The sequence below is a fragment of the Ochlerotatus camptorhynchus genome, unplaced genomic scaffold (assembly GCF_037179485.1).
Source record: "Ochlerotatus camptorhynchus isolate MF236.1 unplaced genomic scaffold, CSIRO-AGI_Acam_v1.1 ptg000084l, whole genome shotgun sequence".
Classification (NCBI taxonomy): Eukaryota; Metazoa; Arthropoda; class Insecta; order Diptera; family Culicidae; genus Ochlerotatus; species Ochlerotatus camptorhynchus.
In genome coordinates, this window is record NW_027040574.1 from 3,143,357 (window position 1) to 3,367,840 (window position 224,484).

The 224,484-nt window shown below is 42.4% G+C and overlaps 4 protein-coding genes and 2 non-coding genes across 9 annotated transcripts; 2 read left to right on the top strand and 4 right to left on the bottom strand.

The window, feature by feature from the left end:
* Window positions 1–13,086: 13,086 nt before the first annotated feature.
* On the top strand, window positions 13,087–118,972 carry LOC135698290 (uncharacterized). 3 transcript variants are annotated; one of them, XM_065218195.1, is made up of 12 exons: window positions 13,087–14,189; window positions 111,004–111,139; window positions 111,209–112,650; window positions 112,707–112,986; window positions 113,147–113,557; window positions 113,798–113,974; window positions 114,033–114,257; window positions 114,420–114,704; window positions 114,769–115,078; window positions 117,908–118,136; window positions 118,201–118,570; window positions 118,637–118,972. In XM_065218195.1, the coding sequence occupies exons 1-12, from the start codon at window positions 13,994–13,996 to the stop codon at window positions 118,695–118,697; spliced, it is 4,122 nt and encodes a 1,373-aa protein (XP_065074267.1). In that variant the 5' UTR covers window positions 13,087–13,993; the 3' UTR covers window positions 118,698–118,972. The 3 variants fall into 3 exon arrangements, with proteins under 3 accessions (XP_065074267.1, XP_065074268.1, XP_065074269.1); XM_065218196.1 differs by lacking the exon at window positions 113,147–113,557 and having other exon boundaries at window positions 118,637–118,969; XM_065218197.1 differs by lacking the exons at window positions 117,908–118,136; window positions 118,201–118,570; window positions 118,637–118,972 and adding an exon at window positions 115,425–116,114.
* Window positions 108,914–110,676, bottom strand: noi (splicing factor 3a subunit 3 noi). Its single transcript, XM_065218222.1, has 3 exons — window positions 110,509–110,676; window positions 109,725–110,420; window positions 108,914–109,662 (listed from the first exon to the last, which is right to left on the bottom strand). Exons 1-3 carry the CDS (start codon window positions 110,602–110,604, stop codon window positions 109,000–109,002), a joined length of 1,455 nt encoding a protein of 484 aa, XP_065074294.1. The 5' UTR covers window positions 110,605–110,676; the 3' UTR covers window positions 108,914–108,999.
* Window positions 118,973–133,345: 14,373 nt separating the features above from the next.
* On the bottom strand, window positions 133,346–157,963 carry LOC135698305 (lipase 3-like). 2 transcript variants are annotated; one of them, XM_065218221.1, is made up of 5 exons: window positions 157,946–157,963; window positions 156,699–157,188; window positions 134,743–135,130; window positions 134,479–134,678; window positions 133,346–134,089 (listed from the first exon to the last, which is right to left on the bottom strand). In XM_065218221.1, the coding sequence occupies exons 2-5, from the start codon at window positions 157,071–157,073 to the stop codon at window positions 133,544–133,546; spliced, it is 1,509 nt and encodes a 502-aa protein (XP_065074293.1). In that variant the 5' UTR covers window positions 157,074–157,188; window positions 157,946–157,963; the 3' UTR covers window positions 133,346–133,543. The 2 variants fall into 2 exon arrangements, with proteins under 2 accessions (XP_065074293.1, XP_065074292.1); XM_065218220.1 differs by lacking the exon at window positions 157,946–157,963 and adding an exon at window positions 157,265–157,398.
* On the bottom strand, window positions 155,749–155,889 carry LOC135698333 (U4 spliceosomal RNA). Its single transcript, XR_010517477.1, has one exon. It is a non-coding gene; the product is annotated as a U4 spliceosomal RNA (small nuclear RNA).
* Window positions 157,964–159,618: 1,655 nt separating the features above from the next.
* Window positions 159,619–159,782, bottom strand: LOC135698331 (U1 spliceosomal RNA). The gene has a single exon (XR_010517475.1). It is a non-coding gene; the product is annotated as a U1 spliceosomal RNA (small nuclear RNA).
* An 11,359-nt stretch (window positions 159,783–171,141) lies between these two features.
* Window positions 171,142–172,405, top strand: LOC135698270 (lipase 3-like). Its single transcript, XM_065218161.1, has 2 exons — window positions 171,142–171,769; window positions 171,833–172,405. The coding sequence occupies exons 1-2, from the start codon at window positions 171,149–171,151 to the stop codon at window positions 172,370–172,372; spliced, it is 1,161 nt and encodes a 386-aa protein (XP_065074233.1). The 5' UTR covers window positions 171,142–171,148; the 3' UTR covers window positions 172,373–172,405.
* Window positions 172,406–224,484: the final 52,079 nt, after the last annotated feature.

Consider the following 224,484-nt stretch of genomic DNA (forward strand, 5'->3'; position numbering starts at 1 on the left):
GTGCGACCCAACTCATTCGGGGCGGTAGAAGGAAACGAGCAAATTGTTGGCAAGCTGCTTCACGAAGTAAAGCCGAAGATGATACACGTGTGTTAATGGGAATTTTTTTGTTATGTCTTTTCCCGATTCATATCAAGCTATGTCCTCATCCGTGTATATTGCAACAAAGCAGGCAAGCAATATATCTTTATCCTTCTACCACTCGGATCGAGCTTTGTTACAGAGCGAGTTTGTCATGGTAGTCGTAGCAACCGTTTTGTCTCTATCGTTGGTTGCTTTATGTGTTTGGATTCGCTGATCACATCCCATTTTTAAAATTATGTACCAGTCAAATTGCTTTTTGATGTAATCACCTTCCGATCAAAATAGTTTTCGATGTTACTTAAGTCACCCGATTTCTATGGAGATGCCGTTTGCCTTAAGTAACAGCGCAGAGAAACCAGTGAAAAGTGTACGTTCGTCGTTTCGCTTTCTCATTATTAAAGTGAATAAATCGAACTGTTTGTTGCTAAGATGATTTCGGTGGTCCTAAAATGATGAATGGGCTGCACGTAAGGAGACGTAACCCACACGAATTGCCGGCGAAAAAGTGACGTCATTTGACATTGAGCGACTTGAAGACTGATCGTTCGCCCTTTGTTCGGAATGCGGACGAAGGGCGACTCGCCCCGCTAGAGTAATTTCATCCGCCGGGCGACCAAATGGCGCTCCGGGATCCGGACGAAAGGCGACTCGCCCCGCTAGTGTAATTTCATCCGCCGGGCGACCAAATGGCGCTCCGGGATGCGGACAAAAGGCGACTCGCCCCGCTAGAGTAATTTCATGCGCCGGGCTACCAAATAGCGGATGAAACTTAGCCATTTTTTTGTGATTTTTTTTCGCGGCGGCTGTCAGTCATCTTTTCATATCGTGCGAGTGGAGAAGTGTTTTTTTTTTATCCGCGCCACGAAAATGGCCTCCGATGGCCATCTTGGGAGAGCAGCTAATGGAATATGGAAGGTAAATATGGTAAATATTCTGCATGCAAATTGTGCATGATAATTGATATTGACATTTTTTTTTCAGCCAGATCCAGTACAATTCCGGATTATCGGAGGTAGAGCTGGCGACAAGAAGTTGAATAGGGTAAGTATTAAACTGTGTTATTAATTGACATATTTTTGAAAATTGATCCACTGGAGGAATCCGGCTAAGTTAAGCATTCTTACTGATGCAACGCATCAATAAGGATGTTTAATTCATCCGGATTCCTCCGGCGGATCAATTTTGATGTAATTGTTTTTCAAAATTGATCCGCTGGAGGAATCCGGCTGAGTTGAGCATCCTTATTGATGCGTTGCATCAGTTAGGATACATAACTCAACCGGATTCCTCCAACGGATCAATATTGGAAAGTAATTACAAATTCTAACAGACAGATAAAAAATTTGATGATTTTTTAAAATACTTTTTTTCAGCCGGCTGCTTCCACTGATCCGCTGGAGGAATCCGGCTGAGTTAAGCATCTTTACAGATGCAACGCATGCCGATGCCGGATCCCGATGTTTATGTTTAAGGTAAAGTTAAGTTAAATTTTTATTAAAATTAAGTAAAAGTTAAAGTTATTTCAATGTTAAGTTAAATTAAGTATGTAACAACTAAATTAAAGTTAAAATTATGTTGAAGTTAAGTTAAAGTTCGGCTAATTAAGTTAGAGTTATGTTAATTTCATGCTACAATTATGTTAAAGTAAAGTAAAAGTTAAGTTAATGTTATGTTAAATTTAAAGTTCTGTTAATAGTAAGATAAACATTTGTTAAAACAAAAGTTAAAATTTAGTTAATGTTACGTTAAAGTTAAGCTAGAGTTAAGTTAAGGTTATGTTTAAGTTAAGTTAAAGGTAAGTTACAGTTATGTTTATGTTAAGATAAAGTTAAGTTACTTTATGTTTAAGATAAAGTTAAGTTAAAGGTAAGTTAAAGTTATGTTGAACTTAAGTTAACGTTAAGTTAAAGTTAAGTAAAATTTAAGTTAACGTTAAGTTAATGGTAAGTTAAAATTATGTTAAGGTGAAGTTTATTCAAATTTATGTATGAGTTATGTTAAAGTTAACTTTAAATTAAATTTATGTTAAAGTTAAAGTTACGTTAAAGTTACGGTAATGTTAAGTTATAATTAATTTAAATTTAAAGTTATGTTAAAGTTAAAGTTATGCTAAAAATAAATTAAATTTATGTTGAATTTGTTTCAATTTAAGGTGAAGTTTTGCTACAATTATGTTCCAGTAAATTTAAGTTAAAGTTATGCTATAGGTAAGTTAAAGTTAAGTTAAATTTAAGTTAAGTTTAGTTAACGTTATGTTAAAGTTAAAGTTGATGCTTAAAGTTAAGTTAAAGTTCAGTAAATTTTAGGATAAAGTTATGTTAAATTTAAGTTAAAATTACGTTTAGTTAAAGTTAAGTTAAAGTTATGTTAAGTTAATGTTCGGTTTGAGTTAAAGTTATGTTAATGTTAAAGTTATGTTAAATTTAAGTTAAAATTTAAGGTTAAGTTAATGTTTGGTTAAAGTTATGTTAAAATTTAAGTTATGTTAAATTTAAGTCAAAATAAAGTTAAGGTTATGTTAAAGTTTATTTAAAGTTAAGTTAAAGTTTAGTTAAAGTTAAGTTAAGTTTAAGTTAAGTTTAAGTTAAATTTAAGTTAAGTTAAGTTTAAGTTAAGTTTAAGTTAAGTTTAGGTTATCTTAACGTTATGTTAAAGTTAAAGTTAATGCTTAAGTTAATGTTAGGATAAAGTTATGTTAAATGTAAGTTAAAATTACAATAAGGTTTTGTTTAAGTTAAAGATATGTTAAGTTAATGATCGGTTAAAGATAAAGTTATGTTAATGTTAAATTTAAGTTAAAATTTAAAGTTAATTTTAGTTTAAAGTTATGTAAAAAATTAAGTAATGTTAGAATTTAAGTTAAAGTTAAGTTAAAGTTAAGTTAAAGTTAAGTTAAAGTTAAGTTAAAGTTGAGTTAAAGTTGAGTTAAAGTTGAGTTAAAGTTGAGTTAAGTTAAGTTAAAGTTAAGTTAAAGTTAAGTTAAAATTAAGTTAAAGTTAAGTTAAAGTTAAGTTTGCGTTAAGTTAAATTTAAGTTAAAGTTAAATTAAAGTTCAGTTAAAGTTGAGTTAAAGTTGAATTAAATTAAGTTAAAATTAAGTTAAAGTTAAGTTAAAGTTAAGTTAAAGTTCAGTTAAAGTTAAGTTAAAGTTAAGTTAAAGTTAAGTTAAAGTTGAGTTAAAACTGAGTTAAGTTAAAGTTAAGTTAAAGTTAAGTTAAAGTTCAGTTAAAGTTAAGTTAAAGTTAAGTTAAAGTTAAGTTAAAGTTAAGTTCAAGTTAAGTTAAAAATAAGTTAAAGTTCAGTTAAAGTTAAGTTAAAATGAAGTTAAAGTTAAGTTAAAGTTAAGTTTAAGTTAAGTTAAAGTTAAGTTAAAGTTGAGTTAAAGTTGAATTGAATTAAGTTAAAATTAAGTTAAAGTTAAGTAAAAGTTCAGTTAAAGTTAAGTTAAAGTTAAGTTAAACCTGAGTTAAAGTTGAATTAAATTAAGTTAACATTAAGTTAAAGTTAAGTTAAAGTTCAGTTAAAGTTAAGTTAAAGTTAAGTTAAAGTTAAGTAAAAGTTGAGTTAAAGTTGAGTAAAGTTAAGTTAAAGTTAAGTTAAAGTTAAGTTAAAGTTAAGTTAAAGTTAAATTAAAGTTAAGTTAAAGTTGAGTTATAGTTGATTTAAATTAAGTTAAAATTAAGTTAAAGTTAAGTTAAAGTTCAGTTAAAGTTAAGTTAAAGTTAAGTTAAAGTTGTGTTAAGTTAAAGTTAAGTTAAAATTAAGTTAAAGTTAAGTTTAAGTTAAGTTAAAGTTAAGTTAAAAATAAGTTAAAATTAAGTTAAAGTTAAGTTAAAGTTAAGTTAAAGTTAAGTTAAATTTAATTTAAAGTTAAGTTAAAGTTAAGTTAAAATGAAGTTAAAGTTAAGTTTAAGTTAAGTTTAAGTTAAGTTAAAGTTAAGTTTAAGTTAAGTTAAAGTAAAGTTAAAGTTAAGTTAAAGTTAAGTTAAAGTTAAAGTTAAGTTAAAGTTAAGGTAAAGTTAAGTTAAAGTGAAGTTAAAGTTAAGTTAAAGTTAAGTTTAAGTTAAGTTAAAGTTAAGTTAAAGTTGAGTTAAAGTTGAATTAAATTAAGTTAAAATTAAGTTAAAGTTATGTTAAAGTTCAGTTAAAGTTCAGTTAAAGTTACGTTAAAGTTAAGTTAAAGTTAAGTTAAAGTTAAGTTTAAGTTAAGTTTAAGTTAAGTTAAAGTTAAGTTAAAGTTGAGTTAAAGTTGAATTAAATTAAGTTAAAATTAAGTTAAAGTTAAGTTTAAGTTCAGTTAAAGTTAAGTTAAAGTTAAGTTAAAGTTAAGTTAAAGTTAAGTTAAAATGAAGTTAAAGTTAAGTTAAAGTTAAGTTTAAGTTAAGTTAAAGTTAAGTTAAAGTTGAGTTAAAGTTGAATTAAATTAAGTTAAAATTAAGTTAAAGTTAAGTTAAAGTTAAGTTAAGTTAAGTTAAAGTTAAGTTAAAGTTAAGTTAAAGTTAAGTTAAAGTTAAGTTAAAGTTAAGTTAAAATTAAGTTAAAGTTAAGTTAAAGTTAAGTTAAAGTTAAGTTAAAATTAAGCTAAAGTTAAGTTAAAGTTAAGTTAATGTTAAGTTTAAGTTAAGTTAAATTTAAGTTAAAGTTAAATTAAAGTTAAGTTAAAGTTGAGTTATAGTTGATTTAAATTAAGTTAAAATTAAGTTAAAGTTAAGTTAAAGTTCAGTTAAAGTTAAGTTAAAGTTAAGTTAAAGTTAAGTTAAAGTTGTGTTAAGTTAAAGTTAAGTTAAAATTAAGTTAAAGTTAAGTTAAAGTTAAGTTAAAGTTAAGTTAAAGTTAAGTTAAAGTTAAGTTAAAATGAAGTTAAAGTTAAGTTAAAGTTAAGTTTAAGTTAAGTTAAAGTTAAGTTAAAGTTGAGTTAAAGTTGAATTAAATTAAGTTAAAATTAAGTTAAAGTTAAGTTAAAGTTCAGTTAAAGTTAAGTTAAAGTTAAGTTAAAGTTCAGTTAAAGTTAAGTTAAAGTTAAGTTAAAGTTAAGTTAAAGTTAAGTTTAAGTTAAGTTAAAGTTAAGTTAAAGTTAAGTTAAAGTTGAGTTAAAGTTGAATTAAATTAAGTTAAAATTAAGTTAAAGTTAAGTTAAAGTTCAGTTAAAGTTAAGTAAAAGTTAAGTTAAAGTTAAGTTAAAGTTGAGTTAAAGTTGAATTAAATTAAGTTAAAATTAAGTTAAAGTTAAGTTAAAGTTCAGTTAAAGTTAAGTTAAAGTTAAGTTAAAGTTCAGTTAAAGTTAAGTTAAAGTTAAGTTAAAGTTAAGTTAAAGTTAAGTTTAAGTTAAGTTAAAATTAAGTTAAAATTAAGTTAAAGTTAAGTTAAAGTTCAGTTAAAGTTAAGTTAAAGTTAAGTTAAAGTTAAGTTAAAGTTAAGTTAAAGTTAAGTTAAAGTTAAGTTAAAGTTAAGTTAAAGTTAAGTTAAAGTTAAGTTAAAGTTAAGTTAAAGTTAAGTTTAAGTTAAGTTAAAATTAAGCTAAAATTAAGTTAAAGTTAAGTTAAAGTTCAGTTAAAGTTAAGTTAAAGTTAAGTTAAAGTTAAGTTAAAGTTGAGTTAAAGTTAAGTTAAAATTGAGTTAAAGTTAAGTTAAAGTTGAGTTAAAGTTGAGTTAAAGTTGAGTTATGTTAAGTTAAAGTTATGTTAAAGTTAAGTTAAAGTTAAGTTAAAGTTAAGTTAAAGTTAAAGTTATGTTAAAGTTAAAGTTAATGCATAAGTTAAGTTAAAGTTCAGTTAATTTTAGGATAAAGTTATGTTAAATTTAAGTTCAAATTACGTTAAGTTAAAGTTAAGTTAAAGATATGTTAAGTTAATGTTCGGTTTAAGTTAAAGTTATGTTAAAGTTTAAAGTTATGTTTAATTTAAGCTAAAATATAAAGTTAAGTTAAAGTTAAGTTAAAGTTATGTTAAAATTTAAGTTATGTTAAAATTAAGTCAAAGTTAAGTAAAGGTTATGTTAAAGTTTATTTAAAGTTAAGTTAAAATTTAGTTGAAGTTAAGTTAAGTTTAACTTAAGTTTAAGTTAAATTATCCCGTAATTTAATAATCGTTTAATAAATGTAGAATAGTGTCTAATGAAACATTATTTCACATAATAATCAAGCGTCTATATACACCTTTATATCATCGCTGTTTAAGGAAGTAATGATGTCTAATTAACGCTGAATAATCAAAAATTTGATCGAATAAGCTCTGTTACAATTTTTGTAAGTCGAAGAGAAGCTTCTCGACATACCTTATTCAACACCAAATACTTCGATGTTGTAGTTGAATAAATTCTCCAGATTTGTGTGAACAAAGCCTGAACAGAGGTTAATATTTAAAATAGTACAAGTATTATTAAGCATGAAGTGATATAAAATAGTCAAGAAGTCGTTTCTTCAATAGGCAATTGTTTGTTGGGAAGTAAATGTTAGGTTAAAGTTATGTTAAAATTGATTTTTGGCCTCTATTCGTGACCCAAATTCCAAAAATACCCATATTTATGGACTTTTGAAATTATTTTTCACTTTTTAGAAACTGGAAGCCGCCACATTTGATTTCAAAATGGCATCGGATATCGATTTTCTCTAGACGACAACCTCCAAAAACCTTCAAAAAAATCCCATATTGATTGATATTTGATAGTAATTCCCAATCTCTTCTTGGATCTCGGAATTCAAAATGGCGTCGTATGCCTATTTCCAATCTCTAGACGTCACCCGATCCCAAAAATACCCATTTTATAGATAATTGACAGCATTCCCAATTTTTCTTAAACCAGAAGCCGCCATCTTTAATTTCAAAAACTTATCGGATATTGATTAGTGGCCTTTAGTCATTAGCCCGATTCTAAAAATACCCATATTTATGGATATTTGACACTTTTTCTGCAACAGGAATCCTCCACCTTGGATTTCAAAGTAGCGTCGGATATCGATTTCCTATATCTACACGTCACCCCGATTCCAAAAATACCCATATCGATGTCAATGGTATCAACGGTATATGACAATATATCACATATTTGATTTAAAAATGGCGTCAGATATCGATTTCCAGTTGATTGTAGATTGTAGATTGTAGTAGAGTTGGAAACTTGATCATGTAAACACTACGCATCATTGTCTGGTAGTACGTTAAAAAATGATACAACAATCGTCAAGTTCGCTGTAACGTCACCTAGTGCCTCGTCATCCACGAATTGGCGCCTATGTCAGTAGTCTAATAACTCTTAGCGCGCTGATGGCATGGTTCCAATGCCGCATAGAGAGTTGCTACAATGATATTAGGTTAGCTAAGGTCAGTTAACTGACTGGTGGGGAACGGGAGCTTTAGCTATGACTATTATGTATGCATTTCTATAACGTTATCTAACAACAATGGTGTGTACTGTTTACAAAATCATGTTTGTAATTCTAATGTGTTGTATGGTTGAAAGCATTTGAAAAAGTTAGATTTTAATGTTTTGCACATTTGAAAACATCCGAAAACAATAAGTTCTTAGTACAATTGAAAACACCCGAAAATCATTTTGTTTTAATGTCTTGTACATTTGACAACATCAGGAAGCATATACATTTGAAAACACCCGAAGAACGTTAAATTTTAACGTTTTGTACGTCTAAAATCATCTAAAAAATAAAAATTCGATTAAAATTCTCGACGTCAGAACAACATTTGAATAGCAAAATTTTATTTCACGTTACATCTAAATAGCAATGTTTTATGCCAAAAATATATTTTATTTCGATGCTGATGTAGACATCAAACGTTAGGCAAACGTAAATTTTTATTCGGGTTCCCCCGGGACACCCGGAATATGTCCGCATGTGGCCAAAGTGGTTCTTGTTCTGGTTCTTGTAGTGGTTTGAGTTCAATTGAACCAGAAATTGAATTCTGATGTATTTTGATGAGTCGCATGATGTGTTTGACCCTAATCAGATGTTGGCCTCTTCCCCCGGGACACCCGGAATGTGTCCGGATGTGGCCAAAGTGGTTCTAGGAACTAGATTTGAGTTCCATTAAACCAGTCGTTGAATTCTCATGTAATTTGATGTGTCGCATGATGGGTTTGGCCCTAATCAGATGTTGGCCTCTTCCCCCGGGACACCCGGAATATGTCCGGATGTGGCCAAAGTGGTTCTTGGAACTAGATTTGAGTTCCTTTGAACCAGAAATTGAATTCTCATGTATTTTGATGTGTCGCATGATTTGTTTGACCCTAATCAGATGTTGGCCTCATCACCCGGGACACCCGGAATATGTCCGGATGTGGCCAAAGTGGTTCTAGGAACTAGATTTGAGTTCCATTAAACCAGTCGTTGAATTCTCATGTAATTTGATGTGTCGCATGATGGGTTTGGCCCTAATCAGATGTTGGCCTCTTCCCCCGGGACACCCGGAATATGTCCAGATGTGGCCAAAGTGGTTCTAGGAACTAAATTTGAGTTCCATTGAACCAGAAATTGAATTCTCATGTATTTTGATGTGTCGCATGATGGGTTTCACCCTAATCAGATGTTGGCCTCATCCCCCGGGACACCCGGAATATGTCCAGATGTGGCCAAAGTGGTTCTAGGAACTAGATTTGAGTTCCTTTGAACCAGAAATTGAATTCTCATGTATTTTGATGTGTCGCATGATTTGTTTGACCCTAATCAGATGTTTACCTCTTCCCCCGGGACACCCGGAATGTGTCCGGATGTGGCCAAAGTGGTTCTTGGAACTAGATATGAGTTCCATTGAACCAGAAATTGAATTCTCATGTAATTTGATGTGTCGCATGATGCGGTTGACTTCCCTAATAAAAAATAACCATAAACGAACGATAACCCAAATCATCGAATTATTCAACAAATGGTTTGGATGATACTCAGAACAGCAGTTAGCTTGTAAGATATTATTGTTAGGTTAAGATCTATTTAATAAAAAAAAACATATGTTAGTTATAAGAAAATGAAAAATAAAATTTATTGATGAAGTCATGTTTATGCTTCAACTGTTTTCATTTTTATTAATTTAAAACCCATTGAAAAAGAAAATGGTGGTGAACATTCGGGAGCGCGCCGGGGCGCCTGGGGGCGGACAAAATGGCCGAAACGATCAGTTTTTTGACAGGTATCGTTTTCGCCTCAGGCGCCCAAATGTTGCAAATATGGTCGCCCCCGGCGCGCCGGCGACCAAAATTGGACCAAGCGGCGCCGCGAGGTTCGAGTCGCCCAAGTCCGCCCCGTCCGCCGAGCGGTCCGGGGGCGAGCCGTGGGCGACTAGCCCGCTGTATGTGGGAATTGATAATTCTCCCGAATATCCTGGTAAATACACTTTGACTTAAGTAACAATAGGGGCCACCAAACGACGTTTAATAACTTTTGACTCAAAAACCAGTATTTTTTAGCATGAAAGCTAGCGATTTGCATTTGTATGATTAAAACCCGGCTAAATATGTTAAACATTGCTATCACTATGAGATTATATGTGTTTAATTGGAAATAGGAATAATTTTTCGGTCATCAACACAAAACTTTATTTTTCTCGGATCGGTGCGAATGTTACTTACGACATAATGAAAGTTTGCTCTTGCAATAATAGAAGAGCAACAGTTTGTATCGCTTAACTCGGTTTGTTTACATTTGTTACATTGGTCGATTTGAAAAGTTACGCGAGAATTATTCTGACAATTATCCATGCAAATTTTACTCAGTCTAGGAGTATACTAATAAGCTCAGAGAAACCTCTATCGATTTTCCTCATATTCGAGAAGTTTTTCCTGGAATAGCTAGGAAAATTCAACTCACTTTTGTGAAAATCCACTGTTGACGAAATTGAGTCGAGCGTCCTGGTATATTTTTGCGATTTTGAGTGGATCTCATCGACCGTGAAGTGCATCCCCGTGAGTCGTGAGAACGATAAACAAACAAAAAACTTACTCGCTTTGCCGCTCTCTGTGGCTGACCCACCATCAGTGATGCCACATGTACAGATTTATCTGTAATCATACAGAATTTTGTCAATATTTTGATACAGATATCTGTATATACAGATTACAGATTTTTCAAAAATATACAGATTTTTCAAAGAAGGGAAAAATATGTTATACTATTTTTTATATTTATTAATTCCGAATAATAATCTTTTCTTTCTTTTAAACAGCTTGAGCTCAGAGCATCAAATGCAAATCGTCTTTTTCACTAAATAAATTATTATTGTTTTAGCTTTGAATGGACTTGGAATCTTTTGAATGGACTTCTAATGTTCAGGTGCTTTGATTTCTCGTTCGAAGAAATAGTAGTTTCCCTTGCTATTTGTCGAGGAGTCAACAGGGTATATTGATATTTGATTAACAAAATTAAGAACGTATAAAAACATATAAAGAACATTGCAAGGGGCAATCAACTCTGCACACAGCATGACACACTGTTCGGCACATTAAAGCACACTTTGACAAGTAGGACACAAACAATATAATACAAAACGGCATCACTGTTTATTAACATTTTGGCCAATCGTTTCTAATGTTTACTAATCGGGTCAATACTTTGTTTACTCACAAATGAAACTAGTGAGAGAATGTCATACACAAAACTGGTGATACAAGGATTCAATCAAGAAGTTGTAAACGACAAACGGATACCCACCGGTGTTGGGGATCATTCGAAAAATTCTGCAAGTATTGTCTGAATAGTGAATCTCTTCAAACCTAGCAAAACTAAGTCCGTCTCTTCCGAATCACAGCAAAAATCACAGCGGATCGTGTTTTCATCTAGAACAGCTTCTATCAGGGCCTCACTTCAGTTGAGTTCATCTATATAGTATACATATGTACACCATCGCCGGTCCAGAGCGTCTTGTCGATACGGCAGTCAAGACGGCTGAAACGGATTTCCTCTAGAAACAATTAGTTTTCGATTGAGGACAAGGGCGTAGCCAGGTTTCGAGCTAGGGAGGGGCGAAAAAAAAATTACCATGGAAAATTTGGCCGAATGCCATTTCACCGAACGCCATTTCCTCGAAAGCCTTTGTGTTGCCGAGTTTAGGGGGGGGCAGTCGCCCCCCCCTGCCCCTATCTGGCTACGCCTATGATTGAGGATGAAATCATTGTGTAAAATGCCCGACTGTTGCAGGATGAAATCATTGTGTAAAATGCCCGACGGCTACACCAAAATTTTTTATCAATATCAAGCAAATGGATCCAAACTATACAACGGGATGGCAGAACACCTACAATATGCTGTTATTCGTACGAAAGATCGGATTTAATCGTGGAACCATGAGCATCGGGCATCTATAGCTTGATGAATCTTCATATTCAGTATTGGAAAAGTTTATCAAAACGCACTAGGTCTCAAGAACTTTTTCCATGATGAACTTCGTGAAATATCGTGAAATTTTTCCAACGCTGCTCACATTCCAGCCCAAATGCTGTCCCACTGGAGGCTTTATTCCAGAACACACTTCTTATTCTTGAACATAACATTTGATACTATCGTGTGTATCCAATCTTGAAGCGTACAACAAAGGATCAGAGCAGGATCTTCTGCGAGAGTTGAGGTACATCAACAATTTTGTTATGCATAATGAACAATAAAGAAGAAAACAAGCTTATCACAGGGGGCGGCTAGATTTGGCTTCCATTCTCGCCGAGCATCTTTGGGACGGAAATTTTCACTATTTTATCCTGCGTTTTTCCTCGGATATTCTTGTCAGTCATTAGTCTTAATTGGTGTGGACTTTGATAGAACAACCACAGGACTTTATAGCGATGTCCATAGAATATTGAAAGGTGTATCTGTAGTGCTATATGGTCTTGAATCACGAATCGCCCACGTTTTTCATCTGTGTGGAGCTGACTGGATGGGGCAGAATCTTCTCGAGTTCTTTGCAGTTCTTTGCAGGCGCTTGATAAAGCGCTTCCGCTGAACTCTGTGGTGGCTGAGAATCCTATTTTCAAAGAATGACAGTTCTTCAGTGATACGATAGACTTGGGTTATATCTTTGAGGACACGCAATGAGTCGATCAGATGATTTAAAACTGGTTTGAAGATGTTGCTCCAGCGTGGGATTGAACAATGCTTAAACACCGTATTGGTTTGATGGTTTACAGTTCCTCTTCCACCTACCAACCCGCTAACGCTCTATTGAGAATGGAGGTGAATGTCTGCATGATCCATCAGAGAAATTGAGATTGTAAAAAAATACAAAAGTCATAACTTTCAGCGTTTCCAAACACCTTGATAAGCATACTTCAATTGTCCTTGGTAGGTAAGTTCGGCAGAGCGCTTGGCACAACTAATAACTCGGCACGAATTAAGGTGTGCAAAGTTGAACACCCCTTGGAATAATGTATGCAATTCGACTAAACTTTCAGTAAAAGTTTTGTGTTAAAAACCAGCCGATGGCTGAAAGTCTCTTTAATCAAGAAAGATAAAGAAAGATGTGTAAAAACTTATTGAAAAATTACGGAGTTGAAAAAAAAATGTTAAGATAAAGGTTTTCGTTATTACAGACATACAAAAAATAAAATTCTAGAAAATTGTGATATTTACTTCATTAAGAAAATCTTCAGCCGGAAACAGATTCGCCTCTCACAACTCACAACACAACAAATGTTTTGTATTTTCAATCTGCAGAAAAGATATACATCACATAAAAAAAAATGTAGGATTTCGAGATCTTTCAAATCGAAAAATTCTTTAGAAAGCAAACATTCAAAGCCCTTCTGAACTATGTATTATCTCAATGGAGAGTTACGTAAAGCTGCACTAAGACCATAATAAAGAAATTGCACAGATTTGCTTACAGATTTTTGTCAGTCAGATACAGATTAAAAAGATTTTTTGCGATGAAAATACAGATTGGAAATCTAAAAAATGTGGCATCACTGCCCACCATGCATGAGAGAGAGCGGGCTGAGACGAGACTACTCACTGCTTTGGTCGCTTTGGTGCTTGGCCTACTGCCATCTGCTACCGATCAAAACATTCGAGTATCGCACTTGGCCAGCTTAGCACGCGTCTCTTTTGTACGTTTTCGCTTCTTCTCCGCTGCTTTCGCTCGCTCGCAAAGCCGCGGATGTTTTGTGTGTGATTGTTCATAATTATTTTTGTCATCGTTGAAACAAGTTGGTTCTTTGAAAGCAAAAAATAAGGTGGAAAATAACAAGTGATGCAATGCAGATTTATTGAAGAGTTTGCCAGAAGAAAGAAAGCAGGATCGTTGCAGTAAACAGCTAGAGAATATCGAAAATAAAGTGCGTTTTCGAGCGAACAAACCCAAAGCGGAAGATCAAGAGGCACTGTCACCTGTGTAGATGTGACATTCTGTCACAGCGTTGTTAACTAGTGAAATTTTTTTTGGAAGGCGCAAAATTTCACGTCCCACTAAATAGCGTTTCGTCTACGGTGTTGTGCTTTTCTGTGCTCTGAAAGAAATCGGAAAGTGTGAAAAGTTAAAAATAGTTGCGGTAGGATCCGTTTAGAGAATTCCAGCGACAAATCACGTGCTAGATAATCTGGAGGAAAATTTATCGAAGATCGTTGATATCGTGCCAAATTAGTATTCTAGCAAGCGCGAGAAGATTAATATTCAAATATTCGTTTTGTGTTTTGTAAACAACGTTAAATGGTGTGTATTACGTGTTAAGGTGAAAAGGTCGTTAACAAGCAGGTTTTTTTGAGTGTATTGCGTTGTTTACTGTTGTTGAGGGCTGGGCAGTGAGAAAAAAAGAAATCAAATTCTAATCGGTGTTTGTCGTTTTACGAAGGGGTGGCAAATCGCTCGCTCTAGTACTGCAACGTTTTTGAGAAGAGAAGAATAGAGCCCAATCAAAGTTGGCGCTGGACGGGGGCGAAGTAGGCGAAGAGGCTTGGAGTCGGGATTCTTGTGCGATTAGGATGAGCTTGAAGAAGGCAAGTCGCACCAAGAGTCTGTCGCTGAGCGGAGATGACTTCCCGCTGCGGCCGGCCAAGCCACGGGCGGCCTTCGTTACGCCCAAGCGCCCGGAGGATACGATGAAGATCATGAAGTACATCGACGACAACGTGATCGGGAAGGGAGTTGCGTTTCTTGGCCCGTTCGGACGACGGAAAGGTAGGTTGCGACCTCGATTTCCAATTCCTAGACGTTAAAACCTTTTGTTTGTTTTGCAATACATAAAGTTGAACACCTTACGCAAAATGAGGGAACCGGTTCGCCGTATAGAGTCACGAATGGCATTAATAACAAATCATGCGTCATGGTACCACTCAATTCGCAATAACCTTCAATTAAAATCTCATTCATTCGCTGTTTGGGTAGATCTTTAGCTTTTCGCGATTGCTCTGGCTTTTGGCGTTTACCTTAAGCCCAGTGGCGTGCCGAAGGGGGCATACTATTTTGATACGCTGAATTACAAGCATTTAAACAATATGTCGGATACACCCAGAGAGACACTCAAGTGCAAAGTCACAATTTACACGCTCGACAAAGCCTGGCGACACCGACAACAACTGGTGACCATCACCGCGGGGAAAACTGTCGTAAATAATCCTCAGAATCGGTCCACGTCGCGAACGTGATCAAATCTAAATTAGTCATCTATTTCATCCCCTGCTAGCTGTTCTAGAGAGGAAAATAAAACAAAACCGATCTACTACTGCGCTGCGCCATCCAGTACAGTTCAATCGTGAAATTAAAGTAGGCGTCGCTCTCGTTGGTCGAAAAATATGCTCACATGCGTTCATCAGGCGCAGAGATAATTGGCATTCGTGGCCGCCGCGCCGCCGTGTCTAGCCTGGCTTGTTTTGCTGTGTTGTCTTCCACTCTTTCACACGCTTGGCACCGCACACCTTTTCGCAGTACTCTATCTCCTTCATCGTCGTTCTCTCCCGGCCTACTGCGCGGTTAACCGACGACGACGGTGGCAAGGCCAACCCAACTCATGCAAATCGTGCTCTGAGCTCTGGGGATTTTTTTTTATTTTGCTCGCGGGAACCAAGCAAGCGGCGATCGAGGAAATTGTTCAGTGGCTTGACCCTGTCCCTGGTGTCCCTGGCGATGGCGTGTATGTAGCGTATTGACCGAGGCACCGGCGCAAAAACGATCCGATCGCGTCCTGTAACGCTATCTCTGTTTTGGAAGGTACTAGATTGACGCGACAAGGGGATTGGAGTTTCAAGGGGTGCAATTAAGTCGTTGTGTTCTGTTATCAAATCTATCGAGCGAATGGCGAATTAGTTGGCCACTTAGCTGTGCACATACATATAACTACTTTTTTTTTTCAGGCGGTGTGTAATTATATGATTATCACTGTAGAGTGGTGTTTAGTGGGGTGGGTTTGCAATGTGAGCTGTATATGGAAGCAGTTAGTTTGTAGCAAAGCGATTTGATCGGTCACAGTTCATGGACAAACGATAGAGTGCTCAAAGGCTTCTAGTTGGATACCATTTCTGCCGGTAACGTTTCTGAACCTTCTGGTTCGTAATCCACCGATGAGTTTCAGGCTTTGCTTTGAGAGGTTTCAGAAATTCGGACAACTTACTTAGTTATCATGGTCCGACATCCCTCAGGATTGCACCTGCATCACAATGTTACGTCAATTCACTCGGTCCGTGGCTGCTTGTCTCCAATTTCTTGACCGTCCCACACTTCCAAAATCCTGCTCCACTTGCTCGCTGTGCTCCTCTTCGTCTTGTACCGACCGGATTCGAGGCAAATTCCAATTTGGGGGATTTTTGAATGGCATTCTTAAAACGTGTCCCGCCCATCGTACCCGTCCAGCCTTCGCAACTTTCTGGATACACCGTTCTCACATACCGCGCCAAAGATGGTCCTAAGAACTCGTCGTTCGAAAACACCCAGTCCTCCTCGAGCATCGTCCACGTCTCGTGCCCGTAGAGAACTACCGGTCTTATTAGCGTCTTGTACATGGTACATTTAGTACGGAGGTGAAGTTTACCCGACCTCAGGGTCTTGTGGAGTCCGTAGTAAGCACGACTTCCGGCAATAATACGCCGACGAATTTCTCTGCTGCAGTTGTTATCCGACGTCACTAATGATCCGAGGTACACAAATTCATCCACCACCTCGAACTCATCTCCGTCGATTGTCACGCTTCTGCCTATGCGAGCCCTATCCCGCTCGGTTCCTCCAGCTAGCAGATACTTTGTCTTCGACGTATTCACCTTTAATCCAACCTTCTCTGCTTCACGTTTCAGCCTGGTGCACTGCTCCGCCACGGCCTGAAACGTTCTTCCGACAATGTCCACGTCGTCAGCGAAGCAGATGAACTGGCTGGACTTATTGAAGATCGTGCCCCGCATGTTAAAGCCCGCACGTTTCATAACACCTTTCTAGCGCAATGTTGAACAGAAGACAGGAATGACCATCGCCTTGTCGAAGTCCTTTGCGAGTTTCAAACGAGTCTGATAACGCACCCGATTTCTTCACGCAGCACTGTACACCATCCATCGTAGTCCCGATCAGTCTTGTCAGCTTCCCGGGAAAACCGTTCTCGTCCATAATCTTCCATAGCTCTTCACGGTCAATAGTATCATAAGCGGCCTTGAAATCGATGAATAGGGGGTGCGTAGGGACTGACTATCAGTCGGTGCAGACAAGTGGCCAACTTACCCGGGCCCATTTTGATAAGTTCCGCTCCGATACCATCTTTCCCAGCTGCTTTGTTGTTCTTAAGCTGTCGGATAGCATCCTTAACTTCACCTATCGTGGAAGCTGGCATCTCCCCCTCATCCGCTGTACCGACGAAGCCATTCCTCCTGCCGCCTTGGTCCTCCGCCTCTGCGCTGTTCAGATGTTGATCGTAGGGCTGCTTCCACCTTTCAATAAGATACCCCCTTCCTTATCCCGACACATTTCGGGCTCGTGGCACAAAGCCTTGGCGGGATGTGTAGAGTTTCTTGTAGAACTTGCGTGTTTCTTGAGAACGATACAGCTGCTCCATTTCCTCGCACTCCAGCTCTTTCAGGCGGCGCTTCTTATCCCGGAAAAGATGGGTTTGCTGTCTTCGCTTCTGTTTATATCGCTCCACATTATGACGGGTTCCTTGCTGCAGCATCACCGCCCACTCTTCGTCGAACCAATCGTTCCGTCGATTCCGCTCCACGAACCCAACGGTGCCTTCAGCAGCGCTGTTAATGGCTGCTTTCACGTTGCTCCAGCAGTCCTCAAGAGGGGTTTCGGTGAGCTCTCCCTCATCCGGCAACGCTGCGTCGAGGCATTGCACGTACTCAGTTGCGACTTCGGGTAGCTTCAGTCGCTCCAGATTGTACCGTGAACGGGCGTCGGTACCGAATGTTGTTGGCATCGGAAAGTTTTTGGCGCACCTTGACCGTTAGAAGGTAGTGGTCCGAATCGATATTTGCGCCGCGATAGGTCCTGACGTCGATAATGTCCGAGAAGTACCTTCCGTCGATCAAAACGTTGCGATTCTGTCTGCTGCGGTGATCTCCAGGTGTACCGATATGGGAGGCTATGCTGGAAGTAGGTACTACGTATGGCCAACCGGTGGAAACTAACGATTTTAAATCGGCTCACTACTTGACTAGCCTATTGGTCCCAAGCAAACGATTAACGTACCCCATTCTAGTTGAAATTCTAGTACTACACTATGTTTGTTTTGATTCGCTATGAGAGTTTGACAGATGAAATGAGGGGTTCGTGGATTTTCCTATGTTTCGAGGGGTGAATCGATTAGCTTGGGACCGAAGATAGTACCAGAGCTGAGCCAAAAAGTTGAGCACGTTTCTTCGGGACCTTCTGGTCTTAGAGTTAGCTCTATGGTATGGCCATGTTCTTAGAGGCGGCGAAATCGATGAATCTAAGGCCGTTGGCGTTCGTTAGCTAGTAAGCGCTGAACTTTCCTATCTTCTTCTTGTTCTTAGCATTTCAAGCTTATTGCAAATCGCATATTAGCTTATAGCGTGCTCTCAAGTTAGTGTTCTAGATGCACTTCCACAGTTATTAATTGAGAGCTTTCGATGCCTGTACCATTTTTGCATTGGTATAATTGTGTGGCAAGTCCAATCATACTTCTATGCCCAGGGAAGTTGAGAAATTTTCCAACCCGAAAAATCCCTAGACCGGACCGGGAATTGAACCCAGTTACATCCAGCATGGTCTTGCTTTGTAGCTGCACCTCTAACGACTGAGCTAAGGGAGGCCCCTGAAGTGCAATAAATGCATTGTTGGCGATTTTTGTAGCTTCAAAATAGCATCTTTTGATCGTTCAGAACCACTTCTAATCATTCTAGCAGGCTGCATTGGACTGTCCCGTGGGTGTACATAATGAAAATAACGGGTTCAGAATGCGTTTAGAATGTTTTTTTTTGTGGTGCAACCGAAGTGCAATAAATTCATTTTTGGCGATTTTTGTAACATCAAAATAGCATCTTTTGATTGTTCAGAACCACTTCTAATCATTCTAGCAGGCTGCAATGGAGTGTTTCGTGGGTGTAGATAATGAAAATAACGGGATTAGAATGCGTTTAAAATGTTTTTTTTTGTGGTGCAACCGAAGTGCAATAAAATCAAAATAGCATCTTTTGATCGTTCAGAACCAATTCTAATCATTCCAGCAGGCTGCAGTCTAGTGTCTCGTGGGTGTAGATAATGAAAATAACGGGTTCAGAATGCGTTTAGATTTTTTTTTTTGGGTGCCACCGAGGTGCAATAAATGCATTTTTGGCGATTTTTGTAGCATCAAAATAGCATCTTTTGATCGTTCAGAACCACTTCTAATCATTTCAACAGGCTGCATTGGAGTGTCCTTGGGTGTACATAATGAAAATAACGGGTTAAGAATGCGTTTAGAAAGTTTTTTTGTGATGCAACCGAAGTGCAATAAATGCATTTTTCGCGATTTTTGTAACATCAAAATAGCATCTTTTAAACGTTCAGAACCACTTCTAATCATTTTAGCAGGCTGCAGTGGAGTGTCCCGTGGGTGTAGATAATGAAAATAACGGGTTTAGAATGCGTTTAGAATGTTTTTTTTGTGGTGCAACCGAAGTGCAATAAATGCATTGTTGGCGATTTTTGTAGCATCAAAATAGCATCTTTTGATCGTTCAAAAACACTTTTAATCATTCTAGCAGGCTGCAGTGGAGTGTCTCGTGGGTGTAGATAATGAAAATAACGGGTTTAGAATGCGTTTAGAATGTTTTTTTGTGGTGCAACCGAAGTGCAATAAATGCATTTTTGGCGATTTTCGTAGCATCAAAATAGCATCTTTTGAACGTTCAAAACCATTTCTTATCATTCTAGCAGGTGCATTGGAGTGTCCCGTGGGTGTAGATAATGAAAATAACGGGTTTAGAATGTTTTTTTTGTGGTGCAACTGAAGTGCAATAAATGCATTTTTGGCGATTTTTGTAGCATCAAAATAGCATCTTTTGAACGTTCAGAACCACTTCTAATCATTCTAGCAGGCTGCAGTGGAGTGTCTCGTGGGTGTACATAATAAAATAATGGGTTCAGAATGCGTTTAGAGTGTTTTTTGTGGTGCAACCGAAGTGCAATAAATGCATTTTTGGCGATTTTTTTATCATCAATATAGCATCTTTTGATGGTTCAGAACCACTTCTAATCATTTTAGCAGGCTGCATTGGACTGTCCCGTGGGTGTACATAATGAAAATAATGGTTTCAGAATGCGTTTAGAGTGTTTTTTGTGGTGCAACCGAAGTGCAATAAAATCAAAATAGCATCTTTTGATCGTTCAGAACCACTTCTAATCATTCTAGCAGGCTGCATTGGAGTGCCCCGTGGGTGTACATAATGAAAATAATGGGTTCAGAATGCGTTTAGAATGTTTTTTTTGTGGTTCAACCGAAGTGCAATAAATGCATTTTTGGCGATTTTCGTAGCATCAAAATAGCATCTTTTGAACGTTCAAAACCATTTCTTATCATTCTAGCAGGTGCATTGGAGTGTCCCGTGGGTGTAGATAATGAAAATAACGGGTTTAGAATGCGTTTAGAATGTTTTTTTGTGGTGCAACCGAAGTGCAATAAATGCATTTTTGGAGATTTTTGTAGCATCTTTTGATCGTTCAGAACCACTTCTAATCATTTTAGCAGGCTGCATTGGAGTGTCTCGTGGGTGTACATAATGAAAATAACGGGTTCAGAATGCATTTAGAATGTTTTTTTGTGGTTCAACCGAAGTGCAATAAATGCATTTTTAACGATTTTCGTAGCATCAAAATAGCATCTTTTGAACGTTCAAAACCATTTCTTATCATTCTAGCAGGTGCATTGGAGTGTCCCGTGGGTGTAGATAATGAAAATAACGGGTTTAGAATGTTTTTTTTTGTGGTGCAACTGAAGTGCAATAAATGCATTTTTGGCGATTTTTGTAGCATCAAAATAGCATCTTTTGAACGTTCAGAACCACTTCTAATCATTCTAGCAGGCTGCAGTGGAGTGTCTCGTGGGTGTACATAATAAAATAATGGGTTCAGAATGCGTTTAGAGTGTTTTTTGTGGTGCAACCGAAGTGCAATAAATGCATTTTTGGCGATTTTTTTATCATCAATATAGCATCTTTTGATGGTTCAGAACCACTTCTAATCATTTTAGCAGGCTGCATTGGACTGTCCCGTGGGTGTACATAATGAAAATAATGGTTTCAGAATGCGTTTAGAGTGTTTTTTGTGGTGCAACCGAAGTGCAATAAAATCAAAATAGCATCTTTTGATCGTTCAGAACCACTTCTAATCATTCTAGCAGGCTGCATTGGAGTGCCCCGTGGGTGTACATAATGAAAATAATGGGTTCAGAATGCGTTTAGAATGTTTTTTTTGTGGTCCAACCGAAGTGCAATAAATGCATTTTTGGCGATTTTCGTAGCATCAAAATAGCATCTTTTGAACGTTCAAAACCATTTCTTATCATTCTAGCAGGTGCATTGGAGTGTCCCGTGGGTGTAGATAATGAAAATAACGGGTTTAGAATGCGTTTAGAATGTTTTTTTGTGATGCAACCGAAGTGCAATAAATGCATTTTTGGAGATTTTTGTACCATCTTTTGATCGTTCAGAACCACTTCTAATCATTTTAGCAGGCTGCATTGGAGTGTCTCGTGGGTGTACATAATGAAAATAACGGGTTCAGAATGCATTTAGAATGTTTTTTTGTGGTTCAACCGAAGTGCAATAAATGCATTTTTAACGATTTTCGTAGCATCAAAATAGCATCTTTTGAACGTTCAAAACCATTTCTTATCATTCTAGCAGGTGCATTGGAGTGTCCCGTGGGTGTAGATAATGAAAATAACGGGTTTAGAATGCGTTTAGAATGTTTTTTGTGGTGCAACCGAAGTGCAATAAATGCATTTTTGGCGATTTTTGTAGCATCAAAATAGCATCTTTTGATCGTTCAGAACCACTTCTAATCATTTTAGCAGGCTGCATTGGAGTGTCTCGTGGGTGTACATAATGAAAATAATGGGTTCAGAATGCGTTTAGAATGTTTTTTTTGTGGTTCAACCGAAGTGCAATAAATGCATTTTTGGCGATTTTCGTAGCATCAAAATAGCATCTTTTGAACGTTCAAAACCATTTCTTATCATTCTAGCAGGTGCATTGGAGTGTCCCGTGGGTGTACATAATGAAAATAACGGGTTAAGAATGCGTTTAGAAAGTTTTTTTGTGATGCAACCGAAGTGCAATAAATGCATTTTTCGCGATTTTTGTAACATCAAAATAGCATCTTTTGATCGTTCAGAACCACTTCTAATCATTTCAACAGGCTGCATTGGAGTGTCCTTGGGTGTACATAATGAAAATAACGGGTTAAGAATGCGTTTAGAATGTTTTTTTTGTGGTTCAACCGAAGTGCAATAAATGCATTTTTGGCGATTTTCGTAGCATCAAAATAGCATCTTTTGAACGTTCAAAACCATTTCTTATCATTCTAGCAGGTGCATTGGAGTGTCCCGTGGGTGTACATAATGAAAATAGCGGGTTAAGAATGCGTTTAGAAAGTTTTTTTGTGATGCAACCGAAGTGCAATAAATGCATTTTTCGCGATTTTTGTAACATCAAAATAGCATCTTTTGATCGTTCAGAACCACTTCTAATCATTTCAACAGGCTGCATTGGAGTGTCCTTGGGTGTACATAATGAAAATAACGGGTTAAGAATGCGTTTAGAGTGTTTTTTGTGGTGCAACCGAAGTGCAATAAAATCAAAATAGCATCTTTTGATTGTTCAGAACCACTTCTAATCATTCTAGCAGGCTGCAACGGAGTGTCTCGTGGGTGTAGATAATGAAAATAACGGGTTCAGAATGCGTTTAGAATGTTTTTTTGTGGTGCAACCGAAGTGCAATAAATGTATTTTTGGCGATTTTTGTAGCATCAAAATAGCATCTTTTGATCGTTCAGAACCACTTCTAATCATTCTAGCAGGCTGCAATGGAGTGTCTCGTGGGTGTAGATAATGAAAATAACGGGTTTAGAATGCGTTTAGAATGTTTTTTTGTGGTGCAACCGAAGTGCAATAAATGCATTTTTGTAGCATCAAAATAGCATCTTTTGATCGTTCAGAACCACTTCTAATCATTCTAGCAGGCTGCAATGGAGTGTCTCGTGGGTGTAGATAATGAAAATAACGGGTTTAGAATGCGTTTAGAATGTTTTTTTGTGGTGCAACCGAAGTGCAATAAATGCATTTTTGTAGCATCAAAATAGCATCTTTTGATCGTTCAGAACCACTTCGAATCATTTTCCTATAACCGGTCTGAATTCCTCCTCCTGGCCGACCTGAGCGTTAAGATCTCCGATGACGATTGTGACGTCATGGTTTGGGCAGTGGTACGCATTGTCCAGCCGTTTACCAGCCCAAAACTTGGATTTGATAAATAGTCGCAATCGCAAATTGTTGAGATATTGTGAAAAATCGAACACTGCTTCTTGATTCCAAATTCGTCCAACGAGTTTCAATTCCGTCCTAACGCATTGCAACGCTATTGGATTTTCTTCGTCCTACGCATGGAGGCTACCTCAAAAATTACTGGAGAAACTAAAATGTTCAGGGAATTTTATTTTATCTGCGTTGAAATATAGTTGAAATAAGCTTGACTAAACGGTTGAATGATCGTTATAGATGAATATTTTAATATTGATATTAATAGTATTATAGTACCTATTTATGTCAATATTAGCAGATTGGATGACTAGATTTAACCTCAATTTGAGTCGTCGGTAAATTTAGCGATGACTCCAGTTGCATCCAGTACGTCATCGACCAAGACGAAAAGCCGATCTACGTCATTTCCCAACGTCCCAACGTCATTCGTGCGATTCCTCTCAAGTACGTCCTGTACCAGCTTAGGTTCCTCAACAGGTCCGAAAATATACCGCGGCGATGACGCTCACCCTTTTTTGCTCATTCCACCATTCGTTCGTCGCCGGTCACGACCCATAAATGCCATTCGGGGACAACCGCTTGCTTGGATTTTATTGCACTCTGTGTTGGCAGATTTTCCGAACGTGCTTATCCACTCAGCCGTCTCGCTTTGTTTTGTTTGAAAACGTCACATTATATCGTTGTAAAAGATAATCCAAGTAGGTAGGTGTTTAATCATGTGCATTGTTATTGGGTTCAGAAGAAAAAAAATGTCAGGTCTTTGACCGTCCGCTTCCCGAAGGTTCAGGTTGCTGATTCCAAAAGTTGATATTGTACTCACCCGTCGCGTAACAAACAAGTTTTGTCATCATTTCGCCAGCCAACCTCCTCTATCAAACTGTCAATCATTTTCTTCTGCCCCCATGATGAGATTACATTATTGGAAAAAAATTAATCATTTCATGCTGAGACGATACGTAATCGATACCGGCGCAAAATGGTTCAACCAAACCATAGGAAGGAGCCCGGTCGAATCTCCGCCCCATCGCCTACTTGATTCGAGGGCCATTTGTGCCGCTTTCATGATGAAATATTAGCTGGATCCTTATGCAACGCCTCCTCCGGTTGTGCAAATGACATGTCATACTTTAAATCAACACCACCGAAACGAAACCTGGCACCGGACCAAGGTGAAATTTTATCGTTCCGGACCATTAAAAAGTCATTAAGAGCGTGCGAATGCGTTTCTGATAGGTCCGTAAAAGTCAATGCAAGTTGCGTCTTTTTTGTCGTTGCTAGCACTAGACAGAACATGCAAATTTCGTAAATAGTGTGTAATTAAATCACAGCGCATGCAGAGGTCACTTCTTGATTGGTTGGCCTTGGGGCAATCTGTCGAGCCCGGTTCAACCACAAGCTGAACAACCTACGAGACGAGATTCGACTCCGCCGATAGTCTCAATGTCAGCGATGCGGTTTGGATTGCGTGCAAAACTAGTTGAGTTTAATGTCAACCCAGTAGCTGGATTGAACTGGATATTTCGTTAATTGACTGAGTGCCAATGTTCATCCGATCGATGGGTGCGATATAGTATGTCAATTTTTCACTTCCTAAACAGCTTCCAGCGTTTACAAGGCTGCGGTTTCCCGGTTCACAGCTCACGATTCCTCCCTTATTTAGTTACAAATCATGTCGACCGAGGTGCCGCCGATTGCCGGCTCATTTTCATCGTCGGCTTTCTCGGGAAAAGGCGCAAAACTAGCATTAGCTGCTGTGTAGTCATAATAAGTTGGCACCGCAGTGGTGCAACGGACGTGATCTTGACTTATAAACATTGACACACAGCAAGCTGGTCGGTTGAGAGTCACACTCGATTAGCTTCCGCCTGAATTGTACGAAGACCGGTCCTGGCGTAGGAAAACAAATGGCAGCAGGCGGCGATGGCAAGTGCGAGTCAACCTGCTACTAGCGATGCGGCAGTTTATATCTCATCCTAGCAGGCCACGAGCCGACCCGAATCGATTTATCTTGAAATTTGCATCACCTTTCACTTCCTTCTGGTGCAGACTGGCGGAGACGGGGCACGGGCCTAATCGTTCCCTGGGGATTTAGTTCTGTTTGCATTTCTTATCCGGGGCAGTAGCAGGCGCTGCTTTCCAGTTTGTGTTGATACGCCTACTTGGATATCGCACCGGGTTGGAATGAGGATGAATGTGGAGTGTTATTTATAGGATGTTTCCACTATTAATCGACTGTGAAGGTCATCCTCAAGTGCACAAACTCACCACTAGACACGTGGATCACATTGCCGAGACTAGGGCAGTTTGCTTCTGTTTTCCATACGCTTCCTCTAAACAGAGTGCAAAAGTGTAATTTATTTACATTTCTTCGGTTTACTCATCGAACAAAGGAGGATTAAAGATGGTTCATTTGTTACAGTGAGAAAACTAGCGATCGTGGCATTTCAATTTTTCTCTAATAAAATGTCATTGAATTTGTAATTGCAATGGAAGCAAATATTGTAAATTAAGAATATTGTTCACTCTTCTATTATTCCCAAGATACGATTTTTCCCGACACGAAAGGTGACTATTACACTGTAAATTGAGCGCTAGCAGTTGACAGCTCAATATCAACAGGGCTATCACATACAACTCACAGAGTAAAATTAGATGCAATATTGTGAAAAATTACCTGTTTTAAATTATATAAAAAAGACAAGGTGTCCCCAAGAAGTTTAAGTAAAAGGATGTACTAATGTCCACAACAAGTACAGCAAAACATCACATAGACGCCCTTATTCACACTATCTATTCAGGGATAAAAAGAGAAGAAGAGCCACCGCAGCCAACTGAAGCTTGAACCGGGTACCTGGGAAACCCCCAATACCCGCGGCAGCAGCCAGCAAACGATGTCCTGTGGTGTTTAGTTATTGAATGTTGTAGCATTTATTAATGCATTTTATGTTATATACTTGATGTATGTAGTTGACTGTCTTCAAGAAGTAAATTAGACCGGTGGTGTTGCGGACCATCTACGGGTGGAGTGCAGATGGAAGACGGAACGTGGAGGAGGAGAATGAACACACTGCAAAAATTGGGCTGGGCTGGGGACGTCGTAAGAATGCCAGACGAAGACCCAGTGAAAATGGTTCTCGAAAGCGACCCAACTGGAACAAGAAGAAGAGGTGCGCAGCGGGCAAGGTGTATCGACCAAGCAGCAGGCGACTTGCAAACCCTTCGCAGACTACTACGAGGCTAGCGATGCACAGTGGTCCAGAACTGTGAAAATACGGTCAAAATTCATTATCTCGTGAATCTCCTTCTTTTGACATTGACCGATCAATGATTGATCCCCCTAGAAGTGAGATCCAAAACTTATTTTTTTCTAAAACAATCAAAACAAGAAACTTTGCTGAAGGCACTAGGTGTCTATTTTTTCATCTCACAGAAATGTGGATCGTTTTTCGTGGAAAACCGCCTAATTCAAGTTTTTACTTTATAAGTATTTTCTTTGAAATGTTTCGAAAAGTTGTTCCAAACATCAATACACATATGTAAATAATAATATTAGATCCAAGGAATCAAAAATATCTCCAAATGACAAAATAACAAGCGATCAACGAACCGAATAATAACGCTATGTCAGAAGTGGACAACAATAATGATATAATCTTCACCGTTCTTTTTCATGACAAGCAGCTCGTGCGACCCAACTCATTCGGGGCGGTAGAAGGAAACGAGCAAATTGTTGGCAAGCTGCTTCACGAAGTAAAGCCGAAGATGATACACGTGTGTTAATGGGAATTTTTTTGTTATGTCTTTTCCCGATTAATATCAAGCTATGTCCTCATTCGTGTATATTGCAACAAAGCAGGCAAGCAATATATCATTATCTTTCTACCACTCGGATCGAGCTTTGTTACAGAGCGAGTTTGTCATGGTAGTCGTAGCAACCGTTTTGTCTGTATCGTTGGTTGCTTTATGTGTTTGGATTCGCTGATTAGATCACAAAATAGATGTTTAAAAAAATTTGGGCAACGTTTCAAAATAGTAGAAAATAATTATAAAGTAAAAACTTGTATTAAGCGGTTTTCCACGAAAAACGGTCCATATTTCAATGAGATGAAGAAATAGATACGTAGTGTATTCAGCAAAGTTTCTCGCTTTCGATATTTTCGAAAACCTTGCTGAATACGCCAATCCTGAATATGATCTTTCAGATAGAATAAATTTTGGATCTCACTTCTAGGGGGATCAATCGTTGATCTGGGGTTTTTCATATCCGGAAACTTTGTCCGAGGCACCACTTATCTACATTGCAAGACTCACGAATTTTGACCGTCTTTTCACAGTTCTGGACCACTGTGCGACGTGTGGTCATGGATCGAGTAGTGTGGAGACGACTTCTTCGGACAGCAGAGGACATCGAGGCCTTAGTCTGATTGGTAAGGCAAGTACAGTTACATTTTTTTTAAAGGATGACCCCAAACTTATGATATGCAGCCATTGAGACCTACAAATGAATGATGATGATAAATAATAATTTTTTTGAATGGATTCCAGTGTTCCAAATCATTCAGCTCCTAACTTACTTATTTATTTACTATTTGAAACTTGTCAAACTGGTTACTTTCAGAAGTACAGGGCTGATAGTGGGTCACTTTTTAGTGACTTTGTTACTTTTTTGAAGGTGGTCACTGAAAAGTCACTTTTTTCCCCTTTTCCGCTTGAATGGCAATGTAAAATTCTTTAAAAAAAATAACTGTTACAGTGCTACAGTATGCTTAGTTCTTAGTTGGAAGTTCATTAAGCTAACGAACGAAAACGCAGAAGAAAGCAAGACGATACATCATCAAAGCACACTTTTGTTTGCAATTTCGCACCTTTGAGGAGTCCAGATTCAACTGCAAAATTAAATAATCAGGATGACCAGGAAATCGGGATAACCGGATAATACCGAAAATTCGATGTCACAGTGATAAACTCGTGAACTTCGATGCCAAATTGAAAAAAATTTGCTTCTTCCTCTCTTTAAAAAATCTCAAGACTAGATTTTCAGGATACAGTTACTTTGAAGAACTATTAAAAGAACATTTTTCCAAAGCAGTTTTGAACAGATTTTAAAATAGATTCTACAGATATGTAATACCAAGGTACTTCGGACAAAAAGTTCTAGGGAGTTTTGGGATGAACTATACGAGGGTTCAGCGTTGGAAAAGATCGCGATATTTCACGAAGTTCACCAAGGGAAAAGTTCGCGGGTCATAGTGAGTTTTGGTGAACTTTTCCAACACTGCGAGGGTTATGATTAGAGCTCCAAGTCAATTGTGTGAGATCAGTGTTTTTTAAGTAGCCCTGTGAACAAGTTCTTGGGTACAACTTGGACTAGGAACTACTTGGAAAAGCATTTCCAGATAAAATTAAGGATAACTCCATGTGAATTTCCAGCAGTGGCGTCGCGTCCACATGTGCAACCTGTGCACAGCGGAGACGAGCCAGCCAACGGCTGAAAGTCTCCTTAATAAAGATATAAAAAAAAAAAAAATAAAAAAAAATAAAAAAAAACTGTGCACGACACAGGTGAAAATAATTTAAAAAAATGCGATAAGATTTTTATAGATTTTAATGGTTACATTATAGCTGTACTTCTTTACTCTCCAGACCACAAGTGACCATGAATACACTATTTTATAGTGTGGTTCAATTAAATCTTCGACCTTGGTTTGCTACAAAAAGGGTTAAATTCAGTTCGGATGGTCTGCCTAATCCCTAATGCATTGATTTCTAAGCATGTCGATAACACTACCATGATAAAAGTCGTGTGCACCTAAAAGCGAGCTTTTTTGGGTGGCGGGTGGCAAGTTTGTGAATGGTCAAAAGCCTGATGTAAGCCAAGCAGACCTTCTATCACCTCTTGAAGCATACCACAAATTTTAAACAATACATGGTGGTTTGCAGCACTGGTTGTAATTGAAGCTTTCAGCAGTTACGCGTCAAACGGGAGCAACACGGAAACAGCAGTCTGGTACGCTTTGGACGTTATCATACTTGCAGACCGGTTTGAATGTGTGAGTTTAAATTAGAAGAACATTTGTGATGTATGGGTGCCCAAAGTGTGCATTTCTCGCTGTGCACTTGGATATCTGTTTACAGACAAAGAGAGTAATTGAAAAAGAGAGCGCAAAAGCTCGCTTTCACTCTATTTACAGTTGTAAATCTCTCAATTACCGATGGTTGCACCGGTGCGCCTGTCAAAACTTATGAGCTTCCCCTGGCTCATTCTGATAGTGTTGTTTTGATGACTAAAGAGTTGATTAATTCAAGTTTGCTACCCAGGGGACTACATCAATTTTCTCTAGATTTTGACACTGTTTTGTATCAAACAATGTTTTCGGAAGTGTTTGACGGATATTCTTCATTACACTTCAGTGGAAAGAGTTAGTCTTGTGATAAAAACGGTTGGCGTGTGCTTCGGTCAGCGCGAAAAGGGCCATACAAGTTTTGTTTACACAAGATGATAGGCCCTTCAAACGTAACGTTAGGTAGTAATTAATATAGTAATTGAGAATATGTCCCTCGAATTCATGGTGGTGTAAACTATAGCGAACAAAGCTAGGTGCACAGGTAAACAAATAAGGCACACGACGCCTCTGATATAACTCCTAGGTATTTGACCTGTTCACTAAGAAGCTTGAACTTCTTTAGGTTGAATTTCCTCTTTCTAGTAAAAGGAACGATTACTACTTTTGACGGATTAATGTTTAGGCCCTCCTTAACACACCAAGATTGGGTAAACTTTAGAGCCTGTTGCATTCTTTCTGAAATGATAGCGTCAAACTTTCCTCTAATTACGATGACTATATCATCCGTAAAGCCCACAACTTCGAAACCTTTCGCCTTTAGGCTTCTTAGAAGATCATCTACAACTAAAGACCACATTAGTGGTGAGAGGACTCCTCCTTGCGGACAGCCTTTCGTTGCCTTTACTGTTATAGATGAGCGTCCCAGCCCAGAAGTGACTTTTCTTTTTGCAAGCATAGTATGAATCCAGTTGACGATGTGCGTGTCGAAGTTCCTTTTCTTCATGGCGTCAACCATAGCAGAATAGGATGCGTTGTCAAAAGCTCCTTCAATATTCAAGAAAGAACAAAGTGCGATTTCTTTAACTGAAAGTGATTTTTCGATTTTAGATACCAAAGTATGGAGAGTAGTAACTGTTGATTTTCCAGAGTGATACGCAAACTGAAAATAAGATATTGGATGCGTTAACATGTAAGTTGAATTGATGAAGTCATTCAACACCTTTTCCATAGCCTTCTCCACTCTGGCAATTGTGAAAATTTCATCAGCTATATCTGGTATGGTGTTTTCTATTCTCTGAGACACTGGCGAGGTCTCTATAGAACGCATTTCACCAACAGAATCAGAATTATCTGATTCCACACGCAATACCGAACCTGGAAAATGTGTTTCGATCATTAAATTTAAAGTTTCAGAGGGAGATTTGGCAAAACCTCCATCATAACATTTAAGATTACCAAGTTCAATCGTATGGTCTTTCGCAAGAGTTTTCTGTAATCTCGCGACTATAGGAGTACTGATTTTCACACATTTGAATCTAAGACCGCCTCTTAGATTTCCGTATTTCATTATTATATTCAGATAGGGTTTCCTTATATTGAGTCCAATTAGAAGTGATTTTCGCCTTCGTTTACCTTTTCAGAAAATGATTCCAATTGTTGGATAGAATCAATCTTTACGTCGTTTGTAAATATATCTGAATCTAAGCACTGTGCATATTGATCCCAGTTTGTTTTCCTAGGATCTCTAAATGCAGAAGGTGGTAAATCACCTCCACCCCATTCAAACATAATGTGTTTATGATCAGAAAGTGACACACGAATCTTCTCCTCGAATTTCGAATCTTCTCGTCTCGAAAAACTTCCTGTCTAATGGCATTTGAAAAAGTAGGTTCATTTCCTTTGTTGCATATGTCTACATTATAAGATGAGAGCATCACAGCCAATGATGAACGACTTGTTGTATTCTCTGCAATATTGGACTAATGAGGTGATCTCAGGAGGAGGTACCTCAGGAGCATCACCAGGAAAATAAGCCTAAGCAACTACAATCTCGGTTTTTCCCTTGGTGGTTGGTACCTCAACCATGACTGCGACGATGTCCCGTTTGATGAATTCTGTAATAGGATAGCATTTCAATGTTTGCCCTCCCCTTGGCTAGTTTTTGCACCTTGCTGTTGGTGGGCGGGCTTAATTTCATGCTAGTGGAGTGTTGGAGACGGTAGGTTTATGGTCGGCGTTGCTGGCTCATGCCGCGATAGAATGGCGTCATGGGCAGGCAATGGGGATTACTAAGCTTCCCCTCTCTGATAAACCACTGCATGAGAGAACCAAAGATCTAGTCTAGCAGTGATAGTATCACACTTGTTACTCCTTTTATTGAGAGCCGCGTCGTAGTACGCTTACGTATAGGCACTGACGTTGGGTGTGATACTGGCGGATTTTGCCGCAAATCACTCTTATTTTATTTATTTTTTACGATAGATTTATTTGGGTTTGCAAGGGAATTATACTATTGAAGTATTTCAGAAAGTGCCCATCGGTGCTCCTTCTATTTGCGTGACAAGCTTTCATCGTTGTTTTCATTGAGGGAACAATGTTAAACACCATTTTGGACATGGTATTGTAAATAATCTTATATGTGCTTCATTTTGATTTGGGATAAGTGTTTGAACTATGGCTCGGGATTTCCACTGTGGTGTGCTTCTATTGTAACATACCCATATGTATTTTTGTGGTGCGACATAGTGGAAACGTGAGAGCGTAATTGGAACATATACCCTATATAATGTAAATATCAGCTAGGAAACTAACTTCAAAATGAAGCATTTTAGTCACATGAAGGTGTTACCTGGGTCGAACTAAGATATAATAAATATGTATAGGCCAAAATCAAAAGTACTTGAAACACGTGTAATTTTAGATTACAAGCACAAGTGCAGGTACTTAATAAAGCATGGATTATGATTGATTAGGTGAATTAGAGCTTTTAATAATTTATTAAATTAGACTAATGAGATATCATAATCATCAAATGAACTTAAATAAGAAACTTCAGAAAGTCTAATAACATTAAGTAGATTAACAAAAGAATAAGGATGCGGGGGGTCCGCTTAGGGAGGCAACTAACCTTTCAAGTTGTAGAATAAATCTTCTTATTTAGTCTTGAACTTTAATAAGAAAACGCAAGCAGACCACTAGCATTAAGCAGATTAACAAGGAGAGGAATAGTTTAAGCAATAAGTTAAAGTAGAGGTATGTGACAATTAACAACTTTTAAACTTTTGCAGGTATTGTATTCCCCTGAGTTTGTTGCACTCGATTACTATATTATTCTTTCAATACGCGAAATCTCTTATATATGCGGTTAAAGCATTTGAGTTAACTTATTTCTTAGTGTTCAAGTACTTACATTTTTAAACAGCAGTCAATGTTAATCTATGAACTAAACCATACGTAAAATCGATCTTTCCTTATGTGGTATTGATGCATGTTTAACTTTTCGCGGCTGTCGAAATCAACGCGCCTACGTCTACGGAGCTTACGCAAAAGTGATTCGCAATGCGGTAGAGCTTGTCAAACGCTTTGAGCTTATAGAATTTGTTCGGTGCGGTCGCGAAATCTTGAAATTCTTTCCTTTTTATTTAACGTCGGTCTCTGTTCCGCAATCTAGTGCCAATCACCGACGGACATCAATTGCCATCCATTGACGACAATCGAATGTGCAGGAAGGCAGCTTCCACACCTGCGTAGGATATCGCACCCATTCACAACAACACACATGGGCCGGGACCAACGGCTTTACTTCCCTTCCGAAGGAAGACGTGACCAGAGATTGTTATGCCTCAGAAAAATCCCACCGACCTCGGCTGGGATTGAACCCAGACCCATTGGGGTATTAGAAAGCAGTCACGCTTACCACTACACCACCGGCGCCGGCTAGAAATCTTGAAATGATTGATACGTTCTTTAAATTAACTAATTTGATACAAAGCTCAGTAGTAAATAAGTAGAATATCTAGGGAGGAAACCAAAATTAATCAACTTGCCAACATAGGCTATCACATTTATTTTGGTGGCACTCTTTAAATGATAATAAGCCTTTATTCTCGCTTCGGTTCTCTCGCACGGCTATCGGAATTCGCGCGGTTTTCGTAACTTACATAATTTAGATATTTCGTTCGAAACGGATTTACTTATTCAATCGGTTTACTACGCGGATGTATCTACGCGCACACGTCACAGCCTTTTTTCTATAACTATCTTGAAACAATACATACGGAATCCAGTGTTCAAGCGGCCAACATAGGCTAGTCCTTCTGCTGTATTGTCAAAGATAGAAGCAAAATTTATTCAAATGGGTCAAGTCTTGAAAACTAAGCTGTCACGCAGCTCCAGCTTGATACCCAATAAAAAAAATGAATGATGATGATAAACAATGATATCTCGGGTCATTTTTCAAAAGGTCCTAAGTAACAAATGTAAACAATGTGTATGTGATACAAAAACACCCATCCAAATTTACTTTTATTTATTTTAGATAATCATAGGTCAAAAATTGTCAAATGTACAGTTTGAAATGATGGGTACATGATTGTTACTTCGGTCATTCGGACTGCCTAACATGATTGGTGCTCATTTTCTAAAGGCGGGGCCAATCTAAAGTTAGGTATTCTACTTTGAAATCTGTCAAAGGGAATCTAGTATCATGTAGAACAAAACGTCCAATGTAACACTCATTGATTATGTCATTGAGAAAAATCGTCCAATATAACAAGTCCGATGTACAACTTGACTTGTCAAAACGTCCTAAGTAATTGTGATTTTACCGCTTCTACTGAATTTTCAACGTTATTATTCACTGACTACAGTAAAAATTTTATTGCAAAATGTATTGTTTCTAAACAGTTAAAATAATAATCTGTCGAACTTCAACTTAGATTTTCTCAACATGGTGTATATGTTACATTGGTCTATTTGAAAAGTGAGACGAGATATCAATAATTGTTTTGAATGGATTTCAGTATTCCAAATCATTCAGCTCCTAACTTACTTATTTGTTTACAATTTGAAACTCGTCAAACTGGTTACTTTCAGAAGTGTGATATGTTCTTCCCGGAGGCTACTTCGCAAAAAAAAGGTTAGGTTAGGTTTTTTTTTAATTTCGAGGACTTTCAGCCCTTGCGCTGGTTTGCAAAAAAAAATGGCGGGGTAAAAGGGAACCTAAAATTAATCTCCGTTGAAAAACTAATCAACAACCACGCGAACAAATGTCACCGGACGGACATCACTCAGCGCAAAGCTAATTAAAACTTGTATACTCTAAAAGAACGAAGCAATTCTCCTTATGGCAGGTGACACCATCTCTGTATCGATCCAAGCAACCTGGTTACTCTGGGTTGATCCTACTGTTTGGCGTATTGAGCTGATAAATCAATTACAGGGCTGCCAGATGTGCTGGGGGGAAATTCATCAAGCCAAAGCAACGAATGCAGACACATGATTTCACCGAAAATGTTCACATGAAAAATACTTCATGGTAATCGAAAATAGGGGAAACATACCAGTATTGGTCATGTTCCTATGTTGGCCACCTTTTGACGATAAAATTTAAATATATTTTCGAAGTGTCTTTAAATCTGGCATCCCTGATCAAGCAAATCATTGTTAATCATCATCAAATCGTATTACACTTCTGCGAATTGATTGAAATGACCGATTTATTCTAAAAGTGTGTAATCTCGCGAACCAAAACGTGACATGCCAAAACGTTGGACCGTCAAACTGCCTACGTTCACTTGCACTGCAATGACCACCGATGTTTGGTCGTCATATCAACTAGCTTTGCAATTCTACTCTTTTTTCCTACAGTGGTAATCAGTTGGCAAATGACTCGCTATTTTTTTTTTTAGTTTTCGAGTGGCGATTAAATCAAGCGTGCTGCAAGTGAGCTCAACAACAACGCCCTGTCAGCTGATTACGCTTGGTCGTCCCGACATTGGCAAAACAAATTGATTTCAAGTGCCGTTGAAGTGCATAAAGTGAATGATGAAAATTGCAATCACACATTCCGGGATCGTCGTTTCTACGATATCGTGGGTGTTTATTTCGAAAAGCCAAGCCCTGCCACGTGTGTCGCGTTCACAAACATCCCGATTGTGGTCAGGGAATGGGAGTGAGTAAGCGGCGCTTGCTTTGATAATCGACGCAAAACTATCAGCTCGGATGCATTTCTGTGTTTACATCACGATCGGCGCATCGTAAAGCGAAATTGCATTATTTTTGCAAACCAACTGCACCGATCAGCCTGAGGCAGAGTGTCACTCGATGCGAACCATCACGGATCGAGGACGTGACTAGGAGTGCAAAACAACTCTCCTTCGGACCGGTGTGGCGGCGGTTCTGAGAAGGAAGAACCAGCCATTTCGCTTGAAATGCAACGCACTGCTATAATCCGAGCTTGACGCGCCGCCGCCGCCGAAAGCAATAAAATAGCACAGTTTAGCACCTTTTCTCGATAGATCTAGGCAGGCATTTGCCAATTGCGCATTTAGCGTCAAACTATTTATGATCGGCTGCAGTTTCATCATAGTAGGTGCGGCGCAACTGCCGCCATTAGCACCGTGTCAAATCTCCATCCATCTGTGTCTATATCTGGTACTCCACCTGTTGGTGAAGTGTAAACAAACAAGTGTCAGCCTCTGCTATTTGTCCAATGCTGGAAATCGGAATCACCGCCGCGAATGGGTTCGTAAATCTTGCCAAGTAAACATAACCTGACTCTCTCCTCCCGGCCGGTTTCGGCTTACCCATTCCAACCAATTTGCGATGATGGCGCCACGCCAATGCACAGAACAGACGTTGCTGAATGGTGGCTATTGTTTATTTGCGCACATTTCGCTCCGTTATGTTTGTTGAAAAATTAACAACAGCATCGTAAAATTGGAGAAACGGCGACTCAGCAACCCTGGACCGGGACACGTGCCCGGTGCACATCCACCAGTATCTGCATTTATCGCAGCAAGCTGATGGAAGTGGGTATGTACATGTAATTGGATCTGATTCCGGGTGAAGTGCAAACTAATTAGAAATCATCTGCTGATTCTTCGCTATGGACTTCCGTCGCCGGAGAAAAGAGACACACCAGGACCGTTGACGGTTGGGTGGTAGGTAAGTGGAGTGTGTAGACTTCCGGTGAACACCTTCCGGCGCTGCATTGTTAACCGGATGCTGGTCTAACGAATGTGTGATATTGGTTACGAGTTCAGAACGTAGCCTGCGGTGATAGCATGTCAAGTCGTTTTCAAAATTTCAAATAGCATTATTTGTCACTTTTAGGGCATCTTCAGCGGTGGTCTATTTTGGGCCAAGTTTATGCTTAGATTCATAACAGTGAAAACTGCGAGAAAGCCTCAAACATATGCTTTTGTATCAACTTGGCAATCTCAAAACGTTTTCGATGTCCGGAATTTAGAATATTTCTGTTAGTTTACTGCCATATAAATCCTGGAAAACCCGGAAAAGTCTAGTTCAATTCGGTTCAGGGGTTGCCGAGAAACATGGTTTACTAAATTATCGTTATACACACACAGACATTTTCCGATTTCGTCGAGCTGAGTCGATTGGTATATGACACGAAGCGAAAGTTGGTTTTCCAAGTGATATGTATACCCTTCTTTGTAAGAACTATTCTGAAGACCTTTAGAGCTTCAAAAATTCTCTCCTATTAGGTTGATCAGGAAGACCTACCACTGCTAAACAATTCAAACGATGTCCTTCAGATATTCTCTCGTCATATCAGGATTACCAGAAATTATTCAGAAGACGTTCAGCTCTTCAGATATGCGTTAATCATATTCGGTCGACCAGAAATTATGCACCAACATCTGCCGCTCAAAGGTAAATGCTTCGAACGAATTTGATAGCAAAGATTACATCCTCAGACTCAGAAGGGTTTGTGTATTTGCTCATTTTTCTATGCGTTGCTTCCACCTTCACTCAAGCGCAGCGCTACTGTATCTGTCGCTTGGATTCGGGCAAAGTTGAACCCCACCCTTCTACCGGTTAAATTCCAACAGTTCTGCTTTTCCCGGAAGCGCATACTCCCGCATTCCTAAATGGGCCCAAAAGTGCTCAGCAGCGGCGCACGATTTCGCTCGATTGGACCCAGCAGCGTGCGGATTGAAAGCAAACCAAAAATAGCGAAGAAATCCATGAACAGCGATGCCAATCTTTCAGATTTTGTATAGCTCCGCCCGACAACAGTCTCCAATGTCAGATTGTTTCCAGAAAATTTGTTGGGATTCTTCGACATTTTTTGAAAATAGTACTGACGACAACCCTGTCCATGAAACCTTCGCGATATTGGCAAACACCTATCGAACATTGCCACTAACTGCGGATGTTATGTTTAGTTTCGCTAAGGGGAGATACTTGTAACAAGTGATGGAGCTTTTTAGAATGCTAACGTAAAATTTCCGCACTCTGTGTATTCACTGAAGGTGTTCTCAAGTGTACCTTTAGTGACAACGCATAGTGTGGCTCTGCGGTGCGTAAATTTTGATGGGTAGATTAATGGCACTAGACTATCTATTTTAAGATGGGTTAACTGAAAATTAAATTGGATTTAAACGTAAGCATTCTATATTGAAAAGTAATGGAACAGTCTCAAAAGAGCGATCCATCCCTGCTTGTAACCTTTAATGGAGATATTAGCTGTCCTAATTGCTATTGCCCAAAACACCAGCTGATGGCAGCTTCTTTGCTCACAAAATGAATATGGAATGGAGAAAACGTTGCTGCGCAATTTTTCCGACAACGTGTTTCCAGTCTGCTGGCTTGCTTTGGTGAAATTGCTTTGACAGTTTTTCCGAAACATTCAATCTTTTCAGCCGTTCAGATAGTTCTAAAATTAGAGGAGAAATTAGATGAACCCCTTCCAACGGTACCTAGTCCTCTATCGATCTGGAATGGTGGAAGCGTATTTTGCATAACATTCGATCGGCGAGATAAAAAAAAAATAAAGTTGTCTTGTTTACATTCCATGTTCCGCGTAGAAACAGTCGCCGCCGCAGCAGAGAACAGTACCTACCTATCGTAGCTCGTGCCGTGTGCCGCGAGGGTTGGGTAGGGAAAATTGCTCATTCAACAAGAAAATCGATTCTAAGCCTACTACTACCGTGCGAACGTGCGAAAACGAGAGAGGTGTTATTAATTTACACTCGTCGAGACCCTGATCGTCTACACAGTAAATGTCAATGTAATGGGTATAATTTCACCCATTTGGAAGTAATTTTTTTTTTTTTTTTTTTTTTAGTCACTTTAACGCTCTTGGGTCATTCGTGACTTGTCCGGGGGTGAGATTTGAACTCGTGACTTTTGGCGTGATAGGTATGGATGCTAACCACTACGCCGGGGTCGCCCCCTATTTGGAAGTAAAGTAGGTAAATTGTTACCCGTACATGAGTAATTGTTACCCATTAGTGGGTAAACGTTACCCATTAATGGGTAATTTTTCAAAAGGGCTGAATTTGTACCCACTAATGGGCACTATAAAGTTAGAGTGTACAGTAGTAGAATGTGCACGCGGCCAATAAATATGGGTAAATAAAGCTAAAAATTGATTACCATTTAGAACTGGCGGTGGATGGAGCTTGGAATGTGAAAAATGTGCACCGCTAAACAAATCGGTCATACACACGCTCGAACGGCGTCGTTCCGTAAAACGGATGAAATTTCTGTTGGTAAACATTTTGCACTTTCCCATGTTCTGCGACGTGTATATTTCTTGACGAATCTAGTGGGAAATCGGAGCCCAAAACCTTCTCGGAATGGTCAGTTGCCATCAACACGCAGGGATCAGGTGGCGGCGTCGTGAAATTCGCGCCATTTCTCATTTCGAGAAGTGGACTGTCATATGTCCTTCTCACAACATTGTATGAAAATTGAATTAAAACCGACCAGAAGAATAATTGAATTAACAACTCACTGGTGGACTGGAAACATCGGATATTCGATTAAAAGTGTCACGCAAATTCATCATCAAGTCTCGGAGGTCACAGTTGGCTGTGCTCCATCGTAGTTGGCTGTGATTACTGGTTTTATCTTTCACCACGGTCGGCAGACGCGTGAAAACTACACGATTTCAAAAAAGGTTGCAATTTACTTTTTATGATAAAATGTGCCCGAGAAAGTGAATTGCACCTAGGCACCTGCCTGACCATCATCACATCAGCAGTGAAAAATTTAATAACATCATTTCAAACGTCTGTCGTCGATTGCTGCGATGCGAAATGATTAAAAACTCTTTCGTCTTCGTCGTCGTGGTCGTCGTTTTCGCAGTCTGTCAGTTAACCTAGTTTTCTTTTAGACACAATGTTCAACCGGAGACGCGACCAGACAGACATCCGGAATCCGCAGTGATGGTTGGGAGACAATTATAAAACATTTATTCTGCTCATATTTACTGAGTATGCACTTTTATTGCGACGGCTTGAGTCAATTGGGGGAATTGAGTGGCGAAGATGCCTTCGGTGAAAGGTAACTTCTACAGGAGAGACGTAGAAATAGAAATGAAAACTCTAGTCGAATACAGTTGTCATTTTGAGTTATAAACAGTTCACTTTTCTTTCTTTTTCTCGTTTATCGAATATCTCCTGGGAATTGATCTATACAGGTTGAGTCGGAGTAATGGATCAAACCCAGGATTAGCAGCATGCTTGATATATGTTTTGTATTACTTCTGCGTGAAGTCAACGATTTACATAGTTGAAGATACTAATTTCAAATAACAGGCTAAAGTGGTAATTTTTATACGGTAGATGAGGAGATGAAAGTATAGAGTTGATAGTTCCGTTAGAGTACGGCAATGTGAAAATTGTATATAGAGAGTAGAAAGGGAGCAAGGACAACTTTTATGAAGGTACAAATCAGTTTGATCATCTCTCTTTACCAAACTCCCCCGTTGGAGAGGGGTATAGCTACAATTTCCAAACCTACGGCTGGATGCCTTCCTTCACATAACAACTTGAGTGCGGTAAAAATCGATAGAACTGTTTCAAACACATCGTCGGTACATGAACGAGTCAGCGATCATCTCTTTTTGCCAGTGGTGGTGGGGGGAAATACCCCTCACCATCCCTCTCCAACGGGGGAGTTTGGTAAAGAGAGATGATCAAACCGATTTGTACCTTCTTAAAAGTTGCCCTTGCTCCCTTTCTACTCTCTTTATACAATTTTCACACTGCCGTACTCTAACGGAACTATCAACTCTATACTTTCATCTCCTCATCTATCGTATTAACAATTACCACTTTAGTCTGTTATTTGAAATTAGCATCTTCAACTACGAAAAATGCTATTTTTACGAAATTAGAACCTTTCTTGAAAAAAAGTAAGTGGTTGTATCCACGACACGACCGTAGATTTGACGTAGAATTACGTGCTCGGTATCAATATTCGGCGACTGTGTTAGGGAAACGACTTTTTTTCTCATTACGGAAACGCCTCGTTTTCTGATGACAAAATTATGCATTTTGTTAGCTTTGCTTTGTCTGGGGACTACTTTTTGTCCCTCTCCAGGCTTTGCCCTAGGATTCAGGGTCGTTTAACCTGCTCCAGAAAGGAATTGGGCGGAAATACCTCCCAAAAAATATCCACGGTGAAGAACAAAAGAGTGATAGAGTAAATAGGGAATTGCGTGATTGAATAATTGACTAAAACTGAGTAACTTAATTCAATTTAGTGTATTTTTTTTTTAAAGTTCATGCTTGTTTTAATATGGAAGGAAAGGAATCTAGGGTTATGGAGGAGATTAAACGTCACCTGGCACAGTACCCATTCGTGGGTGATGTATTGGACGGCTGGCAGACATCGGTGGATTCGTTCGACGTTTTCTCCTCGGCCCAATGGGTTTTTCAGCTGCACACGTCACTTCGCCGATGGCGTTAGTTAACCTCTTGAAGGTTTCAGGCTTCTTGCGGTACACCGGGCACAGTCGGGAGTTATCGATCGATACCCCGTCTTCCGTCAACAAATATCCTAGGTACGAGACTCGCTTTCTACAAAACCCGCTTTTGTCCAGGGAAATGGCTAAACTCGCGTTCACTAACCGCTGTGCTACGATCTTCAGCAGCCGTACATGCTCGCTGAACTGAACGTCCGGGTTGCAATAACTATATGGTCTAAATAGACGAACACGTTCGGTTCTAAGTCGAAACCGAGCACACGATCCATTAGCCGACACATGGTGAACGGTGCGTTAGTTAGACCGAAGGGGCAGACTTTGAACCTAAACAAACCCTGGGGTGTTCGAAATGCCGTATAATCCCTGGATTTCTCTTTCAGAGGAATCTGAAAATATGCATCCTTTAAATCAACCACCGAATAGAATTTCGCCTGTCCCTGTATTGGTAGTAATGCAAAGTCGATGATTTCTACCTCTGCATTCTCGACATTCACCGTGGCTACCTGGTCGAAGCCATTCTTTATTTTTGTGATTTTTAGCCGTAGGCTAGTTCATCATATTTGATAGTAGAAGGTCAGGCTTAGGGCCTGCCTCTAAGGAAACGTTTCAGTCTAACATTAACGTAACGTAAAACTGGCTCTGAGGCAACATTTAAAAAAAAAACTTAATGTAAAATGGGAGTTACATCGGGACTGTGGTGAGGAATGGATGCGCGAACAAAGCAGAGCTCCACCGTAAGAGACAGTGCCCCAGTCCGTCAGAGATACCCCGACGGCAGGAAAATAGGAAGGTGAAAGAACACGGACAGCGCAGCCAACGACGAGAGTGCTAGATTTGGTTGTACAGGTGGGCGTCCTTCAAGAAAGCAATCAGCGCAGCCAGCGTCGAGGGATCGTTGCCAAGTAGCTTCCTGATGTTCTCTGGGAGTCGGTGTTGTTCGCGTAGCCTCTGAAACTCTGGGCAGACACACAGCACGTGTTCCACCGAGGCAGGGATGCTGCAGATTGGACAAACCTTGTGGAAGGGTGTCCCACCAAAATTGTGGGAAATCCTCGCATGGCCGATCCGGAGTCTTGAAATGATCCGTTGGTCCTTGTACTTGTGGCTGTCTAGCCAGGGTTGTACGGGTTCTTTGATCTTTCTCAGGAAAGTGGTCCGCGACTGAAACCATTCCTCCTGCCAGGCTTCCATGATAATTTTCGCGATCCAACGGTTGACGTCTACGAGTGGTACGTCCCTGGTGAAGCGGGGACCAGATGGACCGGATCCCGCCAGCCTGTCCGCAGCCTCATTTCCAGGAACACCGCAGTGCCCGGGAATCCACGTAAAAACGGTTGAGGGTGGGGCATATCGTGTAATGGCTTGTATCCAGGGGTGGCTCGGGGCTTCGGCTTCCAGCGCCTGGATGACGCTGTGTGAGTCCGTTAGCACAAGGATCGGTTGATATGCAGGTGTGAAAAGCGTGAGCGTGATTACCTCTCACCCCAGCAGGCCTGGGCTCAAACCCAGTCGGCGCCGCCGCGATGTGCTGAGGCATAACATCTCTCATCACGCCTTCCTTCGGAAGGGAAGTAAAGCCATTGGTCCCCGGTTCATGAGTTGATGGGTCGATGGGTAAGGTCCAGGTGTGGGAGCTGCCTCCCTGGCGTCGGTAGCATTGGTGCTCAGCACGGAAAACAAGATCGACGGAAAACAAATCAAGGAAAAAAAAACGCCTTCCAGAAGTTGTACCCCAGAATCTTTTTTCGACAAATCTGTGGAACAACTAGAACCGGAATGAGTTTCGTGATCCTGTTAAACTCGGTCGGCCGCTGAACGAATCCCAGACACTCATGGACCGTCTTGTCCGCAGTAACTATTCGAAGTGGACTCTTTGGATAGTCAGACTCTTCACAGTTATGTCTCTGACGCTGGTTACGCTGACACTTGCACCGGAATCCAGTAAAGCGTCGTAATCAGTTTCAAAGATGCGAATCATAACATGAGGACCCCTCTCCATGTTTACGCTTATCGCGCAAATTCTCTCCTATGAATCTTCGTGTTGATCGGGACTGGGAACCTCCTTTTCTTGTGGAATGTTGTTGTTCCCTTCCCCACATTCCACGTCTAGTTTTCCGATGGGCCCTGGGGTGATTTTGGCACGTTACGGATGTTTTTCCCGGTGAGCCACACAAGTAGCAGAACAGCTTTTTGGGTTCCCTACAATCCCTCCACAAGTGCCCCGTTTTGTTATAGTCCCATCAAAGAGATGTAAAACTGTTCCTAGGGTCTTTTTGGTCAGTGTTAGTCTGTCTTGAAGGTGGTTTCTGGCCATCTGTAGACCTTCTGTCCCTACCGAACTTATTGTCAACCGATTCCTGATTATCGTCGTCTGCCTCGATGTTCCGTACAGTCGTCGATTTCGCCGTACCTTCTCTATGGTGTCTCAATGTCGGATCATTCGCATCTATACGATAAGCGTAGTACTCGAGCATGTGTAGGTTCTCTACATCTCTGCAAGCCAACCTAGACCTGTAGACGCATATTGTCCCGCACTATCTCAAATAGTTGCTTTTGATCCAGAGGACAGCTCAACAGTTTATTCAGACGCTCTACCTCCATCTTAAACGTTAAGAACGTCTCATTTCTAAGTTGTTTCCTCTCATAGATTTTCCATACATATATCGGTTTTTTCGCTCAAAATCCGTCCAACACGAAAACTCATCCGCATAACACAGGTACCAATCGTACGCCTCACCACGCAAAATGGTATGGATTCGTTGAGGAAGGATGTCGCCCGAAATCCGATCCATCGTAGCTAACCTGTGAATTTTATGTAGGAAATCTTCCAACGACCTCTGACGTGAGGAGCGACCTCTGATAACCTCGCCTGTTTCTGCCTCCGTAGTCGTCTAACCTATCGATTGGATCAGGCCGATGACCCGGCGGTGGGTAATCTTCTCGGTTCCTGTCTCTGCCATCGTCTAATCGATTACTCAATCTGTTGTCAAAGCTGTCCAATCTATCGAACGAGTCAAGCTGATAGTCAGCTGGTGGATACATTTCTTCCTGCCTGTCTCCGCTATCTCTTAATTTATTATAAGGAGATGGGATGCTTGGTTGTTTTCTCGAGTCTTCTGTTGCCTTCGTCATAACCGCTTCCAGCCCCGTCAACCCAGTAGTGCTTGTAGCTCCCTGGACCTGTGCCAACCACGCTTTTTTGTTTCCTTGGGCTGCCTCATCCAACTGCCTTTCATCGGTTGTTTAAAAGCGCCTAACCCTTTTGGAATGGCTTCTACCCTATTTTGCTGATAGCCACACCTGGGATCCATTGATTGCTCTTGCTGATTTTCGAGTTTCTTATCCAGGTTTTCTTCCGCTATTTTACTTCCTTAGTTTTTTTTCTGTTTCCTTCTCTTTTTCGATCAGCGTGGTCTTTGGGACGACTCCTAAATTCTTCTTTATTTGCTTCTTTGCATCTTTTTGCTGTTTTTCATGCTCCTCTCCTTGCGAACTCTCCCCTCCTACTGCCCAAGTTTCATCTTCTATCTCATTTTATTGTTCTTGTTTTTTTTGTTCCTCCTCATTTTCGTCATCTGTCTTTGTCTGTCTTTCCTCTGATCCTCGCGTACTACCAAATTTGTGCAATAACTTCCTTATGTCTCCTCCAAGTCTATTACGCAATTGCTCTCCCAGTGGGCTTCGAGAAATACTGCGCTCGACCCTAAGAGCGTAATGCTTTAACCGCGACATCCATCTCTCATCATGCCAGCATTCCAAATGCTCCGCTATATTCTCAATTTTGTTCGGAATATAATCAAATTCTTGATCGATTGTGAATTTTCCTCTATAAGTTTTCATCTCCCTTATATCCTTATAGAAAAGTTTCCTCAGCAACCTCTGCTTTACATCGGAACCATCCTTAATATCCTCTTTCCTACCACTAATCATAAGCTCGTAATCAACCTCCTCAGCTGTCAGGTAATCAGGACCCGGAAATTTGTAAGCGATCTTTAATTATGTTATCTCAAACTGTAAGTTAAAAATATCCAATAAATAGTTTCTGATTTATCTGCAGAAAAGTTGAATATTTTTAATCAATCCGAAACCACAGCACATCAAAAAAGTAACACCAAAAACTGTGATCTGCGGTTCGGACGAAAGTGAAGCGAAACCGTGACCCTCAGATTAGGGAAGGTGACCTCGGCCGAACTTAACGGAAGTTCAATTTTCCCGCAAACTTCTTTGAACTAGATCGGCAATGCGAGAGATTATTGTTATATATTTTCATAAAATTTCCTGAAGACCCCGCATTATTTCTGAACTATATAACGCTTTATTTTTAACGCAATGCGTGTGCCACAGAATAATAAGCTCAACAATAATCAAAGAAGAAAAGTGCCAAATTAACTCTTCCTAGACGTTGAATTTGTACGTCTCATTCGTCCGAATAGCTTCAATTGAATGTAGAAGCAATCATGCAAGCCAGAGGCAATTCACTCAAATATGAGAACTAGGATAATGAAATGTGAGGCAAAACATTTTTATATTGGTCCGATCAAATTTGCCTAGCCTAATCCTACCTCAGTTTGCTACAATGCAATACTCATCTTCGGCGAACGTCTTCGCCCGGTCTTCCTGCTGATGCCGCTGACGATGGTGATGAGGGGCCCCTTAGCTTCCGTTGCACTGCTTTCACGCCGAAATGCTGCACCATTCGATAGCGCGAGCATCTGAACTCAAAGTCGCTTGAGAGGATCCTTTTACCGCCCACTTAGCTCATACACACATTTCTTCTTTCTTCTTCCACTTTCTTCTCTCGATACTTGCCAATCGTTTCCACTGCCTCTGCACAAATCCGATTCGAACCGGCTCTCCGAAAAACCTTTCCTTAGCCACTGCCTCTGCACCATTCCATTCCAAGCCAACTTGCAAATTCACTCCGAACACTTCTGGCTTTCCTGCATTTTATCCACTTTCCGTATGAGCAATAATCTTCTCAAGCATGCATACGATTGAGTTCTCTCTCGCAATCACCATTCAATTTCTTCCCGAGTAGTCAACATCCTACGACTCGACACCAACACTGCTTTTTCCTTTCAGCCACACACGCACACAGACACGATGGAACACACTCTTCACTGCTTTACTTGCGTCGGTGGACGCAGCCATCAGGATTCCAATAGGAATGTTTTGTCATCTCTGTGGCAATGAGAGAGACTGTGGCATAGAGTGTTGAACGGCTACCTCTCTTATGTTTCGTCACAGTGTTTCGAGTCGTCAGGTACGCTTTTCTCGGTGCTCGATCCACGCTTGCTGCTACGGCAGTGACAATGGCGGGTCTTCCGATGATTTTGCCACGTATTGGGTTGAGACGGATGAATGCGATTTATTTGGCGTCTTGATTACCGTAATTTTCACCACACGTACTGAACGTATTTATCGCGTTCGTTGAATCGTTGACTGGCAGATAGTCTGATGATCTCCTTCACAATTTGTCTGCCTTTGTCTCGTGTGTCCGGAAATGGTATGTCGAAGACGGGTTTCTGCACAAGTGAATTGCAGCCGAGCGAATGCGTGTTGCCAAGTGGATGAAGGTTTTCGCTCTTTTTGGCGAGCAGGGATGTGTATGCTTACATCTCACGGTGCGTTTAGTGGTGGTGCATGGCTTTTTTCGTACGTAATTCAGATAACGTTCTGCACAAGCGAAGTGCGGTGTAATAACTATCACACATATTGTGCAATTCTTGAAATATCGCATAATTCCTTTGAACTCCTTGAAAGATTCTACAATTTTCTTTACATAAGCTAATAAAACTGATATGAAGATCTCTGATCATCTGCAAAGTTCCGAGAACTTCATAAAATATAATGAAACTACCAAAAAATCTATATACTGAAGGTGTCTAGATGTCTTTGAAGATGTCCGAACATTTTAAAAGATCTCGAGATTTCCTTGAACATAATCTAATCGTCGCTGAATTTCCTGCATTTTTTTTGCAGCTCATTAAACTGCAATGAAAACCATGGAACTCCCTTAAAATGAACTTACATGCTCATGTAACATAGCTTATGTTTCTGAAATTTAATTAAAAGCCTTGGTACATTGATGAAGTTTTGGAAAATTCTTGCGTGTCTCGGAACTTCTTAAAAATTGCTTCAATTTCCTTGAAATTAGTTAAACTGCCCTTACCCAAGCAGAACACTTCCATCGAAATAAGTTGCCCACAAGTAACCACAATTGTTCAGTGACAAGTGTGCTGCTAGGGTAGTTTCTCTGATCTGTCCTTCTGCTCTCGAAGCATTGCTGAAGTTCCCTCAATTCTATTGACGTTTTTTGGTACTACCCTGCACTAAATAGAACTGTCCTAAAAACCTTTAAAGTTCATTCAGGTATATCAATATTGCCGGAACAAAAATCACGAAACTCCGAGATCAACTTCAGCTCGAAGTTCGACGATAAGTTTAGCAACTACCGGTGCGAAAGTCGAAAACATAAATTTACAATCGTGATAGCAATGACCGGTGCGTAAACTAACTAAAATAGCAACGGCTAAAGTTGTCAAACTAGCAGCCTGAATAGCAACGCACCGGTGCGGGTGCTCTAATAGAGAGCGATCCACCGTTGACAGCCTCTTTTATGTCGGCCTCGGTGTCCATCGTCTATACCACAAATATCCCGACGGTAGCTGTGGTGGTACACTGTGGCTATGGCTGGTGGGAGTAACACTCGACACGAACACTAAAATCCAACATCCATTTATGAAAAGAAGAAGAAGAAGAACCAAAAAGGTATCGTGATATAACAACTCCTTAAAGGTAGCGCGCGGTCTCACGCACACTTCTGTGAATCTGGAGAACTCTATAGGGAATAGGGGAATATGGATGTTCATAAAGGAAGATGAATTCTGAAGTTATTTAATATTTTAATTTCAATTCCATATGTTCAATTCAATATATTGAATTTCAATTCAATTCAACTAAACTACTCCATTCGCGAGATGTTCGCGATCAATCATATAAATTCGAGATTTTTTTTACTTTTTCCAAGCGTCTCATAAAAAAACCTTACCTTAATTCGAAGTGTTTCTGGTTCACGGGACATGGTGATGTGGTATTAGGTCATTGCGAGAATGTTTATGTACCACTTCAATGCTGTTACGCATTTGACCACAAACGTTTGTTTGATGGGTACATTATCAAATAGCTTTAAGGGTGGTGTAGCTGACAACAAGGCGAGCGAACGTTCAGTGAAAATGTACTCTTAAACAACAATAATTTATTGTGGTCCTAAAAAGAACCGTTTTTTTTTTAGTAATGCTGAGCTATTAAGGTGTTCAACACGGATGAGGTAGGCGAGCTGTATGTTGTTTGGAACGAGGGTGACGCTCCTGGCATAGATGGCCCATAGCGGCTCACGACGAGCAACTGAATCCGATCAGTAGCGGTGCCGTGAATGGACGCTCATGTGGGCTGCAGCACGCTGCTTTGCGTGCAGCCTTCCGTTGTGTACTGGAGAACAATATTCAACGCCACGCGCCGAAAGCACTGCTGTTACTGCTGCTGTTAACGATGACGACCGATCGGACATCACCACATTGAATTGGATAAGCAACGTTTGGCGAGACCGGGTGGAATTTGATTTTGAAACCTGTGTTAGGGAAAGCGCTTTTTGCTGGAAATCGGTGATAATTTTGTTCACCATTGCAAAAGTTGGACATTTGTGTAATTTTCAAGAGTGACCATTTTAGAAGATTCGTAGAAAAATTTCCAATCGATTGGCTTGTTTAGAATTAAAAGCCATCCGCTATTGACAGAGTTATAAGTGGTCAAAACCTGACCACTTTTCGTGACGCGGTCGATTTTTTAATGCTGCCGAAAAACGTAATCCTACGTAAAAGAATATAAACATAAAACATCTTGAAATGTTCAGAAATTTGCATGTTAGCAAGAACATATTTTTTATGAGGATACAGTTTTTATCCAGCTTGGGTGTATTATCCCAGTTATTTTGACTGTTGGCAACCCTGCCCCATACCTTCGACAAAGACGTAATCCGACGTAAAAAAATGTGATCATTAAACACTTTCGTTTTTAACTGAATTTAAAAAAAAACCAGAACATTCTTTTTTTATTTTAGTAATAAGGGTCTAATCTCACCATAGGCGGATAAATGCAGCGCGGAAAATCTTTGTTAATTCAATGCCATGCAGGAGCATGCGCTTCCTGGAAAAGCAGAACAGAGAGCTGCTCTGGAGTATTGATGGTGCGGGACCAGAAACGAGCAGAAAATGCCATAAGGGGTGAGGTTCTTTGTTACGAAACACGGAATGTAAACAAAGAAGGGTGGCGTGACAAAATTTCATCGGCTCTCGATCGACGAGCGTCGAAATTATTACGACGTCGTGGTTTACGGTTTGTGCTGGCTTGGCTCGGTTTGCTGCATATTCGATTCGATTATTATCGTCGGAAGAAATATTGTGCGCATCAAAGCAAGCGTGGTTTTGTTATTTTAACTTCCATCGGAGGTGTTTATAGGGTTATTTGTTTACTAGATTTGTGTACACAAATATTGCAACGCTAATTGCATTGGCAAATTGGACATCCGGTTATAATTTGGAGACGATCAGAACATTATTTTAATTAATTTAACCATATAGTTTTCTCTACTAATATGCATGAGTAAAGTGGATAAAATGTCTAAACAGAAAAGATCCTCAAAATGTCAACGTGTTTGCTAGGTTTTAATTCTTCAAACGGACCACAGTCTACAATCCTCAACGAGTGATCGGTTGAGTTGGGTCAGTGTGCTGCTCAGCTCCTACAATCCTCACTTGAGGCCACACTTTTAAGTTTGTTATTCTTCACAGCGCGAAGAAATTAATTCGAACGATAAAGGTAATTAAAGTCGCCCGTAATAGCATCGATTCGTAAATCGTAAATTTTCCTCGGATGACTGATGAATCAAAAAAAAAACAGCAAAACTAATGACCTCTCCCGGACTCGCCGTTGAATGTTGAGTAAAGCAATGGTCACATAAATTGTCCCATAAACTACTTTCGCTTCAGTCAGTCAGCGCTTACTTTGTTCGCAGCACGGCTTGTGCCCGATTGAATCAAAGGAAATCCCCGTAAGGCCGTGTCACTTAGCCCCCGCGAGTGTCGAGGCTGTGACGGGTGTCCTTTTCCGCGTGCGTACCGCTCAACGATCACCACTGGACCGCGGCGCGAATTCCTGGTTGAATGCGCTCGGATTGTTCGGCCGAACACGCTTGCCAAATTCGCTGGTGACCTCGTCGTATGGCAAGAATTTTGACAATGTCATCGACGTCGGCATGACGACAGCAGGTCTACCGCTGGCAATGGGATGTAATTAACATTCTGTTCCGAGTTGCTTGATGTGTTTTCTTTTCTCGCACTCGGCCGGCTGGTTGGTAGCGTTACGAAAATAGACAAAAGATGGTTCGGTTTCTAGAGTGACACTGACGACACTGACCCCATTTTGACAGATGTGTTTCAGTTTCGCTCAAAACTGAGCGCAAGCGAGAGGAATGCGCGCACACCTTCGAAATTTTCCATGGGAAAAAAGACTAAAATAGATGAATATCCCAAAAGGACCTATCTGCTTTAATCGATTCTTTTCATCAACTTTCTCTTTCGGTAACGTCCAAAACGTCAAACACAACACAGCTGAGTTATTAACGAAAGAGAAAATCGATTACAAGAATCGATCAAAGCAGATAGGACCTTTTTATATGTCCATCTAGATTTGCGCGCACCCATCAAAGTATGCCTGGAGGCGTGTAGAGAAGGGGGAGGGTCGTTCTCCACTCCTAGATCACTTCCTTCTCAATAACATTTGCCTCCTAGATTGCATAGATGTTTCAACAAAGCTTGGTATTCAGGTAGTTAATCAGGTACCGGGCGATCGCTGCTCTCGAGCACTGACAGCCGGGAGTCCTTGATGCGTTCGTCGGTGGGAACCGGTTTGGATCAGCCCATACTAAGTCAGTGTGGGGGTGCTTATAACATACCGCACCTTTCACATTTTTAAGTCGTGCTTCTCACTTACAAACGACTGCGACGTGCGGGCGACGTGGCTAACTTTGATCGATGTTCGACGGTGATCAGAGAGGGGAAAAAATGGCCCGAACAAAGTCGGCGGATAATTATTGGCTTTCCATCGGCTTCTATGGCTATGAGATTAATGGCTATTAACACGACGGAGGGGAGGGGGGGCAGGTTTTAGAATAATATGCAGCCACGATCACCGCGAAGCGAGCTACTTGGATCTGTTTTCGACGAGCAGCAAAAATGTGACTCACATTGAGTGCGGTGATTTATAGGAGGAAAAATTATAGAGCTATGAGTTTGAAGCATTTTGCGAAGCTTTTAGAGTTATGAGTGCGTGATTGGGCTTGTTGTAACCTTGGTTAAGTGCGAAGGAAGTGTCAAATAGGCACTGTTAAACGTGGTATCTTTGATAATGCGGGTAACTTTGATAATAGAATATAATGATTAAATTTACTCTCTGCATTGGTTCCATTTTGTAGCTTAGGGTATTACCATAGAGGTAACTCTAAGACTAGAAGGTCCCGAAGAAACGTGCTCAACTTTTTGGCTCAGCTTTGGTACTCTCTTCGGTCCCAAGCTAATCGATTCACCCACCATAGGAAAATCCACTAACCCTTCATTTTATCTGTCAAACTTTCATAACGAATCAAAACAAACATAGTGTAGTACTGGAATTTATACTTTAATGGGGTACGTTAATCGATTTGCTTGGGACCAATAGGCTAGTCAAGTAGTGAGCCAATTTAAAATCGTTAGTTTCGAATTGATTGTTGGTAGCTCCTCCTTTGTTTGAGGTAACAAGATTCTGGATTAGTTGTGCGTCGTTTCGCTCCGAGCATTCCCTTATACACGCTGTATCACGGTGTTGAACTGACGTTCATTTGCGTAAACCTTTGATGCCATTATTCCCCAAAGGTTCTCGATAGGGCTTCAATCCGGACTACAAGCTGGCCATTCAAGAATTGGGATTTACTTTGCCTTAAACCATGCCTTTGATTGGCGTGATACATGGATTGAGGCATTATCCTGCTGAAAAAACAGCCGAATCGTCCAGATAATCCTCCAAATACGAAATCAAAACTTCTTCCAGGAGCTCGCAGTAAGTGGTCGAGTTCATTCTCGTGGATATCCATCATCTTAGCATCATACCCTGAGAATTTAGTAAATATATTTTGTATTTATTTTTAATTTAATTTTTTTCTCGAATCAATTGCATGTACACACTTAAAGTTTTTCGCCGAGATTCCAACAGCCGAGTAGTTCTGCAATTTATTTTGCTGAGACGCAGTAAAACATTTGCCGAGACTCAGCTAACAAATAACATTTTGCTGAGATATCAGCTAACAAACAGATATTTTGCAGAGATATCAGCAAAACTAAATGCCGAGGTAATTGGCTGTTGGAGATTTTACCGAGTTAGATTAAGTGTGTATGATTTGTGCTTAATTGATAGCAGACTTAAGCAGTGCCGACGCGTAACTACTTTGAAGTACCTGTTCAACATGTTCAATAAAACTGTTCTATTTCTAAAAATTTCAGATAAGGCCTTCGAACTTCATGCAAGTTCTACAAAATTCGGGAAAGTCTTACAAGTTTCAGGAAAATCCTGTGAACTAATGTGATAACCTACGACGGTCAGGAAATCTCTCCGAACCTTCAGAGAAGTTCTACAAATTTCAGAGAAGTCTTACGAACTTCAGGGAAGTCCTTTAATCTTTGGGGAATAACTACGAATTTTACAGAATTTTCTACAAATTTAATGTAATTTCTATGACATTTAGGCATAGCTAAAATCTTACGGATAATCCTATGACCCTTACGGATTTTTCCTTGCTTCAGAGAAGTCTTCAATACTCTTGGGAAGTCCTCTGAACTTAACATAGTTCTCCAAGCTCAAAAAAGTTCCTAGAACTTCCGAGAAGTCGATTGAACTACATGTAGTCCTACGAAATTCATGGGAGCTCTCCAAACTTCCGGGAATTTCCAAGAAATTAAGGAAAGACCCACAAACTTTTGGAAAACCCTTCGATATTTAAAGTCTTATGAACTTCAGGGAAGCTCTTCTAAATTTAGGGTCCTCATCTACAGTTAAGTCCTTCAAACTTCAGGAAAGTCCTCAGATCTTCGAGAAAATTTTTCGAACTTGAAGGAAATCTTACGAACTTCAGATTTTGGGGGCTTATAGATCTTCAAATTTCAGACATTAGATAGGGCTTCGCGCTAGTCCGTCGTATCTCAGCTTTTCTTCGTCATACACCCCTAAAATCGCTCATTTTACGGGTTATCGCAAATTTTTCAGTATCAATCGTAATTAATCTTGTAAGCAAAGGTGTTTTTGCAAAAACATGAGTGAAAACGCTTTGCTATTCTAGATAGAGCTGGAATTAGGGCGAAACAGCTTTTGTAAACAATGACTTCTCTCGGTGATTTCTAGAAAACGAAGACTCGTCCACGCAAATCAACATTACCATCGGGTAGGGGTGATGTTGATTTGCGTGGACGAGTCTTCGTTTTCTAGAAATCACCGAGAGAAGTCATTGTTTACAAAAGCTGTTACTCCCTAATTCTAGCTCTATCTAGTATTATAGTTTTAGCACATAGAACGGAAATAGGCGCCATGATACAACGAAGTAGCGAGGCTCCCTACTAGCTTCTTTACAGCAAACAATCAGATAAAGTTTTCACGTGCATTCACAAGAACCTTAATACCTATTTTGGTTTGTGAAATTCCGCATTGCGTGAAGAATGATGGTGCAAGGATTCACTTTGTTTTTTTTTTGACGTAGGATTACGTCTTTCGGCAACATATTGGGGTACAATTTTAAAATCAACCGCATTACGAAAGGTTGTCAGGTTTTTATCTATTATAACTCTGTCAATAGCGGATTGATTTTAATTCCAAACAAACCAATCGATTGTAATTTTTTTCTACGAATCTGCTAAAATGAACACTTTATGAATTTACAATAGTTAATTATTGACAATTACACAAATTTCCAGCTGTTACAATCGTGATCAAAATTATCACCTATTGCCTGCAAAAAGTGATTTCCCTAACACAGATTTCAAAATCGAAATCCACCCGGTCTCGCCGAATGGTGCTTATTCAATCACCGTGTTTGGTGGTGTCCGGTCGGTCGCAATCATCATCAGCTGCAGCAGTGCTTTCGGCGCGTGGTGTTGAACATTGTTCTCCAGTACACAACGAAAGGCTCCTTGCAAGCAGCGAGCTGCAGCCGACGTGAGCATCCAGTAGCCGAAGAAGGAGGAAGAAGCCGCACCGCTACTGATCGGATTCAGTTGCTCGTCGTGAGCTATTGTGGGCCATCTATGCCAAGCGCGTCACCCTCGTTTCAAACAACATACAGCTCGTTAGCCTCATCATCACCACCATAAATAATTGTTGTTAAAGGTAATTTTCACTGAACGTTCACTCGCCTTGCTGCCAGCCACATCACCCCAAAGCTCTTCGATAATGCAACCCAACGGTTGTGGTCAAATGCGTAACAGCACTGTAGTGGTACGAATACTACATGACCTTGTCAATTAACCAGAAACACTTCGAATAAGGTAAAGTTCTCTCGAGGACGCTATAAAAAGCAAAAAATCTCGAATTTATATGATTGATTGCGAATATCTCGCGATTGGAAAATTTTAGCAAGAAATTCCTCCAATCAATTTTCGCTTTTGAATACACCAAAAATTCCGTGCGTTTTGGGCACGAAAATGCGTAAATTTGTCATCAGATAATGAGGCGCTCCCGTGATAGGAAAATGTGGTTTCCCTAACACAGTCGATGAATATTGATACCGAGCACGTAATCCAACGTGAAAGCTACGGTCGTGTCTGGGATACAACCTTTTTTTATTAAAAAAAAACATGGTGTGCATTGAGAAATTGAAGCATATTTGCTGGCGATTCTTTCAAGCCTTGTTAATTTGATAGCTGTAGTGGAACTTCTTCTTCTTCTTCTTCTTCTTGGGATTAATACGTAAAACAGACATATGTAAATCTCTTGATATTGTGGAAAATATGCAGTGTTTTGACCTGACCATGCATCTTTCCATTCACAAGAATTTTGCAAGAAGGATGACAAACGAAATCGACCGCTTATCGATACCTTTAATATCCAATTTCGGAGATGAACTAGCCATAGGCTTAAAATCTCCTTAATAAAGAACTAAAAAAAAAAAAAAATATCCAAGGTTTCACCCCTTTCTATGTTTCTCAATTGCGTAAAATTGAATGTTTCTAAATCCTTTGATAAGCCCTAGAGTTCCCTAGAGCTAGTCTAAAAACGAATGGCCGTGGAAATGGAAAAAAATCTCATAAGATCCTGTTAAGGTGATTCCCACATTGGCCACATCCACTTCGAATTTTCAATTACACACATCTCGGAAATTAATGCTCAATTTCACCTGAAATTGCTACTTCATGTATGCTGCAGTACAGTAAACGTGGAGTAACAGTTTCATTGTGGTAGGTATCGTAGAAGCTGATATTTGTTCACTTAAAGTTTCGAAGGGGTTACGAGAATAAGGATCTCACAGCGAAACACCTTAATCTTAACATGAAGAGACGGTGGCTCGCTGGTACCATGGTGGAAATTTTTTATCTGCGGATTTGAACAGTTTTTGACCTGTTTCATACTACCGGAAGGTGTATGCTGGTCACAAATGCCGTGCCAAACTGATTTCCTACTCAATTAATCAATCTTTGATGTGAAATTCGCTAATAAACACGAGGCGCATTTCTTATAGCAAACATGCCATAACAAAATGGGCATGGTTCATTTAAGTAAACAAACTAACACTTCTTCCGACTGTGGCACCTATGTATTAGCCGTCTCGGATCCGACCGACGTTGTTCAATTGTTAACCTGTCACTCCCAACATAGTTGATCCATTTTTTGATCGATTCAGTTTTGACAATTTCCGTTTTACTCAAATTTGGGTAGTTTTCAAACAGCGTGCACTGAGAATGCAACCAAATATATGGTTTTCTTTCGTAAGGGCCAATTTCACAAACGTAAACACTGACTTTTCACGAATTTCCTGAGAATGAAAACTTGCTCAATTAAGCCACCACGATGCTTGTGTGTAGGGAAAGTCCCCATAGCCGATAGAATTGCTGTGTTACATGGATTGACTTTGAATTACAAGATATTTACGAAAGAAACCATTGATTAAGTTTCCGACATTGGCCCATATGAAGACTCAGTGTCAAATCACGAAAATTTAATTTTGACAGATCGATGTCCAACTATACCAATTATACCACTGAGGAAACACAAAAAAGTGGTCAACTTTTAGTCAGCAGTTTTGCATGAAGTTCCACATATGTTATGTGCCAGAAACCTAGCCTTTCATGATGCGAAAGCAACGGTTTAGCAGTGGCCGGAAAAAGTTGGAACAGGTGGGGAACATTGTTGGAGACGGACTATAGATGATGATGAAGAGACTTCTGCAGTTTGTTTTGTGTGAGATGCAGCATTATTTGAATTAAAGGTACTAATGGGGTCTTATTAGCTGCCTCTTTCTCTTAAGCCCAATTGAGAACCTACATTTCATATTTAGATCTATAAGTGAACTGCTAGTCTGAGTTTCTCTGGTATATTCAATTAGAGGATGTTCCTGAATATACAGTCAAACAGCACGTAATGTGGTTTACAATATTCCAATGCCTACGAGATTGAGCCGAAGGTGTGCCGATGAATGTGCCCAAGCTGTGCCGAATCTAATTTCGGCACAATGCGCTGAGTGACTTACCCCTTGAGTCCAGTGCATGTGCTCCTGTGCAAATTTCAATCGATTAACTTTCTGTTGGGATGTAAGTTTCGGGTTTTGTCTTTGGTTTTGCCCATTTTATGTGTAAAGACGCATTGAGTACGCGACTAACGGTACTTTTGTGCACTGGAAGATCGAGTTTGGTAATAATCTGGCGATAACTATAGCTGGTCCGATTTTACCCCGACGGGGCGGCCTCGAGCAAGGGTCCTTTCCCCAAAGTTGTTCGGATTTGGGTGAAACAAAACAACAAAAAGAAAATGCAATTTTAGACGTCTATTAGCTACTTATCTTCTCCTCCACGCTGTTGCTGCTGCTGTTCGGTGGGGCCCTTAGACGACGGTATGGCGGTGGTTCTGCTACAAAGCACGGATTGTGCTGAGCGGTTCCACCCACTTCATTTTTGGCTGCCTGGCAGCGGTCCTTAGCGTTTAGCGGGGGGGGGGGATGAGCGACGATGGTGACGAATCACCGGATTCCCTACTCGCCGTAGGCAACCCCGGCACTGGCAGACACCGCAGTGTTTTCTGCCCAGGCGAACTCACTTCTGGAACTGCTTGACGCTTAACTGCGGTGGCGAGACTGGCTCTATTGGCTAAGCCACCGCAGTCAGGACGGCGGTTGTTTGCCGGATCCTTGTTGGTTAGCCAGGGAAGCGAATAGCTCCTGCTTCCCACAATGGCGATCCGGCACCCTTTTCACTACACTATCAGCACAGTGATTTTCGCAGCCACGGAGCCGGCTTTCTCTCGCGGTGCACTAGAAAGATGCGTACTCGCGACGCGATTGGGAAATCTTCCCAATAGGAGATGAGCTAGTTCTCGGGAAAATAGTCTACGAACAAAAAAACACACGCTCACTCCACCGTGGCTCAAGTTCTTCTCTTTCTTTTCACAACGTCACAATCCCAAAACAAAACCAACAATCAATACGAAACTAACGATTTTAAAGTGGCTGGATGCTGGGTTCGCCGTAGAGTGCAGCGAGCTCGTGGTTCATTCTTCGCCGCCACTCACCGTTCTCCTGCACACCGCCGAAGATCGTCCTTAGCACACGTCGCTCGAAAACTCCGAGTGCTTGCAGGTCCTCCTCGAGCATAGTCCATGTCTCGTGTCCATAGAGGACCACCGGTCTTATTAGCGTTCTGTACATGGTACATTTGGTGCGGGGGTGAATCGTTTTTGACCGTAGTTTCTTCTGGAGTCCATAGTAGGCACGACTTCCACTGATGATGCGCCTTCGTATTTCACGACTCACATTATTGTCAGCCGTCATTAAGGATCCAAGGCAAACGAATTCCTCCACTACCTCGAAAGTATCCCCGTCTATCGTGACATTACTTCCTAGGCGAATCCTGTCATGTTCGGTTCCGCCTACTAGCATGTACTTTGTTTTTGACGCACTCACCACCAGTCCGACCTTTGCTGCTTCGTGTTTCAGGCGGGTGTATAGTTCTGCCACCGTTCCAAATGTTCTTGCGATAATGTCCATGTCGTCCGCAAAGCACACAAATTGACCGGATTTCGTGAAAATCGTACCCCGGCTGTTGAGCCCGGCTCGTTGCATTACACCTTCTAGAGCAATGTTGAAGAGTAGGCATGAGAGTCCGTCACCTTGTCGCAGTCCCCGGCGAGATTCGGATGAACTGGATAGTTCACCCGAAACCCTTACGCAGTTTTGCACACCGTCCATCATTGCTTTGATCAGTCTGATCAGCTTTCCAGGAAAGCCGTTCTCGTCCATGATTTTCCATAGCTCTGTGCGGTCGATACTGTCGTATGCCGCCTTAAAGTCGATGAACAAATGATGCGTTGGGACCTGGTATTCACGGCATTTCTGGAGGATTTGCCGTACGGTAAAGATCTAGTCCGTTGTCGATCGGCCGTCAATGAAGCCGGCTTGATAACTTCCCACGAACTCGGTCATTTTAGGTGATAGACGACGGAAGATGATCTGGGATAGCACTTTGTAGGCGGCATTCAAAATGATGATCGCTCTGAAGTTCTCACATTCCAAATGGTCGCCTTTCTTGTGAATGGGGCAGATTACCCCCTCCTTCCACTCCTCCGGTAGCTGTTCTGTTTCCCAGATCCTGACTATCATCCGGTGCAGGCAGGTGGCCAACTTTTCTGGGCCCATCTTGATGAGTTCGGCTGCGATACCATCCTTACCAGCTGCTTTGTTGTTTTTGAGCTGCTGAATGGAGTCCTTAACTTCCCTCAGTTCCGTCCTCTGCTGCACTGACGTAGTCGTTTCCTCCATTGCGCTGGTCTCCCGTGCCTACGTTCTCCTCGCCATTCAGGTGCGCATCGACGTGCTGCTTCCACCTTTCAATCACCACACGTCCGTCCGTCAAGAGGCTCCCGTCCTTATCCTTGCACATTTCGGCTCGCGGCACGAAGCCGTTGCGGGATGCGTTGAGCTTCTGGTAGAACTTCCGTGTTTCTTGGGAACGGCACAACAGTTCCATTTCCTCGCACTCCGCTTCTTCCAGGCGGCGTTTTTTCTCCCGAAAGATGCGGGTCTGCTGTTTCCGCTTCTGTTTATACCGTTCCACGTTCTGTCGGGTTCCATGCTGCAGCATTACCGCCCGCGCTGCGTTCTTCTTTTCCAAAATCGCTCTGCACTCCTCGTTGAACCATTCATTCCGTCGACTTCTTTCCACGTACCCGATGGTGCTCTCGGCTGCGTCGGTGATGACTGCTTTTACTGTGTTCCAGCAGTCCTCTAGAGGGGGCACATCAAGCTCGCCCTCCTCTGGCAACGCTGCCTCGAGATTCTGCGCGTATGCTAAGGCGACATCCGGTTGCTTTAGTCGCTCTAGGTTGTACCGTGGCGGGCGTCGGTACCGTACATTGTCGATGACGGAAAGTTTTGGGCGCAGTTTGACCATCACCAGGTAGTGGTCAGAGTCGATGATCTTGACGTCGTGGCTTGGGCAGCGATCGTCCTCGCGGTCGAGCTGCGCGTAAAATGCGTCCTTGTCATCATCAGTGCTTCCGGAGTGATTATGCTAAAGTTGAAGAATCGGCCCTTGATCCTCAACCTGCACATTCTTTCGTCGATCGGCCACCAACCGATCACGCGCTTCTGCATTTCGCCCATCACGATGAAAGCTGTGCCCAGCTCACGTGTGTTGCCGCAACTCTAGGTGCTGGTATGATTACCTCTAAACGTTCGCACCATAGATCCTGTCCAACACACCTCCTGCAGCGCTACGATGCCGAATCCGCGGTCATTCAGTAGATTGGCGAGTATTCGGGTGCTCCCGATGAAATTGAGAGATCGACAGTTCCACGTGCCGAGTTTCCAATCGCAAGTCCTATTTCGTCGCTGAGGTCGTTGCCGTTGGTCTCGGTTCGTATTCCTCTGTTGCTGATTTTCCGTTGCAATGCTTTTTTTACGGCTGGCTCGCAGGGCCTGACACCAACTCCCTAACTTTCCGGAGGACCAGGGTGCACAGTTGTGCTTAGAGTCCTTCACTGGCACTCGGACGTAGATCAGCCGCCCCTAACATGGGGAACAGACGCTGTTGTGAGCCGCTCCTCCTGGAGAACAGACGCTCAGGCTTGCCGAAGCAAATCCCCCCCCCTCCTTCCCTGTCAGCCTATAACCAAAGTTCCCACCGGGGTTGGTTACCCGATCTTCCCTAAGGTTGCTCACAGTTCCCGGCCGGTACCACGGGCAGGTAGGGATAGGAGTTGCTGGGAAGAGGTTAGTGATCTCAATGGGATCTGTATTGCGCATTACCCAGCATTAACCGACCCAAAATCAATGACATGTACTGTAAAAATGACAAAGAGGGGACTTACTTCAATGCAGATGTTGTACAATTTTTTGCGAAATATGAGGCACTTTAAGTAGAATTGTGATAAACATCTAGGGGAAACGCTCCTATAGTTGCGGTACGTTAGAAGCTTTAGGTTCCTATAGTTGTGTATTGAGTCTCCATGCACAACTATAGGAACCTAACGCTTCTAACGTACCGCAACTATAGGAGCGTTTACCCTACTGCGTCTAATCGTTTGCAACGCGTCGAAAGCAGAAAATACGTCAAAATGAAATCTACTACCTACTGACAACGGCAGAAGCTGTCGCAAATCGTTTGTAAACATGGTTGAGCATCTCACTACCACATGCATAAATACGTAATAAGATTTCATGTACTGGAACAAAAAGCGGACGGCTATATTTTTGAAGTGCGGCTAAACAAATGCACTGTAGTACGGCAGGTATCGTAAATGGCCAAATTGTGAAAATCCTGAGCAGGATCTTATTTAAGGAACCTTTATCTTTCTTTTAAGGCCAATAGATCTAGAATCCGTTCGAAAATGGATTTTTGTGAGCGAGTCGCAGTTGATATTAAAATTGAAATTTGATATTATTTTGCTGTTAACCTTTACTCGGGCAGCTTGCAGCAACCATACCATCCAGTCGTGTCGTGTCCCGTGTCTTGTCGCGATGACAACAGTCGAGCAAAGAAATGGACAAATATTTAACTGGCACAAACTCGCTCATACTTCTGGTGTGCATACAATCGCATTTAAATTAGCAAATAAAAACAGAACGTTGCTGAAAAAACCGAGAAATCCAAGTGCCAACCAGTAGTGTCACATTCGTTCATTCGGTTTAGAAATAGTGGTTGTTGTAAGTTAAAAGTTGTGAACGTTCCGTGTATTATCAAAATGTAAACACCGAGTTGTTTTTCTTACCTTACCGCTGCTCGCTCTGCTTATCACACTCCAGCGAGAGGAACTACCTATCACTTTTACCGGCTCGTGTCAGAAAATTTGCAACGCCACCACCACCGCGGCTACTTCGATCACTTTTCTGCAGACGACGAGAGTGGGAGCATTGAAATCTTGAAGGTGTCGCTCGCTGCACGCCGTCGCCGGTTACCGACATCTCGATCATAGCAAACCGTGTGAGGAAGTGTTGTCGCATTGCCAAAAAAACAACGAAACTTTCCCACCAATCTATACGGTCGATCAGACCAACTCAAAATTGAGTTGAGTCGGTTCAATTTCGTCAAAAGTGGATTTACTTAAAAATGAGTTGAGAGAAGCTTTTCGCGGTTTTCCACAGCGTTTGCCTAGAAAATTCATCTCCTTTTTGAGTAAATCCACGTTTGACGAAATTGAGTCGACTCGACTCAATTTTGAGTCGCTCTGACCGACCGTGGATCTACTCCTACGTCCGTCATTTTTTTTAGTTTCATCACATTCGAAATGTGTTGCGCTCTCGTAATCAGACTTTCGCTTTTTTTTACCGGTACAATGTAGGTACTTGTAGTACTTCGATCAGGTTTATTCCAAGGCACATGTGATCATCACATGTGCATACAGAAAAAGATCCTGAATCCGATGACGTCAACCTCGACGGGGAACAGGTTTCAGCTGTACCCGGTGTCACCAATGCCGTTCCGATTCGATACAGTTTCCGAACACCGTCGGACGGCAAGACTCCCAGGGCAGGACTCATTAAGTGAAAAGCTCCGAGCACACGGATTCATTCAACTGTCAACGGTGACGGACAGATTTTGACAGATTGTGCTGACAATCCACACCGAGCGCACGTGATCGCAGGTCGGCAGCAAGGAGCTCCGAGGTCCACCCGGTTGCTACGTGCGGGGAGGTCAAGAACATCCCTCGTCCGGCCTCTACTGTGCCAGCCTTGCTTCGTTCATGCGTTGCCTTTCAGGCAACTGTTTTTTTTTTGCATGCCAAAATGGGTCACACGTCAATCAAAATTAGTTCGGTCTTACAACGACCAGTTGCCATTTTGTTTTTGTTTCGCTATAGTCAATTGAAAATTCAATTCTGCGGTTTTCGTTCGTGGTGGTAACAGCTGGCCGTAGACTGCCAGTCTCCAATGACACACGCAAAATGAGAAAAAAAATGAGTTTGCAGATGATTGATTATAGTTTATTATTCGCAGACTTTTGCCAAGGAAAAGTTTGGTGAGAAATGAACTAAATATATCGTCATTGAGACTCAATCAGTTATCGATTGGATCGAAATGCAAACCAGCGAGGGCAATAAACCGGCTGTCATCGGATGATAAATTTTCGCGTATTTTATTTAATTGTCTATGTAAACACGGTGAGGAATTTGCTTATATTTTCATTCTTCGCTACAAAATGCAATCCAAAGAGGGCACTGTTTGTATTTCTGCCAATCAGCGCCTGCTTTGTATGCAATAAATATTTTGACAGCACAGTGTCATACGACGAGGAGGAGGGGGCATTACCGGAATTGAATCAAAGTAGGCACCTACATCGACGATGGCAAACAGGGGGGGGGGGGGTGATGTTATTCAAATTTCCACGGCCACCTTCGACGATGGGCGACCATGTTTGGCAGACACTTCGCGGTTGTTTCGGTTGATTGATCAGAAAAGCACGTGGGAAGTAGTTTGCCATCATCGACTCTCGGTTATGGCTCGGGTCGGCTCTTTGCAGCAGCCAGGGCCATTCGACGCGACCGGTTTTCCTCACCTCTCCGAAACCGTGGCGCAGAAAAAAAGGGAACTCGTACGGATGGATTCTGTGTTGTTTCCGAAGAAAATTCAATCTCAATTATTCTGCACTACTTCCTGTCTAGTGGGGCAGTCAATGACTCAATAGATCAGTGCACGGTCCCTAACCTCACTTTTTGCTCCCTATCATTTTGCTTCTGAGTAAAAGAGATAGCAACGAATGGGAGCCAAAACAAACCACCCAAAACTGTCAAAACTTACGGGTGAGAGAAGAGTGCGGCAAATCTTCGTGAACTGATCAATATATTTACATACAAACTGCTGAAAATTTGCATAATCACAACAACAACAAAACAATCACTTGTCGTACGTCAAATTGTGCATGCTTCGTGACCTACTTGGATTGTTTGTTCACCGCCTACTCGAAATTTACACTACTAGCCTGCTTTCCATAGATCAGCTTCAGGAGCTAAGCAACCGGAGCCGGCCGGCGAAGGTAAAGTGATTAATCTCGCAGTCAAAAGTGCGTTTACACACACATGAACATATCGCTTTCTGATTGACAGCCGAGGGACGCGCGCGCATTCGGAATTAATGAAACGTAAACAAATCGGTGCTCATTTATATAAATATGAATATTCGCACCATGTCTCCGCGGCAGCAAGGCAAAGGTAGCCGCGAGCAGGGCTGGTAACAACCGACGTACCGACCAGACATAACCAGAAAAATATCAACTTCCATCCCATCGCCTACCTCGAGAGCTCGAGGATGTTGCTGGTGGCCATGGACCCATCCCCCATGGCTTGCTATATGACGACAACGCGAAAGTAATCTTATTCTTCTTCGCTCTACTCAAGTGCGGTACTAGTTGACAGTTGCGTGAGTCGGACTTTCTCTAGTACCAGCCCAGGAATGGATGGGTAAGTTGTAAGCTGATGGGATTTATGACCGGCATGGTGCCCATCGAGACGGAACGTGACAACGATGAACGCCACGGTTCAATGTTGAAATCTTGTATTTCTCTAGTACCTAGCACACAGCGCAGCGGATGGGATGGGTCATTTTCAAAATAGATTTTCCCCCGGCCGGCTCTCGACTGTCATCAACAAGACTGGTCTCAAATGGTCAAGAAGATGAAGGAATGACAAGGCGATTGACGACAACGGCCGCGAGGTCGGCAAGCTAAACTGGCACCGGCGGAGCAAATAGCCTGCTCTACAATGACCGGTTCAAGTGTCGTCATTCTCGCGAACGGCCTCGATTGGACAAGGAGTTTGCTGAAGAGATTTGTTTGTTGTTTGTCGTTCGAATTGGTACCCTAATATACACCACAAGGGTTGTCAGTTTCTTCCGGGTGGCCGGCGCAAATAAGTGTTTGTTTTTGTAATCCCGTGCCACCTTTCGAGGTCCAAGTCGGCTAACCATGTTTGCTGCGATCGCTCGGTTGTAATTTTCGCCGCAAACAAGATCGTAGTTGGCCTTGACGTGATAAATTTGAACGAGTTTTTAGCATTTCGGCGGCTAGAAAGAATTTTCGATCCGCATCAAAGTTGAGCGTTCTATAGATGTTTGCAATCAAATATTGGCGGCGAACTGAACCGGGACTTTGATGTTGCGAAGGCGTTAATCCGGCGATAATGAGGTTATCACATTGTTTATTTATTTATTTATTTACTTATAGTCTTGTGGTTTGCAATTATTGTACATTTCAATTGATTTAGCCCAAAAGCACTTCATCTTTAGTGATTATGTCTGTACCAAGTTACTGTTGGATTTACGTTTTACATTGTAATAGTTTACATTTTGCTTTTAAGCAAAGCATATTTGTTGATTTTAATTAGAAAATTTGATATTCTACCTACATAACCTAGTTGCCTAACCTAATGTGCCAGAACCGTAATGATCTGTTGATCGGATCGCATGCAGCAATCTCTGAACTTTTTGATGGTAGCAGTTCTCCGCCGAATTGCGACCTATCACAATCACCATCATCAAACAGCTGATGGTAGTAACGCTTTGTACAATCCTATCAGTGGCGTCGCGTAACTTCACTTTTTACCTGTTCAACAACTTTGAAATCGTTATTTAGGGTCATTTTTACCTTCAAATCAGTTTCAAAAGGCATAGGGTCTTCTAGTTTCACTGATTTGTATCCATTGAAACCAATATTGTTTTGTTTGTTTACGTTTTGAGAGTTGTTGAACAGGTAGATTGAGGTTAGGGCGACGCCACTTATTCCTATCAATGTGCTCGTCGAAGCTCTCTCCATGACCATCCATCAAGTTGACGAAAGAAGTAAAAAGCAACTGGTGAATGTCGTCTTCTGTTGTGATCCATCACCGATCTGGTCATTCCTGACAATCACGACACTCATCTGTGCTCGTTTTGAAGCAGTTGCTGCTTTGCTTGCTTATGTGAGTGTGTTGGTGAGTGAGCCCAACAGCTTCCGTTTAATGTTGCCTGCTTTGTTTGTAACTCACACACTTGCGCCTGCCGAGACGAACTTGGAATGCGAAGGCATTGTTTTCATTTTCTTCCGTCGTTTCCCCTTTTTCTCATGATCGTTTGCCATGGCTCTAACTCTCACTGCGTGAGAAAACGATCTGTCAGCGATAGTCGGTTGATGCGAAGACGAGTGTCACGTGAGTGTCGTGATATTTTGCATGACTGGTTCTCCTATAACGCCAAGGTCTGAAGACCAGCCAGGCGGTGGACCTCAGAATTTCTAGTACGCGGTGGACTGTTGAGGATCATCCTCAGGATCTTGTTCTGGATCCTTTGTAGTTTGAGGTGATGAGAATGTGCGCAACTCTCCCAGATTGGCAACCCGTACTCTCTATGACGGGAAGAATTATTTCGACAGTGAGCATGCATAAGGGCCTATACGCGATGATCGATTCTCTTCGTCGATTTTCTCTTTTGTTAATAACTCGCTAGATTTAACGTTTCTCGGTGCGTTTGCTGTTGATTTTGATAGCCAATACAACCTGTTACTACTCTGCATTGAACAAATTCTAGAAAATTGTTTCGCTTAGCTGTAGTAATGCAAAGAGAAAATCGGTGAAGAGAATCGATCATCGCGTATTCGCCCTTATGCATGCTCACTGTCGATTTCAAGTTGAACATTGTATTAGGTCCTAAGCAACATTGACAGATTCTCTTCGTCGACTTTCTCTTTGCATCCCCCAAGGGGGGGAGGTGGCTGTCAAATACGAACAATCGTCGCCTACATCGCATAACTGGTTCCAAACGTAAACAAGCCATAAGAAACCTACAGCGTTTGTTTACGTTTGGAACAAGTTTCATACAAGATGATCAGTAGGCTGATTTGACAGCACGTCCCCCCCAGGCATCCCCACGGCCATGTAAAGACATTCTAATCTGACAAACACGTCAAAAAACGGTTCTGTGCTCAAGTTATTAACGAAAGAGAAAGTCGACGAAGTGAATCGATCAATGTGACTTAGGACCTAATGCAATGTTCAGCTTGATTTGCTTGTAGACAGCAAGCTTGTTTTTCAGGGATAGGGTGGATCTCCTATTGATTAGCGGGTACAACGACCTTATCAAGATGTTGCATTTTGTTATTGTTTTTTCAACATGCGCCCTGAAAATCAGCTTGCTGTCGAGTGTTAGTCCGAGGTAGACTACCTCTTTGGACCACTCCACCACTGTGCCGTTTAGGCAGATTTTGATATTCTCAGACGGAACAAGTCCGGGAGATTTTGAGTGAGGAAAAATTATGACCTGGGTCTTCGCCACGTTGATACGGATCTTCCAGCTATTGAAATACTCAGACAGGACATTCAAGCCTCTCTGGAGTTTGGTAGTCAGAGCTCCGATGATCCTACCCTTGTAGACGGTGGATGTGTCGTCTGCGAACAAAGACAACGATCCACCATCAGGGAGATCCGGAATATCGGAGGTGAATAGATTGAACAGGATGGGCCCAAGGGTACTTCAGAGAGACCTGGAACGTCCTATCCTATAGATAATTTTGTATGATCTTCATGAGGAAGATCGGAAGACCGTATCGATGCAGCTTGTACACCAGGCCATCATGTCAGACATTGTCAAACGCTTTTTCAACGTCCAACAATGTCATAGCAGATGTTTTTGAAGCAGCCTTGTTCCTTCTAAGAATGTTTGTTACTCGGGGGTGGACGGTTGATCGACCTTTTCGAAAACAAAACTGCTCCTCGAGTAAGATGTTGTTTTCTTCGGCAGATGTTAGAAGCCGGCTGTAAACTGCCCTTTCGAAAAGCTTGGATAACCCCTAAGGAGAGGTAACGGTAACGGATCCTTCCCAGGTTTCCGAATGGGGATGACTTTAGCTAACTTCCAGCAGGAGGGGAAGTAGCCAAGTCGTACGCATGGCGTTACGGAGTCTGATATTCTGATCAAGGTTCAGAGAATTACTCACCCGTCGGGAAGTTGGCACGTGTTGTTCGTTGGCTCGGGATACCGCCTCCTCGACGGCGCACAGAGATCTATCGATGTCATCAGTCGTCTTCAGTAGGGCGCCGAAATCGATGGCTTCGTCGACGACTTTTTGGAACCTATCCCAGCTTTTCCGATGGTAATTCCGACGGGAAGCATGAAATCGATTAACGGAGGAGCCCACCTCGGCCACCACCGGAAAGTGGTCCGAGCTTAACTGTTGGTGGGCTACCGCTTGGGAGATGTGGTGCCATTCTGATTCCGCCTGTGGTTACCCCAAGCTTGATTTTTGGCGGCAGCAGATGTTGTTCCCAGTAGCGATGGCCACTCCACCACCCCCCGAGCTTATCCGATCCAACCTCACGAGCCGGAATCCAGGAAGAAAAACGTTCATCTCCGGTTTCAGGTGAGTTTCGGTGATGATGGCGATGTCGATGACTCGTTGGTTGAGGAAGTCAACGAACTCGATAATTTTGCTCTTGAGCGAGCAAGCGTTCCAGATGGCGATTTTGATGAGTTCACGGTCCATAACTGAGGATGAAGGTAGCCACAGCTTGGAGCTGGTCGGATTTGTTCTTGAGGAAGATGCTCATTAGTTCCGCTGCGGTGAACCACGAACCATCGTTGATTTCTGGCTGCGGTAGGGACGGTCCATCCTGACGCCAGTTTAGCCCAGGGGCTGTGGGTAGATCCTGCGGCTGTGGAGCAGCAGTCGTCTCTTGACCTGAGTTTGCAGAGACTCCGGTAGTTTGAACTTGAGCCATGAACTGCACGATGTCCTCAGCAACAAAACCTACAAAGACATGTTCATAAAGTTTCTGCGGATCGTTTTTGAATTATTTTGATTTATAATCAAGGTTCTCCAAATTGTCTTGAGCTCAGATCAAATGATTTACCTGATCAACCATAACTGATACAAGGTCCTTAGCAACTAAACATCTCCAAACAACATCAATTTAAGGTGTACTAGAAGTTCTAGGTTCTTCAAATTGTTCTAGAGGACAGATTATTTGATCTACTGGATCAACTAAAATCTGCACGATGATCTCACCGACAAAACTTTCCGAAACACGTTTATACAGTTTCTGCTGTTCGTTTATAGTTGATTTTGAGGTGTATAAGATACTCACGGTTCTCCAAATTGACCTTGAGTTCAGATCAAATTCTCATCCAGGTTCACTGATTCAAAGCCCTTTGTATTAAAACATCTCCAAACAGGGTTAAACATATCATGCACATTATTTACGTTTGAAATCGATACGTTTAAGACGTTCTAGGTTCACCAAATTGTCCTCAAAACTTGTTAATTAGGCTACCATCTCGCATTTTAGTTTGATTACATTCATAGATCAGGGGGCCTCCATAAGCTCGGTCGGTAGAGCCTGCGACTATAAAGCAAACCATGCTGGAGGTGGCTGGGTTTGAATCCCGGTTGGTCTAGGATTTCAGAATGGAAAATTTCTCGACTTCCCTGGGCATAGTATATTATTGTACTTGCCACACAATATACACATGTAAAAATCGAACAGGCTTGGAAAGCTTTCAATTAACAACTGTGGAAGTGCATCTAGAGCACTAAGTTGAGAGCAGGCGTTAAGTTACAGTTGGGACGTAATAGCACTAACTAGCGGAGGAATTCCGAATTGTTCTGTCCATCATCCAACAGTCCTTGACCCCCTGATCAACTTTGCCGAAGAAATCATCCGTCTAAATAGTCAGGATCTTGAGATACAGCAGCACAAATATATTCACTTTTAATAATCACTAGCGCCACCTAGTGGAAGAATTCCGAATTTTTCTGTCCATCATCCAACAGTCCTTGACCTCCTGATCAACATTGCCGAAGAAATCATCCGTCTAAATAGTCAGGATCTTGAGATACAGCAGCACTAATATATTCACTTTCAATAATCACTAGCGCCACCTAGTGGAGGAATTCCGAATTGTTCTGTGCATCATCCAACAGTCCTTGACCTCCTGATCAACTTTACCGAAGAAATCATCCGTCTAAATAGTCAGGATCTTGAGATACAGCAGCACAAATATATTCACTTTCAATAATCACTAGCGCCACCTAGTGGAGGAATTCCGAATTGTTCTGTCCATCATCCAACAGTCCTTGACCTCCTGATCAACATTGCCGAAGAAATCATCCGTCTAAATAGTCAGGATCTTGAGATACAGCAGCACAAATATATTCACTTTCAATAATCACTAGCGCCACCTAGTGGAAGAATTCCAAATTGTTCTGTCCATCATCCAACAGTTCTTGACCTCCTGATCAACTTTACCGAAGAAATCATCCGTCTAAATAGTCGGGATCTTGAGATACAGCAGCACAAATATATTCACTTTCAATAATCACTAGCACCACGTATTGGAGGAATTTCAAATTGTTCTGTCCATAATCCAACAGTCCTTGACCTCCTGATCAACTTTGCCGAAGAAATCATCCGTCTAAATAGTCAGGATCTTGAGATACAGCAGCACAAACATATACACTTCGAATGCTCACTAGCGCCGCCTAGCGGAAGAAATCCGAATTGTTCTGTCTATCATCCAACAGTCCATGACCTCCTGATCAACTTTGCCAAAGAAATCATCCGTCTAAATAGTCAGGATCTTGAGATACAGCAGCACAAATATATTCACTTTCAATAATCACTAGCGCCACTTAGTGGAGGAATTCCGAATTGTTCTGTCCATCATCCAACAGTCCTTGACCTCCTGATCAACATTGCCGAAGAAATCATCCGTCTAAATAGTCAGGATCTTGAGATACAGCAGCACAAATATATTCACTTTCAATAATCATTAGCGCCACCTAGTAGAGGAAGTCCGAATTGTTCTGTCCATCATCCAACAGTCCTTGACCTCCTGATCAACATTGCCGAAGAAATCATCCGTCTAAATAGTCAGGATCTTGAGATACAGCAGCACAAATATATTCACTTTCAATAATCACTAGCGCCACCTATTGGAGGAATTCCGAATTGTTCTGTCCATCATCCAACAGTCCTTGACCCCCTGATCAACTTTGCCAAAGAAATCATCCGTCTAAATAGTCAGGATCTTGAGATACAGCAGCACAAACATTTACACTTCGAATGCTCACTAGCGCCGCCTAGCGGAAGAATTCCGAATCGTTCTGTCCATCCTCCAACAGTCCTTGACCTCCTGATCAACTTTGCCAAAGAAATCATCCGTCTAAATAGTCAGGATCTTGAGATACAGCAGCACAAACATTTACACTTCGAATGCTCACTAGCGCCGCCTAGCAGAAGAATTCCGAATTGTTCTGTCCATCATCCAACAGTCCTTGACCTCCTGATCAACTTTACCGAAGAAATCATCCGTCTATATCATCGGTATCTTGAGATACAGCATTCAAATCATGCAAAATAGGAGATTTTAGGGCAGAACAGTGAAAAACCCCAACTTACCCTATCGTGCCCAAGATGAAACCCACTCCAATCGATTCCTGAGACTTTTTTTTCTATAAGAATGACTATTTTTTAGTCTCTTGTTCCAGCGAGCACCGAAGTTATTGAATTTTAACACATTGTTTCGATTTTGTCCCAAGTGTGCACTGGTGGGAAGTTCTTCGTTACATGCCCGAACAGCAGGCAGTTCGAGCATTGGGTGACTCCACGACTGACCGGCTTGTCCCGCTCCCACTTCACCACCATGTTGAACAGGACGCGAATGCCCTGGAGGTCCATCATAGTTGTTGAGTTCTTCTCAAGGCGAACCAGGTATAGCTGGTCGCCACCAGCTCTTCCAGAGGACGCCTGTGTCCATGTCGTATAGTCCTCGCAGGACCCCTTTGAACGGCTAAACAGCCTCGATGTCGTGGGAGAAGTACTCCACCTGTGATTGGTCCAGTATGGTCTGTTGTTTCCGTCACCGGTTCTGCACCGTCCTTCAGAACGGAGAACCGATTGTTGTCGAGCAGCTTCTTCGCGGCTGTCGCACTGTCACTGTAGTCTTCAGGCCTAGACCGTTTCCCGGGCACTCGCGCCACCGAGCGATTTTTTTACCCATGGCTGGGTCAGCGAAAGCGTCTCTATTGAACGCGAGATAAAACGGAACAACGCAATCGAACGAACGAAGAGAGCGAGAGAAAAAAAACGTCGACTGTACTACTCAACAGTCTGGCAGCGAATGACGAGGTTATCACATTGACGTTCTTTGCATTTTATCGTTCTTGAAGTTTCCACAATTGAAATTGTCAAGGTGGTGTCAAAAAGCAGTATTACAGTGTTGCCAGATGTACAGACGGACAGACATCTGTATCTTTTCCGAAAGTTCTTCGAAATTTTTGCTCGAATCTTGCTTCAATCTAGGCTTGCTTGAAGACCTCCACCTCGAAGATCTAGAAGTTCCTTGAATTTCCTCTTCTTAGAATTTTCATATACAATTTACTGGAAGAGCCGGTGCCGGTGGTGTTTTTCTGGCATTTTCCTGAGGCATAAAAATCTCTGGTCACGTCTTCCTTCGGAAGGGAAGTAAAGCCGTTGGTCTCGGCCCATGTGTGTGTGTGTTGAATGGGTGCGATATCCTACGCAGGTGTGGAAGCTGCCTTCCTGCACATTCGATTGCCGTCAATGGTTGGCAATCGATGTCCGTCGGTGATTGGCTCCGACGTTAAACATAAAGGACGAAACGACGAATTTCCTGGAAGTTCCTTTTCAATACAATATTATGCTGGAGCTTACCGCTGTTAACTACCAGAATTTTCTGCTGGAAATATGCAGAACTTCCTTCTGAAAATACTCAGAGCTTCTTTCTAGTAGTTCCTACAACACAGCGGCTCTGAAATGTCTGTCGATTGCGACCCACTTTGAGACATGCCATAAGCTCGTGGCCCATCCATATTTAACCTAGATGTTATATAGCCCAAGGAATACTTTTACATTTTACTAAAAATTCTTTTTTTCCTTTTTGTATCGTTGCAGGTAACCTACTCAAACTGTTGAGCAAGCAATCAAATAGGAAGTGAAATATGCGTAAGCCATTCACTAAACAAAGTAGCCGCGTTGGAATGATTTCGTCAAACTACATCCAACAACCTCCTCCTCGAGGACACTGAGACCTTATAATTTCTCGCAAAATCCAATTTGCATTCATAAATACTCCCCCTTGTCGAATCAAATTACCTGATCACGGAAAAGTTTCTTTTATCCGCTACCGGCTACCGGCAACAGCTTCCAATCGATTACAGCAGCGTGCACCTAGCGATATTTAATAAATATCACAGCTTCAATGCATGCCACACTCTTATATCGCGCGACAGGTGAGTGACAATGCAATTTCATTAATTCCAGGAAAACCTGAATGAGGTCGACGGGACAATTTTGGCTGCGTTCGTACGAATTTCTCATTACAGTACTTGTTCGTTAACTGGGCTAAAAACTGCAGCCCAGTTAGCGAATTCCACTCGCTAACTGGGCTGGCTTGTCAAACGTCAAAAAAACACTGAGGGGAGCTTCAATGGATTGTTTGATCAACGTTAAAAACAATCATGTGTATTGAATTGATACAGTGTAAAGTTTGTTATTGTTATTTTAACAGCATTCAATCCCGCTAGTTTAGAAAGGCTTAATGCTTTTGCTCATAACGCTTTTAAGTTTTGATTTCAGCGTGAAATGAAAATAATTTCAAATTTATTTACGTATTCGATTCGAATGCCCCTCACCAATTATGACAACTAAATGTGACGTCCATTTTTGACGTAAAACTTCTTTTTAACTGGGCTATAGCTTAGTTAACGAACGCCCAGTTAGCGATCGAGTACTGTACAACATTGAAATCTAAGCAGGCTATATTACATTACTCAATTTAGATAACAATCGAATGTGTGTGATTGTTTACCTATCAATTTCGCAGCCGACGACAAATATTTCCTAATTAAATAATATTTTCCTGATAACGAATCGCGTCGATACGAATCACTAAAAAAAATGCCCTTTTGTTGTCATTCCAAAAGCTTTTGTCAATGCACGCACCGCACCTGATCCGTCAAGGTTTCGCAGAATCCAATTCGCAACATGTTTATAGGCAAATAAACATCCCGAATCAGACAATAACAAACCAATTTACCACATCGTCGCCTACTGAGAGTTGTTCTACATTGGTTCATTTTTTTTTTCGCGACTGCCCAGCTGACAAGCGAATATTTATTACTTGCAAAACTGCGCTGCCCTGCTTCCTAAAATCGCACCCGACGTTTCGCGGCGACGGAAAAAGAGAACGGCTCTAATATTAGCCCATTCTCTTCTGTCGGTCGTCGGTCGGTAGGTCGAAATCGTGACCATATTCAATTCGCGTTTCGTCTTCCCGTGGGTTTGACGACGTGAGTGAGTCACCCGCAGCCTGACAGACCAAGGCCGTTCGTTGACCGACGGCGCCCGGTTTAAATACATCCAAGGTCACTCGCGGTCTCATGATGCCATGCGAGTTGATTTAGAAAATTTATTAATTAGCGCCAGAGTTTGGATTAAAACGTCCTTCAACCCGATGAAAGTGCCATCAATCGGTCAGACTGTGAACCGGTACAAGCGAAGGAACCGAACACATTGTTGAGATAAGTTTACCGAAACTCGATTGTGAGATATAGCCTGAGGTTAATAAACTTTCGCTTTTAGCTCGTACCGAAGCCATTTATTATCGGTCGGGCCGGAGAATTTGATTACACAACACACACAGCGCACAATGAGCCCGGTTGATTGGATTAGCGGTGTCTCCGTTGTCCCTTCCAAAGATATGCCGCGAGATAAAGTCTGCTTCATGCCAACCAACATCAGGCGGAAAATGGGTCACATCCAAATCGTTCGTGTCTCCTTCCGTCCGTCGCCTACTGCATTCGGTTTTTACCGTTTTTCGACGGTGTCACACACCACGAGCGAGGAAATTTCGTTGTTTTATCAGTTGCTGTCAGCTTGTTGTTGTTCAGTTCAGAGACAGCGTTGTCTTATTTCAAGGTCGTTCGGTCGGATTTTTGCACCGCCAAGAGAAAGATTCTTTTCTTTTCGTCAGGCTGACCTTCATCCCTCCGTCTGTCTGTGTTTGGTTTCAGTTTGCGTGGTGGTTCTCCTTCTGCTGGCACCGCTATCGTCAGATAAACGAAGGCTTTTGGCGCTAGGAATTTGTATTCTGTACGACGAAGGTTCACATTTGTTTGCACAGATGCTAAGATTAGCAAAGCCAAGTCTGTGCATAGTTTAACCAACAAGAATCGGCCAAGATCCAAAATTGGGTGATTTTAGGATATTGGTAAACTACATAATGGTAAATTTTCACCGAAATTTAGGTAAACTCGTCTATTTTTTTCCAACATTGCCAACTCAAGGTTAGGTTCAGTTGTGTAAATGGTAGGTCACTCCGCACACCAATCTTGGGTCATCTTTTTTTTTAGTGTGCTGCAAGTATGCCGCACGTGTGCCGGTCATAGAGCAAGCTACGATTGTTTGTAAAATACCCATCCCGGCAACCTGATATTTCTGACACCTTGAATGTTTTGGTTTGAAATCGCAAGGATAAATCGGTCTTGCGGCATTTCGGATTTAAATCTATAAGTAAACTGAGAAGTGAACTGCTGGTCTGAGTTCCTCTGGTATATTTACTTAGAGGATGTTCCTGAATATACAGCCGAACAGCACGTAATGTTGTGAACAACTTCAGTGACCAGCAGTGCTCCCATTTTATTTACAACAATCAAATGCCTTCGAAGCCGGCGCCGGTGGTGTAGTGGTAAGCGTGACTGCTTTCTAACACCCCGATGGGTCTGGGTTTAATCCCAGCCGAGGTCGGTGGGATTTTTCTGAGGCAAAAAAATCTCTGGTCACGTCTTCCTTCGGAAGGGAAGTAAAGCCGTTGGTCCCGGCCCATGTGTATGTGTGTTTTTGTAACCATACAATAGAATGTATTTTACTTAAAATAAAATGTTTTGTTTCCACAATAGAATCTAAAATGGGGTAATTTGCAATAGATCAAGGGGGTTGTTATGTATCTTAACCGTACAAAAAATCACTTGTTTCCGAACAAACTTCGTGGAAAAAAATAACCATACAATTACCATAAAATTATATAAAATCACAACCAAATCTATTGCCAACAATCGATCTTATTGTAAGTATATCATGCAAGTAAATTTAATATATTGTTGTTACAATAGATCTAAAATACGGGACACACAGTATAAATTTTCAACAAAAGAAAAACAATAAAATGAATGGTAAATGGCTCAAGTTTGTTCGAAAAATCTTGATTTTTTGTACGGTTAAGATACATAATTTTATACAGGGGGAATCTGCTCACAGACACCTGAGAAGGAACTCAGGGTGTGGGGATGGGAGAATTTCACTCCCGACCCACTAAACCTTACCCTGTGCGCTTGGCCCTTGACCTCCCCGGAACCGCCCGAAGGCATTACTTCGGGGGAGGGGCCGCTGTAGCGCTATGGCGCCTCTCTAGCAATACTCTAACGATCTGGTCGGGCAGTAGGTAACTGCTGCTCGGCTAGCCACTGTCGTTGTAATACCGAAACTATGTGGGTGACCGCAGTCACCACCGCGCTCCAGTTCTCGGTGGTATCACACATCCTATGAACGATGTTATCCGGACTGGTATCCGCTCCGCATATCGCTAGCATAGCGCTCGATACTGGCTCGAAACGTGGACAGGCAAACACGACGTGTTCGGCGGTCTCCTCGACACCAGCACAAGTGGGGCAGATGGGAGTACTTGCATGTCTGAACCTATGCAGATAGCTCCTAAAGCAGCCATGGCCTGACAGGAACAGTGTCAGGTGGAAGTTTACTTCCCCATGGCGCCTGTTGACGCAGCTTGATACGGAAGGTATCAAGCGGTAAGTCCACCTCCCCTGTGTGGAGTTTTCCCACTCCGATTGCCATCTCGCGGTCGACACAACTCGCGCGTTGTTGCGCACCACTCGAACGGTCCTCGCGTCATAGCACACCACATCCTCCTTAATGATAAGGCTGATTTGCATCATCCCTGCTATGACACAGACGGCCTCTCTCAAGATAGTGCGGTATGCACTGGCCACCCTTAAGCACATTAGCCTGTGTGTACTCTCTAATTTCTACCTGCGGCAGTCAATATCCAGTACCGCAGCCCACGCAGGGCCGCCGTATCTGAGGATAGACTCCAGCGAGGAGCCTGCGCTTACTGGCATTCACTGCCGAGCTGTTTGACATCATACGGGATAATGCCCCCACAGCCATAGACGCTCTCTTGCAGGCGTACTCGACGTGGCAGCCGAAGCTGAGCTTATCGTCGAGCATGACCCCCAAGAGTTTTAGAGAGCGCACAGACCTAATTGTGCTTCCGCCGACTGTCAACGTTGCATGCTGTACTGACATGCGATTGTTGACTACGACCACTTCCGTCTTGTGACGGGCGAGCTCCAGTTTCCTGGTTCTCATCCATTCCTCCACAAGCCTGACGCAGTGGGCCGCTGTCAGCTCTACCTCCTCTAGGGATTCCCCGCAGACTACCAGCGTGACATCGTCGGCAAAACCTACAATTTTCACGCCTACCGGGAATTTAATCCTCAACAGTCCATCGTACATGACGTTCCATAACACCGGGCCCAGGATGGAGCCTTGTGGCACACCTGCGGTGACTCTAACGCATTTTTCGCCATCTTCTGTGTCGTACGTCAACACACGATTCTGGAAGTAGCTTTCCAGAATCTTATACAGCCCTCCGGGAATTTGGAACTGGTGTAGCGAGCGGGCTATAGCCCCCCAGCACGCGCTGTTGAACGCGTTCTTCACGTCTAAGGTTAGCACCGCGCAGTAGCGAATGCCCCTTCGTTTCCGATGGACCACCTCTGCCGTCTGGATGACGTCGCGGATGGCGTCCACCGTGGATCTGCCCTTTCGGAACCCGTACTGGCTGCTTGACAGGCCGTCTACACCTTCGGTGTAGGCCGACAGCCTGTTGAGGATGACCCTCTCAAGCAGTTTCGCAGTGGTGTCCAGCAAACAGATGGGTCTGTATGCTGACGGGTCCCCAGGGGGTTTTCCTGGCTTCGGAAGCAGCACCAGCTTCTGCCGCTTTCACGCATCTGGGAAGACGCCTACGTCCAGACAAGTCTGAAAAACAGAACGGAACATGTCTGGATTTTCCGCAACGGCCGCCCTCAGAGCCACAACCGGGATCCCATCTGGGCCCGGGGCCTTATCCACCACCAGCGACCTGGCAATACCGCCAAGTTCACTGTTCGTCACTCTAGACACTTCTCCCTGGTCCGCGCCTGGGATCCGCGGCCAGGAGTCTACGTCCCTACGCGGGAACAGGAATCCAACGATCGGAGCCAATACCGCTGGTGATCTCTCCGGGGGTGCCGTTACGCCGCGGGTCTTTGCCATGACCACTTTGTAAGCATCCACCCATGGGTTCGTGTTGGCGCTTTGGCATAGGCTGTCAAAGCACGCGCGCTTGCGTCTGGCGATCTCTTTATTGAGGGCTGCCTTAGCCGCTCGAAGAGCGACACGGCGTTCCTCCCGAGATTCAGTCGTACGAGCTCGTTGCATCCTCCTTCTCGCCTGGAGGCAAGACGCCCTGAGGATAGCAATCGACTCGCTCCACCAGTACACCGGTCTATGGCCATGCCTGGGATAGGCTCTCCTAGGCATGGTTGTATCGCACGCCCTTGTCAGTGCTGCTACCAGTTCTTCCCCGTCAGATCCGGGGTTATTCGCTCCCGCCTCAGTGCTTCGCCGAAGACCTCCTCCTCGAAGAACGACGTCCGCCAGCCTCGAGCGCAGGAAGAATTTCCTCCTGCCACTCGCCTCTCACCTGGCCCCACACTGTACCGAATCGCCTGATGGTCACTATGAGTGTAACCCTCATCGACCCTCCAGTGTAGGTTGCCCTCCAAACTTCGGGCTGCAGTATGTCACGTCGATGACGAATTCTACACCATTCCTTCTGTAGGTACTGACCGAGCCGGTGTTGGATAGTACAACGTCCAGCTTGGCCATTGCCTCCAGTAGGATGCATCCTCTCTGGTTGGTGTGGTGGCTACCCCACTCTACCGCCCATACGTTAAAGTCGCCCGCAATGACCACCGGTCTTAGGCCGACAAGTACCGCAGTGAGTCTGTCCACCATCTGCGAAAATTGCTCGATAGACCACCTGGGCGGAGCATAGCAGCTACTTAAGTATACTCCATTAACCCTGGCGATCATGAATCCTTCGCTTGAGTTGGACAAGACTACCTCCTGAATGGGGAAGCTCCCCATCGTGCATATCGCCGCCATCCCCGACGCGTCCGTGAACCAATTCCCGTTGCCGGTTGGGACGCGGTACGGGTCAGAGATGATTGCGACATCCGCTCTCCATGCCACTGCCGATTGCCACAGCAGTTGCTGGGCAGCCGAACAGTGGTTCAGGTTCAACTGCGCTACCTCGAACATGGCTGAGCATTGCTCCTTGCCTTAGCAGCATTGCTCTTGGACCCCGGGCAGCGTGGGCCACCTGCCATGTGGTTGGTAGGGGTATTCCCCTTCTCCGCGCATATAGTGCACCTCGGCGGCTTTTGGCAACCTCGCGCCTTATGGCCCTCCGAGCCGCACCATCTGCAAAGCTTGCTCCTGTCGGTGTTCTTACAGTCACGGGCCACATGGCCCTGACCGAAGCACCTAAAGCAAGCCGTAACCGGTCGAGGAATACTAACGGGGCAGACCGACCAGCCCACTCGCACCCTCCCTGCGGCTACCGCCTTTCTGGGCTCAGCTGCAGAGAGCCTGATGGTAGCCACTTGGGTGGAAAACAGTCCCTTCCTCAAGGTAATCGCTGATTGCGGTACCTCGACTTGACACTGTTCCCGGAGCGCCGTGACTATCTCGGTCGCCTCCGTCACTTCGTCCAGGTCCTTGACCTGGATGGTGATAGTCGAGCCTAGCGACTTCACCTGCACCCCAGAACCAACAACCTCCTTTGCCAGTTTCTGGTAGGTTGGTCCCTGGTCCTTAGCACCACGTTTGAGCACCAGGAGCATCTCGCTTGTACGAGTGCGCCTGATGCTCCTCACGTTACTGTCCATCTCCACAAGGCGCTCGTCCGTTCTCATTTTCTTCAAGACTTCCGCGTATTTCGACGCGTCCGTCTTGAAGATGAGAGCTTCGCCCTTGTTCCTGGTCCGGGCAGCACTGCTCTTGGCGGCAGTTTTGTCCGGGGGTTTCGGGGGGGCACCCTTCTTACCGCCCTGCTTCCCGCCCTTGGAGCCGCTACATTTCTCAACTTTGCTACTGGCTATTCCAACCCTCTTTTTCGGTACGTCCACTAATGCAGTGGACTGATGGGCAACCGCCACACTCTCCACCTGCACAGAGACTTTCCGTCTCTTAGGGCGTGCTGCGCCCTTTACTGGCGAAGGTGAGGGCCGATTTCGCTTCTGTCCCTGCGTAACGGCAAAGTGGAGGGCCTCGCTGGACATCGTATTGTTGCCCGCGAAGTTGAAGGCGTCCGTCTGGGTAGACTTCGGTTCCTTCTGTTCCGCCCACTCTGCGACCTCTAGTCGCTTCCTGAGCCGCTCGTGGTCGTCCTGGGTCTCGTTCACGGTTGCACGGAGCTGTCGCAAGGCCTGCTTTAGGTCCTTCGCGATGTTGCTCTTCGTGCTCGTGAACTCTATTATGGCGTCGAGCTGTCCCACGATTGCCAGCAACCTAGGGAGGGGCCCAAAGCTATTCATGGTTCTGATGTCCTTCGGCTGCTCCTCCGGCTGTCCACCGGGGGGGGGGGGGGGGGGGTGTTGTGTGTAATACCTGACCGGCCGGTGGCTGCTGGAATTTACTGGTGGGGGTGATGGTGCTGGTGGTGGTGGTCTCGATGATGGTGGCTAGCTTGATGGCGGGAAACAGTGAGGCTGATGAAGACTCGGTGAAAGCGTCTGGCGACGTCGGTCGGTTGGCACAATGGCGGACTCTGGCGAACAAATGTTGGCTATGCTGAGAGTCTGTGATTCCAGGCTTGGAGATGGCAGACTTGGATTTCACGGGTGTGCTCGGTACAATTTGGGGTGGAACCCAAATCCTAATCTTACCGAGTCCAACCTCGGTATCGTCGAGAGGCCAGTTCTCCACCAAAAGCTACCCTCACAACTAACGGAACCTGACTCTCTCTGTCTCTCTCGCTCTCTATCCACTCCTGCTACTACGACACTCTTACTCTTCTTCAATAAACTTTTAACGGATTTTAACTTATGCAACTGCTCTTGTTTGAGTTTACTTGGCAAGTCTCGGAAGAAGTTTCCGTGCTACTCGCCGTTCCCTTTCTCTGTACTGCTCGTACCCATTCTCCTATGCTATGTTCCACTGAACTCAATTTGTTGGCTCATCACCTATTCCAGCAGTTGGTAGTAAACTGTGGTAGCATAGAGGTAACTCTAAGACCACTGGGTCCCGAAGAAAATCATTATTATTTTTGGCTCACTCAGTACCAGAAAAACGGTCCCAAGCAGTCCCAAGCTATTTCACTCACCCCTGCATGTTCTGCATGAATCCACACACCCCTGATGTTATCTGTCAAACTTTCATAGCGAATCAAAACAAACATAGTGTAGTAATAGAATTTCAACTAGAATAGGGTACGTTAATCGTTTGCTTGGGACCAATAGGCTACTAAAGTGGTGAGCCAATTTAAAATCGTTAGTTTCGTATTGATTGTTGGTAGTAGTGTATAGTGTACTAAAACTAGGGGTATCAAATTGGCAATTATTATTCAAATTTAAATGGACATGCAGAATACGATAAACATACAGAAATACATCACCAAATGTTACAAACGGTAACATAATGAACATTGCCCCGCTCTCCTGTCAAATTTCCATCAGAGCATGAACTCAAATTCATCGGTGCACTCGTCCATACAACCTCTGAGTATCAAAATCAACATTTGTTTTTTGCTTCATTCGTGGCTGGATGTTCATTATCGCCTCTGTTTTTTCCCTGATTTGTTTTCCGTGCTGAGCACCAATGCTACCGACGCCAAGGAGGCAGCTCCCACACCTGGACCCTACCTATCGACCCATCAACTCATGAATCGAGGACCAACGGCTTTACTTCCGACTGGGATTGAACCCAGGCCTGCTGGGGTGAGAGGTAATCACGCTTACCACTACACCACCGGTGCCGCTATCGCCTCTGTTGTTGTCAAGATTAATATTCGTCTTCACTTTGGTGGGGATGATTTTGAGGATCAAATTCAAAATGATTATTTTCATTTTACACAAATATAGCGCTGAAGAACGTGTCGTGTTGGTTTCTAAACACAGACCGATGGCAAATTATTGCCTCATGCTGAATTGGTGATAATATCTAGGTTTTTTTACTCTGGGTCGCTAGGCTAAGATCTCGATGTTTCATGTATTTTTGAGTCATTTAGCATTACATGTTTTTTCGATTGCCAAAATTTCACTACGTCCCTGAAAGTTTTTTTTTTCGAGTAAACACTGAATCTAGACGTTTCCAAGGAAGATTTTTCTGATGAAAAAAGTTCAAACTTTGACGATTTTGCGCCAGCTTTAAAATCATGAACCCAAATTTTGCTTTGGGTCTTTTTTTGGGGCAATGAACATTTGTATATGTTGGTTTTGAAAAATTCGATGGTCCCTTTTTCCCCATACATTTTATTGGCATCCTAATATGCATGATGATGACTATAAGTACAGTTGAAAAACACCCGATTTTGGCAACATTCCTATTTTGGCAGCATAAAATTTACACCTTGTTGGCAAAAAAAAAAACGGGAAGGCACTGTACTACTACAAGTAGTATTCTCGCACATTGACGCATCATTTACATCAATTGGAAACGTTCAACTAATTCCATAATAGTGACGTCTTCAACGAGTCCGTCTCCCACGTCACTATCATACTTAATAAACATTACGCACATCGTAGCAGGCCGTACGCACCCATCAAACCAAGCGTAACTAAGCGAAATGGACCTCGTAACAACATAAGAGCAAACAACCCAACTAGAGGAAGGAAATGCCATCTTTAGTGCCAGGTCCAGCTCAGCGACTGTCTCCGAGCCCATTTAGCCCAGCAGTTCGTCGTCGTTGTCAACGTCTTGGTCGTTGGTCAAATTGAATTAAATTGATAACAATCAGAACTATCATTTCTCGTTTCTTCGACCAACGGCTACTTTGATGCCATGCATATATATGTACCTCCTTAATTGAGCATATACTCTACGCTGGATGTGATGACGCAAAACCGCGCACTTTGGCAACCGCTGGGATCCGGTTATCTTGACTCAATCGACTTAATCGGTTACGAAGGAGTGAATCACTTTCTTGACGCGACACAGGAGGTCTGCTCTCTGCCTAATTCACACGGATGGCTCGAGTGTTTACCGTTCCGTACCGCCGGCAATTGCAAAATCCAGAACTGGGGGAAAAGTTTGTCCTAATCAGATTAACAACGCACTTAACGGGTGATACGATGATTACGATGTGTGTGTGTGTGTGTACAGCTAATCATTATCATTGTTTGTGGCCATCTAATTGTACTACTTGGCGCGTTTAGATGCGTAGCCCCAGGCAGATTTAATTATACCCTATATCTATATATCTTTCAGCTAAACAACCACCGTCGGTGATAATTACAAGGCACTGACTTGGCAGGGATGGGAGGAAGAGTAAGGGTAATGATTAGGGAATTTGTGCTATAGGTGAGATCGTTAGCCATGTAATTATCGGTAATTGAGGGTATACACCCGTGAGTCAGTTTGTCTTACTATTGAACAAATTCGTATGGGAATTTTTTATCACTTGATTTGCCAAAGCTAGATTATAAGGCGTTTTGAGCATGAGCATGATTGACCGCCCGCGGTTGCTACTCCGTTATTGCCAGACCACCTGTAATTGCACATAGAGAACCAACAGATGATGGTTGGGACTAGCTATCACTGGTCAACTGGTAAACTCAAACTTTGTAATAGCAACTGAAAGACAGACTTGTGACCGGCATCGATAGCAATCGACAGCCCTCGAAAGCCTACATTTCGAATCTAAATGTGAACCGAGAAGTGAATTCCTACTTTTTCTGAAATACGCAGTCAAACTTCAATTACAGCTGTCCAGCAGTGCTCCCATTTTATTTAATAAACAATCCAATGGCTTCGATATTGTGCCGATGGATGTGCCCAAGCTGTGTCGAATCAACTTTCGGCATACTGTGCTGAGTGACTTACCCCTTGGGTATAGCACACTGGATTTCTCTATCATCTTGTGTTCCCCTGTCAGAGTGAGTAATTCGTCCGTGTAAGCCTCATGTTGTACCATTTTCAAAATTGTCACCGTTGCTGCTTGTAGTTCATCCCTGTTGTGTTCTCGAAGAGAAGGAAACTAGTTTTAGGATTAAGAGCTAATTATATTCCGACTTGTCTCTTCGGTATTTGGAACTAAACTCACAAAATATTTTCAGTTTGTTACTTTCGTACCATTGCTACAAATCATGGCCTAACAGGCAACATTTTCAAAAGAGATCGTAGGGTGCCAGCCAAGCTGGAAGTCTACGGGTTCTTTCTTCACGCTGTTGAACTGGTTCTTGAATATTCACTCTGTTAGCAGGAACAACAGATTCGTCATCCGTCATTACATCATCTGGAATTGGTTCTTCTATCATCACTGCTGGGACCAACGGTTTCGGAGCTTGTAGATGGAACTCGTCAACTAGCAAGGCCAAGGGGGAAGTTGATTGCGTGGATTTAGAGATTGATCGGCATCATTTTCATCCGGATATCGTTGTTTTAGCTGGTTGGTGTGTGCTCGAATCAAGCGGCCATGTTCGCGCAAAACAGTGTAGTTCACTTTGCCCTTGCGCTCGATTACCTGTCCTGGAATCCAATCGATTGTGTTGCGACGATGGACCTGAGCGTAGACCAAATCAACCGGATCGAATGATTTCTTCACTGCGCCATGTCGTCTGTTGAATTCAGCGTTCTGCTTCTCTTGTTCTCCAAGGTTCAATATGTCCAGCGTCTTCCTAAAAATAGATGGGCAGGTGTCTTACCATCCGGAGCGCTTCTATTTGGAGTTGACCGGAAAACTGAGAGGAACGTCTGGAGATGCTGGAATGTTACCATGGTTTCCCTTTCGGCGAGTTTCTTCAGTCCTCTCTTAAGGGTGTCGACAAAGCGTTCAGCTTGCCCATTCGATTGTGAATGGTAATGGGCTGTCGTCAGGTGGTGGATCCCATTTTCTTCACAGAATTGCTTGAATCAAGCACTTACAAACTGGGTACCGTTGTCCGAAACGAGGGTGTGTGGGTTGCCGTACCTTGCGAAAGTTGTCGCTGTAGTAGTTGTAATCGGCGTCGACCACGACGAGGTAGTGATAACCATCAACTTGACCTGCGTAGTCGATGTGGATCCTCTCCCACGGTTTCGTTGGTATCGGCCACGATTCAAGGGTAGTCTTACGGGGCGATTTTGCTGCAACAGCACAGGGGCGCCACTGGCGCACAAACGTTACAACATCGTCGTCGAAACTTCTTGCGAGTGACTTCATTCGGTCTATTCCGGGGTGTCCACGGTGGAGTTGTCGGGTGATGCGCTTGCGGAATCGTTCTGGAACTACAACTCTGTCAGCGAACATGACACAGTCTTGGGCAGTGTCTGTTTTTATCATTTACCATCACACGCAAGGCGTATTGCTTCAACCCAGTGTAGATGAATGGACGAGTGCACCGATGAATTTGAGTTCACTCACTCGAGAAAAAGTGACACAAGCTGTTAGTCCTTCAGCGCTATATTTGAGTAAAACGAAAATAATCATCCCCACCAAGATGAAGACGAATATTAATATTGACAACAACGGAGGCGATAATGAACATCCAGCCACGAATGAAGAAAAACAAGACTACGATCAAGAGAATGTTGTTATGTCAAAATTCAGATTCATGCAGGTAGTTGGTCTATCTGTTAAGGTTGTCTTCATTTTCAGCTATGTTGAATGTAGAAGGAAGGATTTTTATCAGCACTGGGTGACCTGGTGGCAGAGCGTAAAATTGTTGACTGCCTAGGCTGAGTGTGAAAGCAATGCACTATTCAATCGGTAAAGGTAAAGGACAAGGCAATGAAAGTGCCAACAAAAACATTCAGTCACTCACGAGCAGGCGACGCTCACCGCTTGCCTTCGCTCACACAGCATGTAATTAAGTCATTTTTCCATAGAAAATGTACGCTCAGTCATTCAATACAAATATTGGGTACCATCACGGCAGAATAAACGTGTTGACTGAGCTACTGACTGAGTGCTCGGCTGTCAGTTACTCGTTTACCTCTCAATCATTCAGACTCTCACGAGGCAGTGAATGATGAGGCAGATGGCAGTTCATATTCATATCAAAATGACTCGTGAACCTGACTGTTTTGTGCACTGCCTGGAGGCTCTCTCCTCCGGAATAGAACTGACGAACAGCTGTATCTGGTAGCTCGCTTACAGTGTTTGGCCAGCCATTGCGAATGTAGTTGATTACCTCTTGTAGGACCGGGTCGTCTTGCGTTTCCTTGGAGATCACATCGGATGTGACCGGCATACTGGATATTGAGTCTGCGAGAATTTCCTTCACTTCAGATTCCGTTTGGAGAGCAGCAATCACGTATTCCTCGTCTGGTTTGCTGTGACAGCTCATCAACACGTCGGCATGTCTAAAACTAGCCGTTGGGATGAACTGGATGTCGAAATCATACAGCAGCATCGTTAGCGTCCAACGCTGAAGACGATTGGCGGTGTAAACGGGAATGTCGTTCTTGCTGCCGAAAATTTTAAGGAGCGTTTTGTGGTCGGTCTGCAGCACGAATTTTCGTCCGAATATCATCTTGTGAAAACGGGTGACAGCAAATACCAACGCGAGCGCTTCCTTCTCAATTTGACCGTAGTTTTCTTCTGCAGGTGTCAGCGACCTCGAAACGTGAGCGACGGCTTTGACGGAGCCGTTGGAAAAGCGATGTAGGATTACAGCACCCAAACCATTCTTGGAAGCGTCTCCAGCGACGATGATTTCAAACGACTTTTGGCAGTCCGCGGTCCATTTCCAAGGAGCATCCTTCTTAAGTAGACGGTCAAGCGGCGCTCGAAGTTCCTTCATCTGGCCAACGAATCGTCCGTAATAGGTACCAAGGTACGAACGTAGTTGCGATACATTCATCGGTGGTGGCATCTCAGAGATAGCGTTGGTTTTAGCAGGAGCTGGGCGAAGACCATCTTTATCGATTATGTGACCCAGAAGCTTGATCTGCGGAAGAGAGAACCGGCACTTCTCGATGGGTAAGTGAAATCCATACTCACGAATCCGGTAAAGCACAGCGTTCAGGCTGCGATCATGATCCTGTTGAGTTTTTCCAGCGATCAAGATGTCGTCCAGGTATGGCTTGACACCTGGAATGCCAGCAACCATACTGTCAATGATCCTCTGGAACGCTCCAGGCGCAGATTTGACTCCTGGTGGCAATCGATTGTACTGGAACAGTCCTTTATGAGTGTTTATAGTGAGCAGCTTTCGAGATGCTTCTTCAACCTCGACCTTCAGGTAGGCATCCGATAAATCGATGTTGGAGAAGAAACGGCAACCGGCTAGTTCGGCGTAGATGTCGTCTGGATGTGGCAGTGGATGGCGATCTGACTCGAGGGCATCGTTGAGACCAGTAGAGTAGTCACCACAAATGCGTACGGAGACATACTATGGGAGCAGCCCAGTCGGAGAACTTGACTGGTGAAATGATGCCGTTGTCTTGAAGCCTTTGGAGCTCAGCATCAACCTTCGGAAGTGCAGCGTAGGCAACCGGTCTCTTAGGGCAATACGCAGGACGAGAATCTGGCTTCCGGTAGAGCATTACCTGTGCTTTTGTGCAGCATCCGAGCGAGGTCTGGAACACTTCAGGAAACTTGAGTTGCAAGGATTGCGTGGTTGCGTTTGAGTTGTGCTGTATGCTGTTCACTAGCGAGTTGAATGGGATCAACCAGATCGACCATGTTCACTAGCGAGTTGAATGGGATCGACCTGATGCACTCACGGCGATGACTTCCGTTGAATTGATGACAGGCTTACCCACGGCAATCCAAGTCTGGTTGGAAATAATGGTGATGTCGGAAGCACAATCGAGCTGCAATGTCGCTGTTGAGCCGTTGATTTCGATCTTGGCATACTTCCCGTTCTTCGTTAGGTCGATTCGTTTGACCGAGATACCCTTAGACTTGACGAAGTCTTTAGGTTTCGGTTTATCGACCTTCTTTGCTGGCTTCTTTTCGGATGATGAGCAGTAACCTTCCTTGTGGCCCTTCCGCTTGCAGTTCACACAGGTATGAGACTGGTAGGAATACTCCTTCACATAGTGTAAATCTTCACAGAACCAGCAAGGCGTTTTTGGTAATTTCTGCTTCGTACTTGTTGAATGTCGAGATATTGCATTAACGATAGATCTATCTGAGCAACCTTTCTCGATCATCTTCGTATCCTGCTTGAGGTTGATAATGCGGTTGCATTCCTCAACCAGATTTTCAAGCTTCAGCGTTGCACCGTCAGCCGGCGGTGCGGTTTCTTCTGCTTCCAGCTTTCCAATCAGCCTGGTCCGGATGTCCGAATCGCGCAGTGACTGGAGACCGCATACGAACACGAGGATCTGGAACGCTTCACAGTGCTTGTTCACCGACGCTGCATACGACGAAAAATCATCAGCGTCGTTTTTGATGTACGGCAAACACTGATAACGTCCGTTGAAGAGGGACTTTTGGCGTCCGAAGAGCTTCTTAAGCTTCTTGATGGTTTCTTCGAATTCAAAATCCCGTGGATGATTCGGCAAAACGCTGTTCACGTAGCGTTCGTGGAATTGCGTCCCGATTTTCCTCAGAAGCATCCTGACCTTAGCTTTATGGTCCAGGTGCTTCCCGTCCTCCTTGAATACGTCCTCGTATCGAGCGTACCACGATTCGAAAAATAGTCCTCCGTCTGGATCATAACGAAACTCGTCAATTCCGGTAGAGAGTGACTCGATGATCTTCTCGCTTCCAACTTGATTGGCGTTGACCTGTTGAAGGGCTCCAATCTGCTGCTGCTGGTTTGCGATCAGCTCCATCAGCCGGAGAATTGCTTGCTTCAGATAGTTGTCGGACATTCTTGATTTCGTAGAGATTTGAGGGCTTCAACGGTAGAACAGGAACAGAGCTTGATGATACTTCCGGAAAATCGTCTCCAAAATATGTTGTGTTCTCGAAGAGAAGGAAACTAGTTTTAGGTTTAAGAGCTAATTATATTTCGACTTGTCTCTTCGGTGGTTGGAACTAAACTCACAAAATATTTTCAGTTTGTTACATTCGTACCATGGCTGCAAATCATGGCCTACCAGGCAACATATTCTTCAGATGTGTACGCCGATGGTACAATCCTGTTGAGGGTTTCCAGCGTATGTTTGATGATTTGATCTGGTGTTGTTTACAAAATGCTTCATATAAATCATTATTCTGAGCAGCTTTTCCCGGCTTTTCCCCGTATCCGACTATGGGCTTACATTCTTCGTGGTGCATCACTGACGGCCGCATCTCTTCTGTAGTGGACACTGTTTGTTTCACGGAACGCGGCCACTCTTCTTCTGAAAGCCGCCGAAAATTCGGTCCATAGAACCACTTACTTTTAGCGCTGAAATATGGTCCAATTCCCCACTTGGTCGCTTCGTCCGCTGGATTCAGCTGAGTAGTAGACTCGAGAATCTCTCCGACCCTATGCTGCACGTAAGGACGGTAGTTGTGCGGATCCGCTATAATCCATGACAGAGCAGTTGATGAATCTGTCCACAGAAACGTCTTGGATATTTGGACACTGTGCTGGGAACCCGATTGATGAAGTTTGTTCAAGGCAACACTTCATCAATCGGGTTCCCAGCACACAGCCCTGGAGTTCGAGTCTTGGCATAGACAAAGGCTTCAAAGGGTGCCACTTTTGCCTTGCCAGCCACAAGAGAGAATTGTGGGTATCCGTCATCATCGATCGTCCGAAAATATACAGCGCATGAGTAGACGTACTCACTTGCGTCAACGAAGACATGAAGTTGGGTGTTAGCGTACGTTTTTCTAGTATTCTGTTTTCCGTTTGGAAAATTTTCACTTAGATTTGACACTTCGAAAATAAATTAAGATGTTCGAAAATCCCTCTGTTGTTGATCGGTCAATTTTCTAGAAAGCGTCTGTCAAAATTGATTCCTTGCCTGTCAGAAATAAGTCTGCTGGGATTTCCATCTGTCAAATTTAATTGAAAATGCACCAAATGGAACCCAGCCTCCTCTAAAATTCTGGAGGAACTTCCACAACACTCCGTGATGTATCGAATCGCATTCTCGCTATTTGCAATGTTCTCGAAGCTTTTAGATGCCTACATCAATCGTTCGGATTAAATGCTTACGCCCGAGGCAATCTCGATTAGTTTTTCGCAAACAGGCAGTCACGCTATCGCAGTCGGAAATCAAAGCCATGAATTTGCATCGACTATAATACTATAATAGAGTTAGTGGCGGCTGCTGCACCTACAAATACAGGCTAAATAAAAATGCTAAAACTTGAATCGATCTTCAGTCTGAAACTCAAGGAGGTACGCCAAAGAGCCAAGATTAAGGCAACAATGCCTTGTTCCTTGTATGGAGTCCCATTGTAAATCACTCAATATTGTGAGATTTGAATTATAATTACGCAGGGCGGTCAATTAGCATATTTACCAGTTAACAGCTCAGGAGTGCGCTTAGCACCATTTTATAAATCAAACCAGATTCCATACCCAGAAGCAAAAATGCCTGCTTCGATATCGAAAAATAACAACAACAAAATAAACAAGACGAACATGTTAATGTAAACAAGAGGCTACTTTTGTTGGTTCTAGTGGATCGAACCGGTCGAACCAGCGAAGAAGATCATCGACCAGAATCCGGAGGAAGGTCTGAATTCGCGTGTTTTCGCATTTTGTTTTGGTTACTGTTGTTCCGTGATTCGGTTGATCATTCAGATTGCAAGCGGAATTTGAGATAGACGGAAAGGGAACCTTGCGATACTCGTAAAAGATAGTGAAAACAACGGCATTGGGTGTGCGCGGCGCGGAGCGGAGCGGAACTTCCTGGTTCGGTTTGTTTTTATTTTTTCATTCTTCATCCCTTGTCCATTAAAAATAGCGAGGCGCTTGTGCACGATTTCAGTTGCCCATAAATTATGTACTCGGATGTGCGCAGTCATACCCCTCTCCATATTCCAACGGCCTTGACTGCGGACTGGAACCCTGAACGCGTGCACCAGACAAGAAGCCAGGTGCTACGAAGTCAGGCTCTTGTGGATAATAACCACATCACAGATAGGTCAATGAGGAGATGAAACTATAGTCGCTATATTCATAGTCTGGCGGATAGAATTTCGATCTATCAAAAAGTGGAACCAATTCAATATATTTTAGACCAACAATGGAAAAGATACTATCAACATTTATAAACAAACGTAAATTATTCTTTCCACGCCAATCGAACGCAAACTACCGGCATCACCGGATAAGGGAAACTTTCCACAACCCAAAGATGATATTAGTTTGCGTAGGCGAGCCTTGAGTCACGAGAAAATGGTTTCCGACGTTTTGTTCGCAATAGCTGATGTGCTCTTTTCTGTTGTTAGTCGTGATTTGCTCAATTCTGGATAGACCTGGAATTAGGGCGTAACAGCTTTTGTAAACAATGGCTTCTATAGATGATTTATAGGAACTCAAGGCACGCCCACGCAGACCCACATAACCATCCGATAAGGGAATTCTTTCCCTACCCGATGAGGATGTTGGTTTGCGTGGGCGAGCCTTGAATTTCTATAAATCATCGATAGAAGTCATTGTTTACAAAAGCTGTTAGGCCCTAATTCCAGCTCTATCTAGAATTGGTTCCGCTATTTGACAGCTCAATTGGTTCCCGAGATTCTATCCGCCAGACTATGAATATAGCGACTATAGATGAAACCGGTTTCGATCAACCGGTACGGAATTCTCGCGTCACTTTTCAAATAGACCAATCTACATTGATCGATTATCACAAAAACGTTTTCTGTCGTCTTTATCGTATTAGATGCTAGATTGTTGCTTCTTCCATCTTTCATGTGTCTAAAATATCCGGAAATATCTTAACGCGGCCGTGGACATCCAAAGAGGAAGTCGATGGTATAGAGGTAGGACCTATTGAAAAGTGACGCGAGAATTCTGGTAAGACTGTTTTGAAGTTTTTAAACGTCATCCCGAAATGTGATGTTGAATCGTCCGTCAGCGCAGCAACCTGCGCCGGGTTTATACTGCGATTGAGGCTCAGTTCACGTGTCTGCGAATGGAGCTGATGCCGGCGGCGGCGGTGCGGAGGTGACAGTGACCTTTATTTTCTCGAAGGCACCCACTCGGAAAATTGCCCCGCGGTTATTTAACGCCATCATTTAGCACACGTTCAGACCGGTGCCGGCTCACGCGAAAATCGAATTACAGTCCAAAAGAAAAATTGCCTCTAGTTGCCGAGAAACCGACTTTGTCGTTGGAACGCGGCCAACGACCGAAAAACGGCGGCTCTGTAGGTAGGTAGGTAGGTACTTGCAGCACACTAGTTTCATTCATTTCATTTAGTGAGACATTGATATTTCCTTCCCCCAAAATGTGCTCCCTCAACTGCGGCTGTAGAAAATAAGTTCCATATGAGATGTCAATGTACCGTTCTAGGGGGAATTCCGACATTGACAAACGATCCCTTGCGTGGGAGGAAGCAAACTTCTGGAAACGGTGTTTGACACGGTTTTTGGCAGAGGGAAATCACTGTTTTAGATGTCAATTTTTGCGCGATGTGCCGGCAATGTCATCGCTCCGACGATCGGAATCCAAGTCAATGTTCGCCTATTGGCGGCAAGAGAAACTTATTAGCAACAGCTTATCGATTCTCGCTCTCTGTGTGGAGGTTCCTATGATTGATTTACAGCAGGGGGTCATTTGAACAGTGATCTGGATGGGACGAAAAGGATAATTTCAAAACCAACAATTGAAATGGCCTTAAATCCATTTTGTAAACAAACCTTGTAAGGCCAAGGACCGAAGTCCGCAAAGGCAAACCAACATAATGAACAGGTAGGAGATGATGATGATGTAACATTTGGTGGGGAGGAAGTCCCTCCCTCTAACTGGAACAGCGCCATCAAAGAGAAAAAATAGCCATGACTTGATGAAAACTATTTTTGTAGTTCTTTAAAAAATCTACTCCAACTCTTTTTTTAAATGAACTTAGTGGCCCTGAAAAGGGCCGGTTTGGTAAGATGTTCGACGGGGAGGAAATTAAGCGCGTTCACCACGGATACGACGAGCCAGCTGGATGTCCTTTGGCATGATTGTGACACGCTTGGCGTGGATGGCACACAGGTTGGTATCTTCGAACAGACCGACCAGATAAGCCTCGCTAGCTTCCTGTAGAGCCATAACAGCTGAGCTCTGGAAGCGCAGATCGGTCTTGAAGTCCTGGGCAATTTCACGGACCAGACGCTGGAAAGGCAACTTGCGGATCAGCAGTTCGGTCGATTTCTGATAACGACGGATCTCACGCAGGGCGACGGTGCCTGGGCGGAAGCGATGAGGCTTCTTTACTCCTCCGGTGGCTGGAGCGCTTTTGCGAGCGGCCTTCGTTGCCAACTGCTTGCGAGGAGCCTTTCCTCCAGTGGACTTGCGAGCGGTCTGCTTGGTGCGAGCCATATTCCTTGTATACGTTGTGTTCACGTTGAAAGCAAATTGTGGAATAAAAAATAAAAATTAGTTAGTTTAGTTTAAATGATCTTTATTTTTGTTTAACTTGGACGATTACCATATAAATTTTTACTAAGTGATTTAATTGCTTTCTTCATCTTTAGGTATGGGCAAAATTCAAAATTTGTTTTACAGAATTAGTCCTAGACTTAGTACACGGTCGACCACCTTGGTGGGATTGGTTTGTTTTGTTTTTAGAATTTGAAGAGAAACTACTTAATACTACTATTTACAGCTTAAAACTAACCTACTCTACTATATACACTTAACCTACTATGTACAAATTGCTTATTAAAGCATGTTCAGAAAGATTGCATTTTTGAATAAATTTAGTTGTCATATCATCAATTTTGGAATCTACTTTGGGAATTTCTGCCTCTTGATGGAGGTCTGCTATTCTTGTGTCGAATGGACGATCTAGGATCATCCTCAACACTCTATTCTGTGCAACCTGGATTTTGTTCCTGTGGGTCTGAGCGCACGATTCCCACACCGGGGCGGCATAGAAGATCGCGGGGGCTATGATCTGTTTGTAAACAGCCAGTTTGTTTTGCCTTGAGAGGCGGGATCTGCGGCAAATGAGCGGATACAAACACCTAACCAAGGCGGAGCACTTAACTAGGGTTTTCTCTATGTGCGAGCGGAACAGGAGCTTCTCATCGAACAACATCCCGAGATAAGTAACATCAGTGGACCACTCGACCCTTGTACCATCCATTATTACGGTACAGGAGGGAGACGGTTTAAGTTTTAATGATTGTCTGTGAAGGAACATGATCGCTTGGGTTTTCGAGGCGTTGATTTTGATATTCCACGTGGTGGCATAATCAGTAAAGGTGTCAAGGCATCGTTGGAGCTTGTTCGTAATTTCACGAGGCATCCTACCCTTGACGGCTATCGCGGTGTCATCTGCAAACAGAAAGAACACGCAACCGTCTCCTAGAGGAGGGATGTCCAACGTGTAGATGCTGTAAAGCAGTGGTCCCAGCAGACTCCCTTGCGGAACACCTGCTGGGATCGGAAATTGTCCCGAAAGGGAACTATTCAACGACACCCTGAACGACCTTTGCTGGAGATAGTTACGGGTGATTTTCACAAGGTATGGTGGAAAGTTGGAGTTACAAAGCTTGTATATAAGTCCGTCGTGCCAGACATTGTCAAACGCCTTTTCGACGTCTAACAAGGCCATGGCTGTGGACTTGGATACAGATTTGTTACTTCGGATGTTATTCATCACCCGCACTAGCTGATGATTGGTGGAATGCCCCTTGCGGAACCCGAACTGTTCCGGAAGTAGAATGTCATGTTCCTCCACAAACTTGTTTAGTCGGCTGAGGATCAATTTTTCGAACAGCTTGCTCAGCGCTGAGAGCAGGCTAATCGGTCTGTAGCTTGACGGTAGTGAAGGGTCTTTCCCAGGTTTGCGGATCGGGATGATTTTTGCCACCTTCCAGATGCTTGGAAAGTAGTGCAGCTCCAAGCATCTGTTGAGGATGGCAGCCAGCAGCGATTGCACCCTCGCGCTGAGATTTTTCAACTCTAGGTTGAATATTCCGTCAAACCCGGGAGCCTTCATGTTCTTACTGTGTTTCAGCGCTGAGCAAATTTGTTCCTCTGTAATCCGTTCTTCTGGAGGGACGGCACAAGGGGAGGCATCTAACGTCTGGACGCACTGCACAACCTGGTTCTCGAGTGGACTTGGGATTGTAGAGCCAAGCAAATGCGACTGGGCAATGTGCTCCCCAATTGCATTGGCCTTCTCTTCGTTGGTGATAAGCCGTTCGTCATTGACTCTAAGTGGTGGAATGGGCTTGGGGTGAGACTTCAGCACCTTGGCAACCTTCCAGAATGGTCTGGAACGGTCGTCCAGGTTCTGAACGAGCCGCCCGAAACTCTCGTTCCGGATTGAGACCATTCTGGAAGCGATCTGCCGATTCAGATCGACCATTTCGTATTTACGCTGCAGATCCCCAGTCCGCTGAAACTGGCGTCTACGAACATTTCTGAGCCGAATCAAGAGTTTGGTGTGGGAATCAATTGCTTGAAACTTACCCCTCACAGGAACTCGTCGAACGCACTCTTCGTCAGCCACGGATATGGCTTGATGGAGACCCTCCAGGGCCCGGTCGATGTCCTCCACTGTATCGAGCGGTGGGTTGTCGTCGATGTGGCGGTCGACCACGCGTCGAAACTGGCCCCAGTTGACTCGATGGTAGTCCTTCCGCTGGCACGGTGCAGGGGCCACGTTGTAGCCCAGCTCGGTCAGCACCGGTTGGTGGTCCGAACTCAGGTCGTTGACGGCAACCGGCTTGGCTAATCTGGTGTTTGCCAAGAACAGGTCCAGCGTCGATGGGTTGCCCGTCGGTGATGTGAAGGTTGGTTCGTCCGGAAACCAGACGGAATAGAGACCATGCTGGGAATGGTCGAATAGCAGGCGGCCGTTCTGGTTCTGCTGGTAGTTCCGCCAGGCCTCGTGCCGGGCGTTCAGGTCCCCTCCGATTACAAAGCGGGCATTGGTGTGGGTTATGATGGCAAGGTCGTTCTTGAACTGCTGTGCTGTACCATTGCTAACGGTACATTGCCGGGGGCAGTAGACAACGATGAACCGGACGTTTCCGGTCGATGTTTCCACCTCAACGCCGACGGCCTCGATGATGGAGGTGCGGTAGTGGGGTAGGGTGCAGTACTTGATGCCTTTCTTGATGATGACCGCGACACCGCCCCCCCTGGAGCTGGTGCGATCAAGCCGGACAATGCTGTGGTCGGGCAGCCAGAAGCTGTCACCGGTCTTGAGGTGGGTCTCGGTGAGAAGGCCCACGTCGATGTCGTGCTTGCGGAGGAAGTCTGCAAGCTCAATGTTTTTCGCCCCTACGGAGCGAGCGTTCCAGTTGGCGATCTTTATGGGTTCACGGTCCATAATTAGCGACGAAGGCGATGATAGCTTGGAGCTGTTGTGTTCTTGTTGCGCAGGTGCGCTTGATGATGATGGCCTGGGCCAACAGTGTGACGATCTCATCCGTTGACAGCGGAGAATCGTCTGTAGCTTCACCGGTTGTACCGGCCAATCCCGGAGCAGGGGGATCCGTCGATGGGCCGGAGGCTTGACTGGGTACTGCAGCGGCAGCCGACTGGGCAGCAGCCAACTGTTGGTTGAGCGGGAGCGGCGCCAACACTGGAATTGGCCGTGGTTGGACCGGTGATAACGGAGGAAAGTTCTGCGCGTTGTTTTCCGGGACCTTCTTGCGACCGGGCTGGTTGTTGGACGAGGCCTTCTTCCGGATCTCGGCGTATTCGGCCCGCTTCGGACAGGCCTTACTCGTGGCCTTGTGGGCAGCACCGCAGTTGGCGCATGTGGGAGCAGCTTCCTCGATGCTGTCGCAGTCGTCGATCTTGTGGTTTTTGCCGCATTTGATGCAGCGGCTGGCCATGCGGCAGTTCCTGGTGCCGTGCCCGAACAATAGGCAGTTCGAGCACTGAGTGACGCCACGGTGGGTTGGCTTATACCGCTCCCACTTCACTACGATGTGGAACAGTGTGCGTGTCGTCTGGAGATCCTTCACGGTTGTGGAGTTCTTCTGCAGATGGACCAGGTAGAGCTGGTCACGATACTTGATGGCCTTGCTGCGGGTCATCTTGTGGATTTCGACCGGCTTGAGGCCGTTCGCCTTAATCTCGTCCATTAAGGTGGTGGTGTCCATGTCGTGGAGCCCGCGCAGCACCACTTTCAGCGGCTTGGTGGCCTCGACGTCGTGGGAGAAGTACTCCAGCTTCATCCTGTCCAAGAGGGCCTGGACTGCGTTTTAGTGATTTTCGGCCGAGACCATCAGTTTGTAGCCTTCCGTGCACCGTTGAATGGTGCAGCGAAGGCCCTGCTTAATGTAGAAATCCAGCTGCTCCCATAGCCCGGGAGGGAAGCCCTTCACATAGAAGGGTGGCAACTTAACTTTTTTAGGCACCGTCTCAGGGTCCGACTGCGGCTGGGCTCCGTTCTGCAGGGCGGAGAACGGATTGTTGCTCAGCAGCTTTTTTTGCTGCCGATGCGGTGGCGCTGATGTCTTCAGGTCTGGGTCGTTTAGTTCCGGGAGGCCCCGGCTGCGGGTCCGCAACGCCTGTCGGGACGGGCAATGGGGTTTTCTTCTGCTTCTTCTGAGCTGGCTCGGTGGTCGCGCCGTCTCCTGGGAGAGTCTGTTTTCCCGGTAAGCCGGCACTCGCGTTACCGCGCGATTTCTTACCCATGGCTGGGTCAGCGAGAGCGTCACTATACAACGCGGAGCTAATTCGACTTGCGAACGTACGAACGAAACTAGAGAGAATTCAAATCGACTGAACTGCTCAACAGTCTGGCAGCGAATCTGATAAAAAAAAAAAAAAAAATAAAAACGACTTCCATTCTGTTTTATAACATGCGTTTGCTGTGTTCAACCAATCAGAAACGATGAAAGAACAAGAATACAACAACTAACAAGAAGAATTTAACCCTCGAGTAGGTATAAAAAAGCCGAAATTTGGAATTTTTGTTCACTTTCGTCTCAACCTTCGGCAACGATACACAAACCATCTCCAACAATGACTGGACGCGGCAAGGGAGGAAAAGGACTCGGCAAAGGAGGAGCAAAGCGTCATCGAAAAGTGCTGCGTGACAACATTCAGGGTATTACTAAACCTGCTATCCGTCGTCTGGCTCGTCGTGGTGGAGTCAAGCGAATTTCTGGGCTTATTTACGAGGAAATTAGAGGCGTGTTGAAGGTGTTTTTGGAGAACGTTATCCGTGATGCTGTTACTTACACCGAACACGCTAAGAGGAAGACGGTCACCGCAATGGATATCGTTTACGCTCTGAAGCGACAGGGACGCACCCTGTACGGTTTCGGAGGATAAATTAGCATCATCGACTCAGACTAAAAAGTAGAAGGGTCTGTGCCTAGGGGCACGAACGGAAGCTTGACGTAGGACCGCTAGTGGATGGAATAAATGTGAAGAGCATTAAGTTCTTTTAATTGATCAATTTTCTATTATCTCAACTCTTTCCGTTTTTGAATTGTAGGCGTACCAAACTTGTAGTAATTTTTTTCAAAGAGAATCAATCAAAATCACTTGCACCCCTGCTTCCAAGTTTGGTTACAAGATTACAACTCTGGAGAGCATTTTGTGTGGTCGTTGGGGGATTGTGGTTCTGAATATGGACAAACAAGCACAGATAAATGCTATTCCAACTCTTTACTGATGTAAGCTTGATGGCCCTGAAAAGGGCCGTTTTATTGAAGAAGACATGCATGGCCACTTACGCTTGGCGTGTTTAGTGTAGGTGACAGCATCACGGACCTTATTTTCCAGGAACACCTTCAGCACACCTCGTAGATCAGACCAGAGATACGTTTGACACCACCACGGCGAGCCAGACGACGGATGGTGGTTATCTTGAAGAACTTTGCGATGACGCTTGGCGCCTCCTTTACCAGACCTTTTTCTCCTTTGCCACGACCAGTCAATTGTTGCTTGTTAGCTGTGAAGGAGTGGACTAGCTACCACCTTCCTACTGCTGCTATTTCTGTTCACCTCGCCGTCCGAAGCGAAAATGAGCTAATGCCATACAGCAGCGCTCTTTTATATCTTTTCAGGTTAAAGCAGAATGATGTGGTATAAAAGCTACAAAGACTCCTCCCATTATGAGTACACGCAAACCAAAAATCTATTACTTTGGTTTGTTTTTTCCGTCGATCTTGTTTTCCGTGCTGAGCACCAATGCTACCGACGTGCCAGGAAGGCAGCTCCAACACCTGAAGCCTACCTATCGACCCATCAACTCATGAACCGGGGACCAACGGCTTTACTTCCCATCCGAAGGAAGGCGTGATCAGAGATGTTATGCCTCAGAACATCCCGGCGGCGCCGACTGGGATTGAACCCAGGCCTTCTGGGGTGAGAGGTAATCACGCTTACCACTACACCACCGGCGCCGTTCAAAAAATCTATTACAATGAATGTTAGTTCCGTTTCCTATCATCCTCTGTTCATGAACATCGCAGCGAATGTTAGAAGTTGACCTTACAGGCGATGTAATGGTTTTTTGTCTTTTTCATTTCGTGTTCTTTCTACGCTTTCGACTATACCAGTAAGCTTGTAGAACGACGCACATTGTAGAACATTGTAGAACGACGCACACACTTGTCTCGAATCTCTCCAGCAGAAAAAGCATACGAAGTCGAGCATGCGAGAAAATGAGCGCTTCATGTTTGCTTTTAGGCAATCCATATTCAGAAGCATGGAGAGAGCAGTGGAGAAAGCACAGGTCTGATAGTCGCAACGTCCGTGGTTCGAGTCCAGTCGGCAACCTTTTTTTTATTTTTTCCACATAATTAATTTCACTCACTAATACACTCCACATTTTTCGGTCTCCAATTTTCTTACATCGGACCGCAGCTAGGTATGTCGCATCCTCGGTTCATGCGGTCTCCACTTACATCCTCTGATGATGAATCCCACATAATTGTAAGCGAATCGTACATCCACCGGTTGGGTGTAGTTTGCTATCAAGTAGCGACACTGGCTCTTTTCCTTTTGCGTACACGGCGAATGAGAACGACCCAAATTTGAGTTTAGTTCACTCATAATCGCCAAAAGTTCAGGAACTCAGCGATGAGTAAATTTGTCTCATGGTTTCCTGTGGAAAACCTAAAAAATCTGCCAGAAAATGAGGAAATTGACGAAAATTTTATTCAGTCTCGGAGTAGTACCAATAGACTGAGTGGATCCAATCGTTACTTTTCTCAAATTCGGGAATTTTTCCCTGGAAAATCCTGGAAAAACCTGGGAAAACATGAGGCAAATTTACTCATCACTGAGTTCCTGCACTTTATTTCTTATTTCTGAGATAACTAAACTCAAATTTGAGTCGTTCTCATTCGCCGTGATATCACCTTGAAAGATATCGGCGCCGGTGGTTAGCGTGATTACCTCTCACCCCAGCAGGCCTGGGTCCAATCTCAGTCGGCGCCACCGGCATGTTCTAAGGCATAACATCTCTGATCACGCCTTCCTTCGGGAAGTAAAGCCGTTGGTCCCCGGTTGAGTTGATGGGTCGATTGGTAGGGTCCAGGTGTGGGAGCTGCCTCCCTGGCGTCGATAGCATTGGAGGTAGGTTCTATCTACATTGATCGATTCTCTTCATCGACACTCTCTTTCGTAAATAACTAGGCTTCACAAATGTTTCCTGCCGTCTTCGTCGAATTAGATGCTAGATTGTTGCTTCTTCCATCGAAAATATCCGGCCGTGGTGGTTCAAAGTTGATTAAGTACGATCAAAGTAATTTGTACCCCTGCTTCCAGTTTGATTACATGAGCATTTTGTGTGATCGTTGCTTGGTGGCCCTGAAAAGAGCCGTTTTGTTGTCAAAGTTGATGATGATTTAACCTCAGAAACGAAACAGAGTGCGTCTCTGTCACTTCAAAACGTAGATGGCAGCCATGGCCACTTACGCTTGGCGTGTTTAGTGTAGGTGACAGCATCACGGATCTCATTTTTCAGGAACACCGTAAATCAGACCGGAGATACGTCAGACACCGCCACGGCGAGCCAGACAATATATGGTAGTTATCTCGAAGAATTTGCGTTTGGCTCTGAATATGGCGATGAGTGTGCAAAATATTACGCAGTTCTATCCTCCATATTCGCACGCGCCCGAGGATCGGAGGCGAATGCCACTTCGACTTGTTTCGTCTACTTACTACTCTCTGACGACTGTGCTGGGGAAGCAGCATATGCATGTAGGTAATTGGTGGATTTGTTAGTTAATTCGACGCTTTTGGACAATGCTGGACATTTACCAGTTTTTTAATAGTTTCTTTTGAAAATCAACATTCGAAAGCATTGTTATCGATGCGTAGCCATATTTCTGATCGATTGGTGATAAAATTATTGAAATTGGACCAGGGGCAGCTGAGTTTTTAACGTTCAAAATCTTTCTTAATTTGTTACATGTTTTATTTTTGGTTTTCACAAAGTGTACCCCCATATAGAAATCAAAGACGTAGTCCTACGTCAAAAACCGGCCCTTTTCAGGGCCATCAAATGAATTAAAAAGGTGATTTTGATTAACTTCCTTGTCGGGATTTAAAAGGTGGTAGGGCCAACCGGTGAACACTCGTGTTTATTTCAGTTACCATGGAGACGTAATTTGTGATTAGCCCCGGTCCCTTTCAAATTGTATCATTATTTATGAACGGCCTTATATTTGAAATGACGTTTCACATTCATCTAGTGATGTCCGATTTTCATTCGAATAATCGTTTAATCGATTAACGAATCGAAAAGTAAACTATTTATAATCGGTTAGATCATGCCGATATAAGCATTAACATCCCCACAGGATCATCACCGATCGTTTCAAACATGTGCTGCACTCTCATTAATGGAAAAATGGCAGCACAGCGAACAAAAAATAATCGATTAGTTGTTAATCGAGTAATTGAAAAATGGGACACCTCTGATTTTGATGTGATTGTTTTGATAAAAATGAGCGCAAAATTTCTTATCTTCCGAGGGGGCAGCAAAACCACAAAATTACCTTGAATACGGGGGGTTCTCATTGGATGAAAGAAGACACTAAAATAGAAAGTTTTTCTTCCGACAGTTTCATCTTAGTATTCATCTTTGGTAGGGCTGTGATCGAATGCAGTTTAAGGTCCTTAGATTTAAACTACACGCTATTTCAAAACTGCCCAAATTTGGGTAGAATGCACCCAGATCGGTCAAAACTGAACCTGGGTGAAATGGGTAAACTGTGTTGGCAAATGAACAAAGTTGATCGGATTCATGTCGATGTTGTTCATTTGTCAACTTGTCACTCCCAACACAGTTTACCCATTTTTGGGTAGGTTCAGTTTTGACCGACTTTCTCTTCATCAGGTAGATGCACGTAAAATTGTTGTAGTCATCTATAAGAGAGAGGAAATATCTCGATCCATCCCAAGCCGGCGGATCGATTGGTCCGCACACATCCGAATGTATCCGCTCTAGCAATCGACTGGCTCGCTCACGAGTTCCGTTGAAGGGTTCTCTGAACTACTTTCCAAGCACACAAGTGTCACAGAATCCAATTGAATCAACTTTTGGGCCAAGACCTGCCATCATATTGTGTCGAACTAACGTATTCATTGTGGTCTGACTGGCGTGATCCAAACGACGATGTCAGAGATTGCTGATCTCCGCTGCGCAGAGATTTGCTGTAGGTCCTACCCCGTCCAGATCTAATTCCAACTCGTAGAGATTTCCTCGCAGCTGTGCCACACCGATCGCCGTATCACCTTGCTTCATCAGCGCCTGATGTTTTCCGCCGCGGCTTGTGAACAACACGTCAATCCCGGCTTGGGACATCTTCTTGAAAATTACATTTTTCATCTTCGGTTGCTTCTGGTTCACCATGAACGAAACTGCTTTGTTTACAATCACTACGTTGACGTTACCATCGGTCTTCTTGACACGACAATCTTTCATCATGTGGCCAGTTTTGCCACATCGATGACACTTTCCGTTGAACTTTCGTTGCTTCTTATTTCTGCCTCCAACAAACGTCTTCGCTCGAATCTTCCATCCTATCAGACCGCTTGGATTCTTCAGCCAGTAACCGCTGTTTCACAGTCTCCAATGTGAGGTCGCTCTCGTTGATATTCTCTAGAGCCGTTACAAGGGAGTCGTAGTTATCGGGAAGGGTGAGAAATAATTGCGTGACCATGTCGTTCTCTTCGAGCTTCGCGCCTGCCGATTTGAGTTGGCGTATGATATTGTCGAACTGTTGAAAATGATGCCGCATCGAAGTTCCTTCTTTCATACGGAGCCTGGCCAACTGCTTCCGCAACAGGGTCTGACTTGCTGCAGACTTCTTCGCATATGTATCCTCCTTGTCCAGTACTATGCCTAATCCAACTAGCAAGGACTTCGCTTTCCGATCTGTCTGCAAAAACTTCGCCCTTCCCTGGTCCCAGGTACAGTTGTACTCGAAACCGCCAATTCTCGAAGTTTGTTCCATTCAACTGCGGAATTCCGGAGCCTTCCTTCGTAGACGAGCCCATAACCTGAGGGAACTACGTGGATAGGACGGGGCAATAATGAACAGGCCGAGACTTAACGAACAAAAGAAGGTTTTATTAAAGCAAACTTGAATTGTTCACATCGAGCTCTTGAATTGGAATGACAGCGAAAAATAACAGGAGTGACCAGATCAGGTAATCCAACGACTACTTTGATTTCAGAAACGGCAAGTTTGACAGTTGTCACAAATGAAAATCAAGATGTTTAACCCCTCTGAGGGCTAACCGAAGTCGATTTGGTTCCAACTAGTTTTCAATCCTACAAGTAAGCATACTCAGATGCGCTTTTCCGCTGCCACTGTACTTGAGCCTTATGAATTTATGTAGTTACTGAAGAGAAATTCACTCCTGAAATATTTCATTCAAAGTCTTAGGAGGAATGGAGCAAAGTAAAATAGCGTCTAGTCCGTAAGAGCGACGACAAAAGAAAGAACGAATTTTATTTAAATAACTCATGGCTAACTTAGACCTATATTATTTCTACACTGCAGCTCTTCGCGTTGCTAAATGCACCGCTTCACACCTCCTCAACGTCGAAGAACTTCAGACCGATCATGGTTCAGAACTTCTCCAGCTTAACTCTCGCCAAAGGCTTCTCCAGCTTAACTCTCGCCAAAGGCTGTATGAATGTGTTTGGTTCGTCGGCTCCCTTCTTCGGATGTCAGCATGGCGATGCAGCTCTGGTTGTCCTCGTGCATCACCACTGGCCCATCGACGACCTCGCCTATGTCCTCCATTAGCTTCAACAGCCAGAGTAGCTCCTGACTAGACTCGGATAGCACAACGTACTCAGCTTCTGTAGACGACAGGCTGACACATTCCTGTTTCCTAGCGGCCCAGCTGATTGGACCACCTTCTTCTTCTTCTTCTTCTTCTTCTTCGCATTTCAAGCTTATTGCATATCGCATATTAGCTTATTGCGTGCTCTCAACTTAGTGTTCTAGATGCACTTCCACAGTTATTAATTAAGAGCTTTCGATGCTGTACCATTTTTGCATTGGTATAATTGTGTGGCAAGTCCAATCATACTTCTATGCCCAGGGAAGTCGAGAAATTTTCCTACCCGAATAATTCCTAGACCGGACTGGGAATCGAACCCAGCCACCTCCAGCTTGGTCTTGCTTTGTAGCTGTGCCTTTACCAACTGAGCTAAGGGAGGTCCCGATTGGACCACCTCCAAGCTTAAAAACGAACACGGAATTTGATTTTCCCAGCCCAGTCTGCATCCACAAATCCTTCGAGACCGCCAAGCTCAAGCTTCAAAGTCAGCTGTTGCGTTGGCTCACCGTTCGTCCCAGAATAGACGCAGCAATCGCAATATCGGATCTGGTGCATACCGCAACGTATAGCAAAGCACCGACCAGACTCTGGTAACGCTCGCCGGATGGCAAACACTCCTCCTGCTCCTTTTGCTTCACGTTTGGATACCCAGGATCCATGGGTATTTTCGATGGCTTCGCTTGGCCCATGTCAAACCTTTCAGCAATCTTCCGGATGTAAGCTGATTGGTTCAACAAGAAACTGCCGGAACACGTTTGCTTCATCCGTATGCCGAGGTAGTTGGTGACACCCCCAGGCACGTGAGCCTGAATCGTTTCGACAGGTAGTAGTAGATCCTCTCATATTCGTTGTTGTCGAGACTTACAAATAACATATCGTACAACAATATGAACGATAATTGATTATCGATGCGCCGAATGTAGAGGCACGGGTTTGCCTTGCATTGCTTGTACCCAAGCTGCTTCAACGTTTCCGTGATTTTCTGGTTCCAGATACGACTCGCTTGCTTCAACCCGTATATTCTACGCTTCAACAAACACACCTCCTCCTCAGATCCTACTTGATAGCCCATTGGTTGCTTCATGTAAATGGTCTCGGTGAGGTCTCCGTGCAGGTATGCTGACTTCACATCGATGTGCTTGACTTTCAGGGATCGACGAGCGGCAATCGTCAACAGCGTTCGAAGCGTAGTTTGTTTGGCTACTGGAGCAAAAACCTCGTCGTAGTCGGTGCCGAACTTCTGCCTGTAGCCCTGTGCTACAAATCGTGCTTTGTAGCGGATCACTCGACCAGACTCATCCAGCTTCTTCTTGAAGATCCATTTGCATCCAACTGGTTTTTGTTTCGATGGCAGCTTCACGATCTCCCATGTCGAGTTTTCTTGAAGGATTGCGAATTCCTCATCCATTGCCTTCTTCCACTCGTGGCGTTCCTGGCTGCGTATAGCTTCATCATAGGTACGGGGTTCATCGTGCTGATTGGACACTAGGCGGGTGGTTTCTTGATACCGCAACGGTAACACACCTTTGTTTTTACGGCTAGACCGTCGTACATCCTCCGCTTCGTCCTCGGTGGCAGTGTCAAAATCCTCTCCGGCGCTGAAATCGTCATCGGATACCGAAAGCTCCAACTCGAATTTATCGGCTGTAAGAACGGAAATAGGTTTGAAAGGATAAAAAACGATACTTCCCTCGTGAGGTTCGGTTTCCCGAACCTCATCTGCTGGAATGAACCTGGCATCTCGAGATACGACGAGCTTGTTCGTCGCTAGATCCGGGAAACGGTAGCCCTTGTGCTGTTGCGAATAACCGACGAAGGTCATTTTCGTCGACTTTGGGTCCAATTTCGTACGCTTCTCTTTTGGGACCCACACGAAGCCTTGTGATCCGAACAATCGAAGATGGGTGACGGCTGGTTTCTCTCCAGTCCACAGTTCGTATGGCGTTTCCGGCACGGCACTTGACGGCAAACGGTTCTGGAGGTAACACGCTGTGTTTACTGCTTCGGCCCAGTATTGCTTCGGCATTCTGGCATCAAGCAGCATGCACCTTCCCATCTCAACTAACGAACGATTTTTCCTTTCAGCTACTCCGTTCTGCTGGGGCGTGTGGCTGGTACTAAACTGCTGCCGAATGCCCTCTTGACGACAAAAATTATCTAGCTGCTCGTTCTTCGTTTCTCACCACCTCGAATTACTTTCGGTGACCTGCCGAACGTTGTCTTCATCTCCTGCACAGATTGCTTGATGTAATCAGTTGCTTGCGACTTTTTCTTCAAAAAATACACCAGCGAGTACCGCGTGAAGTCATCGGTAATCGCCATGAAGTAACGACAACCACCTGGCGTTGGTGTGTTCATCGGTCCGCATAGATCCGTGTGCACGAGGTCGAGTGCTGGCTTCGTTTTCGTTTTGGATTGCTTGGGGAAAGGGAGCCGGGCAAACTTGCCCTCCAAACAACACTCGCACAAGCGGTAGCCAGATTCTTCGATTCCAACTCGGCGACTGCTTCTGGGTCTCTGTGACCGAGCTTCCGGTGCCACGCGTGCTGACAATTTTCCGTGTAACTATTGCCGTTCGCCATATGGGTGATCCGAAGGATGTACAAATCGCTAGATACCGAGCCAAGAGCTATAACCTTGCTGCTGCCCTTGGAAATCCGACATCCTGCATCGTCGAAAATGACAGTGGCGCCGTTCTTCGTTGCAGATCGTACAGAGAACAGATTCGATTCAAGATCAGGGACAAACAGCGCATCATTGAGGGTCATACTGTTGATATTTCCTTCTTCACCAACGCACTGAATACGACACTTACCTTTTCCAGCCGATTTGGTCTTCATTCCATTCGCCAGCACGATGTCTTCGGAGACGGACTCGTCCAGTGACTCGAAAAACTCCTTGTTGGCTGCCATGTGGGACGTTGCGCCAGAATCAACCACCCACAAGTTGACGTCACTGCCTATGGTTGCCATGAAAGCATACTCGTCGGAACCGCTTTGAACTGCTTTCGCCTTCGTAGGTCTGCTGGATTGCTTCGAGTCATGTTTCTTTGGTGGTTCTGCATCCTTGCTCTGGGCCAGCAAACGACAATCCTTCCAGAGGCAAACAATTTGCCTCTTCGTACCTGCCTTCAGTACCGAATGTGCACCACCGGCACAATTACGCTTCGCTACCTCGTCTACCAGCTTCGTCTTGACTAGGTCGAACGTTAGGTCAGCATCAGAACGGCTTTCCAGTGCCGTTGTAAGCGGATTGAAAGAATCCGGCATGCTTCGAAGGACCATCGCAACTTGCAAATTAGCATCCAGCACCTGGCCGGCTATCGACAGCCGTTCGAATAGATCTTGCATCTCGATGATGTGCTTGTCGATTTCCGATTTTCTTGAGGATGGATACCTTCGACGTGAGCATCGTACGCTCGTAGTTCTTTTTCAAGTTCTCCCACGCTTCCTTTGACGTAGTGGTGTCCTGGATCAGATTCCGTTGGCTATCGTCTACCAGAAGACCGATTGTAGCCCTTGCTTTCTGGTCACATTTTCGCCACGCCGCTGCTGCGTTCGCTTCCGTTTGCACTGGGCACGTACTCCCAGAGATCCTCTCGAACCAGCAACAGTTCAACTTTAAATTTCCAGCTGCTGTAGTTGCTTCCGTTTAGCTGTGGGACACCCAATTTCTCGATTGTGGTCATTTCCGGCTATGAAAAAAACGACGGAACACTCCCGAACGCGACTAACTTACGCACGGCGGAAAAAAATCACTCTGTTTATCGGTTTCTATGGTAACTTGCTGGGCCCATAACCTGGAATGGAGCAAAGTTAAATATCGTCTAGTCCGTAAGAGCGACGACAAAAGAAAGAACGAATTTTATTCAAATAACTCATGGCTAACTTAGACCTATATTCACCCCTATTCTGTATTTCGTTCGAAACGAAGGGTCTGACCCATTCGAGCTTGACGCAAAAAACCGATGATTCATTATCAAAATCAGTTCTAGAGCATTCCTACCTACAAGGGCACAGCTGGCAAATTCTCTGACTAGGTGCAGTTGATCGAATTAGAACTACTAAAACTCTTAAAAATAACCAACGGCGGTATCCGTCATTTTCCCTATCTACAGAATGGTCTTTCTAAATTTTCCCAACGGGAAACTTTGTCGCACCAGTTGAAAAGCATCTTTTCCATCCGGTCGCAAACAAGCGGCACTTCCCTCTTCCGATGTCTTCCTCTTTAGATCGATCGATCGATCGATCAAAGAGTACCCGCGCCGTCGTCGCCTTGAAAAATTTCCTCCCGACAACAAAACAGCCACAGGACCGCACTCTTCTTCAAACAATTCAAGCAGCCAATTAGCTAATTATAGTCCATTGGCACCGAATCGAAAATTGCCAAGCGCGCTAATCACACCTCACTATAAAAGTCGCAAGCCAGTGGCATCAGCACGGGGTGGGAATCTGTCATCACAAGCAGAACGAAAACAGACACTGATGATCAAATATCCTAGCAATGTTGGCGCCACGCTATTATTTATATCAATAGAAATGCCCGTCGAATCTTAACTTTACATCCTACAACCTAGAGCAAACCCTGCTTCTGCAGATCCAGATACACCTTCTTGCTGAGAATGTTTCCCCTCGAGTCCTCAAACTCCTCCTCGTTGGCCGGAACCCACATTTTGGAGAAAGTCTGCTCCTTAACCTTGTCCCACAGCAGCAGCGCATCCTCGATCTTGGTAATGTTGGCAAAGTGGGCCGTGTTGGGAATGCCCAGACAGCGCATCCCGTGCGCATGTCGCCACTCGGAAAAGTGATTCTGGAACGCCTTCGGCCCATTGTACTTGTAGTTACCGCATATTTCGCACTCGTACGTAAAGTGCAGCTGGTGCAGCTTGTACAACCAGTACGGGATCGGTTTGCCGTCGTAGCCCAGCGGGAGATTCTTCGGATTGTACGGAATTCCGTCATCGTCGTCGGATTCCACCTCATCCATGCTGTCCTCGTCGCTTTCGTCCAACGTGTAGCGAGCCTGCTTGCGCTGGAGGTTAATCTTCGTCTCGTAGATCTGATCGTCCACCAACTCCGCCAGTTTGGTAATCTTGTACTCGAGCAGAGCGATGTCCTTGTCCTTCTGGTTGTACATCAGACGCTTGTATTCGTTTTCCTTGTTTTTGTCCTCCTTGCAAGCGAACAGACGCTGGGCACGCTCCTCCAACGTTCCACCGCACTTCATACCCATGGCCTGTAGTAATAGAAAATCAATCAGAAATTCCCTTGCTTCCCACTACCAACTCCAAATCTCACCTGCAGAGCCGACTTCAACCGATCCAACCCCAAGTAAGTCAAATCCTCCCACTTGGAGAACTCATTCAAATTAATCATCGCATCTTCCTCCACATCCTTGCCGCGCTCCCACCCGGGAGCTTCACCATTCTTCCACATATCCTCAAATTGCAGCTCATTTCGCTTCACCGTGTGATCCAGCTCGAAGAACAACGGCCGACTCCTCGTTATGAAGCCATACAGGTAGTCGTGCAGCAACTCCAGATACTTCTTGTACTTAATATTCTTCTGCTTCTTCGGAACGTCCGAAAACTTGTTAAACTCCGACAGATAGGTAATGTAATCCACCTTGTCCACCGCCTTCAGATTGATATAGTTATCGAAACACTCGTGCAGATCCAAGTACTGTCCGTAGTTCTCCACATCGCTAAACTTAACCACCTCGGCCAAGTAAGCCGGATCGTTCAGCTGCTCGCGCAGCTTAGAAAACTCAATCGACGCCGGAATGGCCACATTGTTGCCATGATTCTGGTGGAACTCCACCAGCGAATTAAACTGACTGTAAAACTCCTTGAACTCGTTCACACTCATGTTGGTAATTTCCTGCTTCCGCTCGCCATCCTTGTCCTGGTACAGCTCCAGCAGCGACTTGCTGCAGCTCTGGTACCGCTCCAGGTAGATCTTGATCCGATGGTCGGCCAAAACCTTTTCCTTCGTCTGAATTTGTAAACAAAAATCAACATTCAGTAAAACAAACAAACAACCACCCCCGGAAGTGCGTCGCGGGGGAAAAACAACTACTTACGGTTTTCTTCGGCGTTTGCAGCTCCTCGGACATGGCCATCACCAGGCGGTCGCATTCCTCGTGTAGACGGCGTTGAATTTCGAAAATCGTTTCCATTTTCCGGCGATTTCACAAAATTTACAACTTTATTTTCACGAAAACAAGCACGAACAAATGCGATGCAAACGATTTGGCAGTCCGACCTCGAGTGACAGAAGGTGGTGATTAATGCGATGCGAAGCGAAGCGAGCGCGTGAGTCGTGAGATGGTGGATGGTATCCAATTAGTGAGCGGGAGAGAATGAGACGAACTTCGCTCTCTCGGTGTGGAACGCCACGCAGGTTTCAAAATAGTAAACTAGAAACCTTCGAGAGGAGGCACTGTGGGAGAAATAACGAAATATTCGGCTGTATTTGGGCGTTCCGACTTTTTCAACTAATTTTTGATTTGATAACGATTTGATTTCCACTGCATTCATGAACTGACGACACTCTTTCCGGTTCTTTCCCTTTCCAGTCGTCTACGCCGATTACGCTTCGTCGGGTCGTTCACTACAGTTCCTAGAAGACTACATCAACAAGGAAGTCCTGCCAGCCTTTGGCGATACCAATTGCATATCAGCCGTCACGGGCCTTCAGTCGCATCTCTACGAGTAAGTACCAAAGCACCCCTTTGTGGATTTGTTCAACACTGCAATCTGTTGTATCGCTTCCATTCACAGCAACGAAGCCCGCGATCTAGTCCGAGCAGCGGTCGGCGCCATCGTCGAAGATGAAGTCGTCTTTTGTGATAATCCAGCCGAACGGCTCTGTTTCCTTCTATCGAACGCTACTACCAGTACAACCGGCCCCAGTTGCAATCAGCCGACCACCTCACTACCACCGGTCCTGTTCGTGAGCACATCGGAACCGGTTAGGAATCTCAAATTATGGATCGATGCCGGTTGGCACGTGGAACGGATAATCAAGAATCACGAGGGCTTCCTGGATTTGGTGGACTTGGAGAAGCGTCTGATGCAGTACTCGGAGTCCAAACGGATGATGGTGGGTCTATTTTCCGGGGCGTCTCGACTGACGGGGATTTTGGCGGACGACGTGGCAACGACGATTCTGCTCCATCAGTACGATGCCCTGTCCATTTGGGACCACAGTATAGTGGCTTCGTGTGCGCCGATCGTCACGAACCCGATTCTGCCGGGAGCGAAGAAGGATGCCATATTTTTCCACTGCAGTCGGATGGTGGGTGGAGTTCAAGCACCGGGGGTGCTGGTGATCAAGAAGAAGCTGGTCGAGAACTCGGTCGCATTTCTACACCAGACGGTCGGGGTGGTGGAAGCCGTGAGGGCAGGTCTCGTGTTGCAGTTGAAGGAATCGTTGGGCGTTCAGGCAATTATGAATCGCATGGAGAAAATCTGCAAACAAATACTGGCGCATGTGAGGACGATCCCGGAGATAACGTTGCTGGGACCTCCGTGCACTACGGCAAAGCGTCTGACGACGCTTTGTTTCATGGTTCGTCATCCGCGGGGGGCTTTTCTGCATCATCGCTTCGTAGTGGCCGTACTGAACGACGTATTTGGAATTCAGGCCACGGCGGATAATATGATTTCGGATTCGCTGGGGATAAATCCGCAGCTGGCTGTGGAGTACGATAAGGTTTTGAATGAAGAGTCGTTGAAGGCGGCCAGTATCCATCCGGGGTACATTCGAATAACGTTTCCGTATTTTATGGCCGAAGCAGAGGTAGGTTTCATACTGGAAGCGCTGAAGATGGTGGCAACGGAAGCGTGGAAGTTGTTGCCACAGTACGATGTAGAGGACCGAACTGGGGAATGGAGACACCATTCAAACTCGCTGGCCAAGGAACGCAAGTGGCTGGGAGCGATTCGTTACATCGACGGGAAGATGCTGTTTTCCGATAGGAGAATCTCCGGACCCGGGATTTTTCCGCAGAGTTATTCGGACTGTCTGCAGACGGCACGGAATCTCTTCAATCGAGCTAGGAAGATGGCGCAAAAGTCCGCATCGGATGAAATTGTTCTCAAGTTGCCAAATGTGTCGGTGGAGAAGCTGCGATGGTACATGCTGCCTGGAGAGGCCCATGAACTGCTGCTAGGCCATTCGCACAGCGTCAAGAATACAGTGCCATTCGATCCCACCAGGAGTAAGTGCCAAGGTAGTGGTTTTGAGTATTTGAGTTTGCTAACACTGATTGTTCAGTTCCAGAGAATCCCTCGCTGTTGATGATCCACCGTCATCACAGTCTATCGGCGCTGGACATCAAGCGATTCAAGAGTCGTAGTCTTCCCGCATCTCCGCTGCAGGTGACCATCCGGAGGCAGCACTCCAGTTCGCCGCACCAGTCGCACAGTCCAACGCCGACACCCACTTCGTCGCCGCCGATTGTTCGATTCTCACTCGGAGGTGAAGTCAGCAGCTACAGTCCTCCGCAGCAGGTGACGAATCTGATCGCTCACGACACCAGCATCAGCCGGAATAGGTAAGTTGCGTCCGAAACCTGGACAACCGCATGCGTGTGACTAAACAGTTTCAGGCACAGCAAAATAGCCGTTTTGTTTTTTTGACTCGCAATCAATTTATCTCTATTTTTTTTAAACAATGCAACCACTCAAATTGCGCTTCTGTGGTGCACAACGCAGATGCAATAGCTGGTGTTCCCCAACGAGCTCGGCAACAACTTGCAGCCCAACCGACAACGGTAGCCTCACTAATCTTGACTACAGCGCTGTCAATGTCAACGACGACGGTGCTGCTGGTCTTGATTTCTTTGGCCCTCAGACTCGAAACAGTCTGGGGTTGGGCCAACATCAGCGCCGACAATCGCAGGCGGCGGTAGCGACGACGACGACGACGATGACCACGATGGTATTGGAAGCGCCGCTGCCGCCACCGCCGTCTGCTCCTCGAGTAGCGGGGCGACCGAAGCAGCGATCTTGTTCCTGCAGTAGCCAGACGGATCTGAGCATCGGATCCATCGAGAATCTAGCCACTGCATTGGCCGCTTCGCCCGCACCCAGTCTTCCGAATCTGCAGTCGTTGCCATTGGGAAGGTTAGAGCGGTTCTTCGTCTATGAGTTTTCTGGCTTTATTTCGCTCCATTATCATCTCTTTCCTCTCAGTAGATGTACTGTTAAGAACCATAAGAAATGACCGTAGTTCTTAAGTAGCACATTTTTTGTTTACTCAGTAAATCCAGCTGCCTAACTGCATTGCTTTTTGTCCTTGCCTGTGTTGACGTGCGTTGTTTCGAGCGTAGAAAAGTTAAACCGAATTCTTGTGATGTTTTGCAGCAGTTGCAGTGAAACTGCCGAAGATATCCAGGCGTACGTGAAGGAAGTAACCAAAGAGCTGGCAACCGAAATCAAATCCGAAATCCGAGACGTCATCTCCAGAGTGGAAGATGCTCTGGAGAGTACCGATAGTTTGGATATGAGCGGTGCCAATTTGAGTTCCCTGGGCAATATGAGGTGGATGAAAGATTCTTGTGGAGTTTTTTTTTCAAATTCAAAAGGGTTTCTTTTGCAGTTACAATAATGACAGCAAACGTGACTCGATCTCTGCCAGCGATGTCGTCGACTATCTCCGGGAGTTCAGCAAGGGAATGATGAACGAGGTCAAGTCGGAGATCCGCGATGCTGTGAATGCCGTGGACGAGATCATCTCGCCGGAAGGTGGTCTAGGCTCGCGCAAAAATTCCCCACCGGACATCCTCAAGGGCAACTCGGCCGGCGGCGGTGGTGGCCATAGACTGTAATAACTCACTTAACCCCTACTCATACATACACGCACCAGAGAAAAAAAAACAGAGATATCCCCTCACTTCGTTAATCTAGGCTAAATGCACTCTACTAACCCAGTTCGAAAATTTTCTCCTCTCTTCCGTACCCTTTTCCCGTTCGAAACCTTCCACAGCTTCATTAAGCAGCGCTACAGTGATATTACGCCGGACATCAACCGGCCAAAGTCCGCCGATATCGACAAACACCGGTCGGAATCGTTCCCTCGGCCGAACTCGTCCATCTCATCCACGGCTGCCACGGCGCCCAGTCCGGAACACTCCGGACCGGGCTTCCCCTACACCGGTGCCATCGCGAAAAAATCAGATCTCACCTCGTCCATGTCTTCCCAGGACTCCGGAATCAATATGAGCTTCACCGAGCAGGACGACAAACTTCGGGCCGCCGTCATCAATGATAGGTAATATAGACCCTCCACCCCCCACAGGACATTCCTTCGAAACTGACCCTTTACAACCCTCTAGAAACCGCACAATTTCAGCACACCTTGAGTCAGACTCATCAGCACGTCAGCAAATCCCCCCGCGACGAGTCCAGTCGGAATCCGCTGCACCCTTGAGTGATTCGGCTCCGGATCCGGAAACTCCGGAATCGCATCCAGGGCGTCTTCCAACCACCCCGGAAGTGGATGTTTACACCCCGAAAAGCGTGACCCTGACCCGCCAGTCGAACGTGATGAAAAGCTCGCCCTCGCAGGAATTCGACTCGGACGCAGCTCCGGAGGGCGCTCGGTGGCTCAATCTCCCGAAGGAGATCTGGAAACAGGCAGCCGAGGTTAATGACTAAATTTTCCTAACGCATTTGTGGTGGCTTGCACGATCCGTACTAATAGCACCGGAATCAACAAAAACTCGAAAGAAATCAAATTTACTAATAATTGGTCATTAACACCCTCTGATGTCCTGCTTGCGCATTCGTCTAACGTCCTAAGCTCCCTCACACCAAATCATAAAAATCAACCACAAACTAACAAACACACACAGTTCCTTTAAATTAAAGCCTTGGAAAAGTAAAACAATTGGCTATTGTTTGGTTGGTAGCGGTTTAACATTCGGAACCAAATAGGCTTATAATCGCTTCTCCTGTTTCTCTTTCTCTTTCTTTTCTCCCAACTTCGAAGATGTTTCGCGTCTAGTGGTAGAATGGTTCAAGTTTTAAGAAAGCAACGCAAACAACTTAAACACACTTACGCAGAGTCTTTTTTCTTCTATTTGACTAGTTTTCGTTAGTTCCTACCTTCATTAAGAAAAAGAGTTTATCGAAGAGTTTGTTGCAATTGTGATTTCCTATTAGAGAATATTAACCGAGTAACTGTGTGCGCGTTGAATGTGTTAAATCAGCATACAAAGATTTATCAAAGCAACAATAAAACACTATCCTTGTATAAATATAGTTAAACCTAGTTGTTTCTATTTGTCACATCTTTCGGTGGCGGGCGAAAAGCGATTGACCTCGATTGGATGAATGAGACTTAAGTTTCAACCGAAAGGTCGATTGCTTTCTGCGTGCAATCTTTAACCCCTGCTCTCTCTCTCTCACATGCGTCTCTATTGGCCAGAGCTCTAAGCCTGGAAGGAACTGTGCTCATCGGTGGTTGGCCAGCACCAAAGGTGTTCATTGCTCGTTCGTGATAACTACTCTTATGTTGGTTGATGGTTTATGGTAGCAGGCAATTGACTCTACATTTATCATCGTATTCTTAGTCATTCTCGCGAGAATTTACTTTAATTACTCTCCTTAGTTGTCTTTACAATTCGCTTGGAATATTCTTCTCTTGGTATTCGCGCCCAATGAGACCAACCCAAATTTGAGTTCTGCTTACTAATAATCGCAAAAAGTGCAGGAGCTCAGCGATGCGTAGATTGCCTCATGTATCTGCCGGAAAATGAGGAAAATTGACGAAAATTTTACTCAGCCTAGGAGTAGTACTAATAGACTGAGATAATCCAATCTTTACTTTTCTCATATTCGGGAATTTTCTCCTGAAAAAAAAAAATTGGAAAAACATGAGGCAAATTTACTCATCGCTGAGTTCCGGCACTTTTTGTAATTTATGAATAAACTGAACTCAAATTTGGGACGATCTCATCGGTTTTTTTATCCTCTGTTCGGGACATAACACCACTGCGACCAGTGATTTGATCTATTGTAGTATATCCCGTGTCCTTAGTTTAGTGCATGTCGTATTACTCCATCTCTATTGAGAAATGATTCTATTCGAGTTTTTTTACTGTTGTCATTCTCGCATTTATCGCAAGGATCCGACTCTAATTGAAAGTTCCCGCTATCTATACTCTTCGGAGTGTTGAAACACCCTCCAAAGGCGCGCCCATTTGTCAGTCAAAATTGTATTCCTTAGCAGCAAAATTAAGGAATGACACCGATAATGTCCATGCATCAGAACCCTAGTCTTAACCACTTCAAACTAGGAAACAACTAATAGAAGATTAGGAATCACATAGATGAAGACTAACGAACTCAATTTTACTTGTTTCAAGATCATGCTCGGTGGACAAGGCATAAAAAGTAACAAGGACTAAGATATATTCCTTTGATTACTGAAAAATCCTGTTCCTCAAGTTTGAAGTAGTGAGGACTAGGAATTGGTGGTAGATCTTACATCCCATAACGTACCACGAAAAGATGATCTACCCGCTTTACTTCCCTTCCGAGATCGTATGCCTTAGAAAATCCCGACGGCGGGATTGATCCCAGGCCCTTTGGAGTGAGATGCAGCCACGCTTACCACTACACCACCGGCGCCGCTAACAAGTCTGTTGGACGTAGACGACGAATGCGAACGACCTAAATTTGAGTGCAGGTACTCAGCGATGATTAAATTTGCCTCATGTTTTTCCAGGAAAAAAAATTCCCGAAAATGAGAAAAGTAAAGATTTTATTCACTCAGTCTATTGATACTACTCCTAGACTGAATAAAATTTTCGTCAATTTCCTCTTTTTCCAGCAGATTTTTGAGCTTTTCCACAGGAAACCACGAGGCAAATTTACTCATCGCTGTGTTCCTGCCCTTTTGGTGATTATGAGTGAACTAAACTCAAATTTGGGTCGTTCTCATTCGTCGTGTATGTTCTCTGTGATTTGGGTTCAGCTCGTTAATAATGCTCTGAGCTTTTTGACCACTAGTCGATCAGACTTTACCCACTATCCGACGTAGAAGCTTTTTCTCTCAGTAACAACAAATCAAAGAGAGTAACATCAATGTGAGAGAGAGAGAAAGAGAGTAATCAATCGAGAAAAAGAGGCATGAGAGAAACCTCTCACCGGTCACTTCTCACCTGACCGTCGGCAAATCGAGTGAGTCTTCTCGCAGATCAGTGTGCCACCTGGCGGTGAAGGTGGGACACCATTTCCATGCTTTTTGTGCCCGAGCAGAACTATTTTCAATTTCAATCTCATGAAAACGAAAACATTGTAAAATATCAACGAAATACGACGACCCGGTAAATGGAAACTAACATTCTCAACCCAAACAAATCATACCAATCTCCTCGGTGGAAGCAGAGGAAGATCTTCATTTTGCCTGTAACTACATCGAGCTGCCAGATTGGAATAAGGAAATGACTTGCATGCGTTAAATTTTAGGCCCTCGACGATTTCGATATGCTCAAGGACGGAGACCGCGTCATGATCTGCCTATCCGGTTCCAGTTCCTCGCTCTGCCTGGTGCACCTGCTGAGACAGTTCATCCGGGCCCGCAACCTCAGCAACGTCCAACTGGCCACAGTAACCTTCGGCGACTGCGGAGTTGATCCGCGCGCCCTGATGCTGTACCTGCGGGAGCTGGGCGTCGAGTTCTTCTACGAACAGAAAGGTTTGTCCGTTCCATTCAGACTTAGGTCGTTCTAGCTAACTGCATGTGTGTACTTTTTCGTCAGAAACCCCCGAGAACCTGCAGGAGAAGGTAATCACTGCTGCTCAGCGCCGCGGTTACAACGTCCTCGCCATGGCCAACACGCTGGATAAGCTGGCCGACCGCTTTCTGATGTCGGTGCTATACAAAGGTAAACTCAACTCGCTGCAAGCCGTCAGCACCGGTGGGCACATCAGAATCATCCGACCGCTGCTCTACATCCGCGAGCGAGCCCTGGAGGACTTTGCCGTGTCGACGGCTCTGCCGACGAGACCATCGCACCTCTTTACGCACCCGCCGGGCGCGGTCCGCAGTATTATGCGCGTTCAGGAAGCCACCAATCCGAACGTGTACGGGAACATTCGCAGTGCGCTGAAACCATTGCTGGCGTTGAGGTTTGTATTTGCATATAAGGCCTGCCAGGGAGATAGTGTTCCTACTGATTGCGATAACCTTTACAGGGTGGAGTCAACAAAGTCGACGTACCATTCGCTGAGGGCATCGCTCGACACTAGGGAATAACACGAGGGGCCTTGCATCGCAGTACAACCATAGAATTACGAGTTATAAGATGCTAATCTAGTTAGGATAACTAATTGTCTTTTTGGGGAATTGCACGATGTGTTTGAAAAATTAGTTGTTACTGTAGCTATCCAAGTGATATAAAACAAGAAGATTATTTTATACGATGTTTTACTAATTAATGTGTCCACAATACTGTGCGAAATAAATGAGAAAATTGTATAGGTTCAAAAACCATTGCGTGTTCTTATAATAATGTGCTTAGATCACATCTAAGCTGACCTTTCGATTGATTCATTGGCGTCCAACATTAGGCACGGTTCCTGGAATGTAATGACTTTCTAATCATTTCTCTTTGATAAGTTAGGCAATTCTGTAAGTCCGATTGTGCCATTTGAAGTACTTCCTTAAACAAATTTTAACTTCCACGAAGTGCCTTCCGTTAGAATATCTAAACTATTCTATAAGGTCCCTCTGAACCTCAGAATTTTGTTTAAGTTCTTTGAACATGTCCAAAAACACCTGGAACTTTTCTGCGGCTCTTTAAATTGCCTGGAGTATTCTAAGTTTGCTAGTAGGGGAAGACAGGGACAGACCGCCACCCTAAGCAATAATTTGAGTAGCTCAAATTGAGCAAGAAATTTCATATTTTGCTATGCTACATATGAATAAACATTAATTTATCTATGGATAACAATATAAAATTTTCTGATTTATCACATTATTTATGCTTTTTCATAAATTTTTGGAACGATCAAAAAATACTCGTTCTTTTACAAGCGAGGTAAGGAGGACCATAACGGATTTTTCGACAACCATTGCACAAAATTAAACGCAACAAGCACAAAGATCATAAGTGAATATTTTTGGAATCGGTCAACTGGCTATGGCAGGTACAGGTTCCAGTGATCATAAGTCCTATGAGGACAGATCTAGAAATGATCAAAAACTATACAAACCTATATTTTGACACATCAAATCGGATGATAATTATCGAAATCCATCATTCGACACGTCAAATCACATGAGAACTCTAAAAAAATGTGGTGATTAAATTGAGTATGGTGGTCCACATTGGCCACTCACGGACATGTTCCGGATATCACCCGGGAGCCAAACAAAATTGATTTTATTGTGGGAATGTAAATAAATAAGAATGGTCATATCTCACCATAGATGCATGAATCCAGGTTTTCATGTTTGGTTATAGCTAAAAGAAATCAATGTTACTTAATACTTGATCTGGAAAAACATCATTTCAGTTTCAATCAATGTCATAAAGAAGGGTGACGGTTTTACCAACCGGTGGAAGCTAACGATTTAAAATTGACTCACTACATGACTAGCCTATTGGTCCCAAACAAATCAAATAACCTACTCCATTCTAGTCAAAATTCTAGTACTACACTATGTTTGTTTTAATTCACTATGAAAGCTTGACAGATAAAATGAGGGGTTCATTCCACATCGAACGCTCGACTGTTTCGGTCAAGTATTGCTTGCACTCCGTAATCGGTACTAGTTTTTTTCCCCTATTGAGGTTTTTTTTTTTCAATCCGCTTTCATACTGAGTGGTGTTGTAGTATACAACAGTGCAGTGAGCATCGCGGAATTGTAATTGCCGCTCAATCGTTCGAGAAAGGAAGCAGTCATTTCCGGCCGAGTCCGGCAGATGAGCTGTTCATCTTTAGCCAACAAATTTCATCGCATCACGCCACTGCAACATCAAGGTCATCGAGTTCACCAGCCGGCGAGCCACCCGGTGCTTTGTTGAAAACACTCGAGGGCAACAATAGAACGATCATCACCATCATTCTCACATCAGGATAGATCATCGTCATCAGCCACACTCCGTGCGCTTGTGTGGAGAGTTAAGTAACAAACGGTTATCTTCCGTTCTCCGCAACCTGATTAATCTCCATACAGTGTTGATTAACTTTTCTGACACCTTTTTGTTTTTTCCTGAAAAAGTTTTCATTTTTTTTTTTCTTTTTTTTTTCATTTACTGTTTTTTTTTTTTGCAAGTTGATTAATCTCCCTATAGTGTTGATTAACTTTCCTGGCACTTTTTTTTTCCATTTTAAAGGTTTTTTTTTTCTTTTTTTTGCTTTGTTGGATTAAGTATTATTTTTACCGTTATATTTTTTGGATAAGTTTATTTATTTTTTCTTATTTTTTTTAGTTATTATTTTTTTTTTTATTTATTTTTTTTTTTCTTAACGCATATATATATAGGTATATATATATATATATATATTTCCTTTTTTATGTCGAAATCTGTTGCGGAGGTACTTAAGACCCCGCAATGGACGAAACCAATGATGGCGGGGGTATTTCGCTAGCAGATATCTCCGATGATGAGTCTGTTAAATCTCCATCATTCGAAAATCTGCTTCTCACTGAAGAGGAAATGGATACCTCAGGGGATTCTACTTCGGACCCCAAAACGAGCACTGGAGCTTACCCAAAGGTGATGTCTAAACAACAACCTCCTTCACCCCCTGCCCCCCCTTCTCCACCATCGCCCCCTCGTCCACCTGTTCCCCCTACTCCAACCGTTCCCTTAAAAATTTCTGCGACCCCCCGCCATAAAGCTTACCCAAGCGACTCAAAAGGTCCGTGGGTTGTTTTTTTCCGGCCCAAACAAAAACCTTTGAATATTTCTCGGATTTCGAAGGATCTGACAAAACATTTTTCGGCCGTAACCGATATCTTTAAGGTAACGTCAAACAAACTGCGCGTTACCGTTGATGACCTGAAACAGGCAAACCGGATTGTTGCCTGTGAGCTTTTTTCGATCGAATATCGAGTCTACGTCCCCAGTTGTGACGTAGAAATTGAAGGAGTGGTCACCGAATCGAGTCTGACTTGTGAGGATTTCCTGCAAGTCGAATCTTTCGGCATTTTCAAAAACCGTGCCCTCCCGAAAGTCAAGATACTGGACTGCATTCAACTGCAGTCAGTGTCGCACATAGGCACAAAAAAAAAGTATACCCTCTCAGATTCGTTTCGTGTGACCTTTTCAGGATCGGCATTACCTGACTACGTCACAATTGGGAAGGTTCGACTACCTGTACGCTTGTTTGTACCGAGGGTAATGAATTGCTTGAAATGCAAACAACTAGGTCACACCGCGGACTTTTGTTCCAACAAACCGCGGTGCGATCAATGTGGGGAGGAGCATACGGAGGGTCTTTGTCATGCTACCCCAAAATGCGTTTACTGTAAGGATGCTCCGCATGCTCTGAGTGATTGCCCGAAGTACAAACAGCAGGGAGAAAAACTAAAGCGGTCTTTGCAAGCTCGCTCTAAGCGCTCGTTAGCAGAAATTTTAAAAACGACCGCTTCATCTTCCCAAACCACCCCAAAAAGCAACAACACATTCCACCTCCTGCCAGATGATGATCAGGGCTCTGACTCAGAGGTGGGTGAGAGTAGTCCTTTTGTCTTTAATGGCAACACGAGGAAGCGGTCCAAAATAAACGTCACCCAAAAACCTCGTAAGGCCTCTCGTATGGACTACCAACCTACCTTGACAAATTTAAGAGGTAGCGGAAATGTACCGAAACCCCCACCACTGGGATTTAAATCTTGTAATTTTAACAAGGACTTTCCGCCACTTCCGGGATCATCTAAAACCCCAGATATCCCAGTTTTTCAGCCAGAAAAACAGCTGAATAATCAGCAAGAACATGATGCCATGTTCACGTTTTCTGAAATTGTGGAGAGCATCTTCAATATATTCAACGTCTCTGACTCAACTCGGAACATTATTAATTTAGTGCTTCCATTCGTGAAAACTCTTTTGAAGCAACTAGCTTCTAGGTGGTCCTTCCTTGCATCGATCATATCCTTTGATGGATAATTTTCCGAATGAGGTCGGGGATATGATCTCTGTTCTTCAGTGGAACTGTAGAAGTCTTATACCGAAACTTGACACATTCAAATTTTTAGTTCACAACTCACTTTGTGATGCATTTGCTCTTTGTGAAACATGGCTTTCTTCAGACACCGATCTCCCTTTCCACGATTTTAACATTATTCGCCATGATCGAGCAGATTCGTATGGAGGGGTGCTTCTCGGGATTCATAAGCTCCATTCCTTTCATAGAATCGATCTGCCTTCCGTGACAGGCATTGAAGTTGTCGCATGTCAGGTAAATATTCGAGGTAAAAGCCTCAGTATTGCCTCAGTATATCTTCCTCCAAGAACTGCGATTTCTCGCCAAGGTCTCTCAGATATCTGCTCAGCTTTATCTGAGCCTCGGTTGATATTAGGAGATTTTAACTCCCACGGTACAGGCTGGGGGGAACTGTACGATGACAACCGCTCAACCCTGATATACGACCTTTGCGATAACTTCAATATGACAATTCTAAACACTGGGGAAGTAACACGAGTGGCCAAACCTCCAGCAAGAGAAAGTAGATTAGACCTCTCCCTCAGTTCGAGTTCACTATCGTTGGATTGCTCGTGGAAAGTAATTCAAGATCCCTACGGTAGTGACCACTTGCCAATCAAAATTTCTATTACCAATGGTTCATCTTCCACTCGCTCGGTTGACATCGCGTACGACCTCACGAAAAACATCGACTGGCAAAAATTTGCGTCCGCGGTTCTCGGTGGTACTGATTCGGTTGACATACTCCCTCCGCTGGATGAGTACTCCTTTTTATCGCGACTTATCGTTGACTGCGCTCTTCAAGCACAGACGAAACGCGTTCCGGGTGTTTTCGTTCGCAAACGACCTCTCACTCCGTGGTGGGATAAGGATTGCACCGACGCGAACAGCGAGAAGTCCGCCGCGTTTAAACGCTTCCGCAAACACGGTTAGGTCGAGGATTTCGAGCGGTACACCGACCTCGAGAAAACTTTTAAGAGCTTGATTAAAGCCAAAAAACGCGGTTACTGGCGTCGGTTCGTCGATGGTTTGTCGAGAGAGACTTCGATGAGAACACTCTGGAATGTCGGCAGGAGAATGCGCAACGCGTCATCACCGGTCAACGAAGACAAGGAGTACTCAGACAGTTGGATATTCAGCTTCGCGCAGAAAGTTTGCCCGGATTCGGTGTCGGTTCAAACCAACGTTCGTGATAGTCCGTCGGGTAGTAACGAAATAGATTCTCCGTTTTCGATGGTGGAATTCTCACTTGCTCTCCTCTCATGTAACAACTCAGCTCCAGGAATGGATAGAATCAAGTTCAACTTGCTTAAAAATCTCCCAGACGTCGCGAAGAGACGCTTGTTGAACTTATTCAATCAATTTCTTGAGCGCAACATTGTTCCGGATGACTGGAGGCAAGTAAGAGTTATCGCCATTCGAAAACCCGGTAAACCCGCGTCGGATTATAACTCGTACCGTCCCATCGCGATGCTGTCCTGTATACGGAAATTGTTGGAGAAAATGATTCTTTTTCGTCTAGACAAATGGGTCGAGTCGAATGGTTTACTTTCAGATACGCAATTTGGATTTCGGAGAGGCAAAGGAACGAGCGACTGTCTTGCGTTGCTTTCAACTGAAATTCAACTGGCCTATGCGCAAAAACAGCAAATGGGTTCAGTTTTCTTGGACATTAAGGGGGCTTTTGATTCTGTTTGTATCGATGTCCTTTCGGATAAACTCCACGATAGTGGGCTTTCACCAATTATGAACAACTATTTGAGCAACTTGTTGTCTGAGAAATATATGAGCTTTTCTCATGGAAACTCGACAACTTCACGAATTAGTTACATGGGTCTCCCCCAGGGCTCATGTTTAAGCCCCCTTCTTTATAATTTTTACGTTAAAGACATTGATGGTTGTCTTGATGAAAATTGCTCGCTAAGGCAGCTTGCAGATGACGGCGTTGTGTCCGTTATAGGGCCAAGTGCACCGGACCTACAAGGACCATTGCAAGATATCTTAGACAATTTGTCTACTTGGGCTATGAAGCTGGGTATCGAATTCTCTCCGGAGAAAACTGAGCTGGTTGTTTTTTCTAGGAAGCATCATCCTGCACAGTTACAGCTTCAACTAAAGGGTAGAACAATCACTCAAAGTATATCTTTCAAGTATTTAGGTGTCTGGTTCGATTCCAAATGCACATGGGGAAAACATATTGCGTATCTAAAACAAAAATGCCAACAAAGAATCAATTTTCTTCGTACAATTACCGGAACTTGGTGGGGAGCACACCCGGAAGATCTTATCAGGTTGTATCGAACAACCATCTTGTCGGTTCTAGAGTACGGTAGCTTCTGCTTTCAATCCGCGGCGAAAACACATATCTTGAAGCTGCAACGAGTTCAATACCGTTGCCTCCGAATCGCGCTTGGCTGTATGCACTCGACGCATACGATGAGCCTCGAAGTACTCGCGGGTGTTCTCCCACTGACAGATCGTTTCGCTGAGCTGTCTTTCCGGTTCCTCATCCGTTGTGAAGTATTGAATCCTTTGGTAATAGAACACTTTGAGAAGCTGCTCGACCAAAATCCTCAAACAAGATTCATGAGTTTGTACTATGAGTACATGACGCTGGAGGTTGGTCCTTCTTCATTAATCTCCAATCGTGATTGCTTCCAAGCCTTCTATAGTTCCTCTGTAAATTTTGATCTGACCATGATGCAAGAAATCCATGGAATACCAGATCACCATCGGTCGATGGTTGTTCCCTCAATTTTTGCAATCAAGTACCACCATGTAAGTAACGATAAAAGATTTTTCACAGATGGGTCAACCATAAATGCTTCCACTGGATTTGGTGTATTTAATCAATTTCATAGCGCCTCCTATAAACTGCAGAAACCATGCTCCGTATACGTTGCGGAACTCGCAGCTATATTTTACGCAGTAGAGCGAATTGCCTCAATTGCCAAAATTCTCCCACAGGTGTCGAACAAACCATGGTTCAAAGGGTTGGACATGAGCCGCGACTTTATACGCGTTATATCAAGGCTTATGTCCAATCACTGCTCGTTAGACTCGCACTTCTATCGAATTGGACTCTCAGGCAGCAATTTATGTGCGTGTGGCAGTGGTTATCACGATATCGAGCATGTTGTTTGGTCGTGTACCTTACACCGTGTTGCCAGATCTGAGTTATCCACATCCCTCAGGGCCCGAGGAAAACAACCCGCGATACCCGTTAGAGATGTCTTGGCGAGCCGAGACCTTGACTATTTGAATTTAATTTATGTGTTTTTAAAACGGATAGATTTGAGGATTTAGAAGTTAGTGTCATCTTGTGTTCTCCCAAGTTGTTAGCTACCCATGGGTGTACCCCCATGTTTGTCTTTTTCATCAAAGTGTCGCCTAGTTCGAGATCAAGAGCACATTGCTCTCCAAACCTTGTGTTCACAATCCCTACCCTGCCATCCATTTGTTACAATTTGTTACCCCTAACCTCGAGATAGCCGCGAGTAATCGGCCCCCGCTTTACTAACGTTAGTTTTAAGTAATTTTGTTATCTAAACAATGAATATCGGCTCCGCAAAGCTACAGCAAATGAGCCTGGAAAAATAAACGTATTATTAAAAAAAAAAAATGAGGGGTTCGTGGATTTTCCTATGTTTCGAGGGGTGCATCGATTAGCTTGGGACCGAAGATAGTACTAGAGCTGAGCCATAAAAGTTCGGGACCTTCTAGTCTTATAGCGAATTTGTTTATTCCCAGGTTGGAGCCAGTTCCAACAACAATCAATACGAAACTAACGATTTTAAATTGGCTCACTACTTGACTAGCCTATTGGTCCCAAGCAAATCGATTAAGTACCCCATTCTTGTCAAAATTCTAGTACTACACTATGTTTGTTTTGATTCGCTATGAAAGTTTCGACAGATAAAATGAGGGGTTATTCGATTTTCCTATGTTTCGAGGGGTGAATCGATTAGCTTGGGACCGAAGATAGTACCAGAGCTGAGCCAAAAAGTTGAGCACGTTTCTTCGGGACCTACTAGTCTTAGAGTTGCCTCTATGGTTCCAACCCAGTGCAAACCCGAACTTTTTGTCCATGCGAAAGTCGACCCGTGCCGATCAAACTGACGTTTGCTAGAAAACAAGCAGACCCTAACTTGATACCCAATCCAGGTTGGAACTGGATAATAAACAAATTCGCTATTAGAGTTACCTCTATGATACAGGTTTGCTTGCGTGGGGCCTCCCTTAACTCAGTCGGTTAAGGCGCAGCTACAAAGTGTTTTGTTCTCGAAGAGAAGGAAACTAGTTTTAGGTTTAAGAGCTAATTATATTTCGACTTGTCTCTTCGGTGGTTGGAACTAAACTGACAAAATATTTTCAGTTTGTGACTTTCGTACCATGGCTACAAATCATGGCCTACCAGGTAACATATTCTTCTGATGGTACATCTCCCTTTTTTCCAAAAGAGATCGTAGGGTGCCAGCCAAGCTGGAAGTCTACGGATTCTTTCTTCACGCTGTTGAACTGGTTCTTGAATATTCACTCTGTTAGCAGGAACAATAGATTCGTCATCCGTCGTTACATCATCTGGAATTGGTTCTTCTAACAGCACTGCTGGGACCAACGGTTTCGGAGCTTGTAGATAGAACTCGTCAACTAAAGGGTGATACGGTCAAAATTTGGTCAAGGGAAAACGCGTGTAAATCTGTGAAATCGTTTATTTAAAAAAACAAATTAAATTTCTTTTTCAAGTTCAATTAGTATAAAATTCAGGAAAAATATTCAGTTAGGCTTCCGCTTTTCCAAATCCGAATTGCCGGGCTTGAAAAAAAAAAACGCTTGACCCCTGCCATCAGATTTTGTACAGCCACCTTGTCCACCTTCTTCGCCGCAGAAAGCCAGTTTGCCTTGAACCGCTGCTCGCCCTTAGCAGTTTTTTTGGTCTTCTTTAGGTTCCACTTGACAATAGCCCAGTATTTCTCAATTGGGCGGAGCTCTGGCGTGTTGGGAGGGTTCTTGTCCGTGGGAACCACCTGCACGTTGTTGGCGGCGTACCACTCCATGGCCTTTTTACCGTAATGGCAAGATGCCAAATCCGGCCAAAACAGTACGGAACAACCGTGTTTCTTCAGGAAAGGCAGCAGACGTTTATTCAAACACTCTTTCACGTAAATTTCTTGGTTGACAGTCCCGGAAGCTATGAAAATGCTGCTTTTCAAGCCACAGGTACAGATGGCTTGCCAAACCAGATATTTCTTTGCGAACTTTGACAGTTTCATGTGCTTGAAAACATCTGCTACCTTTCCCCTTCCTTTTGCCGTATAAAACTCCTGTCCCGGAAGCTGCTTGTAGTCGGCTTTGACGTAGGTTTCGTCGTCCATTACCACGCAGTCAAATTTCGTCAGCATCGTCGTGTACAGCCTCCGGGATCGCGCTTTGGCCGTCGTATTTTGTTTATCATCGCGATTTGGAGTCACTACCTTCTTGTAAGTCGATAGTCCGGCTCGTTTTTTGGCTCGATGCACGGTTGTAGACGATACACCTAGCTTATTTGCGGCATCTCGGAGAGAGAGGTTAGGGTTTCGCTTGAAACTACCGGCAACTCTCTTTGTCGTCTCAGCGGCTTCCGGTTTTCGATTTCCCCCCGATCCAGACTTCCTGACTGTCGACAAACGTTCCCCAAACACTTTAATTACATTTGTAACGGTTGATTTGGCAACTTTTAGCGATTTTGCCAACTTTGCGTGCGAGTAGCTCGGATTTTCGCGATGCGCGAGCAAAATTTTGATACGCTGCTCTTCTTGCTTGGACGGCATTTTGACAACTGAAGAGTGAATTCCAAAATCAAAATAGGAGCAACATTCTACACACACACACCTTCAAAATGAGGGGTGTTCAGGTTTTTTAAATGCAAAATTGAAAGAAATACGTCAAGTTGATATTGACCAAATTTTGACCGTATCACCAACAATCAATACGAAACTAACGATTTTAAATTGGTTCACCACTTTAGTAGCCTATTGGTCCCAAGCAAACGATTAACGTACCCTATTCTAGTTGAAATTCTATTACTACACTATGTTTGTTTTGATTCGCTATGAAAGTTTGACAGATAACATCAGGGGTGTGTGGATTCATGCAGAACATGCAGGGGTGAGTGAAATAGCTTGGGACTGCTTGGGACCGTTGTTCTGGTACTGAGTGAGTCAAAAATAATAATGATTTTCTTCGGGACCCAGTGGTCTTAGAGTTACCTCTATGGTATCACCACGCAATGGCGCTTGTTGAACCGCTTTGCAGAATCTTCAACAAATCTTTTGTAGAGTCGAAATTTCCTGCAATCTGGAAAGAGTCATTTATGGTTCCGGTACACAAGAAAGGAGATAAACGTGACGTTAAAAACTACAGAGGAATTACTAATCTCTCTGCAGCATCAAAACTGTTTGAGATAATTGTGAGTGGTTTCATTCTTGAGCACACCAAATGCTATATCTCTAGTGACCAACATGGCTTCATGCCTGGACGATCGGTTACCACAAATCTTCTAGATTTTACCACATGTTTTGAGCAACTGGAAAATGGGGCACAAATAGACGTCATCTACACTGATCTAAAAGCAGCGTTTGATACGATCAACCATGACATTATGTTGGCAAACCTATCCAAACTCGGTGCGTCGGACCGTTTGACTTCGTGGTTGTGCTCCTACTTGACTGACAGGTCTCTGCGAGTGAAACTCGATTCCAGTACTTCCTCGTATTTCACGAACTCGTCACACGTGTGCCACAGGGTAGCAATCTTGGCCCGTTGATGTTTGTGTTGTACATCAACGACGCACTTCTTCTACATGGAGATGGCTGTAAGCTTGCGTATGCCGATGACCTAAAGCTGTACTTCGTGGTGCGGACTGCTGAGGATTGCATTCGTCTTCAATCGGTATTGGATCTGTTCGTTGATTGGTGTCGTCGGAATAAGCTTACCCTCAGCATTCCTAAATGTATGGTAATGTCGTATTACCGCATCAGGCAGCCGATTGTTTGTGACTATGCCATCAAGTGTGGTTCTTCAAAGAACCGACCAGTTCAGCGATCTTGGTGTTCTACTGGACCATAAGTTGAGGTTCAACCTCCACCACTCTGCTCTGATCACAAAGGCGAATCGCCAGCTAGGTTTTGTGTCAAAAATATCGAAGGACTTCATTGACCCACATTGCCTGAAAGCTCTCTATTGCTCACTTGTGCGACCAATCCTGGAAAATGCCTCCTTGGTCTGGTTTCCTCATCAGTTGACTTGGAGCTTGAGGATCGAAAGTGTTCAGCGCAAGTTTATCAGGATAGCATTACGTAATCTACCATGGCGTGATCCGCAAAATCTCCCGCCGTATTCTGATCGCTGCAATCTGCTGAGCTTGGATACTCTGGAATGCCGACGGAAAAATCAGCAAGCAGTTTTTGTTGCCAAACTATTGAATGGTGAGGTCGACTGCTCGAGGCTTCTCTCGCTGTTGGATATCCGAGTACCACCGAGAACATTACGAAGTGGTACCCTTCTCCAACCGCGGTACCATCGAACGGCGTTCGGTTACAACGAACCACTAACAACTATGATGCGTACGTTTACGGCTGTCGAAGAATTATTCGAATTTGGGGAATCTTCATCTCGCTTTTTGGCACGGATTAGAAACACTTGAATTGTTTTAGCTTTAAGGTTGTTTCATGTAGACAATAGTCCGATGAATAAAATTTAATAATAATAATAATAATAACAGCAACTCGATGATTAAAAAGGAGCTCGTCTGCCTAGTGGCAAACGTTTTTGCTTACTGAGCAGAAGACCGTGGGTTCAATTCCAAGCTCCTTCGCGTTATATGATGGTTAGGACATCAATTCAGCTTATCGTTTACCAAAACGAACCCTGCTGCAAACCCAACCCTCTTACCCAACATCCCTGTGATTCCTCGTGGAAGTGCAGAGGTGTTCTCGGCTTCCATCAAAGCGAGTGTCACGTCAACACATTCCTACCCCTTCCTTTCTTGACCTGTGTTAGGGCGCGGCCGGCGCTGGTATTGCCTAGTTTGAGATCACCAGTTTTTACACATTGAGGATGATTGCTAGTCCCAAGCAATCCCAAGGTTTTCTGTGTAATTACAGCTGGTCTGGCAATAACAGAGTAGCAACCATGGGCGGTCAATCATGCTCATGCTCATGCCCATATTCGTATCCTGCTTGAGGTTGATAATGCGGTTGCACTCCTCAACCAGGTTTTCAAGCTTCAGCGCTGCACCGTCAGCCGGCGGTGCACTTTCTTCTGCTTCCAGCTTTCCAATCAGCCTGGTCCGGATGTCCGAATAGCGCGGTGACTGGAGACCGCATACGAACCTGAGCGTCTTGAATTGGTCCCTGGAGTGCTTCTCGATCTGGAACGCTTCACAGTGCTTGTTCACCGACGCTGCATACGACGAAAAATCATCAGCGTCGTTTTTGATGTACTGCAAACACTGATAACGTCCGTTGAAGAGGGACTTTTAGAGTCCGAAGAGCTTCTTAAGTTTCTTAAGATTCGGCAAAACGCTGTTCACGTAGCGTTCGTGGAATTACGTACCGATTTTCCTCAGAAGCAGTCTGACCTTAGCTTTATCGTCCAGGTGCTTCCCGTGCTCCTCGAATACGGCCTCGTATCGAGCGTACCACGATTCGAAAAATAGTCCTCCGTCTGGATCATAACGATGTAGAGTGACTCGATGATTTTCTCGCTTCCAACTTGATTGGCGTTGACCTGTTGAAGGGCTCCAATCTGCTGCTGCTGCCGATCAGTTCCGTCAGCCGGAGAATTGCTTGCTTCAGATCGTTGGCGGACATTCTTGATTTTGTAGTGATTTGAGGGCTTCAACGGTAAAACAGGAACAGAGGAATACTACCACGGCATGTTACTTCCAGAAAATCGCAGGAACTTTACCTCGTCGCCAAAATATGTTGTGTTCTCGAAGAGAAGGAAACTAGTTTTAGGTTTAAGAGCTAATTATATTTCGACTTGTCTCTTCGGTGGTTTTCATTTTCATGTTCATTTTGCAGCGTTTGGTAGGGCAATGGGAGCGCAAGTCAATCCAAAGGCGAGGATAAAGGAAGGGTAATGGCTGAATAGTCGATGCGGACAACTTGAACGTCATGGGAAAATGAAGGGATTGAAGAGGTCGGTTATTGGGGGGTTTTGAGGAAATGACACCTAGTACTAGATTTGTGCTGCAAAATGTAAAGAAACCTTAAATCCATCTCCCACTAATTCATCCTTTCACTTTATATACCAAATTGATATTTTAAAGCAATCATCAAAATAAACAGACAATATATGAAAAGGCTAGTTGCCTCCCTAAGCGGACCCCCCGCATTCTAACCAACAATCAATACGAAACTAACGATTTTAAATTGGCTCACTACTTTAGTAGCCTATTGGTCCTAAGCAAACGATTAACGTACCCTATTCTAGTTGAAATTCTATTACTACACTATGTTTGTTTTGATTCGCTATGAAAGTTTGACAGATAACATCAGGGGTGTGTGCATTCATGCAGAACATGCAGGGGTGAGTGAAATAGCTTGGGACTGCTTGGGACCGTTGTTCTGGTACTGAGTGAGCCAAAAATAATAATGATTTTCTTCGGGACCCAGTGGTCTTAGAGTTACCTCTATGTTCTAACTCCTCTTTCAATCTACTTAATGTCATTAGGCTGTCTAAATTTTCGTTTGATGATTATGATATCTCATTGCAATTGTAATTGTAATTGTTCAGTGCATAGGCTGTGCCTTCCGCTAAGAAGGCTTATCTAGGGACCAATCCCCTAGTCTATAACCTACTGTCCTTCCCGTTGCACTCGTCAGCTCATGCCATACTCTAGACACACATGGGTGGTCGTATCCGGGTCCTCCCCTGGGTAGGCTCGTGTCCGTCTAGGTTCTGGTACATTAACTTATCTCTATGTATGGTAATTATACTTTAAAACTCACCTTTTGATTATAATGTCGAAAATGCTGAAACTGAATAAAGGTTAGCGATCTATATAAGGTGTGTGCTGCGACGGAGTAGTAATTGAAGGAAATGAGGTTCTGATGTGAAGTATAGGTAATTCTAAAATAGGTAAATCTGATATAAGAAGCGTACGGTTGATGCGATTTGTGCCAAGTGCTTACTTACCCTTTATTCATTGTTACTGTCCGACGATATCGTATCACTTACCATCGAATCGGAGTCAGATGTGACCGGAAGGTGTATGCTGGTCACAAATGCCGTGCCAAACTGATTTCCTACGCAATTAATCAACCTTTAATGTGAATTTCGCTAATAAACACGGGGAGCATTTCTTATAGCAAAACTTGCCATAACAAAATGGGCATAGTTCATTTTAGTAAACAAACTAACACTTCTTCCTACTGTGTCACCTTTGTATTCCCCGCCTAGCTACCAGGCAACATATTCTTCTAATGTGTACGCTGGTGGTACACAAAGCTATACCATGCTGGAGGTGGCTGGGTTCGATTCCCGGTCCGGTTTAGGCATTTTTCGGGTTGGAAAATATCTCGACTTCGCTGGGTATGATTGTACTTGCCACACAATTATATACTAATGCAAAAATGGTACAGGCATAATCGAAAGCCCTCAACTAATAACTGTGGAAGTTATCCAGCGAGTTTCGTGGCATCGATAAGCTCGCCGATAAGCCTTAGCCGGAAGTTCGGATAGAATGACAAGCCCAACCAATATCTACAAATATATAGTATGATTCTAAATCTACAGTTTTCGCTGCATCTACCGCATAAAAATATAACAAAATATTAAAGCATCGAATCAGTTAGGATACAAAAAAATGCCACATTTTCAATCTCCATCGTTTCAGTACCTACCAGCAAGAAGAGAGCTTCCCGTTCTTCTACCTAATTACACTAAATGCACCGCCACCTACTTGTACCTCTGCATCAGCATGACCAGCTGCTTGTAGACCACTTCCGGTGCGTCGTTGCCCCAGAGAAAGTCCACGTGGTTGAAGTTATCGTTCGGCACCTTGAACATCCCGATCGTCGTCCGGGTCAACCGGTTGAACAAATTGGCCACATCCAGTGGCCCGGCCAGCCAGTCATTGTTCGCATAGAACAACGCCACCGGAGTCCGGATGTTGTCCAGCTCGTAGCTGGGGGGCTTCCCTTGCCCGTAGCGCCGTTGGTTTTCCGCCTCCCCGTAGTCAAACTGTTGGAAGTTACCGCTCTCGTGGATCTCCTGCGCGTAGTGGACCACCGTCTTGGTGGACGTTCCCGCCGGTGTGTGGCCAAAGATCACCGGCATCAGCGTGGCGTTGTACTGCTCCTTGTCGAAGCCGCACAGCACGAATACCGTATTCTCGCAGATGTACTTCTCCGCCTCGGTCAGCTCACACCCGTACTTGGCCAGGTAGCGGATGATTTTGTTCTGCGGCATGAACTCGTTCCCTCCGAAGAATTTCAGAATCAACTGCGGAAAGGGAGAAATTGCATTACTGAAGGAATGCAGCTGGTAAAACCGAAAAAAATCTTCCTGATCCCAATTGAGGAGGCACGTTAGCGAAGCGGGTTAGAGGTATAGAAGAAGGCGTTCTATGTACAAACAAGTGTGTGTGTGTGTGAGGGTTAACAACGATCGTCGAAGGAAAAAATCTGGCAAAACTCACCAACAGACGCAACGATAGCCGCTTGAGGATATCGGTCGCGACCCCGTCTACCCAATTGGGAACATGAAGAGTTGGGAACTGATTTAGTGCTATCTGTCTCGGCGGATGAGCGTGCGAGCAACATGGATAAGATGCGAGATGAGTGTTTTTCGTTTGGTGATGATTCCTTAGGAATAAGCCGCAGCCAACTTACCTCAATGTCGTGCGAGAACGGAGCCAGCAGCCGGATGGGACTCTTCACGTGTCCCATGAAGCCGACCGGGGCCATGGCGAACAGTGCATGAATTTTTTCGTTATATTCCGGTTTGCTGGCGAGCATCACAAATGCCATGGTCGTTCCCATCGAGTGACCGACGTAGAGCAGATTCCGCCTGGTGTCGTTGTGCTCCATTTCTACAAAATATTCCAAATTACTTCAACCATTATCTAAGAAGAACGTACCGTGGTCCGATCTCACCTCTCATTGCATACACGAAGTCAATTTCCGCCGGGATGTCGTACAGGGCCATTTCGTGCCAGCTAAAGTCCCAGAAGGCCGTCTCGTCGCTGCTCATCGAAACGTGCTTCCTCGAGTAGGTATTTCCGCGGGCATTGCCCAGCCAAACGTCATAGCCGGCATCGGCCAGAATGAAGGCTAGCGCCTTCTCCGGTCCACTCAGCAGCCAATCGGCCGAGCTGGACAGCAGCCCATGCTGGAGGAACACCGGTTGGCCGGTTCCTTTGCCATTCCCGTTGGAGCATCCAGCCCGACCGCACGGAATCCGGTGCAACGTGAGCAGGTAGCCGTCGGCCGTTTTGATCGTGTGCGATTCGGCCGGATAGCCATGGCGTACGGCGATTTCCGGCTGCAAAAGATAAAGTGAACACGTGCTGTTGAATGTCATTGGATGACCATAAGTGGCTATTTGGAGCGGCGGCGGCACTGTCACGCAACGTTAGATGTTAATTAATCCGATTAGTCCACATTGCCAATAATGTAACGTAATATGTTGTACAATCCAACAGTATAGTTGATATTAACCTAAGAGAAGAGGAGACAAACGCGAACCAGCTCGTGATTGGCAGATTTAAAGTGTGTAAGATAAGTGGACCCTACACGTTTGCTTTTATCGAAAATAATCGTATTGTCAACAAAAATTCTATATTGACGTCAATCCATTGGTATTGACAATAATTCTGAATTCACATCATCAATATTATGTTCAATAATTGGGTTCTTTAAGGGTATTGAGGTAAATGCATATTCGTAATCTGTATTAAAAATGGAACCCAATACCAAAATTTCATCAATTTTGGCACACTGGAACTATTTGAAATAAGTACGATTACATTTGCAAAAATCACCTAATTAGCGCCCCTCGGTGTCACTTTGTATGGGAGCGAGCTGTCAGTTTGTCAGTTTAGTGTCAAACAGTGAAGTTATTATTTTGCTTTAAATCATGATTTAAAAATTGAGATGAAAGTGCGTGGGGTTGAAAAAAAATATCGCTGTGCTCAGAAAACGAAGCTCTTTCAGATGATATATAAAAACCGATATATTTTTCAAAATTAAAAAAACCGCGTCAATATATTGATACATGTAGGGTCACTATAGAGATAGAGATAAAAGAGTAGGAAGCCAGTTGTCTCCTCTTCCTCTTAGATATTAACAAGCAAATGCGTTTCATTACTGCATTACTCATAACTATTGTATTCTATTTATTCATTTTTTTAAGTAATTGTACTGTAGAGGTGTAGGGATGAGCCGAGCCAATTCAGTTCTTGATTTCCTCTGGAAATGAAAACAACTACCGGAGCAGTGATTTTTACAAGGTACCTAAGTGTTTATTAAATTCAATATTAAATGTTTCGTTGGGTTTCAAAAAACATGAAGTTTGACCGTATGTGTTAAGGGCTTAAGAAAATATGTTTACGTCTAATCGTATTGGTGTCTTCGGTGCACTTATTTCTTATGATGCAAGCAATATGTGCTCCGAAGACATCAAAACGATTTGTCGGAAACGTACACTTTTATTACACTTTTTGTGAGACCAGAGGCAGGTTACGAAGCGGAATCACGTCGTTCGGAGGAATAAAGCAACAAGAAAAACACAGAACAATCGGAGACGATTAAAAAGCACGCGGGGTCATTGCGAATCGTTTGTTGACATTAATAAAGTTCAAAGAGTATGAAAACAAAGTGGCATTTAGTAGTGCGCGATCTAGCGCTAGAAACGGTGAATGATAGAGGGGTGCACCGTTGTATCGGCTAACACTCCTCCTCAACGTAATGCCCTCGATCAGTCGCCAGTCCGATCATCTCAGCAAAGCGGTTGTGCTTCACCACCCCAAGCGGCTTCGTGAGGATATACAGGCAGCTTCATCAATTCAGTGGGGCAGTACTTTAGGTTTACCACACCACGCTAAACCAAGTCACGGATGAAGCACTGTTTAGTCTCGATGTGTTTAGACCTCTTACTAATTCTCTCTGACTGCACAACGCTCAAACACCCTTGATTGTCTTTGTACACCAAGGTAGGGTCTGCCTGCTTTTAGCCTAAATCCTGGAGTAGCCGCCTTGTCCACACCACCTCTTGGCACGCCTCACCAAGGGCGACGTACTCAGCCTCCATCGATGATAGGCTAACACAGTCTTGTCGTCGGCTCGTCCATTTCACAGCTCCTCCTCCAAAGAACAACACGTATCCAGTCATGGACTTCCTGGTCCTGGGATCACCGGCCCAGTCGGAGTCGGAAAACACTTCCAACTTGCAAGCCGCCTCTCCCCCAAGTCGTAAACGCCAGTCCGCTGTCCCTTTTAAGTAGCAGACAAAGCGCTTGGCCGCAGTCCAGTCGCCTTCCTTCGGGGTTTCGAAGCTTCGTCCCAATATAGAAGTACTTGTCGCGATATCGGGTCGAGCACAGCCCAAGTAACCAAAAGTTCCGCATTCAAAGATTAAAATCACTTTCAAGTTCCGTAAAGTTCAAATAAAGTTCTGACCGAACCTTCAAGTTCCATAAAGTTCAAATAAAGTTCCGACCGAACTTTCAAGTTCCATAAAGTTCACATAAAGTTCCGACAGAACATTCAAGTTCCATAAAGTTCAAATAAAGTTCCGACAGAAGTTCCATAAAGTTCAAATAAAGTTCCGACAGAACTTTCAAGTTTCCTAAAGTTCAAATAGAGTTCCAACCAAACCTTCCAGATCCATAAAGTTCAAATAAAGTTCCAACAGAACTTTCAAGTTGCATAAAGTTCAAATAAAGTTTCGACCGAACTTTCAAGTTCCATAAAGTTCACATAAAGTTCCGACAGAACTTTCAAGTTCCATAAAGTTCAAATAAAGTTCCGACAGAAGTTCCATAAAGTTCAAATAAAGTTCCGACAGAACTTTCAAGTTTCCTAAAGTTCAAATAAAGTTCCAACCAAACCTTCCAGATCCATAAAGTTCAAATAAAGTTTCAACAGAACTTTCAAGTTGCATAAAGTTCACATAAAGTTCCGACCGAACCTTCAAGTTCCATAAAGTTCAAATAAAGTTCCGACAGAACTTTCAAGTTTCATAAAGTTCACATAAAGTTCCGACAGAACTTTCAAGCCACATGAAGCAATCCGCACAAGTCTTTATTAGTAACAAAATTTAATGTACGTAAATATTAAATGATCAGTGGCCCGAATAAATCATAATTCTTATATTTATGCAGTGCATCAACATTCTATTAAAACATAAAAAAAATAATTGAAAAGTAATTTCCTGGATTCGAACCCATGTATTCGGCATGCGATCTACTAACGCTAACCACTGCGCCACAAATGTGTTGAAATACCATGCGGGAAAATACCAATTTCAAATTCATCAAGGTGTTGTGTTTCGTATGCAAGTCAGTCAGCTGGCACTGAAAACTCCAACAGTAGGCGGGACAACAGCTCACTTTAATATATTTCTGATGACGCAGCGGTTCGTGCTGGGGCTCTCACGCAGAAGGACTGGGTTTAATTCTTCAAACAGCTCCAAAACTACTAACGCTGATAAATCAATAATACACATTAATACCTGCCTTTAGAAATAACTTTCATAAAAGTGCGAACTAAACATAGAATTGATTTATTTATTTTCTAAAAGTTCCGTTCAAGTTCCACCAGAAGCTGCTTAGAATGCTCTTCAATTATGATACTGGAACTTTCAAGTTCTTATAACGACTTAAAAATGAGGCTGCTTAGAATTCTAAAGACCATCACTAACTAAGCTGCTTAAGCCACAAATGGCCTTTTATCAGAACTTTTGGTTACTTGGGAGGTAACGATGTACATGAGAGCTGCTACAACGCTACGATATTTCGTATTGTTGGTGAATTCTTCACCTTTCTCCTCCAGCTTCAGGAAACCGGTATCCATTGGAGTCCGCGCAGATTTCGCATTCTCAAGTCCTAGACTCCGAATCAACTTCTGAATGTACTGCTGTACTCCCAAGTTGAACACTCCATCTGCATCTCTGCAAATCTCCAATCCCAAAAAGAACTTCGGATCACCTAGCCAGTTCACCTCGAAGTGGCGCTTCAGCTCTTCGTACACCCGTGTAATCTCCTCCTCAACTGCGCATCCGATCAACAAATCGTCCACGTATACGAGGATATACACCTTTCTTCCATTCCGGGTTGCGACGAACAAGCAGGGGTCGGTGGAACTAGCAGTGAAGCCTATTGCATTCAGCACACTGGTCAACTTCTTGTTCCAGCAGCGCGCTGACTGCTTAAGTCCGTAAATGCTTCTGCGCAAACGGCATACCTTCCTCTCTTGTCCTCGCACAGCGTAGCCGGGTGGCTGCCGCATATAAACTTCTTCCTCAATGTCACCGTATAGATAAGCTGTTTTGATGTCAAGGTGTTTCAAAATCAGCTGATCTCGTCCAGCAATCACCAGTGAATGACGTGTAACGGGCGCAAAGATCTCGTCATAATCGACGCCGAACTTCTGCACGTGACCTTGGGCCACCACACGAGCTTTGAAACGTGTCAGCTGTCCTGCTTCATTTTGCTTGACCTTAAACACCCAGCGGCTTCCTACGACCTTCCGTCCCGTTGGCAGATCCGTAAGTTCCCAGGTACCATTACGCTCATGCGACCGGATTTCGTCATCCATCGCCTGCTTCCAGGAATCACGTTCCGCACACCTGACTACTTCGTCATAGGACACCGGCTCTTTCACCATTTGCGTGGCTGCACCAACAACAAAATCAGAGTACCGGTCGGGCATTTTTCCTCGATTCTTACGCTTTCCGCTCGTCTCACTCACTTGATTCTGATCATCATCGTCACTCATCAAACTGTCATTGTCATTGTCACTCATCGGTTCACTTTTGATTTCCAGGGGATCTTCTGCCGCCTCTGGCTCATCTTCCGGGTATTCTTCACACTCACCAAATTCTTCGTCATTGGACTCTTCACACTCTTTGCCTGGTACAGGGTCAGCGTCCGGTTGCTCGTTCCCTTTCAGTTGCCGTGCCGATGTGAACGGAATACCGTCCTGTTCTTCCACGCCTTCTTCTCCGCCAGCTCGAACATCCACTTCGTTCAACTCTAGAAACCGTGCGTCACAACTCTGAGTTGCCAAATCTACGAACCGATAGGCCTTGTGTTGGTCCGAATAGCCGATGAACACCAGCTTCTGGGCTTTACTGTCGAACTTTCCACGTTTTACAGACGGGATGTGAACCCACGCACTGCTGCCGTATACCCGCAAGTGATCCAACTTGGGTTTTCTTCCATGCCACTTCTCGAATGGAGTAGCATCGACCGACTTTGATGGCAGCCTGTTCTGCAGGTAGGCTGCTGTTAGCACCGCCTCACCCCAGAACTGATGGTCCAGCTTCGCATCGAGAAGCATCGCTGTGGCCATCTCTTGCAAGTACCTGTTGCGCCGCTCGGCGACGCCATTCTGTTGGGGTGTGAAAAATGCAGAGAAAGAGGTGTACAAGCCCAACGTATAGAGTTCTCCAGATGCACAAAAGTGTGCGTGAGACCGCGCGCTACCTTTTTAAGTAGTTGTGATATCGCGATACCTTTTTGTTTCTTCTTCTTCTTTATTTTTATGTATGGATGTTGGATTTTAGTGTTCGTGAGATTGCGCTTGGAGATCTCTATAGAATGCATTTAATCGTCGATTGTTCACAAATTGCAACACACCTACACAAACTAATTACAGTGTATCGCAAAATTGAGCGTACACCCTAGTGGAACATTTTTTGAAACATTGTGAATAGATATATATATATATATATTTTTTTTAAATCTTGGCTGGTGCTTAAACAGATACCCGAGTAGCACACTTTCATCACAATAAGTTACAGTAACTTGTTTATGACTGAAATAAGTCGTATATAAGTTTCTACAATTGATTTGAGACAAGCGTGCTACTAGGGTATTTATTGATTTATCGCTTTAGTTTTGGACTTTATTGGAAGAACCTGTATGAAGTTATATTTATTTCAGTAAAACGCTCGATTTTCAACTTTTTACCTAGTGGACGAATTTCAGTAAAATTTGTGGAATATGGATAAACTTTATCATCACTTAAAATTAGCAGAATTAAAAAAAAAAGGTTAAGTTCATTGTATTTTAGGATATTATGGTTTTTCAAGGAAAAGGCATTTTTCTCAAATAGCTCTTACTTTGAATAAACGCAACCAAATAAACCCAACACTGTACCAATAATTGATAAATTTATGATGATTTATCAGCCAGAAATTTAGAAACGTATCTCTTTAATTGTGCTTTTAAAGCTGTTTTCACGCTCAATTTTGAAATACACTGTATATATGTGATAGAGCAAACTTTCTCTCAGATGCTGGTGTCGGTTTTCCAGAATGTCTCAATCTACCCCCACTGACCGGCAGTGGTATTATGGAAGAAAGTTTGCGGTAATTCCAGGCAGCAATCCGGAGTTCAAACCCAAACGGAGTTAAGATGCCTAACCGAAGACCATTTAGTTCTTATAAAATTTTCAATCCGACAAGTAGGCTTACTCAGGTCATTACGCTTGGGACTTTAGAAGGCGATAGTTCTATTGCAGATCCAGCAAGCCATTTCAGAATGTCTGGAGAGTCACGCCTAGCCCATTCCGAGGTCACTTTCACTCACAATAAGCCCCGCATGTATGCATCACCGTTATCAAATGGATATTGCTGTTACATACACACTTCCAGGTTCAAAAATATTCTTTTCAAACCTGGCACGTATTTAGGTTAATTTTGATATTTAATTTGTAAAGAATAATCTGAACGGTTGCACTATGTTTCGCTTGTCCGCCGCTGTTGATGGCCCTTGTACTTTTTCTCTCTAACGCTGCTCCAGTAAGAATCACTGCTAGTCTCCCATGTTATTTCTGATGTGTCCTACAACATTCATTATCTTTGCATGATGATCTTGAGTTCCTAGTTGCGTCTTATAAAACCGTAACAGCAGTGCGGAAAATAGACAGTGTCTCCGGGTATTTTCCTAACGAGCATCACCCCATTGTCGTATCGCATGTGCTCCATTTTGCTGCTCTCCTTTCACTTTTACTTTGTTGGCTCCAAAAGATATAGATATATACATACATTATTAGCAATGCTGTGATATAACCACAATGGGATGGCAGTTCAAAATGATGCAACGGATGTGAAATGAGAGAACATTTAAATTTAACACGATTTGAAGTATTTCAATGCAACATTCATTTTACTAGTAATTTACACATTTTTCAATATGTTATCTTAAGTAATTTCTGGAAGTATTTACTTGTGTTTTATACAAATAGTATCAATGTTCCGTCATATTGTATCTTCAAGTGATCGTCGCACTGAAATATGAAACGCACCTTTTAAAGTGAATTGCACATAACAATGACCAATGTCATCACTTACTCACACATGAAATCTGCCTAGATCAACCTGGAAGAACGTGCCCTAACCCTCACTGAACCAAAGGGCAGGGATCCTGGTATCGGTTTGCCAGAATGAGTCTATATTCACGAGAAATCGACGTTTAAAGTCATTATTTACCTTTGGCACATAGGACATTTGCACATGTTGCTCTAGTTACTAGCCTCCTCCATCATATGTCAAAACAAAAACGATAAATTTGGGGGCAAAGAACAAACGAGACTGCTCTTGCTTGGTTGTAACAGAATGTTGGCCAGGTGTCTACTTTCCTAAAATTTAATAAACCGAAACTGAAATTTACAATATTTGGAAACCTGTTTGTAGCATTTATTCAGAATAAATAAATACTGGATGGGTCAAGAGGTAGGTCACTCCGCACACCAATCAAGGGTCATTTTTTTGTCAATGTGCCACCAGTGTGCCGGTCATAGAGCAAGCTGCGATTGTTTGTAAAATACCCATCCCGGCAACCCGGTATTTCTGACACCTTGAATGTTTTGGTTTGAAATCGCAAGGATAAATCGGATTGAGGATGACGCGGGAAGTGGCGGGTGTTGGTGTTTTATGTTCATAGGATGATAAAAGTCCTGTGTTTTAGGGTTTTATAATGCCCTCAAAGGCAGACCAGGAGCCTAGCCTATCATCACAAACGAAGTAACAGACGACTAACTGGCGAAGAAATCCATTATAATAATGTGGTTCACTGAAATAGAATTGTGCCGTCATCCACCAGATGGGCTAGTCTTTTTGTTTTGATTTGAACAAAGTTGATTTTGTGTACAATGATACTTTGAAAGTGTGCAAAGAGTGTATCATTTTGTCATATTTTTATGCATTTCAGTTTTGAGTAGAGTGAAAGAGATAGAACCAAAACATTCTAATACATTTGGTGAAAATGCTAGTACAATCCAGTAGTAGTGGTGTTGCCATGTGGTACACTGAAAATTGAAATAGCAGGTTAGTCACCAAAGTTTTCGAACCGCTCCGTCTGTCACTTCGTTTGTGCTATCATGCTATGAAAAACAACGCTCTATCAGCGGCCGGAAAGAGATGGAACCGGTGGAGAACATTGTTGGAGACCAACTATAGTGGATGATGAATAGACTTCTGTAGTTTGTTTTGTGAGAGTTGCATCATTGTTTGAATTAAGGATCGAAAAGCTGAATAACTGCGTCTTTCTCTTGAGTCCACTCTATAAACTACATTTCGTATTTAGATCTATAAGTGAACTGCTGGTCTGAGTTCCTCTGGTATATTCAATTAGAGGATGTTCCTAAATATACAGTCAAACAGCACGTAATGTTGTGAACAACATCAATGACAGTTATCCAGCAGTGCTCCAATTTAATTTACAACAACCTAATGCCTACGAGATTGTGCCGAAGGTGTGCCGATGGATGTGCCCAAGCTGTTCCGAATATAATTTCCGCATTCCATTGTGCTGAGCGACTTACCCCTTGGGATGGATCTTCTTTTGCGCTGGAACATTCAAAAACTGCGCAACAAGATCGACGCATTGCGTTTATCAAAAAATTGAATCAGTAAATAAAACGATCCAGATAGTTTAGATCACAAACGAAGTGACAGGCGGAGCGGCTCGGAAAACTTTGCTGACGAACCTGCTATTGCAATTTTTCAGTGTACCAAATGGCAAGACTGCTACTGGATTGAACTAGCATTTACACCAAAGAATGTTTTGGTTCTATCTCTTTCACTCTACTCAAAACTGAAATGCATAAAAAAATGACAAAATGATACACTCTTTGCACACTGTCAAAGAATCATTGTACACAAAATCAACTTTGTGCAAAACCAAAACAAAAATAGTATCCCATCTGGTGGATGATGGCACAAGCTTCTAAGAAAATTCTATTACAGCGAACCACATTATTTTATTCACAGAGAACAGACATGGAGGCTCGAACAAAATTTCTCTAAAAACTTGTGTAAAGATTCCTATTCGACTTAAGCGCCACTAACGGCGACTTCCCCACTTAAAAACCCTCTTTGACAACATGATGGCGCTGGCGTTGCACAAATTACACTACACACTAAGTGCTAGTAGCGCCAAGTGACAATTTTCAACAGAAAATTTATCGATACTTACCTTACCAATCAGGCTAAGGCCTTGTTGTCCTCTGCTGTCCGAAGAAGTCGTCTCCACTCTACTCGATCCATGGCCACAGTTCGCCAGCCTCGTAGTCTGCGAAGGGTCCGCAGATCACCTTCTACTTGGTCGATCCACCTTGCCCGCTGCGCGCCTCTTCTTCTTGTTCCTGTTGGGTCGCTTTCTAGAACCATTTTCACTGGGTCGTCGTGCGGCATTCTTACGACGTGCCCAGCCCACCGTAGTCGCCCAATTTTTGCAATGTGGACGATGGATGGTTCTCCCAGCAGCTGGTGCAATTCGTGGTTCATTCGCCTCCTCCACGTTCCGTCATCCATCTGCACTCCACCGTAGATGGTACGCAACACCTTCCGTTCGAAAACACCAAGGGCGCGTTGGTCCTCCACGAGCATAGTCCAGGTCTCGTGGCCGTAAAGGACCACCGGTCTAATCAGCGTCTTGTAGACAGTCAACTTCGTGCGGCGGCGAATTTTATTCGACCGGAGCGTCCTCCGGAGTCCAAAGTAGGCACGATTCCCTGCCATAATGCGTCTTTGAATTTCTCTGCTGGTATCATTTTCGGCGGTCACCAGTGAGCCCAAATACACGAGCTCATCGACCACCTCGATTTCGTCACCGTCAATCTGAACTTGGGGTGGGAGGCTAACATTGTCTTCCCTAGAACCTCTTGCTTTCATGTATTTTGTCTTTGATGCGTTGATGGCAAGTCCAATCCGTCTAGCTTCAGCCTTCAGTCTGATGTACGTTTCCGCCATCATCTCAAAGTTCCGTGCCATAATGTCAATGTCATCGGCGAAACCAAGGAGCTGGATGGACTTCCTGAATATCGTGCCACTCGTGTCTATCCTAGCTCTTCTGATCACACCTTCTAACGCGATGTTGAACAGCAGACACGAAAGTCCATCACCCTGCCGTAACCCCCTTCGAGATTCAAAGGGACTCGAGAGTGTCCCCGATACTCAAACAACGCACATCACTCGATCCATCGTCGCCTTGACCAATCGCGTCAGTTTATCCGGAAATCCGTACTCGTGCATAATCTGCCATAGCTGATCTCGGTCGATTGTGTCGTATGCGGATTTGAAATCGATGAACAAATGATGTGTGGGCACGTTGTATTCGCGGCATTTCTGCAGAACCTGCCGAATCGCGAAAATTTGGTCCGTGGTAGCGCGGGCACCCATGAATCCCGCCTGGTATTGCCCCACGAACTCTCTTGCATATGGTGAAAATTTATCGATACTAGCGCTAAATTGGTCGAAAGTGGAAAATTTATAGAGAAAATCAGGAGATGCTAACACCACGTAACGGCGACGTTCCCACTTATTTTACACAAGTTTCTGACCGAACTTGAACGTCTGTTCTCTGTGAGTGAACTATATTGGCACATAATTATCCCGAGGGAGGCGACACATCTAAATCTCAATTCTAGATACTCAACAAATCTCACACTAGCGAATCGATCTTCGAAAAATTTCTAGCATCGCGCATCATATTTTTGCAGGAAATCTACAGAATCGTCATCAATTTTATTTCTATCTACTCAGCGTGCGCGCAGCTAGCCACAGCCAAACACATTTTTTTCCAGCATCGTAGATAAAGTCGTTCCGTACGAATTATCCTGACTTTTGATTAAAATGTGGTCTTCTGTTAAGTTGTAGCTGTGAAAATAATTATGGCGAAAGACTAGGACGAGAAGAACATAACGTGCTCTTTTCCCACAGTAATTCCCACATAAACTTCAAATGACCAGTACAGTATGAAATCGCAACCAAAACTAACAATTTTGGGAGAATGATCATGACCTGATTGAGAATCGCTTGAGATGGGTGGAGCAAAATTGATATTCTGAACCATCCTAATTGATATGCCCCAGCCAGTTCACTGTAGTAAAAAAGTTTGACCTTCACTTTCAAAGCAGCGCAGAACCGGAAGTCCGGTCCGAAGTGGTGGAATGTAATTTGCTAGGCTACAACATGCAATATTCAAATCAAACGTAGAAGGCTCGCCGTCGCCTTATCGTATGCTGCACGTACAACGCCATCATCGGGAACGTAAAATAACTACTTAGGTGCCTTCCGTGCAGATACTCTTTGGGAACTGGTTGAGTGTAGTAAGGCGAATGAAGAAACACCTGTATTTTAATGGTCATCGGCACTCAGGACATTCTTGCCCGAATCTTCCAGTGTGATCAGTTTATTATTTTTTCATTTCCCAAAAAAAAAGTTCAGTTTGCATAACTCCACAACAGTTTAGTCAGCATTTGCTTACTTGAAATCTATAATTAAAATTTGATATCCAAATATAGTTCGGAACCCTGGGAACCCTGCTTTCACACATAGAAGCGCACAGACGGGATCGCATATGATGTGAAACACTGACCGAGTCATGCTAATCACACATCGCCATTGTTGAGTAGTGAGCTTCATGTTTCATGCAAGAATGGAGAAACATGATAGGGCCATTATTGTGTTATACTCTCCACAACGGTTGTCCACATAAATCACCTTCATTTGGTGCTGGAAGAATAATTCTCTCATATCCATAGATGGTAAAGGGTGTATTCGATTAAAATTGCACACACATAAACAGCAGTAAGTTTTTAACTGTTATTCCAAATATCTTCAAATTGCCAGAGAATATTCTTTAGAGAGTAATTAGATTCAGATTTAGAGAACAAGTAAAAAATACCAAAATATGTTTCAATCAAGAAAACAAAATCTTGCTTTAAAAATTTTGTAGCGGCGAAAAACTACGTTTTGCTAAATGTTACTCATTTTTCCCATTCATTGTTCAATTTATTAACCGATTATGAATATTTACTGTGTGATGAAAAATACTGTTTTTGATTGGCGAAAAAGGATTGATTTTTCAGTTGAAATTTTGAAGTGTGAAGTGATCAACTGTACAAAATTTTGAAACATAACATTTGACCAAAAAAGGGTTTCGTTCCATGAGACAATAACAAGAAAGACGAAAGCAATTGCTAGCATAACCGCTGAGATTGTACATAATTCAAACATCATGATAATTACTCGAGATAAAGCACCTTTCAGACGTTCGTTTAAATTACACCATTCGGTATAATAGATTAAAAAGTTACAGCTGTTTATGTGTGTGCCATTTTTATCGAATACACCCTTTACTCATAAGGTACACAGTGCGCAGTTAGAAAGCCAAATCAATAATTCACATTTAAAATGCATAGGAAACCTCCGTGAGAAATCCTTGGCCGCATTTTAAGCATTCTTTCGTTAACGTTCTCAAGGCTCTGCCCGCTTAAGACGGGGTCAAATAAAACCAAAACAAGTAGGCCACATCATCATCGTGAAACAGAATCAGCAAAAAAAGGCACCGTTGAATTTCCCGCCTGGTAGGATCCTATCTTTTCGATCTTTGTTTGTCCTCCACGGCGGGAAAACTTAATCGTACTTATTGTCGTAATATCGGGTTGTTTATGGTGTCCTGATGGTGGGTGGGGCAGCCTAGCCTCGCTTTTGTAAATTTATCGTTATCGTAGTTGCTTTGTATTCCGAATCGGTCTCCATCTCGGCCTCAACCGACGCGACCTCCTCTCCCGGTGTATTGTCCGATAGCATGGGCCAAAAGCCCGCTCGTTTTGCCTGTTTGTCGACGATGTTGATGTGGTCATTTAGTCTGACTGAATCGGCTATTTTCCAAACCCAACAGCGGTTTTCGTTGTTGTCGGACCAATGTAATCTATTTTTGTCCTTGCTCAGTGTGCTGGCCTGTGCGGTTAGCTGTTTTATATCGCTTGTTGGTTGGTCATTCATTCACAAAACTTTTGCCACATTCGACCTTGACGAACGACTTTCCTAACCTATTGTCTATAGGCCTCTAAAACTCGCCATATTGAGGCTTGAGGATGCAGATTTCTAAATTTTGCATAGCAAGATATGCTTATAGTTTTCAAATGAAGTACTTTAAATTGTTAAGTCGAAATCTACGTATGTGAACCACTTTCATCAAATATTCTGAAAAACATCACATATTTAGTATAATACGTCACTTGAGTAGTTCCTGAGTTTTTAATCATACAGAGATTTTAACGTCCGGTTGTTTTGGTGCGATATGTGAGAGCGTGTCCGAGGAATAGAGATCTCCAAGCGCAATCTCGCGAACACTTAAATCCAACATCCATATATGAAAATGAAGAAGAAGAAGAAGAAGAAGAAGAAGAAGAAGAAGAACCAAAAGGGTACCGCGATATCACAACTACTTAAAAATGTAGCGCGCGGTCTCACGTACACTTTTGTGCATCTGGAAAACTCTATACATAACAAATCGCTGTCAAGCTCATTTTGACAGGTCTGAGTTCATACATTTTTTAGGTTAGTCGGAGGACATAAACAACTTTACTTTACATAGAAACATTACTAGATCATATGACGCTAACATAGAAAGCGGCAGATGGATCCATTTTGCATGTAAGCAAAATGCCAAAATTTAGGCAAGACCTATTCAATAGGTATGGATGCTATACGAAAGAAATTTGTGAGTTGAACACTGAAATTGTATTGAGAGATCATGATTAACTCTAATAGAATAGATCAAATGTCTGTAAAATAAGCAGTTCCAGGCAAAATAGCGAAAAACATTTTTTTTTAATCGACCTTGTCCGATTTGTATGAAATTTGTTGTTTGTGATCTAAAGAGATGAACTAACCTATGGCTAAAAATCTCTCAAATAAAAGAAAAAAAAATGTTTGTGATCTAAGGCCTAAGCACAATGACAGCGGAAGCGAAACGGCAACGGCAGCGGAAAAGCCCGATCTGAGTAAGCCTACTTGTCGGATTGAAAACTAGTTAGAATCAAATCGACTTCGGTTAGGCATCTTGATGTAATTAGTGACAACGGTCAAACTTTCAGTTTCCGTTCCGCTTCCGCCCACATTGCGTTTGGGCCTTAAGGGGTAATCAGCTCTGCACACTGTGCCGAAACATTATACAGTACTTGTTCGCTAACTGGGCTAAAAGAGCAGCCCAGTTAGCGAATTTCACTCTCTAACTGGGCTGGCTTGTTAAACGTCAAAAAACACTGAGGGGAACTTCAATGGATTGTTAAATCGACGTTAAACAATTTCACGTGCAATTGAATTGGAACAGTGTAAAGTTTGTTATTGTAATTTTCACAGCATGCAAACTCGCGAGTTTAGAAAAGCTTAACGCTTTCGCTAATACTGCTTTGCAGTTTAGATTTCAGTGTGGAATGAAAATAATTTCAAAGTTATTTATATTAACACTTAATATTCCATTCGAATGCCCCCCACAAATTATGAGGCGCGAATTCGAAATCGCCGGGAAAAAATCGGGAAAAGCCCATGAATTTCGATGACAAACCAGGAAAAATAAGATTCTGAACCTTTAAAAAATTGCAAGACCCCTGGCCTGGAAAATGTTTTCAGGATACAAAATATTGAAAATATTTCAGGATGAATTCTGCAGATAACAACAATGTCATGTCATTCCCAGTCATTCGTTCAGAGTAGAATCTTTAGGTAGTTCTTTTGGAAAATTCATGACGATTGTGAAGCGCATTTCAAATGAATATTCAAAATAAGAAAAAATAATGACAATTCGAAGGAAATTCTTAGAAAATTTTAGATAATATCAAGTGAACTCTAAAGAGAGTTTCAAGTATCTCACGATAAATGCCAAGGGAATCGAATTTTGAGGGAACAATTCCAAAGGAATTATGAGATGAGTATTCAGAGGAAAATTCCAAGTGAATTTTCAGAATGAATTTAGTGGAGAGCTCCAAGATAATTATCAGCAGAATTGTATGACAATTCTGAGGAGAATTGCATGATTGCATTATAAAGAATATTCAGACTAATTCTAAATAGAATGCAAAGAGTATGTAAGGAAGTTTCAGTAAGTTTGTTCGAAACGAATCTTAGGATGAATTCGTCGATCTAAAAAAACCCGAGAAAATCACCAAAATTCTGGGAAAAAACTCCGGGAAATTACAAATTGGGATTTGCTGGTCACCATGATTATGGCTAATGCAAATTTGTGTTTTGTTTCATGCCAACCAAAATTTGAAAATTTAGCTCTTTTTAAAATCGTTTTCCACTCTACGCTTTATCCTAAAAGTACACAAAATTTTTGTTTTTTTATTGTTAATTTATGAATTTATTATTAAATGAGTTGCTTATACGTAACCTCCCTTAGCTCAGTCGGTAAAGGCACAGCTATAAAGCAAGACCATGCTGGAGGTGGCTGGGTTCGATTCCCGGTCCGGTCTAGGAATTTTTCGGATTGGAAAATTTCTCGACTTCCCTGGGCATAGAGTTATGATTGTCCTTGCCACACAATTATACTAATGCAAAAATGGTACAGGCATCGAAAGCTCTCAATTAATTACTGTAGAAGTGCATCTAGAACACTAAGTTGAGACCGCGCAATCAGCTAATATGCCATAGGCAATAAGCTTGAAATGCGAGAAGGAAGGTTATACGTAAATTTATTTATTTTTTGTTATTGAATATTTGCCCCTCCTCGACCTATTTGAGTGATGTCGGACATAAAATGAAAATATTATTTGCATCATTCTTATGCCTTATTAGGTAATCAAATAATAATAACAAGACAAATGTTGACAATTTTTAGACAATCAATTTTAAAGACGGATATAGAAACTTTTGAAACACCTAAAATTTTCATAGCTCAAGGACCTACACAATTTTTCTACACGGTGAATGAGAACGACCCAAATTTGAGTTTAGTTCACTCATAATCGCCAAAAGTGCAGGAACTCAGCGATGAGTAAATTTGTCTCATGGTTTCCTGTGGAAAACCTAAAAAATCTGCCGGAAAATGAGGAAATTGTCGAAAATTTTATTCACTCTCGGAGTAGTACCAATAGACTGAGTGAATTCAATCTTTACTTTTCTCAAACCGGGAATTTTTCCCTGGGAAAACATGAGACAAATTTTACTCATCGCTGAGTTCCTGCACTTTTGGCGATTATGAGTGAACTAAACTCAAATTTGGGTCGTTCTCATTCGCCGTGTAGATAGCGGTCCAAGAAGAAATCTCATTATTCTGAAACGAGGAAAATTTTCCAAGATGGAAAGATCGTGAATGCACAAGGCAAATTAATCTGACTCATATTTGAGTCAAGTTCACTTAAATTCGCAAAAACGTAGGTCACTCAAATATGAGTGATATTATGAGCAAATATCACTCATATTTTGAATATATGGAATGTAAGTTCACAGTCCTTCAAAAATTTAAATATTTCTGAAACGTAAAAAACATTTTATGATCTTGGACATAGATTTTTTTCTAAAATCTAGTCTAGCTTCTAAGATTTTTCAAAATTATAGTCTTTGAAAAAATGTCTAGCGCAAGTAAATTTTCCTAGACCATTTTTCCAGGATGTTGGATTAAGATTTTTTATCGAAACCTCTGAACATGTGCGATAAAACTTTCTTTGACTATTCCGAACTCACAAGGCAAAGGAAAAACTTAGAAATTTTATAATATGGTCTGAAAAAAATCGAAGATAACGGACCTGAATGTCTAGATCACGAAGATGAAAAAATAAAAATATTAGTGATTCCATCAGCACCAAATGAACAGTTCTGGTCTGTTCGCAACTCTTCTACGTCGGACTTTACTCGCTGATTTTTATTGAATCTTTTTAACACATATTTGTTAATAAATTAAGCTGTTACTTGATATAATTTTTTAAAGGCATATTATTTACTCTTGACGTTATTAGTCGTAAAAAGTGACTTTAGTGACTTAATTTTAAGAAATAGTGACTTTTAGGTGACTGACTTGAAAATAGTGACCAAGTCACTAAAAAGTGACCCGCTACCAGCCCTGCATTGGGCTTCACGATGGGTTCAAAGATCACGCCTTGCCACTTTTCGCAAATTCCAAGGGAAAATAATGCACCATGAATCTTCTCAAAACCAGCAAATCTCATCCGAATCATAGCAAACTCGCAGCTGGTTTCGTCCAGAACAGCTTCTATTCGGGCCTCATGCCAACTAATGGTCGGTAGAGAAGGTCTTGTCGATAAGGCAGTCAAGACGGCCGAAAAGAGTAACCTCCAGCGATGATTGGTCAAATGACTGGAAGATCTGGTCGTCCAATAAGACGGTACGGTATGGAATGCGAACTGTATGGACGAAAAAAAATTGACGGCTGATGATTTTTTCCCAAGTTTATCAGTGTTGTTTATTTATTTATTTAAAAATTCAACTGACAATTATTGTTTAAATGAATAAAACTTAAACTAAATAGTTGCGGTCAACGGTACGGAAAATACCAAGTAGCCGATGACGAAACACGTCAGCTGATACATTGAAGTCGAACATATAAAAAAAAATGGTTGAATTGCCGGCTGATTGCTCGAATTCGCTCATGTTGTGTATAATTCCGGCTCCGTGGTTCCAAAAACAGAAAGTCGCGTTGACGAAGAGACCTCTCAGGGGCATACATATTTAGCTGTGACAGCAGTGTTGGACAGTCAATGTCACCTGTAAGCAGCTTTCCAGCGAACATAGCTTGAGCGACCGTCCGTCTCACCTCTAATGGTTCGATTCCCAGGAGACGGCAACGCTCCTTGTACGGTGGCAAGTTCGTTGGGTCACGCCAGTTGAGGAAACGAAGAGTATATCTCACAAACTTGCGTTGAACAGATTCAATTCTAGTGATCCAGCTAGCATGGAAAGGGCACCAAACAACTGAACTTGACTCCAATAAGGATCGCACAAGCGAGCAGTAAAGTGACCTGAATAAAATGCTCCATTTGCAAAATAAAAGAATTATTTTAAGATTGCACTCGTATACCTCACCGTGTAAAAATTTGAAACCATCATCACTCTCATAGTTTTTCTATTCTCCACGAGTGCCAACTTTGATTTGCCAGTACATTTTAAATTGACGTCAATACATCGGTATTGACAATATTTCTGTATTCACATCATCAATATTATTGTCAATAATTCCCCTTCGTGTCAATATATTGATGCGTGTGGGGTTTGCTTATTGTCAATACATTCTATATTGACGTCAATATATCGAGATTGACAATATTTTAGTATTCTCAAGTGGACCCTACACGGTTGCTTTTATTGACAATAATCGTATTGTCAATACATTCTATATTGACGTCAATACATCGAGATTGACAATATTTATGAATTCACATCATCAATATTATTGTCAATACTTGTAAGTATTGACAATATTTCTTACCGTGTGGGGTTTGCTTCAGTATCATTATTTTTGTCATTAATTCTCCTTCGCGTCAATATAGCGCCCATTACATATGTCAATATATTGACAAACATCGTATTGTCAATTTTCCTTACAATATAATCAATATATAAATATTGACAACATTAATGACAATACACTAAAGCGTTTGTTACTCAGGTCAATATATTGACAAAAAATTGACATACTGACAATATTATTGAAAGATAATATTGATGACGATGGTTTGATGACGAGTATTGTTGAAAACTGATTTTCATTTCACTTTCTCAATATTCTTCCCCCACCCAAGAGGAGGGAGAACGTACGTCATTTAAACCGACTGACTCACAATGCACCTTCACGCATGCAGTGTTGGCATTTTGTTTAAATCTTCGTGTGTGATATAAAATGGATATCAAACTAAATAAAAAAAGTTTCCTTTTACAGTCGCCAATCACTACCCAGGCTTCGTCTATATCGATGTTCATTTTCTACAAAATCACAAGCATAATCATGTAATTTTGTTTTTTTTTTACTTTAAAATAAAATTAATACTATCTGCGTTTCACATGTAACGCAAATTCAATAATATATGCAAGTTTTTCCTTTAGGAATGTTTACCAAAACATCAGCATAATAGTTTATGTATGGGAAACTGCATACCATGAACGTGGGTTATTCAACACGAGTGGTAATTCCACGCAGTCGACAATCGATTTGATTCAATTCCATTAATTTGTTATCATGTTGTCCTGTGTATTTTCTGTGTCCTGTCAAAAAATTACAACATTTGATATTGGCGTTGACGGAACCGTCGAGAAATCATATCTTCTAACAAACATTGACAGTTTCTTATTGGAACTTTCAGTGGAGTGAAAGGATAGTACCAACTAGAAATGCTCAGAGGGTGTGATAGGCGGAGAAAACAAAATACAATACGGCAGCAAGGATTTGTTCCTTAATTATCTTGCAACCCTTGCTAGAAGCTAGCATTTCAAATGACTTTTATTTTTGATTCGATTTACATGCAAAATAATAATTGATTGCATCGCAATATTTTGCACATTTCTTGGTGCCATTCATTAACCAACGAAGATCATTTTGTATTGTTTTTGGTTCCAAAACCTAGTTGAATTTGAGAAGCACACAAAACATAAAGGGGATTGAATTTCTGTTCGATTGCAATACTTTCAAATTTATTCTAGAAAGAATAAGAAATCCTCGGAAAAATTCTAATGGGAATGTTCGATTGGCTCAGATTTTGACAGTTTATTTGGCTCAAAACATTCTCTCCGCCCATCTCTTCCTCTGAGTATTTCTAGTACCAACCAATTCAACAATTTTGAAATTTATTACGAAATTGTACGGACCTATTTAAAACCGTTCAATGATAATGTGTCGATTTTATTGTTTTCTTACGAGTGATGGTAATTTGAAATTTTACCGACTTTTTCAGTAGTTCAAAAACCGGGTAAAATTTTACCGACTCAGGTTATCCGAATTCAGTGTGTAGTTAGTATTTTCTACACTCAAAAAATAAATCACATTTCCAATGGAAAATATCCATTAGAATTTCACTTAACTTTCATGTGATCTCATAATTGGGAATCGCATCACAAAACCACATGAACCTTATGTGTCCAATGAAGTTTATGTGATTTGTCATATACAATTCATGTGATCGTATGAACGTTATTTGAATTTCAGATAAAAATCATTAATTTTGTTATTGGAAAAATATCATGTGCGTTCCCAATGGAAACTATATGAAAACTTTTTCAGTGCATAGGTCCAGTAAGGACGTTTCTCTTTTGACCCGCTGATCCATGTTTCTTGTGTGGGGAAATTAAGAAAGTAATATTGACTTTAATACATTGAGGTTAAAAGGCTTCAAACGTATTGCCATTGATGTTGTCAATATTCGTATATTGATGATATTGATAGAATTGACTGTTTTTTTTTGTCAATATATTCTGAGTATTGACAAAGTGAAATGAAAATCAGCTTTTCGTCAATACTTGTCATCAATCATCATCATCAATATCACCTTTTCAATAATATTGTCAGTATGTCAATTTATTGTCAATATATTGATATGTGTAATGGACGCTTATGAGTGAGGTCGCTCAATCAAATTAAAACATTTAGAATTGATACGAATGCATTTCCAGCCTCCATTTTTCAATTAAGATTATGTCCCCTTTCGGGGCAGTCAAAAATTGCCGTAGCGGACGGTATTTCACGTCCTCATGGCGGGGTATTGGTATTAGTTTTCAACTAGCAATAATCGCACCTCGGTTGTACCTCATTGGTTACGATATCGCCACTGCGCAAAGTTAACGAGAAAATACCGCCGACCGCGAGTCTACCTCGCGACGACGTTCTACGCTAGCGAATTTTACCCATTTTTCTGCCCGCCGTCACCGACAGCTGCTGATCCCCTCGTTCGTTTTGATTTCTTCTATTCTATACGTTCACCAACCCTCTTTTTTCCCAATTTTTGTTTACATCCGCACGCACGCGGTGCGTTGCTTGGCTCGATGACGTCCCACCCCACCCGAAGAACGCGCCAAAAACGAAAACAGGGCTGCTTCTTCCTTTTTTTCGTTTACACATTTTCGGCAGCTGTGCCTGCGCTCTTTCACTCTTCTTATTGGTATTCGGCAAAGAGAGGCATCCACTCTGGAGAGAACGGTACAAATGTACGAAAAGCTGTGCTGTCTATCATGATCCCCATTCCAATTAGAGTGTGACTGATTCTGACTGGATTCATATGAATGGATCTCGATATGGTTGATATGCTTTAACAAATTTATAAAATATAATCAGAACAAATTATTAATTTTGTAAAACGGCAAACGCCAGCTAGGAAGTTAGCCAATGGCTTTTTATATTTTTAACTAAATATTAAACAACGAGAAGTGGATCACTTACCATGTAAACTTATGGATTGAATGCAAGACTTTTGTGTCACATATTTACACAGACTGTTGGGAAAAGTATCCCAGATTGTACAGAAAAAGGTTTTTGAAACAGATGCAGACATGAACAAAATGTGGATTCACTCAAATTCACATTCTTTGCCGTTCAACCGAAATGCTTATTTAGAATGCAGCGATAATGTATTATAGTTCTAGAAGTACTCACCGTGGTCAGATCCGTGTCCGGATTGTACGGGATGGAGACCGCCCGCGGTTGCAGCCAGGTGAACGGATTCCAGAAGGGCGTATTCTGATTGCCAGAAGTGCTGGTAAAGGTTGCACTACTCGTCGGTACCCCGTTGCCGGTCGACGAGCTGCTGATTCTGAGATAAGCTGCAGTCACATCCGCCGGTTCGTTCGGTTGCTGGCCGGCTGTGTCCAGGTAGTTTTGTGCCGTGGCCGCCGTCGACATCAGCTGGTTGATGATGTTATCGAAGAGGCTTTCACCGGCTGCAGCGGGCCACACTAGCTGGTTGTGGCTGAACAAGAGCAGGAGTAGCAGTACGGTCGGTCCGCTGCTGGAGGTGTTGACCAAGGTCATGGCGGAGGGAAAACCGGTTCCCGGTGTGCGCTTTATTGATGGATTCTCGTTGATTTTTTATGCTTCTCACTTCTTTCGGACCTGGTCTCGGGTGGTCTACCTGTGCTTTTGTTTCCTATTGAAAGAGGAGGAAAAAAGCCGGTTCAGGTTGATATAGAGAAGGTTTCTGCTTCCGCGTGAAAATAACTAACGGGAACCGCCGCCGGTGCGGTGATGGGTTGTCACGATATAGGCCAAGAGGTTGGTTTGTGTTGTTTTTTTTTGCTCAGTTGGAATAAATTTAAATGCCAAGCGCAACCGTGTGAGCGATCTATGCACCGCAGCAGCTTCGATCGAATTGAAATAAGTGGCGAAAGCAACAATAAGACTCCGTCCGCTTAATTAATCAACCACGCAACGACTTTGTAAATAAATCGAGTGAATGACTCATCCGTCAATTTTTCCACTCGAACGCGATTGCTCGCGGTTTCTTGGAAAACGAAACGTGATAAAGTATGTCGATTAACAGCAGCGTCCACCGAGAAAAATGGGATTCTTTATCAAAGTATTGCTTGGATTGCACAGTTTAAGTGTTTACTCATGAAGTCAAAGGTTCATCTGCTCCTTCAGATTAGAAAACAGCACTTCCTCAATGACTCAAACACTGATCTATATGCGAACACGAAGGCAAAACCACAAACAATGCGGACCACCATCCCATCCTAGTATGGCACACTACGATGGTGCATGATGAATGACACTTTCTCACGTTTCGCCCTCTTTCCAGACGGTGTTTGGGTGCACTTTTCAGCGTTCATTTCGGATGCAGGTCAACAGACACAACCCTCCCCCTTTTTTCGAAGGGTGTAGAGTTCAAGATCAATGTCACTCACTTTCGAAAATGCACCACGAAAACGCGCGTATTCGGAGACTTTTCCGTGAAAATAGTCGCAGCGCTGTTTCAGGTTTCTCTTCGGCGGCAAGAAAGCGCGTCTCGCGTGTTTTACTAAAAGGCAGAGAAAGAGCGAAGAAAGGTCTTAACGCGCCCACATTGTGGAATAGACTGAATACTGAATGACTGCTTTGGGTCTGGTCTGTCGTTTGGCTTTTCCAATTCACTCGCATGTTGATGTTTTTATTTTTTATTTAATGAGATTTTCGTGAATGAGAATCGCTCTTTGTTGGGATGCGAGCAGCGACCAGCGAGAGTCTTTCTCCTTTCTCTGTGAGAAAGAGTGAGAGTGTATATGTGACTTTGTTTGTTGTTTTTGGAAAGGGCGTATTGAAAATTGTTGTTGGGTTGTGGCTCTCTGTTCCTTATTCGAAATCTTTATTATATTATTATATATATATATTAAACGTTCTAATATAATTCTCTTTCCGAAAATGTATGGAGAAAACAAGAATTTGGAATGGTAATGGTTCTTAACAACCCATTATTTGTAAGGTCCGCTTCCAAAAAACCATAATACATAAGGTTAAAACTTTATGTCACAAACGTTCATGTAAAGTTCCATAACCATTTCAGTTGAAGTTTAGCAGGGATTATAAACAATTTATAACCATTATCGGTAAGGTCATGTGATGGTTCGCGTTTATGCGGGTAGTTGGGCTGAGCTGTCAAAGGTGAAAATTGGTTGAAGGATACAACGAGTGTTTATTATCATCAAAATCGATTAGCAACTACCCAAATTACTCGTCCATGAGCCCCTCGAAAAGGAGCCAGCACTGTCAGAAATGACGTTTGCCTTCGATTTAGGTACAGCCCAACTAAAACGTACACGGCGAATGAGAACGACCCAAATTTGAGTTTAGTTCACTCATAATCGCCAAAAGTGCAGGAACTCAGCGATGAGTAAATTTGTCTCATGGTTTCCTGTGGAAACCCTAAAAAATCTGCCGGAAAATGAGAAAATTAACGAAAATTTTATTCACTTTCGGAGTAGTACCAATAGCTGGGTGAATCCAATCTTTATTTTTCTCATATCGGGAATTTTTCCCTGGAAAATCCTGGGAAAACATGAGAAAAATTTTACTCATCGCTGAGTTCCTGCACTTTTGGCGATTATGAGTGAACTAAACTCAAATTTGGGTCGTTCTCATTCGCCGTGTAACCCACTTAAAGATAGCGCAGCGCGCGAAATTCGACTAACATCTCATGAAAAATCAAAAGTCATTCACTGCTCAATCTATCAGAATGTGTTGTACCGTGGGGCCTCCGGTAATCTGACCGAATTTAATCTGAATACTAATCCGTCAATCTGCACGCTGAGCAAACTAAAAATGGCCCAAACGTCATTAAGCACATAGAATTAAGAATTATCTAAATCCGTTCCAACTCCAACTAAATGTGCTGTAGATAGTAAGCTATTAAGCAAACCCCACACGCATCAATATATTGACGCGAAGGGGAATTATTGACAATAATATTGATGATGTGAATTCATAAATATTGTCAATCTCGATATATTGACGTCAATATAGCATGTATTGACAATACGATTATTGTCAATAAAAGCAATAGTGTAGAGTTCACTTTAGAACACAGCTTTCTTATTGGATTGGGTCGGGATGTGCGCGTACGCACGTCCCGGCTATCAAAAATTCCGCATACGAGTTATCCACATGAGGGATAATCGCAGGGGTCAACCCGACCGAAGTGCAATGGAAGGGCCTCTCCCTGGGGGAACCGCCTTCGTGATCACGGTAACCCCTACGCCAGGTAAGTATGCTTAGTCGAGCTCTGGCTCGCAAACCACACCGCACGAAGCGGTGTTGTGTTAGTGATTGACAGTCCGAATTCACCACTGTACTGTCGGGGTTGAGAGAGGCAGTGTGAGCGAGAGAGCGGCAGTCTGACTGTCTGTGAACAATACAGGTGTATTCAGATCTGCTGAGCGATGTTTCACGCGCGGAGAGAGATTTTGCGAGGGTACGAGAGGGAGAAAGGTACTAGTTGTCTCTCTCATTCCAACGCAAATTTTGCTCCGCTCCGCTAATGTTCGCTCAGATCTGAATACACCTTACTGCGCACTTTTGGCTTTCTTTTTCTTTTTGCTTCACACAGCGGGAACGGCACAGCACACCAGAATGCGATAGAAATAATTCGCTGCTGCGAAGCATGGGGCATGGCATTTTCACGCAAAGATTGACGCTTAGCTACGGGGTTTTTGGGGGAGTGACCGAATAAGAAAAAAGTCGCCGTTTCACGCATCCAGCGACGATTTCTTTTGGGATTTCCTCAAAGGAGTAAGTGGACCTTAAGTGGACCCTACACGATTGCTTCTATTGACAATAATCGTATTGTCAATACATTCTATATTGACGTCAATATATCGAGATTGACAATATTTCTGAATTCACATCATCAATATTATTGTCAATAGTTCCCCTTCGCGTCAATATATTGGTTTGCTTAACAAGAATAATTATGCAATAATTATTGCTATTACAGTCAACTCTCCATTTCTCGATGTGCTGCACGGCCAATGAGTGCAACCCAAAGTTGTGTTCAGTTTACTCATAAAACGCAAAAAGTGCAGGAACTCAGCGATGAGTAAATTTCCTCATGTTTTTCGACAAAAAAATCCCAAAATACCTATGAGAAAAGTAAAGATTAGAATCTCTGTCTATTGGCACTTCTTCTAGACTGAGTGAAATTTTCCTGATTTTCCGGCAGATTTCTGAGGTTTTCCACAATTTACTCATCGTAGAGTCCCTGCACTTTTGGCGATTTATGAGAAAACTGAACTCAAATTAGGGTTGATCGCATTGGCCGTGTAGTTAGAAAAGTTTAATTCCTTCACAGAAAAACAAAACTACCCACCGCTTGGGTTTTTTAAACTCAAATTTGAGTTATTTGACCTCTGCCCGTTTCATTTCCTCTCGCTATTGTTGTCAAAAATAGAACGAAAGATTCGACTCAACCGTCTAGTTCCGTACAAGAAGCCAAAATTGAGTAATATGCGATATACCCAAATTTGAGTTAATTGAACTTAATTTTGGGTAGAAAAAATTGAAAATAACTTAGCGACGGGTAATTTTTTTTGCCGTCCTTAAATGCAAACTACTTTGAGCCGGTTTACCCAAATTTGGCTTATCGTACGGAACATGGGAGATGAGTGAAAAGAACTTAATTTTGGGTTGTTTTGAATTTCTGTGTTCAGATTTCTACACGGCGAAGGAGAACAACTCAAATTTGAATTTAGTTTGCCCATAACCGCTGAAAGTGTAGGAACTCAGGGATGAGTCAATTTATCTCATGCTTTACTGTGGAAAACCTCAAAAATCTATCGGAAAATTAACGAAAATTTCATTCAGTCTAGGAGTACACTGAAAAAAGTTTTCATTTCACATGATATTCATATGATCACATGAATTCTATGTGATTAATCGCAATTATGAGATCGCATGAAAGAAATTCTAATGGATATTTTCCATTGGAAATGTGAATTATTTTTTGAGTGTAGTACCGATAGCCTGAGTGAATCCGATCTTTGCTATTCTCATATTCGGGATTTGTTGCCAGGATAAACCTTGAAAAACTTGAGGCTCATCGCTGAGTTCCTGCACTGTGGTTTATGAGTAAATTAAAGTCAATTTTGGGTCATTCTCATTCGCCGTGCACAAATCCAGTTTTCTGTATCGAGTTTTTCTCTATCGCAATTCTCAATGCCTAGAAAATATTCGGGAACAAATTACTCACCATATGTCGATGTAAAAATCTAGTTCACTAGTTTTTGCTACGTTTGAAGTAATCGATCGAGTTTTACTTTGGATGTGTGATAAATAAAGAATCGTACTAGTAGGCTAATAAATTATTACTGTTCTTCATGTCAATCTCTCCCTCGATTCTTCTAAGATCTTGATGGTCCCTTTAATATCGAGAAATGGAAAGTTGACTGTAGAATCTAATTGGTTTTTCCTATAAGGTATCCCTACAAATGTTGCATTCTAACTGGAACTGTGACTAATCTAATTGGTTTCCAATGAGACCAGTTGGATTTTGTCCCCTTAAATTTGCTTCCGCGAGTATTTCGACCTTCATCGACCACGCATTGCTTTTGTCCACAAGCTGAGCAATCTCAATGATCTCTACACGGTAAGAAAAAAGTACCGAGCGGCCAATGCATTTTTACCTGCTTTTGACTTGTTTGTCTCCTTTCTCCATCTAATGCTGGGTTTAGACTAGGCAAGTCAAATGATCAACTCAGTTGAATTAATTATATGATTTGAGTAGTAGCTATACTGAAGATCCGAGAGATGTCGCCCCTTCAGTGGTAGGAAAATCATTTTTGCAGTATGGAGAATATCAGAAAATCCACGATTGGTGACTAAACATGCTTTCACAGAAGGAAACAAATAAACGAGTGTTTACCTTATCACCACAGTAATGTACTCGTGCAATTTTTGTGCATCTAAAACTGCCCATAAAGACGATAATGAATAAAAAGTGAAAATTTTCATGCATTTCCAAATGGTTTCCTACCATTCCCATACATTCGAAAGTGAATGGCCCTCTGGATGTGGATGATGTCAAAAACAACAAAACATGATTAATTCAATTGGTTTGAAAAGTTGAGCCTGGTTCAACTTTTTTCAATTCAATTGAGTTGATCAAGTCAGTTGAATGGCATGGTTTACACGTTCAATTCGCGTTCAAGTCAGTTGAATTCAACTGACTTGATCAATTGACTTGCCCTATCTAAACCCAACTTAATGTTGTTAAAAACAGAGGAGCAAAACTAGGAGTAGTAAAGTGTGGGAATCCAAAGTTGAATATAATCATGTTTACCTGCCTTTGGGTATAACTAACTTAATTTTGGGTACCTGGCCAAATTTACCAACTCAGTGACTGATAATATTTGTTTCAGAGAATTTTCTTTCCATACGAAATTTACTCAAATTTGGAAAAACAACTGCAGTTACTCATAACTTGTGAGTAACTGCAGTTTATTTTTTCAACATGAAAGTGCCATTTAATGAGTAAAAAAAGACCAATTTTGAAGAAAAGTGGTGTAACTCATTAATACTTGTTTTTTAAACCAATTAATGCGTAACAGATACTCATTTAAAGGTAATTTTTTTGCTTATTTCAGGCATAACATTTAATAACGGCACAAAAGCTTTTGTAAACAAACTTTCTAAGGCCTTTACATGCGAACCAAAGTACACCCACGCATAAATGGGTAAAATTTTACTAATTTAATCGGTAGTCCCAGTTTCCCTCGAAAATGCTTACTTTGTAGTCATTATTGGGTATTTTCCGGTTACCGTGTAGACTTCTCTGACGTTTGTGAAATGCACAAGGATTAGTGCAGTGCTTTGGGTAAATTGTAAGGATTAGTGCAAGAAAACCTTTGAATTTACCCAAAGTTCTGCACTAAACTTGTGCAATTCACAAATGTCAGAGAAGTCTATTGGCAAATCAAAGTTGGCACTCGTGGAGAATAGAAGAACTATGAGAGTGATGATGGTTTCAATATTTTCCACGGGGAGGTATACGAGTGCAATCTTAAAATGCTTTTATTTCGCAAATGGAGCGTTTTATTTAAATCTGGTTGCTGCTACAGTTGTAGAAAAGCTGAAATCTATGTATACACATACAAATCGGAAAAGAAATTATTTTTTCTATATTATATGTCTATTGAGTAGTCCTTAAGTTTTCTACTAACGTACCACTTACCAGATTTAAATAAAATGCTCCATTTGCCAAATACAAGCATTTTAAGATTGCACCCGTATACCTCACCGTGTAAAATTTTGAAACCATCATCACTTTCATAGTTCTTCTATTCTCCACGAGTGCCAACTTTGATTTGCCAATTGGCAAATCAAAGTTAGCACTCGTGGAGAATAGAAGAACTATGAAAGTGATGATGGTTTCAAAAATTTTCACTGGGAGGTATACGAGTGCAATGTTAAAATGCTTTTATTTTGCAAATGAAGCATTTTATTTAAATCTGGTTGCTGCTACAGTTGTAGAAAAGCTGAAATCTATGTATAGACCTTAAAATCTGAAAAGAAATTATTATTTTTATATTATATGTTTATTGAGTAGTCCTCCAGTTTTCTACTAACGTAGCACTAACCAGATTTAAATAAAATGCTCCATTTGCAAAATAAAAGCATTTTAAAATTGCACTCGTATACCTCTCCGTGGAAAATTTTGAAACCATCATCACTTTCATAGTTCGTCTATTCTCCACGAGTGCCAACTTTGATTTGCCAATAAACGATGCGGGCGCTTTTGTGAGAGACTTGGGTACAGTTACCAAAAACCTATGCCGAAAATATTAAAATATTTTTATTTCTAGGCTTAGAAACCAAAGTATTCGTAGAGCAGTCATTGTTCGGGGCAAAAATTAATATTTTTCACATGTATTTATTTTCGAAAATACTGAAATATTTTCGTTGATATTAATAAATACACTGATAGGCAAAATAAAGTGCCCACCCCATCATTTTTTGAATTTCTCTCATTTATTTGGTTCAAATTAAAGTAAATACACTGTAGTATTTTTTATATCTTATTCTTTATATTCTTTTTAAGTTTCACTTATAGAATACCAGATAAAAAGAAGAGACTGACTCGAAGAAAAAAAAAATCAAAATGGGTGTAAAAAAGAACAGTGACAAAAAAAAGTGCCCACTGCATTTTAACTCCAGAAAACATAAAATAAAGTAAAAGAATACCAGCCTAATAGTTAATGTGTCCTCCTTTGGCCTTCAGGACCAGCTGCAGGCGCTTCGGCATGCTCTCCACTAGATTCTTCAGGTGCTGTGGATCTAGTTCTTCCCAGGCGCGCTCCAGGGCTTCAAAATAGTTATTTTTATTGGTAACACCAGTTTTGTCAACCCTGGCATCGAGAATCGCCCACAAATTCTCGATGGGGTTGAGGTCCGGGCTTTGTGGAGGCCATTCCAGTGGTTTAATTCGACATGACCGGAAGAAAGACTTAGTCTTCTTGGCAGTATGCTTCGGATCGTTGTCCTGCTGGAATACGAATTTCTCCTCAAGGCCCGTCTGGATCAGCGAAACTTCCAGATTTTCCCGCAGGATGTCGATGTAGGAATCTGCCGTCATTATCCCGTCGATTTTCACCAGGCTTCCCACTCCACCCCACGAAAAGCACCCCCAGACCATCACATTTCCTCCTCCATGCTTCACCGTGCCTTGTATGTGGCGCTCCTGAAGCTCCTCACCCGATCTACACCACACACGAACCCGTCGCTTCCGGTTGAACAGTTCGAATTTTGATTCGTCCGTCCAGAGAACCGTTTTCCAGAACTCTAGGGGCTTATCAGCATGCTCCTTAGCAAACTTAAGCCGTTTGACTTTGTTTGCCTTGCTGATAAATGGGCGCTTCCGAGCAACTTTGCTGTTCAACCCCTGTGCTACGAGACGGCGACGAACAGTTCGACTGGAAACTGTTAGCTGAAGAGCCTCCTGGATCTCGCGGACAGTTACCTTCGGGTTCTTCTTCACTTCACGCATGATCTTGGTGTCCGTTCTCGCATCCGTTTTGCGCATCCTGCCTCTGCCAGGGCGATCCACCACTGATCCGAACGATTTCATTTTCTGCAGAATTTTCCCGACCGCTGTTTTGCTGATATTGTACTTCCTAGCGACAGACCGGTGCGATTCACCGTTTTGCACATCACGAACAACCAATTTTCGGATACACACGGGAATTGCTTTCGAAATCACTACGTCCTCCATTTTTTTCAACTGATTCAAATGCGATCACGTGTACAAATGCACCAGTTCCACCCGTTTGCTTCAATACATGTCAAACTTTCAAAACAAAAACAATCGAGGGGTTTTCCGATGGAAACTTATCGAAAACATACCGATTTTTGAAGTGGGCACTTTTTTTTGTCACTGTTTTCTTTTTCAATCCAAATTGATTTTCTTTTACTTCAAGTAAAACTTTATATTTTCAGTATTCCATAGGTGTAACTTTAAAAGAATAATAAAGGTAAGACATCGAAACAGACTACGGTGTGTTTATTTGAATTTGAACCAAATAAATGAGAGAAATTTCAAAAATGATGGGGTGGGCACTTTATTTTGCCTATCAGTGTATTTGTTGATCTTTTCTAATTGAATCAAAGTTGTCTTGCCCCTCGCCAATAACTGACATGAATCACCAGCATAATTAGTCCTATCGAAAGTATGAAGCGTGCGATATCAGCACTCTGTGTTTTCTCAATTTTTTTATATTTCCTATTCGTTAAATTGGAAGATTTTTGGAACCTTCTTGATATTAAGTTGTCAAGAAGGTAAATTATTACGTAGGTATTAACCATTACCTGCTTCATGCAGAACGAATCGAGTAAAAGACCCATAGATACCAAATCAGTGCTAACATTTGAAAATGGCGCAAAAGCCATTTGTAAACAAATGGTTTGTGGGCCCTTTACTCGCTACCCGAAGAACGCCCACGCAAACCAACAGCATCGTCAGGAAGGGGAAAATTTCCCCTACCCGATGTTCCTGTTGTGTCGCGTGGGTGTACTTCAAGTAGTGAGTAAAGGGCCCACAAACCATTTGTTTACAAATGGCTTTTGTGCCGTTTTCAAATGTTAGCACTGAAATATTCGATTTTCACCAGCGATTGGCGTTGACGGCACCGTCGAAAAATTTGATATTTCAGCAAATATAGACAGTTTCTTATAGAAATTTTCGGTGGAGTGAAAGGATAGTACAAAGTCCGCCATGTTTCACGCACAGTCTGACGTTTGCTTATGGATTTTCTCATAGGAGTAAAGAGCTACAGAGTCGCCGTCAACGCCAATGAAAAATGTAATTCGACAGTGAGCATACATAAGGGCGTAAACGCGATGATCTATTCTCTTCGTCGATTTTCTCTTTTGTTAATAACTCGCTAGAATTAACGTTTCTCGGTGCGTTGGCTGTTGTTTTTGATAGCCAATATAACCTGTTACATCTCTGCATTGAACATATTATAGAAAATTGTTTCACTTAGCTGTAGCAATGCAAAGAGAAAATCGATGAAGAGAATCGATCATCGAGTATACGCCCTTATGCATGCTCACTGTCGAATTAACACATATAGCGAATTCGTTTATGCGAAACCGAACTTTTTGTCAGTGCGAACCTCAACCTGAGCCGAGGTTACCAAGCAGTTTAAAAACAGCTGATGGCTCATCCAGGTAATTTCTGGAAATCGGGAAATACTTTCAAAGTGTTTTTTATGTTACTTCATACGCGAAGTTAACGATTTTCAGAGTTGGTTGGAAATGCTAACATGAAGCTTTAGTGTGATGATTTATTAGCTAGAGAATGATCTTTAGAAGAGGGTAGGTGGATAGTTCCGTTAGAGTACGGCAGTATGAAAATTGAATAGAAGTTGAAAATGAGCGAAGGGCCATTAAAGCGACAGTTTACAAGATAGACGCACATTTTTGCCTAGCCCGTACGATGTACGCGGGGACTTGAAGTATGTCTCCAAGTCCACAACCAACTCTGAAAATCGTTAACTTCGCGTATGAAGTAACATAAAAAACACTTTGAATGTAACAACTCAAGGCGGGAGTAACCGTCAACAATGCTGATGATGGTACAGCACGCAACAACCACCCTACTGCTTTCTCTCTGAGATGATCACGTTGGTCATGACGAGAGGAGCAACACAATAGTTGGGTAAAGAAGAACTGCATTATAACACACCATCGACTGGAAATGCTCTCCCAACGTGGGGCTTTAGGTAGTGATGAAAACGTCGCTAGAACTATTCCACAGCCGCAGTCAGTTTATGAGCAACAAGAGGGACGCACATTTTTGCCTGTGGACTTGGAGACATACTTCAAGTCCCCGCGTACATCGTACGGGCTAGGCAAAAATGTGCGTCTATCTTTGTAAACTGTCGCTTTAATGGCCCTTCGCTCATTTTCAACTTCTATTCAATTTTCATACTGCCGTACTCTAACGGAACTATCCACCTACCCTCTTCTAAAGATCATTCTCTAGCTAATAAATCATCACACTATAAAGCTTCATGTTAGCATTTCCAACCAACTCGGGAAATACTTTTATTCAGTGGAAAATAGGTCCATTAAAATGTTAATTTTTGAACTTCCTGAAATTTCTTTAATCTTCCCTTCGAAGTTTATTCCAACTTTCCCTAGGAATTTCCGTCCACCTTACCTTGTAAATTATTTTCCGATTCCTTTCGGAAAGCTATTTCGACTTCCCTTGGAAGCTTCTTCTGGCTTCGCTCGAAAGGTTCTTCCGTCTTCTCTCGTCAGTTTTTTCAACTTCCCCGGAACTTCAGGAATGCTTCCAGAGTTTTATTGCGATTCCATTAGCTTCAGGAAAACTTCAGAAACTTTTCAGAAGTTCTGAAAGTTCAGAATAGTTCGGACTTTGATTAGGTTCCGATACATTAAAGACAGTTTCATTATCTTCTGTTCAAATTCGAGAACCCGGGAAACTCAGGAAAACCCAGAGAGCTCCAATGAACTTAAGGAAACTGAAATATTTTGAAAACTTCACAAGTCCAAAGAACTTCATAGAAATTTAATGGTTTTCAGGATAGTTCCATTTGTTTCCGGAGAATTGAGTTAATTGAAATCCGAGAAACTCAGGGAATTTTCGAAAACTGCAGTAAAGTTCCGAGAGGTCCATAAAAATTTTGGAAACGTAAGGGATGTTACATGAACATTAGAAAATTGTGAATATATTTTAAGAGAAGTTCTGTGTTTTTTATCGGCAGTTTCGAGAACTTAAAAAAAAATAAAAATGTGGGGGTTCAGAGAACTTTAATGCTTATGTTCATTAATTAAAAAAAAAAAATAAAGTGCTAAACAAGATCCAGGAACTTTTAAAGAAGATAAGAGATTTTCCGGAAGTTTCATAATAATCAGGGAAGTCTCGAGTACTTCAAGAATGATCAGAGAACTTCAAAACAGCCCCATTAACTTTAGAAAAATTGCAAAACTTTCAAGGAGTTCCGAGGAATTATGGGATATTCCAAAGAGCAATTCAGGAATGTTCCGAAAACTTCAGGGATATTTTGGGGGCTTCAGGGATGTTTGCAAGAAAAATTTCTGGATCAATAGAGCATGTGAGGAACTGCAGGGAATATCGTGCTAACATTCCCCAGAAATATATTTCTTCCAGATATTTCCCCATCTTCTTCTTGAAGAATCTTTCGACTATTCCGTAAGGCCTCTGGCGTTTTTCCAGAAGTTTCTTCCAAGCTACCTTAGGAAGTTTCTCCCAGCGTCTCCTGGAAGTTTCTTCCGTCTTCTTCAGCAAGTTCAATTAAAGTTCTACCGGATGTATCTATCGAGTTCTCCCAGAAGTTTCTTTCGTCTTCCTCTGGAAGTTTCTCCATAAGTCAGTCTCCGTGGGATTTTTTTGACTTATTGGGAGGTTTTTCCGACTTTCTCTGAATTCCCCTGGAAATGGCTACTACGGGATTGGCTTCCGATTTCCAAACTTTTCTTGGATTTTTCCGAAAGTTAATAAACATTATTGCCAAGAGTTTCTCAATATTTATGTTGCAAGATCCTCATCGGATATTCTTCCGACATTTCTTAGAACTTCCTTCAAACTTCCTCCACAAGATCTTCTTTATTCTTCCTCTGGAAGGTTTGTCGGTACCATTAAGAGTCAAATTCAAATATTTCCAAGAAATGTCTTCCAACTTACATAGAAAGTACATCTTTCGATTTTAGTCTAACAGTTTGAAAAAAATATAAAATAAATTAAAATAGTCAATACCGATAAATACCGATTTTTTTTATCTTTTGATACCGATAACTATGAAAACAATCTGGCAACGCTGCCATGGATGTCGTCTATGCTTTGAAGCGACAGACGCACTCTGTACGGTTTCGGAGGTTAAATCATCACCAACTTTGGCAACAAAACGGCCCTTTTCAGGGCCAATAAGCTTATTACAGTAAAGAGTTGCAATATAATTTGTCTGTGTCTGTTTGTCCAGAACCACACGCCCCAACGACCATACAAAATGCTTTCAAGAGTTGTAATCTTGTAGCCAAACTTGTAAGCAGGGGTGCAAGTGATTTTGATCGATTCTCTTCATCAACTTTCTCTTTGAAAAAAAATATACTACAAATTTGGTGCGCCTGCAATTCAAAAACGGAAGAGTTAAGATAATAGATGATCGATCAATTAAAAGAACTAAATGCTCTTCACATTTGTTCCGTCCTCTAGTGGTCCTACGGCAAGCTTCCGTTCGGCACAGACCCTTCTACTTTTTTATTACATTAGTAATCCTGGCTGTGTGTGAGGCTGTGGGCAATCTTTTGATATTGTTTAAATACATCCGATAAAATTGTAACATAGGTACAATTCATTATATATTGTTGCTATTCATCCCCCTTTTTTTTACTTTAAATGATCTATATTTCTTGAATTTGTGTGGTTTACATGTATAACTTATCAAGTGACACAGATGCGTCTTTTCACTTTTAGTTCTTTTGAATTTCAATTATTATTAATTACAGTTCCTAGTCCTATCAGGCCTGTTTTAGAGAATGACCACCTTGGTGGGATTGGTTTGTTACTTTCATCTCCCTATCTATCGTATAAAAATGTTCACTTTAAGTCTACTATTGACGACGTTAAGCATCTCCAACTATAAATAGCTTGTAACGCATCCCTCCTTCAAGATAACACGAAGTACCAGGATAGCATCTCACCGAATTGACCAATTTTTCGGCGAAAGAAGAAATGCGTCCTCCATCGTACCAAGAGGCCATGATTTTCACAAGTTCAATGTCTTTGCCCGATCGACGGAGGTCACTCACAATCATCACAAACCACACTCGCACGCGCATCTTGATGATGATGAGACTTCATATCGCAGTTGCCCCTTTTCGACTTGTTCAAGAATAGGGGCGCAAACGGCCAGGAGATATTGCACCACGTGTTTTAATAGGTCCACTCTGCTGCGTGATAGCGTGTGACAGAAAGGATTCGTTGGTGTGTGTGTCCAAATTATCTACGCAGGATATTGGGTTAATAAAATTGATAAGCTATTGAACATCGTTTTCAGGCAATGACCCAAATGATTCAGTTTTGAATCGAGCATCACACAATGAAGACCCGCCTATTCGCATTCACCTTACTGCTACTTGGCTCAAGTACCATCCTTGTGGAAGCAATATCCAGAGGAACAGAGAAAATCATTACCGATGATGGTTATACGGTCGAAAAGCACCAAGTGGTAACATCCGATGGCTACGTACTGTCACTGTTTAGAATTCCTGGCTACCGAACCACACCCGTGTTCCTACAGCATGGTTTACTATGCTCGTCGGCAGATTGGGTGATTTTGGGACCGGGGAGATCCCTGGCCTACTTGCTAGCTGATGCCGGCTATGACGTTTGGCTAGGGAATGCTCGTGGGAACACCAATTCTCGGCAGCATGTGACAATGGATCCGAAGAAGGCCAAGTTCTGGGACTTCAGTTGGCACGAAATTGGTCTCCTCGATCTGCCTGCCATGATCGATTACGTTCTGGAGAAGACCGGTCAGCAGTCGCTCCACTACGCAGGACATTCTCAAGGGACTACGTCGTTTTTCGTAATGGCGTCGTTGAGACCGGAGTACAACGGGAAGATTCGTTCGATGCACGCACTGGCTCCGGTCGCCTTCATGGGTCATCTGCGATCGCCTTTCATACGAGCTTTTGCGCCCTTTGCCAATCAGATTGAGGTGAGTTAACACGGAGTTATTTATGAAGTTCGATGTTTTCTCATCTAATTTTGAGGATTTTAGTGGACGATGGGCATGCTGGGAGTTACGGAGTTCCTGCCAAGTAATAAAATGATGGCCCTAGGCGGTCAAAAGGCTTGTGAAGACTCATCAGTGCTGCAGGAAGCCTGCGTCAATGCACTCTTTCTCGTCTCTGGATACGATTCGGCTCAGACGAACCGGACGATGCTTCCGGCCATTCTGGAGAACACCCCAGCGGGTGCTTCGGTGAAACAGTTCATTCACTTCGCCCAGGGAATCAACAGTGGCCGATTTCGACAGTACGATCTCGGTATCGTGCGCAATTTGATGGAGTATGGATCCGTCTCTCCACCGAGCTATCCGCTGAACCGGATATCGGCACCGGTGTTCCTGCACTACGGAGATAACGATTGGCTAGCATCGGTTACGGATGTTGGGCTCCTGCATCAACAGCTGGGGGACTCTGCTCAGTTGCTTCGGGTTCCGGATAACCGGTGGAACCATCTGGATTTTACGTATGGAAATGATGCGAAACATTTACTGTACGATCGAATCATAGAACTTATGGGTCAACACGAATGAAGGCACATTTATTGCGATTAATTAATTAACACTGTGTGTGCTTCTGGCGAACGGAAGGGAAGGAGTTTATGTACATACCTACACACAGCGACGTTTTTTTCTCCAGCCTCTTGTTGTTGTATACAGACGGAAAGAAACCCCTTGGTGCGATTTTCTTCTCCTGGATTTTCCCCTTTTTCTCATTTATCTTCCGTCGTCCTGGGATTGGGATGAATCGAAGTAGGCACTGGACGAGTTTTTCGAATACTTTGCTTTGTAACTAAGCAACGAAATGCAATAAATGAATGCAGAGGAAAAGTTGTGGGTGGAGGTTTAATGAGTGACTCGCGGACTGCCTTCTGAGTGCGTGCTCGCCTGGTTCGTTCCAGAATTGATGGGTAAATCACATAGCAGGCGGTGACGATGGGTTTCTATCAGATTAAGGTAATTTTGAAAATCAGTTACTGTCTTTCTGTTCATTACAGATAACTGATTTACTCGTTTATGATTTTTTACCAGTCACAATAGTTGAGAATCCAACTGTAACTACACAAATCCATTAGATACTCTAAAAGACTTTTGGTCTGTTTCTGTGCTTGCTTATTTCATTTTTCTGTAGGTTGTTCAACTGAAAGAGTCAAATCAATTTTTAAGCTTTATTGTATTCATAAAATCAAATATTAACTCAAGCTGAACATTGCATTAGGTCGAAGACAACAACACAACGCTATGAGACAGGTACAATCGCCTCATCTGCCGCTCAAAGGTAAATGCTTCGAACGAATTTGATAGCAAAGATTACATCCTCAGAAGAAAGGTTTGTGTATTTGCTCATTTTTCTATGCGTTGCTTCCACCTTCAGTCAAGCGCAGCGCTATTGTATCTGTCGCTTGGATTCTGGCAAAGTTGCCAGTCTTCTTGATATGATGTCTTTGATTAGGTTTTAAGTAACATTGATCGATTCTCTTCGTCGACTTTCTCTTTAGTTAATAACTTGACCACATAACCGTGTCTTGTTGTGTTTGTCGTAGATTTGTCGTGCTAGATAAAAGCTTCTTTTATTGATCTGTGTGCTGAAAATACCTGGGATTGTCTTTATATGGCCGTGGGGATACAAAGAGAAAGTCGACGAAGAGAATCTGTCAATGTTACTTAGGACCTAATGCAATGTTGAGCTTAAACTACAGAATTTAACATCTAATTGTTATGAGTATTCATCACAAACATTTTGGAGACATGAATATAACAAATTATAATTACTACATATGAAGCTAAACAAATAATTTAATTTAGTCCAATTAGACCCTTCAGAGCTCCTGCTGGCTACGCGTCAGCTTCATCATCGCTAAATTAAAGATTTCTTCAAATTCTGCCTGATTTTTTTTATATTTAAATGAATCTGAAAAAGTCCCGTTTGAAAACTCAGTGGTCACTATCGTTACCTTTCCTTGTGAGATCTCAGCAAAAACACAGAGAACAGACGTTCAACTTCGGTTATAAACTTGTGCAAAGATAAGTGGGAACATCGCCGTTACGTGGCGCTAGCATCTCCTGATTTCCTTTATAAATTTTCCACTTTCGATCAATTTGGTGCTAGAATCGATAAATTGTCTGTTGAAAATTGCCACTTGGCGCTACCAGCACTTAGTGTGTAGTGTAAATTGTGCAACACCAGCGCCATCAGCTGGTGAAAGAGGGTTTTTTAAGTGGGGAAGTTGCCGTTAGTGGCACAGCCGAATAAGAATCTTTACCAAGTCACTCAGCACATTGCGCCGCAATTAGATTAGGTACAACTTGGGTACATCCAACGGCACACCTTCGGCACAATCTCGTAGGCATTTGATTGTTGTAAATAAAGGCCTGTATAGAGATCGAAGCGAAGCGAAAACCTCATACAAAATACTAAATTTTTCACCTGCGCGAAAAACGCAATTGGCAATTTTTTCACTTCGCAGTGAACTGTAAACAGATACGATCCAGCGAAATCTAATTTTGTGGATCGTATCTTTTTCGCTTACGTTTATTTTTTTCGCGGATGCAGCGCTAGCGAAAAAAGCAGCAGCTAAGCGAAAAGTTGACGTTTCGAGAAAGAGCGTATCTGTCAGATTTTCACTTCACCGGAGGTGTAAACTGATCGATTTCGTTTCACATGAACTGTAAACTGTAAACCTTTGGAAAATGTTCCACAAACATTTTTTCACAACCTTTTTCGCTAGCGAAATTTCAAGATTTTCCGCGTTCTTCAATTTTTGTTTCGCTTCGATCTGTATACTAGGCTTAAAATAGGAGCACTGCTGGTCACTGAAGTTGTTTACAACATTACGTGCTGTTAGGCTGTATATTCACCAAAATCCTCTAATTAAATATACCAGAGGAACTCAGACCAGCAGTTCACTTGTCGGTTCACTTATAGAATTAAATCCGAAATGCCGCAACATCGATTTACCCGTGCGATTTCAAACCAAAACCACAGACAAACAGACGTAACACTTCATTGTGTATCTTCGTTCACGCATTTAACGGTTGATTTGAATATTATCAGTTCCGCGAACTACTCGCCGCAGCGCTGGCATCGGATCGCTTTGACGTTTCTATACATTCTATAGAACTTTTATGCAATATTGTTTGCGTGTTAGCGAACAAGCTTGTTTTCCGCGAGAAGCCCAACAGATGTCGTTACTGAGGTCCTATGTTTTTAAAATACTATGTTTTCAAGAAAAACTTTTCAAAGATTTACGTCTGTTTGTCTGTGCCAAAACATTTAAGGTGTCAGAAATACCGGGTTGCCAGGATGGGTATTTTACAAACAAACACAGCTTGCTCTATTCGCCTTGACACCAGTCCCGAAGTGACGTTTCTTCACACACATTTTGACAGTTCCTTATGAGGTTTTGCGTTGGAGTGAGAGAATAAGAAAATGTCCGCCATGTTTCACACATAGACTGACAGTTACATATGAGATTTCTCCATAGGAGTAAAGAGTTACAGAGCTCTCGTCAACGCCAATGACCGGCACAATCGGTACACTAAAAAAAAAGACCCAAGATTGGTGTGCGAAGTGACCTACCCCTTGATCTTTACACTAGTTTTAGAGAAATTGTATTCAAGCCTCGACGTCTGTTCTCTGTGGCAAAAATGACGTTTATTGGCTGAATCTTGGAAAACTCAAAAAAATTTAAATTAGTGTACAGCAGCTCGGTGGTACCAAAATCATCAAGATTCGGCGAAAAAAATCATAGTGTGTAACCGAAGACATCAAATCAAGAAGACTGGCAACTCTGCCGTAATTAATTTTGATATGTTGTCTTCGATGTAACGCTGTAATGAACTCGTCTAAAGCTTTCCTGAATTTCTCTATCTCTGAGAAATACCTAGGCTACTCTGAAATTCCCTGATCCTATGTGAAACCATCTCCTAAGTACATCCTGTTGTATTATGAAGTTCTTCCGGGTATCCTGAATTTTTCTAAAGTTTCCCTAGCTTCCTATAAATTTAACATTAACTTGTATGAAGTAGCGTTAATTCTTTCAGCGGTTTTATAGACCACTCTGAGTTCCTTGAGCTACAATATGTTCACAATACTTCTCTGAAAAGTGCTGAATTTCTGAGAAGACAGCTGAACTTCTTTAGAGAGGTCAAAGTTTGGACCAACAACAAGTTCGCGCGTGTATTCTATGCGATTTTTCCATGTTTTTCCGCTAGGTTCCGTTCAATTTTGGTCGTGAAGTGTTCTCCCACGTGTGCTGCTACAAAAAGCTCACCTCAATGTGGATCCAGGTCATATAAATTATAAATCTGAATGCTTACGAAAAAAATCTTGTCAACGGGAACAGCAGCACGAGGAGATAGATTGTTGTGTACATAGCAGAATCAGTCTCTTTCGGTAGATCTGATATTTCATCGCTGCAGTATCAAACCAACAATCAATACGAAACTAACGATTTTAAATTGGCTCACTACTTGACTAGCCTATTGGTCCCAAGCAAACGATTAACGTAGCCCATCCTAGTTGAAATTCTAGTACTACGCAATGTTTGTTTTGATTCGCTATGAAAGTTTGACAGATAAAATGAGGGGTTATTGGTTTTTCCTATGTTTCAAGGGGTGAATCGATTAGCTTGGGACCAGAGCTGAGCCAAAAAGTTGAGCTCGTTTCTTCGGGACCTTCTGGTCTTAGAGTTACCTCTATGATCAAACATCGCACGTATTAGAGCATCTCCACCATAGACCTGTGCACGGGTGAACTTTAGTTCATCTACTGAAATTTTTTTGACGCAACAGCGGGGCCCTGTTTACTAAAAATGAACACATGAATAATGCTCACGTAATATTTGAAAAGGGCCTGATATTCATTGAATTTCTCCGAAGTTCACTAAAGTTTTCAGTTCAGTTCAGACCTTTCCATTGTTTTCGTTTCTGAGACGTTAAATATTTACATGAGAAAAAATGTTTTCTCATCGCTTCATTTATCGACAGCTGACAGCTGATAAAGGTTTGTTTGTTTCTGTTATATTCGCAACCTTCACTTTTGCAAAAACTTTTTCCCCTATTTATATTGGCCGGCAAAACTGCGGTATAGCAAAGTTTCGTGGTCTTTCTTAACGGGGGAAAATGCCAAGAAAAACCAGGACATTATGTACACAGAACAGAATAGGTACAGCTTTGTTTATGTACCGAAAGAGCACGAAACTAATTAGCCGGAGTGGGAGTCCTGCCAAGATAAGATCGCTGGGACAGTTCCATCTCTTTCTTCGTTTATTCGCTGCTATACCTTCTCCCTCCCGGGAAAACACCGAAGAAAAATAAGCAAGTCAACCCCCTTTCCCTGGAAAGATTCAAGACCACGCTAGGTTAGGCAAACAATTAGTTTCCGTTTGTGTGTCTTTGATGGGTTTTCGGGGGAAACCGTTGGCTTTGCCTCCTCGGTTGCTTCGACTCCTGGGACAATGTCATCCTAATGAGTCGAACGGATCGAATTTCAATCCCACTCCAATCACGTCACCGTCGTTGCCTATTGTGGTGTTAATTTCGTTTTAATTGGCCACCCACCCGGCATGATGATTTTAATAATTAGTTAGTTTATAAGATCCGATGGAATAATTCCTGCACTTCGTTCATCCCTCCCTGGTAAGCGTCGACACTAATGAGCTTGAATGCTATAAATCATCCGGGCAACTAATAAATGGGTGCACCGCCATCATCTTAGATCACCGGGCTAATCAGCTGGCTCCCCAACCAAAAGGTCGGCGTCTTTTAATTACGTCTCGGTACTGTGCACCGATCGATCTCTCCAAACAATGCGCACAAAACTTTTACTCGTCCAGCACCCACGTGACTAGGGTAGCAGAATTCGGTGCGTCAAAAAGCTGGGTGCACGAAGGCGAGCCCCTCCGGTCTTATCATGTATAGCATTTTGACGTGTTTATTCGCTCTTATCAGTTCTGCTGATGAACAATTAAAAGCGTTAAAAGCAACAAAAGGCACACTACGATGGAATTCATCATATGAAGATACGCAGTGCGAATGTTGTAAATAAATGGCAGTGGCGGGTGGACCGTAGAATCGGGTAGGTATCACCGTATTAATTTTTGTTTTAAAAATAATACTGGTGCCAGTTGTGATTATTTTTTTTTATGCTGTAGAAATCTACACATTACATAAACTCATGTAAATGTCAGTGCTATGATGAGGCTGCTTTAATTTTCAAATGACATTTTCGGTCTTGGAACACTTAATTACTTGACATTTACGAACGATCGAACGATAGTGAGTTAACTACGTGATGAGTAAAATCTCGATAACATTTGCGAAGGGACGTATCAGCTTTTGTAAACAATGCATTTGATCGTCGATTTGGCGTAACTGGTAGCTCAACCACGTATGCTAATACCATAGAGGTAACTCTAAGACCACTGGGTCCCGAAGAAAATCATTCTTATTTTTGGCTCACTCAGTACCAGAACAACGGTCCCAAGCAGTCCCAAGCTATTTCACTCACCCCTGCATGTTCTGCATGAATCCACACACCCCTGATGTTATCTGTCAAACTTTCATAGCGAATCAAAACAAACATAGTGTAGTAATAGAATTTCAACTAGAATAGGGTACGTTAATCGTTTGCTATGGGCTACTAAAGTGGTGAGCCAATTTAAAATCGTTAGTTTCGTATTGATTGTTGCTAATACCCCGTTCACATTACAGCGTATATCACGTGCTATACGCTGTCTAGTAATGAGCACTCATACATCTAGTTTTCACTGGAAATCCTATGTATGAGTGCTCATTGCAAAACAGCCTATATTACGTGATATTGGCTGTAATGTGAACGGGGTATAACTTCTCTGTGGTAAAATGGTTCACGCCGATGAAAAATCCGATTGACCGAGCAAAGTCGGTTAACAAAATGAAAGCAAATCGACATTAAAGTTTGCAGTTCCTATCATAATGAAAACTCATTTTGATTTCAAATGTTGCGACATAGGTCTGATATCATATTGTGCTTTCATTATGCAGTCAAGACTTTTTAAATGAAAGCAACTTAACTTGAAGTTCTGCTGTTTACGTCTTGTTTAAAATTTAATTGAAATTCATCTGACGTTGAACTAATGATTATTGTTTATTTGATTTGATTAACACATTTTAGGTCATTCGTGACTTGCCCGGGGTGAGATTGGAGCCCAAGTCTTCCAGCTTGAGAAACATGAATGGTAACCATTTACTCCAGACTCGTATTCAGTTAAACATTATGAATGCAAAATCAGTATTCAAATTGATTTCATTGAGTTTGACAGGTAAAATGAGGGGTTAGTGGATTTTCCTATGTTTCGAGGGGTGAATCGATTAGCTTGGGGCCGAAGAGAGTACCAGAGCTGAGCCAAAAAGTTGAGCAAGTTTTTTCGGGACCTTCTAGTCTTATACCCCGGACAGACTATGGCTTATATCATGTAATATAGGCTGTCTTGCAATGAGCACTCATTCATCTAGTTTTCACTGGAAATCCTATGTATGAGTGCTCATTGCAAAACAGCCTATATTACGTGATATTGGCTGTAATGTGAACGGGGTATACCTTCTCTGTGGTAAAATGGTTCACGCCGATGAAAAATCCAATTGACCGATCTGGGTGCCCGAGCAAAGTCGGTTAACAAAATGAAAGCAAATCGATATTAAAATCAGGGTTACTTCCACTCACTTCGCTATAAAAAATGTTTTTCGGAATTATGGAATCTTTCGATGCTATTATGAAAGTTTGTACTTGTCAGAAACAAGAAAAGATTGGAAGGTATATATTTGACACATAAAACTTGTAAATTTCGCTTTCAGTGCGTCAGAATCAGCGAATTTATGACTCGTGAGCGTTCACTCAGAGTGAGCGCTCACGAATCGTAGAATCGCTGATTGTGACGCACTTAAAGCAATAATGACAGGTTTTATGTGTCAAACACCTAGTTTACAACCTTATCTTGTGACTTACAACTACTAACTATCACTATAATATCTAATGATTTCATAATTCCGAAAAACAATTTTTTATAGCAAGTGAGTGGCAGCAAGCCTGATTAAAGTTTGCAGTTCCTATCATAATGAAAACTCATTTTGATTTCAAATGTTGCGACATAGGTCTGATATCATATTGTGCTTTCATTATGCAGTCAAGACTTTTTAAATGAAAGCAACTTAACTTGAAGTTCTGCTGTTTACGTCTTGTTTAAAATTTAATTGAAATTCATCTGACGTTGAACTAATGATTATTGTTTATTTGATTTGATTAACACATTTTAGGTCATTCGTGACTTGCCCGGGGTGAGATTGGAGCCCAAATCTTTCAGCTTGAGAAACATGAATGGTAACCATTTACTCCAGACCCGTATTCAATTAAACATTATGAATGCAAAATCAGTAATCAAATTGATTTCATTGACAGCAGGATTAGTTTTCCGTTTGCTTCAACAGTGTAAAATTTTGCTCTCATTTTTGCTGTGTTAATCGTTAAGTCAACCAAAATGAGATCAACTGGAGTATTCAAAATAAGCTACATCATAACAGCAAATTTTGATTTCAATTTGATCTTCAGCTTTGCTCGGGTGGATTCTACCCAAATTTGGGTAGTTTAGAAATAGTGTGTGCATCTGGAACAGCAACAAGGTAATACCATAGAGGTAACTCTAAGACCACTGGGTCCCGAAGAAAATCATTATTATTTTTGGCTCACTCAGTACCAGAACAACGGTTCCAAGCAGTCCCAAGCTATTTCACTCACCCCTGCTATCTGTCAAACTTTCATAGCGAATCAAAACAAACATAGTGTAGTAATAGAATTTCAACTAGAATAGGGTACGTTAATCGTTTGCTTGGGACCAATAGGCTACTAAAGTGGTGAGCCAATTTAAAATCGTTAGTTTCGTATTGATTGTTGGTATAAGTGATGAGACCACCGTTTTCAATTCACATTAGGTCCGGATCGGACGCGTTGCGGCAAAGTGAAAGCTAAATCTATTGTCTAACTGTCAAATGTGGGTGGCTTCAGAAGCGTTTTCACGACAGACTTAGCAAGCTATTCTGGATCAACAATAGAAAAGGGCCCATCAGCATTTATAAACAAACCGTTCCAAAGCCCATTCCTCATAAATCGAAGGCCGCTCACACAAACCAACACCATCATCGTATAGGTAGAAGTTTCCCCTATCTGTTGATGGAGTTGGTTTGCGTGGGTGGCCTTCGTTTCGTGAGTAAAGGGCTTTGGAACGGTATGTTTACAATTGCTGATGGGCCCTTTTCTATTGTTGATCCAGTATTTCTCTTATTCGCATCAATCCGTCACGATCTTCCGGTTGATTTAGGCTGTGAACCATTTGCCGAGTTAAATTTAACTCGTGGTTAAAAGTGACATGTCGAAAGTTATTTTCTATGTTCGAAAATCCCTGTGCTGTCGCTCGACCGGTTTTCGAGCCAGGGTTGTCAAAATTTAACTTCTTGTCTGTCAGAAATAACCATGCTCGGATAGCAGGGTTAATCGATAACTTTCCATCTGTCAAATTTTAACCAAAAGTTAAAATAATCCACCAAGGCTGTGAACCATTTGTCGAGTAAAATTTAACTCGTGGTTAAAAGTGACATTTCGAAAGTTATTTCTTATGTTCGAAAATCCCCGTGCTGTCGATCGACCGGTTTTCGAGCCACGGTCGTCAAAATTTAACTTCTTGTCTGTCAGAAGTAACCACGCTCGGATAGCAGGGTTAATCGATAACTTTTCATCTGTCAATTTTTAACCAAAAGTTAAAATAATCCACCAAATGGTTCAGAGCCCAAATGGTTCAGAGCCTTACAAATCAAGCCTGAAAAAAAAAAAACATTCCAGGCGAGCTTTGTTCTGCCTGTCAGGTAAACGGGAAGCCAAACAGCTGCCTGCAGTTGAATCCGTCTCACCACCCAGAAAAATAACACACAGCTCTGTTGTGGTTTTAGGGAAATCGGACAAGACACATTTTTTTTCGGAGTGACGTGAGAAACTCAAGTGGAGGGCTTCCAGTAACCTGACAAGCACAAGTACGGAGCCAGGTAACCCTCCACTCTGGATTTGATTTTTCTGAGGTTCCCGATCTCGATTGATCGGACAGAGCTGTGTGTTATTTTTCTGAGTGGTTAGGTGAGAGACATTCAACTGCAGTGAGCTGTTTGGCTTCCCGTTTATCTGACAGGCAGAACGAAGCTCGCATGGATTTGTTTTCTTCCTGACTAGATTTGTAAATCAACCTACATATCGCGACAGATTTACGCGAATAAGAGGAACGGCATGCTAAGGCTGTGAACCATTTGCCGAGTTAAATTTAACTCCTGGTTAAAAGTGACATTTCGATAGTTATTCTTGATGTTCGAAAATCCCTGTGCTGTCGATCGACAGGTTTTCGAGAAGAACTCAGCCACGGTTGTCAACATTTAACTTCTTGTCTGTCAGAAATAACCACGCTCGGATAGCAGGGTTAATCGATAACTTTCCATCTGTCAAATTTTAACCAAAAGTTAAAATAATCCACCAAATGGTTCAGAGCCTAAGGGTGTGAACCATTTGCCGAGTTAAATTTAACTCGTGGTTAAAAGTGACATTTCGAAAGTTATTTTCTATGTTCGAAAATCCCCGTGCTGTCGATCGACCGGTTTTTGAGCCACAGTTGTCAAAATTTAACTTCTTGTCTGTCAGAAATAACCATGCTCGGATAGCAGGGTTAATCGATAACTTTCCATCTGTCAAATTTTAACCAAAAGTTAAAATAATCCACCAAATGGTTCAGAGCCTAAGTCTGTCGTGAAAACGCTTCAATCCTTCAAATTACAGTTTTATTTATTTGTTGCAGGCAGACGGAATTGAGGCTTCCAGTACATCGGACAGTTGCAAGTACGAAGCCCGGAATTGAATTTTCAAAAGGACTCCTTCAGTGTGTCCAAACGGAGGAGCGTGACGGTACAGAGGACGGGACTGAGTTTTCTTAGAGAAGACGGATTTGCAGTGAGTTCTTCGGCTTCCAGCATACCTAACAGGCAGTAGAACGAAGCCCGGATTTGTTTTTTTTTAGAGGAACTCGATTTGTACGACTAACCAGAGGATCGTGACGAATTTCCGTGACCAACAAAAACGGCTTTCTAAGTCCGATAAGAGCATCAAAATGTTTTTTGTTCTTTAAAATCTTCAAATATTTATTAATTTTTCAATTATCTTTTCTAGGCAGATGGTATTGGGGCGTCTTAATTGCTGGCAGTTGTTGCGGCAGACAAGACAAGATTTCTATTCGACTCAGTGACGTGGCCAAGGTCAACTGCAGGTACTACAACGGCATCCAATTTACCTGACAGGCAGAAGTACGAAGCTTGGGGCCAGAGGAACTCGATTTGTGTGACAACGAAGAATCACGACGATAGATTTGTGCGGTCGAACGGAGGGCTACGACAAGAAGAACGGTTTTCTTGATAAAGCCCAATTGGAGCAACAAGGTAATGGTTGTGAACCCCTGTTTTACTTTAAATCTAAACTTTGAATAATCATATATTTTCAATATTTTTCAGTATTGTAGCGAGCCAGCTGCTGCGTGCTATTGTGGCATCCGTTAGTCCGCAATAATTGAACTACAAAGCCAGGAAAGCGTCCAGCCTGGATTTGTTTTTTCGGAGGAAAGACAGGCATTTCGACAGCTTGGAGGAATTGTTGGCTTGAACACGTGTTAAGTGACCGAACCGAGATGGAAATTTTAGAGAAAAAGTTGGATGCTGCAAGTTTCCAGAAACTTGTAGGTAAGTGGATTTAGCAATTTTTGTGTGTTAAATTCAGCGTCACGGAGTTGATGTGCTGCTGCGAACTCAGAACGTGCCGGTTCAAACGGTTACCGTGATCCGTTTGATTATAGGCGAAGTGAATGCCCGAGCGGATTCGACTGTGAACAACCAGGTCCGAGAACCAACGGCTCAAATCCTCATATGACATGCTTGATGCGGTAGAAGGCTATGAATGATTGAATTGTTTTCAAAAGCTGTGGGTAAAAGTTGCAGCAACTTGATTGTGACTGAAATAAGTCACATAAAATTTGCCTCTACTGTTTTGCAACAAGTGTGCTGTTAGGGAAGTCATTCATGAACCCTCAAATCTCAGTGGTAACTAATATTTCTTCCCGTAATTGTTCTGGATTAGTTACTTCATCTAACCATTACTCATGCATATCAACAAATTCGAAATTTGGTGATGAATAATTGCTTTTCGTATCATTATTCCTTGTTCAGTGTACAGTGTTATAACACGTTACACGGGTGTTATTACTTATCAACAAGAGCAAATGTTACAACTCTGTAGTCTGAACATAGTATTAGAAGACATTGAAAACGTAAGAAAAAGATAGGATTATTTTTTAAATTATTAATAAATGAATGGTTCCACAACAATAATAGACGTTATGAACATTTAATAATGTATATTACTGATTCAAACTGATAGTCTGTACCTGTACATAAACACATGCTTATCCTTCAACAATTGATCTGAGGTTTCGAGCAAGTTGTCATGATCTGTCTTGATCATCATTGGGCTTTATTACGAGTGTCACTTCACGGTGAAAACGAAGTGAAGTGACAAGTTGTCATTCGCGGTGAAGTGATTCCCATTTGATTTACACGGCAATCACTTCACCGTGAGTGACAACTGGTCACTGCACTTCGTTTTCACCGTGAAGTGATACTCGTAATAAGGGTCATTGTTTTCAAGTGAAATTATGCATAATCGTTTTTATTAAAACTAATTATCAGGTACAGGTAGGACTCGGTCGGTAATTGACTTCTGCCACTGCCAACGCTGATTTTTAGCAAATGTGTAAGGTAGGCTGTAGTGTGCACGAGGTAGGGGAAATGGATGTAATGTAGGCCTAAATGACCCTAATTTGAGCCCATACATAAATTCAGCAAGCTGCTAAATTTAGCGACCAAAAATATCCATTAGTACCGTTCCAATAACACGTTCATCTAGATAAAATTGATAAATAGCAGATTTTTAGCGATGGGCCCAATCTTCGATCCATAGGCCAACATTAGAGCCATTTCCCCCATTAGGCCAAAGTAGCGCATAATGCATTGCTGCATCTACTTCACGCGCCTAATTGGATGGAGATAAATTATTAAAACAATAACATTTGTGTTGGTGTCCGCATTGGTGTTAGTCGTCATCATTCACTAGATTGTAGGACGCGACACCCAAAACTGCTAGGAGGTAGGCAGAAAATCATTTATTGCGAGCGCTCTTTGTAAAATACATATTGTGATAATTAAAAATGCTAACCACCCACCTCCCCTCCTTACTGCGTTTCGCCCATGTCGGAATTTTTCATGATTGCTCTCGTTTTAACTACCACCGTTGAAACAAAAGTGTCTCACACTCACTCGCTTTTGCTCCTACTTGAATCAGCTGGCGGCGGCCCCTCATTCGTTTGGTTGAAGTTTTAATTAATTTATCGTCGTGTAGCAGATAGCAGGCCATGGAGTATGAGGAGAGAAGCGAGAAGTCGCCTAGGAACTGATAAGAATGGAATAAAAGCTCAACTTGAGGGACGGACTATAAATGATGTAACACAAGGAATGCTTGAAAATTTCACAGATATACCAAAACCCGGACTGTCATAAAGTGTTATCACTCTTTATCGAAAAGAATAGGTTTCCAATTTTACAAAAATTGTGATCTTACGTTTATGAAACTTTACAATTTTAACATGATTCAGAGAAAATTATTCAATGCGTGATTTTTAACTGCACCCCAACTTAAGTATTAAAACAAAATAGTCGTAATTTTTTTTCCTATAAATCCAGTTCAACACTCAAAATGTCATTACCGCATTCATGGCCTCCGCTAAACCGAGAGACTCAAGCTGCGATATCAGCGCCTTCTGTTTTAATTAGACAACCTCGCCGCCCTGTTCGCCCTCTCCCACCATGGTTGGGTGGAAGATGGGGCGACCGACCAAAAAAACGCCTGCTGCCTGCTGGGAGCTACACAGCAACACTCTTCGTAGTTTTCACTCATTAAGCGACCGTTCTACCAGGCAACCAGCATCGCCCAGTAGCAGAACCGTTACGACGACAACATCCATCCGTATCGCCAGTAAGTCCCGGGGAGTCGGGGGAACTCCCGAAACCATCAGCACCACACTACACTACTCAACACAATCGCATAGACACAGGGTCGAGCCAGAGAGATTGCCTGCCTCCCCAATGGCTAAATGAATTGCTATGTACCTCTTACACTCAGACACAGTGGCCAGTCGGCCGGGCCAACAAAAGTCTACCGAACCGTAACACGAGATGCCCCAGCCGTCGTCATCCGGATGAAATCGGCATCGGATCGCTCAACCGAGGGGAGAAGTATATATACAGCACCGACGACGACAGTGGTGAGGGCAGCCAGTGGGTGAGGACGCACACAACTCTTTTAATTACTCCCCCTTTTCCCAAACTGTGTTCTGTATATCCACGCATCGGAGGGAGCTCTGACGACGGAAGCACGTGCTTCTTGTTTTACTACCTTGCGGAGAGAACATCAAGTGAAAGAGAGTTCCCTTTCCTCTTGTTGCCGTAGTCGTCAGACACATAATCGCCGGGGAAAGTCCGTGCAGCAGCAAGTGCAAACGGTAATGAAAACACAGTAGGCTGCTGCTTGAAAAGTTTACGACGGGAAATCGAACAGGTGAAGATTTACAGCCTACTTGTAACCCCCTGTTGGAAAATTTACGCCATTGTTTGGGTTTTCTTTTCGGGACGAGATCCTGTTATCTGAAAGCTGAAGACATAAATTCAAGGATTTAAACACATTTAAGGAAAAGGTTGATATAATCCTCAAATGGCATTCTTATGACTGATATGTTTTTTGAAATAGCGACCATTTGTGGATTCTATCAATCTTGTCCTTAACGCAGTAATGTAATATTTTGTAAAATTCCGTAGATACCCGAGCAAAGTCGGATATCAACATATTAATATGATAATTATCAAAATTATATTAAATTATGTTTTTGAAAACATGTTGATAACATTTTTTGACAGTCTTTTCTCTTTTAACGACATCGAAGTAATACTTCGACATCATTTTGATATTAATAAAAATTGTAATTGAAACAATTTGATATTTAATAAAAGTGCAAATGCATTGGCAGCTGATACCTTCGTTTTAAAAGGAAATAAGCGAAATAGGGTGTACCTAAATTTATTTATATATTTGAGAGGGAAAAGCCCACTTCAGAAGGACCAACCTTGCCCCTCCTCAAGTGGGCGGAAAACCTCTTGTTTTCGTATCAACAGATATATTGGGTCTAATAAGCAGCCATAAACAGAGTTTATAATTATGTGGTTAAAAACTCAATTTATGGCAACAAATAATAGACCTGCAGGCGATATTTTAATGCTAACATCTGAATAGGGTAGCTAATACAAACTCAGCATTAAACTAACAATTAGGAACGATAAACAACTAATAAACTTACAATTATCACTTGCGAACATTCCAGGTAAATGGATGTAATATCGGTCTATATTTGGTCGATAAAAAAAATCACTTTAGGTAAACACAATTTGCTTGATTTGAGTAGAAATTCCATACGCATCAGTTTTCAAATCAAAGAAAGCAGAAAATGTACTAACGTACTTTCAAAAAGTTCAAAAATTTGATTTTTGTCCACATAAAACGGACTTCCGGTCCAAGCTTCCTTGAGAACCCTATTCAGTTTCTGCGCCTTCGCAACAGGCAACATGTATTACAGTGCTCGAATCAGTAGAGAATGATGGGTGATGGGTGTTATGGTCCGTTTAGACTATCTAATTTGTATGTCTGACTTTCTATGCCGCCATAATGAAAAATCTGCTCGATTTCACTTAAGACAAATCATGTCGAATCCCTTTATCTGTCCGTGTGTACACTGTTCGCACAAGTCAAAAATGTAATCTGTCAAACGAGTTGGATTTTAAAATTATAAACGAAATCAATTGACCACTTTGTCAAGCAGTTTTAACGTGACCTTCTACCAGCGATTTCACAAAACTGGACCAACTAATTTGTATTTTTCTATCAAACGCATAAATGTTGGCTACTTTTCTCGTGGTTCTAGAAGAAAAAATCTCAAAATAATGTTTTATTTTAAAGTTCGAGTGGTAGTAAACGTCATTTTAACTGCTCGAATGAAGTGGTTAATTCGTAGTTTCCTTGGTAAATAATGGCAAATTCATTTTAAGCTCCCGATACCCCTTACTGCGCGATTAGGGAAGAGTGAACTCCCAATCACCGTATCTCTATTTCGATAAAACTTTAAACATTTTCTATCATTTCACGGTGACCATACCTTCCCATAGACCTTTTAATCACATTGCAGTCGTCAGGGTAGAATTTTATGTCACCCTTTGGAACCTTTTGCTCAACGGAATTCAGTTGACTAACACCGAAGACAACAAATCAAGAAAACTGGCAACTTTTCCAGAATCTAAGCGACAGATACAGTAGCGCTGCGCTTGAGTGAAGGTGGAAGCAACGCATAGTAAAATGAGAAAATACACAAACCTTTCGTCTGAGGATGTAATCTTTGCTATCAAATTCGTTCGAAGCATTTACCTTTGAGCGGCAGATGACGCGATTGTACCTGTCTCATAGCGTTCGTATGAGAAAATGGAAGAGTTGCCAGTCTTCTTGATTTGTTGTCTTCGCTAACACCCTTATTCCCATCTACGACGTGTTTGTAAAAATTCGTGAAAATTCGTAGAGCTTCTGAAAAATCGTAAAACATCTGTAAAACTCGTAGAACTTGAGCGAAATTTGTAGAACTTCTGCAGAAATCATATAATTTCTGCATAATTCATAGAACTTCCGTAAAACTCGGAGAAATTGTGCAAAATTCGCAGAATCCTGTAGAACTTGAATTTTAGCCCTGATAGGAAGTTTGAAGAAAGTTGGTAGAGCATCTGGGAAATTCGTACAACTTATCATTGGTAGATATTTAGAAAAGTTCGTAGAACTTCAGGAAAATTCGTAAATTGTCTACGAAATTCGTAGAACTTATGGGAAAATCTTAAAAACTTCGTGAACATTTTGCACTACTGGGAAGTTTGTGGGGCTTTTGGGAAATTTGTAGGACTTCCGGAAATTTCGTAGAATTTCTGGGAAGTGTATAGATCGTTTGGGATGTTCGCAGAACTTTAAGGAAATTAGTAGAACTTCTGGGAAATGTTGAACTTTTGAGAAATTATTAGTACTTCTGGGAAATTATTATAACTTCTGTGAAATTCGTAGAACTTCTGTGAAATTCGTAGGGTTGCTGGGAACCTTGGAGAACTTCTGGTAAAATTGTAGAACTTTTGGGAAATTGATAGAATGTTTGGAAAGTACGTAAAAGTTCTGAGAAATTCGTTGCACTTCTGCGAAGTGCGTAGAACTTCTGGAAAGTTCTGGGAACTTCTAGTAAAATCATAGAAATTAGTTTTTTGATCTTCCACGTAGATATTCTTGGAAGTTTGTAGAGCTTCTGGTAAATTTGTACAACTTAAGAGAAGTTGGTAAATGTTTCGTAGAACTTTCGGGGAAGTTCATAGAACTCTGGAAAATTCGTAAATCATCTGGGAAATCGTAGAACACCAGCGAAATTCGGAGAACCTCAGGGATTTTTTTGAGGAGTTCTGGAAAATTCATAGAGTTTCAGAGAAATTGTTAAGAACTTTTCGCAACAGAATTTTAGGGATATTCCTAGAACTTCTGGGAAATTCTTTGAATTCCAGGAAAATTCTTAGAACTACTCCGAAACTCGTAGAACTTCAGGGAAGTTTTTAGAGCTTCTGAGAAATTCGTAGAACTTCTGGGAAGTCCGTTGAAATTCTTGAAAGTTCGGAGAACTTCTGAGAAATTCGAACAACCTCTGGAAAATTAATTGAACTTCTTGAAAATTCGTAGAACTTCTGGGAAGTTCATAGAACTTCTGAGAAATTCTTGGAACTTATGTTAAATTTGTTGAACTTCAGAGTAGTTGGTAGAACTTTAGGGAGTTTGTAGAACCTATGAGATATTCGTAGAACTTCTAGGAAAATTTTAGAACCAGTGGAAAGTTCGTAGAGCTTCTGGAAAAATCGTACAACTTCTGTGAAATTCGTAGAACTTCTGCGAAATTCGTAGAAATTCTGGGGAAAATTAAGAACTTCTGGGAAGTTAGCAGAAAATCTTTTAAGTTCGGAGAACATCTGAGAAAGATGTAGAACTTCTGAAAAACTCATTAAACTTCTGGGAAATTCGTAGAAATTCTAGAAAATTCGTATAACTGCAAGAAAGTTCGTAAAACGTATTGGAAATTCGTAGAACTTATGTAAAATTTTTAGAACTCATGTGAAAATTTTGGATGTTTGTAGAGCTTCTGGAAAAACCTAGAACATATACGAAATTTTTTTAAACTTCTGCAAAATTCATAGAACTTCTGGAAAAATTTAGAACTTTTGAGAAATTCGTAGAGCTTCTGGGAAAATCTTAGAACTTCTGGGAAATTTTTAGAACTTCTGTGAAATTCGTAGAACTTCTAGGTAAATTCAGAACTGTTGGGAAGTTTGTGGAAATTCTAATAAGTTTGGAGAACTTCTGTGAAATTAGTAGAAATTCTGAGACAATTTGCAAGAGATAAAGGAAGTTTGTAGAAATTCTTATAAGTTCGAAGAGAACAGATATTCTCTCATATGACACCAGGCTGCTCAGAAAGTATTCCAACGATCTTCAGGTGTTTTAAGATCAACATGAAGTCCTCTTGATATTTTTTAACAATTTCTGGTTGATTAAGTATTATTCTAAAGATCTTCAACCATCGAACAATTCAAATCACGTTTATTAGATGTTTTCTCATGATACCAGGTTGCTCATAAATTATTCCGAAGACCATCAGGTGAACAGATATCTCCATGCTAACCTCAGGTTACTTTTTCAAGACTACAGGATGATCAGGTATCATTCTGAAAATATCCAATCATCCAACAATCCAAATCAAATCTCTCTGATATTCTCTCATATGATACCAGGCAGCTCAAAAATTATTCCAAAGACCTTCAGGTGTTTTAAGCTTTCCATAAAGTCGTCTGGAAACTTTTTAAATACTTCAGGATGATCAGGTACTATTCTGCATAATATTTTCATGAAGATCTTAAACTGTCCAACATTTCAAATCACATCTCCCAGATATTCTCTCATGATACCAGGTGACCAGGTGATTCCAAAGACCTTCAGGTAATCAGAGCTCTCCAAAAACTTCTCATGATATTTTTTCAAGTCTTCTGGTTGATCAAGTATTATTATGAAGATCTTCAACTGTCCAAGAATGTAAATCACGTCTCTCAGATATTCACCCAAGATACCAGGTTGCACAGACATTTTTACAAAGACCTGCATCAGATGATCGGCCATCTCCATAAAATAATCTCCATAAATAATCAACAATACAAATTACATCCCTAAGATATTTTCTCATCCCACTATTTCATAACCCTTCAGGTAATCAAATATCTCCATAAAGTACTCAGGATATTTTTCAAGTCTTCATGTTGTTCAGGTACTATTTTGAAGACATCTTGCTTCAATCCCATGTACTCCAGAGCCCGCTGCTGTGTAGATTGACCACTTTCAGCATCAAGGCAGCAAACCTTTATCCGAATCGATGCTTACCACTTGCGTAACCTCCTTTTTCGAATCAGTGCCCATAGCTTTGAATATAATGGCCACCGGAATCTCCTCCACCATCGAATCGTACTTTCTTTGCATGGTTTGAAAGCAGAATCGTCCGCGACCTCTTTCTCGTGCTTGGAACTCGTTACCTGACACTGGCTTACGTTTCTGTAATCATCTTGTTCCATAGCAAACAGTTACAAGCAAACCTCACCGAAGCAAACAAACGCACACATGTGTAGGGATGAGTTCTTCTTCTTCATTCCTTTATTTAACGTCGGTCTCTGTTCCGCAATCTAGTGCCAATCACCGACGGACATCGATTGCCATCCATTGACATCAACCGAATGTGCAGGAGGGCAGCTTCCACACCTGCATAGGATATCGCAACCCATTCACAACACACATGGACCGGGACCAACGGCTTTACTTCCCTTCCGAAGGAAGACGTGACCAGAGATTTTTATGCCTCAGAAAAATCCCACCGACCTCAGCTGGGATTGAACCCAGACCCATTGGGGTGTGAAAAAGCAGTCACGCTTCCCTAGCAGCACACTTGTCACTGAACAATTGTCAACACTTGTGTACAACTGATTCCGGTCACAATCAAGTATCAGCAACTTATTTCGATCGAAGTGTGCCGCTTGGGTTACCACTACACCACCGGCGCCGGCATGTGTAGGGAATCCCTACTAGGGATGAGTACCAAACACCTTTTAAAACTGTGCGTTGCGCTGATCGTGTTGCAGTTTCATTGTTGACAGACCTGTCGAGTAGTTTAAAACTCAGCAATGCGAACGGCCGAAGCATATGTTTTGGAAAATAAAAAGCGAACATATAAAAAAAAACATTTCGAAAATTTTGGAAAAAAAACGTGAGTTGGAAGAATATTTTTTGTAGGAGTGGAAGCTGAAAATATAACAAGTTTGCGTGAGGTAATTTGGTGGAAATTAGCGAATATTAGCATCCGTAACCACGCAATTCGTTGGAGATTTTCATTCGAGGGCTGGCGAGAACTAACCTCGAATAGCTCTCGGACCCAAGTCCATCGGTTAGCGAAGTGCTACGGATCAGACTGAGGGCGATCCCCCGGAGGTATCCTTCGTCTCACGGTTGCGTACCGTTTAGGATACAACCAAAGAGCGTGGTCATCAAATTGACGTTCGGCCTCCCGAGCGCCACCCGTCACCACGTGGCTGTCAGAAGTCGCGAGTGGTCTGTCACAGCCAGTGGAATCGCCTAGGCTCACGTCCCGGGAAAGAAATTTTCAATACCAGTCTAGATAAACTCCCAAACTCCTCTCCGTGGTGGAAATTCGGGTGATACGACCACCCTACTCTCTGCAAGGTGGAACACAGAACAGAATTTTCGGGCAAACGCTTCGCAGTATGGCAAAGCATCGCCAATTTACGCCATCGCTCGTTGGACGGTTTGACGGAGAGTCCGTCCTGGGTAACTCAGACCCGAAGCCTGCTGTATCGGTACACGAGCGTCGCATATCTCCGTCATTGCATCGGTACTCATCGTTCGTTGGATTACGATCCCGACAACTCAACGACCGTACGGAATGTCCGGCCCAGGTAACCCACCTAACCGAAGCAAGGACTCTCAATAAGGCCATTACTGGCCGAGTTATGAAAAACCATGAAGTTTGATATTTATTTATTTATTTGTAATTCATCTGACATATGTGGTCTTAATGAATATGAGAATACATTTTCAAAACAGCTACAAAATTGACAAACTAGTAATTCTATTTTTAAAACGACCAGAAGTTTCACGGAACTCAAAGAGATCCTCCACCACCGAAAAAGCTCGAATCATCGACGATATTGGTTCATTATATCCAAACAAAGTACGGTGAAATCTGTCCTGTAGTAGTGACCGCTGCCGAAGAGGACGTTGAGCAGCATGGAAGTCCAACATAGAAAGTAGCCGGGGAGAATCGACTTCACTATTTAGCAACTTCGCCACGAATGTCGCCTGTTGTAGTCTTCGCCTTCTTTCAAGGGTGTCCATGACCAACAGTCTACATCGATCGGGATAGGCAGGGAGGTTCAACGGATCGCGCCAAGGTAGATGACGCAGTGCTAGCCGGATGAATCGTCGCTGGACACGTTCAATCCTTAAGGTCCAGGAAACATCATTTGGAGTCCAAACAACAGAAGCGGTTTCGAGAATTAGAGTTCAGCCAAGACACTAGCTTAGAGCATGATCCGAGACGTGACAGTTTAGCCAACAGCACATTGTGATCGATCTTGTCGAAAGCCGCCTTCAGGTCAGTATAGATGACATCAACTTGAGCCTTGCTTTCCATAGCAGTTATGCAAGTGTTGGTGAAGCTTAGTAGATTCGTCGTGACCGATCTTCCAGGCATAAAACCGTGTTGAACGGTAGAAATATAGCTGTGCGACTGGCGTAGAATCATATCACTGACAATTATTTCAAACAGTTTTGACGCAGCTGATAAGCTCGTCATTCCTCTGTAGTTCCTGACGTTTTTCTTGTCACCATTTTTGAAGACGGGAAACATAAATGACTGCTTCCATACCTCAGGAAAAAACCCCTTCATCGAGTGACCGGGTGAAAATTGCAGACAGTGGCTCAGCTAAGTCAACAGCACAGCGGCAAAACAAAATCGATGGTATACCGTCGGGACCAGCAGAAAGCGAACTTTTCAAATTTTTGGCAGCAGATATGATCATTACAGGAGTAACTATGAATGTTGACAAACTAATGAAGTCCATGGGAATGTCTAAAGCAGCGGACTCAGCTTCGATTTCAGAGGCAGGAGTTTGGTCAAACACAGAAGCAAAAAATCTGGCAAACAGTTCGCAGCTTTCAGTAGAAGAATTCGCTTCGACGTCGTCAAAAATCACGTTGCTCGGTACAGATGAACTTTTCCGCTTACTATTGGCGAACTTTTAAAAGCTTTTTGGATTTCTCCGAAGATTAGTCTGCACTCTCATGACATGAGCCTTGTACAAAGCTGAATTCAAATTGCGATACGCCTTACTAGCACGTTGGAATCCAAGCTTGCTGTCAGACGACTGTAGAGCACGATGCTTACGTTGTTTGGCATTTTTCTCACGTTTCAACTTTCGCAGCAGTGGCGTACTCCAGGCAGGCGTAAATGGACGTCTAGTGGGTGGAACATTCCTCTGCAACCACTATTGTTGAATAATAGAGCAGAATTTTGTAGCCATTTCATTAACATCCTCACAATTCAGACAAGCCCAGTCAATCGTAGAAAGGTACTCTCGAAGCATGCCGTAGTCAATCTTGCCAAAATCAAGAGTAGGCTCACAGTCAGCATGGTGCGGATCACCAATCTGGCACCTGGCTTGAACGGGAAGAAACATTTCCAGCGGAGGATGGTGCAAATCTATAGGCAACAGTACAACAGCAGCTTCATTTACGGCTACCCCACAGTTGGTCGAACAAAACACTAGATCAAGCGTTCGATCAGAATGGTTACGAATCCAGTTAGCTTGATACAAATTCAAAAATCCATTCCATCAATCAAAGCAGCACTTACTGGAGGTACGTTGCAGCCAGAAACACCTCGCCGTCTGCATTCTGCAACCACTGTAGGCGGGGCTGGTCGTAATCACCACATATCAGCACCTGGTCATCAAACGAAGCGCTGTCACACAGTTCACGAACGGAGGCCACATGTTCATCTATCAGCTCTGCATCACGGCTACGGTCAAGAGGGATGTACACAACACCAATCAGCAAACGATTACGACCAATAACAGCATCAACAAACACCTGTTCCAATCTTTCACCGTGGCGCGTCTGAACTTGAGTACAACGGTAACGGTGATGGACTGCAATCAGTACACCTCCGAAGCTCGATTTATCACTGTTCCTGCGGCAGCGATCACAGCGAAATACGGTGAACGATGATCCGAAAATTAGCAGAGAATCGATGCAGTCATTTAATCCAGTCTCTGTCAGTATGATGACGTCGTAATTGCACTCCATAACAGCCAAAAGCAAGTCGTCAATTTTAGTCCTAACACCTCGGACGTTCTGGTAGTAAAGCCATACAGGATCGACTGGGGATACACCAGGCTGCAACATAAAACGGTTGAGTGTATGGGGAGACGAATTTACAAAACAATACTCGCCTGTGATGGGAACCCTAGGGTTCCCACCGTCCGCAGTACAGAGCTCCAAATTGGTATTCGATCGTTGTCCACTGGCTAGTTCAAAGTATGGCGAGAGTTTTTTGGCTGGTCCACAAATTCCCTGAATACCAGTCCGTCCGGCCAAGTCGACGAAAGCAGCGCACGTTGTTCTAACGATGGATCCAGACCGATCTTAAATGAAACGAACGACATGTTCGAGACATCTTTTCCTTTCGGAACCAAGCGGATCACATCACACGGTGACGATAGATCAAGACAGCGACCCACAATTTTCTGCACATCATCCGGGGAGATCAGCGGTTGGAACCCCGACAAATACAACCAGAATTTGGCGGGGATTGCAGCAGGCACGATAGAGCTGATGGACAGGTCGCTGAAGTCGATGGCTCTTGTACCGCGATCTGAAGTCAACGTTGACGAGTCGATCTGCTCCACCCGTTGGCGCTTTCGTCCTCTCTGAAATGTTTTTGTTTTACATCCATCTCCTTGTGAATCGGTCGAATCAGTCAACACGAGATCATCAACTTTCTTGCCCAGTTTATGTACCGCCTCGGCAAGTAACTGTACTTGGCTCGACAAGTTACTCGAGCTGTCCGGAGCCGCAGAAGAGGCACCCTGGGCTTTGAGTGTATCTTCGAGGTAGTCCTTAATACTCATATATATGCCACACGACGGGTTTGTGTTCTTGTCGAATATTGGCCACTTCCCCGGGGGCATTGGAGCATGCCCGGAAGGGTTAGTGTGACCATGGACTGTCAATAAGGCCATTACCAGCCGAGTTTTGTAAAATCATGAAGTTTGATGAGTCGAACGACGGGGTTTGGCTCTTTTCGAGAAGTGGCCACTTCCCCGAGAGCACATGCCCTGAGAGGGTTAGTGTGACCGTGGACTGTCAATAATGCCATTACCGGCCAAGTTTTGTAAAATCATGAAGTTTGGTATGTTGCATGGTAGGAATAAACCTCGAAAATTTTCAAACTGGAAATCAAAATCAATTAGTAACTAACAATTAGTAATTAACAGTTATATTATTTTATTTTACAAATTTGCTTGCCCAACTGCCTAATAACAAATTTTTATCGGTTTTCAATAAATAAGGTTTTTGATTCATGAAATTTAATCTAGTAATAATTTCAAAGGAAGCTACCTTGAGCAGGTTTATTCCAAATTCGCCAATTTCATGGAACATGGCTGAGATTGTTTCTCGTGTAACGCTTCTCACCTACGGTAGCGAAGGCAAACACATAATATTGTTGTTTCCCACATCATAAACAATTTCCAACATCTGAGACTGTAAACAGATGCCCCAAGATAATTTTAAACAAAAATAAAAACGCTTTCACCTCCAATCGAATCATGCACTCTCGATCCGCTTTGGGGAATTGAAATTTTATAGTGTAAAAATATCTCCCCCCATCACCTTCGCTATGGCGGCACTGCATGACTAAATACTACTATGACGTTAGAGAAAGACATTCGCCGGCTACCGTAACCGATCTAAGTAGCTCACGCTGCAAATTGTGAGCGCGCGCCAGCGACTAACAGTGGGTTGAGGGAGGATTCGATCATGCTTCCCTGGGTGGAAAAGTGAGAATCACCGACGGAAAGTAACAGTAAAAGTCATCGTTTATTTTCAATGCGATATTTGGGTCATGAATTCCTAGTAGCAAATGAACAGCTGTGAGTGTTGCAAAATCAGACCCAGCTCCTCAGTGAGACTTCTTGGAAGACATTCGCACGAATGTCTCCGAGCGGATCCTGGCCTGGCCAGTGACCGTCGGAAAAGAAAAGGAAAATAGTCACTAGCAAACGCAAATGTCACGCGCACAAGGAATAATTGTAGCAAGCGCAGAAATTGAGTGCAGTAGCACCACTCACGGCTACAGCAGCCGGGATCGGAGACATCCAAGGAGGCAGACAGACGATTGAAGAGCGAAGACAAACCGTACTCGCTCATAATCGCAACGAAGAACCTTTTTGTTTTCAAACGGGTGATAAGCGTGGTCGCTAATTAGTGTCACTCCTTCACTGCCGTTTTCACTCATTACGCTTCCGATTTCACCGGTTAGCAGGATTCCGATGGAGGTCCTATATCAGTCCATGTGCAGACTGATTGTATTCACTCAGCTGATTACACAGAAGTTCTTATTTCTCACATCACCCCTCTAAGATAAATGTGTTTCGCCTCTTTTCCTCCACCCCGCAAAAATTGCTCCCATCCTTATGTACCGGATTTGCAGACATTTCATCCATGTGTGATTTCTTGAATAGTATGAGTATGTACCTACTGCCCTACCGTAGCAGTTTCTGCAACCGAAACGCGCTAGAAGCGTTTTAATTGCTCACCGCTCGACCCCGCAAATGAGCATTCCGGCACGTGCTTCGATCTCACAGAGCTCAGAGAGTCATCATCGTCATCGTGTGTAGTTACGTTGCCATGGGGGACGTTGTTTGGGTACCACCGCATCGCATCACATCCCACCCACTGCTATACTCTATATATTAACACTCAATCAGACAGGCATACGGTTGTTAGAAAACTGAAGACGATTACTTCGATCGGGATAAGCTGCGCGCATTAGAGGTTACCTTGAATGCAGCGGGGTTACGAAAATGATATTCATAAATAGATTTCAATAACATCATCGCAATTATTCAGCTGTTAGTTTGCATGATTCTTTACTTACGGTGTTCCTATCTCTCAACGGCATTGAAGAATGACCGCATATTTCTTGTTCACTGAGGAGAGTTCCGTGATTTAGACGAATTGTTTTTACGTAAATGCCCAAATCTGCATAGCATATATGGGGTAGTCAACGACTTCTTAGCCGTAACAAAATTTGCTGGCAGAACCCCCCTCTGGGGCCTCCTATTTTATAGAGATGAACTAGCCAACGGCTAAAAATCTCTCTAATAAAGCTTATAAAAAAAAAGACTTCTTAGCAGAAAATTTAAAATAAATAACTCAGAAACGCCAACAATTCAAGATTACGAAGAGTGACATAAATTTTTTCCCCGGGAAAATCGTAGCATATAGGTCATGCAATCGATGCGTCTCCTATCCCCTCAATGCGGTTCTTTAATTAAAAATCTTTGATCTAATTTTGGGCCTACTAAGAACAACCCGAATTTGCCTCTATTTTTCGAGTGGATTTTTTTCAAAAAAATGGAATTTTTTCACTGCAGAAGACTTCTAAATTTATTTACCTATCCGTATGTACCGTAATATTTGCTAAAGAGAAACCAATTGTTGAGCTATTGTTAAAATTCTAACACTGCTTTTTGACTCCAAACTCGGTCTTCGGATTCTAGATTAGGCCTAATGCATTGAAACGGCATTCAAACGCCATTGAATTGACTTCGGTCTATCGGATGAAGATACAAATAGATTCGGTCAGAGCGGTTCTTTAGTTTTTGAGAAAAAAAAGGGTGTTATTATTCAATCGTTCATAGCTTTTGAACTAAAGTATCGTACCAAACGCATGCCAGTGGACCCTGGCCACCGGGGGGCGGTCACGGTTGGCTGCAGTGCGGAGGGCTCTGTTCCCCTCGTTGAGGAGAAAGACCCTTTCGTTCCCGGATGTCTTAGCAGCGAGGGCAGCGGCTTTCGGAGCAATGGCAACGGCAGATCGATAACGGAAAGGGAGGATTCCGATTCCGAAGGGAGAAGGCCGGATACCATGCGTACGTAGGTATTGTATACCGGAGCGAGGATGTGGTTGAGCTTCTCGGTGGCTAAGCAGGTTATTTCGAGGCCGTAGAATAATCGACTGTCGTTAACAGCCCGAGCGACACGAAAGGCGGATCTCACGGTTGCTGGAGCGATGCGGGCGGGAGATTGTCCTGACTATGTTGATGCGGCTACGACAGTTTTCTTTCACCATCCTGAAGTGCTGGTTGAAGCTTAGGGTGCGATCCAGCACTACCCCCAGAACATGCACTGTTTTCTTGAGCGGAATCGGATGATCTTGGATGGTGATCGATGGTCATCGAATGAGATGGCCCGAGTGGCAGATATGGCACCGTACACTCTTCGGAACGGAGAGCTGGAAACCAACCGAAAGCGCCCACCTGCTGACGGCGGAGACTGCTGCTTGAGCTATGTTCCTAGTTCGCTTAGTCGTTCGTCCCGTTACGTCGTCGGCATAAACGATTACGTGCACGTTCTTGGGCAATCGGCTGAATACCCCGTTCATTGCCACCAGGAATAGCGTTACCGCTATGACGAATCCCTGGGGCACTCCAGTTTCCTCGAGGAACGGATCCGAGCGAGTGTTCCCGATAGTCACCTGGAAGGTACGATCAAGGAGGCAATTCCGTACAAAATGTGTGATGTGACCTTCCAGGCCCAAGCCGATGAGCTAGCTGATGACACCAGGTGTCCATGTCCTGTTGAACGCCTTTGAAATATCAAGGGAGACTAACTCCGCAGAAACTTCTGTGTTTCTATCAACTTCTGTGTAGAAACACCGTATGGCGCGTGCTCAAAACGTAAACGCCGGAGTGGAGCTGCTAACCGTCAGCTCCATGGAAAGGTCGTGAAGTCCATCGGAAGCAACACATTTATGTCCGATCGCAATTTGAGTAAAACGCATGATGCCGCCCGCAGTATAGTTCAGCGAATTTTTACAGGCAAACCGCGCCAGTAGACAACCAAATCGGTCACTCAAGCAGAATACCACGGCTATAACCCGTGCTCGAAAGCTGTATGACAACCTGCTGATCAAGTCTGGTGGATGCATTCTTATGGATGATGAAACCTATTTAAAGGCAGCTTCCAGGACCAAAAGTTTACAAGGCGAAGGGTCGAGGAGGTGTCCCTGGTAGATTCAAATTTGTGTCTGCGGATAAATTCGTACGAAAATATATGATCTGGCAGGGAATTTGCAGAAGAAAAAGGTTTTCGTCACTGAGAAAATGATGAACTCGGATGTTTACAAAACCGAATGTCTACAGAAGCGAATTCTGCCCTTCATCCAGTCACATGATGGTCCGGTGACATTTTGGCCGGATCTTACGTGTTGTCACTACTGCACGTAAGTACAACAATGATACAATGACAACGGAGTCCAGTTTGTTCCGAAAACCCTCAATCGGGCTAATTGTACCCAGTTCAGGCCCAATCAGTCATCAAATCGGCAACTCAGATGAATAATTCGTTTCGTATTTTTTTTCCTTAAAATATAAGGAATAGTATGCACTTGAGTGAAAACCAAGGGGTTAGTCACTTAGCACAATGTGCCGAAAATAGATTTGGAACAGTTAGGGCACATTTATCGGCACATTACCGGCACATTTTCGTATATATCAGATTATAATTAAAATAAACTGGAAGCACTGCCTGGATTGCCATTGACAAGGGTAACTGAAGTTGCGTGTACGTGAACAAACGTGGATCGAATTCTTTTCGTTAGAAATTTTTGTTTGCAAGCAAACGGTATTAATTAATTAAAAAGGATCATTCCAATAAAGATGGGGTAAGTAACTGACAAAAAATAGTTTACTTCAAATAATATCATTTGTTTCTGCGTCTCCATCGGGTTAAGATTTTTTTCTGGAATAAGCTGGAGGAAGAGTATGGTGCGACAAACTTCCACGTCACATACACTCAAAATGCTCGCTAACCACTTGTTCTTCCACATTCGGATATGCCCAGAATGACCTCGAAAGGGCCAAATACGAGCCAAATACCCATTTGCTCTAGGGGCTGTCCACATTCCACGTGGATAAGTATTGAGAGGTTTAAGACACTGACCGCTGTCAATGTGGTAGCCCCCTATTAAATTTAACGTTACCCCCGGCACGTTTTATCCTTTCCAACTCACTGGTATTTTTCGGATTGTGATCGATCGAAAGTGCATCAAGCTTCCCGTTCATACACGTGATCGACTGTGAATCCCTAGCATTCGCACAATACAACTTATCGTTCATTACCATAACGGGAACCACCGTCGATCCGGCTATCCGATCATTCAGCATAACCTCGTCAATGTCCAAAAAGACATGTTGCAGAGCCATCTTCACAGCATCCCCGTACTCCGAGCGTCTCGTCACAAACGTGTGCAAGTGCTTTTCAGGCATACTGGACATCACCGTGACCATGGCTAGATCATCGTGTAGCGAGAAATCCGCGAGATCCTACCTTGTGGTAGCCGTACAGGCAGAAGATATGGAGAGGTAATTCTCCAGCAGCGACTTTTAATAAAAATACACGGATAAGCTTATCAGAGATCAGAGCCAATAATCAGAATGAACAAACGTGGTGAACCTCGGTACGTACGATTATAGAAAAAAAAAACGTTCCACTTCCTTGACGAGATTCAAGGCCGACGTTTTCCACCACAGGACCAAATCTCGAAGCGAATTTGTACTTAGTACATAAACAGCTGTCAGAATCATCCTTACGGAAGCACTCTTGCCAGATATACCAGATCAATTTGTACTTGACCACTCATACACTTCAAAGGCACAAATCAGGGCACAAATATACTCGTTCGGCACAGTACCGGCACAATGCGGCACACTGTTAACAGCGTTAATACAAAAGCAGCTGTGCTGAGTGACGGACCCCTTGGTGAAAACCGTTTTCAAATCCGTAAATTGTAGAGAATATTTGTTTCGGTAACGAAAACCGATACTTAAAAGCTGTATACGCATATAATATATCAGTGCCAACATTTTAAAGGGGCGTAATTGCATTTGTAAACAATGGCTTTAGTCGTTGATTTCTCGCAAATAAAAGCTCACTCATGAAAATTGATTGCACCAACAGGTAGAGGAATGTTTCCTCTTCCAGCTAGCATTGTTAATTTGGAGGAGTGAGCTTTTATTTGCGAGAAATCGACGGCTAAAGCCTTTGTTTACAAAAGAAATTACGCCCCTTTGAAATGTTGGCACTGATATTATCTTCAATCAGTTACTAACAGGAAGCAGTGTGAGTCTTTATCTGATGAAATTGTTTGAAGGACAGTGATTCAGTGCTGTAACGTCAAACAACGTTTAGCATTCTCAACGAAAAATTGAGGAAATCAACCTAAGGACTGTTGTGAATTTTCGCTCAGTGTGTAACACTGTTTAAATTGGCAACACACCTGAAAAAAAGTGAGAAATTGCGAACGATGGATCGGATCAGCTTATCAACCCGCAGATTAATTCTGCACAAATGGTTTTTTTGAAAATTTGTTGTTTCGAGAATTGGCAAAAAGCGTGAAGTGCAGTAAATCTACAGTGCTCAAGATTGTTATGAAGTTTGGAGAAACGTGTTCTCTTGAAGATTTACCGAAATCTGGGCGCAAAAGGGGGGCATCGGACCAGAAAAAGGAGCTGGCAGCAGTACGCCTATTGAAATCGCATAAACCGTTTTCCGATCGTGAAATTGTCAAAAAATTGGAACTGGGAACTGGGCAGAATGTCAAAAAAAACGTAACAATATCAGAAGTAGGTTCAAAGCAAAAAGCACCCTAAAGCACGGATTCACAGAAAGCTTCTTCGAAAATACGGTCACGGAACTTGTATGACGTTCTCCGGTGCATTTTGATGGACGACGAGACGTACGTCGAATTGGATACCAGTAAACTTCCCGGGTCGCAATTTTTCAACGGTGAGCAGTGTCGTGACCGAAGACTGCCAAAAATCCTTCGATACAAACTTCGTCCATCCGTATGAAGAATCGCCAACAGAATGAATTTCCTCGACCAGCCAACTGACTTCCAGTACTACGAACCTTCACGTACCGAACAGACTCATTTTCTCTCTCCTTCTCCTTCACACATACAAATGTAGCCGCTATCACACGCATCATGAAACGTATTTCCTTTCCCGCCTTCTACTCAACTCATTTCCGAACACATTCCAGTACTAGTAGAGCTCGAGCACAGAACAGAAGGGGAAGTGCAAACAAATCGGTGAATCAAAAGTGGTTCGTTTTTCTGCTTAACAAGCGATGTGTTGTGGAAGCGTTCCACACGGGCTTTCTATGTGCACTCACACTATCATAGCATGCTGCCTATCTTAACTGCAGGCAGAAGATGCCGAAGAACCGCTAGGTGTGCTAGTGTTCGCAAATGACAAAAGGAGCCACTTTCTGATCCGAAGTTCCACTCCTGTGGCTCGAGCCAACAACTCTTTGTTAGTCTATTCTGTGTCAAAGTAGAGCTGTGTGCTATTAGTTGAAACTTCGTAATATACACTGATCGAGATAACCATCTGTTTCATTTAATAAGATTGTTTTCAATTCTTTTGATTAATACATCTATGAATGATCGATACCATAACAGCAATTTTACAAGAGTGTTACAGAAGTTATTTCTACCATTACCATATCTGGCTATATACACCACAAGCAGATGTGCCTGATGATGTGTGATACATCCGAACCGAAAAATTTGGAAAAAAAAGGCTTTGGTGTGGCAAGCCATTTGCTCCTGTGGCTTGAAGAGTTCTTCGTATTTCACAACGAACACAATCAATCTAATCTAATCTAATCTAACACCAACACAGCCAGTTCTTGAAAGCATCCTGGAAAATAATGGATATATCTCCATAATTTTTCTTGTCTATTTGATATATCAGTGCCAACATTTCAAAGGGGCGTAATTGCATTTGTAAACAATGGCTTTAGCCTTCGATTTCTCTTGAATAAAAGCTCACTCATGAAAGTTATTTACACCACCAAGTAGGGGAATGTTTCCTCTACCATCTAGAATTGTTAATTTGAAGAGGTGAGCTTTCAGTTGCGAGAAATCGACAGCTAAAGCCATTGTTTACAAAAGCAATTACGCCCCTTTGAAATGTTGGCACTGATATGTTTCACATCGAAAATGCGTCACACATATCAAAACGGCCAGGCCTACTGTGCAGCATTTAAAGGGCAAGATGATTCAGAAAACATCGGGCCTGTTTAAATCGAAGATTTAAACACGATGCTTCAGAATCCAATAAAAGGATGAAACGTGGACATCTCGTACCGTACGTTCCGATTTTGGTAATTATATGATTGGTTGGTCGTTGGAAGCATCAAATCTAGAAAGGTTAAGTGGTGCTCCTTTTTCTTCTGACGGTTGGGACATGAGCACTAACTCTTGTCCTACCCTTTTATGGCTTATGGCTATAGCGCCATTACTCGCTTTCTGAAAAGAGAAGAGGAAAAGGAAAAGGAGAAGGACAAAGAGAAAAGGATTATGTAAACTCTATGAACATAATCAATCTTTTAGTTTGAAATATACAATATAGACTTGCATATCAGCGGTGGCCACTACCCGAGTCTTGTCACTATTATCAAGTCATAAAAAATCACAAGCACTAAAATGTTATCCTTTCATTACTGAAAAAATCCTGATTCCCTAGTTTGAAGTTGTCCCGACTAGGATTCGGTCACATAACATATGTGGAACTTCATGCAAAACTGCTGACTAAAAGTTGACCCCTTTTTGTGTTTCCTCTGTGGTATAACTGGTATAGTTGGACATCGATCTGTCAAAATTAAATTTTCGTGAATCGACACTGAGTCTTCATATGGGCCAATGTCGGAAACGTAAGCAATCCCAAGTAACAATACAAGCTGAACATTAAGAACAGAAGCTGATTATTGGTTGACTTAAGGTGTACAAAGCTGATTAACATCAAGCTGAACATATAGTTGATTAGTAGTGCATGAAGCGAATTGTATCCCCATAATCCAACCTCAAAAGGTTAGCTGATCCAAAGATTGAACAAGCCTTATTTAAGCTTAACACAACTCCACAAATCAGCAATGCGTTAAACATATTTTGATAGCTTGATTTGTTAAATGTCGTCAGTGTCTGTGTCACTCGTTGAATGTCCGGCATTTTAGTTGTACTAAATTCACTGCCCACCTTCCTAATTACAGGCAGTGGCAGCAGTAGAGTCAAGGATAAGGAGATTTTTAGGAATAGCTCCAGGTAGAAGTGGTCTGCGAGGACGTCGGAAGTATTAACATTTGTACTCTGTGTTTTGACAGTTCACCACTTTATATTGTACTGAATTTTCAGACCGCATTCCAAAAATATTACTCAATTATGGAACTACAATAGCATCCAAATGACCATCAAAATAAATCGCGTGCTTGTGTCCACATTATGTTAAGTGCACTTGAAAATTAGTGGAATGTTTGACTTCACCAGTTGTTGCTTATAATTCTGCATTGCTGTATAATACTCTCCGGGTGCTATTATTCAACCTAAATTTGACGTTCTTCAAGTTAATGATCATACCTTTTACCACACATATGCCTAAATGGTCCAGTAGGTATGGTTGACGCCTATGAATCAGCGACTGCCGGTTCGAATCCCGAAATGCAAAGGTAATTTTTAGACTTATATTAACAATATAAGTATATAAATCCAATTAGTCAGCAAGAAGTTGAAGCAGTTCTATATAAATGCATGAGATATTAAGCGGTCTTCCATTATAATTTTTGATATAAAACTAGAAGGCTGAACAAGGGTTGAAAAAGACTGTTATTTAATGCCTTAAAAAGCGTTTAATGTATAATACCCCAGGTAAAAAATTGATGCTTAACAAGTGTTCTTTCAACGATTTTAATTCAGGCTTGGTTTTAATAATTGTTGTACATAGACCACTTGAACCTTTGTTCAGATTTTAAACATCTAAATCTGGTGATTTTAATCAGCCCAAAGCTTAACAACAATCTAAATTATAAGCTTTTCAATGCATTAACCCACAGTCTTTTCCAACCCTTGTTCAGCCTTAATTTTTTATTTAAAAAAAATATAATGGAAGTCCGCTTCATATCTTATATTTTTTATGAGACTGCTTTAGAATGTTGCTGACTAATTGGATTTACATATTTATATTGTTATTATATGCCTAAACATTACCTTTACATTTCGGGATTCAAACCGGCAGTCGCTGATTCACAGGCGTCAACTATACCCACTCGACCACATAAGCATATTTGAGGCAGAAGGTATGATCATTAACATGAAGCACGTCAAAATTAAGTTGAATAATAGCAACCGGAAGAGTATTATACAGCAATGCCGAATTATAAACAATAAATTGTGACAGTAAAACATTCCTCTCATTTCAAGTGCAGTAACACAATGTGGACACAAGTGCGCGATGTATTTCGATGCTATTTTAGTGCTATTATTGAATTCTATTTTTGAAATGCGGTATGAAAATTAAGTGCAATATAAAGTGGTGAACAGACAAAACACAGGAATACTAATGTTAATACTTCCGACGTCGTCGCAGTCCACTTCTAGGTGGAGCTATTCTTAAAAAGCTCCTCTTCCTTGTCAATTGTCTCTACTGCTGGTACTGCTTGGGATTAGAAAGGTAGGCAGTGAATTTAGAATAACTAAAATGTCAGAAATGCAACTGACGACATTTAACAATATTGTGCAATAAATTCATATTATTCTATCAAGCTATCAGAATATTTGTAGCGTATTGCTGGTTTGTGGAGTAGTATTAAGCTTAAACTACTGAGGTTGAATTATGGGGATACAATTCGCTTCATGCACTACTAATCAACTGTATATTCAACCTGGTGTTAATCAGCTTCGTACACCTTAAATCAACCAATAGTCAACCTTTGTTCTTACAATTCAGCTTGTATTGTTACTTGGGACTGTTAAGCTTTTAGCTGATTAAAATCACCAGATTTAGATGTTTAAAAGCTGGACAAAGGTTAACGTGATCTATGTACAGCAATTATTCAATCTAAGGCTAAATTGAAATCGATTAATCAACACTTGTTAAGCATCAATTTGCTACCTGGGAGTTTGATGCATTTTTCAGAAGTATAACGAGAAGATGAATTGAATCAATAGCAACTATAAGTTATGAACAATCTCAATTGAACCTTTGCAAATCATGAATTTTGTGTTAGCGCACATATTATTAAATCGTTTGATAAAAACTCATTGTCCTCCTTTAATGTTAAGAAAAGGAATGATTATCCTCCTTAATCTCCAAACCTCAAATGAAATGTCCTCCTTTTCAAGTTTTTGATATGGTAACCCTAGTCATATGTATGTTGTTTTTCATTTATATAAAGTAAGTTTTTAGTTTTGAGCCTTCCACTAACAACTAAATTTCAGAACCTCATTATTCACGACAAAATTATAAACTTATGAATTTGTTCGAAAATAAATATTTTCCTTTGAGAAACAGGTGTCTACTTTCATTAATGAACAGTCCTTAGACTGCAGTAGGAGCCAACGAGTGGTGCTACAAAAGATTTTGATGAAATTTTCTTTGAAAGAAAAATGTGCTAAACCATGGGTCTCTGTGCTAAATAGCGGATCTCTAAGTCTACGTACAGGTATTGACCATTTGCCCGGTGATTCCGGAAACCCAGAGGACCCTTTTTCGGCCATCTGGTAGCAGAATCGATATGGTAATGACATATTTCCTCTAAGCTCATGATTGTATGCAATTTAGGAAAAATCTAGGTCTAATGTCAGCAATTGAATCCGGTGAATCGGAATTTCCGCATAGCCACCTCCCACAGGTTTTTCCGTTTTGACTGGAAAACCACAATTCCAATCGGTTCCCTGTCTTTTCCGTTCGAAAGTAGATAGGGTTAACTACCCCATTTCCGACCTATTAAGCACAACCCGCAATTAGTCTTTCTTAATCTAGCGCGGTTTAGCACCAACTGGAATGTTATTATTACTTATGGTTTCCAAATTTATTTACCTTTCCGTACGTACCGTAAGATTTGATAAAGAGAAACCAATCGTTGAGATATTGTGAAAATTCTAACACTGCTTCTTGACGCCAAACTCGGCCTACGGATTCTAAACTCGGCCTAACGCATTGAAACGTCATTGAAACGCCAATGAATTTACTTCGGCCTATCGGATGAAGATAAAGATTCATTCGGTCGGAGCTTTTCTTTTGTTTTTGGGATTGATGGGTGCAAACCTTCATATCACGCGTTCTCATTGACTTCGTTCCGTAGCTTATTAACTAAAGTATCGTACCAAACGCATAATTGACTTGTTAACTCTGAAATCATGGATTTATTTGAAGTTTTCTGCTCGATAGGCCCAAAATGGGCGATTAGACCGAAGTAGTTCTCTACCTAGTCATAGTTTTCAAAAAAGGGCTGAATATTAAAATTTGGTAACCAAATTGTCGATAACCAGTCATGTCACATGAATCGACACGCATTTTGCTCGGGACTTTTCGGGGTTTTTCGTTCCGGCTTGCCAACCACAGATCCAATCGGGTTTCGACCTGATACATATGAAAGTGGCTGAATCATAATGATGGATCATCGCATTGCCGAGAACCAGCCATGCCAACATGCATCAACACGCATCTTGCACCCTTGGGGTTTTGTCCGTTAATAATGTTCAAGAAAACATTCCAATGAACAACATTGGCAAAGACAAGTATCACTTTTGAGCTCAAGTTTTTCGACAGTAACCAAAAATGTAACTGATCCATAAATAGATCACTGAGCGTGATGAGTTAAATTCCTCAAAAATCGTTGTCCCCCAAAGTGTACCATTAATCCGCGGAACCAACACCAATCATGCTTCCCTGATAACGGGTCACTAGATTCGGATCATTATTGGTCCACAACTTCGATGACATGATGACGTTATCACAAGAGCATTCACCCGCCACCCACTTGGGCGAGTCATCATTTTTGGAACCGCATTTCCTTCCTCACCTCATATCAACAGGTGCCGCTCACGGCGGACACCAATCATCGGTTCCTGTTACAAGCGTACCGCATCGAACGCGAGTTGGGGAATTCGCTAACCGCACAATAGCCAATCGCTCTCTCCCCTCAATTTACCGAATGCCGATTGTCATCTCATTTGCACTCGTCGGTACTTGTTTGTGCGTTGGTCCAATCGGGGGGCAATCGATGTATCAACATTTTAAAACACGCATCTCATCATACACACAAGTGGGGGGGGGGGGGGGAGTGGGTGTGTAAGAATCGGCCATCGGTTTTAAACACCTCGTTATCGACAAGCCTAATTACAGGCGCAAAATGGCCTCCTCGAGCCACTTGGTTCCTGTTAGTCGACGAAAAATCCACGAATTGTCAATGCTCCTTATCTGCGAACATCAAAGGCCTACTTAGCGAGCTCCCTTACTCAACGGTTGCGGTCACGGAATTCGCTCGTTCTCAATCTTACCGCGACACGTCGTCGAAGATGCGCCGCAAGGAGCTGCAATCAGACAAACATGTTTTCGAGGCGCCATTATCATTAACAATCGATGTGAGCCCGCAAATATTTAATGCACATTTAATTTTCTTTTTTTTTCGCGCGTTGTCGCTTTCACTTGTTGGCTGTTGGCACTCGAGTACCGACAACAACGGTAAACAATAATAAATAAAACAAATTGATTTTCGCGTTTCCTGGCCAACGCCACCCACACATGGGAGCAGGCGCGTGTGTCATTGCCGTTGCCCGATCATGGGAACGACCGGCCGACCAGGGGATAAACGTTTCAATTAATAACAACATATATTAATTGCTAATTTGCTCCTCGTTCGGGATGTTGTCGTTTGTTCGGCGGCTCGTGTCCGTGTGCGCCCCTGCAAGGTAGGCTGAACACCGTGTGCATGTGGACATGGACGAAAGTGCGCTCTACAAAGCGACATCGGGTCTCGATGACGGGAGAACAGAATGCGCCGATTGGGTTTGCTGATTGGAACGTTTTAAGCGCCTATCAGTTTTATAATTATGTAGGTAGGTCACAAGATTGATGGTGTTGTTGGAAATTTTCCTCGAACTTCTTATGAAGCGTAAATACTGATTGTGATTATCCTTCACCCTCTTCAAGTGGTCTATAGGCAGTCTCTAAGCCTAAGCTTTTATGTTTTCAATTGATTAGTTTTAAGTGAGGCTTTCGGTCATCAATATATTGGCAACCGGCGAACACTGTTATCGAAATGATTGGCCATATTGCAGTAAACTATCTGTAACACGCTATGGAAGGGATCGAACAACAATCCAATAGGAAATCACAATCGCAGTAGCCATAATATCCATTTTAAATATGGCTCTAAAACGCGATATCGAGTTAGTGGACATCGAATTGGGTGTGCGAGTAGGGTGTCGTACCAGACGGCCAAAGCGAATTCCAGTTGCTGCATGCCCCAATGAGAACAAGGACTTTTATGAGAGCAGCTAGGCATATAAAGCTCATCCAGTTGGTCACACTAAAATTCAGCAGTATTGCAACTAGTGTCGGGTATTAAATCCACCATAAAAAGCCATGAAACTGCCGAAAAGGCACAACGGACACCGATGGCAATGCAGAGGACGAGAACACGCAAGCGGAAGTGGAAGGCAAAGACTTCTCTTTGTAAAATTCATCCGGTTAGACGGACAGTGGTCCATCGGACCCCATCGTGGACGAGTTGATGGGCATGTGACACAACCATACCGAGGAGAAACAGGCGGCAACCAGTACTGGAGGAACGAGGCACTCAATCAGCTCCGTGCTAATTGTCTCAGAACTAGGAATCGCGTTCAGAGAGCAGGAACTGAAGCAGACAGAGATGAGAGAAAGTAAGTGCATAAAGCGGCGAGAGTTGCACTTAAACGGAAGATAAAGCTTTGCAAGACAAACTTCTTTAAGGAGCTGTGCTGAGACGTTTATACTAATCCCTAAGGCTAACTCACGGAGCTCAACCTAATGACCTGTCCACCTACACCGTACGGGCGGAAAATAGATTCAACGTTGAAGGAATACATGTCTTCAATGAGTCACTCAGAGCTATGGGGAAAGAATTAAAAGTGAAGAAAGTGCCCGGTCTGGATGGTATCCTCAACCAGTGCTGCAAAATCTCGACAATACACTGTGATATTGAAAATTCTGCTTTGGTCACTCATTTCAGCTAACAGTCATCGTCAAAGCATACCATCTTAATTGTCAATGACAATGCTTACTTACCTTACCAATCAGGCTAAGGCCTTGTTGTCCTCTGCTGTCCGCAGAAGTCGTCTCCACTCTACTCGATCCATGGCCACAGTTCGCCAGCCTCGTAGTCTGCGAAGAGTCCGCAGGTCACCACCTTGCCCGCTGCGCGTCTCTTCTTCTTATTCCTGTTGGGTCGCTTTCTAGAACCATTTTCACTGGGTCGTCGTGCGGCATTCTTATGACGTGCCCAGGCCACCGTAGTCGCCCCATTTTTGCGATGTGGACGATGGATGGTTCTCCCAGCAGCTGGTGCAATTCGTGGTTCATTCGCCTCTTCCACGTTCCGTCATCCATCTGCACTCTACCGTAGATGGTACGCAACACCTTCCGTTCGAAAACACCAAGGGCGCATTGGTCCTCCACGAGCATCGTCCAGGTCTCGTGGCCGTAAAGGACCACCGGTCTAATCAGCGTCTTGTAGCAGTCAACTTCGTACGGCGGCGAATTTTATTCGACCGGAGCGTCCTCCGGAGTCCAAAGTAGGCACGATTCCCTGCCATAATGCGTCTTTGAATTTCTCTGCTGGTATCATTTTGGGCGGTTGCCAGTGAGCCCAAATACACGAACTCATCGACCACCTCGATTTCGTCACCGTCAATCTGAACTCGGGGTGGGAGGCTAACATTGTCTTCCCTAGAACCTCTTCCTTTCATGTATTTTGTCTTCGATGCGTTGATGGCAAGTCCAATCCGCCTAGCTTCAGCCTTCAGTCTGATGTACGTTTCCACCATCATCTCAAAGTTCCGTGCTATAATGTCAATGTCATCGGCGAAGCCAAGGAGCTGGATGGACTTCCTGAATATCGTGCCACTCGTGTCTATCCCAGCTCTTCTGATCACACCTTCTAACGCGATGTTGAACAGCAGACACGAAAGTCCATCACCCTGCCGTAACCCCTTTCGAGATTCAAAGGGACTCGAGAGTGTCCCCGATACTCGAACAACGCACATCACCCGATCCATCGTCGCCTTGACCAATCGCGTCAGTTTGTGTCGTATGCGGATTTGAAATCGATGAACAAATGATGTGTGGGCACGTTGTATTCGCGGCATTTCTGCAGAACCTGCCGAATCGCGAAAATTTGGTCCGTGGTAGCGCGGGCACGCATGAATCCCGCCTGGTATTGCCCCACGAACTCTCTTGCATATGGTGACAGACGGCGGCATAGAATTTGGGAGAGTACCTTGTAGGCGGCGCTCAGCAGTGTGATCGCGCGGTAGTTGCAGCAATCCAACTTGTCGCCCTTTTTGTAGATTGGGCATACAACACCTTCCATCCACTCCTCCGGTAATATCTCCTCCTCCCAAATCTTGGCAATTACCCAGTGCAGCGCTCTAGCCAGTGCTTCACCACCGTATTTTAATAGCTCACTTGGTAGTTGATCTACACCAGTTGCTTTGTTGTTCTTCAGCCGACCGATCTCCTCCTCAACTTCTTGAAGATCAGGGGCCGGTAGCCCTGCAGTAGACTGCTGTCAGTGACTAATATGTGTAGATTGTTTATTAACTAAATTTGTAACGAAATTAAATGACTGGAAAAACACAATTAGGTGTTTACTCGGCTGTCGACAGAAGCAGGCCACTCTCGATGTGTGTCACGCGATCGTCTGTTTACACGGCAGCAACCATTGTGTGGTCCTCCTCATTGTTCTTTATCTGCAGTTCTTTCGGTCGATGCGTCGCCGACTTTGGAAAGCAACCGTTTAGTGATGAGTGTGTGAGTGATGACCACGTTTTTCGTCCATTGCTGAAATGGAAGCGCTCTGCCCCTCGTTGGCGATATTGCCATACAATGAAACCACTGGAAGCGGATTCCATTCTGATGGAGATGGCTTATTGGATAGCGGAGGATAAAGTGTTTATTGTGTTGTACCTTTTGACTATAGTTTTAAGATGTATTGTATAGTAAACAAGAATACTCGACTCTGTAAAGTTAATTCGGTTGAGCCTTATAAAATAAATCAATAAGCAAAAAAAAAAAACACAATTACATGGAGCCGTTAAAGTGAACAAGCATCGACGTCCTGAACTGCTTGGATAACAATAGCACAGACAGACGTTTAATCGCGAATGAAATTTAGAAATATTTCAATGTAAATATTGAAACCAAAATACGTTGGAACACTAACGCCGCCTAGCAGCTTGTTGCTACTTTGCGAGTGACAGTTCGATACAACAAGCTACTCCCTTGATTAAGTTCACAACAAAACACCTGGCTTCAAAATTACTCCTAGGCGGTTTGTTGAATAGAATTTTCGATTCCATTGGATATAATTTCTAGCTTGACAATCTCACTTTATTGATTTTTTCCACGAATCTGTGGAGATTAAATCCATTGGTTTGAATCTCGTTTTGAATTTATTTTAACTATGCATTTACTTTTGAGTAAGACGAGGTCCTATAGATTTATGCTACGTTTAATTTAGTTGGTTAAATGGATTTCGAATACAGCTTTATGTTATCTCAACACAGCGATTTACTTACGAAAATAATTGTATGACGAGAGGGAGCGGGTGAGTATATTGAGGTTAGAATGAAATCATGTACCTGTCTTCTGACTCAAACTAAAGGGTGTCCACGATGAAATTGCCACACACAAAATTGATTCGCAAAATTCGAGTTTTCATCCGATTGCCATCAAATTTTCAGGGATTGAGAAATAACTATTAAACTTCATTTTACCATTTTACTCGTATTTTATTTACAGTCCATACGCAAATGCCCACACCTTGGCCTTAACCCCGGCCATAAGATTCTGCACAACCTGTGAATCATCCGTTTTTTGCATGTAAACCCATACTTTCTTCAGTTCCTCGACTGTCTTCACTACCTTAGGTCGTTTAAGAAGGTGCTGCTTCATAATCGCCCAGTACTTCTCGATGGGGCGGAGCTCCGGAGTGTTGGGAGGGTTGAACATTTTCGGCACGAAATTGACCTTATTGTCCGCATACCACTTCAGCACGTCCTTGGAGTAGTGGCATGAGGCCAAATCCGGCCAGAAGATTGTTGGGACGTTGTGGGCCTTCAGGAGAGGAAGCAGCCGCTTCTGGAGGCACTCTTTTATGTACACCTGTCCGTTCATCGTGTCCTGGGTAACGAAAGGTGCACTCCGTTTCCCGCACGTGCAGATGGCTTGCCAAACCAGGAATTGTTCTGCTTCTCGTCGCGATTAGGGGCCTTTTGTACCTTGAACGTTCGAAGCCCAGCCTTAGTTTTGGCCTTCTAGACAAAACTTCGGCTTAGGTGCAGCTTCTTAGCCACATCCCTAACGGAGGCGTTCGGATTTCGGTTGAAGGCCCCAACTACGCGGTTGTGATTTCTGGTGTTGTACGGAATACTTTTTCCTTCACTTCTGGGCTTCCGATCGGTGGTCAACCGTTCCTCGAACCGCTTAATCACTCGCGACACCGTGGAATTCGCGATTCCCAACGTTTTAGCGATGGAACGATGCGAGAGATCCTTGTTCTCGTGATGAATGCGCAAGATTTTATCACGCACGAGCTGTTCTTTCGACTCCATTTCCGCGAGTTTTGATCACAGGACTTTAAAACTTGCAGGATGTAAATAATGCACTATGAATTAAATCCACCCAAATTTTCATTAAATTCTACCCAACGGTTAAAAAGTTAGAGCAATTTCATAGTGTGGCAATTTCATCGTGGACACACTTTATGCTTCGAGCCGCACTCACACAAGCAAAACACAAAATTCAGACACATAAACAACAGCACTGCCATCTAGCCGCTTACTGCCACTTTAAAATTTGTTTTACACACAAATGAGTTTGAGCTCAGAATGCACGAAATTACACTTTTTGTTACCATGTGAATCTTTGTCATTGACGAAAACATTATTAATGAGATTTTGACGAAGGTTTTTTTTGAGGATCAAGTCTGTCAGTGACTATGTGAAAAACAATTTTGTCAATATCGTGCGAAAGTCTGTCAATGACATTGACAAATCTCAGCACTGTCCTCAACTTGGCTCAGAGGTGTATTGAGGATATGAATCAAACAATATTTTTTTATGGAGCAGTGAAAATCCCGCTGGAGTAGAGCATTACAATGTAGCCCAACCTCCAGCAGGTATAAAACCTACTCATATTTTCTTAAATTACAAAAATAAGGTCAATGGTATTTTCACATGACACGGGACATCTCCAGTGAGTTTGCACTCTTTTAAGGAGATGAGTTTATGAAAGCGTTTCTAATATTTATACAGATAGGCAGTTAGATAGTATCTAAGGACGATTGTCGGTGCACAGTTCAACAGATACAGGTGGACAGTTGCTAGTGAACGGAACGTGGACTGCGATGAATCGGCCAGACGTCGAAGGTATATGACGGCAAGCTAAAGATGTCGTAGTGAAGCAGGACCGGTGGGAGCGTAGACTCAGCTAGATATTGGAAGCTTAGGATACCATGCTGACAGAGAGTTGGTGATCAATCAGACCGAAGGGCAGATGATGACCGCTGGGAGCGTTGGAACAGCTAAACGTCAGGAACGAAGGATGCCAAGCTAACATTGCGGATCTGGAACCATGTATTGTACAAACAATTAGGGGCGCAGTATCATTGGCGGCTTCAACCAGACATATACCAGTCTAAGCTACCTGACAGAGACCTGGTGATCAACCAGACCGAAGATGATGGCCGCTTGGAGCGTCGACTCAGTTACATGTCGGGGCGTAGGATGCCATGCTAGCAATGGTGCCGACAGAGAGCTGATGTTCAAACAGATCGAATGACAGATGAGGGCCGGTGGGAGCGTTGACTCTACTAGACGTCGAAATCGTAGCATAGGGGCTTGTGGGGATTTTCGGGAGAAGGCAAAAGTCGTGTGGTACACGATTGAGAAATGAATACGAAGTGTCTGTTTATTTGGTTCGGAAAAGGGTTTTTATAAACTAAAGAAATAATGGTTAGTGAGAGTGAGTATGTAAATCTAAACAGAGAATTCTGGAGCATTATTCATTGTTCAGCATTTTTGGTAGAAGGCTTGGGATATTTACAAACTTTCATCGGTATAAAACAATAATTGAATTTAAAGCAAGTGGCGAGGTTCAAGTGTTTATGAACCACTTACATTTAAGGAACGTTACATCGGTGCGCACGCAGTAATAACGATGGAACGTAGCAGTAATGTTTACTTGGACATGTTTCCTAGTTTTCGGATAGTAAATGGAAAATAAATCAAGGCATTGTTCTACTTTTACCAAGATGTTGATTAAAGCAGAAGAATGTTGAGTCATCGGTATTAAGGTTCTATGGGTTTAAGGAAATGGTGTCGATAGTTGTATGTTACGCTTTTCTGAAGTGTTTGGTAAATATTTTAATTGACATACTTGAGTTTGTTGAAAATGAAAACATCATGCAACAATGTTGCATGGGAGAAAGATAGATGGTCGTTTGAATAATTCAACGTAATTATGCCACAGGCTGTTCATAAACTACGTAGACATTTTTTTGGGATTCTAGACCCCCCCCCCCACCTGCGTAGACAATTGTCCATACAAAATTTAACTGTAGCAATTTACGATACTGTCTACACATTGTTATACGACTTCTGGTTGTCTGGGAAGATGTCCATGTTTCATCCATTTATTGGATCCTGAAGCATTGTGTTTAAATCTTAGTGGATGGTTTACAGTATGGTAGATTCAAGATGGTGGGTGGAAGATAAAATGGTCGATCTCTCTGAAAGAAATATTGCTTCAACTGCAATGAAAGTTTAAATTCCAAGTCGGTGGCTGATCTTCAAAATGATGGATCCACGATGGTGGATGGTTTTCAAAATCTTGGTGTCAAGATGGCAGGTCGTTGGAAAATTTTCCAAGATGGCGGTTGATTTTCAATATGGTCTTTTCAAAATGGTGGATAACAAGTTGATAAAATTGCTGATTTTTCTGAAAGCAACATTGTTGTAACTGCAATGACAAATTCAATTCCAAGATGGTAGATTATTGTCAACATGGTTGGTTCAAGATTGCTGAAGATTTTCAAAATGGTGGATTCAAAGTGGCGGGTCTTTGATAAAGTGGTCATAGATAACTATCAATTAATGGCGGTAGGAATACGCCCGTGTAAGAGAGTATAAGAAGGAAATGTTGGAAGAACACTCTATGTGCAGAAATCCTAAAATATCGTTAATCTTGTGGGATGGGTCAGTCCATAACTTTAGTCCATAGAAGGTCTTCAAACTATCAATTTTAGCAATTTGGACGACATTTTATAGTTCACTGAAGATACGCTTGATGACCTTTGGGCCTGTCCACAATTAAGCTCAACTGATCTTCTTGAAGTTCTCTAGATTTGCTTTTCAACTTAATTAATATTGACATCAAATTCCTCTCGACTTGCCTATTTGGTCGTGGCACATTTCGATCATAACACTCTTCATCAGACATAACACTCTTTTGGTAGTACCGCCATCTGTGGCGCGCATAATCCGTTCCTTTGCGTTTGATGTTTACACACTAAAGCCATAGGTTCAGTGTATTGCCCATCACGGTGTATACGACAGATGGCGGTAATGTTTTAGCGACGTTGTTTTACAATGAGAAATGTTCTACAGAATGAGGCATGAACATCTAACTACTATTTAAATTTTCTATTTCCTGTCGTTGGATACAACTAGATACAAATGAAACCTTCTGGATTTTGTAGTATTTATCATCTAGTTTAATATGTACATGGTTCCTTCTGCCACCGTCTGCCACCCTTGAAATAGTTTGTGCTCAAAAATGGGTTATTTTTGGTTAAAAAAAATATTTTTTAAATAATCAATGCTAGATATATACCATGATCTACAATTCTACAAAGATGTATATTTTTCATTTTGGCACAACTTTGTAGCAGCTACAAAACTCTTATAACAACCACAAACAAAGTTATAAATAACAAAAAAAAAAAAACTTACCACATCACAAGCATTTAACATAAAATCAAGTTTTCCTACTCAAATCTCAAACGATCTCGTTTTTTCGGTTTTAGACTAATTGGTATCGCTGCACCATCTTTGCAGCAAAAACTTAAACTTTTTCAATCCAACAAATTATACTAAGCCAAGGAACTTGACTGAAGTCGTCAACTCAAATGGATGAAATCCCAGAACGTTATTATTTTATTAGTTCTTAAATTTAAGAATTTTTCCGAAGTTCCAAAAACTTCATGATGTTCTGAAAATATCAGGTAAGTTTTAAGATACTAAGGAAAGATTAGAGAACTTCAGAAAAAAATATAGGAACTTTAGGGAAGATTCGAAAAGCTAAGAACTTCAGGGCCGTTGCATTTACTTCACAACAATTGCAGCGGCATTATATATGTTCCAAGAACAAATAAGAAGGGAGTCCTATAACTTTAAAGAAGTTTAGAGATCTTTAGGGATGTACCGTGAATTTCAAAGCAGTTTTGAGAACTGTTCCATAGACATCAGGAAAATTACGGAAACTTTAAAAAAGTACCGAGAACTTTATGGCTTTACTTCAGGAAAATAACAGCAATGTACAAGAAGTTCTGATTATTTTATGGAATTTCCGCACACTCTCAATCTAGCTCGGTAAAATCTCCATCATTACCTCAGCGTTTGCTTTTTTTCTGGTATCTCTTCAAAGTATATGTTTGTAAGCTAAGATCTGTATAAAATTCTAATTTGTTAGCGGAGTCTCGGCAATTGTATTAATGAATCTCAGCATAATAAATTGCGGGACTGTTAGAATCACATTTTATGTGGCAACACATTTAAGTGTGCAAGAACTTGAAGGTATTTCCTAAAACATCAGGGTTAGTTTAAAGATCTTTAGAGGTAAGTTCCTATCTAAGAGGAAGAGGAGACAAGAGGGGGACTTTTATGAACCAATTTTCTGTCAAATGTGAACTAGCGCCTGATTGGTCGGGTGAACGTATAGAAATGCGAGAATTTTTACAACAGGGAATCTATTTTATTGAATTTCGACAGTCGCCTGCGTCGCCCACGATGAAATAATTTTTGCACGGTAGTTTCCGTGAGAGAAGTAGAACACATCACAGACAAAAAGAAGCCAGTTGTCTCCTCTTCATCTTAGGTTCCTATCTAGCTTTTTACGCTAGTCTACTATAAAAAAAAACTGAATTATGTACTCCCATTTGACATTTGACGCTTAACGTTATGACACAGTCTTAGCAAACCATGATTTCACAAAAATAAACCAACATCACCGAGCTGTCAATTCCATCCGATGCAGTAAACTCGAATGTAAATTTTCCATCATTGGGAACTCTGGCAAGGACTAAAGACATCAAGCATTTTGATTTTCAAATTTCTCTTCAAAAGCTCGAAGGTACTCCGCACTGCACTGATAGTATCAAGTACTTTTCATTTTACGGTACAACTTTAAATCTGAATGCAATGCCTCACTGCTGTGTGCCAAAAGATTCTGCTTTTCTAAACAACCTATGGTCAATGAACACAACAGTTTAATTAATTCTTTTCTATCTCTGATATTGTTATTTATCATCCCATATGATGTTGGGTTGGAGGGTGAAGCGAAAGACATGGGAAAAACGGCAAATCGGAAAATGATGGTCACCATGCAAATTTCAATTTCGTTTAAATTACTCATTTATCCTAGTGACACCTTCGACCTAATCTCATTTGGCCTAATTCTCTATCTTCAACAAGGGGTACTCAACTCACATCTCAATCTGTGCCGAGTATTATATCTGTGCCGAAAGCTGTGCCCAGCGTTGTGTCGAATTTGTCAGTCAGTCTTAGTAACCCATGAGTTTGGCAACCCTGCAGTTATGACTTTTGAGATTATTTGTTTACCTTGTCAAGTTCTCACGGATGATTAAACGTGTTATTTGTGTGCATATTGCATAGTATATACGAGGGTAGTCACTGTGCCTGTCCTATTTACAAGTAAAACGAGCATCAAATAACACGCATGTGAGTCTTTTTTTGTAGAACATTCATTCCTCTTGGCGCAACGATGCCAAACAAATGAGAAGATTGACAAGCGCTAGATCATCGGCCACTGATGGAACTGTTAGTCAGTATACGATGACTGTTGCCAACCGCGAAGTTCTGCCCCTCCACGAGAAGGAAAAGGGTGACTGGGTAGAAAGGTCCACCCATGAGAAGAAAGTACTGTACCGGGTGTCATTCTGATAGACGTTCAGTGAATCCTGTATCATAAGTACTCAACCGGAAAGTGGAAGATGTGCCTCTACATTATCATCATGCTACTCGGGCAACCAGGAAGGATTCAACCTAAAATTGTCACCAGCGATAGTAGAAGCAACAATAAACCTTCAGTAGCTTCCTAATGCCAGCAGTCGCTGTTGAGTACTGAATTCGTCTAACTGAGCTGTACAAAAGATAGTCAAACCACTGTGATTGGCCATGACTTTGAACTTTTATATACCCTAATAAATAAACAGGAGGCCTAAACCACTGAGATTGTTCATAAACGAATTTAAAATTTACTAGTATTGCTCTTCTTCATCTTTATGATGGCTATCAACTTCTTACTTTTAATCCGTTCATCCACATCTTCCATCGACTAATATCCAACAGCATCCAAATGCTGGTCCAGAATCTTGATACCGGTTGCCAACGTTTGATCCGCTTTGTTTCTGCTTGTTATTCATTTATATTTTTCATCCTTGCTTGGTCTTGGCGGAATTGCATATTTATAGCCCTGAAACTACTGGCGGTTCCTATTGCTTGAGATTGAGATTGAGATTGATTGACCGCCCACGGTTGCTACTCTGTTACTGCCAGATCAGCTGTAATTACACAGAGAACCAATAGACGATGCTTGGGACTAGCAATCATCCTCAATGTGTAAAAACTGGTGATCTTAAATTAGGTAATACCAGCGCCGGCCGCGCCCGAACACAGGTCAAGAAAGGAATGGGAAGGATTGTGTTGACATGACACTCGCTTTGATGGAAGCCGAGAACACCTCTGCACTTCCACGAGGAATCACTGGGATGTTGGATAAGAGGGTTGGGTTTGCAGCAGGGTTCGTTTTGGTAAACGATAAGCTTAATTGATGTCCTAACGATCATATAACGCGAAGGAGCTTGGGACTAAACACACGGTCTTCTGCTCAGTAAGCAAAAACGTTTGCCACTAGGCAGACGAGCACCTTTTTAATCACTGAGTTGCTGTTATTACCATGTAGTCATATTAACAAATAAAACGATTGACGAATCTTGAATGTGGATGGGCCTGAGATTAGACTCATGATGTTCTGCTCAGTAAGCAAAAACGGTTGCTCTAAGGCCACCGAGCCCCTCATATCACATAATACCGTTGCTCAAATTTGTGTATCCATTCAAACCCGGAACCAACGACAACAACGAGTTTCGCAAAACACACGATACACAAGCGATTTTACCATAAATCTCTTTGATATGTAAGGACCTGGGACCGCGTTTTTCTGATGAGTAAGCAGGCCACTGTAACCGACGATCTTTCAAATCCGAAAACTAAAAACTACGAAAAAGTACTTAGGCCTTCATTAAGTTCCACTTTCACGCGACGTTCAATGACAGGGTCCTATCCAGGATTACATCTGAAAAATCCAAATCTGGCCAACGACCTCCTAAACCTGTTCTAATCCACCTGAAATGACTAACGAATGGAAGACTTTAGCTACCCAGCCATGCAATAGTCTCATTCCGTGCCTTATGGCAACTTGATGATTCTATTGCGCTCATCTTTTGGCACCACCCAGGGGAGACTTGGTCCTGTACCCAATGCTTAACTTATCTCCATTCCACTCAGCTACTCGCAATTTCTTGTGATATAGTGGGCGGAATATTATTATATGAGACAATTCAATGCAGACGTCTTTCCAAATTTGGCAGATCGACAGGTAATCGGTGAGTTACCACGATAGTTGCTGTTCAACAACTCGACAACGTCCCATCGTCAACGCCTGCTATGATAATTTCCCATTGCAGACGCCAACGAAATGATGTCATCGAGCTATCGATCAACTAACCTGGTTATCGCCTGGTACCTTACAGCACGATGCTAGGAGGCGAACCGGAAGAATCGATGAGCTACCTCTCCCCCTGAAACTACTGGCGGTTCCGATTGCGTTTATTAATACCGCAGTTCAGATTGGCTTCGTTACCTCCGGTGTGGTTACCTTTACAATTCTGCAAGCAGAATCCTTCTTAATGTTGCTAATACGGGATCCACTAACTCCACCAGCTTCCACAGTCAAACTAAACTGCGAGATGGTTCAGTCCATATAATGAGCTGTATGGCTGACTGATTGGTGGACCATCAATCGTACCGAGTGGTCATCCGGTAAAAATTGATGCGGTTGCAGACGAATTTACCGAAGGGCCGGACCGTTCAGCACCGGTTTCTTGTTGACACCACAAATTAATGCTGCAATTGGAACTGGATTGTGCAATTCTCTTTACCTTTACAATTTGCATTCTGTCTGGCCATCTGGGGTAAGCAGGCCTCTTCTACGTGGCTCTGACTCTGACTAATTTGTTTGGGTTTCCCTCAGAACATAAATACTTTCGAAACTATGGACATCTGTCAAATACCCTGTAGACTTTCGCTAGAGGTCCATACCTAGGGCACGGAGAATCTCGTCAATTGTGTAATCTTTTATTATGATTTGGGATAACCTTGCTATTTTTTTCGACAAAAAAATTTAAACTGAAAAAGAAGTAAGCAAAGTAGATAACCTTAGCAACGCTTGGCAAAATGTCAACACAAAGCAGTGATGATCAGGCATGGCAAATCATCTACATTCATTTCGTGCATTCATTTACATTCATTTGCCTCTAACTTTTTCCATCAACATAATTCCGTTAAATGATGTATGAAACTTTTGTAGGTTTTGATATTAACTGCAACTTTTGTAAATAACTCAAATCTGTACCTCTTATGCATGTCGAACTAGAGCGGGCAGAACTTGTTACTATTTTTCAGTGAATGTAATTTACATTCACTGAAAAACATAGATAAGTTTTGTTCGCTCCAGTTCATCATGCATAAGATATACAGATTTGAGTTATTTGAAAAAGTTGTAGCTAATATCAAAACCTACAAAAGCTTCATACATCATTTCATGGAATTCTGTTGATGAAAAAAGTTAGAGGCAAATAAATGTAAATGAATGCACGAAATGAATGTAAATGATTTGCCATGCCTGGTGATGATGTTTTATATCGTATTCTGTGTCATACTTGTCGTCGTGTTCCCTAACGTGCCGATCAGTGTGCTGCGATGTGCTTCGGCACAGTGTGCAGAGTTGATTAGCCCTTGATCTTCAAGAAATTGTTAGCAAACCGCCCCCCCCCCTCCTTCCCTCCTGTTTGAAAACCTGGCTACGCCTTTGGCATAGTCCAGTTCTCGTGACTCAAGACTACTGGTCTAATCAGCGTCTTGTATAGATAGTCAACTTCGTGGTGCGGTGAACTTTATTCGACCGGAGCATCCTTCGAATTCCAAAGTTATCACGATTTATTTTCGAGAAACATTTCCTTTCAATCTCCTTCCCGAGTTCAATTACCAACATCCCGCCGCAATTCATTGTATAATTCTGCGCTCGCATCGCGCAAGTGCATTTCCGTTCCGCTGATTTCGGCTCATTCTCTCCCGCTCCATATGCACGCCAGAGTAGTTATACGTAGAGAAGCGAGATGCATCTCGCCGTCGTCGTCATCATTACCATCATCATATATGAGTATAGACGGTACACCGAGTCATAACAATGTGCATCAACTGCAGTTCGAAATAGATGCAATATGCCTCTTCGCGGTTCTTGAGTCCCGCCCTTCGTAGGGATGCGCCCATCTCACGAACACACCATAGGTG

What these genes read in the sequence shown, in the direction of transcription:
- LOC135698290 (XM_065218195.1), top strand. Translation starts at nt 13,994, where the DNA reads ATGAGCTTGAAGAAGGCAAGTCGCACCAAGAGTCTGTCGCTGAGCGGA. An exon ending in GCCATTCGATCCCACCAGGA is followed by an intron (nt 112,651 to 112,706) that starts GTAAGTGCCAAG and finishes CTGATTGTTCAG; the next exon opens with TTCCAGAGAATCCCTCGCTG. An exon ending in ACCAGCATCAGCCGGAATAG is followed by an intron (nt 112,987 to 113,146) that starts GTAAGTTGCGTC and finishes TGCACAACGCAG; the next exon opens with ATGCAATAGCTGGTGTTCCC.
- noi (XM_065218222.1), bottom strand. Translation starts at nt 110,604, where the DNA reads ATGGAAACGATTTTCGAAATTCAACGCCGTCTACACGAGGAATGCGAC. An exon ending in TGCAAACGCCGAAGAAAACC is followed by an intron (nt 110,421 to 110,508) that starts GTAAGTAGTTGT and finishes TTACAAATTCAG; the next exon opens with ACGAAGGAAAAGGTTTTGGC. An exon ending in GGTTGAAGTCGGCTCTGCAG is followed by an intron (nt 109,663 to 109,724) that starts GTGAGATTTGGA and finishes CTATTACTACAG; the next exon opens with GCCATGGGTATGAAGTGCGG.
- LOC135698305 (XM_065218221.1), bottom strand. Translation starts at nt 157,073, where the DNA reads ATGACCTTGGTCAACACCTCCAGCAGCGGACCGACCGTACTGCTACTC. An exon ending in CGGACACGGATCTGACCACG is followed by an intron (nt 135,131 to 156,698) that starts GTGAGTACTTCT and finishes TATCTTTTGCAG; the next exon opens with CCGGAAATCGCCGTACGCCA. An exon ending in CGTTCTCGCACGACATTGAG is followed by an intron (nt 134,090 to 134,478) that starts GTAAGTTGGCTG and finishes CCCTTTCCGCAG; the next exon opens with TTGATTCTGAAATTCTTCGG.
- LOC135698270 (XM_065218161.1), top strand. Translation starts at nt 171,149, where the DNA reads ATGAAGACCCGCCTATTCGCATTCACCTTACTGCTACTTGGCTCAAGT. An exon ending in CCTTTGCCAATCAGATTGAG is followed by an intron (nt 171,770 to 171,832) that starts GTGAGTTAACAC and finishes TGAGGATTTTAG; the next exon opens with TGGACGATGGGCATGCTGGG.